The following is a 267,905-nucleotide window of genomic DNA, read 5'->3' as shown; positions in this document are numbered from 1 at the left end:
CTTTCTAATGTTCTCTTTATTAAAGGACAGGTCTAATGGAAGGCAGAGCTGAAGAACATGTGAGGAACATAAGGTGAGCAAATCTCCAGCGTAACTCGGACAGATCAGCTTTCACCTCAGGCTTATCATTGCCTAGGGGCACAGGGTATTTCCCTCATTTTTGTACAGACAGCGAATTACACAAAAAACCTCTGGTTCACAGATCACAAACTGGTAAGAAATCAAAGGGAATCAGAGGAAATGCCTTTCTGCTGAACAGGTAAAATTAATCCCAAATGTAATTTCACTGGCATCAGCACAAATTCAACAATGGACTAGGTTTGCCATTTGCAAGAAGAACAGGTTTATGTTCTCCTTTCACCTGTGCTTAAAAATACATTTTCTTTTCCTTGTTTTAATCTTTTCTATTTGAAAGGACTGTTTCAAGAGTAACTATATGCTTCCACATGCATTTTAGTACTCAGGACAATAATATCACCAGTTATTGGTTTTACAATTGTCTCAAGAGACTATCCAGTGACAAAGCCCAGGTGCACTGGGGATTGCAAACAGTGCTGGACTATGTCATCTAAAACAGCCTGAGGAACTTAAAATGGCATTGAAGTTCAGGCCATTCAAACCTTTGCACTCTGTAGCCACAACACTAGCATTAGGGAACTCCAGTTAACTTGCTTCTAGGGCAAGAGACACTTCCCACTGAAAAAATCTCATACTGAAATTTTATTGCATTCATTGTCTCTGGGCACCTGGCTCGAAGACGCATTGCTGATACCTAACGCAGTAACATTACTTACTGGACCAGCTACAAAGAACACAGAGGAAGGAAGGAGACTGTACAGTGGCTTACAAGAGATTTGCAAATGTCCGAGTTCACCAGGTTAGGCACTGTCTGGACTAACAGCAGTGTTATGTGCAGAGCTGTGTGTGCATGCTAATCGTTAGCTTAGTGTTTGCAAGCAACAGGGAACTGCATAAGATTAGTATGAAAGGTAGCATTTCAATACACAGGTAACTTGCCTCAGAAACAACTCAGCTGAGGTAAAAAGGGACTAGAGCCCTTTTCAATTTTTGCTGTAGCAGCCCTTTGCAGCAGATTGACAAGCCAGCATCACCCTCTCAGTCTTCCCCTGCCGGCCACTCTGGTGCTTGTTCCCTGCCCTGTTTTGCAGTTTATCCTCTCAGTGCTAATTCATGCCCAGCCCTTTCCTAGTCATTCTCAACCTGAGATGCTGCTGCCCATGGAGAATGTTTTCTCTTTATTACTATGCTGCTGATAATTTCTTGCTTCACTTGCCAACCACATCTTGGGACATACATAACCAGCCATACCACCTTTCCTGCAGTGACAGGTAAAATCTTTTATTTTCAGCTCACTGAATTTACCCCGACACAGCTAGCCTCCACATAACCCTCCCTCTGCAAAATGTACCTTCTGACAATAAAGGAAAAGCAGCTGTGTACAATAAAAGGACACCCAGTCCTAAGTGCTGATTTGAGGCAGTCTGGTTTTCACCAAGATTGCTACAAATGGCATTATGAATACCGGGGAGAGTTGAGGGCTTCTTCAGCTCATGTCCATAGCTGCTGCTGCTTCTGTGGAGCAGGAGGCAGAGACGCTGAGCTTGTAAAGCCCAGCTCTCAGGTGAAAGCCCTATGTGAATCCAGGGGAAGCTAAGACATAAAACGAAGCAGCAGTTTTTCTCTCCCACTTATCTTCATGCAATAATACTGCATGCAGTTGAACCAGTGTAGTGGAAAATAATGTTATGATTTCTAAAGGATTTTTGCAAAACAAAGGATATTGGATCACATTTTCTCCTCAGGTTAGTCACTGCTCACACAGTAATGAAAAGCAGAAGTTGGCTTGGTTTTTTTAAAATAATGAGTGACTCTGAACAATTTGATCATAAATTTTTGTCTTGCTTTTTCTCCTGCATGAGCAGGTTGTGATAGTAGGTATAATTTACTATGACAAACCACTAGCATTAATGCATTAATCAAGAAAAACAAATGGCCCCCGTCTGAAATCTCCTGCCCACCTAGAGAGAGTAATAGGGTTATAAATGGAGAAAGAACAAATATTGACTCTATGAAATGTAAAGGTACCTGGAAGTTCACCCATCAGTCTTTAGATTACACTTGCCTTTCAAGATGAATGGGATTTCTTTCATAATCCATTTTGATTATTTCTTTTAAGCATCTCAGGAAACAGCATGGGGACATTCAACTAAGGGCTGTCTTTAGGTTTTCAAGATGTTCCAAATTGTTTATGAAGGACAGTACCTCTGATTTCTGGAATGAGGAAGATGCTTCCAACCCAAGAGTTGCCTTTCAGTTTGACATAAGTACTGAAGGAGCTGCCTGGACTGGTCAGTGAGTTATTTGTTTGATGGTGTTTCTGCTGCATTTTTCTGTAAGATGGCTCCAGAGACTCACCCTCCATTGCTGACACTATGGAAACTGGACACAGACACCCTTTGGCATCTGGACTCATACAGGACTCAAGAGGACCCAAGAATTTTCTGTCTAAGGAAAAGGCCTCTGGCACCATTTCTTGAACTTAATCTTACTTTGTCACACACTCGTCATCCATCCCTGTCCAAACTCATATCTCACTCATTCAACCTCTGAAGAAACGCTATACCTGTCTTCAACACAGACTACTGGTAGATTCATTTCAACATTGGCTTCATTAGGCATGGAGTCTACATTAGATTCAATTCCACTTAAAAATACCTTACTGAATCAGAAAATTAGGAAAATCGAGTGTTTCATGAATGCTGAGATAAGCCAGTGTTGCTATCCCTTCTGTAACCTGTAAGGGTGCCAGGCATCCCACAGGGAACTCAATACTGAGTGGGGACACAACCAAGAGCCAAAACACTAAGAGAAGCTGCAAAAGCCAGTCATATCTTAAATTCTTGATGATGTGCAAACACCACAGATTCCAAGAGGAATTTAAAGACACTTCTGAGTCTAAACATAGAGCCAGTATCTACTGAGGCACTGGCAAAGCTGCCAACTGACCAGTTTATATTTCATGTATCACCTGCACCCTGATAGAAATCATTGGCACCTGGTTTCTTTCTTCTCCCATAAAGGTTATACAATAACAGTTTATCCTTCAGGGCTGGAACGCAAGAAAGGGAAAAGGAAACGGAAGAAAATAGATGTGCATGAACACACTGGTGATGTCCCATGGAAGCCCATTGCCAGAGGCCCTCCAGGAGCCTCGGGCTCAGGGAAGCAGATGTGATCACTTCTCCAGCAACTGCATGTGAAGGGGAGAACATGCAGTTAGTCTGTCAGGGTTAACCGCACGTGGCTCCAACAGGATGTACACTCCAAAACGACCAAGGCCTGGGGGTGTTTTGACAGAACCAGCTGAAGATTTTCCAGTCCATTGCTTCTCTGAGCTCAGTGCTAGGACGCTGTGTCTGAAGAACAGTCCTCCCTCTCCTCTTTGCTTGCTCTACAGTAAGGTGAAAAATGTAACTGTGGATGCGTGATGGCCACCTTAATGAACAGCTGTTCAAGTCAGACGGTTCTGGCACCTTAGGTTATTTTAAGTAATATTTTGGGATATCTCCAATTATTAAGTTTCAGCAAGGTCAACTCAGCTTAAACTAACCAACAACTCATGTCTCATTAAAGGTATGCTTCCAGAAAGACTAGAGCTGCCATCAAATTGTTTAAATATTCAAATAAAATCCATTATACTCAAACCTTTCTCGAGTAGTTTATAGAGCTGGTTTGATACCTAGGATAAACAGAACACAGAGGAATCCAGGCATTGCCTTGTGCCCACAGTGACATGGTTCTTCAGGAGAACCTGAAGGACTCAGATACCCCTGGACTGTGTGATATACATGGCCCCTCAGTCTGAAGGGAGCTATGTCTGCTCCACCAGCCACTGGTAAGGCTGCAGCAACTGTGAATGACTTGACAGTTGCTCTGTAAAGGGCAGGATTTAGCTAGGACAAAAGCAGATTCTGGGCTTTTCTCAGGAAGATGTCACCGTGTAAGGCACGGAGCAGTGGAGCTACTCCACACCATGGAGTCTGTCCTCATCCTTCCAGTATAACAGCCCAGCATCTCCTAGCAATAAGGGCATATTGAATGCTTGAGGGGGTTCACCCTTTTAACCTTTATTCCTCCCACTCTGACATTTGGGTCCTTCTGTGACCAGGGATCACTTCCAGGCTCTGTACCTGGCGTTACGACTGTAGAAACCAATGAAACACAGATGAGAGGATGGGAAACGCATTTGTGCCATGCTGTTGCATAAATATCAGCTGAAGGATCTTCACTCCTGAGGCAATAGAAATCAAAGTAAGGTTTTAAAAATGAATTATCAAAAGCAATGTTTCCACTTTCAAATCCAACTGAAACCAAACCATGCCAAGTCCTGAGGTCTGTATTAAGACAGTGTTCATGCCCATTTGAGAAGGAGATGACCACAGGTGTCTTCTGCACACCCAGAGAGGATAAGGTGGGGAAGGCCCTCCAAGAGCCAGCCCCATTTCTTTTGGAATCTGGGGACATCTGACTACCTATTCTTTAGGATAGAATAGAATATTATTTCAGTTGGAAGGGACCTACAATGACCATCCAGTCCAACTGCCTGACCAATTCAGCACTTACCAAAAGTTAAAACATGTTATTAAGGGCATTGTCCAAATGTCTCTTAAACACTGACAGGCTTGGGACATCGACTGCCTTAGAGAGGTCCTGAGAAAGCCTGTTCCAGTGTTTGACCATCCTTAAGTAAAGAGGAAATGCTTCCTAATGACCAGTCTGAACCTCCTCTGGTGCAGTTTTGAAGGCTTAGGTCTTCTCAACCCTGAATGAACAACAGACCACATCTCCAGAGCAGCTCAGCCCTGGGTAGACATCTCTTTCTGTTTAGAGACATAATAACAATAACAGCAGGTGTTACCACCTTTTGCTGTGTTTCCTCTAAAAAGACATCCAGGTTCCCTCCAGCAACATGAAAACTTAGTCCCTTCTTCATACCCTCTGACACTCCACAGACAGCTGTGTTGGGGATGCTACAACGTGGCCTTGGGTATTTAGAAGAAATCTCTGTGATTTCAGACTGCAACACAACAGAAGGTGACATTGACAGCCCTCATCCCAGTGCTGCAGAGACTGATGCACATATCTATGCTGGGACTGAAGCACCGTGTCCCTGGCCTCATGGGGCCAGGAGCGGGTTAAATCCAGACAGCATGTGTTAGATGCAGGTATGCAGATCAGCTCCAGCCAGGAAGCAATCTGCCCATGTTCACACAACTCAGAGTAAGAGCCCTGCCCTGATGCCTGTAACAAGTTTTTGGGGTTTCTTAATTCACATTCAGTGTCATAGAATCCCAGATGTGTCCTAGACCTGAAGTAGCTGTCTCTGAACTCATTCTGAGCCAACACTGGTACAGCCTCTCAGGCATCTCTACATCAGAAACATATAACCCATCCCTATCTGGCTAAAAGCAGCATGCGGTCTGAGAAGGTCAGTTCTTCAGGATTTCATGCTTACAATAAAGTTGAGCTAAAGCACAGAAAACAGAAATTAAAATGGCTCAGAGTCACAGAGTCACAAAACACAAGGCAGGTCTCCTTCATCCCAGAGTACTCCCTAAGCATCGGCTTTTTTTCCTCTAATGAATAGAACCATCATTCAGTAAAATCTTTAGCAAGGAAGTCTGTTTCTACATAGGTCCAAGAGGGATCAGTTATACTGTTGACCTGAGAGACAATATGTTGTCTTTACCGATAGATCTGCAAGGACACAAACATCAGGGGAGGAAGGCAGGTCACTGAAACGCCCATGCCAAAAGAGATTTGGTTTTAAAATAGGCTGTAGGTGGGAGTATGTCCAGCTGAATAAATGAGTGAACCTGACCTCTCAGTGCAATGCTGTGGCCAAAAGGCCTACCTCAGTACTGGATATAAACACAGCTGAAGATGGGGAGCTACCATATCTCCACACTTGGGATGACTGTGAGCACTGCCATGTTCAGTTTTGAAACAAACAGCTCAAGAAGGATATTGAAATACTGAAAGACTTCAAAGACAGTAACATGAAGGATGACATTTAATGGACAACCTTGGCCACATCCTATTTCTGTAGATGAGAGGGGATCAGGCTAAGCACTATTTTCTACCTGTCTGAGTTGTCTTCCCAAGGAAACTCAGATGCTCAGACAGGGAACTGCAGTGCATTTTGGTGGGAACAAAAAAGAGCTGCAGGGCACAACATCCCTAGATTGAGTCACAGCTGCCTAGGCATTGCGGAAACACAACTAGAGCATGCTCCATGGGACATCCCTGCTCCTCCAGGGTAGATTTGGCCAAAACTTCTTATCAAAAAGAACTTGAAGAGTGACTTAGCCATCACTACCTGAGAGGAAGACACACACTCAGTAATAGGAAGCCATAATTCAAGCTGGGGAAGCAGTCACAAATAAATTTTGTATAGTAGTAGTAAGGAACCACAGGTGAGCTTCCGCAGGACCTGACAGGGGGAACTAGAAATATGCTCAACTCTAATGAAATTAATTCAGAGAAGTCCCAAAGTCTGTTTAATCTTTGCCAGGTCACCTGAGCACAGTGATACCTTTAATTTATGAATTTTACCTTACTCCTAGAAGCATTTTACAGGAGTCATTAATTCATGTGAGATCCGTATTTTCATAGATTTTGTTATACAGGTAAGAAAAGTAGGAAGGCAGCCCTTCCTCTATGCTATCTGACAGAGTGAAGAAACTCAAGGTGAGTGCCTTGTACCTGTATTTCAAACTCAAGAGAGCTGTCCCTGAAAAGAGAGACCCAAGAACAGGGGGTCCACCATAAGGAAACAGCTGTCTGCAAAGTCAATCTTTATAACCTGCACTTGTGCTCCTCAAAAATGTAAAGCCAGGACACACCTGACTCACTTAGCCAAGCAAACCAGCAGTGCCTTGATGTCAAGGTGCCTCAACAGGTCACTCGGGAACTAGACAAAGGGTGCAGGGGCAAGGTGTGGGGCCTGTAGGGCACCTCAAGTGAAGTGAGGTTCACTTATAGTAACTTGGGAAGCCCTGAGCTCAGTGCAGTTCCAGCCTGTCAAGATGGTCTTGTCAGGCTGCAATCAACAGTGGTCAGCCAAGGAGTTAGAAATGGCTCCCTTACACTGAAGCACCCAATTGCCTTCAAAGACAGTTCTTCAAAGACAAATCTGCAGTTTTCCGAGTTGTAACCCACACATCTCCTTACAGCTGTTTTGGATCTCCTCGATCACCATTAAGTTATTTGACTTACTCTGATATGCTCTGTTCCTCACCCCCCTGAGATACATTCTTCTGCCTTTTTAATAGTGCTTAAGTAGTGACAAGAACTTAAAAAAAGAGAGAGAAGGAATCTTTGCTTCGGACGGTGTGCTCAGCGTTGGTGGAGACTTTTTTGTATTTTAAGGATCAGAGTGCCCTCTTCTGTCCCATCCATGTCCTGATTAACTCCTGTGTTAGATCCAGCAGATTATCGAGAAATACCACAAATTGTCTTCTTCACACCCTACCATCTTCTAAAGCACAGTTAGGAAACCAAACTAGAAAATAACTCTCATTAATGTAGGGGCTCAGGCAGGCTAGAAAGTCAGCTGCCACAAATAAAAGGGACTGGGGGAAACTTCACAGGCAACATGATTGATCAAATTAGTTGATGAGGTCAGGCATATTTTGAAGTGAATCTCTGAGGAGTTTAAACAGTGGGGTGATATTTATAGGTCCACACTCTGTATTTAAACTTCACCTTTCTTCTGCCTTTAGCCCAGCGACACACAGGAAGCTCCAGCTCTGCAACCCAACGCCATGGCACCCACCGTTCTCCCCTTCCATGTCTGCTTTAGGCCCGGGGGTGCTCTCTGGTCCTCCTTTTGGGTCCTTCTCCCTGACCTGAAATCTCCTTGAGGAGGTGAAATGAGCTACTTTGTTCCCTCCCACCCTTGAAAGGACACTTGGCTCCAGCACCAACTGACCCCTCTCTCTGCCACCGCCATGCTGTGAGGAGGCAGCTGCAGCAGCCTGCTGCCCTTTGGGTGCTGCTCGAGGCAGGGGCCCCTCCCTGGGGCAGGGACCAGCCATGGGCCCATGGACCCTCCAGCAGGGCAGGCCAAGGCCCTTTCCTCACAGAATCACAGATCACAGAATCATCTAGGTTGGAAAAAACCTTGAAGATCCTCCAGTCCAACCATTAACCTCTCACTGACCATTCTCAACTCCACCAGATCCCTCAGCGCTGGGTCAACCCAATTCTTAAACCCCTTCAGGGATGGGGACTCAACCACTGCCCTGGGCAGCCCATTCCAACACCCAACAACCCCTTCTGGAAAGAAATACTTCCTAATACCTAGTCTAAACCTTCCCTGGTGCAACTTGAGGCCATTACCTCTTGTCCTATCACTTGTTACTTGGTTAAAGAGACTCATCCCCAGCTCCCTGCAACCTCCTTTCAGGTAGCTGTAGAGGGCGATGAGGTCTCCCCTCAGCCTCCTCTTCTCCAGACTAAACAACCCCAGTTCCCTCAGCCGCTCCTCGTACGACATGTGCTCCAGACCCTGCACCAGCTTCGTTGTCCTTCTCTGGACACGCTCGAGTCATTCAATGTCCTTTTTGTAGTGAGGGGCCCAAAACTGAACACAGTCATCGAGGTGCGGCCTCACCAGTGCCGAGTACAGGGGTAAGATCCCTTCCCTGTCCCTGCTGGCCACTCTATTTCTGATACAAGCCAGGATGCCATTCCCGTATGAACCGGGCCGCCCCACGGGCAGGTTTTGATGTGGGAAAGGAGGGCTCAGCGCCTCCCCGCCACCGCTGTAGGGCAGCGCCGCCGGCCCCAGCTCTGCTTCGCGCCTCGAGCTAGTTCGTCCCGCTGCGCTCGCCGTAGCGGCGCTGCGCGCATGCGCGGGCGGGCCGGACGGCGCCGCAGCCGCCATGGCAGTTGCCTGTGGGAGGCTGTTGCCGCGGAGTGCTGCCGCGGGGGTAGTGGGTCTCGCCGCCGCTCGGCCCGCCCTCCCTGGCAGTGAGGACCGCCCGTACCCCTTATTCCCTGCCTGCCCGGGGCCCTCTTCCCGCCCGTGGCGGGGAGCGGCTGCCCGCGGCCTGTCCCCGTCCCTCAGCGCGCCCCAGCGCGTTTGCCGCGGGAGCGGGTGGGGGTGTCTCCGGTGGGGGGTGCCCCGGGACTGCTTTGCGGCGGTGGGATCCCGAACTGCGCACTATTGGGGCAGTTCAACTTGAAAACACGGATTTGTAAAAAACATTTCCTTTTTACAGGGTGTTTTTCTTCCTCAAGCTGCCGCATTAGCAGCGATGGAAAGCCAGCAACATTTCAGCCTCCTCCAAAGCCCATCATTATCGACAAGCAGAAGCAAGGAGAGGAGAGGAGGTAGGGTGTTCTGGTACTTCTCACACTGGGCCTGTGTTCAGGTCTGCTGTCAGGCTGGTAATTGTGTGAGCACCGCCTTAAAGCTCCAAGGCGTTATTGCACAAAAAGTATTTGCAAAATTCTACCAAAAATAATGTATATTGAAATATGCTTTTTAAAAAAACTCTTAAAATACTGTAGAGTTCCTGAAAGCAGTAAAACAGGAAAAAGACTGTATAGTTCTAAAGACTTTTGCAGATTTGTGGGTGATATGTGAGGTTTTTCATCTGTTAAAGGCATGCATCTCTTCAATAGGCCACAAGGTGGCAGGGACATCGGTCCTGTGTCCGCCTTTGGCTTAGACCTTGAGATCAGCCGTAAGTGCCTACATTACTGTTTGTGAAATGGAGCTGCCAAATGCTTTTGTTTTACACTTACAGAAGTTTGGATTTTCTTACAGGTTCTTGAGCCCTGAATTTATACCTCCCAGAGGGAGAACAGATCCCCTTAAATTTTACATAGAAAGAAAGGATATGATACAGAGACGGAAAGTCTTCAACATCCCAGAGTTCTATGTTGGTCAGTAACAGCGCTAGAACTTTCATAATTTCATCAGTATTTTTTATAGGGTTGGATGGTAAAAGGTGTAGAATATCGTAGAACAGCACAGCATCAGATATGTTAGATCAACTAGTATGTGTTTCTGTACATACTACTTAATATTTTAATTCCATATTTACATTCAGTTTCCATTAGAAGTATAATTCTAATGAGTTTCTTATGTGTTTTTTAAATCCTGGCACTTTAGCGTTTGGTTTACCAGTAAATCTCAAGAAAGCAAAATACATGAGATTATTTGTATTCAGTTTGCATAATGAAGAGTAAAAGATAAAGGTGAAGGTGCAAAGGTAGAGAAGCTTCATAGTTAACCTGCAAAATCTCTTTAACACATGAATTCAGGGCACATTAGAAGTTTATTCTGTTTCTGACAGTTTTCATGGAAAATAAAACATTTTCAAAACGTACCTAAATGCATGCACTTTGTCTGACTCTCTTCCCGTGTTTTGGTGTGTGTTTACTTGAACAGACTGTTTATTTTTCGTCTTTTTATTTTGACAGGGAGTATACTTGCCGTTACTACTGCAAATCCATATGCCAGTGAGAAAGCCAGCCGGTTTGTAGGCATCTGCATTCAAAGAGGAGGAAAAGGACTAGGCGCTACCTTTGTCCTTCGGAATGTCATAGAAGACCAAGGTGGGTTTTTAACTGTGGCAATTATGCTGGAAATGTTAAGCAAAAAATGTTGTGTGTGTGAAGGGATATCTGGTGTAGAAATTTAGTCCACAGAGAGGGTGACAGTAGATTGAAGTGAAATTGTGAGTCTGCCTATGAGGGGATACTGCAGGTTTAAAACTCTATACACAGAGATGCTAATGTGCCATATATTTGAAGGTGTACTTAGTGATTTTTGTTGCCTGTATACGTTTTAGATCTGTATTCTGAGGAGACTGAATGTGACCCACAATGGTTGTGGTTATTGAGCCTGGGAAGTCTTCTGCCAGCCATGTAAATACTAGCCCCATTTGAGCACTGTGTATTTGCATGAACTGGGGATGTATGCATGAACTGTTTAATAAGCAACAGATAAGCAGCGTTTTGTAGTAGGTTCATGTTCTGGTTTATGATAAAATGGGGGGAGATGCAAATACTGATGTTCTGAGAGCAAATATGAAAGGGGTGGGTGTCTCTTTATATATATTACGCATACAGTGAGAGAGACAGTAACAGCCCTTAGAACGAAAAGGGGGTGAAGTTTAAAACCCAAGCTCATCTTCCTTAAATTCAAGCCATTCAATGTCGCTTAAGCCATACTGTTACCAAAGACTTGACTTACAAAAGAAATCTGCATTTGCCTGTGCAGACACAATGCACATGTACAACCATGTGTGCACGCAGCACTGTATAGTGTAGTTCTCTGTATAAGTAAAAAGCAGTTCTTGAATAAGGAATGTATAATACTGAAGAAATACTAATTTGGTGTTAGTATTTCTAATGAATTTGTTCATTAAACCAGACTTCCTCTCTCTAAGGTGTTGAAATATGTTATGAACTGTACAGTCCTCGAATCCAGGCGATTGAGGTTCTGAAGCTGGAAAAGAGGCTGGATGACAACCTGATGTACCTGCGAGATGCCCTCCCTGAATATAGTACTTTTGATGTGAATATGAAACCTGTGTCTCATTTAGAACATGAAGAAATTCCTGTAAACAAGGTAGGAGTCGCATGTTTCAGAGGGAGAGTGGAGGATCATTTAGGTACCTTTCGTATCTGGCTGATATCCTGGAAGGGCGTTAAACAGCTCTTTGCTATGTTAGTTACCGGGGTGACAAAAGTATACAAAATAAGGCAAATCTTTATGCCATTTCTGTAGTGAAAGAACCCTGAGAATGTTATTATCTACCATCCTCAGTAGTTAATTTAGAAGACGTGCAAAGAGAGGTAGCCTCCACATGCCTCTATATAACACTGTGCAGAGAGGAAAACTTTTTCTTACAGCAGTGTTATTGTTAATGTTGTTACTGATTTGGGAGTGGTACGTGTCAGGAAAGAAGGTAAGAAAGATTGGAAGAGTCAGCTAAATCCACATCTTGGAGAAGGTCCAGTAACCCACAGACCCTGTCACAGTGTTGTCTGGTAACTCAGTAACTTACAGGGATCCTTCCTCCCTTTCCCTATCATGCTGTTTTTCCTTAATAAGGAACAGAAGTAGAACTACAAAAGATGAGTTAACTTCAATTTATGTGTCAATTTAAGGACTGTGTCATACCTTAGGACAGTGTTAATTAAAATGCTTTACAAGATACTGTAACAGTCATGTGGACACAAAAAATTCATTTTCTTCTAACAGTTTGAAGTAGTAATTCCTTAACATGCTGACAAATTGGTCTGTTTTACTTTCCTTCTGTTAGAGCAGCAGTTGTCTCACCTTTTGCTAAGCTCACAATCAAAATTCTGATTACTTGATATCTTTTGATTTTTTTTTTTTAATATTTCACCCTAGCTCCAGGTACGAATGAAACCTAAGCCGTGGTCAAAACGGTGGGAAAGGCCAAAGTACAATATAAAAGGAATAAAGTTTGAGCTACCTGAAGAAAAAATGAAAGAAGCACAGAAGTGGAGCAAGCCATGGCTAGAGTTTGATATGCTGCGAGAATATGATACCTCAAAAATAGAGGAAAAAATTTGGAAAGAAGTGAATGAAGAGCTTAAAAAATAATAATAGTTTTTGCAGTCTAGGAATTACTGAGAAGATTAATATTTACTTTGAATTTATTGTATGGAATATCAGTTGTCAAATTTTGTATATACACTGGCGCAATAAAGTTAACCTTTCCAGAAGATCTCAAAGTGTACAAACTTTGTGGTTGAACACTAACTTTCTGTTCCTGAAAACAGCCCCTCCTTTCTCTGAGGAGCATAATACTGTGTTCACCCCTTCTTTGGAAATGAGAAGCCTCCTTTTTTAAATACAGTTAACAAGAGGGGTTTGTATCACCCAGTCAAGTTAGTTGTGTTGTCCTTTCCAAGTACTTGTGTTACTTCTCTCTTTACAGACTAGGTAGCAGCCAGTTGTAGAGCTGCTTGACTCAAACTTCAGAAACAGGCTATAGCAGGGAAGTAGACATGTCTGAGCCAACCACCCAGAGTAAGTGCTGTTTAGTTTTCCCATTTAAAGAAAAATGTTTCTGAGAGAGCAGCAATACTGATCTGACAACAGAGCAAATACAAATGCTCTGAGATCAGTTTTAAAGAACTGAGACAGTTTAAGCCAAATCCTATGTTAGTGTAAGGTTCATGATGAAGTGCTCACAAAATGTCAGAGTAGGTTCTCAGTACAGGACAACTGGTTTCATAAAACTATTTCCATAGTAGGAGCACGGAGGGGTTAACTGCCTTCCCATGCTTACAAGTTACTACAAGTAATCTTTCTTCCAGAAAGATCAATCTACAGAGCTAAAGCATGATAGAATACCTATTATATTTTTATAGTAGCCCAAGGCTGGTTGCTTCAGGAGAGAAGCTGCCTCATCCCAGCTGAAGGAGAACAAGAGAAGGCAGTGAGATCATGAGGTTGTGATTGCTGATCAGCTATTGCATTCTTGTTGGCATTAAGAGGAAAAGCAACAGAAATTTAATTAGAAAGCAGGAGTTACATTGTAACTCCTATCTCCTGAAGGAAGTGAGGGCTAACACTGAAGTTTTTTTCAATACTTCTAACAACAATTCTTGTCACATGTTAAAGAATTGAACTGTAGGAGTCTCATTAACACAGCAAAATACTTTATTTTCAAAATAAAATTATTTTAAAAGTCCTCTTTTGTCTGTAACACTGTTCAAAGCTATTTACAGTTAAAATGTTATAAAAATATATTCTTAACTTAAAAAAATAGAAAAGAAATCATAGGGATTAAGTTTGTAAGAGTTAAATTCTAGTTCCAGATTGTGGAGTCAGTCCCAAGTAAGCATACAGCATCTGTGATGCACTACAGTTTCTACAATAAAGCATCCTTGTTCTGTAACTTTGTGTATTTGCAATAAAGTTATAAAACATTAGAAATCTAGTAAGGGTATGATAAAGTAAGGTTCAGTAGATCTTGCTGGGAGGAAAAGGCAGACTTTCCTAGAGTTTCAGTTCCTAGAAAGAAACTGAAGTTGTTCTTGTGCTTCTCATCATCAAGATGTCTGTTATTAAAAGCCTGACGAAGCAGGACAGGGGACAACACCAGCTCTGTGCACATGAGTTCAGTCTGTATCACTCAGGTGCAAAACTCCAACATGCATCAGATATTATCTTCACTGCATGTTTGCTCTTCCCCAGACATTCTCCTGTGCAGCTCTCACCTCACTGAACCCACGTTTACCATCAATAAACATTCATCAGACTCCTAATCTGCACACCAGCTTCCCTTGTTTCTGTACCAGGGTCAAACCCCTGCAACATTATAAACTCTTTTTCACTAGGGATGGCTTAACAATAACTCCACCAAAAAATCACTGTGGACCACAAGTTAAAAGAGCTCAATGACTGCTGAGTCAGAGTGATACGTGGCAATTAATACTGAAAATAGCTTGTAAAGTTGTCTAGTGGCTAGCAGTAATAAACTTTACAGGCCCTTTTTCTCTTTCCAAGAATCCTTACAAAAAGGGTAAGACAATAAAGCACTGTCATACATTTTAGAGTGCCTGAACCAATCGCTTTACTTTGACAACTGTAACTTCCGAAAAGACTCCTTAACCTAGGAGCAGATGGCAGTAGAAGACATTTGGAAAAAAAACCCTCAAGTATTTAACGGTAAGACAATGATTACTACATCTTTGAGTAGGAAGGATCCACTAATTTCATATTAGAACTAGTTTAGGGTGAATAGCAGGCTTGTTTCGATAATATAAATGTCACTTCAAAAATGTCTATTTCCCAATCATTGATTTAAGGTGTTCAAGTTTATACTCTTCAATGAAGTCTTCAACAATATGCAGAGCTTTGACTTTCACCAGCAGGAGAACAACTTCTTTTGTTTCATCACTAAAAAAAAAAATATTTATATAGCAGCACTTTTATGTACCTGACTTAAGTACACTTTATTAATTTTAAGAAGTCATGTATCATTCCTTGGCCACTTGTCATCAGGTGATCTTGGCTACACTGATCCCTAACAGCACCCAACATCTAATGCCTCAAACTATCCCATTAAACTAGAACTGCAGAAGCACTCTTCTACATTATGAACTCCATCTTTTGTTTTATGTATGTGACAAGAACATCCTTGAAAGTGTCAAATATGAGACTTTAGGAATTTAAGAAAGATTTAACAAAGTATTCAAGGAAGTGCTTGAATCCCAAGGAAAGCCTTATCTATTACCTGTGGTTATTCTTGTGTAGCGTACGGGCACATCGCACCAAGTGCTGGCAGAAGTTCCGTAATTCAGGGAGAGTTGATCCACTTTTAAGATCTTGGAACCACCTTTCTGGGAGGCATGCAACCACCTGTTCACCAAAAAATATTTGAAAAAAAATTTAAAAAGTCTTTCAATATAACCAAGTCACATCACTTCTGGCAGGGACTTTTTGCAGGTTTAGTCATTATTAGTAGTGTGTTTTTTCTTTGAAACCAAGATTGATTATCCCTACAAGTAGTTATTCCTAAGAACCTATGGACCAGCGTTTGCTCTAAAATGCTTTTATGCACCAAAGTCATAAAAAAATTAAAAACAAATTTTAAATGCTGTTTAAATTTTAAATTTTAAATTTTTTAAATAGTTCATCTTCAGTTTCAACCACTCTTCATGAAAAAAGCTTTCAGCATACACCCTCTTCCAACGTACATGTTATCTTTTACCTTGTTACACTTCTCTGTGTTATCTGGCCCTGGTGGTGTGTTTAAGAGGATCAGAAGAAGGTAACGATTCAGCAGCTTGCTCAGTCCCAAATCACGGAGCGTATCTTCTTGTACAATCCCATCCCAAAGAAGAACATTGGAGAGCAGCTGCAGTAATGAAGAAACAGGGAATACATATACCTGGTGGCTGGAAGTGTGCCAACACATACTATTACAAGTTTTATGTAAGATAAAGTTAAAAATATTACATCTATCCAATTTAAGTACTCAAAACCCAAGATTCACACTCTCCAAACTTACTGTCAGATAGCCACTAATAAGCTGCATACAGTAAATAACCTTATCAAGTAAGATAATTAATTTCACTTGTGTGGTGGTGCAATTCCACCCCTCCCCTTGCTGGTGTGATTTCCCCACCTCTCCTGGGCCACACACCAACCCAGGGCAGTACGGACTGCAAATGGCAGCAGATCAGAGCATTAAGACATCCCCTCGATGAGCCTGGCTCCTGCTCTCCCTATCGCTTGAGCACGGTAAGAACAGTGCATCACCTCCTGACAGCCTGGTACATCTGCACCTGCAACATGGCCGAGGGAGGGTGATAACAGAACTGCACGTCCAGCAAGTTCTGGGCCTCAGCAACTGGTGGAAAACACCAGAATTATTTTATCACTTGAGCTGGGCTGGAGTGGAAAAGTACCTGACAAAAGTCAGTTATCTTGGATGCTATAAATCACAACCCTAAGTGAGACCCTTTGAGCTCTCCTGGATCACAGTGGGCCTGTGACCAGCATCTCCCCTGAGCTGGGACGCCTCTCAGGTATCAACTCCTCAAGGTACCGTCCGCTGACAGAAGGCCAAGGTGAAGTCAACCCCCTTGAGTCTCAATTATCACCTGTTGAGGAATGCCAAGGCATTGTGAGTATTTAAACTCGAGGAGGGAAATTGTGACTGTAGGCTAGTTTTGCTTTCACCCACCTCTCTACCTATCTGTGTTTGGATATACACAGTTATTTTCATGAGTGTGGGTACATACATATTTCACTGGATCCAAATATTTCTCTCCATGTGTTTGTACATCTTCTGTTTATGAATATACATATATATATAGATTTAGGACACCTTATAGTAAGTTAGTGTGAATCTTGTCACTTTCAAATCTGTAGTTAAGTCACTATTTTAATCATAACATTTTACTGAATTATTTTGTAAATCCTTAAATTGGTTAATGATTGGTTTAATTGGTTAATGATTAAGTCATCAATAAATCTTGATTTGCTGCTAAATCATTACCATGTTAATATTTCCATCTGCGACAATGAACTGTACCCTAATATGCAATTATATGAACTCCCAAGGCTGGGAAAAACATTTTGCCCTTCTAATAGGTTAACAATTTGCTAAGGCCCAAGCACAGAAGACATCTATGCTTTACACAGAAGAGCTAGCAGTCAAATCTGAAAGTGTGAAAAGAGGAAAGAGTATTAAACACTCCCCTACAAGGCATAGGGACCAAAACCAAGTGACATCCAATTCTAAGCAAACCGTTAGAGAATCCAAGACAGAAGCAAAAAAAGTTACTACATCTGCTCAGGATAAGACTACACGCAGTCCCTCATAACACGATGAGGTTGGTAGCCACACAGCAGCACAAAGAGATTTCTTTGTAATTGATATCAGTATTATTAGGTACTGAGAGTTTTCATCTGTTGCCCCTATTGCTATAAATCCTTACAATTGTTGTCCTTTTTAAGTCTGATATAAGAATATGATTATTTTTTCCCTTAACTCAGAACAGTTAATTTTCAGGGAACTATTAACCTCAAGGTATTTTACCCTCACAGACAGCCTGCTCCCTCTGCAGTCACCAGTCAAAAAGCACTCACAAAGCCCACCACCTCTGCACATTTCTCTGGAGTATCTGATGGGACACTTCCATCTAACTACATCAGCAGCTGAAACATAGATCAAAGGAAAAGGAATGCTTCCACTGGCCAGCATTAATCAGGAAAGTACACAGCGTAGTAAACAAGAAGCACGTTTTGAACTACACGCTGTATCTAGACAAGTTAGGCAATAGCAGGGTACAAACACTGAACTGCCATCACCTGTACTTCTGCATTAGAGAGTTCCTGGCTCACTTTATGTGAGAGACGAACTAAACAGCCTGAGAAAGCAAAAGTTGAGGCTGATGGAAGGAATGCCTCAAACACTCGTAAGACAAAACTATGAGTCACAGGGTGGGTAGTGCAGAGGTCAAAGCTGATAAGGCTGCCCGAATAACACAAGATGCAGCTGGAGGAGGGAGCCCTGTGGAGACAGGACGGCTCTGCTCTGGTGCACCTGGACAAATTTCAAGGGCCATCTGTCTGGTGAATGACCTTTCCTTCATTATCCACAAAATGCTTATTAAAGTTAACACCCCTCAATATGCTAACGAAGGCTAACATGATCATGCTAATTACATCATCCCATGAAACACCTTACCCCTCCCTGTACATGGGATACATAGGTATGTGGGTCAGCCTAGGGGATGGACCCAAGGAAAGTGTGTATAAATCAAGGGGGGGAAATAAAGGGGGGGCCCTGGAGAGTGCAGTGAAGCGAAGAGGACGGATGCAAGTGAAGACGACTGATGCCTCCTGGAACCCTCACTGGCAGGATCGATGCAGAAACCCAGACCAGTGATCTGTATTTCCCCATTCCCTCCATCTCCCTCTTTTCCCTTTCGCATTAAGAAATGCAAGGCATATTGTATTGCTCGCCACCACTTGCTATATACTTAGCCAATTATTGTGTGTTCAATTAGTACACTGTGGGTAGTTAATAAATGTTTGGACTTTGAGACTTGTCTCACTGTTGTCTGCTCCGTTGGGGATTTGAGAATCCAAGTCACTTGTCTCCCTCATCTGAGCGGGATGTGACACTTCTCACCCAAGCCAATTAGTATTTTTCCGTACAATTTCTGGGCATGGATTAGAGGCAGTTTCTAATAAGCACTGTGAAGACAGCAACCTGTATTCAAAGACAGGGTTTGACAGCACGAATGGGGGGGCTGAACAACAGCAGCGCGTCTCAGCACCAGAGAGCAGGCTCAAGCACAGATGAGTAGGTCCCAAGAGTTTCACACAGATGAGCTGCGGTACTACCTACCCAGAGGTGACTGAATTCACACCTCCACTCCAAAAAAAAAAATAAAAATGATGTGACAATTATCCAACAGATACCCAGAGCGAGAACACTTTAAACTTCTCTCCATTATCACCCCTTCCAAGATGACTCCTGTGACAGTGATGATAGAAGTCAAAAGCTAAAAGGAGAAAACTTCAGTCTGCAGAGGAAAGCACCCAAGTCTGACTTCCAGGAACACACACCACACAGTCCTAGAAGGTGGGATCAGAACTGCAAGTCTGCCTTGGTTTTTACTAGATGTCCTAAGCCGTAAGTATTAAGGTCCCCCTTGCTTTCTCTTCATCTGTCCACGACAGATTCTTGCACAGCAGCTCACCCCAGGAGCAGAGGTGGCAACTCTTTTGCCAAACAGACCTTGTCCTGGTTTAACCAGGATAGGGTTAAGTTTCCCCAGCAGTGGGGGGGAGCTCTAGCCGGGTTATTCAGATACCATTCGGAGGTCACATCCTGGCAGGTCACATTCTTCCTGGCGCGGGAGCGCGGTGCACTCATGGTTTTGTACATCGTGCTTCCCACTGCTGTATTTGGTAGCTATTTTGCTCTGTTCATTGCTATCACTATTACTGTTATTGTTATTGCTGTTGTTTGTTGTGTTGCTATTGCATTGTTGTATTAAACCTTTCCTTATTTCAGTCTTGGGGCTTTGTATTTCACTCCCTTTGTGGGGGAGGGGCAGCGGCCTCGTGGTCTCAGACCCCGGCAGGGGCTAAACCACCACAGACCTCAACATATCCAACTTTCCAGGTTTTTCAACACAAAGGCAGCTCTGCATCATGACAACAGGAAGCCTGTGCAGGGCTAGGCATCATGAATAGCAGGGCAACTGGAATATTGTCTGAGATTTTAATGGGGTTTTATGCATCTAAATCTCATCTTTGGCAAGAATCCAGATCTACTCAGAGTAAACACATCTTCAGTGGGAACTGAATCACAAATATTCAGAAATTCCCAACTCAGCACCCCAAGAGTAAAACTATACTGATGTGCTTATATGAACACGCAGTGATCATATTCTACAGTAAGGGTTAGCATAACTTAACGCCATGTCATAAGACAAACAGCCATTTTCTGTGACTGAGCTGGTCACATATTAGCCCCCTTTCCCCCCATTATCAGGCCATGAAGGTCCTGTGCACCAAGGAGATGGAACCAAACAGATTTCTTCTTCCCCTCCCTGTCAGCCTCAAAATTCCTGGGCACCAGGCTGCCTACTCCCCTCCTTACCAGCCTTAAAGGTCCCGGGCACCCAGCCAACCCAGTGGTGGTGATGACCTTGTCACAGAACAGAGACCCGTAACAGCACACAGAGCACTGTCTAAAAACAAAATATCAAGCAGTTACAAGTCCTGAGGGGAACCTGCACCAGAACTGCTGCTGGGCAGTGAGACCTATGAGCCCACCTGGTGGCCCCAGATACCTCCACTGTCCTCTGCTTCCTCCGAGGATTGAGTGACTCATATTCTTTTATGTGTTTCTACTCTAGATTATGACTGTCATATTATTGATGCTGCAAACCAAATATTAAGATTTGACCGGATCTGCGGAAAGTCCAGGTGATTGGGAACCGTAAGCTAAGCTGTGCTATAAATTGTGCTACACTACTTTTAAAATTGTGCCACACCTGATTCCAATTATAAAAATACTATGCTACTCTGATCATAAAATGCTGTGCTGATCATAAAATTCTGCTAAAAAAAGCAGCTTTAATTGTACCTACAACTTAGTACTATCATCATTCTGCCCAGGATACCCAATAGATCCTGTCTGCCCCCATGGTGGTGGGTGACAATGACTAACTAATATGATGTAAGGCCAACATGCCTCGCTGACCCTACTCAAGGCAAAAAAAATGAACCAGCAGGAACAGATGGTCAGATCAAAGTCTCTTGCAGAAGATGTACCAGTTGGGTAAACAGAAATAAAGTGCTCATTTATAGTTCATTCTTAAATCATCACATGCAGGCTGCACAGAGAACACATCCTTCACTGAGAAAAATCGTTATCCATCCTAATAAAAACATATTAATCTCCCAGGAATCAGACTTGCCTGAAGATGTATTTCCTGACTGCCTGCAAAACATTTTCACTAAAATGAATTTCAAAGAAAAAAAACGGTTGTATTTTCTCTACCTTAACAGCTGACCAAAACCGTCTTTCTTGAAATTTTGAACATAGTGATGACTTGTCTTCCACAGTGCTGCTCATGGAAAGAAGAAAAAGTTAAAAGAAGGATTTTTTGTTTGTTTTTAAAAGAAGATAAACAGATAATTTATCTCTTAAGACACTGATGAATGTTAATTCTGGCATTTTTTCAGTGTCAGCCACAACCAGAATAAAGATCTAGGGAAACAGCTGTCAATTTGAACCCATTATAATACAACTACTACGAAATAACTACCAATTGGAAACACCTGTGTCTACATTTCATGGATTCAGATCAAAATAGCATTGCTTAGAACCAAACATCCTACATCAGCTTTAGCAAAGCTTCTCTCCTAGCTGTATCGTAACCCCACATCTCCCAGAGTCCTACTTATTCCCACCTTTGAAATAGTGTCCAGTTACAAGCATCCACAGTAAAAGCCCTTAGCATATTTTAGGAATGACAGGAGGAATTGAGGGACACATACACATGACACCAGACCACCTAAACTAACACAGGTCCTCAGATGTAAGTTCCTATGCTACAACCACACTGTGGATCTCATATTGAAAAGCTTTTTTATTAAAGGAGTAGAACAGCATTGTCAGTGGAGTTACCCTTATTAGAAAGAGTTCATAAACAGGAATAAGGCTTCATAACCTTTCAAAATAAAACAGTAGAAGGCATGTTTGTTCCATTAGCTGTCAATGGATGTCTACAATACTTCATCTATATCTGTGGGGGAGGAGGGCAGAAGAATTAAAAAAAATAGAAGCTTAGAAGAGTCCCAGAGCCAGCTCACCTTTTAGGATATAGAGGAATAAAAACATCTTCCTCTATGGATTTCTTCATTCTTAGGACCACCATGTTCATCAAATCCTATGAAAAAAGAATTATTAAAGTATCCTCACAAGAAAGACTTTATCTTCCATTTGTAACAACTTCAATGGTCGTTTTGTTCATCCAGAAGTGTAGTATCTTAGAGGTAAGTACAGTTGCCACTTGTATATAATACACACTGAGACCATGAATATATTAAAAACAGTAGACATATCACAGCTGTAATTCTCTACAGGGTTAACCTAAAGGATTTTTTTAAGATGACATTATTTCCCTAAGTAAGGCCTTTTTTTGCATGTTAATTTGCAAGGCAGCAGGAAAACTGTATAGATTAACAACAAAATGAGTTATGCACATAGGAGCTCCATAAAAAGCTGTGAAATTCTAAGTAAAAAAAAAAAAAATCACCATAGCTAGGATAGTACATGGTTTTAGGAAACACGCTTTTAGGTGTTCCAGATTGCCACCTACCTTTCTTTTAAAGCCTATTTATTTATTTAAAGCTCTGGTTTGGTTTACTCCCTGTACAAACAGTAGCATGGCTAATGTCAACTGTACCACTTCAAGTCATGGTTTCAAATCATCAATCTCTGGAAGGCTCAGTTGGAAGGCATACACATTTTCTTAAGAGTATTTCTTTTCACACTCAGGGCCTAAACATCCATCAATTTCACCATAAACCTCCAGATTTACTTCAGAATAAAACTTGAATCAGGCTGAAGAAGGGCATGCTAGAGTGACTACGCATATAAAAGTAATTATTAAAAGATTGCTAAGATTACAAAGTAGTATTTATCCTAGGCAATTAATTAACCTTTGGGGATTCTTAAGTTTTAAAATTCTAGATCTACTTTATAAATAAGAACTTAAGCTGAACACAAGAGCGTTATTAGCATTCAAAGCTCAAATTTTGAGACAATTAAATGCAAATCTAAATTCTAACCATTGTTATTGTGAAGCAAGATTAGATCTATGATCAGATTCTTGATAGGTACAAACAGAATTTTTCTAGGAACAGGAGCTAATTTCTGCCTCAAGAGTGTCCCATCTCCCTTCATCTTCAATAAGAAGAGCATCAGAGAGCTGGAAGTTTAACTGTTAAATCTTCTTAATATAAAGTGACAAAACAAACAACTAATCAGGAACAAACAACGTCAGGACAATTTCCTAAGTGCCCATATGAGCACACACAGTAGTTTAAAGTTCTCCCTTCCCGAATACCACGGGAGATTTTACCTCTTTTCCTCGACTGCATTCATTTTTGGAAAGGACTTGTTTTTCAAAGATGTGATTGCAAAGCTGTACAAGGTTCTTTGTCTGTGAGGTAGATAAAGGATCCCACACACTCTTTACAAATGCTGAAAAAAAAAAGGGATTTATTTCATTCACAATATGCAAGTATTTATCTGCTCTAGTTGCAAGGCATTACAATGTAACAGAAGTAAACATACAAAAAGCAAAGCCTTTCAAAATAATCTTAAAAAGAGGCTACCTTAGCCTCACTCTGTGGAACTAATTAATCACTACATCTCAAAGCACCATTATATAACTACCATTATTTGATAGCTATCAGTTTTATTTAAGGTTTGTCTGCCCAGCTGCAGTGAACATTTTCAAAACAATCTTACTATACCTGTGATTTTGGGAAGAATAGTTTTTTCTACCACTCTAGGCAGAACTTCTTGATCAGGATCATCACCCCTTTTTGATTCGTGTATGTTTTTGGCATCACTGAATTCTTCTATAGCTCTGAACCAGGGCATCTCTTCCAACTCTGTAAAATTCTCCTGAAAGATCATTCCTGTTAGTCATTCAGCTAGTCAGGATTAAAAGAAAAGCTCCATCCAAAGATACCACAGATTCCACTTAATTTGAGATCCACTCTCATCACTGAATGGGTCAAAACAGTGAATCAGGAAAACTAGATTTAAAGTTAGAATTTAAAGGATGGGATTGTTAAAGTGTCTTCAAAGAACTCGGGAGAAGAATTCTTTTTACACGGGGTGTTGCAAAAGGGGCTGGAGGTAAGGGGAAAGGAGAAAGTGAAGAAGATTGCAACCACATTCTTCAATTTGAGACCACCACTGCATCCTTCTATGATTTTTAATGCCCTGTGCAATGTATAGAAAAAACATCTCCTTTTTCATATTAATACAAATACAAAACCACACATATAATTTTTGAAGAAAACAAAGTCAGCTGATGCACCTACCTCAAGAGGATTCCAACTGATTAACTGAACTCTGATCAATGGATTTAATATCTTAGGCAGGCAGAAACTGATATAAGCATCACAGTAAGAGTCAGGAAACTTCTCTTTCCATTCCTGGAATTTCAACAGGATTTTTCTGATGTCACAAAAATCTGCATGTACATCTTCAAAGACTTTCCTACTATCCTCTAAAACGTTATCTATGGATAATATTCATTGGGAATAAAAAGAAACAATCACAGAATTTATTGAGGCATAAGCTGAAGATTTTATTAATCTATAGGATATAAGAAATAGATGATAATTGCATTTGTCATTTATCTTTGACACACCTGACACTGAAACATGTTTTAAAACCAGCTCCCTGGAAAACCCAGTTTCAGAAAAAAATACTGTCAGAAGACAAAAAAGGCAAGTTTCTTCATGATCTGTTCCACAGATTTATACAACCACTGCGTTTCAAACTTTATACCACAGCAATAAAACTTCAGACATGAAAACCCTTCTGCTGTTATCTGGAGAAAAGGTATTTTGCCTTTCCCTGCTCCTCCTCATGTGTTCATTCAAGACAATTAAAACACCAACCTTTAACTCACTCTACCTTTAGAAAATAAATTGATTATAGAAAACACATTGTAGCATTGCACTACTATCAGATCAGCTTTGACATAATCTAAAAGAGCTTATTTCTAGTTGAAACAGTCATGAGTTACACTACCACTATATAACTCAAACCAAACTATACACCTATTCTTCCCAAGTCATTAGTCAGAACTGTCTGAAAGCATTTCTCTTCTACAGTGTGTAATTAAGAATATGCAACTCAAAGTATTTCTTCCACCTTTCCTAAAAAAAAAAAAAACATCATAAAACATATCAGAAAGAGATTTTGTTCTAGGACATCACAGTAAGACTGTCACCAACCTTTGCTCTTCTGGAACTCCTTCACCTCTGGCAGACTCAGCTCATCGTCACTCGACATGCCTTCATGGTGATCAGCTTCTCCTGAACACTCTCTCACTTGCCGTCTGCAAGTCCTGTATTTTGTAATGAACTCAGATGAGTTATCTTCTCCCATGTATGCAGAAGGAAGCTTAATGAAAAATTATCTGACTTCAAAAACTGTACTTAAAGTTGAAAGAGAAACAGCCTCAGGAAACACAGTGAGGGAGCAACAGTAATTATGTAACCATAGGAACTGTGAAAGAGGGAGGGGACTTGGGAACTGACATAAAAGAGGTTAGAGCACCATCTCTCATCTCCCCTATGAACCATGTAATAACTTTTACTTCACCTCATTCCCACCAATGAGGTTAATTACTCATCCCACCTGCAACACTGAACATCTAGCATAGCACTGGACACTGTCTCTGACAGTTTTAGTGTATAGTGAACTACTGAGCCATCAGTCTTTGTCACTTCAGCACTGGATTACTTGTGCAACAACCCACAAAAACTGTGACAGCACCCAAGTGCCAGTTCGGCTCAAAAAGCTATTGCCATGACACCAAGAATCATAACAGGCTGCAAAATCAAGAGCTTGCATCTCTGCCACAGGAAAATGATATACAATATGAAAGTGATATTGCATAAATACTTTTATATGGTTATTTACATCAATTATCATTAGAGATTAACTGCTTCAAGTGGAAGTTCTTATTACACCATTTTTCATACATTAAAATTCCAAGGTTCTTGACACTTCAAAGTACAGTTATGAGTTGAGGCACCAATGCAACTGTAAAACTTTCAAAACTCCCAATTAAAAAAAAAAAATCAGTACCAATCTCTGAACACTCTAATATCCAAAATGTAGTATGTCTGACCTACACTGATAACAGACGAGGGGTTAGATGTTGCTTTGTGTCACTCACCACCACCTCCCCAGCAGCAACAATACCACCTGTTTTTGCTATCTATGCAATAATACAAAAATATGTCTGTATAAGGCTATTGTATTATTAAAACAGGAGGGAAAAAGCTCCCATCATAGTTTTGCCTCACTTAAGACTTGCTAATTTAAAATAACATGATCTATTAGCATTCGGATTCAAATCAACACAAAGAGAATTACATTAGACAGGAAGTATGTACCTGCTTTCCAAAACTTCAACTACGTGGAAACAAATTATTTTTTAGTCTCATTTAGTAATCCTACAGGTTTAGATTCATCACTGCATAAATGACAATAAGTCAGTACACCATGCATTTATCGGTTAAGTGCACCTATATGTAATAGCTACCTTCGATGTTCACACACTTCCAGAAGCTGTGTCTTCTCATCACCTTCCAATCCACCATTAGTTGGTTTGTCATTCCCACCTGTCAGAAGACAGAAACAGCCAAAAATAAAATGGTATGATTTTAAAGTTTGTTTTTTCAAACAAGAAACACGGCTTCTCCTTCTATTGTTCTTCATTTGGAAAATAACCAAAGAAAAATCAAACCTCCTAAACAAAACTCTTAACGATCTCCAGAGTAACGCACAGTAAATATTACTTGCTAACTGCATATAGTCAGATGTGGTTGTTCACTTATAGCAGTTGATGAAAAGGTGAGTTTGATGATATCCCAGTCAATGTCCACTGCTTCCTAGTCTTGGAAAAGGAACTTAAGAGCCTTCCACAACAAGTTCTTAGTAGTGTGAAAGGCAAGCATACCTTCACCCTGTAGGTCAAAAATGAAACCATGTAATAAATTAGAGTAACTTTTGAGGTTTGGCTCCAACATTATAATGGAAGTTAAATTCCTGATTTACACTATTCAAAATCATTGCATTTAGATTTCAAGACTAGCCAGCTCCTCACTGTCTCCTGTTATCCAAGTAGTCACTGACTGCGTGACCCCAATTACCCCTACGCTGATTCTTCAGTCTAACACAGAAGTAGAAACTAGAAGCATTTTCTAGATGGGCCATTCATTTGTAGCACTATTAGCTGGCTGGTACGTGCACAATATGCCAAAAAGGTGTACTACTACTGAAGTATTATCATGCAAGAAAAAACAGCCTTTCCACTATATTAAATACAACTAGGAACATAAAAAATAATTAAAAGTGCTGCTTAAAACCTGCAAGTACAGTCTCATTTGTAATGAGCTGGAAGTAATTTTAATGGCAACTATTATTATTATATATAATAATAATTATTATTAAAATAGTGTAATTATTATTATACCCTTTTCTTCTTAACACCTGCTGTCAGTCTGCTACACCATTTTACAAATTCATACAGGCTGCTAGCTTTCTCTAATCAGCACTTTATCCTGTGAAGTGCGAAGACTGAACCCATATGATTAGTAGTTACCAGAAACTGGTGCATCTGGCCTCCATCTGTTCCCAGCAGCTCCAAGCATATTGCTCTTAGCTTTGCCTAAACAGTTTTAAAGGGTTTGGTTTTGGAGCCTGGGTTTGTTTCAAACAGCAGCAGCTCAAGATTCACACAGCACACAAACAATACATTGGCGTGGAAAGAAAAAACGAGATGAGACAGTTGTAATACTTTTTCCTACAGTGACAAAAAACCCCAACAAAACACAATTTTGTGTTTGATAAAATCCTTACACAAAGAGGCTTCGTTCTGTCCTCCCCTTCACGTCACCTCCTAGTCATAACGAAGATTTCAGATCACTCATGTCGCCTTAAAGACACTCATGTAAGACTGATGTTGCCATGTAAGCACACTGCTTTTTCATATATTTACAGAATCCTACATCAGCAAGCTTCCTCCAACTTAAGACCTACTAGAAAACCAACTACGTTTTTATTTTTAAATATTGATGGGAAATTGCTGACTTGAATAACTCAAAATTGACAAAGTATTTGGTCATGTTATGTTCACTATTAAACCAGGTAAAACCAACATCATGGACGTTACTGAGGTGAGGATTTCAACTGATATACAGCAGAACATGGCTACTGACAAAAGAGGAAAGGAGATCACAGGTGAGCATAAAATACTTCATAAAAAAAGTAAATGTCTATTTCTGCTCAAAGAGTGAATGTTTCGGTAAAAAAAAAGCTTTTAACTTCATACTAACCTATCAGATGCTGAATATAAGCAGATTCATTTTTCAGCTCATCTTGCCTTCGTTTCAACACAGTCATGGATCGTTGCTGAAGAAGCACATGTACAGCCAATTCTAGCTCATTAATGTATTTCAGCTGAAATATAGTAAACAGCAATCAGGTTTTCAAATAAAATGCAACAAGAATGAACAAAAACCAGTTTCCAGTATTTGGTTAGAACCAAAGTATTACAGATTGAAAAGTACATCTGGAGTCATTAGTTTTTGAGACTGTTGTATAAGACTGAAAAACTGAAACTGAACACCAGTTGCTCATCATGGGATTACCCAAGATTTCACACAAAATGGTTCAACAGGACACTACTGGTGTATATAGCTCTTGGTTTGCTTTTGAGCCATTAGCCATAAAAGTATTCATTAATTCTCTTTGAAGTTACATAAAGACGGGTAATGGGTACAAGTTACTCCTGGGGAGATTCCAACTGGACACAAGAGGAAAATTTTTCACAATGAGAACAATCAGCCACTGGAATAATCTCCCCAGGGAAGTGGTGGATTCCTCAACATTGGACACTTTTAAGATTCATCTGGACAGGGTACTGGGCCATCTTGTCTAGACCGTGCTTTTGCCAAGAAAGGTTGGACCAGATGATCCCTGAAGTCACTTCCAACCTGGTATTCTATGACTGATTCTCTGAATTACGATGAAATCAAGTGACATAAATTAGATTTCATAGCACTATCTGTAGTGGATAGCAGCAGTTTACTTCCACCGAGGCCAAACTTTAGGCAGCTCCTCCCCTTTTTTAAATACACACAGTCTGCAGTTCAGAAACTCATGCGGCTGATAATGTAGACAAATTCTCACACCGCTCTGCTAACTCAATCTCAACTCAAACCTAATGTGAAATCCTTACTACCTCTGTTACGTCACCCTGAGTAAAGACATTTAAAGACATCCCAAAAGTGAAATTCAGCTTCACCGCTCATTCAACTTCACCACACTCTAGTTACGAGACCTGCAGAAAACTCCCTCCAATAACATTTTGTTTTCATCCAACAGAACCTAGTGAGACCATAGTTTAAGTCAGTACATCTATACCAGCTTCATCATCACTTTAGGTCAGGGTGAGGGTTGATTTGTTTTCACTATATTTTGGTTTTCGTTAAAAATAAATTCTATCAGAATTTTAATGTAACTAAGTGGTTTCCCTCATCATTTCCAAACAAAAAAACCCCTCATCTGTCATTGACCGAATGCACCTTTATCATCTAAAAAAAAAAAAAAGAAAGAAATACATACTTTTTCATTCAAACAGTTTATCAGGTTTTCTACATATGTTTTCATGGCTCTGTAGAATTTGTAATTCAGAGCTGCATCCGAAGACTTCTCTAACTCCTGGACAGTCATTTTTGAACTTTCAATGTCCTCCATATATTTTTCATACTCCCTCTGGTGGGCACGGTGTACATCCTGTAATGATGTTATCCTAAAAAAAAAGGGAAACCCAGACAACTAAAACTATTGCCAAATTAGCAGCCGATACATTCCAAAACATCCTTCCCATTACAATCACATACAAAATCCTTGCCTGTGCTAACAGCACTTGCATTTGAGCGAATAAGTGCTAAAGCATTTATCCATGCCAACATTTGCAGAAGTACGGAGTGTGGACAAGCATCATACTCTGGAGACTTACATGTAACTTAAATGGTGCTAGTTTTGAAAGCACCACTGACATTTTACCTAGATCCTTCAATACACCACGCTTCCCAAAAATATAAAAAGCCAAATTGTGTGATATCACATTAAATGGATTCTACCCAACATAATCTGGATAAAACTACAGCTCTTGCTAGTATGTCCATACTAGTTTAATTTAAGTTGCATGGATAGGAGCACCTATAAGCATTCCCCACGTGCTCACTACTACAATACAAACCAGCTGAGCACTCTTGCTGCTGGTAGGTGGTAAAACCCAGGAACCTGGGTCTACAGCTGTCACTATCAGGTAGGTAGCATAGGAATATTCACATCTATTACAGTTCTGACACTTTTTTTTTTTCTTTTTCCCCCTTCCCTCCTTACATATCCCAAGTGATTGCTCAGCTTGAGCAAGCCTGTAACAGAAACAAGAAACAGACTTATTTCACTTTCTTGAAGTAGGAAACATTTCTCAGTAAAAATAATTGAACTAAGCTATTGTTCTCAACTGTGCTAGAAATTAAAAAAGCTATTTCAGCATTTTGCACGTTAACAGGTTCCTCCTCTCCTTGTTATTTGCCAGATAGGTTTCCCACTCTTGATAGCTTTATTCTCATTTTAGTTCTTTGCTGTATGTAAATTCCTACTTCATTTAACTCATTCCTTTCAGGCGCTTATGGCAAGGAAAGCATGCAGTTCCACCAAAAAAAAATATTTAGTCCAATTAGTTGCAATCCTTCAAACAAACAGGTCAATGATGGTCTGTACAAAGCAAAGCATACACAGAGAGAGCTCAGTCCAAGTCCACAGCACATATTTATGTTTCAGCTGTATAATGTTACTTGTCTAAACTTATCTGAACAGCTGCTTCTCGGTACTCTGAGAGATGACAGGAGATGGCTTACCTTAGGATGCCTGACCCCAGCTGTCCTCCTCACACACCCTCTTGGAGGTTCCCACTTCCACCCCAGTACACTTCAGCTGCCCATAAAACAGCTGCTGAACTGCTAAAAGTCACAGCCTGGCACACTACTGAAAAAAAAAATCAGGGCAGGTTCTGGCGTGACTAAATAGGCTACAGAGAATTTATTGCTGCTTTAGGAAATAATGAGCTATTTTTGCAGCTGGTGTAAGAACCACATAAGGTAGCTACGATTTGCCGGCTCCATCTGCCCTGGTTAAAGTTTTGTTTGCTAGGAAAACATAACGTTGAACCAACACTCCTGTTAAAAACTACTAGCAAGGATAAAAAGCTGCTGCCATTTACTTTCTAAACTTCTAGTTGACAAAACACTCTTGAAAAGTCCAAATGCTCCCCTACAACAAAGCACTGCCAGGTAAAGCTAAAAATTTGTCATATTATACTGGACATCCTAACAGGCATATTACACATGAAATAACCCAAAAATCCTCCACTACTCTGGAAAAAGAGTAAGACTTCAAAGCTGTCATCTCTCATTCTGTGACAAAAACTCAGGACAACTCAAAAGTTAAGTTCATAAGAGCAGAATTTACCTTTCAGTCAGTCGCTTCTTCACAATTTCCAAGTTCATGGGTGGTAGAGAAACAGAGGGATCAAACTTTGGTTTAGCTGGTTGAGATTTATGCAGGGAAGCATCACCATAAGTTTCCTACAAAAATTTTAATTAAATTAAAATTAATTTTTAATACACCAGTTACACAAGATTTCCCTCTCCAGCTCTACAGATCAAGAAGATACATCTTTCGAATACACGAGGCATATGATATAAAGATACATATTTCAATCATGAAATTAAGTACAGAAAGTGTTGCACAGAAAAATACAACACAAAAGCAAGGAAAATATAAAAAACTGCATATATATGTTGTGTAAAAACTGCATATATATGTTGTATAAAAACATACAGCGCATACACATATAAACAGCACAAGGTAATCCGTAACTTAGGGTACACTTAAGTTGCTGTCTTGGTCTGAAATTAATAACTTTCAATAATGCATAATGCTTCTATACTGACAGTTGAGACTTCACTAGTATCAAGATTCTAAATATAAAATGTAGAAAAACTACAGCCAAGCAGTGAACAGATCTGATTTTACTCTTATCTTGCTTTTTTAAAACTATTTGGATATATTTATGATACATTATTTACCATCTATTAGTCATTTAATATTCTGTTTTCTCATAGTAAACTTTTGATTTCCATGCCCTAATATGAATGCTACTTTCTGACAAAGCCAGGGGCCAGAAAACAGATTTTTGACTCTGACAACTCTGCTTAACTGTAATTATAACTAAAAGAAGACTCCATTGAATTTTAGCTTATAAATTAAAAGACACTTTGCATTCTAAAACAGTAGAAGTTTGTATATTAAAATCTAGCCAAAACACAATCAGTTAAAGCAACCAAGTCCATGACTAACAAGGTCTACTACTAAAAATTATTGCAGTTTCCTGAACAGCAGAGATTAACAGTTTTCCAGAAACGAGTATGAGGACCTAAGAACATCAATTACACTGGATTTGAAATTCAGCAGCAGAAAGATGTAACTTTCTCCCAGTCCTCTAACTACTCCCATTTTAACAGGCAAAAATTTCTACAATTTGCTATTCTGACATAAATGGTTATTCAGATTTTCCTAGTCTGATCCAGCGTTGGTGATTCAAGACAGCAACAAAACTTCCAGCTCAGCAGAAGATACACGGTTTATTTTTGTCAATTATTTACCAGAAAAAAAAAAAAGACAATTCCGCTGAACTGTGAAACGAGCTCTCAGATTGCTACCCAACAGAAATTTAGCATAATAAAAGAATAATTTTTGTTTTACGACTTTGTCAACGTTTCTATTATTTGCATACTCTTGCTTTCAAGATCCTTTGCACGGCAGCAAAAAAAAAAAAAAAAAAAAAAATCAGGGTTCAGAATTTTGTTCTCTGCTTTTCACAGTCTGCCATCACACATGGATACCTGCCTTTGAGGTACACAACAATACCCTGCGCTTCTGAACAGCTAGACAGATAGTACAGATTTTCATTATCATCTTCCCATATTTCTAATCATCTTTTCACTGAAAGAATCAGTGTATAACTTCCTAAAAACCTCTCTAATGAGAGGGCAGGAAGGAGATATGACAGTACTCCAGAAACTCTCTTGCCTATGAGCAAAAAGCATCTTCCAGTGGTTAGGAAAGAATGTGACACCTGAGAGAGTTTAACGGCTTTCTTTATTTGCTGTTCTTCCCACTTAAGTTGTGCTTCATCTTCACTAGATTCATCACTCACAGACACTGGAAGAGAAAACAATCATAACTAGATGTAATTACATCCTTTTATTTTTTCCTCCCATGTTGTCCCTCTAAAACAAGAATGGTTCTCCCAACCATTACTGGGAAGAGATGCACACAAAAAAACAGCAGATGAAAAACCCACAGATGAAGGACTTCCAAACTGAAAGGCAAGGAAGGCTTGGAAACAGCTAGTGGGATTTGTAGAATTCACACCAACATTAATTTCCCCAGCATGCTGTTTCTCAGACAACTACTACTGCAGTACAATGAGCACAAACATCTCATTTTTATGTCTCAAAGCAAAGCTGTGTATAATACTATAATACATGTAAATAAGAGTATAAGCACAGAGTATAAGTGACTGACATTATACACAGCAAACCCTTGAGTGTTCCAAAAATGTACACTCTACTATAGATACAAATATATCTCATTAGCAGTAACGAGAACTGCAGAATCAGCTCATAGTTATGCATTCCTTACAATCCTCATTAAAATAATAAAGTAAACCAGTGCTTCATAAACAAAACTATAAGCAGCTATAAGAGGATAAAAGCAATAGAAAAGCCAGATATGCTTTGTGTGCAATAGGTTTGTTTACTTCTGAAGGGCTGGGTTGTTGGGGGGTTTTTTTGCCTCTTTCAGGAAGAGTCATCACATCAAGAGTCAGTGCAGGTAGAGCACTCGGAAGACAGGACCAGAAGCAGGAGGCAGGACTTAGAGCAACTTTATTCACATTAAATGCTGTGCCTCCTACCAGGTAATTTTTTTGCAGTCAACAAGACCAAAAAGAACTTTTTTAATGTTTCTCAAAGTATCCTGCACCACAACATCAGTGAGACCTAAACCAGATTAACATCCCAACCTCAAGTACCAGCTGTGCAGTCTTTTGCCAAACCCCTGAGGAGCAAAGCCTTGCACTGCACTCACTCTTTACTGGACAAGTCCCACATTCTTCCAGACATCAGTGCAACAAAGCCACAACCACTGGGAGAAGCAGCACAAACTCACCCATGTGTTCAGCCATCCTCTGCCTAAGAGTTCTCAGTTTGGGGACAAAATTGAGATTCTTCATATCAGACTCATCTTCACTCTCCAAGTCACTGCTTTCTCTTCTCTGAGAGCCCTGATGACTTTTTGAAACATCCAGAGGAAGATAGTCAGCCTGTGTCCTGGCTAAGTGTCGTTTTCTCCGAGCAGCCTCAATACGAGCTGCACTGGGGATATGACCTGCATTGAACAGAAAGAAAATATAAGCAAAAGACTAAAAGCAACACACTGTATCACTTCTGATGTCACCTAATATCAATAATCACCATAGTTCAGGACCACTGTACAATTCTGAATATAGGACACAAGCTATTTTTCTATTAAGCTTAGTATGTTGAATGTAAGGAGATGGAAAAGAATCCTTAAAATTTGCTCTCAGTCCAAAAACAAAGCTCAGACTTTTTTCTTTTAAATAAATTGCTGATAGCCTGTCCTCTTGTTTTCATTTCCCCAAAAGATGAGGGTTACTAAACTTAATGAGTTTACAAAGGAATCCAATGTTTACCAATCAGCACAAATGAGGTTATATTTTAATTTCATGAAGGAAATTGTGCATTGTTAAACAGGAATATTTTTGCTGCCTTTCTTCTGACACCAATGGTCATAATTTCTGATCCATTTCCAAAATTAACACAGAAATACAACAAACATCTGCAACAAAAATATTGGGAAACTGTCACTATTCTTTCAGAAGGGTAGCCCTGATACTCCACAAACAGGATGCCTACACCTCACATGATTTAAACTGAGTGGGATTCACCTCACCTGTCTTGTCACTTACTTGAAACAAACACGAAACAAAACAATGTTGTAAAATAATTTCCTTTAAAAAAAACATACACTCCAGGAAACTAACCTGGTGATAAATCCTTCCTTCTCTGTAGAGAGCTGGATTCATTTTCAGACTCTGAGCTGTTGTAGTCCTCACTTAGTGAAGAATAACTTTCATCCCCCTTCTCCTCTGCGCCTTCATGAGCACCTTTGCTGTTGTCAGTTCTAGGCTCCAGCTGACTGATATCTGGTTTAGGGGAAAAAAAGTAAGATTTGTGATTTCAGTTTCAGCTGCTGGAAGCTGATGTGCCATAACTGGTTACCAGTAACTATTTGCACCTTGCTGCAGCAAAGACTGGTTGCTTATCTATCTCCACTTATCATCAAAACATGTCAAGTTTTCCAACACTCCAAGATAGTAATTTACAAGCCAGTTCTTGTCTTGAATCAAAGCATCTGTGATAGCCCTAAACTACTATGTCCTTCTGAGACAGAGCACATTTACATGCACAGAAGCAATGATACAAGCTCCCAGACGACAACAGATTAATATCCTGACAGTTCACAGCATGTTTGGATGCATCAACCTTGACTTTATAATCTGTATTTAGGAAGAGCTTTTTTTTTTTTTTTTAAGCATTAGCAATGACGGAGTTCTTATTTAAACTATAAAGGTTTAGGTATGTCTGTCTGGTCTCCAATTATCTTCTAATTCTTTAAAAACATTGATTTCTCTTCATCTGCCACTACATCTTCAGTAAATCATCAGAATACTGAACATGGCACTTTTATAAAAGTATGAGGTATACTTTTATAAGAAGTCACTAAAAAAATTTACCATCTCATCTGAATCACAAAGGGAATTATTTCTCAATCTAATTTACTTTTATCTAACAGTAGCAATTAGGGTATATCTGTGAATTGAGAGAGGCGTCAAAAGAGGAATAGAAGGAAAGAGAACTTTTAGACACAGTTGTTTGTAAAACACACAAACCCCAGATATCTCAATAGGAAGATTACTATAGTTGAATGAGACTAGGAATACTACCAGATCGATCAAGGCTATTGACTGTATTCAATTAAAATATTCAAATGCTGTAATAGCACACAGTTTAATAACACAAAGTTTAAAGTTTATATTAAGTTTTATCAAAAAAATTCCACTAATCTCACATTTGCTCTCAATGCAAGTACTCAGATCAAACTACAACCAGACAGCACGTCGTGGTTTGAACCCAGTCGGCAGCCAAACACCACGCAGCCACTCACTCACCCTCCCACACACCCAGGGAATGGGGGGCAGTCGGAGATTTAAGGGTAAGGAGACTCGTAGGTTGAAATAAAAGCAATTTAAGAATCAAAATAAAATAGAATCAAAATAATGATAATAGTAAGAACAGAAAATACAAACAGGTAACGCACAATGTGATTGCTCACCACATGTTGACCGATGCCCAGCCTGCTCCTGGCTAGTGATCCCAGAGAAGAGAGAATCCTGAAACCACCAGCCCTAAAACCCAAGTGGAGCTTCCCGATCAACCTTTATCTACATACTGAGCTTGAAGTTAGATGATATGGAATATTCCCTTGACCAGTTTGGGTCCGTTGTTTCGGCTATGTTCCCCCCCCAGCTTCTTGCGTACCTGCTCACAGGCAGGACATGAGAAGTTTGGAAATCCCTGATTTCTTAGCAACAACTAAAAACATCAATACATTATCAACATTCTTCTCATATCAAATCCCATACTGAATCCAAAACACAGCATTATTCAAGAATGAACTAAAAAAACCCCAAACAATTGGCTCTATCCCAGCCAAAACCAGGACACAGCAATAAGCAGTGGATAGCTGCCCCGCAGTTCAAAAGATATGATGCTGAAGTATAAATTTATCATAAGTTTGTTAACTCTGATTCACTACAGGGGTTCTGTACACCCAGGTCTTCTCAAGAACAGTCTCCAACTTCTGATACTGTTTTACCAAGGTCATATGGAAAATAATTTCAGCAAGAATAGATTAAAATTATAACCCTGTAAAGTAACATTATAAGGATAATCTCAGGTTCAATTAACAAGTAAAAAGCATCGAATAGCAGTTTTTGTACATCACTCTTCACTTACCAATTTCGTAATATATTTTCATATAAGTATTCCATAAAATATTTAACTGAAAAAAGTACTTACTTTTGCTTTCTTCAGTTTCTGTCTGTGCAGGCAGTAGGCCTTTCTTCTTTTGAATTCTAAAGGTCACTTCATTGAAGGATGGTTTTTTAATTTTAAAAAATTCTTCATCACCTATCCAGACAAAACAAAGTTATTCTGAGTAACATTAACAGAGAGAGCAGTATATGTGAATATATAAATGTCTTACATAAAAAGTGCATGTAATCTCTATGTGTGCACAGCATTTTTTTTTTTAAGTTCTGGCTGCATTAAGCCTAACTAGTTCTACGGCTTTATCACTCAAGATCCACCACCTCTCAATTTAAAACTGTGCAGCTCAGCCTCCTCAACACAACAACGCTATGCTGTTGAACCGTAGTTTCTCAGCAGTCTGTGTCCATCACGAAGTGACTCTGTGAGCTGCCCTGACCTGTCTTGTGTCATCAGCCACAAAAGCAACAGCCCAGAAGAGTCAATTAAACATTTAAGTTTCAGTTATTTAAGCTTGTTCATCATTAACTAGCTTAAGCATGGAATCACATACTATCTACCTGTTTTCTCTGCTCTAAGCTTTCAAAAGCTCCCCAGCCAAAAGCAGACAGGCTTTTGTGTCATCTTCAAAGCGCTTTTATATGCATTTCCGTTATAAACCCTCACAACAGCCCTATCCATAATCTAGTACTCCTATTTTCTGTCACAAAGAGGCATAAGGGTGACCTGCGGCTCCCCAGGTCACCAACACAGGGCTCAGGCAGGCAGGAGTCGCCCCCTTACGCGGGTGCGGAGGAGCGGCCCGTTAATCCAAGCTGCCGGCCCAGTTGCTCCTCCCGAGCCTGCGCCGTCCGCTCTCCCGGCCGGCGCGGCGTGAGGGGGCCGGCTGCCACCCGGGGCGGGCGAGGCTGCGACGGGGGACACACCTCCAAGCCCCTCACCTTCCCGCTCCTCCTCACTGCCGAAGCTCAGCAGCACCTTCCCCCCCCGCGCCGGCCCAGTTCCGGCGAGGGGCGGCCCTCGGCCCGCAGCCGCCCTTCCGCTCTCCTCCCGGTCCCCGGGGCCGCCCGCCGGCTCCTCTGGGGACAGCGGCCCCTCTGGGGACAGCGACCCCTCTGCTGCGGCAGCCCTGGCCCCTTCGGGGGACGTGGCGGCGCTGCTGAGGTCTCCCTCGCCCTCCTCAGGCTCCGCTTCCCGCTCGGAGCCGGGGGCTGGCGGCGGGGGGGGGGTGGCGACCAGCTCCGGCTCCTCATCGCTGCTGCTGCCGCTGGAGGCCGCGCGCCGCCGGCCGCGGAAGTTGCGCGGGGGGCGCCGGAACATCGCGAATGGCCGCGCGCGCCACCTCCTGCGCGCGCACAAGCCCCGCCCCCGGCGCAGACCCGCCGCACCTCGTCCCACAGGGGGTGGGCGGGGCAAGGGGAACAGCTGCCCAATGAGCGCTAGGGGGCGTGTCCTGCGTTTAGCATTTGAGGAGGGCGGGCGGGAGTGAGTGAGGGGTGTAGTGCGATGGGTGCTTGTGCTGCGGAGAGTGTCCTGTGGGTAGGCGCTAGAAGGTATTTTGCTGGTAATTAATTGATCACTGATGCGCAAAAATTAAATTTGATTGAAGGACTGCGAGCCTGTTTGTGGCAGGGGCTGCTGTGGTGGGTACTTCCCCTGCTGGTTGCTAGGTCATCAAAAACTTACCCAGTTTTGTTATTATACGTAAAATTTATATTAATTTATAAACAATTTAAATTATAAATCATTTCAATTACTAATAACTATATAATTAATGTCTAGTCATAAACTAATTTTATAATACCTTATGCAAAATAATTGTATAGTTACTAATGCATAATTATTAATAAACAAAATAGCAAATTCAGAATTATTAAGAATGATAAATATACTTAATAATAAAACATTATTATAAATATGAAGCTTATTCTGTAGTTTGTTGTCAAAAACTAACTGCACATTTTTCTTCCTCTCTCTAGGTTTAGCTCACTGAAGGAGCTGGGCAGGTGCCAGCGCTGGTGTGAGGGGAGGGGAACATATGGTTGGGAACAGAAGGAAGGTGGGATTGTGGCAAGCGATGACTTCAATTGCTTTGCATGGTAAAGTGTTGTGCTGTAGCTTCTACCAGCCTTTCATTTCTGTGGTGCTGACTTGAGCTACATGTGATGGGCTGTGTGGAATGATGCAGCTTCAAATGAAACCCTGACAGCTGCAAAGAGCAAGTCCTTCAAGAGAGGCCTTTGTGTCTCAAGAGAAATATCCAAAAATAGCGGGTGTTTGAAATGTTCTCGCTTAAATTGCTCCACCTTTCTGTCCTTCATCTGTAAGATGAAGATACTAATGTTAACTTGCCTCAGGAATCTTGTGAAGAAAAAGCTGCACTTGTGAAGCACCCATTACAGTAAGAACAACATAAAAACCCAAGAGAAAAATAATGTAAAATATATTTCTACTCAGCACTGGTTCTTAATGGTATATACTAAATAAAGGCCAAGGCTATGCAATGAATAATGAGGATTATAAAAACTTTAACAATTCAATAAACACCATTCATCTGCGCTGAAAAAGGTTGGGGGTCTGGTGAAAAAATAAAGTACTTCTGCAAGCACTGGAACAAAACTTTTCTACGGATTTGCACCTTAAATTGACTTACTGCCAGCTCTGATTCAAAGCTGCCTTATCACTGTGGAATTGATATGTCCTTTCCCCTTTAGTTTCTCTGACTGAAGGATAAAGCCAAGGATAGTCTGTGGATGCACAGGTATATCGAGTTTCTCCATTGTAACCTGGACAACGCATGGTTTGCTGACATAGATTGACCAGGAATAGTGACCATGAAGTTACTTGTTTCTTGTTTACCACTCCAGGACTGCTGAAGACTTGATGATGCTATACAGAGATCTTGTGAGTTTTATCAGGAACCTATTGTTATTCTGACATAACGGTGACAAAGCTCCTTTCATTTGCTTTGACTCTGTATTAAAGAGTTTCTTCTCTTTCATCATTTTAAATCCTCTCAATCTAGTGGAGTGCTACTTTGGCAGGACGGAGCTGGATCCTTGTAAGACAAAATGGTCCAGGACTTCAGCATGGCAGAAACACGGGACACAACTATTGTATGCTTGGTATTTCTAGCAAGTTTAAACTTCCATGTTTGCAGCTGTCACTCCAGTTAATATGCTCGCTAAGTGCCAAGACAGTAATCTAGGCAGTGGCATCCAACCAAGATCATCCCAGTGCGGAAGAGGAGAAGCAAATTCAACTGCAGCAATGCAGCATAGTATTTCTTTGGAAGGACTGCCCATGCCAAGTGCCAATGCTTTATTTTATTAGGCAGTAAAAGCCCCTTTTCCTGACACTGCTGACATAGGACAAAAAGATAATTTCGCCTTAAAATATTGAGTTGAAGGTTAAAGGTAACAGACAGACAGGTGAGGATTACTGGTCAGAAATATTAGAACCATTAGACCACTGGTACTGTTTTAGTGACTCTGCAGTCTAACCATTGTGGCAGTCTTCAGGCAAATTAATTTTAAGAAAGGCTCCGAGGAGATCAGTGAAGTAAATCAGCAAATTGTTACAGATTTCCCTTACCAAAGCAAGAAGCAGCAGTCTTCAGGCAAATTAATTTTAAGAAAGGCTCCGAGGAGATCAGTGAAGTAAATCAGCAAATTGTTACAGATTTCCCTTACCAAAGCAAGAAGCAGCATGCAAGCAAGACAAACCTTGCACAAAAATTGAAGTGAAGCATTAATGGCTGATACTATGGTCTCTTTTCATACTCCATTGATTTCAGCTGTGGCTTGAACTCTGTTAAACTTTAATGTCAATGTAAGTTACAAAGTGACTTGCTCAGAAAGACTGAAAACACTCTTCAAAAACAACTTTCAAGTGCAGAAAAACCCTAAATTGAAAAGGCCAACACAGTTTTGATGAAAGACTGCAAAACTAGGTCCAACCCTCTGAATGCAACAACTTTAAGCCACTGATTGGAGGTACTGCATGATGTGTTTATTTGCAGCAGCTGGGAGAAGAATTTGTCTTTGCTTCTGTTGCCTGTCACGGAACAGTCCAGGAGAATGTCAGGCAGAGGGGGGCAGTAGCACCTCAAACTGTCAGCGATGCATCTGGTGAGCAAGAGTCACAGTCAGGGGTAACTTGGGTGTTTCATTAATACAGAGCTTTTGTGTAGACTTCCAGAAGCCACCTTGAAACCAGAGTGATCTGTTTGCCCTGACAATGAATCCCTGATTTTATTAATTATGCTATTAATCATACACTTACTTTACTGTCTTACACTGATTTGCCTGTCTTTATCATAGTACTTATTTCACAGAATCACAGAATCATCGAGGTTGGAAAGAACCTTGAAGATCATCCAGTCCAACCATTAACCTCACACTAACAGTTCCCAACTACACCAGATCCCTCAGTGCTATGTCGACCTGACTCTTAAACCTCTCCAGGGATGGGGACTCCACCACCTCCCTGGGCAGCCCATTCCAACACCTAACAACCCCTTCTGGAAAGAAATACTTCCTAATATCCAGTCTAAACCTTCCCTGGCACAACTTGAGGCCATTCCCTCTTGTCCTATCGCTCATTACTTGGTTAAAGAGACTCATCCCCAGCTCTCTGCAACCTCCTTTCAGGTAGTTGTAGAGGGCGATGAGGTCTCCCCTCAGCCTCCTCTGCTCCAGACTAAACACCCCCAGTTCCCTCAGCCGCTCCTCGTACAACATGTGCTCCAGACCCTTCACCAGCTTCGTTGCCCTTCTCTGGACACGCTCGAGTCATTCAATGTCCTTTTTGTAGTGAGGGGCCCAAAACTGAACACAGTAATCGAGGTGCGGCCTCACCAGGGCCGAGTACAGGGGCAAGATCACTTCCCTGTCCCTGCTGGCCACTCTATTGCTGATACAAGCCAGGATGCCATTGGCCTTCTTGGCCACCTGGGCACACTGCTGGCTCATGTTCAGCCGGCTGTCAATCAACACCCCCAGGTCCCTCTCTGACTGGCAGCTCTCCAGCCACTCCTCCCCAAGCCTGTAGCGCTGCTGGGGGTTGTTGTGGCCCATATCTATGAATCTGGAAAACTTTCCTTTTCACAGCAACTCAGAAGACATTCTGAAAGATTTGAGATTTATTTCAAAGTTGATTCTTATATCATTCAAGGCTTAAAAGCAACATGTAGTTCCAGAGAACCTCACAAAATTCAGGTAAGAGGTACAGCATAAGGTACTGGTAGTACTGGTACCTGGATTCCAGTCTCCCCAGTTGCTGGCACCTGAACATACGATCCCCCAAGGGTCCCACACTTGTTCCTCCCCAAATTACCTAAATCCCTCCCTTTTCCTAGCTTTGATTCCTCCCCTAAACATTCCATAGTAAGTCCTGTGCAATGCTAAAATGCTTTTCCCCTGCATCCCATAATGTGCAGCACACCCCCAAGGCAGTAACCCCCATAGTCCTGGAGGGCTGCTCCCAACACTCACTGTGATGAGTTTCACACATGGACAGTGGGGCTGATGGCTCTGCTGGGTCAGCCCTGGGAAAGGCCCAGACAAGGTGCTCACTCCTCGGGAGTCTGTAACTTGGGTTGTCACCTGCCACTGTGCCCCTGTGCTCCTCTGGGCTTGTGGAGGTGGATCTTTGATGGGCTGATGGCCCCTGTGATGAGTAGCTGGGCTGGGTATTATTTGGTCTTTCCTGCCATTGTCTCTCTGTGGGCATGCACACGAGCTTTCACCACATGACCTAACAATATGTACCCCATGACATGTTTCTAGCACCTAAAACTGAAAAGCTTTGGGAAAAAATCATTTATAGCAAACACAGTAGGAATACCAGCCTAGACTGGCTCCTTGGCTTGCATTAAAACATGAGTGCGGAGAAAAAATCTATCTGAACTGAACTTGCAACTCTGGCTTACCGAGGTATTATTTACTAATTATATCATAAGGATTGCAAATTGCAACAAATAACCTTGCTTAACCCCACTACTGTGTTATTGTCAGCACTTGAAACTTGTGAAATTCATGTGTACTTGAACGTTTCTGACCACCTGCACTGCAGCTAGTTTTTGCAAGTAAAACTCTTGTGTCTGCTCAGCACTTGGCAAAATTTTATTTGCCATAATTCAGTCTGCATGAGTCAGCTCTGCCTTCCTTCACAACACATTCTGGCCTGTCTGGAAATCTACTTTCTCTATGGTTACATAGATGTTCTATAAATCTCAAAATACTTTCAGTGCAGTAGGCAAAGAAGCCTTTGCCAATCTTTGAACAAATACAGTCCAGCTCTCCGTCCCCTACAAAATAATATCTGTGCTTGGCAGGGAACAAAGTTGGGACATGAATATTTTATTTTATACAGCTGTTAAGTAACAGAAAATCCTTCAAATGAATAAAGTAGTGCGTACCATTTACTGTTTTAAAAACTGTGTAGGTTTCTGGTTCAGAAACCAAACCAGCATCTCTAGAAGTACTATTTTTGATGGAGCACATGCTTTGTGCCTTCTACCTTCCTGATAAATTATTATTCAGAATCAACATCAGAAATGCACCACCCCTGTTGTGTTAGGTGTGGAAAGTAAATATTACCTTGTCCTTTTGTTTATCCCATTGGTTTTTGTGCCTTCAGGTTTAAATAAAGACCTAGGCTAAAGACAGTATCTAGCATTTGCTCAAAAGGAAGAAAACAGTTGAGTACTGATGTAAAAATTAAACCTGGCAGCAGCATTAAGTGAGGGCTCATTGCTTCTGTATTAGCTGAAGGGAAAAAGAGGAGGCACAAAAGGAAATTTAGCATGAATAATAGAGCTGAATCTAATAAAGGGGTCAGAGCTGTCACACATCAGGTAGGTGTGGCTGTTTCTAAGTAGTTCTTTATAGCTGTGACAACAAGCTGAACTCTCCCGATGAGGAAATGCCTCTCATTAGCAAACAAAATTAAACAGGACACCGCAAGAGGAACATGTGCAGATCGCTGTGCTGCAATTACTACTTTTTGACCATTCAGAAATAGTTGTTGCTTTACTTTAGTTTCCTTGATCCCTGATCAGTAACCGTACACAAAGCGTGGCTTACACTTGGCAGTAACTGATTTTTGGTGTTCATTTATGTTCTGGCTTAACTTTATATGTGTTAAACATACACTTGCAGAAACATGTCTGTCAACAAACTTAGACACTGCCTGGTCACTTCTGGTGTGTTTTCCTGCAGTACAGCAGAGAAAATAAGCAGTATTATGGAGTAAACTGAGAGCAGGGAAAAAGTCATATTACCTACTGCTGCTCAGTTCAGGCTAAGCAACTTTACTCGTGATGTCTTTTGCTATCAGTGGAGATCTTCCCTTATACTCTAAAGATAGCAAAATTGCTTGTAACAGGAAACTGAGGACAGAGTACAGATAATGATTAAAAAGTAAAGCCTTAATGTAAAAATTGTGTTGCTTTTAGTATTTCTAGTTTCTCCATCTTCATTATATCTTGTTAGCTTTTGCTATTGTATGTTGGTTTTGGCTCAGATACGACAAGGACGTGCAGGATAGTAAATGATAACATAGTAATACCAGAGGATGAGACATTGCTTATAGTAAATTCTGCTTCTCCCACACATTTCATCTTAATTGGTCTCCTCTGGGTAGCTGCTGTGCTGCAACCCTGCCCCTATGTCTGGAACAAGTCTCTGTGTTATCATACCATTGGTTTCTTCTCCTTTCAGCTGTCTTTTCTATTACTCATCAGTTATTATTAAGTAATTTCCCTTAATGGCTTTCTGAGACAAACTAATTAATTCCCTCAGTTTTAAGTTCTTTTGCAACTGTCTACTCGTTGCTACAAGAGTACTACTTACCACCAGAAGGGACTTTTATTTCACCTGGTACTTGACATCAGCCCCCAAAGCTGCATGTTGAAGCTTGCGAAAAGCACCCTCCCCAAACCCGGAGATGGCCAAAGGCAGCATCTGCAACAGTGCCTTTACAAACTCCACCTTCATAAAAGTAGTGTTTTTCTTTTGAACCTACTTTAAACAGGAGTCAAACTATGAATGGAAACAATTTTCGTTCTAGCAAACCAGAGGACAAAATTCTTCATTTTAAAGAAATGGTAATGCAGTTACTGATTAAAACAAAACAAAACAAAAAATTTAGACAAAGTAGATGTAAAATACTAGTTCGTGCCTCAGACATCACTAAAAAACCATCCCTGTAAGAGTCTTCTCAGGCGGGGTAAGAATTCAGCTTCACTTTGAGTATGCATTTTTTATAGCTCGTACTAAACTTTGGATGACCATACGCTGCAGTTCCAAGGAAGAGTGACTGAGGGGCTGCTGCATTCAAATGTGTCTTCGAAGCAGCCTGTGAGCCCTGCTCCTCTTCCTGCTGCTTAATTAATCTCACAGATATTTATTGTTCTAATACCGCTGATTAGCTCTGGTTGGTTGTGGTAATGCAGATGAAACAGCATTCAATTTGTCTAGAATAAAAATACACAAAGCTTTGATGTGCTGATTTTTTACATGAGGTTTTCTCTCTAGGAAGTCAGCTGAATTTTGCATTTTCTCTGACTTCTCCCTTCCCAGGCAACACAGCTCATAGTATTGAAGGTTTTCCTGGCTTCAGTTTTGTATCAAAGAAGGTGCTAGGCAACATCTGTAGTTACTGCAAATGAGGTACATTGCTGTTTTTCTATAGGGATCTCACATAACATTAATAACATAGGGGGGTCCTTCCCCATCTGTCATATTTACAGAATCAACTATCCCAGTGTTCTTTATACACTTCCTGCTTTGTGCACTTTGTCCCCTCAAAGTCAGTGGCTAAGCACTATGTTTGGCTGACATTTTTTTAAAATAAGTTTAATAACTTATCTTCAGATGGCAGTATGTTTTCAGACAGCAGAGAAGCAATTTGGGATTTTTTTTCAATATCATATAAGGAGTCTCATTTCCAGTAGTGAAGAAGGCATATATATCTTCTTCCATATGCTCAGGTTGGAAAAACTGCATATTAAAAATAAGCCACTATTGCTTTTATTTAGCATATGAATTATCTAGTGTGGAGAGAGAAGAATTGTTAACAGCAAGAACACAAAATATCTAAATATGTAATTAATAGTTGTAAACATTGTTAGGGTACAAAATTTCACATGGTGTTCTAAGGTGGTATTCAAAGCTAAGATGTTACAGCTTCCAGGTATCCCTTGTTTCTGCTGGAGTTTGCAACAGAGGCAAGGGATGCAGCAAAGCTAGTAATGAGAGTTCCTGAAGGTCATGTTCTAGCCTAGACATAGGCTTAAGTAGTTGCAGAACTGTATATAAAATTAAAATCAACTAAGTATACATTAAAAATCACCCCCCATATGATTCATCTTCCCTTTGATCATGTGCACAAAACACACGCCCGGCCCCCTGCGCAGCTTCCCAACTCTCCCCCCTGGCTTTCTGCACGGCCTTTTGTCCAGTGGGATGAATGTCACACAGTACAAGTCCGCTCGCTTGGTGGGACCTGGCAGTGACATTAATTATAGAAGAAAAGAGCCGTGAGGTTCCTTGAGAAGACACCTAATTTGGTGTTCAAGTCAGGATCAACTGTATTTACCGGACTCCTCACAGGTATCTGTCTAACCTGTTCTTAGACACTTTTGTTGATAGATTTTTCCACTGCCCTTCCCAATACTTATCCACTTTAATCAGTAACCTGATCTTTTTCTTTCTATGAGAAGAAACATGTTTATCTGGTTTATTGTTATCTTAATTCTCTCTACAGTAGCCTTTATGAACCTGTAGACTGTTATGTCCGACGTAAGCACTTGCCTTGGATCCAAAGCAGGCTGTAGGTGTTGTCTACACAACAAAGTCACATTTAGGACTATTCTGTATCACTATAATGTATACTAAATGGATTAACAGCTGCATTTTAAGAGACATTAGAAAGTAATTCAGATGAAAAATTGTCAGATAAGAGACTTTTTAAATGGGCTCCAAAGGAGTCTGCTCTTGACCCAGGGCTGCTCTGTTATCTCAGTCAACTATTAAATGAAGCACTTGCTCATGAAATCTGCAGGTCACTTCAAAACAATCGACGCCAAAGGCCACCTGTGCTGGAGACCACTGAGTGATTTAAATCACAAAGTCAGCAAGGACCCCTTCAGCAACATGTGTTTTAACCCACTATACGGCAAATATCTATGCATCAAAGATGAGGCTGCTGGCTGTGCATAGGAAGAAAAACACAAAGCATGCTTTTGGGCTGGGAATAAGGAAGGAGAATACTGTATCTTCAAAAGCATTAAATCAGATGGGAGCTGAGGAGATCATGAGGGACAAATACACAGATGTGAGCTGCCAATGCAATGTGGCAGCTGTAACAGCAAATGCAAACATTAGGTGTCTAAGCAAAAATACTGAGGAGTGTATGTGCTATTATGTGACTATGACCATTACAGGGCACAGCAACATGACTACATGGGAATCGCGATGAATGATAAAAGGTGTAACAAACTGGAAAGGCTCATTGAGATCCCAGGAGAATGAGTCAGTGGAAAAATCTGCTCTGTATGAAGGTGGTATGTAATTATCTACACAGCAAAAACATAGCAGAAAGGCAGTGTAATCTTCTGTACATAGCAAGATCCACTCACTGAGGAAGGAAAACGATTAATGTTTGAAAACGATGGCATTTTTCATGCACTTCCTTCCTATAGGATTCTTTAATTTTTGAAAAAATAAATCCCTGAAACCCTGCATATTTCAGTACGCTGAGCAGTGCCTGGTGTGAGCCAAATTTAGCTCCTTGTGCCATCGTCCTCCTCCTCCCCAGTGCAGGTGGCCCAGTGGGACAGGCTTCCCCTGGGGAGCACCACCAGGCACTGCCAAGGGCGCCGTCATCCCTCTCCCAGGGGTGCACAGCGGGGAAAAAATAAATTAATCTGAGAGTCCTGCCTGTGCAGAATGATCAAACCAGAGGTGTTAGCTTTTCAGCTTCCACAAGAAACCAGCAGTTGAGATAGGACTGAGATTATTCTAGTTTATTACCTTCTTCTCCTAAATATATACAGCTTGAAAACTAAAGAGAAAGTAATTTATGGAGCAGATGGGGAGGCAGAAGTTGGAAGCAACAGTGAGAAATAATTCGGCAAGGATGTGGTAAATTTTCAGGTCTTTAAACGGCAGCTTATTACTGTGCAGAAACCCCCCTGCAGAGCACAGGCCTGGCAAAGGCCGGGCGATAGGCACGGCTCTGCCTCCCCCCTCCCCCCCGCGGATCCCAGCATCGCTCCCTTAGCCTGGGCCAGACCCGGGAGGCGGCACCCCAGGGCAAGGCCCAAGACCCTCATTTAGGCTCCGGCTTTGCACCCCAAGTACCGGTGCTCGCCTCGCCCGGGGCTGCCCGCCCGTCCGTCCCCGGGACGCGGTCGAGTCCCGCCAAGGGCGCGCTTCCAGCCCCACGCCCTCACCCCCGACTGCCGGGCGCGGAGCCGGCACCCAGCGGCGCCCTCGGCCCGTGCCCGCGGGGCCCGGCTCCCTCCCCCCCCTTCCTTCCCGGGCGGCCCCCGCCTCCGCCGCCATGTTGTGGGGCTGACGCTGCCGCCGCCGCGGGAGGCGGAGGAGGAGGAGGCGGCAGCAGCCCGCGCGGAGCAAGCGCTCACGGGCAGCGCAACAGGTACCAGCGGCCGGGCGGCCTGCGGCTCCTCCGCGCCCGGAGCAGCGGGACCACGGCCCGGCCCGACCCGCGGGGCGGCCTCGTCCCCAGGGCGTGGGGGGCGGCTGGGGAAGGGAGGTCCGGGGCGGGTGAGGGGGGGGCCGGGGGGGGGGCCGAGCTCCGGCGGTGCGGAGCTGTCAGCCCGGCCCTCGCTGCGGGCCCGGGGCGGCCGCGGCGGCGCCGTGCGGGAGGCGCCTGTTCCTGCCGTCCTGACAGCACCGCCGCCGCCCGGGCGGGGGGCGGCCGTGGGGAGGAACAGGCGAGGTCTCTGTTACCCCGAGCAGTTTTATTTCAGTTTTTTTCGCCGCTTTGAGGGTGGTGGAGTTTGGGGTTAGTTTTTCTCTTAAAAATAACGATTTGCGGATGTTTCTTCGTGCCGGAGAGCAGCTGACTTGCCCGACTCCTCGGCGAGGCCGTCAGTCCCCCCCGTTGGCGGTGGGGCCGGGCGCTGTCAGGCAGCCGGGCTGGGCAGCGGTCCCCGTCCCCGCCGCGGTCCCCGTCCCCGCCGCGGTCCCCGTCCCCGCCGCGGTCCCCGTCCCCGCCGCGGTCCCCGTCCCCGCCGCGGTCCCCGTCCCCGCCGCGGTCCCCGTCCCCGCCGCGGTCCCCGTCCCCGCCGTTTCTATGGGAACTGCTCTTCCCGGCAGCTGGCTCTATCGCCGGGCCCTGAAGTTTGGCCGGAGAGCTCCGCTGCCGGTCTGCGGGGCGGGGGGGAGGCGGCAATCCGGGCAGAGCTGCCGAGAGCGGCGGTGGCTCCGGCTGCCAGCGCTGCCGCTCGGCTTTGCTTTATTACGGCTCTGCAAGGGGACGAAATACCGGTGTCGGTGCCCAGACAGCTCCCCGTCCGCCCGAGGGAGCGCTCTGCCGAGGTGAGGTAGCTCGGACGTGTTACGAGACCCCGGTTTGCTGTGGCAATGGTGATTCTGTTTCTTGTACTGTGAAAACCTAGAATTTGGAGAAATCGAACTGGTTTCTGCAGTTAAAGTTTGTAACTGTTTTGTCTGTAGTAGACTGGCTTTCCTCGGTCTCGGCTTTGCACTGCGGCATGTAGTAATTCAGAAAATAAAATGAGGCCAAGGTACCTGATTCGGTTCCCTAAACATTAAGACACTATTTTGAATATATTAAATGGTTTTCACAGCAGTTGCACTTTGACATCTGTCACAAAGCAGAACTTGAAAGTAGATTGTGCTTTACATAGTACCTATGATCTTTAACCTGTGCTTATAGCAATTCTCTTAAGCATCACTTGGAAATTCCCCATCTAAAACACTGGAATGAGAAGTTACAAGCTGCTTGCCCTTGCGTTCAGGCTGCCCTATTGTACACATCTCTCTTTTGGGAACGTTTTTTAAACTTGTTTTTGTTCATGCTTGCCTGTGGTGGCAGCAGCTCCCACGCTTGTATGTACACAGGAAAACACAGAAAGCACGTGAAGCAGTACGGCTTTGCCGCGGCGTGGGTAACAGCAGTGGTACATAAAATGGAGCTTGCGTTCAAGATTTTTAAATTGTTCATCTCAAATTCGGTTGAAATTCAAACGCTTACACAAGGGCATGCACTGCTGGGACAAGGGGTAAGAGTTTTAAACTGAAAGAGGGTAGATCTAGATTAGATGTAAGGAAGAAATTCTTCACTGTGAGGGTGATGAGGCACTGGCACAGGTTGCGCAGAGAAGTTGTGGCTGCCCCCTCCCTGGAAGTGTTCAAGGCCAGGTTGGACAGGGCTTTGGGCAACCTGGTCTAGTGGAAAGTGTCTCTGCCCGTCGCAGGGGAGTTGTACTGGATGATCTTTAATGTCCCTTCCAACCCAAACCATTCTGTGATTCTATGACTATAGCTGTAACATCTATATCCACTGAAGTGATGGTGATGTTTAGAAATAATGAGCATTAGGAACTAATTGGATAAGTAGCTAGCTGGGCTTCATTCTTCTACTAAACTTTGTTAATTTTTATTTCCTTGTTTCTACTCTACCTTTCCTGTTTGGTTTGTCTGTATTTTTTTAGTCTGACTAAGATGGGAGGGGCATTCACACCACTGTACCCCTGGATATTTAGAGAAACCTTAGTTCAGACTCTAGGCTCTCTATGATGTTAAGAGAATCGGATGCATCCCTGCAAAAATGGCTTCAGGCTGCTTCGTGCTCTCTGTTATGCAGACATTTTGGTCAGATTAGCCTCCTAACTCAGATGCCTAAATTAGATCAAGTGAATATGCTTCTCCTTTTAATTACTAACCTGAGGGAATTGCATGTATTTTTTTTCTCCTCTGTCTAGACAAGATCGAGGGTATGGGATCTGTCCCTGACTGAGTTGTTGGCTGCCACTAATATAAGCAGAAAGTATGTTCCTGTGGCACTAACAATAACAAAAATGTGATACCTATGGCTTGTTCGTGCTAATCACCATATGGGGTTATCTACCATAGGTGGTGCTCTGCTATCAGAGCTTTCTGGCTGCTTACTTTTTTCAACATTCTTCTTGTGGACAGAGTGAGATAGTGACCCATGGATGATTTTGAACTGTGTTGTTGAGAAGGCTTTACTTATTGAGATTCAGGTATTACAATGATTGGGACCGTGGCAGTTTTTACAGTAGGTTTTTTTACAAGTATTTCTGTTGTAGTCTTTAGTATTGAAAAGTGAATTAATTCCATGCCATAGCAGAGTAGCAGCTATTAAAAATGAAGCTAAGTTCTGTAGGTGATAGTAATTCTTCATTGAGCTATTCATGTGAAGCTGGTGGGGGAAATGGGACAGCATTTGAAAAGTGAAAGGTGATGTAGGGCTTGGCTTGGAGCATTATCGCAAAGCTTCACACCCCTTGAAAACAGGTGTCTGTCAGGAAAAGACCTTGTGATTAGTTCCTGAAGAGCAGTGTAGTCCAGATCACTAGTCCTGTTGGAAATTGAGACAGAGGTCTCTGGTCTGAGAGATAAACCACTAATTAACAGTTTACAAGTAAGGTCTCTGCTCTTAACTCAAAAGATTTAGTTTGATCGGCATGTAAAATTTGTGAAATCAGCACTTAATGAGGTTTTCTTTTAAAGTTCAGAGCTGTTCTCTTTACCTTTTTAAAACTGGTTTAAAAGTTGGGCATCTTTACTTTTAATGTTCATTTCTTGAAATACCTCCAGTATCTTAGTTTTAAAAATAGCTTTTAACTGCTTCCATTAGCTTTTATTTACCTAAAATGTAGTCATAGAATAATACTATTTTGAAGGAACTTCTGGAGATCATCTGGTCCAACACTCACTAAAAGCATGGCCAGCTTCGATCAGGTTGCTCAGAGCCATGGCTGGTTGTGTTTGGACTACCTCCGATAGAGCTTCCACAGGCAGGGCAGCCCTCTCCAGTTTGGTATCCACACTGCTCAGAGTGTATCCCATCCCGTTGCCCAGATTGTCCGTGAAGACATTACATGATACAGGCCGTGGTATCAACCCCCTGGGGAACATTATTGGTTCCAACCAGATGGATTTTGGACTGCTGGTCACAGCCCTTTGAGTCTAGTGGTCAAGCTAGTTTTCCACTCAGTTTACAGTCAACCTATTCAAACAATATTTCACCAGTTTGGCTCTAAGGATACTGTGGGAGATCTTGTTGAAAGCCTTTGTAAAGTCAGAACAAGCTGTTCTGCCTTCATTCACAGAGCCAGTTATCAACACAGAAAGCTATCTGTCAGGCATGGTTTGTCCTGGGGAGATGCATGCTGGCAGCTTCCCATCACCTTTTTGATCTTCAGGCATCTGTAGGTGGCTCCCAGGAATATCTGCTCCATAATCCTTCCAGGGACTGAAGTCAGACTTAGCAGCCTTTTGCATTGTTGAACTGTCCCTCTTGCCCTTTTGAAGATGGGTGTGATGTCTGCCTTTTTCCAGTCATCAGGATCCTTGACCGGTCACCAAGACCTTCCAAAAATCATAGGGCTTGGTCTTGCAGTGACATCAGCCAGTGTTCCTGGCAGCACTAGTGCTGTGTTACGTTCCATATATATATATATGCAACTGCTATACTTCCTTGTTTTCAAGTTACTTTATTTTGACTTCTGAAAGCTGCTTTCAGTTCAGTGTAATGCCACATCTCTTGGCAGGGTATATTAGATGATGGATCCTTTACATGTTTTTAAATTCTTGGGGGAAGCTTGATGTAAACATAGTCCTTTTGTGAAGATTGTGAGAGCAGTAGGTTGTTGACTTTGTGAATTTGTGGTGTTGCTTTTAGATTGGAGGGCTCATTTCATGTGACTGAATGATGTGGGAAAGCCAGTGACCTTTCTTTACCTTTTTTGTTTTAGGTGATGATTGGTGATTATAAAGATAACAAAGATAATGTAGAGCTAATTAGAGAATTCTCTTTTTTTATGACTGACTAACCTATTTCAAGCACTATCACTTGTCGGTAAAACACTTAACACAAAGTGTACTTTGACCTTCAGAGGTTGATCCTTGGTATGCAGCGAAATAGGGTAGTTACTGTATTCTTTTTAGCTTTAAAAACACATTATCACCCTTTAACTTCATCTTTTAAAACTGCATTTTCCTTGTGTACCCTGGGTGATGACAGATGATGCAACAGACTATTTTGGTGGGAAGAACCCTTGTTAGAGTGCCTGGCTGGATTTTTTGGAAGTGCTACGCAGTTGGGTTAAGTGATCCTGAAATTTTCCAATGCTTAGTTGCAAATATTGCAGATGCCTGAATTACAATTTTGAATCCTGGTAAGTATAGAACTCAGAGGCTTATGTCTACATAAAAGTTCAAGTTCCTTCCAGAGACAGACCAATGTAAACTGAAATTTTAAGCCAGCTGTGAGCTGGTGAAGCCTTGTTTTCTGCGGTGTTGGCTGTCTGAGTCTAATCAGACGTAAGCTTGTGCTGAAATTTTTCTTGTGGTTAGTATATTTAGAGCAGCTTTTTAGCCATATGGATTTTCTGGTGTCTAATATTGGTACCCAAACGTCCAGCAGTCTTTCTCATTGAAGGAGGGCACTTCGTTTGGTAGTGTCTTCTCTGGTTGCCTATTTTCATGAATCTTGTAGGCAGTTAAGATCTTTGCGAAGTACACCCTTCTGTTAAATTTGGATCATGTTGGATGATGGGATTCATCAAAGTACATGCTAACTACTTGTGTCTCATATCCATAGAAAACTAAGCTAAGAATTTAAGCATGCTCGTTACCTGAATTACGAGCATATTACTCCTTCATTGATTAACTTGTCTATCGGGATTTATTTTTTTTTTTTTAATTCTCAGATTTATTTAAGCGTAAGTCTTTCTCTAGAAAACCAAATAGGTGTTGTTATTTCATGAGGAGTCTTTGATTCTTCTTACAACCACGCATACTTTGTTTTATTGCCCACTGCAAGATTATACAGAGCCTGTAATAACTTGTTTTTCTGGTACTGTTGTGCCATTAGCACCAAATCATAGAATGGTTTGGGTTGGAAGGGACCTTAAAGATCATCTCATTCCAACCGCCCTGCCATGGGCAGGGACACCTTCCACTAGACCAGGTTGCCCAAAGCCCCGTCCAACCTGGCCTTGAACACTGCCAGGGAGGGGACAGCCACAGCTTCTCTGGGCAACCTGTGCCAGTGTCTCAACCACCCTCACAGTGAAGAACTTCCTCCTTACATCAAAATCTAAATGTTCAAAAGGTGAGGGTTAGGTCACATAAAAATCATAAAGTAAAAGTGGAGCTGATGAAATTTAATTTTTCTTCAAATTCAGAATGTTTAAGACTTTGTCAGTATAGGAACACAGCCTGGCCAGGTTGGTTACTTGGATCCTAGAATTAAAGTAATGGATTGAACATTAACATATAGATGAGCACAGTGTTGTGTAACTCTTATTTTCAGAACACCAAATGAAATTCAAATGATGTAACATGATGACAGTAGCAGCACAATGCATTGGAATTGCCTAATAGAGGACAATTACCTGAGAACTATTTTTGAACATTTTTGCAGTTACAGATAATTGAAAAAACATTGTTGATCCAGATAAGTCACAGCTGCTTTGGAACAGCGATTCTGAGAGCAGCCAGTTTGACTTGAGACATTTTGTTACGGGCTGTTATTGCTTCAGTAGCAGATAATAATTCTGAGCTGGCTTTTCTAGTGAAAATTTTCAAGGCTGATGCAAGTGGAGCTTGTGAAATGCTGTGGCATCAGTCATGAGTGATATCTGCAGTTAGCAATTCAACAGCATACACATGAAATAAGGGAAGAACAGGAAATGGGAGTTACTCTTCTTTGTTTCTAAAAATACTACAATTGGAATGCAAAAAAATGACCTATTATGGCTATGCTAATAAATGTATCAAAAATCAGAGCTGATTTAAATAATACTTTTAGTCTTAACTTTCAAAGGTCAAGAATTTTACTAATCAAAATCTAAAACTCTTGCTTTTTTCACTACACTCTTAGTGTGGTCATAATATTAGGAGTTTCTTAAGGTAGGACAAGTGTCTAACTGAGATATACTTTTGCTCATAGGGACTTTACATGACGTTGAGATGTGTGTCCAACCCAGATGATACTTGATTCCCTAAGTAATGTAATTCACGTGTAGTGGTCAAAACCTTTAACACTGAGCTCTACAGCATACAGTAATAGTGTTAAGAGACCGAATTTCAACTGGATGCTTTGGAGGACTGTGTTTGGGGATACAGCATGGATGAGACTTGTGGCTGAGAGCAGGTCAGAAGCAGGAGGCTTCAGCTGGGGCAGGTAAGAGGTGCTGTGGCCATGCTGCCCGGGTCCTGGGTCCAGCTCGGGACCAGTGTGCCTCCTGGGGCTCTCGTACTGGGCTGGATCTCTTGGACCTCCATTACACCCATGCTCTTCTATCTCACTTTGGGGAATGCATTTTTACACATCCGTTGCCCATCCAAAATAATGCTACCTAGTTAATTTTTCTTAGACTGCCTTACGCTGATCTTTGCTTTTTCTTCTATGAGATTTCCCTGGTTTTTGTTTCATCAAAGATAAACTAGATTTCTTTGCTTTAAAGGCCTCTTGCGGCCTGCCTCCTCTCTGATTGTCGTTTCATTCAATTTTGAGAAGTTAAGCTTGTGACAGTTTTGTGCACCTGCCCAGCTTGAAAGCAGATACCTAAATTGTAAATCCAAGTCTCACTAAATGTTTTACCTTCATTAATTTTACAAATAGTGAAAGATTGTTCTGTGCTGAGTATAGAAGACTGCTTGCGTATTCTCTATCTTTTGTTTTATGCTTAGTTGTAGCAATCCATTAGATGTTCTGTATGTTTTGCACTTTTACCTGGGACTGGAAGCTGAGCAAGAGTAGCAGTTCTTGTATAATAAGGAGAAGATAATGTAAGAATTCTGCTAGGTTTTTTTTTTTTTTCCTCTGTTAGGAGGCTTGTGCTTCTGATGGAAGGACAGGAGGGGGCTCAGAAATTTCCTCTAAAATGGCAAGATTTCAAATGGATAAGATCTTAAGTAATATGCTCTGAATGTTTCCAGTAATGGTTAAGGTAAGAAAATAGTAACAAAAAAACCGTCATCAGAGATTTCTGGTTTGTCTAAGTCCACATTGGCATAAATTAGGAGTTGCAGTGTGGAAGTGGAGAACAGCAGGACTCAAGGTGTGTGGACCCCACCAAACAGCATCTATGGGCTCTTGTACAATGCTTGGATGAATTAGATGTGAGAATTGATGTGTCTCAAAACAGGATCTAGAAAAAACAGCATATGGAGTGGGGAGTCATGTAAATTAGAAAGTAGGAAGCAAAAAAGACAAGAGTGTATTTTAAGTTACCACCCGTTCAGGAGAAAGTGTATCTCTCTCAGCTCTCTGGAAAGGTTATGATATGCAGCCTGGAGTTCCTTCTCGAAGGTAGAAGCGCAGAGCCTTTAAAAAAAAAATAAATCTTATACGTAATCTACCCTCTGCTTCTTTCTTTTTTCCTTTTTTCTTTTCTTTTTTAAGCAAAGCAAGCAGAGGTGGTGATGTCTGTCTGTGTCTGGGATCAGGTTAGTGAATGTATTCATCCAGGGTGTGACAGAGCTGGGTTCAATTCCCATTTTTTCCTGAGGAAGTTCATGTCTCCTGGGAGAAGGGGCAGGGATTTAAATAGTGAGCTTCCTGAAGTGGGATTCTCATTCCCTCCTTCAGAATTTCTTCTTCTTTGCGAAGAAGAAGCAAAGCTGGAGGGGCAAGGACAGAGAAGGACCTGTGGCTCTCTGGCTTAATGATAATTTCATGTAGGAGACTGAAGTCCTGAGTTGATGTTACTATTTCAAACGCTGTGCATGGGTTTCCTTAAACAACTGTGCAATAAAATGCGGGAGAGCCTTCTCCTAGGAGGAAGGAAAGATCGGTTTCAGTCTCCAGAGATAGAGGAGAGAGTTGAACTGGTTCTTGATATTTTGAATGGGTGCTTTCACAGCTGAGCAGCTGTGTAAGAAACAGAGTAAACCCATCAATACTGACCACACAATTATGTTTTTTAAACAGAAACAGAGATTCTTGTATATTGTGTGGCATCCATTTTGTATGGTCAGTATATTCAGAAAGCCTGTTATGCAGGCAAGGTGGGCAGAGGGATAGTTATCAGAAAAAAGTATTTTTTGTGTTCGGTCTTAATCACTGTTTGGATGCAAGTTGCTCTATAACAGTGAGCAAGGAAGGAACTTCGTACCATAGGGTTAAGAAGTAAAATATTTAACTTTATTTTTCCTGCAATGTCAAAATATTAGCTAAGGCTTGCAGTATTCTTATTCACAGTAACAGCAGGGAGCAGGAAGAGCTAGTGATCTGCTAGCTACATGGGATCGACTTCGTTATGTTACTGATGTCATTCATTTGTTATCAGAGTGGGTGGACTTTGTGAAGCTGGGCACAGTACATTTTGAAAAGGCCATGTCACTTAGTATAACTTCACTATATAAAGAAATAAATTTTTGGCCTGCCAAAATATTGTGTTTTCTTTTACTTTTTTAATCGGTAAACTTTTCTACTAATATGTCTTGAACAAAGAGAAATTCTAGACTGTGCTGGTTTATAATGCCTTACTAATGCTTATTATTCTCTGATTTTCCAGGGGATAATCCCAAAAAAAGCACAGAACAACCACATGGGCTATTACACTGTCACTGCTTTGCAAATACTAATGAGTAGTTTTTGTGTTGTCCACATCTACAGGTGTTGCAAAGAGTAAATTGGTCACCTAGTACTGCAATCTCTGTCCTTACTAATTGGTTCTTACAGAAAAATCTGCAATATACCTGCTTTCTGTCCTTGAGAAAAGCAAAAGAATAGTAGTGTGTCCACACATGCTGCTTTTACGGTATTTGCTTTCTTCCAGTTAAAACTAGTGGGACAGAGCCTGATGCACCAGACCTTCATTCCTACTAAAACTATGTGGCTGTGGTTTTTCTGAGAAATACTTCGAAAAAAAATGATTCAAGTATAAATATTAACAAAGATTGTGGTAAGGCTGTTCTTCATAAAATGGCAATATGCCTATGATGGAAAAGAAGCTTTTTCTTTTCCCTTTCTCCTGCAGTCTGCCCAGCTCTAATATTTTCTAATGTTTTCAGCATGGTGGTAAGGTCCCCCCTGCTTCTTGCAATTTCTTAATTTCATTTCTCAGCCTGTATCAACTATAACCAACACTGAGTGAGGGAGCAGAAGCTGCAGTTTGGCAGGTCTGTTTGTGAAAACAATTAGTGCTTTAAACATTGGGACTAGTCAGATGGTTTGTTTACAAGAACTTGCCGTTCTGCCATTTAAACGTAACAGCCAAGTTTTCCTGTTTTCACCCTAAATGGCAGCAGGACTTAATGTTGTCTACAGTGTTCATAGGGATGTTTGATCCTGTTTTGTTACAACATGGATTTCATGCTGTGGCTGCCACAGTTTCTTATGGCTGATAATTGAGTTCACCAAGCACCCCTCCTAGAACATTTTGCAGAAACAAATAATTTTCTGTGAGATATTCTGGATGTGCTGGCCATTTTTTCATCTATATCATCTGTTTGAGATACTGGTCTTTTCCTGAGTTTTTTTTCTTCAGTAAACATTTTTATATGGCATTGGGTTTCTCTGTAGTATTGTATAATAAGGTTCTCTGGAAATTTATAGCTTTCACCTCAATTAATGCTTAGAAGTTATCAGAGTTGTTCTAAAAAAAGTAAGTTTGGCCTCAAGTGAGAATATTTTGCTGAGATTTCCTTTAGTAAATAAATGGTGCACACCTGTGTCCTAAAGGTGCAAGGTGCTTTTACAGATGGCAACTAAAGTAACTTTATTTGGAATTTGTGAAAATTAGCTGCTTTTAACTTTGATATATGCATAATATCCAAGCCTTTGGGGCATGCTGTGGAAACATAGAAGACAGAATACTTGTTGAGGCAAGCTCCATTCTTTGGGAAGGATTGTTTCCACAGACCTTTGAAAAACATGTGTAGACTTTGAGTTTACTGGGCTGTTTCCTTCTTCCCTAAAAGTTTGAATGAGGGGAAATTATGTTGCAGCGATACTTTTATTTTTCCATTTTTTTACCTCTCGATACAAAGCTGGTCATTATTTTTGAGAGTGCTGCACTGGAACAGACTATCAAACTGTGGTATTAGGAACATCTAATCTTGGACTCCTTCTTTTGAGAGGACAGATAGTGGTATGGATGATAACTTGGGTGTGCTCTACTCGGTATCTGACTACAGTTTCTAATTCTGCTTGACATGACCTGTGAAACTTCTATTATCACAGAATTGGGTTGGAAGGGACCTTTAAATATCATCTGGTCCAACCCCCTTGCCATGGGCAGGGGCATCTTTCACTAGATCAAATTGCTCAGAGCCCTGTCCAACCTGGCCTTGAACACTTCCAGTGATGGGGCATCCACAGCTTCTCTGGGCAACCGGTTTCAGTGTCTCACCACCCTATTTGTAAAGAATTTTCTCCTTGTGTCCAATCTAAATCTATCCTCTCTTAGTTTAAAACCATTGCCCCTTGTTCTGTCACTACAGGCTCTGGGGAAAAGATTCCATCTTTCTTAAAAGCCTCTTTCAAGTATTGCAAGAAGGTCTCCCCAGAGCCTTCTGTTCTCCAGGCTGAACTACCCCAACTCTCTCAGCTCTTCTTCGTAGGAGAGGTGTTCAAGCCTTCTGATGATTTTCATGGCCCTCCTCTGAACTTGCTGGAGAAGGTCCATGTCCTCCTTATGTTGGGTCCCAACAGAGCAGAGTACAGGGGCAGAATCACCTCCATCGACCTGCGGGCCACACTTCTCTTGATGCAGCCCAGGATAGAGATCACTTGTTTTACACATTAGTGAAGGTGAAAGGTGGTTGCCTGTATATGTATCTGTTGACAACAGCGGGCTGGAGTTACCCCATCTGATGAACCAGGAACACATGTGCTCTGTAGATGCAGAGCTTTCATAAATAGGAAAGACCCTCACCAAGCTAATGTGACGGGTTTGACCACAAAATATTTCAGCTGAAATTGATTTTAAAATGCGGTATAGTTGAGGCTCTAAGGGACATCAAAATGAGGGAGAGGGGGTTTACACGTTTTGTGTGCGTGAAACTGGGTTTGTTACTTCTCCCACTTGTGGTCGGCAGTTGGGAGTTTAGAAAGATCAGTCTACGTGAGTCATTTCAGCAAAACCAAAGGCGGTAAAGTCTGACTTTATAGCTGGAAATTGTAGAAAGTATTTTAAAAATGTATGTTAAGGTTTTGGGCCTTAAGAGTTAATCAGTTTGTTGTCAGACTTGTAGTGTCTGATAATTATCTGACTTGTATTGTGAAGACTCACCTTGAGTACTGTGTGCAGTTTTGGGCTCCACAATGTAAGAAGGATATCAGATTGTGTCCAAAGGAGGGTTACAAAGATGGTGAAGGGACTAGAGGGCAAGACTTATGAGGAGCAGCTGAGGATACTAGGTTTGTTCAGCTTAAAGAAGAGGGGTGACCTCACTGCTGTCTACAGCTTCCTCATGAGGGCAAGCAGCAAGGGCGGTGCTGGTCTCTCCTCTCTGGTCATAAATTGACAGGGAACGGATTAGAGCTGTGCCAGGGGAAATTAGGATTGGATATTAGGAAAAAGTTCTCCACTGAGAGGGTGGACATGCACTGGAACAAGTGGTCATGGCCCTGAGCCAGTTGGTGTTCATGAAGTGTTTGAACAATGCTTTTAGATACATGGTTTAACTTTTAGGTTGTCCTATGTGGAGTCTGAGGCTGGACTCAATGATCCTAGTGGGTCCCTTCCAACTTGGGATATTCGGTGGTTCTGTGATTCTATTGTAATTACTCATTTGAAAACCCTAAAAGCGATTAAAAAATAAGGTAATGAAATATGTTGGAGGAAAGATCAAATGTGTAGCCTTTATCCAGTAAGACTGTAAATCTAGAACAATTCACGTGCAGTGGAAATGTCTGTCAATGCAGAGCTCTCCTAGGCTTTGCTCGGTTGATTCTGGGGATATTCTCCAGCATCCTGCTTCTGTGTCGTGGTTTCAGGTTTTCATTTAGCCCTCCTTGACAGAACAGCTTTTGCAGAAAAACATGCTGTAGAAATGTTTAACAACATTGGAAGCATTTTTCAGGAAGGCTATATATAGATTTCAAGTCTCTCTTGATAGGTTGCTGGTAAGGCCTAGGAAGGGATGCTGGAAGCAACCTAAAAATACTCCAGTTTGTTTTAGAATTCATGTCTTGGAGTAGATCCATGCTTCCTCTTTCCATCTTTCTGCAGCTGATCCCTAATGTCACCCTGAGAAATCATTTGGACTCGCCAATCATTCCATTTACACTTTTTTTTTTTTGTAGTGTATATGTGTGTTATACACAAATGTGTGTATGTATATAAAAAACCCTGGAATATCAAGCATCTTAATGACACTGGTCTGTAATGTGTCAGATTTAAAAAAAAAAAAAAAAAAAAGTGTTTATTCCTCACTCAACAGTTATATAAGAACACAGAGCAAGATAACTTCAGATTATAGTGTTCTTCATTTATTTTGGGGGGGGGGACGGGGCCAGGTGCGCTCGTGGCTGTGAGGTTTATAGATGACCCAGTGACAATGAATTATTTGTGACTTGTTACAGTAGTATGATTTTTAGATGTTATTTATAGGATATATGAATAATAATACAAATAATATATAAACATATAAATATTATTATAATAATGTAAAATACATATAGAGAGGATTATTAACAACTGATCCCAGACATTTTTATTTTTATTGCAGAAATGTGCAGTAGATACAAAAAATGCTTTCCTGTCCACACGTGAAACCAGAGTGCTTTCCAGTTATGTGTTTTTTGTGATGAGATGTGCAGGAGTTTTCTTGAAGGAGGAGAGAGTGTGGGGGATGTGATATTTCTGTACTTAATATCAAAATCTATGGTTGTATTGAGAGGTGAAGGGTTTTTTTGGTGGGGGGAGAAGGTTTGGTATCTGAGATGGGAATTTTTTTTTTTAATTAAAATTAAAATTTCATTTTTGTAGCTTCATCCTGAACCACAGTTTCTCCATGTAGAGAGTAGGATAATGATGTATAAATTTCAGTATTTACCTAAAATTATGTCATCCAAAGCAAAAGCTTGTTGCATTGTCTTAGTTCTACATTTGTAAAGCAGTGCTTATGCTTATTGCTTATAAATATTAGTGAATATTTTGCAATTCTAAATAATTGATAACAATAATACAGGTACTCTTGAAAGGATACATACTAGAAAAACAAAATAAGTCTTAGTACTCTGATACTTATTATGAAAGTAAATTATATTGAGACCCCTTTAAATGCTGCTTTTGAGTCTTTGTGCAGTAGCTCGAGAGAAGGAATAACTTTACGGTGTTGGTTATGGAAAACTGTCTCACCACAAGTTTTTATTAGGACAAGTCATTTTTTTGAAATATATAATGTGAGAGCATTTTCTTTGTAAATAATGTGTGGAGTAGTGGAATGCATGAATTTGAATAATAATTCTTCTACTTTTCTCAGCAGAAGCATTCAGTTACATAGCTGTGCATTGAACTTTTTTTATGATATGCATAAATATTTACCAAGGAGAGCTGGAAAAGATCTGCTAGGACCCCGAGTCTGTCCTCCTGCCAGGAGAGGGCTGTTCTCCACGCCATATGTTCTGACATGTTGTCAACTGTTTGTGTACATTATGCAGCAGTTGCTAAACAGTTGGTACTGTTTTCCTTTAAGAATGTGCCACTAGCTTCAGAACTGCACTGCATACCCTATAAAAAAAATAGAAAAAAAAAAAAATTCCCCCACCCCCTCCCAAATGTAAATTCAGCTTGTTCAGCAGCAGCCTGAAGCCCGGCATTGTTTGCTATCGGAAGTGTGAGCTAAGGGGGACAGGCATTCCCCCTGCTCAGCGGGAGCGCAGAGCTACGTTTTGCCCTTGTTGCATTATTAATGGCACAATGTTTTTATGTTGCAGATGGCTAAGAGCTAGCAAGGCATATTCAAGACCATGATGGCTCAGTTTCCCACAGCTATGAATGGTGAGTGGCTCGAGTCGGTTTGTTTTGGTAGGGGTGGGAGCATTTGTCTGTATTATTTTATTATTTAAAAAAAAAAAAATGCTGATTTTTAGTACCTGCAGCAGTGTTATGGTCAGTTCGCTGCAGATTGTTTCCTGTAGCCTAACTTGTACTGTAAGACTGGGAGAAATTCATGGAAGTGTTACCGCAGTGTGATTTACAGTACAGATATGCCTGGAGCATCTGGTAATCTCAGATCGTTTAAAGGGTTGAGGAATGTGTGACTTGTAGTGTGAATACTGTCTGACTTCAAGTGGGGAATATGCTAAGTAATAGTTGATTAAACTTGCATACCTTTTCTGTTGCGTCATTCAGCACAAAATGTGTTTCATTATAATATGCTATTTATTTTAAACCAAAATATTTTAAGGTGTTAAGCAATTTGCTACACTGACAGAAATAATCGGTCTTTCTCAAAAAGAAGGTTAAGGATTTTCCTTTTGATTCTGTGCCCCATCTACTATAGAAACTTTTGGATTTGTTTCTTGGTGATTTCAAAGACATATGAGAGTCGAAACCTTAAAAGGTTTTGTGTGTGTATGTATGCGTTGGAGCTCTTTATTTCTAGAGCTAGCTTATTTGTGAAGGCAAATATCTGGTGAAAAATTTGATGTTTACACGCTGTTTACAGAGCTGGTCAAAATGAGAAGTATGGGAACAATGCTTTGCACTTAAGATATTGCAGATAGGGAGTATTTCTCCTGATAAAAATAGGGGAATAGATATAAGAGAAAGTATTTCTTTTCTTATTTACCTGTGAATGTTACTGCAGGGCTGGGAGGTCTTTATTTAACTAATTTAGAAAATCATCACTACTGAGATAAATTTCGTAAGGGGAAGTGATTTTTTTTTTTTTTTCAGAAGAACATTCAGATTTCAAATTAAACCTCTGTTTTAAGCATCTGTTTCACATGTGCATAAAACATTTTGTGAAAAAGTAATTGGTGTGATCAACACCTTTTTTTTTTTTGTAAAAAAGTTTATTCCAGACTTTGTTTCACAGACTTAACAATAAAAGAGGAGTAAAAAGAGTCAATATATTGAATATAATAGGGAAAAGCCTAAATACCAGATATTTTTTTTCCACTTTCTCAGACATAATGAAAAAGCTTTTTTTTTTGATTGCCACACCCTTTTTGCTCCTAAATTTAAAATAAACAAACACAAGCGCTCTTCAAGAAGGATATGTTCTTGTCTGTCTCCGTGGTTGGTTTATACATAAACTGTTTGGTGTCTTTTTGGTTTGGCTTTTTACTCCTTGGTTCTGTTGGATTGCAAGTGTGTTGACAGCACTGAGCATGTACATGACTCGATCTCAGAACTCTTAGTTTGGGAGACCAATCCTTTCCTTGATCTGAAATCCCTTGGCCAGTACTGTCCACCGCTCTCAAAAGGAACGGTGCCACAAGATGCAGCCTTTCCCCTCACTGAATTTTACTGTGTTGAAAAACATGTAAGAGAACACGAGTAAGAGGGATACCAGGCAATAGTTAAACTATTGCTCATCGCAGAATATTTGAATGACTGTGTGTAGTTTTGCTGTCATATTTCTTATCAGAATTGATTAAACTTCAAACAAGTCAGGTGTGTGGGGGGGGAAGAGTAGTTTTAATGTGACTTCTGGATAAATACTGAGCAACCTCTGCTGCTGAAATTGTTCTCTAATCTGTGTTCCTCTTCCCTGCTACTTCCTACCATTATTGTTTGCATTTGAAGCAGATCACCTGCATTTACCACTCATTGCTAAGTGGAAACCCCTAATTATGTTGTTAGGGCTTGGTAGTGACTTCAAGCATGAGATGAAGAATGAGGTTATATGTGAGGCAACTAAACCATTAGGCATGGCTGCAGCCTGAGAGCACTGGCTGCCTGCCACACCTTTGTATGAGCAGAGCGTTGACCCTTTCATTTTGTATCCTACTAGAAGACACTGTTTTTCTTCTGGGGAAGAAAACTCTTATTCTTATCAATGTACAATATGCTTAGCTTTTAGTTCATTATAGTGTAAGACATGAAGTAGTTTTCTGTTTCAGGATTATTTTTGGCATTCAGTGTTACAGAAAAGTGAGTGGATAGCATGGAGCAGATGCATGTACAAGTATATGACACAGGGTGACAGAGCACAATACACAGTCTCAAAAAAATACAAGTAGAAGATGCTACAACAATTTATTTACCAAGCTAAGCAGAGAAAGGGAAATCTGTGCAGGACTTCAAGAGTTGTGTGCTTGAGTTTCGATTGAGAGACTCAACTTCATTGAGGGCACCTTGAACTGTTACTCAGAGTGTACCGCTACCAGGGCAGGCTCCAGGGCTGTCCAGCCTCAGCACGTGGCTGATGGCCAGACTGAGCATTATACTGAGAACTGGCATATTTTTCTTTAATTATGTGGCCACATGTAAACTTCAGTTTGTTTTGGCGCTGTGCTCTAGGGGCACGCAATCTTGCTAGGCCACTTACCTTTCTTCTCCAAAGTCATGAAAGGACGCAGTGAACAGAAAGGAGTTCCCTTTGACTCTCCATTTCTGCCCAAGGTGACCTTTGTGGATGCCTTACTAACAGGCTAGAAATTCAAAGAGGAAAAACAGGACTTAGAGTGCCTGTTGATTTTTCTGGAACTCAGGGCAGACCTGCCAGTTTTTATATTTTGCACAGGAGATAAATATGTAAAGGTTGTGATGACATTTTATATGAACAGGCAAGGCTAAGTAACATGTTTTTCTTATGTAGAAAGGCTGCCAATTACAGAACATACGTACAGCATCAGATGGATAACAGACATTTATCTCTGTGAAGTCCATTTCTATGAAAGAGCCCCTCCAGGCATATCCAATCTCCCCAGTCCACAAACAAGATCAAGGATTCCTACTGAGGATTTAGTTTTGTCCTGTAACTGTCTGAATAGTGATCAGTATTTCTGTGAAAATGATAAAACAAACCCAGTTTCTGGTAATTTATTCTCCTTACGTACCGTTCTCCATATTTGGACGAAGCTTTCTTAAGAATTCATCCTGTGTCTTGCAAAAGCCTTTGGAAATGGCACTTAGTTACACTAAAAAAATACCTTCAACAATTGTATTTCTAAAGAAGGAGTTAATACACTAACCACAAACAACAGTTAAAAGGGTAAAGGCTTTAATAGGTTAAAGTGTACTTCTACTTAATTGGTCTCTGTGATTGCTGTCTTTATCACAGAGCAGAAAGAAGTAGTGTTCAGTGATGGGGGATGCCTTCTTTACAGCTGGAGAGCAGTTGCAAGATGTTGCTGTTCTCCTAAGTCCCCTTCTTCTGTAGGCTAGGTTTTTTTTTTAGGGTTTAATATCCATGCTGATGCTGAGTCTTGGTTTGGGGAGATTTAATCTTGACGGTCCAGCCGGAACAAGGAAAGCAGTATTTGCCGATCAAGATCTTTCACATTGTTTCCTTAACTACCATTGGAATTTTTGGGCTGGGCTCTTTTCTGTTTATGTTTTTATTTGTCCTTCCTCTTCCCTCCTACCACCTGTTTCCTTTTGATATCATTTTTTGTGGTCCAGCAGGAAAATAGCTCTGATAAACTGAGGTGCAAAAAGTAATACTCATAACTCATTTCACATTCTTCTTAACCTTTGTAAGTCAAACTGGATTTTATGCTGCTGTGAATAAAATTTAGTTTTGTGTCCCTGCACTTAGGTGTGTTGGAGACTAGGGTGGATGTGAGGTCCTGGTTCTGCTGGTGTCAAGGGTAAAACACTCACTGATGTAAACTTCTGCTGCATCTTTTTTATTTAAAAAAGTTTGCCTCAAGATCTGTGGTCTGAAGTTTTCTGAATTAGAAGGAACCCTCGCCATCACAGTTCAATTAAAAACTACTTGAATGCAACCTGACTCTTAACCTTGTGTGCACTGTAGATACGGAAACTGTAGACTTGGATATCAACAGATGTAGATAAAGACACTAAGCTGAATTAGACCTTGCAAAGAAAATATCAGAACTTGTTCTCCCATCTAAAAGAAGGAAAAGGAAAGAAATTCTAAGGCAAGAACAAATATTTTTTGTGTCCTTACTTATAAATTAATCCTTCCTGTCACTCTTCAGTGAGGACAGTGGTGTCAGTTGATATGGAGCAAAATTCATATGCTCAAGTCAGTGGCATACATCTTCTGCTATCACACCCTGCAAAAAATTAGTTTTCCAATTGTGTGTGTTGCAACAAGTCAGAATTAATGCTATAGGATTGCGGAATACAAAGTGTCTTATTTTTAATTATGAGGATAATATGATTCACACAGAAGTTGTAAGAGGAAATCTTGGAAGGAAGAAGTTAGACATGGAGGTAAATGTTAAATGCAATAAATAGAACTAGGTTTTAACAAAGGAAAGTTTCACCTTATGCCTTCTTCAGAAACTGAATTTTGTAGACAAAGTGTAACAGATCCCATGTTTGGACTTCATTAGATAAATAACTGGCTAAAAGGGAGAGAAAATACAAATTTTAAACTAGGATGTCGTAATAGTGATATTCTTCATGGATTTTTATCTTGATACAAGTCTTAGTTGTTATTATTTATGGCAACATCATCAGTAAAAAGCAGATGCATGCTGGTTAAATTGGTTCATGACACAAATTTAGGAGTAATTTTCCAGCCAGAATTATACAATATGAACTGCCTATAATTGGTTAAATTTCATCACATTTCTGTTGTGCTGTCCTCAAATAGCTTTTTAGTCATACCATTACAGGCTAGAAGAATTTTTGCTGTATGCTGGGAACTTGGCAGTTGGCTGTGACTAAGGAGGAAGACAACCGGATGTATTAGGTGATCACAGAATAATTACATGATTTGAGGGAAAGGAAATGCATCCTAAAATGTAGTGGGTGAAATAAGGAGTACTGTCTGCTATTGCATAAGGCACTGTTGAGACACCTTGTGGGATATAGGGTGGAATTTGGGTTATCTGCTTAGGAGGGAAAAAAACCCAGGAAGTGTAACAGATGCAAAGTTAGGCTTCAGTGTTATCCAGGAGAAATGAATTAAGTGTTGAGAAAGGCTAAAGAGATTGGCTTTGTTAACTTACCGAAATAAAAGGTTACTGGGTTTTTTTATTTCATTGTACAGTAAATAAATTTACTCTTTTTCTTATTAGGAAGATAAACATTAAGGAGGGAAAATAAGTACAATGTTAGCACAAGGTTAGATAGAGATGAATCAGCTGTTGGTGCAGTTGGTCTGGAAATGGGAATGGTTCTGTCAGCAGTGATGTCCTGGACCATGGTCAAGGAAAGAGTCTGATTCCCTTAAGGCAGAGCTTGCATTTTAGGAAGGAATTAATGTATTAGGGTTTCTTGGAGTAGCAGTAGTCTGTACATGGTGACATTGGAAGTCGCTTTCTATCCTATGCTCCTGAAATGTAAAAAATAAATAAAAAATTAGGTCATAACTTAGTGAAGATTAGTGTTTGATCTTAATCCATTAACTTACTTTAAGCCTATAGCTACTTTGCCTTACTAAGATTTTATTTTGTTAGTATCATGTGTTAGCATTAATAAGGTAAGATTACACTGAGTAGGGAACACAGGATGGTTTTTATCTGGAATAATAATGCTATAATGTAAGCTGCTTTATTAATTTTGGATGTCAGTGAGAATTCCTGATGTTTTTTCTTCAAAGCATATAAAAATCTAAACAAAAAAACCCAAGATGATCTACAAATACTTCCCCAAAATGGTGAACTGAAGGCTTAACTGAAGGGACTCAGAAACAGAAATCTCATATGGCTGAGCTTTAAAGGTCTTTGTTAAAATTTTCATTTCCTGAAAGTTTAGCTCTGAAAGTTTGGGAATATACTACTCTGATAAACCACGTTGTATAGTTGTTGCAATTTAGGGTTGATGGGCATTGTGTGAGGTGGTACCATCTTAACATCTACTAAATTCCATGTTGTCTGTGATTGTTTCATGGCTGCTTTGAACAGGCTATAGATGATATTAATTGGTATTGACAGAATGAGTTCAGCTTTAGCCCTGATTATAATGGTAAGAATAAACACGTTTTTTGACACTGTGGTCTGTCAAATGTATTTATATAATGCTGTGTTACTTTAATTAGGAATCTTATATGTTCAGGCTTTTTAATATACTGCATCAGTTCTTTAGGACATCTGTTGTTCTTCCTACAGTGGAACAGTAACAAATCATAATTGAGATAGCTAGAAGGGGTGAAACCCTGGAAAGCTGAAAGAATCAGACTAGCATTCTTAATCAGGTACCTTCAGAGGAGATATTTTAGTAACTTAAAAACATTTGTGGTTTAGTTGGTTGTGAAGTCCTCTGTGTGCAAGTCTCAAGAACAGGTAAGACTAACTAAATATGAAGAGCTGCCAGTGCTGTTTATTGAAGTAATTTCTTTAAAAGTTTGGGTTTTTTTAATAATAGTTGGTATATTTTAAAGCACGTACCAACATTTTGCCCTGCATTTCTTCTCATAACCATAATTTTGTGTTTAACTGTGATCTCTGCAGTATAGTTTTGTTTCTTTAGAAAACATATGTTTCCTGAAAGTCATGGCTTCACTATTATCGAAGAACTCTGCACTTGTTACAGTGTGTGTTGATACTTGTATAACATTATGGAAAAGGATACACTTATATTTTCTTAAGAGCTACAGGTAAAATTTGCTGTACAACAAATGGAAGTGCTTTCATAACACACTATTTCACAAGAAATCTTCAAGCTTGGGGGGAAAAAAGTACAGGTGCGAGTTAATGTATAAACTGTTTCTGATACAGATGATGTGGGTTGCAAGGCCCTCAGAATTACTCCTATTTCTCATGTTCTTTATATTCAGACTGGATTAAGAAATACATGGACAGTACTTTTTTAACCTATCCTGAAGATAACTCAACATCCACTAGGCTCACCTTTCTGGAAATGATCCACTCTGCTATTGTCAGGATCTGTTACACTTGAGGCTCTGGCAGAACCTAGAATTAGACACAGAGTAAGGATACCTGTGAAAAAATTGGCCAAAGAGAGAACGTGGCTCCTGTGTTAAGGGAGACTAAATGGATTAGAGCTGTTTAGTTTAGTTTAGAGAAGAGACAGCTGAGTTGATGATATGGCAGAAATCTGTAAAGCCATAATAATGTAGAAAAGTCTAACAAGGGAAAGAATATTCACTGTTTTTTTCATAACTGAAAAGGAAAGCAATACTTAGTGAAATTATTGAGCTCAAGACAGGCAGAAGAAAATGGGTTGATTGGTTGGTTTGTTTGTTTCCCGTAATGAACTACTCAGTTTTGAGACTCACTGTCTCAAGATGCTTTGGAACCAAAAATTCCAAGTACATGGGATCAAAACTTGAGGAGGAAAGATCTATGCCATGGCTATTAAATGCTTTTTTCTTTGTGTGTGTGTGCCTTTTTGGCTCAAGAAGTCTGACAAATTGCTGATTTCTGACAGTTGAGGAACTGCCCAGGGAAGAACCCAGTTCCTAATTCTATTCCCTAAGTGGCCCTATGAGCCATTGTGGAGGCAGGATTAGGGACTGTGGTATAAACCAATACCAAAGGTCTTATGAACATAAATCAGGCAATTTTTTATTTATTAATATTTAAAATCAAACTCCCTAGTGTGATGGGAAAGTAGTGCTGTATATGTATTGGATATAGTTGGCAGGTTCTGCTAATTACTAATTTAACATTATAAGGAGTACTGTTTAAGCACACTGTCTTACTCTTGCTTTTGTTACCTTTGTGTTTTCTTCCAGCTTGCCCTAAACATTTTCTTCCTGTCAGGACTAGAAATTACAAAGAGGAGGGTAACAAGAATGATCAAAGATACAGAACAGCTTCCTTATGAGGAATAATTACATTGACTAGGACATTTCAGCTTGGAAGAAGAATGGTGGGGACGGTGGATACAGTGGACGCCACCTTCTCAAGGTCATTCATCACTTTGTAGGCAAGAGAATGGTCATTAATGTCTGCTAACACAAGAATAACCAGTATCAAATGAAAATACCATTGACAGATATCAAACAGAGCACTTTGCGCAGTGTCAGATAAACAGTGAAAGCCGTAGGAAGCTGTGGATGCTAAAAGGTTACTTGGATTCCTTAAGCGATTAGAGACAGATGGATTTTCCTTCCATTAATGAGGTACCATCTCTGGGGGCTGAGAAAGATGTCCCGGGGAAGTACTGCCATGTGCTTGCCACAGCCTGTCACTCTGTGCTGGGAGCTTAGCTAGGTGAATATTCGTTCTGTGCTGGCAGGGTTGTTACTGTGTGTTGTTTCCTAAATTAGCTCCTAATTTAATTTTATTCTACAGGTCATTCAGGAAATGCCTCTTCATTTTCCTTCTCTCCCACCCTTCCTGCGTAATTTTTTCTTTTTTTTTTTTAATTTGATGGTTCTTGTCTTTTCCTCTTTCCTTTCAAGTCTGTATTCCAATTCTCCATTGTAAATATAGCCCTTCAGCCTTCCTCCTGGTCCCAGACTTCCTCCTCAAGTCTGAGAACCCAGAAATGCCATTTTTATTCTAATGGACAGCTAATGACAAGAACTACAAAACCTACTATGAAGGATCTAATATTCCTTGAACAGCGATTTGCTCTGATTTTGTGTCAGCATATGTTTTTGTAGGAGAATCATTTCCTTTACTCCACCTAATTTCAAGGTTCATTTTGCATCCTCTTGCTTGGTATTTTTACTGCCAGTATTTCTCCTGGTGTGGAAAGATTTACTAGCTGCTGCAGATGGAAACTCGCCTGAATCTTACTAGTTTTGCTGAATTTCACAGAGATTTGCTAAACAATAATTAAACAAATTGTCCTTTTGTAATTTTTTAATTAAGTTGTAGTGGTTTTTTTTGTGAATGCTGGTGAGCAGCAGCAGCATAAAAAAATCTGTTTTCAGAACTAAAAAAATTTAAGCTCTGGTGGCCTTTTTCCTCAAACATAGTGACTAAAAACCTTTATTTTCCTCATCAAAGACTTTGATGCTATACAGGTTGACAGGAGTTTACTCAAAAAAGCTTCTCACTTGTCCTAAACTCAAGGGTATGCATATCTTCCATCTTCTATGTCATGCTGGGAAGGAAGGCAATGGAGTCCGTCAGCTGGAAGTATGCTTATCTTAACAACAAATAGAGGCAGGTCTTGCAGGTGGTAGGGGAGAATTTGGCAAAGTATGCTTATTTTATGCCTTGATAATATTGCTTACTTTGAACTTTTCATACTTTCCACTGGAAAAATTCTTGTTGGCGTGACTTTTTTTTTCTTCTTTTTTCCATCTCTAACATCCATTCGAAAGTATTAATTGCAGGTTTAGGGAAGTGATCTTACCCCTGTACTCGGCACTGGTGAGGCCGCACCTCGATTACTGGGTTCAGTTTTGGGCCCCTCACTACAAAAAGGACATTGAATGACTCGAGTGTGTCCAGAGGAGGGCAACGAAGCTGGTGCAGGGTCTGGAGCACATGTCCTACGAGGAGCAGCTGAGGGAACTGGGGTTGTTTAGCCTGGAGAAAAGGAGGCTCAAGGGAGGCCTTATCGTGCTCTACAACTATCTGAAAGGAGGTTGTAGCGAGATGGGGGTCAGTCTCTTCTCCCAAGTAACAAGCGATAGGACAAGACAAAACAGCCTCAAGTTGTGCCAGGGGAGGTTTAGATTGGATATTAGGAAAAATTTCTTCACTGAAAGGAATGTCAAGCATTGGAACAGGCTGCCCAGGGAAGTGGTTGAGTCACCCTCCCTGGAGGTATTTAAAAGTGTAGATGTGGCACTTAGGGACATGGTTTAGAGGTGAGCTTGGCAGTGTTAGGTTAATGGTTGGACTCTATGATCTTAAAGGTCTTTTCCAACCTAAATGATTCTGTGATTCTGGGCAAAGACATGACTTATGTCATTGGATAGAAGAATGGACTTGTTTCAGGTGCTGCATCAGTGTTAGTGACTCAACAACTACAGGTGATTTCAGTGGCATTGTTTTTCCAGTATTAGGCAGAATATACTTTCATATTTATTGCTAGTATTGAATCTAGATATGGGGAAGGCTTAGGTTAAGTCAAGTCTGTGTGCCGGCTTTTTCCTGTAAGAAAAGGAAAAGTTAAATTAGCTTTCAAGAATAAAGTATGAATTTACCACCATTGTAGGTTACAGTAATGGCACTTTTTGATGAGAAATAGAAAACTTGTTTCATTAAAACATCAGAAAATACTATTGAACGAGTTGTCACAAATTCTACAGAAAACTAGTGTAAAAGGTAGCATGCTAATGTGCAGTTGAGAGCAATCATGTTTATATACGTTTCCTAATGTATTTTTTACATCAGTGGAGCTCTAACAAAATTAAAAAAAAATTTTTTTTATTTACACATCTCCAAGTAAAATTGCTGCAATTTGCTATGTCTTTTTGCTTTTTTTTTAAAAAAATATTTTGCTTGCTTGGTGTGCTGCTTTGTTTCAGTGGAGCTTGGCAATAATTTAATTAAAAAGGAGCTTCTGAAAATGGATAGCCATAATGAGCTAAATGTTTCTGTGATTTTTATAAAGTATAGAAATACTATCCTGTTGTTATAAACTGATAATTTAAGTGCTTTGGAATTGTCAAGTTCCGCTGTAAAATTCAGAAAACAAGTGGATCTTTACTGTTACCGTGGACTAGACTATTATGTGTCTCTAAATTGTTTAGGGGATTATACTCGTTCTAAAAGCAAGGATTATGTTTCTACATTGAGATCATTGCATGGCACAGAAATTTGAATGTTCTTCCTTTACAGATAGATATATTTGGTATCGAAGTGGCAGGATGCCAATGACCATATCATCAGGCAAAATACTGCGTCATATGGAGTTCTGTTCCTGTTTTGTAGGAGCAGGTGGTTAGTTTCAACGAGCTTAGTATATGATTTTGGCAAACTGCTGAACCCAATATGCCAAAATATCTAGAAATCCTGTATGTAATGTAGAGAATATGAATTGTACTCTAAAATACAATGTGTCTGCTGCTGCTTTGTCCACATTTCTGTAAGTGTGCTCTTCAATTAAGCAAGTACTTCTTCACCAAATCTGTCTAGCTCTGCCCTTGCCTTATGTTATTTAACAGCCTGTCTGCAGGTAACAGTTGTTTTTGGATAGCACATCAGAGACACTTAAAAATCTTCAGAAATTCTCTTAGCTTCAGTGGACGTAATTCTTGTAATTTTAGTGAAAATACAAAATTGAAGGAGAAGCATGTTTCCCTCTGTTTAACATGCTTTAGCTAGAGGTGTTTCCACTTAACTGTGTATACATTAAAGAAGCTGCTGAAGTTGTTGTTAAGCATAGACATTCCCTTTTCTTCTGGCAGTTGCTGCAGTGTTGCTTAATATGCCAAGGGCCTCCGTGAAGCATTTCTGGTAGGACAGGTAGTAGCGGGATTAATGTGTGCATTGTGAAAGGAGGTTGCATGTGACTCCTGCCATGGCCCAAGAATACGGGAGCTGGGAATAGGAGGTGCATTCCTCAAGGAAGAGCAGGTGGTACTCTGGGATGGATCCAAAGCCACTGCAGTAGTGGTTCATAACAGGTTTGCACACCTAAATAAGAATAAATGCCTATTATCGTTCAGCATTTTCTCCTACATTTGATATAAAGAATCAACAATAAAGGAGGGAAGCAAATATTGAAAACAGCAGTAATGCTGATAAGGAGTCTGGAAATTCAGACTAATGGTAAAATATTCTGTATATTTTCAGTCTCCTGGAGTGTTTACTCACCAGTGAGTTAAAATTTGAAGTATGATTGAATATCTTAGTTGGGAACACTAAATCCAATCTGTAATAAGTAATTCTGTGGTAAACTTACCTACAAACACAGACGAAGAAAGACTGGAATTATAAGATATATTGGGATAAATCTAATACCAAACAATTCTCTTGAGGCTTCTAATGGGAGACAATAACGTGATTGCTGGTTGCATTAAGGAAAAACCCTTGTTGTGCAGCTTGGGGCATGCTGCTGCATGCCTGTGTTGAAATTTCCCTGTCTTTAAACATGGGGATAAATATTTATTTAGGGCCATTATGAAGCTTAATGTTAGTTTTTTTGATGGTTAAAAAGGTGGTGGTATAATCACTCATCCTTGTGACTTACAAGGAATGCTCTTTCAATTTAGGTTTATCATCTCTGTGGGGTTAATTAACTTTGTAGGTCATAGGAGCATAGTTTTTATTAGAGAAAAACAAGCAACGCCTATTGGTGAAAAACACACACAGTTCTTTGGAGAATGTGAGAAATGTCTTATGATTTTCCACAAGTGAAAAGTTGCCTTCCTCCTTTTCACTAATAGTACTGCTCTCGGTACTACCTTTTGCCTACGGGTAGTACTAACCAGTGGCAGAAGTCTTACAGAGCATTTTCAAGTCTATTTACTTTTCTTCTACGATTGAACTTTCTCTCATCTTTTTCAATGGCAGCTTACCATTTTAAGGAAAGAACACTGTTTGTTTCCATTTCTGATGTTGGCAGCCCATCAAAGCAAGTCCTCTATTTTCTTCAGAAGATTATCTGTCTGATGCAGTGTTGTAAAGACATTTCTGGAGCTGTCCTACCAAATGCTGTGATCCTGCCATAAACAGGCCCTCATACTCTCTCACAGAGAAATACCTTTTATTTTAAATGATCTTAAAGGAACAGAAAATGTTGTTTAATCCCCAGCATAGTCGCTTGTTTCCAACACTACAAAATTGTGAGTGTTACCACATTGAATTTCATATTAATACCTGCTACATGAAGGTGAGATCAGTATGTATTTTGTCATCTTTAGAGAAGCCTTGAAGGTATGTTAAAATGATGTTTAACACCAGCTTGTTTGTGTGTGTCTTTGTCATTCTGTATGGACTTTCTACGTGGGTAGAATCCACATGTGACTTTCGAGTCTTGAGCATGTTATAGAGCTGTGGAGTGGGCATGTAAAGGAGTTTTCTCTGTTGGTTTTCTGATCTGGTATAAGGAACCCACTGAGACATTTCTGGACCTCAAGTCCAGGTTTCCCATAGTGGATCTCGTGAACACTTGCCAGTCCTGATGTTCATCCAGAGTCTTCTCTGAAAGTACCAGCCTTCTCCAGAAAATAAAGACAGTTTGACATCTGTCTTCCAGAAGTGTTCCTAATATAGAAATGTGTTTTTTCATAAACAGAAGAATCAACTGAAGGCAATAGTTACTCTATTCTAGGGAAAATCTTTGTGGGGAAAATCTCCCAAGTTCAGCATTTCTTGTGTTTTGATTCCTAAAAATGCAGTGTACTCAAATATGGTGTTAGCTTCATCCAGGTGGGTCTTGCTTCATGTATGAAGGTGTGAGATTGCAAAGTAGCCTCTTTTGAAGAATAATGATTTTTATCTTGTCAGAGAGATTGTGCTTATTTTTTCCCCTCCGAAATTGTGCTATCTACTGTTGGGAAAAAATTATTTATCTCTTGAAACTTTCCAGAAAATTTAAGCCAAGTCAGAAAAGTAGTAATGTACTATTCATTGGCTGCAGTAAAGACTGTCATGAGAGCATGTAGTGGCAACTGTATTTTGATTTCTGATGCTGAACTGATTTGTAAAAGTACTGTAGTCCTCTGATGTTTGGTACCAGCTGAAAGTCACTGGAGAGCCAAAGGTTCACCACTGCTCCACCAAGGAGATGCATGCCTCTTGCCCCATCCTGTGCTCGGAGAGGTGTCTGCGAAGAGGGGATGCCTGCAGTTCTTTTTTGTGATTTGTGTATGACTTAACTGTGAGTAAGGGCTGGGGCTGTGAGGAAGGAAGATGTCTCTGGGCAAAATTAATTGTTCCCTTCAGCTGGATCTGGTTTATGGGCAAGATGTTTCTCAGCCCTGGGATTGAAGGCGTGTTAGTGCAAAAAAATGTTGAGGTAAGCCAGATAAGTTTAGATGATACATTTTGGATGGCAGATGTTTCTGTTTGACTCTTCCTGCAGCGCTGTCCTTCCAGGAAAAGGAGTAGTCTTCCCTTTGTCACAGTTCAACGTGCCCAAAACTTGGTTGGTTGTAAACCAGGCAGTGTAATTTTTCTCAACAGTGATGCTGAGTGGCAGGTTTTACCGCTGGTGGTAGCTTTGGGAAACAACCCACGGTATTTGGGAGGATTATAGCATGTTTTGATGGTGATTGCACAGGAGAACTGAGTTTCAAACTAATTTTGTCTGTGGTAAGTCTTTATTGTGATGGTCTCGGTTGTACTGTAAGTAAACACAGCAATTACTTTGAAGAATGGTTTCGTGACGTGCTTTGTGGATTTGCCAAGACCTTGTGATCCCCATTGTTCAAAGTGTTAATTTCAGATAGACCAATGTGGTATTTTTGCTTGGTATTTTGAGGAATCCTAACTTAAATGACACTTACTGTACATAGATTTTTCTTTTCTTATTTGTATCACCAAATGGTAACATCAAAAGAGTCATGAGCACCTGGTTAAGCTAAAAATAAGGGCTCACAATGCTTTAACCTTCCCTCTTGTGCTATGCCCTTTATTTTGTTTCTGTTGGATATTGGGGTAGGAGTTGGAAAAAACAGTGAGTCCTTTTAAATAAGAAGTGTAGGGTGAGGCTTGAATGCCCACACTGTGGACCCCTACCGTAAGTACTGGGTGGTTTTTTTTCATTTTTTCCTTTTAAATAAATGGTTTCATTGTCCAGTGGTTATTAACCTGTATTCATAAAACAATGACCTGTTCTAGTTCAGGCTGAAAATGGCAGACGCTCTCTCTTAAATGATGTTAGGTTAAAACTTAGTTTCTTGGGAATTGGTTCAGTTATAGACAAGCACAAAAAAACTCATTATCAGACTGGGAGAGCTGTGTCGACTTGAAGGTATGCTGTTCTCCAATCCTAATTCCTGTAAAAACCCCCCCCCCAACATTGCTTTCTAGACTTAGGTTGTAAGGAATCACAGCTTTGGAAGGACTTTGTTTGGACACTGCTTTGCTTCCCCTGCCCCTCCCTCCAGTCTCATTTCTGGTTGGAATTTAGTACATGTTTGCATTCAACCTTCTAAATTAAAAGATTCTCTGATACCTCCTTTTAAACATCTAAATTTCAAGGTGTTATTGAATGTTGATAGGTGTTCAGAGAGATGTGGCTAACATTGTCTGAACTGAATATGTTTTCTTGGAATTTTTATTTATGAAGTATGCATATTTTTATATATTTACTTTTAAGTAAGACAGTCAAATTATGTGAGAGGAGGTCTGCTTTGGATTTTGAAGACTTACTACATTATTTTCTTCTATGCCTATAAAAGAAAACAGTGGAGAGCATATCTTTATGGAATTGGTCACCCAAAAAAAAAGTTCAGTCTCTGTCCTCAGGGATAGGGAAAATCTGGAATTTTTCTTACCTTTGAAAATTTATTTTTTAATTAAATTTATACTTGCAAGAAACCTGTCATGGAGATGGTTGCTGAAGAAATGCTTTTGCATAGTTAATCTGGAAACGAATAAACTGTGCTAACAGCATAATTTTAGTAGTAGAGTGTGCATCTAAAGGCCATTTGTTATGGCTGCATCGAAGATTTTTTTTTTTATAGCATCAGCAGTGTGAAGTATGTGGTGGTAAGTCAGCAAAGCTGGAGATGGGGTGCGATGAGCCGTCATGCACCCCACACACTCTGCCTTTTAGAGAGCTCTGTGATGATCCTGGGGTTATAGAGGCAATGACAACACTCCTGCACTCAGCACCTCTCGATGTCAGAGAAAAGCCATCACAGTTTGAGCAAAAGTGCGCAAAATATTCAGTGTGCAAAAAATAGTGAGATTCTTGGGGAGTCTTAATGAAGGAAAAATGAGAATGAAGGGTGAATGCAGATCTTAAAACATTCCCTGGATGAGATGGTAATTGTCGTACAACTGCAGGTTTGAATCTGGTGAATCAGTGAACTGCAGAATTTTAACACATTTGAGACGATACTGTGTAGAACTTCAAATTTCATAGTTGGAGAGGAAACATAATTTACCAGATTGTATTCAGAGATATTTTTCTGAAATATATTAGAAGAGTTTCAGGATTGATTGCCATCTTCTTGCTTACTTTGTGACATATAGATATGAAACGGTGCATTTCAGGACATGTTTAAAGAGAAGTTCCCTTACAATGTAAATTGGATTCTTTAGAGAAGCTATGGTAGTGGTGCTAACTCCAGTCAAGGAATTCTTACTGTATTTTTAGCACTTTGCAGCCACTGTCCACATGAATATATTGTGGTGGTCTTAATCCGTCTGTCATTGATTATAAAAAGTTAAGGAGTGTTGTAGCTACCCGCTTCAAAAGATTATCAAAACATGGTATTTCATATAAAGAATATGTGGTGTTGTTAATACTTTATTTTCCGTATATGAAAAAAATGGTCAGGTTTTCTGAAGTTGTTGCTGACAACTTTATGAGCACTTCTTCATCTTGTCCAGATAATTTCTATAAGCGTTAATTTTAATTTTAAGTACCACTCTAATTTTTGCCATTGGGTGTAAATTGTCCTTGTTTGCGTATTACAACAATACTCACAGTGCCCATCAACTTCTAGGCATCTGATTTAGATTTACTCAATTTATTATTGGTATCTAATCTAGATTTATTTAGGTTTATTTAATCAGAAGAGAGAAGGAGGGTGGTTCTTGAAGTGCAGTTTTGCGTGCAGCCTGCAAGAAGACCCTTTCATTGAGGGCACACTAAAAAAAAATGGTATATCCTTAAGAGAGGGAAGCAAAACTCCAAATTCCGGTGCATAGAGGTTGCATCCTAATGCCCTCCCACCTTTTCTGTCATCATATCGCCAGTGAGTTTCTCATTTGGTTTGGGTTGGGTTTTTTAAATATATTTCCCTACTAAGCCACAGGGGTAAAGAATAAATTTGTACACATGCGAGTAGAATGACAGTCCAAACAGAACCTTCTTAAGAGGAGACATTAAGTCTTCTTGGAAAGTGTGTTTGCATATATAGATAAACAGAGATGAGAGATGATTAACATCCTTAGTGTGTCTATATTGGCATGTATGACAGCTTGCAGTCCCTTCACTTTGTTGTTATTCTCTGAAAAATAGTGAAAAAAGCTGTTGAAATTTTGTGGATTCAAAGCTTTGAAATTAGGTTTATGTAGGAAAAGAAACATTTTATAGTAACTTTATTTCAAAGTGCTGTGGTTTTTAAAGCAACTTGTTAATATCTTGTTAGAGGAATCATTTATTCCCTGGACTGTCTTTCAGTGAGCAATACTTGAACAGATTAACAGTTCTTTGGAAGTGGTAATGCTCAATAGAATGTATTTTTAAAGGTGTTATTTTAAGTAATAACCTTTTAATGCTGTTTTAGGGGTTTCCATTCAGAATTTTGGCTAATTCTTGCATTCATTGATTTGAAAAATTAGATATTTGTCAAGAACTTCCTGACTAAAACTTCCTCCTGCTTAAAAACCAAACCCAGTTATTTCTGGCAAACTGCTTTTCCTGCAAAGGACGCACACCTTGACCTTTATACAGCAGGTTGGAGCGTTTCTGAAAGTCACTCTGGTTCTGCCTGGTATATCAGCACAGCTCTGTAAACATGATTATTCCCTGCAATTTCTCTTTGTTATTTTGAGGCTGTAATATTTTATACTTTTTTTAAAGCATTGAAGAATGGTAAGCTGAAATTGTATGCTGTTTAAAAAAAAAAAAAACAAACAACAACCCAGAATGTTATTCCCTTGTCAGACAAAACCAACATATTTTTGTTAGCGGTCCCAATTTTGTTTTTAGAGTATTGGCAAGACAAAGCATGAGTCTTTTTGGCAGCTGTAGGGTGTTAACCCTCTGTATGAGAACCTTTAAGTGACATTGAACGCCATTTGTTTATCGGTGAACCAGAGGAGTATTTGGTTCACACAGGGTATGGCGAGCAACGTGCATCCTGCCCGGGCTGCAAACAATCAGCAGCAACAGGAAACTGCTTTGCACCAGCTTTGAAGGACGACAGAGCTTGTTTGAAAGCCGAGTGTAAAGCAATCTAGCGGAGGAATTGTCTCAGCTAGCGCTTGCACATCTGGGAAGCAGGTTTGTGTTTCATAACGCCCTTGCCAAACTGGTAGGAGCTGGGTGTGTCTAGATCTAACTTTGTCTCTTGAGAAGCCGAGTTTTTATTTTGCAAGTGACATGCTTTAAGTCTTCAATGTCTTTAGTTGTTTGGTGGTTTGGTTTTTTTTTTTTTTCTTTAGGAGGCCCAAACATATGGGCCATCACCTCTGAAGAGCGGGCCAAGCATGACAAGCAGTTTGATAGCCTTAAACCCACAGGAGGCTACATTACAGGTTGGTCTGAGATTCCGCATTATACATTAACTTCTCTGTACACATAAGTATCTTTGTAAAACAGTTTGAAAACTACATCCTATTTCTAGCCCTTTGTTGTGTGACTAATAACCATACTCTTAGGGCAAACAGCTACAGGTTATTACAAAACTTCTACAAGCTTTGGGCTAAAGTCTGGCACAGGAACACTTTTATTAACCCTGTCACTTGTGCAGCAAGTGGTTATGTGCTGTTACTCTGTCTAGTTTCAAAACCCAAGGAGTATCAGGCAAAATCTGTGCTTAGATGGGAGGCTGCCAAGGAGCACTTACAGTAGCTATTGTAACAAGTGACGCCAGAGACACCAGAAGTGGCTCTCCTCTGTCTGAACAGTGTTAGAAAATACTGTTCTGTTAGATATCTTTGTTTTGAGGGAGGAGGCAGGGAGTGAGATGCTGACAGCTTGTCCTCCTTAATGACTGCTTGAAATTCATTAACCCTTGGGCCTTCAGCAAGTTCTAGACAGGCTAATGGCATTTTGCAATGGCCTGCTGTCAGTTCCAGTTGCATTCAGCTGCTTCTCCTCTGAAACAATTGGGTCATGTTGCTGCACACCTCAGAATCTGCAGTTTTCAAATTTAAGAATCTGCTTGTGACATCAAGAAAAGGCTCAATTTCACTGGCAAAGATGACTTAAATTAAGAATGCCCTGTTCTTTGTGTGTGAGTGGGCAGTAAAGACCAGCCCTGATAACTATCTGCTAATGCCCAATCTGGTGACTCCACTGCCCCTGCTTTTCCTCATTTTGATCCAAAAAAGACTGAGCAAGGAGTGGGAAGTTGTCTGTGTGGAACATGCACATCTTCTGGTTAAGTAATATGTAACTCCTGCTTTGGCCAAACAGCTCTGGGAGGCTGGTGTTTACCACCAGCTGAAAAGTATGCAGTCCCAGGGACTACCTTTAGGCCACATCTGGGCTCTTACCTGCACATACGTCTGCAGGCTTCATTATTTATTTGGCAAGTGCTTGAAATGAAAGGCTATGTATGAATATAAGGAAAGAAAGAGCTGAAAGAATAACTTAGTCTTAGCTTTAAGCATCTGTTACAGCACTCACAGGTAAGCATAAACACCGCTATCTGTATTTTATTATGACTTTGTCTAACAGCGCGATCAGTACTACTTGATGTGGAGCTTGGTATGGAATTGCACAATAGTTCCCATTCCCTTCCTGAAGTACTGAAATAGTGAATGTTCTCCAATGGAACAGAATATTATTTAGGACACAATATTTTTCCAGTTTTTCTAGAGAGGCAGTACTGGCTAAAGTTAGATTGGATGAAGGAGAAGGAAAGAAATGGCATGCGCATCCTTTCTTGTAGAAGTAATTAGGTCAGGACTAAATTTTCGGTTATTTTTGCTTCTTTAAATCTTGTATCTATTAAACTGTTGGCAGCTGTTGATTTGTGACCTTTTAAAACTTTTTATAGCTATTGGAAATCACAGAGCAAAAATTCAGGATTACAGAATACGTGGGTATCTCACAATCGCTGTTACCAGGGAAGGAGTTAGGTGGTACGAAAATTGGAAGCTTGGTATCTGGCGTGTTGGTTCCTTTTGAAATTCTGGTCCCACAAGGGAGTACTGAGGTATTCTAAAAAAATCTATGTCTCTAGTATAAAAGTCTGTCTTTCTTTCTTGTTTGTCATAGGTGATCAAGCACGTACCTTTTTTTTGCAATCAGGTCTACCAGCTTCAATTCTTGCTGAAATATGGTAAGGTATTTACTTTTTTTTTTTTTTTTTTAATTAAAGATAAGAGATGCATAGCATTCAAGTACTATCTCTGGTATGTTGTGTTGTCTCAGAGGCTTTCAGCAGTCAAGATAAGAATGTTGTCTGAATCATTGTTTTAATTTTTCTAAATTTAGAGGAAGGATTGAGCCCATATGCATACTAACAATTAAAAAGCGATATTTCAAATCATTATTATGATGTTAATTCAAATTAGTTCATATCGAACACAGCCTTTTTAAACTGTAGTAAGTGCTTGAAACAAAAAGCGATGATAAATTTCAAGGCTTTTATAGAGGAAAGTGCTTGTTGGACTGCCACAAAGGTAATTGCTAAGCCTTGTCTTTATATTTTAAATACTAATATAGAAAAAGAGGTAGAAAATAACACTTTAAATATTAATATAGAAAAATAGTTAAATAATGGGTTAATGAATTCCTGGAGATACCAAATTGAATGATGTTTGAAATACCAGCAACTACTAAAGAATGGCAGTAAGATTAAGTGTGGGAAAATTATATGCTACTAAACTGGGAGTGGAAAATGCACTGAAAGTAGAAGACAGGAAAAAAATATAAAGGCACAGAAAATGTTAGTAGGAGGTCAGTTATAATACACTGTAAGATACCAACCAATGCTGTAATACAGGAACTGGAAAAAGTGCTGTTCTTTGCTGCATATATGTGGTGGTTACAACACTTCCAACATTTTCTCCTTTGCAACTCAGTCTTCACTAAAATACTGTGTTCATTTTGGGGTACTTGGTTGTTATCAAGATGTACACGTGCTAAAAGACATGGAGCGGAGGCTCACAATAATTAAGAACAACTCACTTGTGAAAGAATATTAAAGAAACTAACTAAATGCAAAATTAGTTTCGTCTTCAGAGACTTAAAGTGCCTAGAAGAGAGTGTTAAGGAAATTTTTATGTAGGGCCTTGGGGTTTTATACTGAATAATAACAGAGTGAAAGGGAAAATGTAGTTTAATATTAAGTCTGATTTGTTTTTCTCCTATTTTATTTACATTCCTGTGCCTGCTCCTCACATATTTAAGTATTAATAAGATTTCATATTTTCTGTCTGACCAGAAATTTTGTCTGTCTTTGTACGCACGGTTGCATGTATTTCTTGTTGTATTTATTTGGAAAAGTGTCAAAGGAAGACAGTGTGGATATCAGGCTTAAAAAAACCACTGCTGTGAATTAATTCAGTTTTTCATAGTGGTATATAGTGCCTTTAGCAGATTTTTGCATCCTCCCATTTCAGATTCTTGCATTAATTCCTTATGTTACCAGGCATTAATTTAAAATAATTAGTCTGGCTAGTAGCATAGAAAGAAGCATAGAAGAGGTGTATCTGTAGCAACAATCCACTGAGCAGGAGACTACTGCTTTTCTGAGTGTCTTCCTACTTTCTCAGGTGTTAAGTATTTAATATACAGCAACTTTAAAACTGAACTCTGCAGAAGGCTGCCAAGTGACTTAATACAGCTAGATGAACATTATGTTTGGAAGTCCAGGTTGACCTTCAATACCTGTAGATTGGCAAACTAGAAAAATTAAGATCTGTAAACTGCTGAAGGTTTGACTGTTGTAAAAAATGGTTGCAATAAGTTTGTTGGTTTATTGTACAAAAGCAGTAAATAAATTTGATAGAAAAGCTTCTCATTAAGTGAAAGAGTTAACTTTACATTTCTTCCTTGTGGGTGTGTTAAATTTAAATTTATTTTATTTTTAAGGACACTATCAGACCTAAACAAGGATGGAAAAATGGATCAACAGGAGTTCTCTATAGCCATGAAACTCATCAAGCTGAAATTGCAAGGACAGCACTTGCCTGCAGTTCTCCCTCCTGTCATGAAACAAACTCCAGTATTTTCACCGCTAATGTCAGCTCGCTTTGGTACTTATGAATATATAATTATTTAGTGTTCAGAGGTAAAAAACCAAAGTTAATTGCAGCCAAATATAAGCATTAATCTGACCACAACAGTTGAGTGAATCAGTAAAAAAACCCCAAGGATATTCTGATTTAGGAAATTCACAAAGTCACTTTCTTGACATTTTTGATAATTTCATTCTTTGAAGACATTTAATAATAAAGAAAAACCTTCTGTTGAGTTTTGACATGAGGTTCAAGAAGGCCATTCACATTTGCCATCTGACTTGTAGGCTGTCATCTTGTACTGAAGGTTTTTTTTGTCTCCCTCCTACTCATTCACCTATTTATACTCGGGGTTTTTAAAGTTAAACTTAGTGAAGGTCAAAGTTTTGGTAGAACACTTCTTTTAATACTTTTTTTCAGTATCAGTCAGATTGTCTATTTTGGTTATATGATCAATTGAGTGTAATTATTTTAACTTTTTTTTTTTCTCCTGATGGTGTTTTGGGATTCAGTGCATGCCTGTTATTCTGTTCTTTTGTAGAACAAAATATGCATGACTTCAGCTGGATTACAAAATTAGTACATATTTATATGCTGAAATTAAGTGTATGCATATATTAATTACATACATGATTTTAAATATCTGCCCATCGGTAAACTTTGTGTGTTTGTATACAAGTGCATGCATGTATAGATAGCTGTGGTTGGCATATGATTACTTCCTACTAATCTTCCATCACAGCATCTGCATACTGTTGTCTTACACAAGATTCAGCCAGTAATTCAAGTGCCCTTATTCACTTCAGTCAACTGCCTTAAAGAAACCATTTGCTAGGCATGGTCCCTAAGTATGGACTTCTCACCCATACAGAGTCTTCCAAGGCTGGTGCTTGGAAGAGACTTAGTTCAGAAACAGTGTGAGCTTTTCCCTGTAGAAGATTGCCACAACTCTTGAGTTGCATTGTAATTTTCTCTCAGGGGCCAGACGTGGAAAGGCTTGTTGAAGAACTAGTTACGGCTGCAATTATAGAAAACTAGATCTTACTCTTTTGTGAAATGCTAGCTAAATCTACCTTGAGAATTAATTGCTTGTAAGGATCTTCTGTTCTTTTAATTCATGTTCTTCAGTATATTTCCTCTGTGAGCTGTCTTGTCTAAACTTTAGAGAAAAAGTAAATATTATACACAAGCATCTGTTTTAGCTCATTGTATCTCTGGACACAGGTTGCTTTGTGTAGTTTCTGCCTAGCATATTGAAGCCAATTTCTTGCTGGACCCTCTGCAGTATTAAATCATGAATTGTTGGATTTTGCTCTAGGAATGGGTAGTATGCCAAATCTGTCCATGCCAACGTCTATGTCTACGATCACACCATTAGCTCCCATGTCTCTGACCTCCATGACTTCCATCCCTCCTTTGGTTATCTCTGCTCCCCTGGTGCCTTCTGTCAGTACCTCCTCGTTGCCAAATGGAACATCCAGCATTCTGCAGCCTTTGTCCATACCTTTCTCTTCAAGTAAGTACAGTACAGTCCAGTACTCACTTTCAGAACTATGAATCTTATTTTTTCTATGACTAATTTCAGACAGGAATGTTAATACTTGCATGCGACTTAAAAAATAAAAAAAATATATTTTTTCCAAAGTTCACATTTGTCAAGTTGTTTCTAACTGGTTAATCGTAACAACAAGGCACTGATTAGCTTTTCTTCTGTCAAAGTCTTGACTGTTTATTACAAAGCATTACCTTCTACCGGGTTACTTTACATTTTTTTTGTTTTGTTTTTTGTTTGTTTGTTGCAGCGCTGCCTCATACTGGTTCTTTAGGTCCCATGGCAGGAGGGTTTGGTGGTACTAGTATACAGAAGGCACAGTCACTAATTGATTTAGGATCTAGCAGGTATGAAAGTTAAGTTGGTTATATCTTAAACTTGAGTATTATGCCTTCCAAAACTTATGCAGCATTTCTATTTTCAAAATACATTCATTAAAAATTAGTCTATTGAATATGACTTATGAAGTCTGAAAATAGATTGGTTTGATATGCACAATAAGTAATATTTTCAGTAAATCTGACAAAACTATCCCAAGTAGGTGAGGAGTTCAAATGAGAGAAAGTGTTGCCAAAAAGAAGGGAATGCACCTCATTAGTAAACAGAAGTAAAACTTACCAAGTGGATATAAAAGCAATGTTTATGGATTGATGTGCTCATTCATTATAGAGGACACCATGTAATTAGCAGGCATGTAAGAACAGTATGTTATAAATATTTATGTGCAAATTTGTTTTATGAATAATAGAAGATTGTGAGTCTTTGTAATCAGCTGCTCTGTTTCACTGATTTTAAAGCTTTGCTGTAGATGAAGTGAGGGACTAGGCTTACCTATGCAATTGGTCATCCAGGGAACAGTCTCCCAAAAGACAATCCAGAGGGCATCTGAGCCCCAGATCAGTTCCAGAAGGTGAATGAGAAGTGCTTGCACCTCTCTACTGTTAATACAAGGCATGTAGGATGAACGCATGTCTAACTTTGGGCTCCTCCTACAGACACCTGATGCTAGCAGATGTTCAATAAGATTATTGTAGGCGTGGTGTGTGCCTGTAACAATTTTTTTTTTTTTTTAAACTGGAAAGCATTCTTTTGCTGATGTTCCAGCATTGCAAAGTAGCTATTCTTCAGTGTTACTGTGACAGCATTTTCACCATCATGTCATCTAACTCCATGCAAAGAAAGTCTATCCAGCATCATGCCCGAAAGGCTTTGTTTATATCAGCGTTCTTTACTTTGTTGCCTCTGATAACACTGCAAATAGTTTTTTACTTGACAGAGTAGGGGATTACCTTAAACAAGGCGGGCTGGATGCACCTGGTTTTGTGTGGTGTTCAAAGATGAGACACTGTGAAAATGCTGGGAGTTGCAGGTAGAAGTTTTATAGGTATAACTAAACACTCTATCAAGTGCTATTCTGCAGAAACAATGAGCTGGAAAAACTCCATTCAGCCTGTCATTGTCACTAATAAAAAGAATAGGTAGAGGTGGAATATAATGGCTTTAGCACCTTTGGAAGCTGGTTTTGGTTGTGAGTTTATCGGATAATTTTTTATGTTCATGGTTATTCATTTGCATACGTCTTAAAGTTACTTAGGCATCCACCCAGTGCTTCACAGCCCTTGTAAACATTCTTGTGAAAGTTGAGATGTTTTCCTGTGGTTTCCTGTAGTATTATTTTGCAGTGGTGGACCGATGAATTATGTGGCATAAGTGCCTGTGATACCAAGGGAACAAGATCTTGAATTCAAGATTTAGTTTTTAGATACGTGTCCCTACTTTCGCAGTAAAATTCCGTATTAGTGATGAAAATATTTATAGCAAATTAGCAGAGGTAAAACTTTGTGGAAGTTGTTTCATGTTGCCAGAAGATGTTACATATCTTGTGTTCCAATGCCTGTTTATTAAACTTAGAGTTCTTTCTTAGTGACTTAGAGTTCTTTCTTTCTTTTTTTTTTTTTTTTTATATTGTATTACAGTTCAAATTCTTCCTCTAGTGCTTCACTAGTTGGGAATTCACCAAAGATTGCGTCCTCAGACTGGGCAGTTCCTCAGGCCTCCAGATTAAAATACAGACAGAAATTTAACAGTCTTGATAAAAGTATGAGTGGATATTTATCAGGTGAGTATGGCATTTGATATGGAGGGGGAGAACCAGCAGTGTTTTCTGCCTCTGGAATGTTGCAGGCTGAGGGATGGAATCCTGGCTTGGGATTTGACTGCCATGTGAAATAAAAGCTGAAATTGTTGACATTCAGGCTTATGCAGGAGAGAGTGGGTTTCAGCTATTGGTTCTAGTCAGCCAAGAAATGGAAATAGCCATTGGCTTGGGGTCTGTGTTTAGACCTGGAGGGGTCTGAGGAGATAGCAGTCTCCCCAGGTAGACTGGGGGGGGAAGATAAAAGTGACAGTGGTGGGATCTAACTAGAAGAACCTGAGAACCATAAGGCCGGGGAAGTTAGCTCCATAAAGTCAGCAGTCATTTCTCTAGCATCAGTCTTTGGTCTGAGACTCTTTCTTAGGACTTTGTAAAATGGGGGACATCTCATCATTTTTCTGCCATGTGCTGCTATGCATGTGTGTTAGTAATTGCTTAGATATTTGGGCTTTATCTTTTCAAAGAATTCAGTTTGGGAAAGACACTGCAGTACTGCAGCCATTGATTGGAATTTTTCAAAAGGAATTTAAGGGAGTAATTCCTTGTTGACTCTTAGTGACATTGGTGCTGTGCCACGGCATTATGGTGGTTTCAAAAGACTTCACGCAAAGTTAATACAAGAGTAGAGTTTTATGAAAGTTCTTATAAAACTGGATTACTCACTATAACACAGTGAGCAGAACGCTGGCCAAACAGATGATGTGAAGTCAACATGTGTGTCTGTAGCTGACTACGTTTCCCATTTTGAATAAGCACTTATCAAGCCTCTGCCTCAGCTTCATAGCCCACAAAAAAGGAGGACAATTCTCTCTTTCGAGAAAGGAGCTCAGTGCTTTTTATCTTCTTCAGCAGATTTTGGGCTGAAGGTTTCATCGACCTGCCTAGAAAGGTATATAGTTCTGTGTTATCAAAAGGAAAGCTGACAGCTTTCCAGCATGCTAGTTCAAGCTTTAGGTAGACAGTCAGCTGGGCTTTTGTAACATCTGTGGGGATTACCATAAATACCCCTTTTTCATGTCAGTCTTTCTGTTAGGTGCTCTGAATGAAAAAAAGGACACAAGAATACTTACATCTTGATTGTGTCCAGGTTGTAATGCCTGTTGTTAAGCCTGGAAGTAAAGCCAACTGTCAGCCACTGATGAAAATGGATTAGATTAATATTAAAAATAAACATGCCCTAGTTCATGACCCATTTTTTTGCTACATGTGAATCTTTGTTCAAATAATTTATTTTTATTTATCTTTTGCACTTTCACTAAGGATTTCAAGCAAGGAATGCCCTTCTGCAATCAAACCTTTCACAGACTCAGCTGGCTACTATTTGGTAAGTTTAGTTACTGATTATGAATTCAGTGCATTTATGGTGTTAATAGAGGAAGCATTGTCTTTAGCAAAAAATTAGGAAGGGACACCATAGATCTACAATCATAAACTGAAACTAAGCTACTTCTTAAACTAGTTTGTTCATTAATACATTTTCAAAAGACACTTTGATGTAATATAATTAATTTTTTTCACTCTTTGTTTAAGTCCATATAATAGTACAGCTATTAATTTCAGTTTCTGATTCAGTGATGCACTAGTTTAGATGAGACGAGGGTTTGTTCATTTTAAAAGTAGAATTCTGAAATCAAGCTTGTTAGTTTTAAAACATGGAGAAATATTAAAAATGAAGTAACCCTTTAGATTTTTAGAGTTTACTGCAGTTCCCATAAAGATAGATGCGTATTACACATTTGTTAAGACTCGCCTTTACTGTGGTGATGGAAATGGTTACAGATGTCTGAAGTCTTGAATAATCTGCCCTTCTAGATATGGTAGTTTGGATTACGCCTTCAGACATAACTTGAATGTTATACATAAAATGTACTGGCCCAGCAGAATTCACAATAGCTTGGTGCTTTACATCCCTTTCTGAGTTCCCTTTCTTCTTCATCTTTATCCCAGAGCAGTCATTTGTTTGTCTTAGCAGCAGCAAGCTGAAACATTCCTTATATTTGTTCAACTTGCTTGGTTGCATGCTGTGAAGGTAAAAAAGAGAGTGTTGGGTTGTAGTCCTCCACTCTGGAGTACGGGGAAAAAGCATTACATAAAATTACTGGCTGTTTTCCTCCTGGGTGCCTAGCCTGAAGATAACAGTAGCCAATGCAAGGAAGTCTGCGTACCCATGTAGAAGATTAACAGCCCAAATTTCAGTTTTGCCCAAAGTAAGGAATTACCAGTATTTCTACCAGGGTACTGTGTTCATGGTAATTACTTAAATAATGGTACTGTTATGTGTGAATAGTGCTGGTCTGTGAACATAATAAAAATCTTGTTTCATCATCTCCTGATTTTGTTTTTCACTGTGGGGTGTGTGTGTGTTTGATCGGTTTTTTCGGTGGTGTTGTTTCCTTTTTGGTTTTAGTAGGTTTTTTTTAACAAGCAGTTATTTTATTAAGCATTTCACTTAAGTGCAGTCTAAGGACACAGTCCTGTAATTGTATCTACATAGATAGTTCTTTGAGAAAGGTTCCTGCTTTCTTGCCTGCATCTCTGGAAACATTTCACTGGTTTCCCACCCACCCCTCCTCACCTGCCCCAGTTGTGTGGGAAGCATTTTGTAGGCTAATGATATGACTGTGTGCTTTGTCTTCTCCTTACAGGGAGTAGGTGATCCTTTTCCTATCCATTGCAAGGTACTCTGGGGCAGCTCATGTCTTCCCTGCACTGTCAGGGAGACATAGGGAAAAAAAATGTCCCTGTTGTAGAATTCGATGTAATTTTATATAATATTTTCTTTTGTTTTAAAAAATAACGTTGAAAAAGTGGTTTCTAGCATTTTGAACTGATTAAGAACAGTCCTGGATTCTCTTCCCAGCTCTTCTCTTGGAGATGCAATAAATCAAAGAGATCTCTCTTAACCTTTCCTATCCTTTTTGCTGTATTTTATGAAAACATCTGAATAGCAATACATTATTAAACAAAACAATATCTCCATCAGCTATTCATGTTATTAATAGTAATTATTTTTACCAGACATTTCACAGGAATTCTCTATTTTAAAAATTATTTTTACAGTGAATTGTTTCATTTGTGAGTGATTGTGATGGTTGGTTCTAATTCTTATTGCTGTTAACACTGTGCAGGTCTTTAGCTGATATTGATGGAGATGGACAGCTGAAAGCTGATGAGTTTGTGTTAGCCATGCACCTAACTGATATGGCCAAAGCCGGACAACCTCTGCCACTAACTCTGCCTCTTGAACTGGTACCACCTTCTTTCAGGTATATCACTGAGAGCAGTGAAACATAACCTATTTTCAAAGAAAATTAATGTGTTATTTCCCTAACAACGGTGTAGTTTTTTTTTTCTCTCCAGGAGTGGAAAATATACTGAAAGTATAAACGGAACTCTGCCATCTTATCAGCCTGTGCAAGAGGAGGAGCCACAGAAAAAACAGCCAGGTAAAATAGGGTTCACATTCTTAATGTTTGAAGGGCACTGAAACCTTTAGAAAGTGGAAGACATCATCAAATCCCTAGGGAGCTTCATTTCAGGAGCTAGATTCCTTTTAACTTGGATGGTAGGAAGGTTGTTAAGTGGATGTGGTCAGCCTATTACATCTAATAGAATTGAGAAGGCAGAAATAGGAGCTATTTTTAGTTGTAGGAAAGGAAAAGTGTGCTGATTAATAATGTATTTTGGAAAAGAAATCCTTCATGGCCAAATACTGCCATGCTGTTGTAAATTTTTTTTCAGTTGAAAGTTCCTGGCATTACTTTGTTCTGGACATTTTGGAAGCGAGGGCTTCCAGGGTAGTTTTATTCTCTGAAAACTAGCTGCAATTTTTTGCATATAACATAGATTCTACTATTGACTCCCTGATGCTACCAGCAAAGGTCTCTTACATGTGCACTGCAAGAAATGACTTGTCTCTTGGAAGGGTGATTGCTGGGAGCCCAAACCATTCTTTTGTATCTCTTTTTATCCTATACTGCAGTAATTGAGTTTTGTTTTCTGCTGTTTTTAACTTCAGGAGCTCTCACAGGGAACACCCTTAAAAATTAAGCTCCTTCTCTGTGTTAATGTTTCTTGCATGGTAGAAAAACTTTTAAACAGAAGATAGTCTCCTAGGTTATACAACCTGTTCTTTTATGTTTCCTATAAAATTAAAGTCATTTTTGTGGGCGGTTTTAAACTACAGCTTTTTTTTTTTTTTGCAGTTGGAATAGACTTAGGAAAAAGTAGGTATTTTTGAAAAGAAAAATAATACTTCAACAAACGCAAGATGCTTATATCATCCATGACCCAACAACCCAAGCTTGCCAAAAAGAAAGTATCTATCTTTAGTGGCATAACTGAGGTACTTGTTTGAGAGCAGTGTTTTGCACATGGCAGAAATAACTACCTTTCCTTATTTTAGTGACATTTGAGGACAAAAGGAAAGCCAACTATGAGAGGGGAAATATGGAGCTGGAAAAACGCCGTCAGGTCCTGTTGGAGCAGCAGCAGAGGGAGGCTGAACGTAAGGCTCAGAAAGAAAGAGAAGAACAAGAGCGAAGAGAGAGGGAACGTCAGGAGCAGGAACGGAAGAAACAACTTGAAATGGAAAGGCAGCTGGAGAGACAGCGAGAGTTGGAAAGACAAAGGGAAGAAGAAAGGAGAAAAGAAATAGAAAGGCGGGAGGTTGTTTTCTTGAAATTATTTTTTAATGTTTTAAGGAATATGTACATGCATACAGTATCCACTTGACAGAGCATTCAGGATTTGAATGCTGGCTTTGGTTCTGTCTCCTCACACAGCCATTGGCAGGTTGTCTTGCAGAGAGGTTATCATTTCTGTCTGAAAACATTGTGTCTGTTATAAGTTAATGAAGTGTTGGTATAGGCTGAAGATTTTCAGATACTTCATAGGTCAGATGAGATTTTCTTGGACAGATTTTTTGGATTTACGCAAAAATCTCTATGCCAAACAAGACTGTACTGAATTCATAATTGATAATATTTTGACAGTTGAACTTGAGACAAATTTGCTTCTATTTGGTGTTTCAGCGCATGCATAAGACTTGCATATTTTATGTAGTTCTAGGAAATACTCAGAAGGCGGTTATGAGTAATATCTGTCAATGTGCTCATTTATGGGCAGTATTCCAAGCTAAACAGACTTTCTCTCTGAATTATGTAGCTTTTCCTCATCCAGAGTTAGGAGCATGGCATGAAGAATCTTATAGGATCACTTCCTCCATTCTTTGATGCTGAAGTATATAAGAGTACTTTTTACAAAAGAAAATATGTTGTGTTGCTGTTACGCTATCTAGAAATAGAGTACATTATATTAAATCATGGTCTCTGAGTTATGCATCTCCATTGTAATTTAAGGTAATGTAACTTTTCTGCAGGCAGCAAAGCAAGAACTTGAGCGCCAGCGACGATTGGAATGGGAGAGAATTCGTCGCCAAGAACTTCTTAATCAACGTAACAGGGAACAAGAAGAAATTGTCAAGTTGACCTCTAAAAAGAAGAGCCTTAATCTTGAATTAGAAGCCCTGGTAAGACAGAAAGTTCGCTACGCATCTTGAAATACAATATTTTAAAGTATACAAATCTTGGAATCTATATTAATGCCCCACTGGGAGTTTCACTCTGTTTTGGATGAGGAATCTAAAGCAAATATTTTGCATTGTTTTAAAGAATTGATCATGAACTAATCTGCTCATAGGTTTAGTGGACAAGCGATTTTTGCCATATGTGGTATCATTTGTCTTTGGTTTCTTTCTAGACGGACAAACATCAGCAAATCTCAAGCAGATTGCAAGATATTCGAAGCAAAAAGCAAATTCGAAAAACTGAACTGGAGGCTCTTGATAAGAAATACGACCAAGGAATCATGGAAGTCAAGCAACTACAACAACAGCTTCAGGTATGTAACTTTTTGTTTAGCTTGTAGTTTTCTTTTTCTTCCTGTTCTGTGTTTCTGTAATGCTGTTGATAATGCATCTCATAGGGAGGAATAGATCATAGTGGAGAGGGGAAATCGGCAAGGCCGTCAGCGTTGCAGAGCATTTTAGTTTTGTTAGTGTTAAAGAAATGATTACACATACTACAACAGGCTGGTAGTTAAATGAGGACAGTTGTCAAAACCTCAGCTGTTCTTTTGTGAACCGGTAATAGTGACTTCTCTTTAATTATGAATTCTTTTATGGCTCCAGACTCAAATTTTTATGAGGAATGTTTTCCTGTATGCAGAGCAAGTTGGTCTTTGGGCTGAATTACCTTGCTGCTCTTTTTTCTTTTTTTCTCTCTCTGAATAGCAAAACATGAATTATTTCAACTCGGTTGACGACCATAAATCATCCTCTACTATATTTTTATGTAATGCTCCTGCATGTCAGGGAAGCTTCTCATGTTGCTGTGTGTCACAGAGTTACTGTTTTACGTTAGGCTTGGGGTAGTCAACTTAAATGTTCTCATGATATTATTTACACTTCTAGCATGTCTGCTATTTTTTTTTCCAGCCGTGTTAATGTTTTCTGGGTCAAAAAGCATTCAATTTTAATAGTATTTGTGTTGAGAGTATAGAAGTCATTCTTTCCTCTACCCCATAATGATAACTTACATCCACATTTCATTAACATGAATTGAAGTTAACGTTTGAAAATTCACCCATTTTTACTTACTGATTTATAAACAATACTAAAAATTTGTTATGTTCTCTTCAATATCTACAGGAGTATCAGAATAAACTAATTTATTTAGTTCCTGAAAAGCAATTGTTAAGTGAAAGAATTAAAAACGCTCAACTTGAAAACACTCAGAGTAAGTACTTGCAAATGTTCTTCTGTTTGCTTTGCTAGCTTTCCGTCACTTGTAAAAAAGGCTAAAGAATGCAGAGGTGTTAATTGTACCCTCACTTTTATATCTTTTCAGTTAGTGCCATTTTAGCATTGTTTAATCTGCATTTCGTTATTTCATTCATGTTCTAAATAAGGGGCAAACAAACACATTTTTGTGAGAAAGCACAGATTTTGCTTGAAACTTTATACAGACTATACAGCCCACAGATATTATTGCACCTTGTCTTTTTTTGGTAGTGTAAACTCAACAGAGTTCATTTATGTAAAATTTACACTGATCTTTACATCAAATCATACTAGAAGTCTCTATCTAGAGAAGTTTGCTATGAATTGTTCTGATATTAAAAAAACAACTTGGAAATTATTCTGTATGTATTACGTGGAAATTATTCTGTATGTATTACCTGTAATGCCTGTGTGTCTCACTTTGTGTTGTATATGAATAGAAAGGTAAATCAAGGAATTTTTGTGAGGAAAGAAGTTGGGACTCTGTACGTATTAGGAAAAAAATAAAACGATTAGTGAAAAGAGAAATCCTTACAAAATTGCTTGTCTTTCCTCATGCAGGTACAGGAATCAGTTCAATTCACAAAAAGTCCCTAGAAAAGGAAGAATTATGCCAAAGACTTAAGGAACAACTAGATGCCCTTGAGAAAGAAACTGCTTCTAAACTTGCCGAAATGGATGCATTTAACAGTCAGCTTAAGGTACATCTGTTCTCTAAATATTTAGTCTTACACTGGTAAGCAGTATCTTTATTTCTTCATGCAGTCATAAAGATTGGTGACACTTCTACCAGGCCTCTAAAAAGCTTTTCCCAACTTTCAGTGTCAAATAAGAACTAGCAAAAGTCTTGGAGTAAACAGTGCAATAAAAATGCATTTAAAACTATTGCTAATGTACTAAAATATGAACCTCTTGCTAATCATTGCTTTGCATGAATCAACTGTTGCTCACTCTCAACTTTTGCCTTCTAGAATTCATTTTGATTTAGAATTGAAGTTTTCCAGGCCCTTGCAAATTCTGTTCTTACAGTACTGAGGTTATATTGGCTACTATTTTTGAATTGTGGACTGAAAATTTAGCTTTTATTGAAAGAAATACAGGATTTCGTAGTACATTGTACAAGATCTGGTAGCACACTTAGGTATTGTGCTGAAAGCAAGCACAGGCCACTTACTTGTGTAGAAGTTAAGAAATATTGACCACTGGCCCTGAAGGTGTTTTTGTTTCAGAGGCAACTCTTCACTTGCCTGAAAACGCATGCAGCTCTCAGGCAGGGTAACATGCATCCACTTAACTTCATTCAGCAGTTTATTCCTCATGGCACTGAGGTGAACTTTATTCTTATGTAATGGATTTATGCTGGGCCAGCGTGAGAGCTCTGCACCCTGAATAAAAAGTTGTAAACATTTAAGGTGTTTCTTTTCTTTTTAAAAAATGGCTACATACAACATGCATTTTTAGTTACTTGTTTCTTGCATGGCTTGCTGTGTTCAGTGGCTGAATCCACCATTTACTCTTCCCTAAAATATGTTTTTCAAAATACAGTGCAAAGATTAATTGGCTTTTTATCTGCCTTATCTTACAGTGTGAGAATATGGATGATTCTGTTCTTCAGTGCCTTTTGTCTCTGCTAAGCTGTCTCAACAACCTCTTCCTCTTACTTAAGGTTATTTTCTAATCTTTAGCTCTTTTGGTTTTTAATTATTTCGCAATTTTTCTCTGCTTACCCTTTCTGTTTGGATGTACAACTTCTATTAAATACATTTTCTTAAAACAAAATCAATAGGCTCTTTTTTTTCTGCTAGCTTTTACATCCTCTAAAGACTTAAAATTTTCTTACCTGCTTAGAAATGCAAACTGTAAAATACTGGTAGCCATTTTATTTTTTATTAAACTGTGTTCAGTAAGTTGTTTTGCCCAGATATTTTTCCTTTTAGTTAAGGTAACATCAACCAAAAAAATACTGGTTTAGATGGAAACAGTGTCTTCCACTTTTCCATCTGTTGTTCTCTGCCTGTATCCATGCACCTTAAGCTGTAAGTCAGGTTATATGAATTCTCTTCCAAGTTTAAAAGTCTAGAAATAGCATCAATATCCAGAATATGACATATGACATGGCAAACGCAATGCTATTAAACCTCCAGATTAACCCAGTACTAAAACCCACTTGCTGTTTTTCCTCAACAGTGCTTTTGTCTGCTGGGGTCAGAAATCTGACTTTGAGAATAATTTGAGGAGGAAAAAACTCAGAATTACTTAACTGACCTTTCCATTTTGCGTAAGGGTTATTCTGTCCTTAAATCAAAGATGTGAGAGTTTTTATAACGCAAGTTTGTTTCTACAGTGATCCTCAATTTCTATGCAAAATGAGAAGGAAAAGTATTCTCAGCTGTGAAATATGTTTAGAGAAAACTAGTAGTCAATTGTTGGTTTAGCCTGTTGCTACAGAGACTTTAATTGATGCAGAAATCTTGTTATCTTGCCCTTTTCATATATATTGCACAGTATCTTTTAGGCAACATGATTATTGGTAGAGGTGCATATTGTAGTGGGAATAGATCATTCTTAATTGCTTTATTTGCATTTATGAGATCAGATATGAAAATTCAGGGTATACCTGTTGCATTACTCAGTCTGTATCAATAGGATTCCTAAGAAATAATAACGTAGCATCTTACAGACGTTTTATAACACGGTGAAGTACAATCTGAAGTAATTCTATTGTTGATTTTTTTTTTCTTCTGTAAATTTAATTATCTCAAAGATTCATGCTGATTTTCTGCTGTAGAAAAATTTGTTATCAGAGGGAGGTGGAATAGGAATTGAAGGATGAAAGAAAAAAAGAGTAAAATTGTGAAGTTTACAAATGTAGGAAAACTACAGTCTGAGTGTCTTTAGACAATGGCTTCCCACAGTGGTAAGCTTACTGATATTTTCATGAAGTTTTTCTGATTTCAACATGGGACAACATTCAGATGGCGTCACAAAGGCGAACACCCTACTAAGGGGATGCATTCTCAGGTTTATGGTATTCTGTTGGCTTTCAGTTGAAGTCTGCTTCCTCAGCAAATGTGTCTTGCAGTTGTTTAAAACATGCCTCATTGCCTCCTGTGTCCTTAGATAATGTTGTGTTTGAACACTCAGTTTTATATCTTCCCTTCTCCTCCGTTGTATTTGCCATTTCCAGCAGGTGTATGACTCTGAAAGCCTAAGTTACGTCAAAGGCTTTGCAAACCTCCCCGCTGCTTTGATACTCCTGTTTGTTTGACTTTCTTTACAGTGACCTCCAAGGACTATTAATAACTTAATATTACTTTGTCCATTTGTATTAAAACTTGGTTTACAAAGCGTTAAAATGCCTGGATACTTTTCTTGAAAGATTGGCTTTCCTTTTGATGTACTTCATTGTCTTTCCTCATTAGGACCTGAGAGAAAGTTACAGCACGCAGCAGTTAGCCTTGGAGCAGCTCCACAGGATCAAACAGGACAAAATAAGAGAGGTAGAAAAAAGAAGAGCTGAACTTGCACAGAAAAAGCGACTGGAAGATGAGGCTGCAAGGTACTGTGTCTGAATGTATTAGCATTGCAGTTTAAAGCAAAAGAATGGTGTGGTGGCTTGTAAGACACTGACTGTAATAAACAGGAGGTCTGATCAATAAAAATGCATTCTAGTGAGTTGTCTTAGAGAAAGCATTTTATATGGAGTACCACTGATATAAGATGGTTTGAATTTCCTCTTTCCAATCTGTTTTTATCTTCTTTTAAGAAAAGACAGCTTATAATTCAGATAAACCAAATAGTCACTTTTGCTAATAAGATTTCTAGCTCCTTTAACAGATAATCCTCACACTTAAAATTCGTTATATTTTCTGCCTTGTTTTGCTGGCCTTCAAAAGATCTGACCTGTTTCCTTAAAGGCACTTCTGACTATGAGTAGGTACTATTTTTTTTTTGTGTGCATCCAGACAGTTGTAAGATTGATACTTAAGACAATAGGAAGGGCATTGACTATTTAATTCCTGTGTTAATCTTGAAAGCGGGATGAGTGAGCAAGTTTTGAGTTTTAAATTTGGCTCCTCTTTTAGGAAGACAATGATAAAATTCAAATGTATGCCAGAGAGGATCATCCCTTCAACTATATGGTCCTGGTTTTGCTCAGCCCAGCCTTGTATCAAGCACTTCTACTGTTCTCAGCTCTTGATTTCTCATGATCTTGTTCCCAACTCATTTTGTTTTCTTTTGTTCCACTGATTAAGAAACCATAGTTTCTAGGGTTTGATTCTGGCTGTCTTAATATGCCACTCTGTTTTCCTCTCTCTAGACCTAATGCTATCAGCTGCCTATTTTGTGCTTAGCAGCCCTGGATTAAACAGTGCCAGAGAGAGGATGGATGGGCACTCTTGGCAGCTAGTCCTCAACTCTGGAGTTGCTTTGGTGTACTACTTTTGACTTCTCATTCAGAGAATTGTTGTGGTTTTGTCGTTTTAATTTGAGAGAGATTTTCTTTTTCAATGATTCGTATTTGCTTTGACTGTTTTTAATGAAGCAGAGCTAGTGACCTTGTCGTATGTGTGATTCATGGTCTTAACTCATGACAGCATTTTTCTGCAGCAGTGTGATGGAGTTTCATAACATTTGTGACAGTTCCTTTAGAAGAACCATATCCCACATATATAATGACATCCCATTAATTTTCCAGTTGAACATGGCTATCTGCTAGAGTAACAGCTGCTACTGTCATGTGCTTGAAAATGCAGTAAAATGACCATCAGATAAGTGGACATCCCACAGTGATTTGATGAAGCGGTCTCCTGTAGTCATGCTTCTTCCTCAGCAATCTCTTCAGAAGGTGGCCTAAAGGGTTAGGTCTGCTCTCTTCAGAAGAAGCTAATACAATGATTTTTAAGGGTGTTGAATTGGATGATAACTTCTTTGGAGAAGTGAGGCACAGGATAAAATCTGAGTAGTTTCAGAGAATACAGTTAGACTTCCAGATTCTGTCTGCTGAAGAGTGTGACAGTGGCAGGGATGAGCATATTGAATAGATTACAACTGCTGAAGGTAAAAAATTAAACCAGCAAAGATGGTATGCAAAGACTATTTTTATATGTGTACCAGAGCAAAATTTTGTTATTAATCTGTTTGGATATTTTAGTTTCCAGTCGTGAGATTTGGATACTACCTTGGTGGACAGCTTAAAACCACCTTTGTTCAATTAACAGATCACTCCTTGCTCATCAGGATGTAGGTGAGCAGAAGTGCTTGTGGAGGCACTGCACACACAACCACGTGACAGTGTTTCTATACCAAGAATTTTAATCCATTTATTATTTATGTGTTAAGACAAAGCGTGGTCTCATGTGGCAGAGCTTATTGCCCAGACAGAAAATTAGTCAGTTGAGTCTATGATGACTCAGTTTTACTTAAAAGTGTAGTCGATTACTCTGTGAACACAATCTCATTCATTTTTAACTGAATGTTCTTCCACTCCTCTTTCAGAAAAGCAAAACGGGAAAAGGAGAACCGATGGCAAGAAAATATCCGAAGGGAAGAAGAAGAGAAAAAGAAGCGATTGGAGGAAGAACGAATGCAGGAAAAAGTTCAGGAAAAGCTGAAAGCTGAAGAAGCAATTGCTCTGATGAGAGAAAGGGAAAATAAACAACAACTTCATGCAGACGAGGAGAAAAATAGGCAAGCCACAATCTTGAAGGAAACAGAACAACAAAGGCAGAGGCAACTGGAAGAAGATAAAAGAAAGCAAGAACAAATTGCAAAAGAAGCTGAAGAGAGGCGTAAGCAGAATGAAGAAATGAAGAAGATAAAAGAAGTGACCAACTCACAAGAGGTGGAGAAACACACTTCTAAATTAAACATAAATGAGAAGATTGCAGATCTGTTGAAACCAACAGAGGGTAAAAGTCTTAAGCCGCCCTGGAAAAAAGAAGGTAATCTCAGTCTGTTAGATTTTTGCTTTATTGGCTCTGATTTTCCTGAGTGTTGTTTCATTCGTTGTACATATTACTGCTAATGTGACACTATGGCAGGCTTATTGTCTAAAATATTATTACAAAAACCCAACCATGTTCCATGTCTTCAGTTAGGTATAAATCATCCTATTAACTTAGGTTATATCAGTTTTCAGCACCTATGACTCTGATGACAAATCTTCCAGTGATCATGGCGAACAAATCACAGATGCTGGAAACAGGAATATTTTAGTTTTTTCCTCAGGTCTGCACTTGCTGTCATTAAAGCAGAATGTTAATATGGAGGAGTTTTGCTCAATGAGTGGATGGGCACATAACGCTCAGCAAAGTGATTTATTAACATTGAAATCTAGTTTATTTCTTCACTACTCAATGCCTCTTATTGAAAAACAGAGAACTGAGGTCAACGTAACTCTAGTTGTAGGACTTTGAAAAACAATGGTTTAACTGTATTTTTGCCAAAGGCAGTTTTGATTAGTTCCATCCTTCAGTAGTTCTCGTCAGTTTTTATTAGCCACTTTTATCACCGAGTTCAACAAGAACTGAATTAGAACAGTGCTGAAAGGTGTTTGCACACCTCAGCTATACCTTGTAAAACATTCATTGTTAGCAACAGCAGTCACAGCTTGGAGAACATAGATGCAAAGAAAATAGAAATCGTGATGTTTTAGGTTTACAGGTAAAATCTTCACACCTACTGCTGAACACTTACTGTTGTAGCAGTAGTATCTTTTCAACTTGGAAAATTGTAATTGTGTTAAACAAGACTATATTAAAACACTGGCTCAGGCAGAGTGGTTGGACAAGGAAAGATGAGAATACAAAGATGTAATTTTTTTTCGTTCAGTAAACAATGCATTTTATTGCCTGTGTTATGTTTACTGTGATTGCCATGTTAAACTCTTGCATTGTATGCATCCTATCAGCCTGTTGTAGCTAGTGATCTCCTTCAATAATTCTCTTATATTCATACCTGTTGCTTAGAATGGTGGGGCTCCAACTAAGTGCATATTTTTCAGCTGTATCAAAATGGTAACTAGTTTTCTTATCCTTTCAGGCAATGCAGTTAGTGTCTCAGAGTCTAGGAATTCCATTGTCTTGGTAAATTATAGAGCTTTATATCCATTTGAAGCAAGGAATCATGATGAGATGAGCTTTAATACTGGGGATATAATCCAGGTAAGATTTGCCATTGACACTTAACTTGCAAAAACCCAACCCTGCTTCCCCAGCCTTGATATACACCAAGGTCTTAAGTGTCTAAAGCATTATTCTGATATATTTTAACACTTACTCAAAATGTAAATTTGATTGTTTCTTTTGGTTTGTTTTGGGGTTTTTTTTGACGGGTGAAATTAGAATTAGTTCACCTAAAATCTTTCTTTGGATCTTACACATTCTAGAGGTGTCGAGAATCTGTTTAGAAAAATGGTAGTGAACTCTAAACATAAACTTTCTGAAATTAGTTGGTCAGGAATGATGTAGCTGCTGCAGTTTGTTGTGCATGTGTGGGTTGGCCTTTTAAGTGTCTACTTGAAATGTGAGTGTGGAAAATAGAGACGTGAATGGCTACGTAAAATGACAAAATGATTAATGCCATTTCAATTCAAATTGAACAAACTAGCTATTTAACGAGTAGATGTGAAAGGTTCTTCTGAATCTTAATACCATTTTTTAATATATTGTTGACATAGACGTCTGCCTCTTGTTGGCCGTCCTTTATGAATGCTCCCTCAGGCAGACATCTGTAGTAGTTTATTTTGTGTCCATTCTTTGTAGCACTTTTCTGGATTCAGCTGAATATACTATCTATAATATTACAGCCGGACCATAAGATTGGAAATGTCTTCTTGCTTCTCAGTTGAAATCTCTGCTATTTCATGTAATTGTATCACTTGTCAGCATACATGTTTTTGAAACCATGTGCATTCAGGTGGACTTGTGAAAATTGATTTACAACTGTGGTGATACAATTAATATATGTGTATCTAATACATAAGTACGTATTGTTCTTCCTTGTTCAGACTATAAGCCATACAGGTAGGTGATAAGGGAGAATTTACAAAGCAATGTGACACAAAATATTAAAACACTTAAGTATTAGCCTTCAATTTAACAGTGTTAAATCATTTATTTGCATTTTCATACCAGTGAAGCATGGAAGAGGGGACAAGAGAAGTAGGTTTTGTTTTGGCTTCCTTCTCAGATATAATTAACTGTGTCATTTCACTAATAACTTATTTTAGAAATAGGCTAACAGCCGCCACCGCTGCTGCCTCCTCCTCTTATACCCCAAACCTCAAACAGGCTAACTAGCTAATAGTATTTGACGAGCTGCTGATTTTTAGCTAATTTTGACAAATTTGCTAATTTGCAGCATAATGGAGGCTCCAGTGTTGCTGTGAATGTTTAAGGATGCTCTTTACTTAATCATGTAGTAAATAATGGAATTTTTGAACGTGTTTTGGGTACAGTCAAATGACACAGTTAATTATATCTGTAAGCAGAACTGCAGAAGGTGTTTTCGTGTGGTTGGACTCGCCAGCTGCTGCCTCTTGGCTGTGCATTTGGCAAAATACAACACAATGCACTGTAATTTTTGGCAAGCCAGAGTGGCTCCAGGTATCAGTGTGCATGTTAGGGGCCCCTTTGAACGAATATAATGTCTTTGAGGCCTGTCTCTACCTGTGTCTAAAAACAGTGCAATTGAATCATCACCCTGTTTCTTGAACAGGCCAAAATCAGCTCGATTTTGAAAGGGAAGAGAATGAAAATGCTGATCCTTGTATGAGTGCTGCTCATGCTGTTCAATTCAGAGTGCCAGCAGGTGCTGACGCACTAGATGCACTGTTTGTTTCACGCTGCTAATTGTGTTTTCTTTGTATTTATCCTCCTGTCCATAGGTTGATGAAAAAACTGTGGGAGAGCCTGGTTGGCTTTATGGGAGTTTTCAAGGACATTTTGGTTGGTTTCCATGCAATTATGTAGAAAAAATAACAGAAGGAGAAAAATCTTTATCTCCTAAGAAGGCCTTACTTCCTCCTACAGTATCTTTATCTACTACCTCAGCTGCTTCAGAGTGAGTTTTTGTTATGTTTGTGCTAAAATTGCTTTTTCTAAATTTAGCTAACATATAACGTGCTGTATAGTTTCATTTGGTGTTTGTTTTTAAAATATAAATGCAGAAAAGTTATTGAAGAACTTACCTTGAAAGTCTTAGCTTGGAAATTTTAAGCATTTGATAGTCTGCTTCACATTGTATAGAGTATCTGTTATATATACGTTAAAAAAAGTTATTCTGCTGGAGGTACTTTTTCAGTAAAAATTGTAATATGTTGAATATGCCTGTATTCAATTTGCAGACCACTTTCACCAAGTAAATCTGCAGAAGAATCTGATTACCAAAACATACCTTTTTCTAGCCTGAATGTTAATACAGCATGGCAACAGAAATCAGCTTTTACTCGCACTGTGTCCCCTGGATCTGTTTCACCCGTTCATGGACAGGTATGTTGTGTGAGAGTGGAGAACTTGCTGTAGTTTAGATTCATGTTAATGATACTGATTTAAAGAAAAATGAAAACAAACCACAACTTTTCGAATACTGGGTGCACTGAACAGGCTAGAGGATAAAGAAGCTAGTCTGAATGTGCCACTGCTGTGTATTGACATAATTCCATATGTTTCCAGGGACCACTGAGCCAGAAGACTCATGCAGTATGTTTCATAATTCTAAAAGCATTTTCACCTGTAATTAGGCACACAAGATATTTCTAACAAATAAGAAACAGAATTGAGAGATTGTTCCTCAATCAACAGCTTCTATACATCAATGAAAAAAACCACTTATTCAGCCATCACTTAGGAATGAAGTTGCTTATACTTCAATAAAAGATACATCAGTGTTTGTTTAACACTTGCACCAGTTTGGGGTAGTGTGGACAATCAACATCTCCACTTCTGTCTTAACAGGGGCAGCCTGTCGAGAACTTAAAAGCACAAGCACTTTGCTCTTGGACTGCAAAAAAAGATAACCACTTGAATTTTTCAAAAAATGATATCATTACAGTCCTGGAGCAGCAGGAAAACTGGTGGTTCGGAGAGGTACATGGAGGAAGGGGTTGGTTTCCAAAATCGTATGTCAAGCTCTTACCAGGGAGTGAAATCAAGAAAGAGGAGTAAGTGCTACTTTTATTTTTGTTTTATTCAACAGTTTACAGAAAGAGATGGTTTAGAGTGCAAAATTCTTGCAGCGCTTTAAAGTGCAGAATATAAATACTGTTTACAATTTACACCGTGCCATTTTAGGCTTTTATTATTTCATTCTGGCAAGCCAAGTAATGTTGGGTTCACTACTGTGTAAACAGACAGTCTTCCAGGGCTGAGTGTTGTGAAGAATCAGTAGTGTTTATTCATCAAGTGCCAGACTTTGTTCTGGTTCGTTACGAAGTCAGCTCTCTTGCAGTGTAGTTGCATTCTGCCTCTGAAGGTGCCAATTTCTAAGTGACCTACAAATAATTGTAAGCTTATAAGGCACATCTTGCAGAAATAATATATTTTTCTTTACTTGAAAAGATCATTATGTCTGTTCTAATGCTGCAAGGTAACTGTTCAGGTAATAATTCAAAGTCTAGTTAGTGCTGGGATGCCTGCACTGTTGCGTGTGAGTTGCGCTTTTCATGCATTATGACCAAAAGTTCTTAGAAATTCTTTAGAATGAGAAAATTTAGACAAAATCTTTAATTTTTACTACTTTTGGATAGTATAATTTGTAAATATATCTTTTCATCTTTCATCACATTACGTTGGTTTTGGGTTTTTTTGCAAGTGGTGTGCTCTTGGATGCCATTCATATCTTAAATATCAGTAATACCTGTCCCTATTTGACAGTCAGGGAAGTCTTTGTAATTAATTCAGAGGCAATGTCAACTTTGAGATAACCAAAGTGAGGTTAGTCTCACCCTAATAAAGAGTTCTTGGTGAGCCTTTTGGTTACTCTAAACTTTTTTTTCTTTCTGCAGACCAGAAGCTATTTATGCAGCTGTAAACAAAAAGCCTAATACACAGTCTTATGCAGCAGGAGAGGGTAAGGCAGCGTGAAATATGCTACTTAATGATACAGTCTGTTTCTGCTTTGGCATGTGAATAAGCTTAAATATGTGAAGAGTTTCTGAGCAGACCTTTTAATGCTTGTCCAAAAGATAGAGTGCAAACGTTGAGCTACTGTTATGAGAATTCTAAAACAGGAACTTTAGTAAAGCTTATGACAAATTCAGGTTGAGCATAGGCCTGGGTTTTGTTTTTGTTTTTAAGACTTTTGCTCAAGCAGTAATTTATTTCTGAAAACTTAAATATCTCATACCTGTAAGCCAAGTTCTCTTCCTGCTGTTCTCTACTGTATTATGTTATACTGTAGAGACATGAGAAGGGATTTTTAGTCTCCTGAGTGTGGATCATCCTCTTTTAATCAGTAGGGAGTAAAGAAGATAAATATTATTGGAAAAAAATTTGTGGGAAGTACTCTCTAAGGCTTTTTAATCCAGTGTATCTCCTTGCTTCCCCAATTATATTCTAACTTTGCTTGTGTTTTTCATTTTTGCTGTGTTAGTCAGATATGAATGGTTTTAATCAGGTTTAAGTGTGGAATGTACACACTTGCTGTGAAACAGGTAAGGTGGAGTACTTAACGCAAGAGATGAGTTTTCAAACTTTGGTCTACAGGCCTCTGCTGATCTGCAGGATGATCATAGGGTAGTAACTCTCACTGTGCCAAATTCATCTGTCTGTTCAAAGTTGTGTACCTATAATTGAGAGTTGTAAGCATGAAGTGAGATGTGATTACAATCAAGCAAGTAGGTAGGTTGATTCACAAACTTGTGAAGACATGATCCATGTTATGAACACACTGATGAACACTGATATCGGATACCTTTTCTTGCATCTGATGTACTTTTATCCTCTTACCTGAAACTGTTGTCTCTTTCTCTATATGTGCTGTTTGCACAGAGTATGTTGCACTCTATTCATATTCAAGCTCTGAGCCTGGTGACTTGACTTTCACGGAAGGTGAGGAAATCCTAGTGACCCAGAAGGAAGGGGAATGGTGGACCGGGAGCATCGATGGCAGAACTGGAATCTTCCCCTCCAATTATGTCAGACCAAAGGATCAAGAAGTGAGTTCCTATCCTGAGAATTAACACACAATGCTTTCTCTCAATTTTATTGTATTACTGGTATTGTTATTTAGTTCTTAGATAGTGATTTTAAGCAGAGGTTAATGTGCTAGACAGAAAAGAAAAGCCTAGATAGCTTGAGTGCTAAATCAGTGCTCCAGCCACTGTGTCACACTGTCTCTCTCTGTACAGGATGGTACTTTGTTAAATACAGGCTCAAAATTTAAATCTCCACGTGCTTTTCTGTCCACATGCTTAAAGTTGGTGTAAACTCTTCTGTTTTTATTGCCCATTAAAAGATGATTGTTGTGTCTTTGTAGGCTTCTAGTAATGCTGGCAAAACTGGAACAATAAATAAGAAACCTGGTAAGTGTGTGATAACTTTTTATTGTTTAGGACTGTTTCTTAAGTGACTGTGAGCATTTAAGTTCATAGCAGTGTTTTAATGGGGGCTAATGAGCTTAGCTGCAAGATACCTATCAGGATATTTCTGTGGATGTAGCTCTTATTGTAATGAGAAAATAACAAATGCAATTAATATATTATCTTTTCAGAAATTGCTCAGGTTACTACTGCCTATGCTGCATCGGGAACTGAACAGCTTAGTCTTGCTCCAGGACAGCTAATACTTATTTTGAAGAAAAATGCTAGTGGATGGTGGCAAGGAGAGTTGCAGGTAGTTATTGAAGGAGAAATAATTTTGACTTCATGAACGGCAAGGAGGTGATCTTGGGATTAATTCAAGAAAACAACTAAGTATAGTGTTCTAAAAGCTGGCTAGAAAGTTATTTTCATCTTGTATAAACCACATTTGGGAAAAAATGTTTTTAATTAAACCTTGGGTTGCTGTGGGGTTTTTTTTTGGTTTGGGTTTTTTTAATCACAGAAAATAGTAAAACTGTCAATGAACATACGCATGGAAAGGGAAAGAGGGATGTTGACAGTTGATAAATTGGGTAGGATTTAATTGGTAAAACATTAAATTGTAAAAATATTCTAATGAAAGAACAGGAATTCTTGGAAGTTGGAGTTGGAAGCTAGTTTATTGTGAAAGTTGCTGTTCCCACTTTTTTCCTTTCCCCACCTAGTGATGAAGGGTCCTCTTACATGACATTCTTCTTAAGTCATAGTTGATATTTTGACTTTTGGAGCCCCATGGATCTTGTCCATAATAACTAATCTTTGCAACCAATGCAAAAAGTTAAATCATCATCTTATAATGTCTCTTTGTTACCCTTTTCTTTAGTTGAATTTTGGCTGAATCTGCACCATTGGCATTCAGTGTTGGAAGTAATATGCTTAAATTCAGGCTATTTCCAATATTGGGATTGAACTGCTCAATAGAAAGTTCTGTCATCTTAGTATCACTTAATTGTTCTTTCCCGAGGTATTCTACAGCTGCACACACTCTGTTTTGTGTGAATACTCTTGTTAACACCTTTCTTCCCTCTCCAACAGTTAGAACAGGGCTGATCTAACTATTCAGCATCTGTTTTTAAAACCAGCCTGCTTTACAGATACAGGAGGAGAGATCACAGTGACCAAGTTCAGAAATTGGTGCAGTGAGTTTCTGTGAATTAAAAGCAGTGGAAAATTTATTCATAGCATGTGCAAAAAAAACCCCAAAAACCAACCCACAACAAAAAACCAACAAAAAAACCCAAAATCAATATATAGTTTGTATTTTAAGAAAAGTAGGCCCAGTGCTGCTTCAGGAAGAAGTTTCAAAGAATCAAAAAAAAAAAAAGGTGGGGGAAGGGAAACTGAGATACATAATTGTCAATTTTTGCTAGTTTGAATTTCTATTTTCCTTGTAATAGAGCTCACTCCACAGTTACTGCTTTCTAAAATCTATGCTCACTTTTACATCCTGACTTTTTTTGTGCACTCTGAAGTATATTTGTTTCTTCAGTGTGTGCAGAGATCATCTTTACCTGTGGGACTAAAAAAGCAAAGACTAATAGATGAGAAAATTCTTTTCAAACTCTCACATGCCGTACTAGGTAGGAAGTGGTATCGAATACTGAGGTCAGGATATTCAAAAGTAGCTTATGGTAATTGTTACCTCTGTTCTGGGTATCTCATTAGAGATTGCTTATATGATGCATAAGTGAAATGTTCATTGAGTGAATTTTCAGCCCTGCAATTAAATTGTGTGCTGAAATAATTAGCCGCACTTGAAAATTTTGTATTAATACATTTGCTAGAACATATTAGGGTGAAGCTTTATTTGAATTGGGTTGTTTTATCCTTTAGACAGATTTTTTCCTTTTGAGATCTGTTTAGTATTTAGTTGGTGTTTTTGTTGGCAAAACCATGAGACATATTCATTGCATTTTTCCTAGTCTATAGACTATTTGGTTTCTTAATTGTGTAATAACTATTTTAAACATTTACAGGCAAGAGGAAAAAAGAGACAGAAAGGATGGTTCCCTGCCAGCCATGTGAAATTACTGGGTCCGAGCAGTGAAAGAACCACATCTGCTGCTCCCTCAGGTGAAAAAAAAAAAAAAAGACTTTATGTTTTGTTCTGAGTATTTTATGTAACTGCTTCAGTTGTTCAGATACTAGTCTGAATTACATAACTAGTGTAATACTGTGTTCGATGGCTGTATCTGATTGTGGTGTCACTGTGGAAGGTGAAGTCCTAGTCAGAATCTGGGTCTTTTGACAGACTTCTCTATTCAGCTCTTATCTCTGTCCAAGAAAGGTAAAATCTTAAAACTTCTTAATCAGACCAGTTCTTCATAGGGTCCCTCCCTAGCGTATACTATCCTCTACATACCTTACAACAGAAAGTCTTAAGTCATACAAAGACGTTTATATCCATACATCTGTGAGGATCAGCAGTCCATATTCTATGGAAAGAGCTTTTTTATTTGCTGGATGCACTGAAGAACCACACTCTTCTGATTGGGAAACTCCTTGTTTCCAAATACTAGCAAAAATCTTATAGAAAACTAGCAATCATTGACAGACACCTTGGAATTAAATGCACTGCTCCTTATAAGGAGGGAAATTAAGCGACAGATTTTCACTAGATTTTTCCAATTGAATAGCTGGGTACAAATGAGATTATTTCATAGAAAAGGAGCTTTTTTGGTTCTGGATGCTTAAATTGTGCTGTTCTCCACAGCTATGATTTGCTTATACAACAGCTCCCTGGGTATTACTGGACAAACCTTCCCTTTGAGTAAACTAGCAGCTCACAATTAGCTAACGCATATTTCCTCTTCCTTTGTCACATTTTTCTCACAAGTGTCAGCTAAAAGGTAATCAAACTCACTTTCTTTTCTGAGCCAGTAAGAGAGGTGGAAGCATACTTGATTATATTTTAAAATGTTTAGAAGGTCTCTCGATGCTATACTAACTGAATCAATTCACTGTGTAAGTGCATAGATATATGAAGTGGAAATAAAGATTACTGCCTGGCTCAGTTAAAAAAAAAAAAAAAAAAAAAAATTAAAAGGGAGGACAGTTCCACATCAAGATAAGATCATGTGCCATTTTTTGTATGTAACAGTGTTTGTGAAATTGCTGTTTCTTTCCTGTGGTTATGTAAAACACTCAAAAACAGTCTTAATACTTGTGTAACAGTGTTCTGCTATATTTGGTTTTGATTCACAGTATGTCAAGTGATAGCGATGTATGATTATATGGCAAACAACGAAGATGAGCTCAGTTTCTCCAAAGGGCAGCTTATTAATGTACTGAGCAAAGATGATGCTGACTGGTGGCAAGGAGAAATCAGTGGTGTGACAGGTCTCTTCCCCTCAAACTACGTGAAGATGACCACAGATTCTGATCCAAGTCAGCAGTGTAAGCAACTTTTATTTTTTTATTAATTCTGTTACTTGTATTTCAGAGGTGCATTGTTCTTCTTCTCCGAGTTCCAGGCATCAGCTGAATTTATTGGTACTTTAAATAACCTTTCTTTAAATATTTTACTATAGTACTAAGTACTTTAAATACTTTTCTGTTTAACCTGCAACCAACCAGCACATTACCAACCAGTCAGTGTGTAACAGTTAGAGTGCTAGGGTGAGCTAAAATATTAGATTTGGTAGGTGTTCCCCTTCCGTTAAAGTTGCTGATGTTTGATAACTGCCACTGACTGGAAGTCAGTGCAGGCATACTGTGCTCGATTATAGAACTTGCTCAGGTTTTATAAAGTACAAAAAAGTGTCTGCTGTAGTCATCTTTAACTTCCATTTAAACTACTGATCAGTTAAGTAAAAATAGCCATAGAAAGTATAGGGAAAAGATTCATTAGCAAGTGTTCTACCCTATGGTAAATATGTGTGTCCTGGCTCCCAGCAATCCAGCTCTCATCCAATTCTGAGAAACAAGATATATTTCAAAACACATGTTAAGCTGAATATTATCAGCAGCAGGCGGAGAACTGAATGCTAGAATATATAACAATCCGACAGTCAAAATTTTTTCTGCCTTTTTTCATGTAAACACAGTAAAGGTTTCTGGTGTCCCCCCAACTTGCACTCCACCATTTTTGCTCCCTCAGCTTTTCATCCTGGGGCACTGTGATAAACCAACTTTTATATCAACCCATGCCATCAGTGGGTTTGGGAACATATCTTGATGTCAGAGTTGCTCCTTTGACATAACAAGCCTTGTCCCTTCACTTGATGTTTTTTCCCTAGGCATCATTTGTAGTTTTCTTAGTATAAAGAAGCGCATCCAGAAGTCTGGTTAAGTTTCACTCTTAATAGCCTATGGCTGGTGTGTACGACCAGTTTGCACCTAAGATTTGATCAACGTAGTTGTGTTCTTACAGAAGAATTCACAAACTCAGTAATGAAGGTACAGCTTGGATTGGAAAATTAAAATATTTTTCCCTCGGTAGCTTGTTATGGTACTTAGGCAGAACAGAGTATGCACCATTCTTGAAGTTTTCTTTTTTAGCTAAATTACATCTCAGCTCACATCTTGTAACACATTGATTTTATTTTTTTTAAATGCCTCTGGCTGGTGTGGCTGTGATGTCAAAAACTTCTGCATTTAGATTGAACTTAACATTCTTTTGATTAGGCATATCCAAGTCATGAAAATGATACTTTGAAAGTGGTTTTGTTGTTTATAAAATCTCAGTTTTGTGGCAGTAGTATAGACTAAATCCAGATGGGCTATAAAATTAAGATTCTGGCTGAGTATTAAAGCTTTCTGAATTTTCAAAAATTATATACTAGCTTATCACACCATGTGTTGCCATTTAGAGTTATGTGGCTGAATGTGGTAAGTGCAAGGTGATTATATATACCACTAATTTTAAACAGAAGCAGTGCTAAGACCACATTGTAATTGGAAACTTTTGATGTGATGATTAAGTTTTTCTTATTTTTTGCTGATACGTCGTTAGGCTTTTTCTCAGATTTCAATGTTGCGTAGTAAAAATATTTCCATCCACATAAAACTGTGGCTGTGAGAACAGAATTTTCCTTTGAAAGTATATTGACAGAGGTCAGCCAGTGACAGTCAGATGAGTAGATGTGCACCAGGTCACCTGTACTTGCTTGTTAAATGTCTGTCTAAGAGTTAGTCTGTTTGCTGTGAAGCACATCTACTGGTGCTTAATTAACAAAACCCACCTACCAGTGCATGAAGAGTATGTTGATTTTTTTTTTTTAACAAATTCTCTGAGTATTTCAAATAAGCTAACTTGGATATCAGTTTTGTGCTGGGGTTTGCCACTCTTTTGTGATATTAAAAAAGAAAGTTTGGAAATTTCAGGAAAAATCCTGCTTAAAGTCCAGAGCCTGCTGAAAACCAGCATGGCTTGTTAGCTCAGGTGCAGCATTGTGCAAATATCATCATTACACAGATTTTAGCTGTGCTGCTTTCATATGGTGTGAGGTCTGCACTAGTAAGTTGTGTTAACAGTGTGCTAGCTTGTACCATTCATCTGTACCAGAGAAGTATTTAAATACGTACTGATTGAACTTCCAAACTTCCTTGGATTTCCTTAAAATATTTTTTTGCTCTTACTTAAATATAGTGCAGAAACTATCACTAGTATTCTTGAGAAATCACTAAGGAATTGTCCCACAGAAATGTTGATGTGGCCCTCTAGGGACCAGTTTAGAGATATGACAGAATATAATTTAAAAAATGTATTGTTATATTTTAAAGAATTGTTAATCTGAGTATTGTAATGTTTCTGTTGAAGAATAGCAGTTTCTCCCACTGTCTTTTCTAGATGGTCAGGTATTTGAAAGAGAGCAGACAGATTTGGTTTACTCAAATAATTTTGTGACTTAGGAAAGTTCTGCTTTTCCCTCAGATTTAAACTCTATACACCTTTGTATCCAGAGTCTTTCCTGGAACTTACAAGTTATAGCTGTAATGGCAAACTTCCCTAGCAAAGAAGGAACTTGGGTCAGTGAGATGTTTCTCCTCTTAGGTTGCTGAAAAAACTCTCTGAACAGAGTAAGCTGTGCTGACAAGATCAATTTTCCTGCTGGTGTAGCTGCACATACTAGTATGGGGTCTCTGTAAGGAAAAACAAATAACATCAATTAAGGGTGTCATAGGTCTGTCAACAGGTCTTTTAAATACAACTGAGTCCAGATGATTGCAGGACACAGAATATTCAAGAGTCATGCTCCCAGTGACCTTGGTGATGGTTAGACTTACTCATGTTTTAATGACATTTTAGTAGCCCTTATTCTAAATAAAATTAATCAAAAGTAATCATAAAGAATAAATAAGATACACAGAAGGTTTCAAAGTATAAATAGCTATAGATTTAAAGTAAAGGAATACGCGTAATCTCATCATCTTCTCTTAGTTGAGTACTTGTGCTTGCTCCACCGTTCAGGGTCAGATCTTTTGTGTACTGCCAATACCTGTTTAGGACACGTCTACCAGGTTTTCTTCACGTTCTTCCTAAGGGCTGTGTAAGGCAGGGTAGGCAGGCATGGTGCACTTAGCGCTTTACAGTTCTTCCCAATGGCCTGATCTGGAGAGAATTTTGTTATTTCAGCCAGTCTGCATCTGCCTTAAACAGTTTCTCTTAGAAACTTGTTCTCTCCTTCTTTGTTGGCTTTTTCAACGAAATAGCTTTTTTCAGTTTGTCATCTTATTCATGGGACCAGTCTGAGCCTTGTCCTTATATTTTCTCTTGTTGATATTTTCATCCCTCACATACCTCAGATGGAGGCAAAACAGATGCTCCAGCTACCTCTGCATGCTTGATTGCTGGATATCTCTTAGTGTTAGAGATCTGTTCATCTCTCAGAGACGTTCTGGCTCAGGGCTGGACAACTCAGCCAGGTGGATATACCTGTGTTCAGTGTGCAGAGGCTTCTAGCTCATCTTACCTGAGGTATCTCATCTCCCTTTGTGAGACTGGGCTTTCATAGAGCTGAATGGTGTACCAGTTCTTACTACTCCAACGTACATACTGTGTTCACTCTTTTTTCTTTCCATAGCCCAGCATTGCTGCAGTTCCTCAGGCATCTAAGTTACTCCTTCAGGTGCTCAGACATGAGCTCCAGGTAGTCCCCATAGCTCAAAAAGCACCTCCTGCCCCCATTTAGACCTGCCTACTCTGCCTTCTGCAATGCAATGACAAAAGTTGGTTAGACTGGGAACAGATCCTCTCACTGTAGACTGTTCTTGACATGAGTATGACAACAGCGTGAATTTCCTTAGGTACAAACCTGATGTTTATAGTAATACCACTAGATCTACCTATTTTCTTTCTTCCCCAAACCTTACATGTACACATGAAACGTTAGAGATACGAGGCAGGTCCTGTCCTTTCAACAAGGATCTGTATTTCCGGAAGTTTATCTCCATGCACAAAAAATCATTAGTAATTCCTGGCCACCACTGTCTGATGAATGAAGCTGACTGACTCTCAAGGGTATTCATAGTGAAAAAACAACTTACGGACATGCTTGTGGCAGGTGCATTTCTGTGTCTATATATGGACAACACAATTTGAAGTTCTCTACTTACTGCCAAGTAACTTCTCTTCATGATTATGTAGTAAGAGTTTGTGGTATCAGTGGCTTTGAGGTATTGCATGTTGCAGGTCCACATTAATTTTTTAACACATGCAGACTAATAATTTATTCTAAGATTTTACTCAACAGCTCAAGAATTTTACCCCTTTTACCAAGGATCAAATACAAAATCAATCCCTTAGTTCATAGTGGCATAGTCATCTTGTATTTCTAAAACTATTTGTTGACTGTCAGTCAGGCTTGATAAAGCTTCCAGGTTGAAATCCTGGGGTCTGGAGTAGTCTCTGGATTGCCCACAAGGTGTGTGCAGCTACAGCCCATGTCATACATTGCCTTTAACCTGACTTGGCAGTGCCTCAGGTAGATGGTGTAGTGGGTGTATTGAGTGATGTGGTACATCCTACTTCATGGACACATATTACTGAGAGAAGGTTTTAATTTATTTCAGGCTTAGAACAGAGTTGAACAGGTTAATTTTTATGTGCCAATATGAATAAATTCCAATGAGTCTTTTCTTTACAAGTTTAGTTTTTATTTGATTTTCTAATGTCTCATTACAAGTTTCTCAGGAGAAATCCTGACTTTGTTGAAATCTCAGGGAATTTTGCCATTGCCTTTAAAAAAAACCCTAGGGCTTGACCTTATGTAGTTGAGTCTACATAACAGAAGTCTTCCTTGGGAAGAAACTCTTCAAGTATATCAGCTACAGGTGTTTTTCAGAGTCGGTGATGACTGGTCACAAGTACTTAAAACTATGTGTGTTTTATAAATATGAAATTGCAAGAGTTAGAAGCTCATGATGTCTGTTTTCAGAAAGTTGAATGTTCGTCATTCCTTTCTGACCTTTTTGGTGTTGTTCTGTCGTTGTCCATAGAACTCATATGTTTCACTCTTCAAATTTATGTTCATTTTATCCTTCATTTTTTTTTGTTTTTTTTAGGACCCAATGTTGTCTTCCAGTGTGAAAGCACCTCAGAGACCCACTATCCAAGTTTGACTGTAGCGTGGAGGCAGGGTGGCCAGCCCTGCTCACATATCTCTGACACAATCCTTTTGCTTCGTTTGAACGTTAGATCCAGTCAAGAAATTAGGTTTTTCTGGGTTTTCTTATAATCTACAGTTACAGTTGATTTGTAAAAGCAGAAAGGATAGTGGGTCTTTGTGTGGCTTTCACTGCTGTTCATTCTTGTTTCCTTCAGTATTTTTCTTTGGTATTGATAATCGTAGATCATTAGCATGCATATCAAGTTATCATTTGCATGGTGGGATTGCAGACACACAAAGACCCACTATTTGCACAGTTTCTGAGCTGTTTTGGATGGGCAGTTGTGTTCTTTTAATGTTGTAATGTACATACTTTGCAGAATTAAAATGTTCACTCATTACTGTTCTAATGGACTTGATTTAATCTCTTACATATTGAGCTTTTAAAATTGGCAGCCTACAAGGCTCATCCAGAAGACAAACCCTACCTGTCACTGTGTCACTGTGATTACAAACATGCTGCAAGATCTAAGATTTAGATCTGGTGCAGTTCATACAGCCTTTTAATACCCTTTTTAACTGGGGAAAGAATTAAGCATAGAGTGGAGGATATTTGAAATTTTTCTTCCTTCACAGTAGTACTATAGCAGGAATTCAGGCTCGATATGTCCTATCCCTAAACAGTCTCCTTACTTTAAATAGTTTATTCCGATAATTCATATTTGTTTTCAGTTTTAGCAAACAGCAAACATGTACTAGTTACTGCAGTAAGTACTTATACAGCCTCTGTGCTACTAGACCCTTTCCCTGCCTCTTTTCATTATATAGCTAACAATACTGAATAGTGTTTTTATCTGGCTATGGTCTGCAGTGACTTAAAGTGCTATCTGAAAGTTGCTGCTCTTCTTTCTGTTAAATAAATTAGCAGCCTAATACATAGGTAACCTCGATAAAGAGGTGTTGCCAGAAAAGAAACACTAACAGCCACTTGGAGCTGAAGGCAGAGCATTTGGGTTTAGGAAATGGAACTATACATCTCAGCTCAAAAGTGGTTCTTAAAGGTACAGTTATGGCATTTCAGCAGTATGGTGCAGTAAAGGTGTCCATGTTTTATTAGTTTGAGGGGAGGGAGGGACCAGGACTTCAGGACTATAACTCTGATACCCCTTTAAATGAAAGGATTAATTTAATAGGAGACTACTTGTCTGATTAAGTAGTTCTATGCTCCTGTAACAACAGGAGAGATCTAGTAGACACGGTATTTAATTTAGTTGGTTTCCTGAACTTGGTTACGAAACAGCAAAGGTCACTTATGCAATCAGAAATGTTTACAAAACACTGCTTGTTTACTATATACACACATATATATATGAATGTTGTGAAGGTACTATCAGGAAAAGGTTAGTCCAGTTGCAGAGATTTAAAAGCCTTTCTCCAAAATTTCTATGTTATGTATTTAATATACTTGATCAAATAATGTATATGTGCCCTTTAGTTCAGAGATATATCTTTTGTGCAATACGGATTACAGCAATGTGCCTACATAAAACTACAAATGGATTTTTATTCTGGATGTATTTTGTCTAAACCATATTTTATTATAGAATGAAATCATGTTATTGTAGGCAAATAATGTGCTAGATAATTCCTAACATATTCTAGCTGACTTGATTTTCTTCTGAAACTACATTTTCAGTATTTCTACTAAAATATGCTAATCACCCTGAATTGCCTTCTCTGAATTTCTGACTTTGAAAGCTTGTTTAATACAGGCTGAAGCGTGTAGTGCCCCACCAGTGGCATCAAGCAATCGCTTACTGTAATCTAATAATTAGGTGATCTCATAAATTACCCCATTTCTAAAAGGCACTGTTAACCTGAGGGATTTGAGCCAAACTGACTTCCCAATGTTCAGTGACAATTTTTCTTGAATGCCAAGTTACTACAAATTGTCTTTGAAAAATTAAAAACAACTTCACATCCTACTTGGGATGTTCTAGGAAATAGTTACATGGCATTTTACAAAAACAACTGGCATTCTACCCACTTTTTAACTGATACAATTGGCAATCAGGGTAGTATTAAGGTGAAGTTTCACACAAGTACCCCTGTTGTTGGGTATGTAGATATGAGCATTGATAATTATTGAAACAGCTTCCCCTCAGTTTGAACTGATGAGTATTGAAATGAAGCATTTGGGGGCTTTCATGTTTCAGTATTACCTGAGTACGCTCTAAATTCTCTAATAACAAAGATAATAATAATAAAACCTTAATAATGCTAATTGAAAGAGACATAGTCCTATCCTTCAGTATTTGTTTGTACTGCAAAAGTCTGCCTAACACAGCTCAAGCACAATCACCTGAGAGCTCTGCTCACCTCCGCACACTGGCACAGAAAGAATTGAATACATACATCAGATCATTCATAGGAAGGACTATGCCAAGGATGTATTTAAGGCAAGATTATTTTAAAATAATGTTCTGTATCAATGAAGAGGTGTAGCTAATAGAAGCTGGGTTTAAATCAGACTTTTTCTTTCAAAAATGTTACTTTTTCTCTGGTTGTGTGCAATCCACTCTTGTTGATAAAAGTCTGTAGAGTTGAGTTCAGCTCTCATCCCAGCCAGCCAAGTAAAACTAGCATTCAAGTGTTCATCCCTTATTTGGGTGAAGAAGGTTGGCTTTGGAACTAAGGACAATTGGAAAATAGAGATTTTTGTGGAACTGATGGTCCCCAGTCAAGAGATGAGAGTCTGAATGTTGCTCAGAGCCGCACGAGGTTAACAGTTAAAACTGAAGCCAACGGGGAAAGCGAAATACGATGTTGCCTGCAGTGTAGTACTTGCTTAATATTGTTTCCTGTGGGCCAGCAGAGAATAGGGGCCATGGTGTGATTGGGGGCAGGAATGTAAACGATGCTGTAAATGCACAAGAACAGGTACTGAAATGCTTCCTAATTTTGTAGCTGTCTAGTTTGCTTAATGGACTAACAACCTACAGAAGTGTAGTTTTACAAAAGCTTAGTTTACAGAGCTGAGTTCCTGATCCTGCAGTTGGATCTATGCAGGAAAGTCTTGTGCCACCACCAAGACCTGATTTCAGGGCTGGGGTGTGCAACCAGTCACTGATTGTGAAGGGCTGTGAAAGCATGCAAAGCACTATCGTAATGTCAGTGTTAATAATGTTACAGTTAGGAGTGCAGAAGGCATAAAGCTCCATCAAAAAAGTTACATGGTAATAACTGAAATGTCTCCTACCAGTCATTGAATATTTACACCATCTCGATGCTTGGTCAGATCGTATCCCTGTGTGATTTTCTTGAGTCGGGTTGAAAACACCTGTAAATAAGTCTGCTCATAGGAATGCCGACAAACCTTGGCCTGTAGTAGTGTTGGGAGCTGCTACAGGGTCATGCTACTTTAATGTAATGAACTAATAAAACTGCTACATAATGGTGTGTGCTGCCTTAAAATCTCTTTTGTTGTTCTTTTTGAGCTAGAGTATTAATGTTTGGGGACGATTGTTAAGACATGCAAATGCAGGCCTTGCTTAGCATGAGGCAATTGTTCATCTTTGTTTTTAAACAAAGTTGTAAGATAACTATGCAAATGTATTTTATTAAAGGGACACGTAAAAGGATCTAGTTTGTCTGTTGTGCTTTTTTTGTCCATCTGGGGAGGACTTTTTCCCATCTGAGTAGCTCGGTATGAGCATTATGTGATGTGGCTTTGTGGTGGAGAGACTTATTTTGCTTTTTACCTCTTGAAAATTGAATCATAAATATTTTATGTTGTAGCAGAGAGAGTATACTGCATTTACTGATTAGGGGAGATTGGATAAAAGTTTTTATTATTTTTCCCAGGGCCTGATGGAAACCAGCTTTTCCACGGCAACAGATTTATTGGATTAGTTCCTTTCATGGGTTTCAGTAGGCACAGAGGCTACTGACAGCTACAGGCAGTGACAGGAGTACATCACAAGTGAGTTAGCCTTATGTGTGCCAGCAGAGATTGTAAAATGGCTATGGGTGATGTCCTGTGATACCATCAGTCTGTTCTCTGGCTGTACTAAGGGGACTATTTTAATGCCAGACCGTGGTACTTAAGGTGAGATGGAGTCTTTCTATGGTAGCCTGGGAAAATAGAGGCAGGCTAATACAGGCAAAAAACCCCAACCCTTATCTGCTTTTTCCAGCCATATCAACTGGCCTGAACTAAAAACAAAAACAAAAAAGTGTAGAAAACAAACAAACCCAAAAAAACCCAAACCACCAAAACTCCCCCAAACCCAAACAACCAACACCTCCCACTCCAAAAAAAAAACCCCAAACCCAAAACAGCAACTCACAACCCTAAACAAACCAAGCTCTTTCCTTACAAATGCAGTTTGTACTACATACTCTTCACTGGTGACCCAAAGCAGCGATGCCTCTGGTATAAGATAGATCCTTCAGGAGAAGTGCCTTAGCTCATGTTTAAGGCTTAAGCTGTCTTGCCAGAGTGGTCATTTTTAAGGTGTTTTTTTCATTCTTCATTGTAGGGAAGTTTGTTGGGGAAGGGGACAAAGCACTCAGTGCCCAAGCAGATCTGGGAATCTTTGAAAGCCTTTTATCCATCTGTTTTTTACTTCAATTCTCTGGAATTGGCTTTTAAGCAAAGAATTTTAATTCACTCCCCTTTTTTTAACAAAAAAAAAAGGTGGAGTTTTTTTTAAATGGTGTTAGGTCTCATTCATCTTTCTTTCATTGGAGGATTTCTTCAGAAAGTGTCATTCTTCCCCTTGAACATACTCATAATTTGGATTTGAGTAATTGGAAAGGTGTTCTCCCCCAGCCCCCCATGTTTTTCAGGCATTTGAATCTCCTGCAGAGGAGAACATCTTTTGACTGTGAAACTCGGTAGTTTTTCATGCAGGGTTAATTATGTTAGTAAGAAGAAAGTATTTCTTGTTCAGGTATATTTGGAGATGAAGTATAATTTTAAACACAACTTTAGAGACTGGGATTTCCTGTTTGTAAACTCTCCAGCTTGTTTTACCCTGCCCCTGCAAGACACCTGCTTCCTCGCCTTGGAGAGCAGGATTTATCACAAAGGTACCACCGTTGTAGTAGACATCTCTCTCTTGCTGTGCCCTAAGTTTCAGAGGTAGCAGACACCCACTGCTTGCTCTGTTAGACCATGTTCTGAGGGGGAGCTAGGCAGGTCGTGCCCCAGATTGTCTGAACAGCCTGGCAGTACCCTGCTCTGGGGGGAAGAGGTGGGCTGGTTTGTCCTCCAAGGGTAATGTAAACCTCTTACCCAGTCAACAGAGGGAGGTGAGCCCCCAGCGAGGGCAGCTGAGAGTCCCCTCTGTGAGTGCTCCCAAAAATCTCACTGCTTTTCATTAGCTGTATGGGGAGCTTGGGATGAAACTTTACAAGACAGAAGCCAAACCAACAGCTTTCTGCTGCCAAAAAAGGCAGTTTTATTGCTTCCACGCACATTCCTGGCTGCTAAACTAGCAGAAAACTACTGTTTTCTTTTTTCCCATCGGGATTTGTTTGCTGCCAGGGTGTGAGCTGGGAGTCAGATAAGTGCCAGAATTGATGCAAGGAAAGGAAGGAACAGGAATGTGGGAGGAGAATGAGTAGAGATGCAGGTCCTTTCTGTACCAGTGAGCCCATGGGTTGCCATGCCCGCTTTGGAAAAACATTGGCAAATGTGCTAGGCAGGTTGTTTTATTCTCTGTCTTGTTTGCCTTTCTTTCCTTCAGATCCAAATGCCTGAATTCACCCTCTAAAATCAGATATGTGAATTGTGTACTATGTTTTTATGCCAGTATCATCAGACCCATGAGAATTTGGGGCATTTTCACTAGTACTTATTTAAATATAAGATAGCACTCATCCGTTTCCCAAAAGCTGACAGTCCAAATACAAGGTTAGTGCAGGAGCCAGTTAATTGGATTTTTGTATCTGATGATGAGCTTATAAACCAAACCTATTTTAGGTGCATAAAAAAAGGCCTGTTTTCCTTCCACTTTAAGTAGGCAGCATGAGACAGACACAAATCTGAGCGTGTGGGTTGTTCTCACAGTTCTGTGATACAAGCAAACAGCAACAGGAGCTTCAGTCTGTCCCTGCTTTTGTTGCAGGAGTGTACCTTGCAGTAGAGAAGAAAACCACGTGGTCAAAGCTGAGACTTCCAAATCTGGACAGATAAAGTCTGGTTACTGTGCAAGCCCTTTATTTTCCTCAAATTTTATGTCTTAGGAACCGGGTGATCTTAAACTCAGTCCTGTACAGACTAAAGAATGAGGCTAGAATCCAGAAGTAGCACACATTGGCCACAGTCCATCTTGATGGATTGAGATACCAAACTTAATAGGAATCACTTTGATCTATAACTTTGCTCCTTTTCTTCATCTAATTTTGGCCTAATTGTAACTTTGGGAATAACTAAGGCCAGAAGCAGAATTCTGCATGATCAAAAGAGCTCTTCATAAAAAGTGGCATTTTTTTGCAAATCTTGTCAGAAAGCTTAAGATCTGTGATTTTCCTTAGGGGTAAAAAACAGAACTGAAAAGTCCTGATTTTAAATCTAGCTATTGTCTTTACTGTTTTACTTCTTTGTGTTGTTCAAAGGGTTTCCCTGTTAAAGTACTTCAAATGGTGTCATAAAACTTCATTTGACAAGTGTTTCCCTTTTGCTGAAGGATGCTGCTCCTTCAGAGCAGCTTGAAGCCTGTCCAGCAGGAAGGGCACAAGCCCACGAGGTTCTCCTTAGGCCACTGTCACATCAAGTTTAGCCAAATGCTTACTGTTTCTTGGGTGGTTTTCCCCCCAGATTTATTACTAACCTTTTACATGTCATTATTTAGAGCAGCCTTCCCATAATCAGATCTATACATTGGCAGTGAATAAAGTCACCTTCTAGTGTGGTAGATGTGTTAGGGTGACAAGGGAGATGCAGCCCTTCGTGCTGTAGGTCATGCTGTCTTTCATGACACCTGTAAAATTTCAAAAAATGCCATTCCTCTAGAAATGATGGTTCTAAATGAGTCTCCCTGTGATGTCCTTCCTGCTATTCTGCAAAATCCACAGTTCACACTGTTTTAAAATCTGATGCCATCACATCAAGTGATAGATGTATGCTCTCAAATGCTCTGTAATTCTTTTTTTATTTTCCCCCACCCTGCTACTTTGCAGTACTCCGCTAGCATGTGATCAGAGGGATCAGAGTTTGACTGTGTGCTCTCCTTTACTCATCTAAACATATGCACCACTTTGTTTTTACTAGTTTCCGATTCAGTTACTAAATTTTAAACATTGCTGTCATGCTTACTAATATGTGCACAGTACAGAAAAAGCCACGTGAAGCTGTAGGGTCTGCATGTTATTACAGAAAACTTGGGGTTTGTGTCATGGAATGTCTGTGTGTCCCTCTGCATGATTTCAATCATTCATACTCGATGCATAAAAAGAATTCAACATATTTCAGGCTCATTTTGTTCCTAAATGAGAAAAAAAAGTTTTGCAGCTATGAAGTTTTGCAACTATAACATGATGCTTTATAATTTTACAAATTTGTACTGGTGGTTTGTATCATAAATTAATAGCCAAGGCAGAGTACTTTAGAAATGGGGTGGAGATTAAAGGTGCAATATCCTAAGTCAGAACCAGACACATTTTAAATTACTTCGTCTCACAAAAGACATTGCATAAGGTAAGAGAAAATCACAGTTTTGAAACAGTATGGCAGAAAAGGAGAAGAGATGAGAAAAATCATGAGACAAATGAAGTGGCAGGAAGTCAGGAATTCTTATTCAGCATCACAGTACAAGAACAAGGGATGTTCAAAGAAATAAAAAGGTAACAGACTAAAAAACATATGTAAAGGGGGGAGGGTTTGATCACTGCATCACTCGATTTTGAAACCTGCTGCTGCTGTGGGCAGGGTGTTTAAAAAGAACTACTGAATACATAGTCTGAACCACAGGCTGGTGTATGTTGGTGCAATTTTGTAAATTCATCAGATCTGATGATCTGAGCGGAATCTAAACTACTGGCTTACTTCTTGTAGGGTGTGCTGATCTCCAGAGCCTTGACACTATGCAGCCAATGGAAAGGAAAAGGCAGGGCTACATTCACGAACTCATTCAGACAGAAGAAAGGTACATGGACGATCTTCAGCTCGTCTTAGAGGTGAGATGTCTTGGATGTGAAAATGCATTTCGAATAAGAACACCTCTGTCCTACTGAATAATAACAATAAAGGGATTTTTATGAATTGTGAAATGCTAGAGGAAGAGAGGTGTGTGAACACCTCCTTTTCTAGCTGATGTTACATGGTTGTCCACCAGGCAAAAACATCCCATTGTGAAAGCCATCATCCTACAACCACCTTCCTGTTTTCCAAATCCTGTTCTTAGGTGCTTGGGCTCAGTGTAAAGATGATGGGCTGGGCCAGGGTGTCTTAGCAGAGCTGCACAGGCTCAAGACAGAAGCTGTATAAGCACCATAAAAGTTTGTCATCTGCCTTTGTCTCCAGTTTTATTTCTGGAAGCAAGACCATCTCATTATAGGCAGGGCTGGAACTGGCCAGCATTAGGTGGTCTTGGGCTTGACTTCTCTGTATAGAACAACTGTGTGGTGAAGTGCTGAAGATGTTAAATAGACTGAGTTACAGAGGTATTCTGCTATCCAGAGGTACTGCACCGGGGGCCTCTGAAAGAAGCTGTAGTTCTGCACGCAGGTTGACTACAACTGCTCTGGATATGGGGATGGGTGTGATGTGTAAGTGTAATTTGTGTAGCAGTTGACTCCAAAGTCATGGGAATGCTCTTCTGCTGAACTGTCAGGCTGAGGGTCCCCGTGCTTGTCCCTGCTTTGCAAATGGTGGTGCCGGTGTCAGAATGAGGTCACACGCTTAGGAAAAATAGTGACAGCTGTCGCAAGTGCTAGTAAGGAATTGCTTTTAACTTGTGAGGAATTGGACACTGAGCATTCAGAAAAAAAGTGAAATCACTGCTAGGCTAAACAAGAGGCTGAGCCACTTTTGTCTCTGAAGAATTGCTCACCTTTCTGATTGTTTGACTGCAGGTTTTCCAGAAACCGATGGCTGATTCGGGTTGTCTCACAGAAGGAGAAATGGGGCTGATCTTTGTAAACTGGAAGGAACTCATCATGTCAAATACAAAGTTACTGAAGTGAGTACTTACCTGCATTTTTATGTTTTCCTCTTCATCTTTATTCTCTTGTTCCTTTCTCTGGGAAGCTTTCTGGTTTTACAGTAAATATTTCTGTCCTTGCTGATTATTGCCTGTGACGCATGCATTCAGAACAGCCAAATGCATTCAGACTACCTCATAAAGAGGGAGTTTTAATGAGAGAGAGGGGTGGAATAAACAGCAAGAACAGATGCACATTTGCTATAATACCTTAGAAACAGAGCCTACACAAAAGCATGTGCACAGGAGGCGTTCTTCCCAGTTTTCTGCAAAGCAACCTTTTATTCTCTAAAAATAAACTCTGGAGAGACAATTCCATTGAAATGGAATGCTGGTTGAATGCAGAGATTGATGCCACTTGTCCCAGAAACCTCAAAGGAGAGTCTCAGTCCCACAGACCCCATCAGGCAGATTGTTCAGCTCAGCATGTTGTGCCGGTGACTTTGGGGGGGTCAGGCTGGACCCTGCGCCGCCTTGAAGCGCTTGTGCTGCGTAAGGGAATTCACCTCGCAGGCCTGTGTCCTTTCAGAGATGGATGTTGTAAGGATCTTGATTTAGGCCTCCCAGACTTGGCAGCAAAGTTGGATGGTGATTTCTTTCCTCTTCAGAGCCTTGCGAGTGCGTAAGAAAACAGGAGGAGAAAAAATGCCAGTGCAGATGATCGGGGACATCTTAGCAGCAGAGCTCTCTCACATGCAGGCCTACATTCGGTTCTGCAGCTGCCAGCTTAACGGAGCTTCGCTGCTGCAGCAGAAAACTGATGAAGATGCTGATTTCAAAGACTACTTAAAGGTATCTTGTTCGGTAGCTTTTGTGCTTTCTCCTTTCCTCAGTGACAGGAGCCCATGGAACCAGCATCGACCAGACCAAAATAACCCTGGCGAAACTGGCTGCTCGAGGCTTAGATGATCGCACGCTTTGCTGGGTAAAAAACTGGCTGGATGGCCGGGCCCAAAGAGTTGTGGTGAATGGAGTTAAATCCAGTTGGCGGCTGGTCATGAGTGGTGTCCCCCAGGGCTTGGTTTTGGGGCCACTCCTGTTTAACATCTTTATTGATGATCTAGACGAGGGGATCAAGTGCACCCTCAGTAAGTTTGCAGACGACACCAAGTTGGGTGGGAGTGTTGATCTGCTCAAGGGTAGGGAGGCTCTGCAGAGAGACCTGGACAGGCTGGAGCGATGGGCTAAGGCCAACTGTATGAGCTTCAATAAGGCCAAATGCCGGGTGCTGCACTTGGGCCACAACAACCCCCAGCAGCGCTACAGGCTTGGGGAGGAGTGGCTGGAGAGCTGCCAGTCAGAGAGGGACCTGGGGGTGTTGATTGACAGCCGGCTGAACATGAGCCAGCAGTGTGCCCAGGTGGCCAAGAAGGCCAATGGCATCCTGGCTTGTATCAGAAACGGCGTGGCCAGCAGGGACAGGGAAGGGATCTTACCCCTGTACTCGGCACTGGTGAGGCCGCACCTCGATGACTGTGTTCAGTTTTGGGCCCCTCACTACAAAAAGGACATTGAATGACTCGAGCGTGTCCAAAGAAGGGCAACGAAGCTGGTGCAGGGTCTGGAGCACATGTCGTATGAGGAGTGGCTGAGGGAACTGGGGGTGTTTAGTTTGGAGAAGAGGAGGCTGAGGGGAGACCTCATCGCCCTCTACAGCTACCTGAAAGGAGGTTGCAGAGAGCTGGGGATGAGTCTCCTGAACCAAGTAATAAGCGATAGGACAAGAGGTAATGGCCTCAAGTTGTGCCAGGGAAGGTTCAGACTAGATGTCAGGAAGTATTTCTTTACAGAACGGGTTGTTGGGCGTTGGAATGGGCTGCCCAGGGAGGTGGTGGAGTCCCCATCCCTGGAGGTGTTTAAGAGTCGAGTCGACATAGCGCTGAGAGATATGGTGTAGATGGGAACTGTCAGTGCTAGGTTAACGGTTGGACTGGATGATCTTCAAGGTCCTTTCCAACCTAGTTGATTCTGTGATTCTGTGATTCTGTGAACCCAGAAGACTAAAATCTTGCAAAAATATGTAAGAACCAAGGTGTATTTATATGATGACCATGGTTAACACTGTGTGTGCTTTTTATTTATATACCTGTCTTTCACTCTAGCTAATTTATTACTCCATTTCCCATTCCATTGCTCGTTACTTCAGTGTAATGCTAACCCCACAAAGCTACGGTGCTGGTGTCTGCACCTTCCCAAAAATTCCTGCTGTGAGAGGGGTAAGAGCCTCTGGAGTTGAAATAAAAAAGCTGTTGTTCTGAACATGCTTGTAATTCAGTGGGGCGTGCAGTGTGTCTCAACGGTGGGGCCGCAGCCAGGGCCAGAGGTGTGCCGTGTCACAGACGGGCATGCTGCAGAAATAAATAAGGAATTGCTGCCATACTGCAGCTGATGCGGTGGCTTTGAGGCCATGAAAGGAGAAATGCCAGAACTGTTGACATCAGGCATTCGTTTGTTTCATCACTTTGGGTTTTTTTTCAACCTGAGTAGAGCCTGTAATGTCAAAATAAAAGCTGGAACAGTTTCGAATGTAGGGTTCTGCATGAACAGTGATCCTGTGGCTTATGCTAGCAAAGCGTTTGGGCACAGTTTGTTCTAGATACAAGTATCGTTTGCTCACTGAAAAATCTTAGGATTTTTTGGAATGCCTGGAAAAATGAATCTGATCAGATAGTTTCAGTTTTCAGTGCAGTGAGGCAACTGTTTCTTGATGAGTAATGCAATGTCTCCGTTAAATCTCTGGATTGCACCGTAGAAACTTGCCTTGGACCCTCGCTGCAAAGGAATGCCCCTCTCCAGCTTCCTCCTGAAACCTATGCAAAGGATAACCCGCTACCCTCTGCTCATAAAGAGTGTGAGTACCCTAAGCGAGGTTCTGTAGGTGAATGCTTTTGCGTTTGATCTTGATAGCAAAAGCAAAAAAAAGCCTTGTCCCTCTGTGGGGATTTCTCTGAGAGTGTGGAGTGGTACCTGTGCTTACCTCTGTTTTTATCTTGTTTTCTCCCCTTTTTGATCCATACCAGATTCTAGAGAACACTCCAGATAATCACCCTGACCACAGTAACCTCAAGCTTGCCTTGGAGCGTGCGGAGGAGCTGTGCTCTCAAGTTAACGAAGGGGTGCGTGAGAAAGAGAACTCGGACAGGCTGGAATGGATACAGTCCCACGTGCAGTGCGAAGGGCTTGCTGAGGTAGCTGCGTTGATACGCTGTACGGCGGAGACTTCTCCGAGTCGCTTCAGAAAGGCTGGGGGAGGGAATAGGGTCCTTGCTCACATCCGTTATTAGAGTGTGATCCACTGCTGAGCTGTTGGCAGAGAAGCTTTTATTAAATTCAGCTCACAGCCATAATGTGATGAGCCCTCGTTTTTGCATGATTTTGGAGGTGGAGAAATCTTGATTTATCAGCTTAAAACTGACACCATTTAAACTGTTAAATGAACAGAAATAACTCCTTATCTCTGAAGTTCTGCTCGTGCTGCCCCTGGGCTAAGTCAGGTGTTACTCTGTGGAATTTCACTTAGTGTGTGTTTCCCAGGGTTTTTGTTCACATAGAAAGGACACAGAAGCCCTCAGTGCCAGATCCTCAAAGATATGTGGGGTTCAGGCTCCTGTACCTTTCAGGACAGCCTTCAGAATGAGGTGTTGTGACAGTTCTCCACTGCCTGCTTAGGGAACCGGGGCTTGACAGGCCCCAAAGGTCTGTCCTAGTTCCATCACCTAATTGTGCACCCATAAGAGGTGACCTGACTGCAGACTCTGCAGGCTCTTAAACACAGCTTCTGGACAACAGAGAAGTGGCCAGGAGGTAGATGCCTTCAGCCAGACTGACCCCTCTGTGTGTTGTTGGTAAAGCTTAAATCTCCTTTAAGTTGGGAGTAGTGCTGATACCATGGCAGATTATGAAACTGTTTCCCTTCACTTAATTTGTAACTAAATTCATTAAACAAAACAGAAGAAGCATTTTGAGCAGCTTGAGCAATCTTCACTGTGAAGAGGAGCGGGAACTGATATCTGCATTAACTTGCTGCTGCTAATGGGTTTTGTCTCTCCTAGCAACCAGTGTTCAACTCCCTCACAAACTGCTTGGGACCACGGAAACTCCTGCACAGTGGCAAGCTGTACAAGGCCAAGAGCAGTAAGGAGCTGTATGGCTTCCTTTTCAATGACTTCCTCCTGCTCACCTACATGGTTAAACAGTTTGTGTCTTCCGGCTCCGATAAACTCTTCAGCCCCAAATCCAACTCCCAGTTCAAAATGTACAAAATGGTGAGTGAATCAAAGTGCCCTGTGGTCATGTTGATGCAGTGGGGCCTGGCTTCTGATGAGGAACGCTCTTCTCCCTGCTGAGATTAGCTGTCTGGCCCTGCCTGATCCTTTGCTGTCACACAGACGTGTGCTGGCAGCCAACATGCATGAACGGCGTTGGCTTAGTCAGTGGAAAAGGATGGGCTTCTGTGTCTTGGTTTAATAAACACTTCTGTCCGCTTTGTGCTGAAAGGGCAGAAATAGCATCGTGCCCGAGCAGCTGAATGGGATGTTGGGAAGCAGGAGCCTTGACTTGAGTTTGCACAAGCTCAGGAAAGACAGGAAAATACCTGTCGTTCTTTAGAAAACAGTAAAAGGTGCAAAACTTCGGTCTGTGTATCCACACAGTGCGTGTTCTCAAGATTCTGGAGTTGGGGAGATAAGCTTTAAGTTTCAGGTCTGCTTTCTGACAGGGAACCTGAGAGATTCCCAGATTTCCAAGCTCCACACTGCAGCTCTGCTTACACAGTCCTGCCCTTTTCACAAAGCTCTTCATCTAGGAAGACAGAACGGGGTGTATCGCCAGAGTTTTTCTCTCAGTCCTTTCTCACATCCTTTACATGGTGATCTGATTGTTTGTCCTGTGTCCTGCGACTTTCATTTTCCCTACAGTAAATCGGTGTATTTAAACATTCTTGTAGAGTTTCCACTGACTGTCAGGGTGATGCTGCCACAGTGATGCCTGCTTTTCTTTCAGCCTGTTTTCCTTAATGAAGTCCTAGTGAAATTGCCCACAGACCCTTCAAGTGATGAGCCAGTTTTCCACATATCACACATTGACAGAGTTTACACGCTTAAAACTGACAACATTAATGAGCGGTGAGTAGTGAAAATGCAGATCTGACCTTAAACTTGTTGATCGTGGCTGTAGGCTGTGTTTCCAGTGAGCAGACTTCGGGAGCTCTGAGTGCAGGGACAGGGTTTAGTCTCTTGGTCAGGAAATAAACTCGTTTGACTCTCATTTGAATTACAATTTTTCTCTGATTTTGTTCTGCTTGTGTGGCAGCTTTTGCAGTGGAATCCAGTCACATCTACTGCTCCTCGATGTTACAGTTGTACAGAAGAATAGTTTAGGCTGCAAAGTCAGTCTTTAATGTGACCCAGCAGTCTTTAATAAAACAGCAGGTCTATTTTCATTTATTTAAGCTGATGTCTAAATGTGGCATAAGATTAAATCCAAAAACTCCATTGCTTTAGTCCTTGAACTAACTTGATTTGTGATGCCCCTGAAACCTCGTGGGGGGAGAAAATGGCAGAAGAGATTGGGGCAGAGTTGCTGATACTGAAGAATTTCCTGCCTGTGGTATGACCCTGACTATAGGGATTCCTCTTTGCAGTACTGCCTGGGTCCAGAAGATCAAAGCAGCATCAGAGCAGTACATCGAGACTGAGAAGAAGAAACGTGAAAAGGCTTATCAAGGTACCTACCGCGTTCTGTATTTCCCTCTCATCCACACGGACACGTGGGCAGGGCCTTTTCTGGAGGATGTCACAGTGTCTGTGTAGGATCTCCCTCTTCAGATCTATTGCCAGTTTTTACAGTTACAACCCATCCATTTATTTGTGGTTTCTTTGTTCCCAGCTCGCTCACAGAAGACCTCAGGAATAGGACGGTTGATGGTGCACGTGATTGAAGCAACAGAACTAAAGGCCTGTAAGCCCAATGGTAAGTGAAGGAAATAGTGTCAAATCACTTTTATTCCTGCAACGTTTGGAATGCCTTGCTGAGAGGAGTTCGGTGATTGGGGAAACATTGTGGTTTCAGCTACAGCTTCTGAACAAATTAGCCATTATTTAGCTCAGAGGGCCGAGTGAAGAACCAGCTCTGTGCTGCTCTAGGCTATAGGGATTGCCTGACCCACATCTTCTGGGCAGCAGCTTCGGTGTGTGTCCAAGCAGCCTCCAGACAGGGAGGGAGGTTTCTGTGCTGCAGAGGTGTTCCACTGCTCGTTCTGTCTTTAGGGAAGAGCAACCCGTATTGTGAAATCAGCATGGGCTCCCAGAGCTACACGACAAGGACCCTGCAGGACACCCTGAACCCCAAGTGGAACTTCAACTGCCAGTTCTTCATTAAAGACCTGTACCAGGATGTCCTGTGTATCACCATGTTTGACAGGGATCAGTTCTCACCCGATGGTAAGTGTGAATATTTGTTTGAGGACATGAATGCTCTTTTGTGACTTGGGGTCCACAGTTCCTCACCAGCAGTTCCAAGAGCCTGTAGGTATGATTGCTTCCTGAGAAATGTTGTGTAAAAACGATGCCTCCTTTCTCAGGAGGTTCAGTAGCCTTCCAGAGCCAACAGCTCTGGGCAGGCACGTTGGGTCCCGCTCTGGCTTTTGTATCAGACACAGGATTATTTTTCAGTCAGGCTGAGGAGACAGAGAAGTTGAAAGCAGAAGCTTTTCTCTCACACTATAGGTGCCCGAAAATAAGGTGCTAAGTTGTATTTGCACAGCAACATCTTGATAAGCTTTCTTCTTTTGGAAACATGTTTTTGGCAGTCAGTTGCTTCTCTTTAAAAGGTTAAGTGCTTTTTCAGGGCTCGGACACACGAATTATTGCAGATTTGCAAGGTACTGCCTTGACTTGAGTTGTGCTGTGTGTAACTGTAGCTCAGTCTTTTCTCCTGTGACTTTGCTAGGCTGCTTCTCCCAGTTGGACAGCTAAGTCTGGGTTTGTTTCGGTTCACGGTAAACCTTTTAATGCACACACACACACACAAGGATGTGATATATGAAATGGCTACAAAGAGGGTCTATAATTTCTGAATAGGACTGTAAACCTACTAGTGGCAGTAATTGTTCAAGGTCATTGTTCATGTGAAAAGAATGATATATGAGCCTAATTAAAAGTTGGCTGAGCCAAAATAGATTTTTTTTTTTATTGTCTTCGTAGCACCACAGCTGACTTGTAAACAGGTTCCATCACTTAACTCTGACCTTCCAGCCCTAAGACAGGATAACATTTGAAGAACCATATGTCCTTCAGTTATTGTATCATTTAAAATCGTGTTCCTGTATTTTTGAACTGTATTTTTAAAGCCCTTAGATCAAACTGTGACATAAAGGCATGTTTTCCATCCTAATTCCATAGCATTTTTGTCTTCTGAAGAAAACCTTTTTTGTCAGTGCTGGCTGATACACGCAGGGCTGACAGCGAGTCAGACAGGAAGCCTGGGACCAGTGCTCTGGAACTGAATACACACTGTGCAGCATTGCTGCTTAACCTGACACTTTCAGATTTTCTAAGCTTAATGTCTTTGCATAATGAAATTTCTTATTCACTTGCCCAACAGATTTTTTGGGTCGCACTGAAGTTCCAGTAGCAAAAATCAGAACAGAACAAGAAAGCAAAGGCCCCACGACCAAACATTTACTGCTGCATGAAGTTCCAACAGGCGAAGTCTGGGTCCGTTTTGACCTGCAGCTCTTTGATCAGAAAACACTCCTCTAAGAACACTTTTTTTTAATTTATGAAGGACAACTGAAGCTGACAGACTGAACATTTTTTGTAAAAGATTCCCTGCCCCACGCTGGTTATTAAGAGTTCCTGCTGCTTCCATATTTCCTCTGAGTTACTGGTTGCGTTTAGTTCCTTGCAGCGTTCAAATTTGTTGTTGATCTATGCAAACACAAATGTTACTGTATATACAGTACTATAGCTCAGTGCCTTTTTATTATGTTGGAATATCTTGGTTTTGGATGCCAACGTTTCCATTTTCAGGGCCATAAAAAGTATTAAGTAGATGTGGCATCAAGATGTATGTATATTTTACCACTTAGTCTAACGTACAGACTGAGGAATGGTTTAAGCTCAGCACTAGAATCATTCCATTTGAAATCTGAAAAGTGATATCCACTGGAACCTTCCCATCTCAGGATGATAGTTGTAAAGATTAAATGCTGAAGAAGCCTTAGCACTGGAGAAGTCTCTGCTACATTGCATATTCTTTAAGAACCAAGTGTAGTTCTTTACTTGACTTAGTTCTGCACTGAAATCAGTAACTGCTACTTGATTTTTCTTTCTGCTTCAGTTTGATTCATCATTCTCTGCTGAGACAATGTGGTTGTGAAGAATAACTAGAAAAAAATATTTTAAATACTGTGACCCACAATAATGTGGAAAAATACTCTTCAGCTTTTGTTTTTTTTTTTCCTAAATGTAAGTTATTTGTGTACATTTCCTTGGTCTTGCAGACCTCCATGTGAATCTTGAAGCTTTGACATTGCCAACATGTATATAGAGAGTAAAATATAAGTTTATTAATGTAATTTGTCTACAGATGTTTATTGATGCATAGTGATTTTTAAAAAGTATATTTTATTGTACAGGGGAATGTGAAATAATGAGAAAAACTTACAGGATTAAATTCAAGAAGAGTTTATTACAAGTTTAAAGGGTTTGCTCAGGGGGAACTGTCACCCCAACACAAATCTGGAAAATGAGACTGAAAGAACATTATTCTCTTGGCACCAAAATCAGGGATGGTAAAAAACCCAGAAGAGTTTGTTTATAAAGGATTTGATACGTTGTAACCATTTTACTGCCTCCTTAAACTGCTTTGTTGGAAAAAGCACAGCATGCAGTTCCGAGCAGCGCGTGCCCCGTTTCCCGTGGGTGCAGCGGTACCTCCTGATGTCTGACGGTGTCACACCCCACTGCCAGCTGTGTACCCTCCTGTCGCAGGGCTGAGCAAACCTCTGTTACTTTAAACAGTTTTCTGTGGTTCAGTATTTCTAATGCTAAATAAAACTAAATCTTGGCAACTCGCGAGAGATTGTGTCTGTACAGTGGGAGTTTCAAGCACAGAGAAAATTCTGTTTTGCGGCTTTGACACCGGCGCGGCTGCGCAGTCACACGAGCAGGGGGACGGGGATGGTGCTGGAACCAGAGAGAAGCTGAGCTGCAGGGCACTGACTCTCTGAGAAGCGCTAGACATTTTGTACAAGAACACTTTCCACCTCCTCTCTCCTAATTATTTCCTGCCTTCTCAGAACAATCAGTATGTATGTTAAAGTCTGATTTACTGCTTGTACATTGCCTCCAGGAGAAGGTCCTTTGAAACCTTGGTAGTGCCCTTAACATTATTTTGCAAATATTTTGCAAGACATTCGCTATGGGAGTTCTGATAAACGTTTGAACAAAGAAAACCAAATCATTATTTCCCCATCAGTGCTTCCTAAGCTGCTCTGCTGTACACATCTGCCAACCACCCACATCGCCAGTGGCGGCTCCTCCTCCTCCTCATTCAAAGAGGGTTTGTTCTTAAATCTCAAGGTGACCTTTCAGCTTCATGCAAAATTGCAACAGCTGCAGCTAAAAATTTTGCAAGCTTTGCCATTCCCTCTGCCCACTGCTTCTTGTAACATGAAATGCAGCAGACTCACAGCTGTAGCTGCTGCCCCAGCGAGGGGTAACAGCCAGATCCTGCTCTGGGTAGAAGAGGGGCCTAGCAGCTGCCTTCAACTTTTCTCACCAGTTCATCTCCTTTAATACAAAGACTCCATCACCCTATAAACCAGAGAACATCAGCACTGTCTTTGTAGGGCTGAGCCCAAGTTAAACCTCCTAAAATAGTAGGTTTTGGCCTGTAGAGCATTGGGGACTGGAGCTGGAAATAACAGGAGCAGCATCTCAAACATTTCTTTGGCTGCTGGGTTAACTACTTCAGAACCGGGTATTTAAGACAATGAGTTTACTGCAGTTTGCCAGCAGCCCGGGCCTGTCGTCACTTGCTTTGGCAGAAGATGTAACATATTTTGCAGGTGGGACTTTGTTGGCTGTGCTTGCTGCTGCAGTCAGCTGGAGGATGGGTGACAGCAACAGCTCTCACCATCCTTGTGGTGGCTGATGACTTTCTGCCTTTAAACAGAGGTAAAAACTCTTGCCAGTCCGTGCAGCACGAAGGCAGCTGTAGCCCAGCACAGCTTCCTGCACTAGCTCTTTTCCCTGCTGAGTCACTCCAGGAAATGTTTGTCTTTGTGACCAGTTTTCCTTCTAGAACGTGCCGTTATCCCATAACTGCTCTAAACATGCGCCGGTACAAGGCATAAAACTCTAGGGCAGAGGCTGGGGGGAGAGAGTGGGTCAGGTTCAGGACATCAGGCTCCCAGTTCAGCTTTGATGTTTTTCTCACTGGGGAGCAGGAGTTCCCTTAAGTGTAGAACACAGAGCTTTCAAAAGGGGTGAATCGGAGCACTGGGACTTTAAAAAAACAACATAATTTAAAAAAAAAAAAATCAAAAAAAAAAAAATCACCTTGCTGATGGCAAATGCTCCTCTATCAGGGCAGGCCAGCTGGGGCTCTCTAGTGTTCTCAGCTTAGGCAGCTGCGTCACTGCTCCAGATCAGTTCACCGTTAGCGAGCTCTACTGCATTTTGAGTCCAACCAGCCTCTACGCCAGAAAAAACCTGTGAAGAAGCTTGGCTATAGGATGCAACTTTCTGGAGTGGTGGAGGTCCCTCAGTGCGAGTACCAGCCTCGTGGCTGCAGGTAGGACGCAGACCCTACCTCAACGGTCCGGGGACACTGGTTGAGCAAACATGAGACAAGGCCAAGTGAGCTGGGACAGTTCAGCCTGGAAAAGAGAAGGCTCAGGGGGAACCTCCTCAGTGTCTACAAATACCTGAAGGGAGAGTGCAAAGAGGATGGAGCCAGGCTCTTCCCCGTAGTGCCCAGTGACAGGACCACGGGCATACACTGAAACACAGGAGGGTCCTTCTGAACATCAGGAAATACTCTTCTACTGTGAAGGTGACCCAGCACTGGCACAGATTACCCAGAGGGGTTGTGGAGTCTCCATCCTTGGAGATATTCAAAACCCATCTGGTCGTGGTCCTGGGCAACTGGCTCTAGGTGGCCCTGCTTGAGCAGGAGGGTTGGACAAGATGAGCCCCAGAGATCCCTTCCAACCTCAACCATACAAGTGTGACCTCACTCTGCTCCCAAAAATCTAGAAACTAATAGCAAAAAAAACCCAAACCCAAAGCAAGTATGAACATTAAATACTTTCAGATCTTTCGCTAAAGCACCCAGGAGATACTCCATGGCTTGACCTGTAGGGCTGGCTGCCAGGCTGCATGCAGAAAATGCAGGAAACTCCCCACCAAATCCACTTTATTTCAAGGCTCAGCTTGGCCAGCAATGCTCTACTACATCCTGCTATCCACTCCATATCTGAAGGTTTTTCCTTCACCAACACTCCTTTCTCAGTAGATATATACAATTAAACAATATTCACCATGAAACTGAAGTTTTAGCAAATACTCTGCTGCGCCTTATCCAGTGTAGCTGTTGTGCTGCCTCTCAATAAACAACCTCTTGGTTTTGTGGGCCTCACTAGCAATGTAGGCATGTGGTATCTTCAGCCACTCAGCCGCGTCCATACGCTGCCGGCCCAAAGGAAGCAGCGGCAGTTCTGCTTTGCTGAGCTCGTTCAGCTCTCTGGTAGAGCACAGTCTTCCTGGCAGAAAAGTAACAAGTGTTTTGTGTGAGCATCTACTGTCACAAGCAAGGATGGTCCCCCCAATATGAAACACTTCCAAGGGATAACAGTTGTTTAAAATACCTGTCTCACACTGCTTGATAATGCCTGTCTCAATAAACTTTCTTTGAATGTCTTTTAACAGAGGATCCTGTAAAGTTGGTATTGAAACCTGTGACAGAGACAGTGATTTCACGCTTACGCACCAACACAAGCACTTTGTCAGAGAGTCTCAAAAGTCAGAAGCGAACGTCAAGGTACCATTGGTTAGCAGGGAAGGAGCATCAACCTCATTTTTTATGAGTAAAATCATGAGGCACAGACCTGAGAAACGCTGAGCATCTCGGCTCCTCAGGCAGGCCGTAATGCATTCAACAACTCTGCCACTAAGCCAGAGCACATATATGAGATCTGATCTCTGGGAGCCAGCTGATCTTGGTGAACCCTGCGTGGCACTTTGCAGTGAGGTGTCAGCTCAGTCCCCACAGCTGCTGAGGGCTCAGACCATCCAGAAGGGATTTAAAGAATTGCAATTCATGGATTTGTGTCCGAGTCCTCCCTAACTCTTGTACTGGGTACCCAAGTCTTTGGTGCATTTGAGTGAGTTTCTGTAAAGATCATCTGAACTGTCAGATTATTTCCTTTTATAGAGCACACACCCAGCTTGCCTGGGAACTCACCAACCCCCGTTAGACAGGACACTTCCCACACTGCCACAGTGAATTTGAGATGAGGAAAACAAACCTCCCCCACTGCCACTGCCTACTGTGCCTCCAAATCTGCCTTAGTCTGGATCCAAACCATGTTCCCGGTGAAAACCATTTTCAAATGCTCTTGGGCTTAAATGCTGGGACCCATCTTTGTTCAGTTAATAAAACTACAATGTGTTGCTCTACACCAGTCCCACAGCAGCACGTCAGTAACACACGCTGCCTCCTCTCTAACCATTAATTTCCTGCTGGTCAAAGGGTGCCTGTAAACCTCACAGCATAAATAACCATCACACCTTCCAGCAGTCTGTACTTGTCTTCAGGAAGAACGGATCGTACTCTGACGGGTCGTAAGCTTCCAAAGCCACACAGCCCTGTGGGAGAAGCAGACAGCAGGTCAGAAGCTCCTGGTGGTAAACCAGTGAGAGAGCAGCCAGCCCAGGTATTCCATGGCCAGGCATGGTATGAACACAGCACCAGAGGCAGTGGAGAGAAGGACTCCCAAATTTTCACACACCGCACCTCTGAATGAAGGTGACTGAAGTGTAACAGGAAAATTCCTCCATCCATTTTAATTTATTGTAGGCATAAATACATAATAAATTTATTTCAGGAAGCATCCAGAAATAATTACAGGCTAAAATGCTAATCACAGCTAGGGCAGTCAAGAAAATGGAAATTCCATTCAAGGGAAAATGTTTTGACTGAGAAGGAAACAGAAAGAAAAGAAAAATAAAGAGGTGACTGAACCCCCACCACTGTAGCCCCAGGCAAGTTACTGGTCTGCAAGATGTGAGCTCCACATCCAGGTCATGAGCATGCTTTTCTATCTATAGATAGGAGTAAAGACCTGAACCATACCCAATGGTCCAGGCCACAGCTCCACTTCAAGAACTCTGCCTGCAGCAAACTTCATAGTCTGCAGTTCCAGCTCCCTGTGACGAGAGTTAGCTGGGGAACAGCAAGTACCACCACTTGGCATTCACTATTGATGCCAAGACCAACGAACACCAGGTGGAACAGGCTACCAAGAAGCTGAACAGAGACTGAGGTCGACACACTGATCAAACTTGATGCTGAGAAAGGTGAATTACAACCATTTGTCTCCAAATTATAATGCATTGTTTACAGCCAGTAAGCCAGGACTTACCTAAATTGCATCAAAGAAGAGCTGTACAAAGGAGAAAGCAAAACATAGAAGTAAAAAAAAAAACAAAAACAGAGGCCACAAGTGATGCCCTAAGAATAGTAAGAACAGGGCAAGCATATAAAATACTCCTCCCTACTACTCTCAGTTATTCTTTCAAAACCTTGCAAATGAAGTTTTTCAGCTTTCTTGTGCAGATGATTCTCCAGGGGTCCCAGGAAGGAAGGGAGCATCCCATGGCCCTCTGGGTCACAGGCATACACAGCCCCCTTCTTTTTGGCCATCTGTGGATGTGGTTTCAAGTTGAGAGTTGGAAAAACCATGTTTTAACGTGAACAGTTCAGGAGTGCTGCAAGACGAGTCTAACCCAAAAACCTGGCAACTCTGCAGAGAGCAAGCAGCAGCCGCACTGACTGTCTCCTCTTTCCTGGAAAGCTTTAAGCCCTAACATGCCTCAATTTGCAGAGTTTTAGTGCCACCCCTTGGTTTATTATTACATATCACCCCATTACAACGTGCTGAGACCTCAGTCGATTGTGGTAGGTGCTGCACAGCACACCCATGTTTGATCCCTTCATGGCAGTCGACATATTCTCACTCACACACCCCTTGGCAAACAGCAGAGCAACAGCCTGATCTTAAAAGCAAGTCGGAAAGGTCTGTTACTCTGCAGCACCTCAGCAGATAGCCTACGCTATCCTGGACTACCAGAAGCTGAGTTGTGGCTAACAGCAGCAACCCAGGCTGGGGAAGCTTACTCCTCCTTGTGGGCTGCAGAGTGGCACTTCTGCCGAGGCTAGAAGAAAAGTAGAACTGTTGCCATCTTCATGCTCTGACCAACCATCTCACTATACATCTGCAGTCTGTGCCCCTGGGACTGGAAGTAAGGGGGAGGTGAGAATGGAGGTGAAAAGGAGGCAGATTTAAGGTGAAAAAATCCACGTACGAGCAGGTCACTGGAACAATGGAGAGTCAAGGAAGGGAGGTAAAGAATGAAGGCTCAGATGGCGTGAAAGAGGAGGCAGAAAAGTGAGCTGACAGAAGGACAGTGAGGAGAAAGTGTTAGAGGGAAGGAGGAGAATGGAGGAAGAGGGGAGAAGACAGCTTTGGAAAGCAAAGGACAGTGGAGAACTTGGAGGAATCATCAGAAGTAACAAGGAGAGGGAGAGACAGCACTGGGGAGTCTGACAGAAGAAAGAGGGGTGAAACAGCGGGAGACTTGGGAATGGAGTAAAAGGGTTGACTGGAGACAAAGAGAACAAGAGGAGAGACTGGAGGAAGAACAGATATGGAAAGGGGGAATGGACTGGTGATAGAGACACAGGAAGGTGAGGAGGTCTGGGGAACAGGACAAGGAGAAGCCTAATAGCAGGGGAGAGAGCAAGAGAAAATGGACAAAAAGAATATCTCTGGATATTAGGAAGCATTTCTTTCCAGAAGGGGTTGTTGGGTGTTGGAATGGGCTGCCCAGGGCAGTGGTGGAGTCCCCATCCCTGGAGGGGTTTAAGAGTCGGGTTGACCCAGCGCTGAGGGATCTGGTGGAGTTGAGAACGGTCAGTGTGAGATTAATGGTTGGACTGGATGATCTTCAAGGTCTTTTCCAACCTAGGTGATTCTGTGAAGGGAGGGGGGGGAAATGCACAGCCAGAATTCAGTAGATCAACCAATCCACAGAATTGTCTTAAATTCTGCAAGATTTATCATCTGCTGCCACAAGTAAGGCAAATTTATGCAAATTAAGTGTCCTGTTACTCTGAAAGGTTGCAACCTGCTTTTCAGAAATGCTGATGATAGAGCCACCACAGAGCAGGGAGAAAAGGTGGAGGCTGATCACTGGTGCTGTGCCTGTTCAGGAAGAAGGACACACCCCAGTACACCAGCCACTGCGCTTTTGGAGGAGACCCAGCAAAGTCCTGACCTGACACAGAAACTTGCAAGATGGACTGATGCAGACCCAGACACGGACAGCACACCCAACACGTCCTAAATCTCAGGACTTGAGTTCTTTGTCGTTATGTGCAGTTTAAATGCATGGGTCTTTCACATCAGATCTTTATAAAAGAGATCATCTGCTCTCATTAAAACAGCACAGCTCCCATGACATTTTCATTTCTGGATGGGAAGCTTGTTTACAGTCTCATAACTCCACTGTGCAGTGGTTCCACTGACAACAAAAGTCTGCTCTATATAAAATACTGTTCTCTTTGTGGCAGATGATGGAACTGCTCTTACTGCTCTATATATCCATTCCTGAAATGCAGAAAATTGAGTCATGGAATCTCAACAGTGGTGTGAAATTCAGAGCAAAATGATCAAAACCAAGCAAAGATTTCCTTCAGTGACTGCAATTTTTATGAGTACTGAAGCACACTGAACTACAGAATCCACGAGCTGAGTCTATTCACCTGCACGCTGACTTAAGAAAATTGTTTCTGTCTCCCTGTTCCCACCTTTTTTTCTTTTATAAAGCTGGATCAGTAGCATCCAAGGCCGTGAAATGGTTTCCCTTGTGCTCTGCCAACATATTGCAGTACTGTTCTAGCTGAACTCCTGAGGCATGAGACTGCTGTCCGCTCCCTGGTCACACACTCAGCCTTTGGTTTCCGCTGACAGAGCTCAAGGTTCTCCCTCTAAAGGGTCTGGGTCACAGAGGGAAACCCACCACAATATGGTCTCTCACCATATTCAGACCCCAGCACACGCTCACTGCACTGAACAATGCTACTGTTCGTATCTGATGGTGAGCTTAAACAGCTGTAATGACATATGTCACCACTACAGAAGTCCTTGGGAAGAAAAGTTACAGGTAGGGCATATCTGAACTCCAGGCTACTCAACAGAACAGCAAGTAACAGCTAAAACCCTGATCTTGTCCACAACCCTCTGTATGCAACCCTCTACATGACAGAAATTTACTTCTTATTGATACCTTCTTTTTACAGTAGCTTAAATAGAGAGAGAGTTGTTCTTCTTTCCTTTTCCGTATTTCTTCGCTTGACTGCCTGTCCATTTTGTCCTCAATTTTCTGCAGCAGTGCCTCTGAAACATCCTCAAGCCATTTCTTGTACAGGATCTCCTTCTTTCTCAGCTTTAAGAAATCATTGTGTCTCAAATATCTGTCCACCTCCTAGGTAAGAAATGGAAAAATAAACCATACAACCTATTGGCCAACCACGTTAAAGATTCCACAGGTGAAGCTACGCAGCCTGGCTGACCTGATCTGGCTGGTCTCTGCCGCAAGGGCCCTGTTTTCCAGCCCTTCTTTCTGCTCCTCCCTCTCTCCACTTCCCACCACTTGTTTCCAAGGTCTCCCTTGCACGAGCTGTGGCATTCAGACTCTAATTTTTTAATCTGTAGTGCAAGACTGGCAGAAAATCATCCACTTTCTCTCACCAGGTTAGTGAGCCGAAATCACTTCAGAGTGGGGGTCTGATAAGCACCAGGCTGTGCAAGACAGGCAGCAGGAGAAGGACCTTCCCCCTGCATCCCCCTGCAGCGCTGGCGATCTGCTAGATCAGACCAGCCCTCCTGCCCTTTATCCACAGGCCCACGGTCACCACCTAATCACACCCACAGAACAAAGTGAGCTGCAAACAGGCAGGTAAATCACTGAAGACGGATGATTCCTAAGCTCATATTTAGGGTTACCACTTCAGTCCTATCCCAAGGAGACTGGGGAGGCCAGAAACTTGTACTCCTAAATTTAGTTTTTCAAGAATACAGACAACTGACATTTTCTCATGAGTCACTGACGGAGAAAAAAAAAACATTGACATGCAGGAAAGCACAGAGCAAATGAGAGAAGAGATACCACTTCTTACCCTCACAAAATAATTTTCTCTGTCCAAGATGCACTGAGCAGAAGCAATGATGTCTTGACTTACATCAGGTGCTGCCTAACAAAACATCAAAAAGCCACATGAAGTAAAAGCAGGACTTAGAGTAGGAGTTGGAATTACCTTTGAATTCAAAATAATTACTTGTGTTGTAATTAAAGGCACGTTATACCATAACCCAGCTGGCAGAATAGCACAGGCAGACAGACCCTTGTGACACCTCCTCTGAGTACTTAGGTTAAATGTAGCAACGGGAGAGTGTTGGAAGAACTGGAACATACATGTTCAGTGGGACCAGACCATACACCTCCTTGGCTGCTCCTCACTGCACCTGCACCACGGCTTGCTGCTTGCCACTGCTGCTCACATGTGCCCGATGAAGGTAGCAAGAGGCATCATTTTGCATCTTCATTTTCAAACAGAGACAGCCATACAACACAAATAGCAATCAAATAAATCTGATGAGGTATTATGTCAAGGAACTCATAAAAATATAGAAGGAAAAAAATAGAGGAAAACAGTGAAGTGTAAGAGGAAAGATAGTGAGAAAAACCTTTCCAAAGCAGGAAACTGCCTCGCTGGTGCCTCTGCTCATGAATTTGTCTGCATTTTAAATCTCAGTTACTTTTGTGACATCAGCCAAGTTCTCCACCAGCATCATCCTCATCTTACTCTTCCTGAAGATCAGAATAGGGAGAAACTGTTCCCTGCATCATGAATATGAGGACACTAAAACATGATTTAAAAACAACAGCACCTGCAATTCACTGCTGTTGTCAATTTGATTTTTAAACAGGTAATTCCTTGTAACATGGTTTATTGGCTGCAACTCCTGCACTCTGGCCAAAGAGCACAAGCAATACAGGCTGAATACATCTATCATTGGGGGATGGAGTCTCTCCAGCCAAGACTAGAGCACACACACAATGGGGCTATCTCCCCTATGATCAGGCAGCACCAATTCTGTGGGTTAACGAGAAAGATCTTGTCTTCATGAGTCAATCAGCAGCTTTTATAAGCAACAAGTTCATGAAGAATTTTAGTTTCACAGCAAAATTTATCATGAAGAATCCACTATAAAAAAAAATTACCAGCTTTTGAGCATTACGCCAAAAATTCAGGAAGTTGCAATGCAGGAAACTAAAATACAACCTGTTTTAGACAGACTATCTCAGTGAAGCTAAAACAAATTTACAATCTGTTCTGCTTTCTGGGATTAACCCTCAGTTCAGACACTGATAGGAACTTGCTTCACTTGCTCCAGCTTAGCCGAAGAGAACAGGCAGGCAACTGCTTAACAAATGACCGCGTTGGCTGCTTTGCTGCATGTGACATGCTCACAGCCTGTCCCAGCTGAGAAATAAGACTCAGTTTACTGTGTCGTATGACTGCCATCACTTTCAAGTTTGCACTTCACATGAGTAGCACAGATGCTATTACCAGCTTAGGTATCACTAAAAGTTTTAAATCAGTTTCAGCACATCCATAGTAAATATTTCTAGCAACGCAAGTTAATCCTGGTGTGACCCGGTTTTACTTAGACCTAAGCCAGAGGCAGGGCTGAAATATTCACGTTTCATCTGTTTGACCTGCTGCCTGCCTCCCGTGGTTTCCATAGGTGAATTCAGAGTCATCCCTGCTGTGACTTCCTTGTGCCATTTAAAAACTGAGCTACAGCCATCGCATTTTTGCACAAGCCTACCGTGCTGGTGGCAGCGCAAGAGTCAAGGAATGCATCCGATGCACAGAATGGAAAATTAGCCTGCTACTCCCTGTGCTTAATATTAATTTTTGATCCCAATAAACAGCATAGTTTCCAGTCATGTCTGCCTTGACCTTGTTGACCAGCCCCACACTCCAACAGGCTTCTTATCCTGAGATGAGCAGGACATCAAACATCAGAGCAAGCAGGGAGGAGATAAGCAGCATTAAAAAAAAAAAAAAACAACAAAACAAAACAAATGAGAAAGGAGAAATCTAAATTTCTGGCATGTTTTAAGACCCTTTCATCCTACTGGTTGAAATAACCAGCATGTTGCATTACACTTGACAGATCTATTTCACATAATCACAGAACTTTCTAAATCTAGTACCTTAAGAGCGCCAGGGAGACATGGCCCCCTCTCCAGCTGAGAGGAACCACTAGCAGAACGTACTCAGAACACACACTGGAGAACAGGTGAAAAGTTCTCCTTCACGATGATACATGTCTGAAGAATCCTTATAGAACCAAAGGAATTAGGTCTCTGTCAACTGAAGGAGTTAGGTCTCTTCTCCCTGGAGAAGAGAAGGCTCAGGGGGAACCTTATCACAGTATGCCACTACTGAAAGGATGGCTACAAAGAGGTTCTTTCTTCACAGGGAGCCATATGGAGAAGACAAGGGGCAACAGGTATAAGTTCCATTGGGAGAGGTTTCATCTCAGTGTAACAAAGAATTTTTTTTACAGTGAGATCAATCATTCACTGAAACAACCTCCACAGGGCTGTCGTGGAGTCCCCAACACCAGAGGTTTTCAAGATGCGATTGGACAGGGTGCTAGATAAGCTCATCCAGTGTCCCTTTCCCACGAAAGGTTGGACCAGATGATCTTTCGAGGTCCCTTCCAGCCTGGGCTGTTCTGTGAGTCCACGATTCTAACTAGTCACAAGATTTTTTAAAGGTTTTATGGGAAACTTTTCCACACACCAAAATGCATGGAACTCAATCAAGCTGCCTCAAAAGGATGCAAGGGTTCAATAAAACCCCTTGGATTGCTATTTCCAGAGTTCTTTGTTCCCCTTCCCAATGACAAATATATCTCAGATTTTACAGGACTTTGCAAATAAGCATTTTTCATTCCTCCCTTCATATCTTCCATTCCATTTCACTTCTCCACTCATACCTTCACATAACAGAAGCCCTTCTGTGTTAGCCAATCTTTGGTATTATTTTTCTCCCCAAAGTGTCTACTGCAGTCAAAAGTATTTGCTGCACCACTCTTGGCTGGTGCTCAAGAGAACATCTGGATAAATGTAAAAAAAGGAAGATATAAAAAATCTGTATAAAAAGCCAACCTGCTTTACATAGATCAGGTTCTCATCTAGGTTCCACAATCAAGCTACAAACTGGGATAGAATGGTAAGAAGTTCACCTAACATCTTCACACCGTGCTGCCTTGCAAACCTCATTATTTCTGTGCAGGAAGTACAACAAAACATCATTGTAGCAGCTCCCAGGAATACTCCAGGATAGGAGCTGGAGAACATTTCACACAGATGAAACAGAAACAACAGAGATTGGGATATCCCAATTTAAAGCCATGATTTTAATGATTTGGGCACTCTGCTTTGAAGATATATATATATAGGTCCAATTCTACCCACTCACAGTTTAAGCACCTATTGTAATATCAGACTGCCTCTTACTGAGTCAGCAGCCTACTCATGCAGATGTAGACAGGCTGTGATACAATTTCTGAATGTACTAACGCTGCTGACCAGCATTAACTTCTGGGATTCCTCTAGAAGAGTCATGCAAGACTTGAACACTAGACAGACTCTGACAAGTTAACAAGAACAGAGCGCACACATCTTCCTGTAATACGCATTTCTGAGCATGCCTAGGAGGGACAGACTAAATCACAAATTTCCTGCTCAGGAGAACTCAGAAATTAATTCAGGCACGTGCCCGGGACTGCAGTCCTGGAGCGCAGACAGACCAACCAGATCGCTGTCCAGAACTTTGGTGGTATTAGGTGGCCAGTTCAAAGACAGAAGCTCAATTACACCCAAATATTCTGGGATCCCAGTTACAGATACTGATTTCATGTGTCCTGAAATCTGGTTCTTCACAGTAGAATCTACAACTGAATGAATGTTGAGAGTCACTCACCTGCCAAGGCCTTTGGTGACTGTGTTCTCTCACAGGTCTTGGACATGTAAATCTTAGTAGCCAGGGAGTCTCTGAGCTATTTGCACTATGCATTGTTGGACTAGCCTGGGAGAAACATTAAAATATTCAAAAACATATTAGGCTATTGTATAAACAGCAAAAACCTAGTTTTCTTACCATTCCCACCAAACAATGAAACAAATCTCTAAAGGAATTCTAACTGCTGATACCAGCAGCACTTTCCTATCACAGTTAAGTTAAACAGAGAGATGAAGTATCAGGTTTATAGTCAGATACTCCCTCTGATAGTAACTGTCTGTCCTCATCTCCATGAGCAATGGATAGTACACTGTGTTTCAAAGAACAAAGTTATTCACAAATTATTCCAGAACGCTTGTCAGCTTTGAAAACATTCCACCTCCTAAGTACTTCTTCTTTCCTTTGTGTCTTTTTCAATTACATAAAAGTCACTCTCAAATAACTGCTACATTCCACCATAGGGATGGTTGCATTTTAGTGGGTTTGAAAGTTAATTCTACCAGACGAGGCTTATGCTGAAGCACTAACTCTGAGCTCCAGCCAGAAAATTCCATCTCCTCTATTGTACGTGCACCAGTATATTTGTATCGATTTATAACAGACAGTAGAACCACAGAGGCAAAATGCCCTTTACAGGAACCTCCATTTAAACCTCTATTTATTTCAGATTCTGAAGGCACACTGCTTCCAGGAAACGATGTATTCACAAAATTCCTTAGGTAAAGAGTAGACCAAACGAAAAGCTTACTTCTGCAGAGATACTGACCTCCACACTCTTCAGCCACATCTTTCAGCTATGAAAAAAAAAAATCTGTTCTTCAATTTTTTGTGGCAACATCTAGCTAAATGAATCTACAAAGACTCTCTGAACCAGGTATTCATACAAGAAAACAACATTCTTTTGTACAAGACAACATTTAAGAGTTTACTCTGTCCAACCCAGCACTTCAGTTATACTGTCTGATTCCCAGCTGACGTCTCTGGACTGCAGATTCAAATCTCTTACCATTTGTTCAAGGTGAAGTCTTTAATCTGCATCTTTCTTTGTTTCATTTCATATTCCCTGCTCTGATGCACTGACAGATGCATCTGCCTAGATATTCCTGCCTCCTCACAGAAATGTTTTCCTGTCTTTTCTGACTGAAAGAGTCAGAAACCACAGGAAAGCACATGTTGGAAGGGGCCTCTTAAGGTCATCTGGTCCCACTGCCTGCCTGAAGAACAGCCAACCTCATAGACAAGACTGCTCAGCACCTCATCCAGTCAAGTTCTGAAAATTTCCTTCCTTGAATTTGCAAGCTCACGTCCTTCACTCCACCTGCTTCTATAAAAGAAAAATCCTCACTCCTGCCATGTAATCCAGGACAAACCAAAGCAAGGAAAAAAGCCAATGTAATACACATGGTATGAAAGACTTTCCTTCCCTCCTGCGTAACACTGTGAGACTTCTATTCTTTCATGAGACACAAGGAAAACTAAAAGATTCACAGTGGAATAGGTCACAACATTGCAATCTTCTACTGTATTTTTTTCAGCCCCTATAAGACAGCTTCCAAAACCAGAAATACATACCAGCCTTAGCAGTGTGGCAGGCTAGCAGGCACTTCCTGTAACATGATTTCCTGCCTGCTCTGTACAGAGGAGACAAAAGATGCAGCGTAAAATAGCGGCTTACAATTAGGACACTACTACCTGATTTGGAAAGCAGGTACCCTGCCTTTCTCCATCTGGAAATGAAGATTTTTTTTGTGTACGTGTGCCCCGTGGTTTCTGCAGCGTTGTGCTTGCCATGGAGGCTGGTATTCCCTGTGAGAAGCTCTCTGCTCTGAAAACGATTTCCCCTTTTTCCAGACAGCCCAAGACAGTCTACTAAGCTCCAGGGAATGCTGTGAAGCATATCCGACCTCATGCTCTCTGAGGAGCAGGGGAAGGATTCTCACTGGTTATTCTTCATCCTGCAATGACTGATTAGAGGAGGCTGTGCACTATATTACTGACATGGATAAAGAACAGCAAGTGCACCCTGATTAGCAGTGAACTAATTTCTGATATAAAATAAACAGGCAAACATTGAGGACTGAAAAACATCCAGATACTGGAGGTGCTACAAACTTGGCATTTCAACACACTTTCCTATGAGCAATATATCCTACCTAGCTGCAGCAGTGCCACGAGGTCGCGCTTCAGGCCATCTTTTGCAGATTTCCTTCCACTCAAAGCAGTTTTGTTCTTCTGAGATACAGATGCTGTAAATCCCTGGACAAGATTAAGATTAGGAAAATACGTATTTTTATAGATTCTAAGTTTACAAAAAACAAACACCCCCACTAGCCTCCTTTCCATGTGTTTTCAGTAACTAGTACTAAGACTCCATCTGTCTTAAAAAGAAAGACTGAGCTTTTCTGTGAGCACAAAGCAAAGGAGATGTTTGCTCTTATCACAGAGGATTGGGACCCCAGGAGAGACAAAACAGAGCAAACATAGAAAATCTGCCTGCTGCAGCAATCTGCCTTAAAGAAATCACATGTGGTAAAGTCTCTAGCTGCAGATTTTTTCCCCCAATATTAATAACTAAAGCTGCCACTGAATCTTAATCCTTTCTCCTTCTGTTTTGTTTGGCTCTTGCTATGCGATGCCAACTCTCTGTGGCTGGGAAAGGCAGGCCCACTTACATGAGACACCATTTGTTTTGCAGGTCTTAAAACTAAAAGTTTAATCATGTGTTGGGACAGAAACACAGTGAAGGATTTCCAAAGTCTGAGCAGATATAACAAGATTTGAAGTTAATCTAACAGCTGTGTGCGCAAATGCTAAACCCCATGAGCCGGCTGGCTGTTCTGTATTAGGACGTTATGAGCAAACCTGAGACTAACCTGCCTAAAATTGCTTGCTAGATATACCTGCATCCTACTTTGCTGTCAGCAGTATAGATTTATATCAGCAATTTTTTTTAAAGACAGGTTTCTCTTGCTTCGCGATTCTTGTTCAGTAAAGCAGAATGTTCTCCCCCAAACACCCATCTGCTAAAATTCACAGTCTCTGCCCAAACACGAGTCTTTACAGCAGCTTTGAGAAGACAGATTTTTCATGTTTTCTGTGACAAAAAGTATCCTCACACATGCCTCAGTCCTCTCAAAAGCCCCTTTCCAACAAAAGCCTTCACATATCACCGTCTCCTCAGCATACAGGGATGCCACGCTTTGCAAGCACAGCTGGCTGCTTTTACTGGTGGCTTGGTCCCCTCCAATTCCCTCAGGTGCGAAGACAGAGCACGACGAGAGAACCAGCCTCTCGGACAAACAGGGCAGCTCTATGAACAGAACCTAACGGGTTGTGCATGCTAAGCTAACAGATAACGGGGACGCGTCCAGAGGGCTCACAGGCCTGGCCCCTCCCTCCACCTCAGAGGCAGCGATAGGGGCAACACCGGTGAGAGGGAAAGGCTAGGCGCCCTCAGAGCCGCAGGGGCTCAGCCTGCCCCGCAGCCTGCCCAGCCCTGAGGCGAGCCCCACAGACCCGAGGGCAGGCGGGGGGCAGGCAGCAGAACCCCGCGCTCCCCCCCGCCGCCACACCCCCGTACCGAGGTCCCCTCACCGGCTCCAGCGAGGCTCCGGGAGGCCCCAGGGGAGGCGGGAAGTATCTGCGGTGAGAGCCACCGCCGCGCCAAATGACAAAGCCCAACTGTGGGCAACACGGCGGCGGCCCCCCGACAGCTTCTCACACCGCCCCTTCGTGCCCTTCCGCCGGAGGAAATAGTCACTCCTCCCTCACCCCCAGCCTCTCGGGAAGAGGAAGGGCCACCCGTGGGGACAGCGATCCGGCTCCCCAGCTGCAGGGCCAGCACCCACTGGCGGCCGCCCCGGGCAGAGGCGAGGCGAGGCGCGACGGGGCAGAGGCACGGCGGATCCCTCCGCGCCAGGCCGCCCAGCGTCCGTCGCTGCCATGGCAACCCGAACCTGGGCACCCTCCCCCGGACCCGGCCGTCGTGGGTAGATCTTCCCACCAATCAGAAAGGCTGCGCCTGGGTGAGCCATCCAATCAGAAGCGAGGACAGCGGCCTCCAGGGCAGGTGAGGGGCAGCGCCGAGCCGAGCGCCTCCCGCCCTCCTTTGCCGTATATGCCGGAGGACTACAACTCCCAGCATGCCCGCACACGGCTCCCGGGGCAGAGCATGCCGGGAGCGGTAGTTCGAAAGCGCAACGGGGGGGGCAAGGGGCGGCGCGCAGGCGCAGTCGCGCTTCCCGGTGCGGGTTGCCGTGGAGGCGCCTCAGCCGGGTGGCGGGGCTGGGGAGCGGGCCCGGGGTTCCTCGTACGGGGGCAACGGGGCTGCCTCGGCTCATGGCCGCGGCCGCGATGTGCGGCCCGGCAACTGCCTGGCTGCGGGCAGAGAGTGGAGGGCAGCCCGGGTGCGCTGCGCCGGGTCCGGGTCGGCTGCCTCTCGTCGGTAACTCCCCGCTGTGCTGTGCCGTGCCGTGCCGTGCCGTGCCAAGCCCTGCGGCCTTCTGCCGGGCTTCTTGTGGTGCTTGGCACCAGGCCGTGAACCCCTCACCTGAATGGCTCCCACTCCTTCCAGCTTTATAACTCAAATACAGCCTCGTTGCTCAGGACTTAACAATAAATGCTCTAAGCCGATGTCTCCATGACAGGCTGTTCACTGCCTGATAAGCCTGATAGCTTTAATTGCAATATGAAGGTCATTCCCAATACCCTCATGTAAAGTAAACCCTTCTAGGTTACATAGCAATAAAGCTACAAGGTTTATCCAGAGTTAGTTTACTAAGTTCTATTTACAAGATTTCATAAATTATCATGTAATACTGAAACTAAAATCTGATGTATGTATGTTAGGCTAATGGTTGGACTAGATGATCTTCAAGGTCTTTTCCAACCTAGATGATTCTGTGATACGGCTGCACTCTAGTGATAAGAAAATACTACTTTTCTACTAATTATGATTTGAGCACAATGACACAAACAGAATTATCAGTCTGCAATTTTTGCCAGCACCTGGCAGCTGGCCACAACTGAAGTAAACAAGATGCCTACTGGCAATTCTCTGAAGATTTAATCAGCATCTAACTTTTCTTGTTGCTACTTATGCAGACAACCAGAGACGAGAGGTTAAGATTTATTCCCAAGCAGCACCCCAGTAGTGTTGCACTGACCAGAGGTCTAACAATAACCGTGTTAGTGCTGACCATTTAAAAGGAAAATAATTTTTGTTTTTGGTCAAGCTGGACTCAGAAACCACCCCCAAGATCTGCTGGTTATAGCAAGATTTATCTCATTTCTTAATGTTTTCACTGGGGACTGTTTCCTCAGTGAAAGGAAAATTAAATGCCAGGAAAAAAAGAAGCCAGAAATACTTACACTATAAAAATATAGCTGGACTTTTATGGCCTTTCTGAGAAAGGTGACCATTTTCCTCCTGGTCTATTTTGCTGCTCTCTTGTTTTTAGGATTTTTATTTTGTTATTTTGTTTATCTGAGGCCTAGCATTACTTCTGCTGAAACTCTGAATTCCATAAGGAGGAAGACCTGGTTTCAAATATAAAAGGGAAGGGGAATGAACATTTATACATCTATTTCTTTTTACAGAAGAGAAGGAAAATGAATCAGCTGCAGGCTTTGCTAAATGACAGTCTTACCAGAACAAAGCATGTGGAAAACGCAGCTATCATCGACATAATGGAAAGACAAGTCTGTGCATCAACCTTTGGCTTTAATGTAAGAGATCAAATAGTGTCCTAGGAAGTGACAGCAGAGGTAGAAACTCCAGGAATCTAGAGCACAAAGTAGCGATAGTGGCAGGGAGCACAGCGCTCTACTAAATACACTTGCTTCTTTCAACCTCAGAGACCGAGTTACAGGGGTACAGCCTAGCTGCTGCGCTGAGAGGCTGACTTGTGGGGATGATTGCTAATTTCACATCTGTGATCTTTGGAAGGAAGATGCCATTTAACTGGCATTTTCAAGGGGTCCTTTTTAACCACTTTGTGCTCAATGATTCTACCGGTAAAGCAAGATGTATGTAGGTGCATTCTCTGGCAGTGAGATCTGCTGGTGTGAAGTGACCCGTGCCCACACTATAACCCCAAGCAGAGTGGCTGTACCAGGGTGCCTATGGGGAGCAGTCCTGGGCCATTCTAATTTTGCAAATTGTGCCTCGGAATTGTTTGGGAAAGTGCTTGCTGGCCCAGGCCAAAACTCTACCTGTGCTGTTCTGACAGTACTGAGAACTCCTCCCTGGCACCTTAAATTTGCTGGTATAGATGTAGCTTATCTGTTTTCATTGTCCATCAGATGACAAACTGCAGAATAACAGCACTTCTGGTCATATTATATGGCAAAACTAATACGCACTCCCTGACACAATCCGTGGACTCTCTGGGAGTTCAAAAATGCTCCCCGCACCACAGTCATCCTAATGTCACTGGAAGGTACCATATCCTTTCCTAATCCCCATGATACCAGCTCACAAGTGCTTCCAGGCAGTTTTTCCAGGGGTACTTATTGCTACCCTTGGCATGCTCAGAAGAATGTGTTCAGAAGATGAAGCTCTTGTTAAGATAGCCCCATCCCTGGGGACAGATTCTCAGCAGACGGAGTCATCAGGTAATAGTGACATTGTCTTTTATATGTAAATGATCTTTAATATAAAGTACAGCTTTTAGAGATGCCAGCCTGCTGGCTCTTCGGCAAGGCAGATTACATGCTGAGGTCCAGAGTAAAGTCCTCAGCCGGTGTAAATTATCACCAGCTCCACTGACTTGAAAGAATTCCAGACCAGAAGGGATCATTGGATCATCTCAGCCAACCAGCTGAATACAAATCTGCCAAACCAGTGACCCAATTACACATGCACTGAGCCCAAGAGCTCACTGACATGAATAGATTTGTGACCTGTGTAGACTGCTCCACTGAGGTGTGATGATCTGGTCTGGACTTGCTAAAAGTTGTACTTCCCCGTTGAAGACTAAGAATATTTGAAATTGGCATCCTTTGGTGGGCTCTGCTGAAGCTCAGGGAAGGCTGCATCCTACCTATATTGCCTTTCACAGAAGCATCTGGTCGCCACAGGGCGCACTGGCTACCTAGGGAAGTGTCACTGAGTAATGGGACTACACAGATAGTAATCACAGACTAAGCAGATTGTTTCAAATGAGGCGTTGAAAATATAGTGGACTGTACAGAAACTTGGTCTAGTTTCAAATCCAGGCAGATTGTTTTTTCTTTATTTTACATAATAATTTTAAGTGAACTATCAAAGACAGTGGGAGGGTGGAAAGCTGTTCATTATTGCAAAGAGGTGCATTTTTGGTCCATAACACTGTGTTTTGTTAACATAGGTGCCACCAGAGAATGCTTTAAACCTTATTTATGCTTTCTACAAGAACTTATTACAAGTTAGAAGGGGAAGACTACCTCAAGGAGAAGTACTATAAATGTGTCCATGGGATGAGCATTCCATCTATGTTCAAAATGTACGTTGACAGGAGCTGTGGCCATCCTGAGAAATCTGGAGACTTCCTACTTCCTTCCCTCCCTGCCTGGTTGCGTGAATACCGTAACACAAGCAGAAAACCTTCACATGCTTCTTTCTTTCTTTCTTTCTTTCTTTCTTTCTTTCTTTCTTTCTTTCTTTCTTTCTTTCTTTCTTTCTTTCTTTCTTTCTTTCTTTCTTTCTTTCTTTCTTTCTTTCTTTCTTTCTTTCTTTCTTTCTTTCTTTCTTTCTTTCTTTCTCTTTCCTTTCTTTCTTTCTTTCTTTCTTCCTTCCTTCCTTCCTTCCTTCCTTCCTTCCTTCCTTTCTTCCTTTCTTCCTTTCTTCCTTCCTTTCTTCCTTTCTTCCTTTCTTCCTTTCTTTTTCTTTCTTCCTTTCTCTTTCTTCCTTTCTCTTTCTTCCTTTCTCCTTCCTTCCTTCCTTCCTTCCTTCCTTCCTTCCTTCCTTCCTTCCTTCCTTCCTTCCTTCCTTCCTTCCTTCTTTCCTTCCTTCTTTCTTTCCTTCTTTCATTCTTTCCTTCTCTCCATATCACCTTCCCAGCAGGTGTGGAATGAAATTGGTGCAGAATACAAAAAAGTGTTGGGTGTACAATAGAAGTTTAACGGGTAACACCATTCATTTCCCTAACACCAGCTGCAGGGCTTGTCATGTTCTCCGTTCAATCAGTTCATTCCTCTGAGCTGAGAAAAAACTATCACTTCATTTTTTTGCTGGGTTGGTTTCTTGCCTTATTAATTAATTAATCAGGTAGTAGGAGAAGGTAGCAGGAGCAGGTAGCTGGGTGGGGGGAGAGGACAGACATGGGTGAGCAGGACCTTGTTTGACAGCTTACTTGCCTTGTGGGACTCTGGCCTCAGTAATTCACCTATGAAATTCAGAAACAGAGACAGAGGACACAGCTGCATGCAGCCATGCTCAGGATGGCAGAATTTTGTTACTACTGCCAAGCCACACAATCTGAAGTAAAGCAACCAACTGATTGTTACTGGGGTCTTCTTAATTCTTCCCCTCCCCAGTAAATCCATCCTGAGCTAAGCAACTCACAGAACAGGCTGATCAGCTTTTAAATTTGGATCCTGTTTCAGAAAAATGCAGTACTTGCAATGTCTTTTTCCATTCCTTATTACAAATGAGTGAGGCAGAGTTTGGGAGGCAGGGTTCATAAAACACTGGGCAAGCTATCATGTTTTATTTGCATTTATCAATGCTTTTGCATGTGACGCTGAGCACTAGGATAACACCTCTTCAAAATGCTGTGCAATAATATATTAATCAATGGAAGTGAGAATAGGCAATATAATAAAGCATTTGACTGACTTGCTTTAATAGTCAGCAGTCTTCAGAACATGCACTGTCACTGTCTGCATCCTGGCTTAGACTTTGAGACAGTATTTGCCTTTTCTTCCCAAAGAAAACAGGTAGATTGGCGAAGAAAATGCCTGTAATTGGCCCAAATTGTAAGGCAATATGTATACCTCTATTTTTTCAGAACCTTGTAACTTTATACCAATTTTCCATCTTATCTAGGCAGATGGAGGCTTAATAGTTGTGAAGACAAAGGCTTTCATCTTGGTTGCTACTTAGAGAGTGGGCATGTATCCCAGTGTGTGTATGGAAGCTGTGGAGACACTAGGTAAGAGAAATGCCTGTATCTGTGTGCCTGCCTGCTGGCATCTCATTGATTAGTTCCACCTTGCAAACACCTTCAAAAATTAATCTGATGAACTACCAAATCCTGAAAACCTGTGAAACTGAATACAGACATGGTTATTGCTCCACGGCTAAACCCTCTCCTGACATCTTATCCCACTGTGCTAGGTACACATGCGCCAAAGCTCTATGGGTGTGAACAGGTTGCAGAACTCTCTCTTTCCTTGGCTGTTCTGGCACGCATTTTCTATTAGTTACCCTTTCACAAAATGAGACCTGACAGTCACATTTTCTTGACCTCGTATGCCTAATACTGAGGTCTTAAGCAAACTTTTGTAGAGCATCAGCTTTGATACTCTCTTTCACAGTCCACTTCTTCAATGACACATGAACTCTCTAAGAGTTTCAGACTTTCTCTAGAAAGCCTAATCTCTAGAAAAAAGCTGGAGTCTCTTTTCCTACATGTGGATCTTGAGACATGTGAAGCCAGTTTCCTTGTCTCACAGTAACAAAGGTGTGTCTTCTCTATCAAAAGTGCCCATTTCCTTCCCTCTCCTGCTCAGGTTTTGGTTGTGTGAGTTCCTCTCTCTTGGGCTCAGTGTTTTAAAGACTTAGTGATAACATCTCTTTGTTCCCCATTAGGGAATATTGCAAAACCCAGCCCTTTGCAGACCAGCTGCAGAATCCTGATTTCCCTTTGTGTGAGGTCCTGGCGAGGATTAGCCACTCTTCATTGTCCTTGGTCCAGGAGATAAATAACAGTTACACATCTTATTGACATAATATATGGCTGACTCCATATCAAGGATACAATCATTTTATTGCATCATCCAAATGGATAAAACACACAAGAGGAGATTCCCAGAATAGCCTTGATTTTCATGGGGTAATTCTAAGGAATTTCAAGGGTATTTCTAAGGAATATTTTGTAGAGCAGTAAGAATCAGTCTATGGATATGCCCATCTCCTTTGACTGAAAATGAATGAAATTGTAGACCCACTGTGCTCTTAGCTTTTGTTCCTTATTTAGATGCCTAAAAGTAAGTGGAATGCAATTTGTGTTTTAGGGCATAAACTGTTTCAGCTGGAATGAGCTATAAGACTCTCAGTAACAAATTTTTCATCAGACCTTTTTCAAAAGGCTTCTACAATTCAAAGAACTAGCTTAAGGACAGGATTTTTAGAGGCTATAAAGCAGGTTTTAAAACAAACTTGCCTGCTGGACCCTCAGAAGCCTGGTTCTTGGCTGGTGGGTCTGTGCTTGGTGCCAGGCTGGCAGCGACTGGCCTCCACTGCAGCCTCTCCAGTTCACACTTCACTTTGTTTAACCAAAATGCATCTGACTCCAGACAGACCAGGAGAAGAGGGAAGTGGATTGCCTGTGTTTTTTGGATCTTTCCTGTGTTCATTCAGCCTCAGCTACCAGAGCAACCTCAGGCTGCTTTATGTTATGTTCTGCTTTCTATTGTTCTTGGCCATTGTTTTTGTCAGCGTCTCCTAGCAGGTTGAGCACAAAACCACTATACCAGCACTGCACTGCCTAGAGAGCCTTGACCTTCTTGTGCTCCAGACATGATTCTGCCTCATCCCTGTCATATTTAGCAGCTGTGATGGATCCGTTAGAGATTAGGTATAGGTCTTTGTCACCGACATGTATGGCCAGCACATTAACTTCAAATTATATGAATTTTGGGGGACATTTATATGTTGGGTTATGAACTGAGGAACAGAGAGATTTCCCATCCTGGTAACATTTGGCATAAGGTAAGGACAAACAGCTTCAAGCAGTAACCTCAAGGACGTCCACTGGATTAAGTCTACTGAGAGCATCAATAGGAGTTTTTAATCACTGGGTCAGAATGGGTATGAATTACTACCAAACCAGAATGGTCCTTCCAGGTATGGAGTGTTTTCAAAGGACTGTTTCCATCTAGAGTGGCATTAATGAGACTCACTTAATCTAAGAACTGGGCCTTATATTTTAAGCTAACTTCAGACTAGCTCTGTCCTAGTCATTTTCTCCAGTACTACAAATAGCACTCATGCAGATCCAAAAGGTGTCATTGTGTTATTTATATTTAGCCCCACATCTGTTCAGCTGGCTCAGTAATACATTCAGGAGCCATACCACAGTTGATTCTAGCTTCTTTGCTGCCATGGGAGGAAGGCAGAAAGAGTAAAGTTGGGAGACTGCAAAAAATGCTAATACTTGCAAAATCCTCTAACAGTTTGCACACAAGTTATTTGGTCTTGCAGATAGTCACATTGTCCATAACTGGCCACTGTTCCTGAGTAAAGTCTAAGGTCTAAGTGTTACCAGGGCCAGATCTGCAGTGGTTTTGACAATGTGTATTTTCTGGGGTTTATGCTTGCTGTTCTGGATAATTTCTTTGTAAAAAAGAAAACAAAGTAGCTTTGCTTCAAATGTTATGGGAGACTTCTGAAAATGATTTAAAGTGTTCACTGTTTATTCTTTAAAAAGGGTAATACCTCATGAATGTAGCTATTAGTATTTTTAATTTTCAGCTAGAAATACAGTTGTCTTCTTTCAAGTACAGTAAAGTCTGAGGCGGATTTGAACTTGAAAAAAAGCATCTTAAAGTAATTCTGTATATGATTTTTATAATTGTTGACTTTTTTCTCCCTTGTGTTATTATAGCGGACTACTTTAGAGAGAAAGGTAGCTGAATCAGCAGAAAACTTGAACTTCATCAACCTCAGAAGGACTGCTCACAAGGAAATAAAGTCTAGAATTTTGAAGAATTATCCAGTTTAAACCAGAAACTACTGCTTTACAACATTCCAGCTGCTGAGTTTCCTTCTGTTTTTTCAAGAACACTTGAGGGCTCACTGCTCGTAAGAGGACTACCCTATGCTTCTATCATCTAAGTTTCTGAGATGAATTGAAAGTAATGTCTTCAAGATTTGGTTTAAGATGTTCTGCTTAATGCTTGTAACGTTGTCTTTTAGCCTGTTTCCAGGTAAGAAAATTATTAATCTCCCTAAACAAAGAAACTTCTCTCATAACATTAAAGTGTAGCATCACAGACCCAAGGGATGAAGGAAATTGTTACATTGACAGATTTCAGATTCTCCTGTACATCTTTCAATATTACAAATAAAACACATTTTTAACATGTCAATTTGCATTGTAAGTGATCGCTGTAGAAAGTTATTTTAGACTGTGGTGGATTGCAAAGTTCTGGGAGGAGGGACAACATCACCACCAGGCTTGAATCAGACTGTGTGTACTATAAGACATCAAAGAATCCACATTTGAGTGGAGCCGTTACTGTAGAGGGGACAGCAGAGGCTCTGCCTTGTCACCAGTTGAAGAGCCGTCTCCAGAAGACCAGGCTCCAGGATCTTTTCATCTGAAGAAACAAATAAATTACTAGCTCTTGGAGTCACATGAGAACAAAAGAATTTTTAGCTAGATTTGATTCTAAATTAGTTTAGTTTCCAAGAAGAGTTTAAAAGCCTGAATCAAAAAATCTCAAAATCCACAGGATGAAAATCCACAGAAGAATTGCACACATGGACAGACGTATGATCTATCATTTTTAAATATACTGGAGTGTCAGTTTTATTCCCTTAGGACACAGAGAAAGGCATGATCTGATCCTTCTTCTGGGGGAAACAGCAAAGCTCAGGGAAGAGCTGTGATCAGGCAGCTAAAACATCAGGTGGAAATGCACGGAGCTGAAAGACATGACCCAGTAAACTTTGAACACTGCAGTCTTACAGGAACAAGAGCACTATAAAACCTCCTCAGGTGGATATATAGCACAAGGATTGTCACAGCTCACGTGCCCTTAATGCAATTTAAGTAAATCCGGTCTGCATTACTCAGAGTTCAGAAATCAAACCATCAGTTCAGTGTTCTGCCTGGGAACACACAAATAACGCACACATCCAGCGACCGGCACAGCCAAAGCATTGCACCAAACCTCCCTGCGTTACGGGGGGAGCGGCACATCTCCACCTCAGTGCCAAAGGCGAAAGTAGATTTCTGCCTCAACCCGTGGAATAAACCAGGTGCGTGGGTAGAAACACTGTTGAGATGTTCTAATATTTCTGACTCTGCTCGCGTCTGTCTCTCTGAAGTAAAACACAATCTCGTCCTGTTCCACCCCTTGACTTGCTGGGGAATGGCTGACAGCAAGGGCAGAGCTGGGAAAGGAGGAACTGGGGTCAGACTCTGCTCCCGAGGACAGCCCGGGTGCATTCCTGGTGTGGAGAACGCCCTCCCTTCTTTACAGGAAAAAGGTGAGTCACAAACTGTGCTCGGGAACCGCGTAACTTCTTTAAATCGTTGTTTTGGGCCACTGCTGGCAGATCTGACAGTTTGAAGTTGTTGCATTTGGTTGGAAACTTGGTTTTCAGTTCCTGCCATTTTCTGTGCATTTGTAAGCAACATAGGCAGTCAGATCCTCACTATATATATATATATATTATTTTTAATCTTTGTGGGTCTGTTCTAGCAACAAATACAAGCATTTATAAAAATGCAGGTTAGTGGACTGTGTTAGAAGAAGGACAAAAGCTTCTTTCACATCTTATTTTTAATTGACTCAGTTCGGACACAGTTAAGAGAGCAGAAGCATCTGTTGTGGGGTGGTATCTGGTGGGCTTCTCATTAAATTTTTGTGCTAATACATACAGATTTTGTGGGACTGGATTAAATAGTTCTGCTGAAAACAACAAATAGCCAGCCTCTGAAAGAAAAGCCCTTAAGTTACACTTTATATGAATAATTGAAAGTGTTTGTTCACGGTAAAATAGCCATAGAGCACCACCCCGTGGGGATTTACATTCCTGGGGTTTCAAGGTGTTTAACATTCCACATTTGCAGTCTTACAACAAATATTAAAGTATGTACTTACCTTTTTGTGTGCAGATACCATAATGCAAGAGATTTTTACCGAGGGTGTGGTGGTCTGTCACACAAAGCTGTTTACCTGAAGAGGCTCTGGCTTGCAGCCCACCCTGCGCACGTCCTTGGGCGGCAGCCATATACTGTATTCAGTATAGTACCAGCTCTCGGGAAGTAATACAGTTGTTCCCGTTGTGATTCTCTCTTCTTCTCATCTCCTTCCACCCAGCACCCAGGGGGCAGAGGGAAGACTGCTCCAGATTTGATTTTGCCAGGCGGGAGGAGGCTTGGCATCTCAGCCCATCTCAACAACCGCTGGTGCCAAAACTGAGGAACCCAGGAACTGTGTCTGAGGAGTTACTTGAAAGACTCCTGCAACAGCAGGACCCTCCACCAGAGCACATCGGGCACACAGGAATCACCTGCTGAGGCAAGGGAAATAAATAGGAATTTTAAAAATCATTTGTTACCTTTTGTACGTACTAACCCACTGCTGTGCCTTTGTGTATCTTCAAGTTGTCGTCTGTGGGCTGAATCGTAAGACAGCACTTAGGTGATGTTAGATGTGTCAAATTAAGGCTCTTTCTGCTGAGAGTTTTAAAATCCCATGTATGTCTACTATTTTAAGGGTCTGTGTCCTTTAGTCAGTTGAGCACTGGGGCCCTAATCATGCAGGAAGTCCACAGCAAAGGATTTTATTTTCATTGCATGCTACTTTTTACCGTGGGAGGCTTTATGCAGGGTTAAGTCCTGTGACTTGATGCAAGGTGATCTTCATGGTTTGTGAAATGGCTTTTGCAACAGTATGTTGTATCCCATTATTAATATATTTCATTGCATTATAACTCAGCTTTCTCTGGCAGCTCTCCCCTCTTCTGCCTTCGAACTGTGTCACAATTTGCATTGTCCATCTGCAGAGTGGAGTGTGGAGCTGTGGTTGCTGATTACTGAGATTTTCCAGCTGTGCATAAGTGTGCCTGCATTCATGCCGGGTTTTTTGGTTTTCCAGAGAAAATGTTGGCAGCCTATTTTGATTGCCCAGGAGGCCCAGAAAATCTCTATGTGAAAGAAGTGGAGAAACCACATCCAGGAGAAGGAGAAGTTCTTGTGAAGGTCTCTGCCAGTGCTCTTAATAGGGCTGATTTACTCCAGGTATATATATATATGTGAAGCAGATTTATGCATGAGACAACTATATCAAATTTTCAAGCCCCTACCTGAAGTCTTGACAAATCTGAAGAGTTAAAAGAGCTTGGACCTGGTGAGCATTGGGATGGGAGAGTTCACAGGGCTGAAAGAGATATCTGTTGATTCAGCAGATAAATGTTTTTACCTGGGTCACTGCAATGTTGGGGTGGCAAAAAAAGGCAGCTGCCTTTCAAGAAAAGATGTAAAACTGGAGCTCCAGTCTTTCTAGATGCTTAGACCATTCTCTGGGCATTTGATATGAACATGAAATGCTCTACTGGCTCAGTTCCAGCGTGGGGAAATCACATTCAGATTGTTAAATCTGAGCTGCTTTAATTTGAGCTGAAAGCCACGCTCTGCAACTGGGGACCATAATACCTCCCCAGCATGGATTGGCATAGACAAAGGGGACTCGCAAGAACCTATTTGCACACAGAGTTTTAAGAATAAAACATACTTTGGAAACAAGACGTGTTGCTAGAGGATAGAAGATCCTCAAATTACTGGAACATTTGCACAGTGCAAAATCACGGTTAAATAAATAGGAATTCAGGTTGGAGGCATGTGAGTAAAATATCACAGGTCATTACACTCATTGATGTCTGGCTTTTCCTTCCTTGCCCTCTCTTTTCTTTTGTTTTAGAGGAGAGGGAAGTACCCTCCCCCCAAAGGAGCAAGTGATATTTTAGGCTTAGAAGCAGCTGGAAGTGTGGCTGGGCTCGGACCTGGCTGCAAGGGCCGGTGGAAGACTGGTGATGCAGTGATGGCTCTGCTCTCCGGAGGTGGCCAGGCAGAATACGTTACAGTACCTGAAGGCTACCTGATGCCAATTCCCCATGATATGACTTTTATTCAGGCTGCAGCCATTCCCGAAGCCTGGTTAACAGCCTTTCAGCTGCTGCATTTTGTAGGTGAGAAGTGTATTTGCAAATCTGTCCCACCAAAACAGCTCGTCTTCCTTTCTGTTATGAAATCCTCTTTGTTGCCTCCATCTGAATGCTGTTTGCCTTTGAAGAACTCTGTCGCTCCATTCACACGGGTCAGAGTCCAGTATGCCAGACCCACATCCTGAAACCTTGACCACATCTCCCCAGTCACAACTTACTCTGCTGATTGCATATTTACAAGGAAGGATATGGAAAGATGGTCAGTTTTTCTTTTTGTCTGTATTTCTCAGATTGAATGGCAATTTCCATTAAGCCTAAACCCTGAAATAACTTACATGTTCTCCAAACAACTGAAAATGCATCCTACTTCTAAAGATTTGACTTCACTGCAAGCATGACCATATCATGTACTTTCTCACTAATTGCCTGTGGATCTACAGTAGACAACATCTTGTACCTTGTTTCACAGAGACATTAGTTGTAGGTAAAATCTGCTCTGAGCTGATTTAAAACAGATGTAAGCACACACTCTTCATTTTGAAAACGTGCTACAGAGGCACTAACAGGAACACTTGCCAGGGTTTTGCTCAGTTGACAAATATCCTTCTTCTATTCTTCAAATATCCTGTTTTCAGCAGTAGCACCTAGAAGCTCCACTAAAGAACAGGAGTTACAAACAAGTAACTTTCCTGACTACCCAAAATGCAGACTCGCTTCGAGCAGTTTTGCGTCCTGGAGGCCTGTGGTCAAATAGGACCACGTACTCGGTGCCTCACTTCCAGCAGCAATCAGTGGAACACAAACAAATGCGTTAGGGCAACCGGTAGGTAGTAAAATGAAAGTTAGAACTGGTCTGCCTTTCTACCCAGCACTTCGGGGTAACTCAACTTTGTTGTTGAGTGATGTGATTTCTCAGTATTAACATCCTCTGAGTCTGTTTTCTGTCGGTGGCAGTGGACAGTTCTGGTATAAAAAGGCTGACTGCACTCACCTAGACAGCTTGTTCACAGATGCCCAGAACTGGACAAGGCCAAGCTAAAGCCATTCCACTGAAGTCAGTAAAATGGAGTCCTGTCGGTACACTGCGAGTTGTGTTAGTGCTGGCTTTGTTTCTTTTATGAAGGATACGAAGATGTAAACAAATCCCACTCAAGGGCATCTCTTTCAGCTTCCTCTTCAGTGTTTTCCACCTGATCATGTTTTAATCCAAAGGTGAAGCCAAAAAGGTGAACTTTCCCCTTACGTCCTCCTTCAGGTAAAGTACAGAAGGGCGAGAGAGTGTTGATCCACGCTGGAGCTAGCGGAGTTGGCATGGCAGCCATTCAGTTGGTAAGACTGGCAAAAGCTATTCCCATCGTGACAGCAGGAACTCAAGAGAAACTGAAAGCAACAGCAAACACTGGAGCAGCTGCGGGGTTCAACTACAAGAATGAAGATTTTAGTGAAAAGGTCTTGACATTCACCCAAGGTAAGAACCTCTATGTGAAAGACATGGTTACAGCTGAGGAGGAGTGCGTACCTCCTAACGTAAGTGCGCATACACTCCATTCCAACTGTCACCTCAGTCGGTGAAGGAGCAGACAGTAATGACCCCATTAGTACAACCTAACATACTATTCAGCCCAAGAATGTATCTTTCTTTAGTGTAATTGTGCTCATTTCTGCATGGACTCTCTTTGGCTTTGTGTTCATTTGGGGCATAAATATTGTGCCTGTGCTATTGTTGCCTCCACAAGGAACTGTGGGACCTAATCCTCATACTTGTCTTTGTGTTTGGATATGGAAACAAAATTTAGTTGTCTGTTAGAAAAATTTAGCTTTTTTAAGCATTTGGGATGATTTATGACAAAGTCTGCATCTGGATATCTATGGTTCTTTTTTTTTGTGCCTGATTCTAGAATTTCTTACAAGTTGTGCCAGTTCCTAATTCCAGTAGGAAGATTTAAATAGGAATTGCAGGATTGATTCTGTACCTATAAAGAAGATTTTAGTTTTCCCTGAAATTCTCCTACCTTTAATGCAGCTCATTGCTGAAATCTTTTCTGTTTCTACTTGAGGTTCTGGAGTAGATATTATTTTAGATTGTGTTGGTGGCTCATACTGGGAGAAGAATCTCAACTGTCTGAGTACGGATGGCCGGTGGATTATTTATGGACTACTGAGTGGAGGTGAAGTACATGGAGATTTGTTTGCAAGGCTGCTTTCCAAGAGAGCGAGCATCCATACAAGTCTATTACGATCACGAGACAAGGAGGCAAGTAATGGCTATCAACAGTGTATACAGCTTGACCTTAAAATCGATGACAGTTTTGAGAGCTTTCTTTTGATATCAGTGTTAAAGCTGAATCTAACTCATTATTACCAAAAAAACACCACCATGAACTGTTACTACGTACTTTGGAAAACATTGCAAAATTAAGTTATAATATACCTTTTCTATTTTTATCAAATCCCTCCCTTTTACAACTACTGAATCAGAGGAATGATACCCAAGACTTCTTAACATACTTCATGAATACCATAATCTAAAGATTTGGCCTAAGGAAAAACAAAGCTCAAGTGATCAGGCAACTTGATCAAGTTGGGGCTGGAGGAGGGGGAAGGGAAAAACCTATATTAAATCATTTTTCAAAGTAGAGACTGAGGCTATTTGGATGCCCAGAAATTACCCTGTAAAAATCATGTGGAAAATTCTCAGATATTACAGTAAAAGACAGCAGTGCAGAGCCCTAAGATAGATTCTGTCCATGGTCTAATTGTTCTCAAGAATTTTATCAGTTTGAGTTTAAATGGCTCTGCACTGAGCTTACACCACTTGCTTGGAGAATTTAATTGAATTAAAATATAATTAATCTAAAAGTTTTCTTGTTTGTAATTTACCTGTGAGATGTTTACATGTCTGTCTCACTACGCAAATGTCAAGTCTCCCCGAGAACTGTGTACATTTTGTAGCTGTGCTTAAAGAGATACCTCTATGAACAAAAATGATTGGAAATATCTTCAAAGTGCTTTCATTTTTTTCTGTAGTATAAGGAACGGCTGGTGAAAGCTTTCACAGAAGATGTGCTGCCATATTTTTCTGGAGGAACCTCCCCTCATCTCCAACCAGTTGTTGACAGCATTTACCCTCTCCACGAGATTGCAGAGGCACACAGGCTCATGGAAGAAAACAAGAATATTGGCAAAATTGTCATCAAAATGCCTGCTTCATCTTAAAGAAAGGCCTACTGCTGTAGTTGTTTCGGGGACAAAATTGTTACGGGTGTTTGACAAGCAGAGATCTGCTTCAAATCTGTGATGATTTATTGTGGGAGGATGGCAAAAAGGAGGGGTAAAGCAACACCTTACAGGACGCACTTAATAAAAAGGTCCACATTGCAGCTGTGGCAACTGCGTCTTGAGTAAGTAAACAAAATGCCAGTGAGCACTTCTCAGCGGAGAGCAGCCTGCCAGGCACGGATGGCCAGTCTCGGCTCCGAGTTCCCTTGCCTCCTGCTCTCCAGAGCCTGCTCACCTGCCATCATCACCGGCTGCGGCCCGGGCCATCTCCCCTGACAGGAACCTGGCTGGATGGCCGGGCCCAAAGAGTGGTGGTGAACGGAGGTAAATCCAGTTGGCAGCTGGTCACGAGTGGTGTCCCCCAGGGCTCAGTTTTGGGGCCACTCCTGTTTAACATCTTTATTGATGATCTAGACGAGGGGATCGAGTGCACCCTCAGTAAATTTGCAGACGACACCAAGTTGGGTGGGAGTGTTGATCTGCTCGAGGGTAGGGAGGCTCTGCAGAGAGACCTGGACAGGCTGGAGCGATGGGCTAAGGCCAACTGTAGGAGTTTCAATAAGGCCAAATGCCGGGTGCTGCACTTGGGCCACAACAACCCCCAGCAGGTCTACAGGCTTGGGGAGCAGTGGCTGGAGAGCTGCCAGTCAGAGAGGGACCTGGGGGTGTTGATTGACAGCCGGCTGAACATGAGCCAGCAGTGTGCCCAGGTGGCCAAGAAGGCCAATGGCATCCTGGCTTGTATCAGAAATAGCGTGGCCAGCAGGGACAGGGAAGGGATCTTACCCCTGTACTCGGCACTGGTGAGGCTGCACCTCGATGACTGTGTTCAGTTTTGGGCCCCTCACTACAAAAAGGACATTGAATGACTCGAGCGTGTCCAGAAAAGGGCAACGAAGCTGGTGCAGGGTCTGGAGCACATGTCGTAGGAGGAGTGGCTGAGGGAACTGGGGTTGTTTAGGTTGGAGAAGAGGAGGCTGAGGGGAGACCTCATCGCCCTCTACAGCTGTCTGAAAGGAGGTTGCAGAGAGCTGGGGATGAGCCTCTTTAACCAAGTAATAAGCGATAGGACGAGAGGGAATGCCCTCAAGTTGTGCCAGGGCAGGGTTAGACTGGATATTAGGAAGTATTTCTTTCCAGAAGGGGTGGTTGGGCATTGGAATGGGCTGCCCAGGGAGCTGGTGGCGTCCCCATCCCTGGAGGGGTTTAAGAGTAGGGTCGACATAGCACTGAGGGATCTGGTGTAGTTGGGAACGGTCAGTGTGAGGTTAATGGTCGGACTGGATGATCTTCAAGGTTTTTTCCAACCTCGATAATTCTGTGATTCTGTGAACCTCCACGCTGCGCGCGCCTGCCGGGGATGGCGCCCGCGCCCCTGGGCTGAGGCGGCGGGGCGGGGCGGGAGGCGGGGCCGGGGCCGGGGCGATGGGGACCGGGGGCGTGGCCACGCAGGTCACGTTGCCCACCTTCCGGGAGGGGGCGTGGAGGCAGGTGGGAGGGCGCTTCCGGCGCGGTGCATGCCGGGATAGCATCCGAGGCCTCCGCTGCGGCGAGCGGCGCGCTGCGTTCCTTGCAGGTGTTTCTCTCCCAGGCGGCAGCCCCCTTCCTCGGACCGCCGCCATGGCGATGCAAGCGGCGAAGCGAGCCAACGTGAGTGCTCTCCCCTGCCCCCTTCCTGGCCCGCCTCAGCCCTCCGGGGCGCTGAGGAGGGGTCCCCGGGCCCGGAGCTGAGAACAGGCCTTCCCGCCCGGTCTGGGTGCCTTCCGCGTCCCCGGCCGAGGGAGCCCGTCCTCCTCCAGGCAGGCCTCTTGACTGGCAGAAACTCTTCAAGTCTGTAGGTGTGGAGGGTTAGAAAAGGACCAGCGAAGCAGGCGGATTCTTTCAGTGATGTTAGCCCCAAGATTTAGCACGTAGGCTGCTGCTTTTAAGGTTTGAAGTGAGTGCTCTAGGTCTAACGCCGTATGTTGTTTCTGCATCAGATTCGGCTGCCTCCAGAAGTCAATCGGATCCTGTATATTAGGAACCTGCCATATAAAATCACAGCGGAGGAAATGTATGATATTTTTGGGAAATACGGGCCTATTCGACAAATCAGAGTGTAAGTATTTTCGTTTTCTTTGAAAAGTTAAGGTTTTTATGTGCTTTAATATATCTGTTGTATGTCAGTAATCTATTGCAGAAGGTAGAAACTGGATTTCACAGCTGAAAGAGTTAAATGCACTTTAGCAGTATCCCTCTGTGCCAAAGGGGGATGTGGTGATATTTCTCTAACTGTGAATTCCTTAGAAAATAACATTGCTGGTAGGTAGGGTGAAAAAACTTGATGTGAACTTAAGTAAGTTGGCAAAAATATGAGAGACTTACTTTCTTAAGTAAAGCTTAAATACAGCTTGAATACAAGCAGTTTTCATATTTAATGAGTATTAGATACTTAACTAATGGGAAAATAGAGATGTTACTATTGCAGCTGGACCCGTTGAGTAGAAACAAATACTAGAAACAATTCCCTGTCCGTTGGATACAGCTTGTTCCCGAGCCACACAGTCTGGATAATGGTGATCTGACTGTAATTTTGTTTTAAAATGCATTGAGGTTATACGTGGCTACAGCAAGTCAGAGGTTCTTCTCTTTAGTTATTTCAAATATTGAAGAACCGAGCTCTGATACTCCTTGTTATTCTCAGTGCTGTCTGATTGTTGTGGATTAAATCATAACTTTATCTGGTTAGTGTTATGTTTTGCTAAGTTTCTAGGGGAAAGAGTTGGCTGAAGCTGGAATTTGGGAAGAGCATTTGAGAACCATAGTAAGGCTGGCTGGAGTATGACACTCGTACAAAAGGATTTTTTTTCCTCTTCTGAGGAAAACTATTTAGGAAGGGGAGGGGGAGGAAACAAAACTTGATGTTTAATACGTAAAAGAAAACATTGTAAGTCACGTTTCAATAGACGTACAAATAGAAATGAAATGTAGGTTATATTTGATACGGGGTTTTTTGTACTGCTTTTATCCGGATGGTGGCAAAATAACCTGCAGCATCTCTGAGTTCTTGACTAGGTTGCTGATCAGAGCAGAGCAGAATGTATCCTTGTCATTTATATCACTCTCCATTTCCCCAAGCTCTGAGACTGGGGTGGGTAATTAATCCACAATATGTTTGATTGTTTTAACTATGCAGAACGTAAATATGTAAACAGTTAAACAGACTGAACTTTACTACCCCAAATAGAAGTGCTCATTCCAGAACCATAGTGATTAAAAATGATTGTTCAGTGTATAGAATAAAGTGAGTTTTACGTATAGAATTGCCTTCAGTAAACAAACAAGGACGGGGGTGACATACTGCTGATGCTGTGTTGGAATGTGTAGCTAGTGAGATCCCTTTTGACCAGGGAGGGGCAACAAAAGTGACTGGGGAAGTGGCTAAAGGAACAAGGGGCAGCATAAACTTACTGCTTGGCTAAATAGGTGGAATTCTTCACTAATAAGCATAAAGGAGACTTAATATTTAAGGTTTCTGGAAACATGTAGGTTGGAACAGCGTGACAGTGGGACACAAAGAATTAAGGGTTGTCAGGGGAGCTTTCCATCAGAGCAGTGTGCTGGTGTATGTGTCCAACAGAGAGCCGTGGGCAGCCTCCCCACTACTAAGCCGCGTTGTTTTCCACAGAAAACCTGACATCATGAGACAAGGCATAACGTGGAACTCCCTTTGTAATTACTTTTGTGCTTTGTGCAGTTCTTATCCCACTCCTCTTCATTTTTGTACGCATCCCGGTGTGGATACATGTAATATCATTTGTCCTCAGGCGTTCTTTTCTAAGAAGCAAGCACTTTAGAGACAGTTCTGGTTATTAAGTTTGCTATAACTATCTGATCTTTTGTATTTATGAACTCTGCAGTCTCTCTGGGCTAGTTAGCGTTATGTGCCCAGACATGTCTCCTGTCCCTCAGGCAAAGGAAATTGAATTGACGGTCCAGTAGGTGATGGTTGGGTGTCTGAAGTGGTCTTGTACCAGTGGGACTGGTTTGACTCTCTAAATTGACTTTGTGATGTGCCAAGAGCTGTAGTCTGTCCTAGGGAGACATCTGATCCAGACAGCCATTAACTGACAGCCTGATCTTGTACTATTAAATAAAGCAAGCTAATCACCATAATAAAAACCTAAAGTATTTCCAGAAATAGGACAACCCCTGACAGCAACAGCTTCTGATAGTTGTTGTGGAGAGGTGAATTTCCCTTAATACAGCACACGCCTCTGTCACATTTTCCTGTCATCTCTGACTCTGAACTGTAACTGGAGATTGGTGTGGAAAGCAGGAATGTATCTTAATATCTAGAAAAAAAATGAGTTGTTTTTTAGTGAGGTTGCATTAGTTAATCTAACCTGTCACTGCTAAAGACTAATAGAACTATTTCCCGTTCATTTTGTTTAACATTAAAACTGATCTTGCTCTGCAGTGGAAACACTCCTGAAACTAGAGGAACAGCCTATGTGGTCTATGAAGACATCTTTGATGCCAAAAATGCTTGTGATCACCTGTCGGGATTCAACGTGTGCAACAGATACCTCGTTGTTTTGTACTATAATGCAAACAGGGTACGTACACTTGGGGTTTTTTTTAAGTTACCTGTGAACATAACTAGCCTTTCCCCAAATTGTTTGAAAAGACAGTTGCTTGGATATTTTTAAGAAATAAATGCAAACTGGTAGAGGGAGTGGATTGGATAAATTGTTAGCATCTTTACTTGGTGACTTGGGTGCAAAAAAAAAAGTGCCTTTGGATGAAGGGTGTAAAAAAGATGTTTCTGGTGAGTGTACATTGGAGAAGAGGAAGCAGGGGCCCTAAAACTGCACAGTTGCAACAGGATGTGAGATCTTGTTTACAGGTAAAAAGCCTCTGGGTTGTGATGTTCCACCTGTTACTGACAGTCCCCAGGGTCCTGTGGCATTCTCTGAGGTCAAGGACTAAGCGACGCTGTTTGTGTGTGATGTTGATGTAGTTCATAGTGACATTGGTTGCAGTAACTGGGAAATAACATGTCATCAGATGAGGTTATATTTTTCTTCTCACATCTTTTATTCTCCTAATTACAGGCATTCCAAAAGATGGACACAAAGAAGAAAGAGGAACAGCTTAAGCTTCTCAAGGAAAAATACGGAATTAATACAGACCCACCAAAATAAACTGATCTTTTTGGAAGACTGTTTTCAAGCCCTGCCATTGAGTTCTTGAACTAAACATAGAAATTCTCAATGAAATATAACTTTTTTAAAAAATTTGATAAGCTGTAATTTGAATCTTTAGATCTTCACATTAGAATTAAATGTAAAACATTGCAAGATTTGCTTTAAGATTAAATCCCCTAAATGGACGTGGCTTCTCTGTGTTGTAAGGGTGACCTGGTAAATGCTGCACGACTGCAGCCCTGTTTCTAGCAGGACCTTCCAGGATCAGACCGAGCAGGTTGAGTGTTTCGCACCTCCTGAAGTTCTGCCCAGTCTCCAGGGTGGATTTTAAGTGTGGCAGCCAGTTAACCCAGAGAGCTCAGGGGGCTCTGTATCAGCTGCCTATACAGAGGTAAACTTCACTTGCTACTCTCCGAAAATGGAGTGTTACAACTAGTCTCCCTGCCACAGGGATTTTTGTGCTATTTAAAAAAAAAAAAGGAAGTATGGTTTGATACTTCATCACACCTGAATATTGTGCACAAATTACTGTGCCTTTCTCCCTCTGGGAATGTTTGAAGGAGCCTGACTCCATCACATGATCATCAGGCTGCTTCTTGCTAGAAACCAAGCCCAAATCTATCTTTATAACAAAGTTTCTTTTACAAACTAGAAAATGAATAGCCTAACTGCTTAGGTGACTTCAGTCAGAATATCTTGTTTCCAGTGATTCAGACAAAACTGGTAAGCTGCAGTAAAATAATCTTGCTCTAATAGTGTGTTGCTGCAGGGCTGACAGTGGCGTGCAAGATCTTTATTGCGTGTACCCGGTTTGTACTGAGGTTAGTAGGAGTGACAGGAATACACTTCACACGTTTTAATGTTAAGTGGAGAACACCCAACCAAAATGAGATGGTAGATGATGGCAATAATTTTAAATACATGTAGTGCGATTGTTTTTTACTCGGTGTGTTTGAACTGTAATATATTTCATGTGCATAAATTGTTAGATGTAGCATCTAGTGGAGGAAAAATTTGATTCTTTTTCAGCACTCAGTCCTATGAATAAAAATTAGTGTGATACAGAGTATGCATAACCAGTATACTTTGGAACTGGAAAAGAATTAACTTCTGCCTCTGCTCTGAACCACCTGGAAGTTGTGTGAACATTGGTAGTTCTCCTCCTGCCTCGGGAGGATTTATTTTCTTGGATGTGATGTTTAACTCCCTGACCAGACAACTTCCAGCCAGTGCAGAACGTGAGCAGATGCAAACATACTTTGCTTGAGGATTTGTAATTTAAGTTTTTCAGTGCATTATACTGTTATAAAGCAATGTATCCATCTCCTTATCCTTAGATTTTTATTGAAATCTGTCACTTAACCATGCTGTTCTTCTGTCTATTTAGTAAAAAAATAAGTGTGTCTACGTTGTTTTGCTTTTTTTTCATCCAGGCTTGTTTTATGCTATGTTTCTGCATGTAGCCTTTCCTGTTAGAAAGGAAGTAATTCGTCACCTGCGTGTTTGTGATACAGGTAAGAATTTGTAGAGCATCCGTCCCCGTATGTATGTGAATGTTGACGTGTGGTCAGCCCGTGAGTGGTGGGGAAAGATGCCTGGCTGTGGGTACCAGCGTCGAGCGGAGGAGTTGCCATGTGCTGTGCGTGTTGTTTCTCAGCTGGGAGGAGCACGAAGGGTGGTGGTGACGCTCCTAACTGGCTGTTTCACCCCAGAGCAGCAGGGAGGAGGCAGCTGACACGGCTTGGGTGCCATTTTCAGCTTTGGGTGGGTGCCTGAAATCCCACCTTGTGCCTGACCGGGGAGCGCCCCGGGGATGGGGCTGCCTGTTCTGCTGCAGACGGGCAGCTGGGACGTGCAGTGAAAAGTCTTGCCCTTATGCTGTGGCTTTTCCACACCTCTGTCCTTCCTGTAAAACTGATGCTGCTTTTTCAGCAAGAAGCCTTGCAGGCCACAGCGCAAGGGAGACTTGGAGCTTGAGAACAGCTGGGGTTGTCTCTGGACTACAGACACGTAAAGCTCTGCCGTGATGTCACTGCTTTCCCACTTGCCCAGCCCTGTGCCACTTCTGTCGGGTGCAGCTGTGATGCACGTACATTAAATGCAAAGCAGCTGTGATCTGTTGTCGTCCTCCTTAGGTGAGCAGTTATTCCTCCAGTGCCAGCTTGGTTTTCAAGTCTTGCCCATCAGATTAATACAAACCTAAGGCAAAAACCAGCTTGCCTTAAAAATGTTTAAGTGAATGAAATGCTATTGGAGGCCTTGCTTCTGTGTGAACTTTTTGTGTGAACTATGTAGCTTTTTAGGTGTGTGTGTGTGTGTGTGTATATATATATACACACATGCACCATGTACACACATACACACACGTGCCAAACAGTAGGATAACTGGGCCTGTTTACACCATGTGCTGGGCATTTAGAAGGCCCCTTGCTGTAACAGGAACTGGAGGTGCTTGTTACTGAGCTGGATTTACGCTTCTAATAAATAATAATAAATACTGATAATAAAATATCAAAATGCTAATAGTGGTGCCACATGCTGCCAGCCTTGTTTAAAATCATATGCAAATACCACATTGCTTCTGTCAATACCAGAGAGCATGGTGCTTGCACTGCAGTGTCTGTTTTGATGAGGATTTGATGCTGTTTGAAAAACATATATAAAAAGCAATTCTTTAGGGTAATAAGATTAATAAAAATTCCTTCAATGAATCCTCAAGATCAGCAGCTTTTGATTTCTCTGAGAGCTCAGCTGCTGCCTTTCATTAAATATTCCATTTCATACTTTTTCTTCTAGTGCCTGTTCGGGGCTTTGAATGTCCCTGCACATGTAAAATGAAATAATAATTTGTACCTGCAAGACAGAGGGAATGGAAATCGAATGCCCAGAGGATTGTTTTGATGAGGTCTGCTCAAGATTTTGTTTGAAATGTAATATCAAAGGACAGGGAAATGAGTTTAGTTATATGAATGGCAGAGGGGGCAGCAAATAAGGCAGATGTTACCAGCCTTGTACTCTGCATCCGTGCTGGTTTTTGTGTGTGCTCACTTCCCATTTAATTTTTCAGGAAGTAGGGCATGAAATTAAGCCTGGAAGATCATTTTTTTCCATAGATGCTGTTCAGAAATTAGTAACAAGAGCATATCTGATTACACAGGCAATGACAGTAAATTTTTTCCAATCCATTATATAGTGTTAATAATTATATGTACTGTGTTGATCGATGATACAATTAAATAAATTAACGCATTTGCAGTCAAATAAAGAGCTGAAGATTACATTTCCTTGAAGACTTAATTTCCCTAAGTATCACAAAGCACAATTAGTTTTCCTTTCAGATTTTTTTTTTTAATGAAATTGGCATGAAAAATGTAATAATCTCTGCTTCCAACAAAGGTCTCTGCAGAGAAAGGGTGATGAGGGAAAAGAGCTCCATCACCCAGCTGTAATAAGGATTTTACAGACTCGGTAATGCCTGGGTTGTACTGCTGAGGGCAAAAGGAAAGTGCACAGCAGCTCTGCAGATACAGACGATAAGACTGAATATAATCAGCTCTTAAAGCCCAGCAGGAACACGTTTTCCCCTGGTAAGAAACGCGGCAGAAGTGGAAGGGCAGAGCGATGCCCTACCCATTGCTTTAGACGCAGCAGAACCTTGCCAACGGCAGGACCGAGAGACGATGGGGAGCACGTGGCCGTCCCAGGTATGCTGAGCCACTCCTTTGCACCACTGTTTGCTTTTGAGGCATTCAAGAAAGGCCCCAAACCAGGTCCTTTATGTTGTTTTTTCTTTTTTTTTTTTTAATGAGCAGCTAACTTAAACAGGGCCATCGGCAGGAGCAGCTTTAGACCAATGTGCTGAATCAGCCGGTGTTTGAGAGGCGCGATGGGGCTGTTACGTTTAGCCAAGTCATCTATAGGAGCTCACACATCTGCCACTGCTGCAACCCAGCCTGCCATCTGTAACCCACTGCTGAAATCAAGACCAGCGGCAGAGGCCGGGGCAGTGCCAAAGGAGACCAAGACCTTTTAAAAGAATTTGGGAGAGCTAGTGGGCACCAAACCCCAGCAGGTCTAATTCCCTATTTATTAACAGGAATTTAGCTTGTCCTAAACCAAAGAACTATTAGGGAAACGTGGATGTGTAACTTTGCTGCTGCAGTGATCCCAGATTTCCACCAAAAAAAGGGTCCTGAAAGGCTTTTCATTTCTTTACAGAGAGGGGAGCAAGAAAAACATTTATTCCACCAACCCTTGGTGAATAACAGTAAGTGATGGGTTTTACGGGCTTATTAATTAACAAACAAAAATTTATTTTCTAGAGAAAGAAGAGCGTGAGCTGTAGTCACTGCCAGATTGCCAGTCTTGCTTTTCTGTGTTCCTTCTCTCTCTCAGCTCCAGGAGTTATCACCTGGAGATACCTGTGTAGCTTTGCGGTCTGTCTGCTCACTCTAGGTGTGTTCTTACACACACTCACACAAGGAAATAGCTCACCACCTGCCTGGAATCCTTCCGTCAAAAAATCCATTAGTTGAAAGCTACGCAAAGAGTTTATAGTCAAGTTAAACAAAAATAACATCCTGACCCAGTGATGCTCTTTTTTTCTACGGCAGAGGGGAAAAATCAAGTTTAGGCAAAGCAAAGTAACAGCGAAGAAGCAGCTTCGCTGATCAGATCCTGCTCCTAAAACCAGGTGAATGACTCTACACATCCTTCTGTTCCCTGGGGAGGAACCAGCCTTTCGTGAACTCGTATAACCATCAAATGAAATACATCCTGCTCAGTCTCGAGTGCCAGGAGCCCAGCGCACAAAGTTTGCAGGCTGTGTAAACAGCATCAAGAGCTGCAGCCTAAAAAACCCCAGTGTTCAGTGGCCACATCATCCCACAGCGCAGATTTGGTTTGTAAAGTGGATGCACATAATTCTGCTCTTTTCTAGCCTTTCTCAGCTCCGGTAGAAAATTTTACACTAGTTTTACTGTTGTAAAGGCACAAAATTGGACCAGCACTGCATGTCTTCGAGAAGCATCGCTTTCCACCTCTTCAGCAGCCAAATTTTGGCCAGCTGAGGGGCTGCCAGCAGGGCAGGGGAGCTGGAGAGTCAGGAAACCTCTCTGTCCCTGCAGCCCTTACCTGGTACCTGGTCCCACAGAGATCTCCCACTGTGCCATCTATAACAGAAGCAGTGCACAGAATTATATGTATTTCATATAAGAAGAGAAATAATTAACAAAAATGAGTTGATGTTTGTTTGAAGAACTTCTTATACACCAAAAAATTCCAGTGGCCAGAGGAGAAAAACAGAAAATTGAAACTGTAAAGTATTGAGATTTTATTGGTTTTTTATATATACTTTTAATTCTTAAATGAGACAGTATTTTTTAAAACAGCAGCAAGCAGAACGTACAAGTTGAGAAAAGTGGCAGCGCAGGTAACTCTGTTTGGCTAATGCCCGTTCATGTACAAGGCGTACATTGGATTTTTTTGAGCACCTTTTGTGTTTTTTTTTTTTCTTGGTTTAAGTGTACAGTAAGGCAGTGGTTTTTCAATAAGGAATATATATATATTTATATTTTATATATATTTTCAGTCATCACTGTGAATTCTTCTTACATGCAAATTAAATAAAATGTACAACTTGAAAATGTTACAACGGTAGACATTTTTCCCAAAGCAAAGCTTCTAATAAAAGGCAAATACGGACACCACAAAGTTAAAGAGAAGGAAGGCATAAGAAACTGAACGGCAGGCGCTATTGACAGGACAGCTTGAGCAGGGAAGATCGGGATTCCAGTGGAGATTTCTCCCGCTGCTGGCAAGGCGAGAAAGAACGGATGGTTATTAACAGATGTCTGCAGCCAACTCCCTCGAGAAGATTCACTCTAACCTGAGAAGCTCCACATCAAAGAGGAGAGTAGCGTTGGGAGGGATGACCCCAGGGTGGCCTGTGGCTCCATAGGCCATCTCGGGTGTGCAGGTCAACTTTGCTCTTTGTCCTAAGCTCATCTGGGTTTTGGATGTTGGAGAAAGAAAAAGAGAAGACAAGAAACAGTTATTAGGAGGAAAACAAAGAACAAATCACTGCGTGGCAGATTTACAGAACTGAGGAGCGTTGGGACCATCAGACTCATCTTTCAGCTTCAGGCTGAAGCTGCCCCAAACAGCTCAGACATGGGTCTCCTGACTCCTCTGGCTTCTCACAGCACTTACTGAAGTTGCCAGAGCCAGTCTGGGAGTCACACAAAGGCTTTTTAACGTATACTTTGGTCCATCCTGCCTACGCTGGGGCCGCCTGTAGGTGTGAGTTTTCCTTCTGCGGAGCGCAGGGTACAAGTAACACCATCAGTGGGCATTAGGAAAAGACTCTCAGTAAGAGACAGGACCAGAGCTTGTATTTCAGGAGAGATCAGTGCCGAAACGCAGCTGGGTTCAGCTTCTAGAAAGTGTTCAGCAACATTTTTCCTTCTTCAGCCACCACCAGGGACAACTTCAAAACCACTGCTCAAACGCTAATGCTGCAGGCACACAACCTTCTGCTGTTGGGCAGATGCAAAGCAAACAAATCCTACTTAAAAGAGGTACTTATTTCCCTAAACTCAGCCCAAGCCTGAGGACAGGCATCTCACCTCAGGGACTGCTTATTCCGGCAGAGAGCTCTTGCCCCTGGGATGGACAGAAATGCTGATTTCTCTCACTCCAGACTAGCTCTGAAGGTAACAGTGATCTGGGGTATCAAGAACCAAATCCCTGCTCTTCCAACAGAGCATTTTGAGGTGGAACATTCTTAAACTGCTATTCATGCACCATGTACTGGTGATTGAATATTCACTGGCCGGGAAATAATCCCTGATTTGAAGCAGTGATTCAACTCGGGCCTCTCTCCCGAGATCGGGCACATCACTGGACTACAGATTACACGATATCTCCTGCTGAATTTTTTTCAAGTCCTACAAAATACGCCAAAGCTTTGATCACTTTACATAGAAGAAAAATGTGAACGTGAACTTTCCCACATTCAGGGAGTATTCATACCATGGGGCTGAGGGTGTAGGAGCCGATGACCTCCCCTGGTGCCTGCCGGGGTTTGTGTGGGGCAGGCTGTCTGCTGCTCTGACAGCTGGTAAGTCATGCCCGGGTTTTAGGCACAGGGCAACCTTGAACTGTCAGAAGTTGAGCAGAGAAATGCAGACGCTGCTGACGTGTCAGTCATTAAACCAAGGTTTGAAAAATCGACGTGCTAGACACAGTGAACTGCCTTTTTCCAAGTGCCTTATGTCAGTCACGCTCCCCAAACCCCTCAAAAGCCTGGGGTGGAAGGAGACAGCCACAAGCTCGACTTCAGACAGTGTTCCACTAGGAGGAGCAGGAGGGCAGCGTGTTGCCTCACTGATTACTGGAATGGCTTTCAGTCAGGGAGCCAGAACAGTCAAGGAAGGGATAAACTGATTCACCCAACACTTGTTGCCACGGCTTTATCTGCACTGGCTTCTGGTATCTACAGCATACTGGGGTCCTGAGCTCCTCTTAGGCCTTACTGCGAAGCAAATAATAAATGTCCAACTCAAATCCTTGAGAGGAAGGTGGGTATTTTTCAGAAAGTCTAGAATTCCTCAAATGGATTTCTTCTCTGGCTGGAGAGAAGGGAATGCTTGCACTGCTTTCTCCATAGGGCTGGAAACCATTTTCTCTTCCACCCCTCTCTGGAAAAACATGGTTGCAGAAATTCTCAGTGGATTGTTTCTCATTTAGCATGCTTCCCTTCTCTCTATTTAAGCATAAGAAGTTGTTCCTATTATAGTTGTCCCTATAATAATATTTGAGCAGTTTCCTCCTACACTGAGCTCTAGGACCCCGAAACAGGGAGTCGTGAGGAATTTGCACCATGATCTCCTTCACTCTTGCAGCCTGATCGCACTCCTCCCACAGCGTGCCCTCACAACACTGCAGACAACAAGCGAGAGTTGGCAATGAATTGCGTTGTGTGGCGCTTTTAGGGTTCTACTGTGTTGGCACTCAAACTGTAATTAATGGAGGGCAGTTTCCTTTTTTCTTAGCATAGGGCTGGCCAGTGAATGTTAAGTTTTGTAGCTGGGAGCCTGAAGACATAAAAAAATTAACAGTGCAGTTTGGTACCTTATTCAGTAAGGGTCAAAATCTGTAGCTCGGTCATGGATGTCATCAAAAACAGCAGCTTGGACTTTTATGGAGTAACTGGATAGAGGCCACGCTGTAAAACGCTGCTACCAGGAACATTTTAGAGGCCACTGTTGTCTATTAGTGGAGCTGCCTATGGGAAAGGGATGGGGGCTTATGTGGCACACTGGCACCTCGGGAGGGGACTTCACGTCTCCCCTCCCAAACGCACACCACATGGAAAGCCTCATGAGTAGGGGATGTCCCTGGATGGTCAGAGGAGAACTACAGGAATTACTGTGCTCAAACGGACCATGCGTTCAGAAAACCACTCTATCTTACACTGTGATTTCCACTTGGTCTTGTCACCATTGCACTGGACATTGCTGTGCTCACACACCCTTCAGCTGGCTTGAAGTTCAGCCAGAATAATTCTTTGTACCTGTGTAACACCTTCTTCAAATCCTTTAATGACTTCTTGCCTGCCAATCTTGAACCTGAAAGGCTTGTTTCTGTCTCTGGAGGAATCAAACTTCTTTCCGTTCTGTAGCATTCCTGCCAAAACAAGACACAGAGTTTCAATCTATCTGAGCTACATCTAAATGTAAGTGCTGGCAGGGAGGGAAGGAGTGAAAAATTAATGTCTTGGTCACATCAGCTGCTCATTTCCATTTTCCCTTTGAAGCCTTACCCAAAACAGATAAGGCAGGAGAGTCAAACGCAGTGGTACCATAGTGTTACCTTTGCCTTCTAGTAATTTAGGCTCTAAAATGGAAATATATTCTTCTTATTATTCTTAATGCATTAGGTTATAAATCATATACCAAACATTGTACAGACATACAGAAGAGCTGTTGCTTGCACAGTGGCATTTCCCTGCTAAAGAAGATAAAAGCAGGCAAGGAACAGGTGGGACGCAGTAGAAGAGAGAATCCCAACGCAGATGCCTGATCCAGGCCTGCTCCTAAACACAAAACACCTCCCTAAAACCTACAGATAAAGAACCCAAATTTAATATAAATTCAACTGGGTTTACTTCTCATTAAACACTTGTATTTTAAGACATTGTATTAAATACATGTATTTTAAGACATTCTTTTAACAGCGTAACTAACTAAAGGGAATAGGCCTTCCGGGTACACGTCAGGTAACCAGGGGGCTGTTGCTATGTGTGGTCCAAAGGTCACCCCAGTCAGCAGGACCTTTCCACCTTTGGGTGGGAATGTAGATTAAAGTTTGGGAACTGTTGAGCCAAATTTGCTGCCAGTTAAACATCTGCAAGTACAGAGGAGCTCCTTTGACTTGTTCCTACAAATTTACCCGAGAATACCTAGAAGGAATATTTGATACTTTGGACTGTTTAACCTTCCCTCCTTGATATACTCAGGAGTAGTAGAATAATGTGCATTACACAAACGTGGCCATTCCACAGCATGCATGTGAAACTTCTACACAACATTACAACTTCATGTGCCTCCTCCTCATACAGAAAGAACAGGAAAGATTCTGCATTCAAAACTCTGAAAATAGCAAAGACATTTATATGAATACTCTACTACCCTCATTCTTTACGTTTTCATTCAGCCACAAGAGACAGTCACAGGAACACCCTACTCATTCCTTCTGATGGGCACAACACTGTTTTAACCTATATATTATGAACACATGCCCAGATTCTACAGCAGCACTACCTGATTAGGTATTCTCATTCTCTTTTCAAACAGTGGATAATTATGGTTGTTTTCAACTTAAAAGTACCGGGTAATTCCTCTTTCAAAATGCTATACTCTGGATATTGGAAGGTTGGTCTGATATTTATATATTAGCATCCTTTCTTTGTAATGCTGTAGTGCCAGTATTCTGGGCATATACCATGACTGTCCTGTGCAAGGTGCTGCACAAAGAAAAGTTCATGAATAAGCAAGTATCTGAAAAGGTTTCTAGTTGAAAACAGCATTATCAGGCACAGCTTTGACAAAAAATGCTGAGAAATACTGCCTTTATGATCCAATATGAAAAATACAGTCTTACTAGTTTCTTTTCATTAAAGCAGTTTATTAATAGATCAGTTTGATGCACAAGTTTTATTTTTCAGTGAAAACCATCAGTTATTGTCTGGACAACAAAGAAAAAGGCTTATTTTGCTTGATTAAGAAGTCTGTGTTATGAATCAAAGGTAAAATATATGAGATGTGCCAGAATGAAAAAGCAAGCATAAAAGGGTAGGGTTCCTCTTACTAACCTTTATGCTTCTAAGATGTAGCCAGCTACTTCTGAGCTAATTACTCTGCTTCCCTCTATAATCAAGTCAGAGAAAAATGCACTTTTCAGGGGGTAATTCATCTAACGAAATCTAGGGGTCTACATTAGGACATAATGAATTGCATCCTAGCAGTGCCTATTTCTCTGCAATGAATATAAGGAGAGTCCAAACAACTAGTTCAGACATCGATGTCTCCAAATTCATTAGTAGCTAAATCAGTGGTGATGGCATTCTGGACTTGCAGTAATGAGTACACAGTACCTGATCGTTCCAGTGGGGTTCTGTGTCTATAGATATTTTACATCAATATTAAAACCAAACGCCATATTAAGCCAAATCAGCTGTTGACCAAGTCCAACATTTGTCAAAGTTGGTACTTCAGAGAAGTGTGTGTGTGTGTATAAGGCCTCAGGAGGAAAATTATGGAATAACCTGCCAATAAGGTATGTTTCATAGCCTTCACCATTAGACTTGTCATATTCCTTAAGTTCTTCACAGTGAAGTGTTTTATGTATGTCCCGATGAAAGTACATACACATACTATGAAATATATCATCTCAGTGATACCCCTAACCACCCCACACACGCTCCCCCCCCCCGCAGGCTGGGAAGTTGCACCAGCTGCCTGCACAAGGCTTTCCAGTTACAGACAAACATGGGTTCATTTGTAATGTAGAAAACCAGCCTGCGTGTGGAGGAGGGCAGGCAGGGAGAAGCAGCTCAGGGGGGGACTCTCAGGCACATCATATAATCCTTTTTGAAGTATTTGATCTTAAATTTAAATGGCAGTCCTTCCTCACAGCAATTTTATTTTTAAATATATCATAAAACCTTATGATTCTATGAAATGGAAGGAGACTATTACAGAATCCCAATATTTAGTAGTTTTAATATAAAAACTTAGTACTGTCATTACAGTCTGCCTGTTCAAAGCATATGCAAACATTAATTATTCTTCACAGCAGCCCAAGGAGGTAGAAGAAGATATTTATTATAAAATAGCCTCAGTCTGGAACTTCAGATTCAGATGCAAGTTCCACAACACTTTAGTATGCTTTCACTTCATTCTGTAACTAAATCCTATTAAAATACTTAGCTTAAAGGTCTGATGGTTTACTAAATACTACTCATCAAACTGGCGACGGAACCAGAATTAACTCTTCAGAGGTCCTGACAAGAGCTACTGGACAATGTTTCCCATTTAAAATAATGTTTCCATCAGCCCAGGAGCTCACTAGTCTAACATACATCATATAAACACTGACTCTCATTTCACCATCAAAAACCTATAGAAGATGTGTTAGGCCTTATAGAAGAAAACAGGCTGCTTCTGTGTTTACAGCAACATCCTATTTTCAGCAACGGCTGAAAATTCATCAGGTGATGAATTCAGAAATGTAACCTCCTCTGTCATCACCCCACCTTATTGCTTTTGGAGGACAAACTGGGATTCAAAGACTCAGATGTGTCCATATGCGCTGAAGCTCTGTCAGGAGGGTCAATTTTTATACGACTGCCCTTTAAATGCCCATCTAGTTTAGAAATGAGTCAGAGTCCCCATGTGCCCTGGAGAAGTTCCGATCCGGATTTAGATCTGAACTTTAGATCTTTTTTATCTCCCTACTTCTGAAAGTTAGAGTTGACTATTCAGGCTCCTGGGAGCTAAAGCAGCATAATGTTTTATTTTCTCTTGCTAATGCATCAATTGATTTTCTTTTTGTGAAAAAAATTGATTTGGTTAATATTCTTCAACAAGGATGGATGCCCATCTTCAGCCTGCTAGCACCTGTATTTATCTAGCAAGGAGAAAAAACCCCACAATTTCAAACTGAACAACGACACTGTTTTGCAAAGTCAGAACAATCAATAAGAGTTTTGACTGAGCAAGGGCATCTAGATGCATATATGCTTACTTGTTGTAATAACCTTAAATCTGATTCTGAAAGTTAACAGTCGTTGTGTTAAATAATTAATTGTACAAACTCAGTTATCAGAATATCGTGCGAATTTGAAAGCATTCTGATCTACAAGGTGTCCTAATTAATAACTAGGCTTTAAAATTTAGGTGGCTGTAGAAAAGGAGAAGTTTCAGATCATGTGTCCTGCCGAATCACTGCCGTTCAACTCATTGAAGCTGAAGATCAAAGAGTAGGGAAATCATTTTGTTAAGGAACATGACTAGGGACCCATCTAAACTGCCAAAAATACAATGCCATTTGGGCTAAAACAGCATGAAAACAAAACTTCAGTCTAGGTTTAACATAAGCTATTATTTCTTATTAAAACATAGGTGTGTCTGTACTACTCTTTTAACATGAATTCACTAACTGAGGTCAGTCAACCTCAGCTAAGATTGCATCATTTAAGTCTGTTTCCTAAGGGAGAGGGCTAATGACACTGTACTTGCCTAATAACTTTTGACTCTTTTAGCCAATTGCAACCAAGTTTGACAGAGGAGTAGGGTTCATACTGACATAAAGATCCTATGCATGTAATGAAAAGAAATCTGCATAGGAAGAAGATTCTCTAAGTGCTTCTACCAAGAGAAAGGCTCAATCTTTACTTGTTATCAGAGAACCTGTATTATTGAGAAGAGGTCAGGAACAGAAAGACATGAATGTTGCCACTGGACCACAGGCCAAGTTTCTTTTTACCAGAGGGCTCCTTCATCTGAGAATTCAACCAACCACATAACACAAATTGACAGAGCCAGCCCAGCTATTTAGACACCTAACTTACACCTATGGACCCAACAAAACCGTGCCCCAAACCACGCCCAAACCATTATCTACACAAGAGATGGATGGAGAGAGAGAACACAGCCTGTCAAGCTTACGTGCCTGAAAGGTAGAAACTGAGTCCCAACGTCTCATCTAGGCTATTTCTAGTTAATGGAGAAAGAGGTATCTCCAAGAATGATTCATCCCACCTAGATTTAGGACTGCAATAACCTCCTATAATTGCTTACCAGTCTCAGTCAACTAACTCAAAAAAGATAAAAAAGTTAACAACATTAATTTTAAATGCTAGACTGCCAGCTTTTTATAGGGCCCTAGTGAGGAGGTATTAACTCATCCATCCATACCTAAATGAAGTAGACCAAATTGCATCCCAGGCTTCACCAGCTCCAGTGTTTACTGAATTATTTGTCTTTTCAGTGTTGACACATTCTGGGAATCAGAAGATGGAGATTCTAATCCAGGACAAATCGTTTGATTTCGCTAGTTGCTCTCCTTTTATCCTGTACAATGGGATTCACCTGCCTCACAAGTATTAAGGGGACAAATTGAATTGGTGACTTTCAAAAAACAGCAACATTCATCTGCGAAGTATTCCATTACCTTGTTTTTTCAAACTGTAGTTACCTACAGAATATAAAGGCAACACACACGCTTGAAGACAGCTACTTTCTGAACATATGTTGGCAGCAGAAAGAGGGGCAGATATTCAGAAGGTGTTTCTAGGACACTATCCTGTTTTGTTTTATGTAGACTGGAGGTTCTTCAGGACAGGGACTGTATTTTGATGCCCTTTAATGCAATCACCTTTCCAATTATGCCTTGTAATAAATCTGTGCTGTTATAAACTTGCCATTCGGTTTGGTTCCTAGGACTCCTGGAGGTAGCATTTGCTGCAGTTAGTGTTGCTGTGGGTTGAGAATTTTTGATCTCAAGTGTTTCTTTTCTTTCTTAAAATATATTGTTTCTGTGTCAAAGTATGTCAATATTCTGTCACGAGAATATCACAAAGGCTGGAAATTCTGATTTTCCCCCCATTTACAATCTGTAACTATTACTAATATACACTTTCAGTCTGGAAAATATATTATTGGGAAGTTTCTACACTGACACCTTCAGAGTGTATAGAGGAAGACAGTTCAGCAAAGCGGAGTTCAGCATAATTGCATGGGAGTGGTGGGAGAACCACAGCTATAAAGTCACAAATCACATCCCAGGTTGCTTTACATCAACAGAACTCCACTGATTTCAGTGGTGTTATTCACATTTTACATTAAAATAGATCAGTTCTCTTCAGGACTCAGTTCCGACATACTGTGGTAAAGCAGGACACTCCTCTGTGCTTAGCAGCATTCCCTCCTAGCTCGTGGCTGAGTCTCATTCTAACACACCTGAAAAACTTGTGGTTTCCCATCAGGAACGAGAACGGTTCCCCTATGTCTTAGCGTTAAATGGAGAGATCTGGGCAACGCTTTTCTAGGCAAATACAGTTGGTGCCTTGTGTTTCTGCTTCCCAGGGTAATGCCTAGAGGACCTAATGTGCCTCAGCTCTCCAGTTCATTCCATCAGAATCCAGATCTGTGTAAGGCGGGTATCTCACACCTCTTACATCTTCATGTGCCATTTCAGTAGTACCTCAAAACACAGTTCACTGTTTTACACCTTTTCATCATAGCAACAGCTCCCAGTAATCTCTAGTTATACTTGGCCATGAACCTCCTTCCGGACAACCACGCAGTAAGTAGCCTATACCTCTGATCTCATTGATTTGATTGTCAAAGCAAACTATTTTCTGGACAAATTTGGCATCTCAGCAATTTTACTGATGAAAATTGTTTCCATCAGAAATAATGATTGTTGTAATGGAAATAAAAAGTGTTGAATGTGACCCGGAGGATGCTTTCATTGCCTACGCTAGGTTTGAACAGTGGGCCATCTTACTGTGTCCTGCATGGGGACTTGGGCAACTGAACTGAGAAGGGAAGCATGGCTTTTCAAGGGAAAGGTTCAGCAACAGAGGTTTAGTACCACTGTAAACACAAACTCAGTTTTTCCCTGCTAATGTTTCCTCTGCTTAACATAAACAAAGCCTTATGAGGAAAAAAGGATTTGCTGGCTTAGACTGTATTTTTCTGACAGTTTACAGACACTTAAGAAAAAATGATTAATCTTATTAGGGGAATTTTCAGTCTAGAGGGCTAATAGTTGAAGAGACTGGGGGGTGCATTTCTGCAGCATATCAGCTCTTTACCACAATTTTGTTGTTGTTATTTAAAAAGGCAAGAGCGATGATTTGAAAGTGCCATTTGTTGCCATGACAAACAATCACTGACCCGAAGTATAGAAATGGGAAATGGATAGTGGTGGTGGTCACTTCTTAGTTCCTGTTACCGCAGTCCACTTCAGTAATGGTTGATCTTCTCAACACAGGCAGCCTTGCTGCTTCATTTTCTTCATGTATTATATACTCATATATCTTTAATGTGGAGTAAGAGCAACACAATCAATTATTTATTATGCAGCTGACAGCATGCAATGAAGACACAACAGACAACTATTCAATAATGCATTACCATGCACTATATATCAGTGTTGCGTACAACTACAAGACAGTATGAAAGAGCCTTGCACTTAGCTTGACTTCACAGCCAAGAAAATTACATGCAATTGTCTAGTTCACTCTACTGAAAGGCATTATTCTGTCCTAACGGCTTTATAGATTTGCATATTTTTAAAAGAGAAGAAAAAGTAGATTTACCCTCAAGGCATATATGAGGCTCAATAAGCATATTCTGCATGAATTGTAAGGAGACCAAAACAATTCCTCTGGTATCCCATTGCCTTAAAACAGTCATTTTATTTTAGGGTTTGATTCTGTTACCATTACAAAGTTCAGCTGTAAAAAATACATGCTCTGCAGCATAAGGCAAATTTCATTCTGCATGGCAGAATCAGGTCAATCTGGGTATGCTAATGAGTAGGACAATAGATGTCTAAAGCAACATTTTAGAGACGATATGTTACTACAGAAATACTTTGCATCTCTACCCCTAAATACCATGTCCTCTAACACAGGTTCTGGAGGGAGAGGGAACGTTCCTGATCGGGCTGGGTCTTTCTGTCCCTGCCCTCTGGTACCAGCCAAGAAGCACAAAGAGCAGTTCAAGAGCATAGCTGTAACACAAAGAAGACATTTTGCAAGATTTCCCACCCAAACACATGCAGCAGAGCTTGGCCGAAGAATCCTGGCCATCTAGTGCACAAAGATAATAGAACAATACAATTGATCTTTTTTCTTTTTTTTTCTCGGTTTCATTCTCAGTCTCATCCTATGCCACAATACACATGTGTATTTCTTTCCCCCCCACCCCTTTTGTTTTATGATTGCCTATGCAATGGTGGTATGGATTTGATATTTTAGCCTGTAGCACATACATGAATGTGCAGATGACCTTCCACTGGGGAGTTATGCACTCAGTAGGGGGTTAAACCTCACTTGAAATAGGTGAACATGATCACCAGCTGTGCTTCAGTGTAGAGAAGGTCCCCAGCAAGCAGAAAAAGATCTTCAGACATTTAGAACTGTAGAATGGTTTGGGTTGGAAGGGACCTTAAAGATCATCTAGTTCCAACCGCCCTGCTATGGGCAGTGACACCTTCCACTAGCCCAGGTTGCCCAAAGCCCCGTCCAACCTGGCCTTGAACACTGCCAGGGAGGGGGCAGCCACAGCTTCTCTGGGCAACCTGTGCCAGTGCCTCAACCACCCTCACAGTGAAGAATTTCTTCCTTATATCTAACCTAAATCTACGCTCCTTCAGTTTAAAGCCGTTACCCCTTGTCCTATCACTACATGCCCTTGTAAAATGTCCCTCTCCAGCTTTCCTGTAGGCCCCTTTCAGGCGCTAGAAGGCTGCTATAAGATGTCCGTGGAGTCTTCTCTTCTCCAGGCTGAATAACCCCAACTCTCTCAGTTTGTTATCATAAGGGAGGTGCTCCAGCCCCCCGATCATTTCTTGGGGAAGTTTTGAGCATGACTCTGAGATCACATGAGAGAGGAGCTCTAGGAGAAAAGAACCAGCTTCCCTACTAGTTAATTCCTCCTCTGCTCAGGGAAAGGGGATATTAAAGGATCTGCCAGAAGAAACACCTTCCCAACCCAGTATAACAATACTGCATCAGCAGGTAGGTGTGCTTTAACGACGAGCTGTTCCCAGATTGGACATCCTTTGATTTTTAACTGTCTAGACTTCCAGTATGTGTGTCCATTTCTTTCTGAATAAAATATGTGCTGAAATCTTAATTTATCAGTGCAACACTTCATATTCCCTTGGATAGAGCTAGTAACAGCCTAGTGAAAAATCTACCCATCTCTAGTAGGGCACTGGATTAAGAGGCTGTGCATAGCCAAAGACAGTAAATTTGACCGTGGAAAAAGTATATTCATAATGTGTTACCACCTAACACCAAGATGTTAAATGGCATGTTGGCTTTTGGAGCATTCAGAACTGAAAAATAACATTTCTCCCCACATCCCTTGTGAATGAATGCTTCTTCTCTCCTGCAGAGAGAAATGCTTTTTTTCTCTCCTCCCCTGTTTACCCAGTTCTTTGTCACATCCAACCTTCTTAACGCATAGCATGGCCATACCTCATTCACAGAGGAGTGTTTTACTGAAACTCATCTTGACAAACACTGCAATCATATAATGTCGTGCAAAGGACTTAGCTACTGTTCTGTTCTCAAGTAAGAAGGAGAAAAACATTACTGGAAGAAGACATGCACAGAAGAAAACCAGAGAAGAAAACTCAGTTTATAAAAAATGGGTGTTGTCTGAGCCATGGACGAAGGCACAGTCAATATGCCAAGATTACATAGACTGTAAGTAAGTCAGAAGCAGACACTACCTTTCCGTCATGATCTCATATGTACATAAAACATACATAATGCAGAATTCAAATACTTTTTATCCAGGGTATCCAACTTTCTGATCCAGACTGGTCAGATATTCCTGTAATGTGTCTTATTTTAGAGATGTGGTATAACTTTCCTGGCTGGCATTATGCAATACCCCCTCCCTTCACAAGCGTTCAGAGAATTCCTGGGGAATCGTCTCCTGCCTGCAATTCCACGTGGGAAAATGAGACATGACTTCACTGGCACCAATTTGGGGCCGCCATATAGGGCCTCACTTCAACATAATACACACAGTTTCCAGGGTAATCAGGTAAAACACACTGCTGTTTCACTCAAGGAACGAGTCCCTTGCTCAAGAGTGGAGAAGAAGAGGTATCTAGATGCTGCGCTCTCTCCATTGATATGGACAGACCATAGACTTCTAGGTAGCTAAAGACAGTTGAGATTAATTCCACCCAAAACGACTTGATCACAGTCAAGATTAGTGGAAAAAACCAGTTTAAACCCAAGTTGGTTTTGGTTTGCATACCAAATGCCTTCCTGTGGATTATTTTGCCTAAGGTCCTTTAGTCGTGGTGACCACAGATATACCTAGATCTACCTAGTCACTTACTGTACAGTAATGCATACAGTAAACATTAGAAATAACAGAAGATAAAAGCCACTTTCAGTCTTTGAATGAACTCTGAGAAAGTTTTATTAACAAGTTATGTATTGGGTAACCCTCATTATGTTGTCAGAATTTCAGACTACCATTAAGATCAGATAAAAACCCAGCATTTTGCTAAGCAGTCTTTATCATCTGCTGCAACTTTCCAGTGGAAGTACGTCTTATTTGGATACCATTATTTTTCTAGGCTGTCTTTAAGATATATGAGATACACTCATCAAAGGAACAAATCTTTCTATAGATGTATAGTTTGTTCTTCCCACCTACTAGGAACACATCTACTTTCACAAAAAAGAGTATTTCTGCAGTATTGTTTTCAATGTAAACAGTGTTTTACATGCTCCAAGGCAGACCCGAGCAGTGTCATAAATACCACTCTGCCTGTAAATGCTGAGAGTATTTTCTGAAATAGTACTAGCTACAAAACTCTTCTTTTGCCACATTTATTTCCTATTTTTGTTCATTGTTTCTGGTGTTGCAGATTCTCATTGGTGTAAACTGGCACAGTTCCCCTGATATTAATGAAAGTACAAAAATATATGTAGCAGTTTAAGACCTGGATGGTGGTAATTTAAAGCTAAGTTGAATGATGCACTTGGGACTGTTCTCCAGAGCAGAATCCTGCAAGAATATGGAATAGTGTAGATTTGTGATCAGAGCAAAAAGCTGGATGTCAAAAAGAATAGGTTCTGTCACCAGACAGCTGTGTGAGTATAACTCACCTTCATTTTATTCCCTGTGAAACAACAACTGTAGTTTCAACAAGGTCAGAAAGAGAGTCACTAGCATATCCAGCAATAATATTATTAATTAATATACTTTGCCTTAGGTATCTTGAAAGGCTTCATTCAGTAATCCTGTAAAGTATCTTCAGAGCCACAGTGGAAAGGAGCTATTAACAGCACAGTTTGTTATTATAAATAGGTCTTTTCCATCTCTAAGTTTTGATCTCGGTGATCTTATAAACGAACTATGGAAAAAGTGGCAGCTGTTATCTTGACAGATGGGTCTCAGCCATTGCTCTGCTGGACATTAGACAGTCGTCTCTCTGGAGAACAATAGGAATTTCCAAGTGCCTGTATCTATTTTCATCTACTTAACAAGCCACTCATGTCTTGGACTAGTGAAGGGAAGAAGCAAGGAGAATGCAAAATAAATGTTTTAGGGGAAACATCTCTGAGAAATGGGTGAAAGACAGATGAGTATCACCTATTAGTGACTTCCCCCTTGAGTTTTACTGAAGCGACAGACAGAAAAAGAATCAGACGTTTCTTATAGACACAGTGGAGACAGGCACTTCCAGAAGGTGGGATACAGAAAGCCTTGTTCTGAGTGAAGTGCAGCCTATAGACAGCTAGCAGGACATGGTAAGTACAAGGATGCACCCACATTTTCAGCTCTTCCTAGAATTTAGCATCATCATCCATTCTGGACGTAGAGCTTTCAATCCAATCTTAAGGACAGACACAAGCCTGAGGAAGGTTCATCTTTTTTTTAAAGGGTGGTGGGTGGAGAGGGTGGTGCTGCCCACCTTTTCAAGCATAAAGACTTGCCAAGAGCACCACGAGTTCAACCCTACCTCAAGCCTGAATTTAAACCCATGTCCTTCACCTTTTCCGATGGTATTCTTGCCATCGGACAAACAAACACTCAATGGGATCACCCTCTATGCTCCCCCCTTGAATCTGTGTGGTAGCTGGAAATGGAAAATGATGGAAGTTGGGCAAAAACTAAGAAAGTAGTAATTAGAAAGGTCAGTGGGATGGGCATAGACCTGGATCCCAATCCTTGCTCCCAGGACTCATTAGATCAGCTGTGCCTGATGTTGTGTAGGGTTTGTCCCTGCATTGTTTTCATTGACTTTAGTAAGAGTTTGAGCATGGAATGCACAGACCATAATGTTTTTCCAAAAGCAAAACTATTTTCACACTCAGGACTGCTGCAAACAAAACACACCGTAAATTAAGCCAGTTTAGATACTACAAATAGAAATAGTAGTCCATAGACGCAAACAACAAAGATAAACATTGCCCAAAATACCTCAATAGCACAACAGAGTGGAAAACAACACAAGTTAAAAGTGGACCAAGCAGTGAAACATTACATAAACAAATGTATTATTACACCAGCAATGAAAAGCAGAAGATTTCAGACTCTGAAGCGAAATGTGCATTATCATCTGTAAAAGCAAAGACAGAGATGGTGAATACATTGCATAACTCACAGGAATTGCTGTAGACCAGACAGCTCTCTATCACGGGTCACACTATCTTTTATCATCCCAGTAAGTGTAACTGCAAAAGTAGCATCCTGTATGAGTAACTTACTATATGAAGTCTGTAAAAATCTGTTCCTAACAAATGGCAAAACCATACAAATCACAGTAACAAAGGATGTTTTTCTGCAGAAAAATAATGGATGTCCTGTTCAATTTTATCCAAAACTCCAAAGAAAATACAATTCAGGGTTGAATGGAATGAAACATTTTGCTTTAGGGAAAAAAAAAAGCCTTCTGTTCATCTGAAATGTTTCATTCTAGTGAGAATACATTGCTTTGTTTTCAGATTACTAATATGAACTATTTACATTCAGCTTTGTTGGGGTCTAGGGAGTTCTTGAACACCACCACCTTTCCAGTTATTTAACACCAAGTATTGTTTACCTACATCCAAGCTAAAAGACACCAGAGCTATTGAGGAGAAAACATAAAAGGAAAAGAGAAAAGCTAAAAATCATAATGACCATGCTGAAGGGGAGGCATATCAGATAAAATTCAAGTATCCAGACAGCCAAACCAGAGAAAAGAAAGGCAGAATTGACCTAAAATTTTGACCAAAGAATCTGAGATTTATGTGAGAGGGACACAGTTATCTCTTCTAAAATAATAGTTCACCCAGACACTCAGACGTATTCTACAACACTTTTAAAAATAATTGAACAGATCTTCCCTGATCAGGTAACATGGTTTACTCTGTAATCCATAACATGCAGTGTTATGGAACATGTAAAAGCTCAGTTCATTTAGGCTGCTGCTTCCATTTTTTTGTTTTGCACACCAAAGAAAAAGGTTTGTGGGAGTTAATTTATCTCAGTTTTGCGTACCAATTTAATGCTTAAACACGTATCTGCAGATTTACTGGCTGCCTGCATAGGGAGTTTCAGTGATCCTGCTCACAAGGGCAGCAATCACCCAGGCTACTGAGTCTTTGGAAATCATTCATCAGAATTTTAAGTATTCTGGCTGTTCATGTTATCAAACAGTTGCCAGGAGAAAAAGGAAGTAAAATGGAAAATTACATAAAACCAATGAACTTAAGTAATCTAAGTTTCAAATAAATTAAAAAACCCCTACTGATTCAACTCAAAATTGACATGGTTACAAATCCCTCTCCTGGGAAAACAATTTTATTTGTGGCTTTTTCAAGAAAAAGGATGCAGACAATTTAAATTTCTTGGTATATCTAATCTATGTTCCCTAACACAACTGAATACCTGCGAGCTTCTGCCTGCTCACGTGACCAAAGATCGCTAAGGACACAGCCAGGCACGCTTAAGCCATAACTCTATTTTAACAGGAACAAACCACATGAAAGCATGTTCTGCATCTCATTTTGCATCTCACGTGTTCTGCACAGTCTGTGGGCTCAGGCAGTATCCTAGAGACACAGAGCACCATATATTACATTCCTATTTTGTCTATTATAGGCATCCTCCTAGCACAATAAGTATCACTGTGTAGTAAAAACACTATTTTCACCAAATCCACCTACCATTTTTGGCACCATTTTGTGGCTTTCAACTTAGTAATCTGCCCTGAAGACAGGACATTTGATTTATTAGAGACCCCTCGTCATCAGTACTTGGTCTTTACCCACATGTAATTTGGATGAAGACTTCTCCTGTATGTCCATGACCTTGGCTAATGCTCCAAATAAACCTGTGTTTTACAGCTTATGATGTGCTCCCAAATGATGGCTTTCAAATTTTTTGAGTCTTTCTTTGATACCAGAGTCTCTGCTGAGATCCTTCACTGGCTCTATTTTCTTGTTGATAAGCTGAAAGGCTTAGCTGAGTTTTGGTCTTGTCTTGTTTCACATCAGTGGTTCCTGTCTCTTGCAGACATCATGGCACGATGAGGGTGCTCAGGTAGTCCTGTGGCTTTTCCTGACCACCAGCTTTGCGATGGTACCATGCAAGCTGTCTCTGCTGCCTTGTGCAGCTACTTCACTCTTCCATCACAACTCATATGTAGGGGAAAGCTCCATTTCTGTCACGAGCAAGGTTTTCAGTTCTGATGCTCAGTGGAGAACTTCATGTCAGGCAGGTTGTGGCAGGCAATCATAACTTCTGTTTCTGAGCTCCTTCTGCCCTACCGCACAGGTTTCACGGGATGGAGCTCAGGACCACCAGTCCCTGCAGGCTTGCAATATTAGCCTCTTCTCTGCCTTCCATAAAGTGTGGTAAGTCACTGATGGACGGACACCTGATCTTACATATACAGGGCACTGCTGCTTGCACCACATCCTGCATGTCAGCCTCAACACTTGGTGAAGGAGAGATATCTAAAGCTATCATATTATTTGCTGGATCAAAAGCCTAAGCTAGCCATAACAATTCTGGTAATTCAATTCTTGATCTATGCATATTTCTGTAATTTTTGTCTGCTTTGCCTTTTCAAGTCAAAACATCATCTGCCTTGCTTGTGCACTGTGTGCCCTAGTGTGTACCTTCTAGCAAGAGGATTATATACTGCTTGCTGTTCACGGGCTTCTTAGAGAGGCGGTCACATGTTTCAAAACCCAGTATGGTTGGTATTTAGCAGGCAATTGTCCAGGCAAAAAAACTGCATATAAGTTTTTGCACAGCTTGTGAATGAACCAGCGACCCTTTCTGTGATCTGTCCTTGTACTAAGGTGGCTTCCATCACATAAACAGCCTTTTCTGCAAAGATCTAAACACCTGACTCTGGAGATTATGACACTGGACTCCTAGACAGCAAATCTCAAATTAACATTTTGCTAAACAGTTTCAGAAATACATCTTTCATCAGTGCTTTCCCAAGGTTTAAAAGAAAGTAGTGTGATTTTTAAAAAAAAAAAAAAAATCTATAAACCAGCTGCATTTGAACTGCAACATTGCATTAAGCAGAGAAGTCATTTTTGGAACAAATGTAACAGCCTGCTTCTGTTTAGGTGTAATATTTTTCCTACTTCTGTTACACCAAATTATGTTGATAACACAGGCGCAGTGCACCTTGCAAGGAGCCAGAACTCAAACAGTGTTCAGTTGCATCTCTTTGAATGGACCTGCTTTATAACACCATGAAACCTAAATATTGGTGCATTGCAGATTGTCATTTTTAGCTGCTGCAATACCACGTCTTGTTTTGGTGCCTACTGCCAGATGACATCATCTTGTAGCACCTTTTTTGGTGGAGCAGCCAAAGCTGCTTCTCCCAGGGTATTGTTGACTAGAAATCCAACAATACCGTATTTTCTTTTTTTTCTGTCTTCCTGCTGCAAGTAAGACTGGAAGGATGGGAAGAAAGAGAAAAATCATACAATCATATCAGCAAAGAAGATCACAGATGGCCCTGGGAAAGGCAGTGATGCAGATACTGTTGTAGTACAGCCTAAAGGTGGATCATATCTACACCCAATAAACACATAAGCAATATCAATTCTTCAGAACCAGTGCATGCATGGATACATAAAATTCTATTTTCTCACATTAGCTTGAGCTCTGTGTCAGGTTCTCTATCTAGTAATCTAATAATGGCCAGAGGTAAAGCCCTAGCAGCAAAAAAAAACCCCCAACATAAAGGCCTTGTTTGCCATGCTACAAGGATGATTTCTGCTACAAATGCTTCACAGGCTGAGAGCATGACACCAGACTGTCATGTAACACGGGCTGCAGGTCCCGGCTGCATGTCTGAATATATTTGTCTTGGCCTCCATGTCAAGTTTGAATTTTAGAGATGCACTGTGCATGTTCAAATCAAATACCAAACTTCCTCTGGGTGAGCTCCACGACCTGTGTTGACTCTTGGTATTGCTTAATAAAGAGGGGAGGCCAATTTAAACTACAGATTGTTGTCATTTTTTTCAGATGATCTAATGCTTTCCACAGCCAGAAAAATGATACGGATTTTCACACATGACATGAAGTTGACAGTGAGCATGTCTAGCTATGGCACTACATATGTTTTTACTCTAAGGCAGACAGATTTTGTCCCAGTGACTGGGAGAACATGTTATCTGATCCCTGATTTGTTTAACAGTCCATAGAACCTTTTTAGGTGGTGCCCAGATAGGATCTTTATTTCTGTCTTTGTGGTGACAGTGCTACCAGACTAAGTGCATTGGGCCACATCTCAGTTTGGTTGCTTACATCTCAATCATTTAAGGTCCCAGAAGAGAACACAAATCAGCATCACCTGTATTTTTAAGATTACAAGAACTTCTAAACCTTGTTTTGATCTCATTCAGCACAACTTCAACATCCTGCTTGCTCTGCTGAAGTGTTAAAGAATGCAGTGCAGAAGCACTACCCTTTTATCTGCTTCAGAAGCCTTCATGGAGATTAGGAAGTGTTGCTCCAGTCTCTCCCAGTTCTATGCCACCTTGCTATCTGGACAGAAAAGGTCAGATTTTAAGCTGGGGTAAATCAGTTGAACCTCAAAAAGGTCAACAGAGCAATGCTAGCTTTCCCAGCTGAGAAGAAATTCTCACTGAGCCATTCCAGAGATACGAGACTTGGGATACATGTTTTTTTCCACCACACACTTTCCTATAACCATTTTCTACTCTCCTAGGCACAGTTTCCCTAGCTCCATAGATACTCTGCTCAACTTCTTGCTATATTTTTTTTTCTCATTCACTGTGTTTAAAGATAATTTGCCTTCCTGGAAGCCAGAAAATTAGTATGTTTTAATCCTTGCACCAGTCACTTTTTCTAACATGGATTTATTCTGTTGGACACAGGACTAATAAACCTTGGTGGGATCACAAAGATACAGTGAGAATTTTTACTCACAACTTCTTCTTTTTAACAGTAATGAACAGCACACCTGGATCCAAACTCCTTCTTCATTTGTCCTTGCATCAAGAGCCTTCTGAGAGGGTAGGAAGGAGAAATGATATAGCCTCTCTCAGTGTCCTTGCATACAGACTTTGAAAAGACCTGAATTCAAGAGGTTTTTGTGGTTTAATTTGTGTGAAGAAAAAAAAAAACCACCTGCGTACGAGACATGAAAATAGTTACATCTCAACACTTTTCACTGCAAAAGCAGAACATCTGATGCTAGATGGTCATATCAGTTGGGGACTGCAAGAATAAAGGACCTTGTACAAAACTTCCCACGGCAGACATACAGACTAGTGTGTTAGCTGAGCACAGAATTAGATGAGTAAGTTTCACTACCTTAAGATAATGATTGTTTTGGGCTTTGTTTTTCCACACAAATTCAAAGCAAACTGAGCCAGGTTTAGTTTGGCTGGTTTTGCTGCATTGGTGTGACTTTGCTAAAAATAGGTAAATCAAACCAGAGCTCCCTGCTCAAGTTTGACCCTATATTAATAGAAAAATGCATGACCCTGAGACACTCCTACGTTAAACAGTCTGACTCAGGGCAGACTCCCTGACTCATCCAAATTGCTTTTCTCATTTTGGGTAACTTGGAAATAACAGTGGCATACATGTTGCAGGAGGGGCAGTAAGCGATACTTGTATTAACACCTTCATTTTTGGAAATTTGGTGTGCCTGCTACAGACAGCTAGAGGAAGGAAGGCAAAAAATAAATGAATCAAACTCTGGCTTGTATACAGAGACAGCCATCCTTCCCTATGAGTGGGGAAAGTGCCAAGGAACAAATTGGATAGTGTGTACAAAAGGAAGAAAAAACCCTCTATCCTGCTGTTTACTTGCACCAGCACATGCTATTAAATGCGTATGCCTTGGGGGAGTGCCAACCTACCCCTAGGAAATTCCGGCTCATCTTGAAGAGAGTCACCATTTACTACGGGGAAAAAAAAAGAATTAACAGGGGCAGTAAGAGGCTAAGATGATCGGGTTTAACTTTTGCTGGCCCAAAGCCAAATATGCAAGCAAAGGCTTAAGAGAACTTTCTTCTGATGCCTCTGTGCCAACAATAGATGTGGACAGGACAAATATTTACAGACCTAAAGTGGAGGGAGACTAAATGGGGGGAGCCAGACTCTGCCCGAGGTGCTTATTATAACGATTAGCCCGTGGCGGCTCTATGGCCCTGGAGTGACTGCTCCCCACAGCCGCAGACGGGATGGAATGACTCAGTGACGATGCCGCCAGCACAAGATGTCTTTTCACATGTACTGTACCATGCACATCCTCCCTTTCCCTGGGGGTGTATTAATAGCAGTGTAGTCATACTGTACATACTACAGTATAACCACCTCTCTCTGAAGTGAGCACCAGCAAGGCTGCCAGAGGGCTAAACCACGTTCAAAACAAACAAAATGATTTGGAGACCTAGAGGAGGTGTTGACTCTTGTGCTCCATGCCCTGACTGTTCTCTTTGTCTCTGAGCATCTCTCCGAGACCACCTCCCTCTATAAGCATCTCTCCTCAACACCCAAAAACGTGTCCTAACATTACAGAAAAACGAGTTATTAAATGGATGATTTGGCTGAGAGATGTCTCTTACTTTATTTACCTTTGAAAATAGAAAGTCAATATAATAGTAATGTATATGTGCATATCTGACTGGGTCCTGTCCTCCTGTGTTCTTTGTTGTTCACCTTCCTTAGCTGTCTGGGCATGAGAGTTTCTCTTAATCTGCTTTTTGCACAGTTAAGCACAACAGAGCTCTTGAATGATGCTATGATACAAACATAATCAAATTATCTTTTCTCTGTTCCCAGAAACAATGATGATGCTATAAAAAAAATAAATGGTGGGAACATGTATAGTAGGGGGGGAATGGTTGAGAGCAGAACTTTGTCCAAAAGCACCTGCATTGAAAGCAACCAAAGGATCATGAAAATGGTTGTTTAGTTGTGATAACTAGATAGCTCATTCCTTACTTTTCCAGAGCTGAACTTGTCGCTCCACCCTTAAAATTGCTGTGGATAAATTTGATCTGAAGATCTCCACAGCTTTGCCTTCCTGAATATTTATGTCTGAAGCCCAAGAACTGTCACTGGTTGATCACTGCAGGATAGATCTTTAGCAAAAAGGACCTTGAAATGAATAGCTACATCCTGTAGCATCTGATTACAGGGGTTTAATTGCATTATTTTCAACCATTTAAAAAGCAATTATTCCCCTTCTTTCTACACACCCATGTTTACTAGAATAACTGGAAACAGTCAGAGATGCGTGGAAAAACACAGAAATTTTCTGAAAAAGCAGTTATGTAATAAAGAATTAAACACATCTCTTCAGTGGGAAGTTAAATAACGAAATATCTTCTGTTTCTCAGTAACCTTGAGCTTTCATACAGGAGTCCTGATGTCCAATGCATGCCAGGGTGCGCAAGTGAATAATTTTCTATTTACCTTTTCTCCTAAGAAAATAAAATCAATAATGTAACCCCACAAACCTCACAAACTGCAGCAACATGCAGTCTTCAAGAGGTAGAGAAATATTCTTCCTACGTAGCCCTAAGGAGACCCATGTGTCCTGATAGATAAAACACTGTTTACCTTGTGTGACTCTCACATTACATTGCAGAGTACCGGGAGGGTGTTCCTTGTGACTACTCTAAATACCTTGCTTTCTCTCCCTCTGGCCCCTACATGCAAGAAATTAGATGGGCATGTCCTGACCATCTGCAGCAGCAAAATCATTCATTCTTGTCATACATTCTTGTCATCAGGCTCTTGGTCTGCCTGAAGTAAGAGTAAATAAAAGAAGCAATAAGCTGCCCAGTGAGGCCAGTAGCCAGCCCTGTGGTTGTCTCCAGAGCCACGCTTAGATTTGCAAGTCAAGTGAATGCTCTGATATGCAGCCTGGATGCTGCTCTGTGAGCATCTTACACGGTGCCGTGAGGAAGCAGCTCCCAAATGCTGCATGCATGTGTGGCTTTGCTACCACCAAGACAAATGTAATTGTTCTCAGACTAATCCTAAAACTTTTTATTATTCTTCCGTTTTGAGCTCTGTTTCTGTTCCCCAGTCAGAAATGTCTAAGCAGGAGCTGACCTGTCTGATCCCAGCTGGGGTCTGAGCCAACATGGATTATCACCGGTGGAGAGCTACAAAATCATGGCTGGGGCATGTTGAGGTCATGGATGTTTCCTCAGCTGAAATTGCTCTCTCTTGCTCTCTCTCTCTCTCTCTCCTTCGTAGCCATGTATCTTCGACCTAACTTTCCAGCTTAGAGAGCTGGCTATGCTCTGAGACTATGGGTATTTCCACATTGCATGCTGGGGTCATCCAAAGGCTGCCCTCTGGATCAGACTTACTCTATATTCAGACAGCGAAACTACAAGTGCAACCCCAGGCACAGCCCAAGGGACTCTATGTCTAAGCCTGTCTGGCAGTTTAATATTCTGCCAGGCACCTTAGCACACCCGACCGGGCAGTCTGTAGAGTGCCTGCAGGGCAAGCCTGTGATCAGAAGTGGTGGCTCACACAACCATCCTGCTCCCAGCCCTTGTCAGCTGTAATGTAGACACGGCCTGGGGTGGTGTTCAAGAACCAGAACGTGCTTGTCTCCAACACAGCAGATCCTCTCAAAGTAGGGGCTGAATGCGCCGTGTCTCCTAAGCCTGTGAATCACATATATATACATAATAAAAGGCAGACAAAATCTTTATTAAATAAACTAATAAGTACTTAAAATTGCAAGCCAAATGGGACCAATCTTCATTTAATGTGGCCAGAAATGTTTTATACTCCCCTGTCTCTATGACTCATAACATCAAAAGCCCAGTAAAAGCTGAGAAACACTCAGTGCCTGTTATAGAGCAGCAGACAATCTTCTTTTAACTGCAAATGTATACAAAATGCAGTATAAATTAATCAGATTAAAAATGTCATGCCTACCAGGATAGAGGAATGTTGGTTGAAGATACAACTTTCTCTCAATACCTCTGCAACGCTCACATCAAATATATCTACATATTCATACCAGAAAACACACTAGCTACAAATGGCACAGGTTTTGCACGTAAACACAGCATAAAGGGCAGATAGTTGAAGATAATTAGGTGTCTAAAGGTGCAGTAGTCATACCGTGGGCATTTCAAATGTGTCTGGGCATCTGACTCCTTTGATTTCAACTAAATTATTTTAAAACCTTTTCAACTCTAAATATCTTCTTAATTTCTCCCCAGACATAAAGTGTAACTATCACAAAGTTACACTAATTACCATCACTCCAAACCTAAAAATCTCTTTTAAAAAGTTCAACTTCCTAAGCTGCAATGCTGTGTGAAAACATGCATGACATTTATCACTTAAAAAATCCCAATTCTTAAAAGCAAGGAAGTGGACATGCAAGAACATTACAAAGTTTATCATGTCCCCATAGTACAAAACATATATTTTTATTATCTGGTATGAAGAACATACACTGCATCACAGCAGGCAGCCATGATTCTGATCTGATGATATTTAAAGTATTGTTCTTCTCAACTTCGGTGTGTAGATACTTTAAGAAATACTGGGTAGTGGAAAATACCAGTTAATATGTGTATTAATAAATCATTTATCATTATTCATGCTTACATTTTGATAGAGTATTAATAAATACTAATTCTGAGTCAGCTTTGACCTGGCAATTCCCATGGAACAGACTGAGGTCCTACTTGGCTGAACTTGCTCACAAGGCACATCCATCGTTTTAAACCTAAATTTATTTCTGCCCTTGTCAACCTGCTATCTCATTATCTCACTATTCACTGACAAAAGAAATGATGAATCATGAACACTGGGGTACAGGGAACCAAATACACTCAATAAAATTAACATCATTATGTCAGTTGTGTGTAGCATGATGAAACCCTCCAGTGGGACCTCCAGGGGTTACTGTAACACACGTAAGGAATAGTTGCATTGTATTGAAAATAATGATGAATATATACTTCAAGAATAAAATACATATCATGACTGGTGCATGGCAAAATCAGGGCTACAGGTGGATTTGCATTTGAGAGTTATTGCTGTGTGATATTCACAGAGAAGAGAATTTTAATATCTTTCACAAAGGTTTTGTTATATATTTGGTTTGATCACTAGGCAATTCCCTCTAGAAAATACACGAAGTAGGTATCATTTTCTACTTAACAGAACAAAACTATTACAAAATCAAGTGAAAAGTCTTATACTCAAACCATCTATGGGATAAAGCTGTATTTTACCAAAACATCAGCTGCCAGGCTATCCCTGCATCTATTATTTTATGTAATATCTACGATATCAAGGTGCTCGGTATTGTCATGCACCAAATGCACCACTTGCCACTTGCACTACCCGAGGACGTGTGGGCTATCCCAGGCTCCCAGTGTGTCCACACAGCCCCCAATCACGTTGTGGCTCCATCTGTCTCTGCCTGCACCATAGTGTAGTCATGTCACAGGTCCTCCGGTGGCCCCAGGATTTGTCCCCAAACCACTTCCAGTGTTAGCGGGACTTTAAAATCAAGGTGAATTTCTGTGCTAGGTACACACATCATATTTTTAGATGGGATCATTTTATTTTACAGTCACTCTCTAGAGAATTTTTCCATGTGCTTTCCAGTGTGGCTATTTTTATTTTTACCATACACAGATGTCCTTGAGGTATGCTTAAAGCACAAACTGTGAACGCTGTTTGCCAACGTAGGGTTTTCTTGTAACGCGATACAGTTCTGATGTGCGTGCAACGTACAGAACCACACAACCGCACGCCCTGTGAGTGGGAGCATGCAGCAGAGAGTCAAGCAGTCCCGCTGCAAAACAGGGCAGAGCTGAAGGTGGGACAAGGCTTCAAACGGCCAGTCTTAGCTCCTGAAAAGAGCCGCTGCAGAAACTTGCTTTGCCCGTACTAAATTGATAATGCAGAGTTTTCCAGAATACTCAGTCAAATAAAGTTTTTTGAGAAAAGCAGACTAGTGGTATGTCAGTTAAATGAGACATGATGACTACAAAGGGATTTATGCAAACAGCTTTTGTTACCCTGAACAGCACACTGGCTTGTCAATCTTTCTGAGCTGCAAATATTTCTGTGCATTGCAGATCATGATGGAAAGCCTCCCTTCTTGTAGATACTGCTGTCTTCTGCTAGGGATTTCTAATACTCACCTGTTTTTATAGAAAGAGCTATTACAGCTATCTGGTCAGATTCACAGCACTGATCAAAGGTTTCTGCCCAGTAATCCCCACATCAAAGATGTATCTTGAAGTCAAATACTCATCTGTTTTGATGCGACTATTTTGTTTTTCATATACAACAAGCACTATCTAATAAAAATCGTATCAACCAAAGCAGTGTAAAAAAATAATTAAGGCCTCTGGCTAAGTATGGAAAATTACTTTGAGTGAAATGTGATATTATGTTCCATAACTGATTAATCATTTTGTTAATCACCTTTTATTATGCTCCGATTACTTTTTGGAGAAGTGACCAATTCTAAGGATGCCCAATGCAAGCTGGTAATCAGAATGCAAGTGGATATAAATGGTTTCAGAGCTCTGTACCAGCTCATTTTTCACAATATGGAGCATCTCCTACAAAATGCTGACTGTCCTCTGATGTCAGTGTACTCCACCTGTGGCAGAGCATTAATCTGACCATCATAAACCCAAAAAAGTTGAAAAAGCAGATGACATTTTGATCTACTCCATTTTTAGTTTTCATCCGTATCTATACACGAACACATATCAAAGATATGGACACGCAAAAAACGAAATGCAAAAGAAAAATAATTGACGTGATTAAACCTAGGGAAGCAAATGAGTTCAAGCTCAAACACTGGTATGTGGGGAGTCAGACTAATTGCCATCCCAGCCCTAAAAACTATGAATCTAAGAAAGATCTGAAGCCTCCAGGACTAGTCTACATGACGAAAAGACCATTGAACAAGAACGGAACCAGAGCTTCCAAACTACATGACAAAACTATTAATTAACGCACTTATATGCCAGAAGTGATCCTTGCAATCTCTTCATCTGACTTCCTACTTTAATGCAGGCTGTAGGATTTGCACTAAATAATTCCTGTTTGAATTAAGAGCTGATTTAAAGATTTCTCGGGGCGATGAACTGACTGAAATTATTGATTGGTGTTCAATTATAAATCAGTATTTCCAGTTCAAATGTATTCCTTATTTTAAGGTGAATTTGTAAAATTTCACTTTCCAGCTATGCTATCTTAATGTATCTTGGTGAGCTAATAGACCAATTCAATTGTCCTATCAATTTTTTGTTCCACATGTAAGTACCAAAGCATCCCTTAACCTCTGCTGAATAAATCAAGCATTTCATGTTCAGGAAGGTTCCCCAGCACTTCTACCACCTCCAGCATTGTGAACTACAAAATTCAGCACACTGGTTTTGAAACAGCCATAGTAGTGTGAGGCCTCTCGACCTCCTCCCTTTTTCTCAGTGTTCCTGTTTATACATTCAGGGATTGCAGTCAGCTTTTTGGCTAAAGAACAGCTCTGGAGCTTGTGTTCAGTTGATAATCAACCACCACTCCTCAGGTCTTTTTCAAAGTCACTGCTTCGCATGACAAAGTCCTCTTATCTGTAAGCACAGGCTTCATTCTTTGTTATTCCACCTACGACTTTGTAAAGGGTTTTATAGAAACTGAAATGTATTATTGACTCGTGACCATTTTACACAGTGATCCCTATCACTCTGTATCAATGACCTATGGGATGAGACCCTTTATTTACGATATATTTGCTAATTTTTATCACCTTGATATCTTTCTCTACTGATAAAAATGTCACAGTGGGGCTAACACCAGTCCATTTTAAGACCTGCTGGAAAGCCCTCTCCTCAAAAAGCCAATTTTATATCCACTGGCATGTTTATTTTGTGTCTTTTTTAGTTTATTATTCAAAGTATCATGAATTCCTTGCAGATCATGATGGAAAACCTTATGATCCTATGGAAATATTGTCCAGTCATCTGTATACCTACTGCTGGAGAGCCACCTTGACAACATTGCTATCCACAACCCCGAAATTGCCTGTCAGTGTTTAAGACTGGACAATGGCCTTAACAACATGCTTTAAGTTTTGGTCAGCCTTGAAGTGGTCAGGTGGTTGGACTGGATGATCGTTGTAGGTCCCTTCCAACTGAAACAGTCTATTTTATTTCTTGTCTATTCTATCCTATTCTACTCTATCCTATCCAAAAATCAGAATTTTGCCACTGTAACTGACCAAAAACACAAATGAGAAAGACTTGCTGAACAAGGTATAATACAACATAATAAATTTCCGAACTGCGATATTGAGTAAAAACAAGAATCAGAATTTATCTTAAAATGTTCTGAATACTAAAAAAAACCCCACTCACTTTGACCTGAGGTTTTTAACATTATGATCTAAGATCTTTATACTTCAAGAGTACACCCACATACACCTGTATTAGAGATTACTTACTCAAGTAAAACTAAGAGCAGGAAAACAAATCGTAAGAATCCACACTAACCCCCTTAAATATATAAATGCTGATCCCATATTTAAGCTAATACAATATTCTGTTGTATAGGATACACACCACAGTTTAAAAGTATTTGGCATCCTGATTTAATTTTTTTCTAAGTTGTCTCCCCAGCTCTTTGGCAAACAGCAGATAGAAGACCATGCATGAGTTGTCACTTCCCACTAAAAGTCCTAAATATCTTCCTCATATGCAGGGGCAGTCATTGAGTCCATCCTCACTCAGCTCAGCCAAAAGAAGCATTTCAAAATTAGCAAACACTGCTTCACGAGGAGCAGTAAAAGAAAGGTTCAGCAAAACAGAATTTCTTGACTTTTAAATCTAAGAGCCCTGAATATTTTGTGGGGGGAAAAAAGTAGGTGGATCATCTTGTGCAGCACTGCCAATATTTCACAGTAAGGTGGGGGGTCTTTAAATACTTCACACTGGTAGGACTTATCACATGTAAGTTGTTACCGTTCCTTGATCAGGAACAAATGCAATTCCGATGAATCCTGCTCAGTGACAGGTTTATGCAAGTCATGTTCAGAAGTTACCTTGGCTAGTGACATTGATTTATTTTCTGATAAGAAGCTAATTATAAAGGCATGAAATTTGCAATCACTCAGTAGAAGGGCAACAATGCTTCCTTTAAACAAAGTCATGTCCACTCTACTAATAAACATATGAATAACAATAATTCTTTCCCTGTGTATAGACACCTTGTCTGCCTATTCAAGGTAAAATGCTCTCATTGTGAACCATAATCTCAGCCCGAAATCATTGTCCATCCACCCACTAGACAACTGTACACCAAAAATATGCTTTAGTCCAGAGACTCAAGTAGGAAATTTTTTGTCTTCTTTTTTGGGGAAAAAAAAGTCAAAACCAAATTTATTCTGAGATCACTTATATAAACAAATAACAGCACCACTAGATAGTCCTCACCACAGCAGCATTTCATATATGAAGCATGCTAAAAAGAGAAATTTGTTCCAGTACATTATTGCAATAGAGAGATTGCGAGTGTGCTATGGGAGGGTCCCCAAACTGGACACTACTGGGAAGTCTGACAGGTCAGAAGTGTGAGAAGGAAACAGAAATAAATATTGCCCCTCACTCCCACAGGCAAGTCACCTTCTCTCTTCTCTACAACCACCTTAGCACCTTGGTTTCCCACATCACTGCAAAACTCTGGACCTGCAGCAATGCTGAATTACAAGTGTTGCTGTTGCTCTTTCCATCACCCTGTTGTCCTGCTGTCCTTCACAACCACTTCCTCCCTCCTTCCCCAACTTGTTTTTCATTCATGTCAGATTTTCAGCCCAGTTCACAGTGCAGCCACTACAACATTTCTATGCCCAGGATGGAGTGGTGCAAAGGCAGGAGGAAATAGCTGGGCACGTTCCCGCATCCCCTGTTTCAGCCCTACCTATTCACCTTTGGTGCCTATGACGAGCAAGTTATGCTGCAGAACAAGAAACATTTTCAAATGTGGGCTGCACTCACGTGTTCTTTTGGATGTGTTAAAACTATTGCTTCATCCTCTGAGGATGTAATCAGAAAACAAGTCCTGTCATTTAATGTAATGCTAGAACGTGCTTAGGAGCTGCATGACTAGTAACACTGAAAACTGTAATAAAACTTGCAGATGACTAAACAAATGGACTAGAAATTTCTTCTAAGAGTCTGTTACAACTTATTGAAGTATTGAAGAAAAACTAGAAGGGTGGTCTTACACATAGTAAGAGAGTAACAGGAGGGTGCAGTGGAAGGGCACAGCAGGGATATTCTTTCATTCATTCATTCATGGTGGTGCCGGACAATGTCCGGTTTCTCTTGGATGGCAGGCTCCTTGACATCAAACCCAGGGAACACTTCACATTTGTCTGGCTTTTGTCAGCTGACACCCCCTTGGCCTGTATTGTACATCAGTTTCTCAAGGGAAAAGTAAGAGTTAAGATAACTACTGCCCTAGCACACCCCACTTTTTCAACGCAGCTACTTGTCCACAAAACGTACAGAGGTGTCCGAAATCTAAAGTAAACATGGCAAGTACTGAAGACTAGGAGCTATTCTTATCTCACTGCTTTCCATAAACACAATGGCTAACCACGTCCCGTACTGCCTAATACAGCTGTCATCATTTAAATGCTTTGTAATCTACAAATGGGCCAGGTCCTACGGTGACAGACTGAATAATAGAAAGATTACAGGTTGTATAACTCCATTACAGTATGGAGGAATTTTGCAGTCAATGTTTCTTCCCATGTCATGCAGGGAAAAATCCCAGCCCAAGATTTCATCGCTCTTTTTTTCTGCAAGGCAAATAATTTCTCAACTCTCTATCACCTGACACCTGTCTTTATGGCTACAAGCTCTCTGAGGTCCAGCCTACTTTGATATTGTTCTCCCAAATGCTTTAGAAACTTTTGCATCTAAAGAGGATCTTTGAATGAGCTATAATAACAAGCCTTAGGAAGGCACTACAGAAATGGCTCTGCAGTTTTAGTCAATCAATGTATTGCAAGCTTTAGTTGCTTTATTGAAATAGTGAATCATTACAATCAAATCCCCTATTATTCTTTACAGCAGGGAAGGATTGAGCCCTTAATCTGTTTACAATGCTTATATAACCAATCAAATCAGGACTGGTTAGAGAAAGACAGAAAACCTAATAAAAACTAAAGTACTACGTGATTTTCCACCATTCATCTTAATTTGAATAGCTTGTTCTCAGAAGTTAAACACTTCTGAGGTCTGGAAAAAAGAAACAGCTCTTCCACAGAGTTGATACAGCCTATATATATATAAAAAATACATAGGCTGGTGATGTAATAGATAAATAGGTAGGTAAATATAATAGGTAAGGACTTGAAAAGCACATGAATTTCTACCCCCAGCTTTATCAGAGGCTTACTGTGTTCCCTGGACAAACTTCCCTTCTGAATTTCCCTGTCTTTTCAAGGTGAGTAAACAATGCTCTTCCCTTTCCAAAGGGATTTATGAATGAAGGGTGTAGCACTTTGATCAGACTCAACTTTTTAAGTTGTCCACAGGGGAATAATGACAGCAGTTCTTCATGATTCTATCAACCCCGAACTTGCATTTGACTCATAAGCATTTAAAACTCCTACACTCCCACCCAGGAATTGGAATAAATGTTGAAAAGGTGATGAGCTATATAAACGGTTTCACATAGAACAAGTCTTAATGGCACAGGTAAGGATCATTTTTTAATGAGGCATTTCCATCCTCTTCCAATGCCTTTTTAACACCTCTTCTTATAGTTACAGGCTCTGGAAGTCCCCAGCATTCAGATATAAAAGGTCCTTTGAGTTCCAGACAGGAAAAGGTAGGACATGACAAAAAGTGCTCAACCCAGGTTAGGTGATAGCCCTCAGCTGTGCTGTGCAGAAGCTCTGCTGACTGACCTAAGGAAGAGCTGTGAACCTGTCCCTGCTATTTATTTGACTGAAAACAAGGTGCAAATGACAGTAGAAGAAAATTCAAAGGAGAGCATAAAACAAAAGCTATTGATGGGGCTGTCTGTGCGCTCCAGAAACTGCCCTGGCAGGGTGGGACAGACACAGCCATAGCTTTTCCAGAGTTGTTGCCAGCTGGCCACTGTGGGACATGGGGGATGCGGGGAGCTAGTCACACAGGCAGCGTCACAGAGGAGCACCTCCTGCTCTCATCAGTGGAGAGAGACACTTCCAGAGAGCGATCCTGAGCCCAAGCCAAGGTCAGGTGCTTCAGCATGACACTGCAGAAAAGATCATTCCTCTCCATGAACGAGATGTCATTGAAGAAGATTTCTCCTCCATGGTTAGTCTTTGTGATTACCGTTCCAACTTCTTTCAGACAAAAGGATAATAGTTTCAGAATGAAAGAAGATTTACATGTAATTCTGCTTTTACTCTGTAGTTTAAGTGTGTGTAGACAGTGGTCAGGTACAGAGGTACTGCAAACTACAGCTGGATGCCCCTAATGTGGCTGCATGCGTGTAGTAAGGTGGCCACTATGTAGTATAAGTTTCAAGCAAGAAAGGCAAGAAAGGGGTACAGCAGGGTCAGACAGAGTAACTTCCTAGTAAGAAAAAATAATTTTGCCTTATAATGAAAATGGGCAGAAACCATGTAAGACTTAATTCAGATTACAACTGAAGATAAGCCTGAGCTGTAAAACTCAGATTTACAACTTTAAATACTGACATAAATTTTGCTTAATGTATAATACTTCAGCTCAGACCAACATGACTAACCTGATGGCCTTCTACAATAGAATGACTGCAGTGGTGGATAAAGGAAGAGCAACTCATGTAATCTATCTTGACTTCTGTAAGGCCTTTGACACGGTCCCACACGAAATCCTTGCCACTAAATTGGAGACGTATGGATTTGATGGATAAGGAATTGGCTGAATCCAGATGGCCACATCAAAAGACATGCATTCAACAGCTCGATGTCCAAATGGAGATCAGTAACAAGTGGTGTCCCTCAAGGGTCCATATTGGGACCGGTTCAATATCTTTATTAATGACATTGACAGTGGGATTGAGTGCACCCTCAGCAAGTTCACGGTTGACATCAAGCCAAGTGGTGCAGTTGATTTGTTTGAGGGAAGGGATGCCATCTGGAGGGACCTTGACAGGCTTGAGGAGTGAGCCCATGTGAACCCCATGAAGTTGAGCAAGGCCAAGTGCAAGGTCCTGCACATGGGTCAGGACAATCCCCAATATCAATAGACAGGAATGAATGGATTGAGAGCAGCCCTATGGAGAAGGATCTGGGGATACTGGTGGATGAAGAATTGGACATGAGCCGACACTGTGCACTCACAACCCAGAAAACCAATGGAACTCTGGTCTGCATCAAAAGAAGTGTGGCCAGCAGGTCAAGGAAGGTGATTTTCCCTCTCTATTCTGCTCTCATGAGATCCCCACCTGGATGGAGTACTGCAGGAAAGACCTGGACCTGTTAGAGCGGGTCCAGAGGAGGGCCATGAAAATGGTCAGAGGACTGGAACACCTCTCCTGTGAGGAAAGGCTGAGAGAGTTGGGGCTGTTCAGCCTGGAGAAGGCTCAGGGAGATGTTATTGCAGAGTTTCAATATTTAAAGAGGGCTTATAAGAAAGATGGAGAGAGACTTTTTACCAAGGCCTGTAGTGACGGCACAAGGGGCAACAGTTTTTTAACTGAAAGAGGGTAGGTTTAGATTAGATATGATGAGGGTGCTGAGACACTAAAACAGGTTGCCCAGAGAAGCTGTGGCTGCCCCCTCCCTGGAAGTATTCAAGGCCAGGTTGGATGGGGCTTTGAGCAACCTGGTCTAGTGGAAGGTGTCCCTGCCCATGGCAGGGGGGTTGGAACTAGATGATCTTTAAGGTCCCTTCCAACCCAAACTAGTCTGTGATTCTACAATACAGAGTTGGCAGCTAGTCTATGAATTTCAGTCTCAGTTCCTCAACCTTCAAAATAAAATTTGTAGGAAAGGCTTTTCCACCAAAATTACAGCTTTCACAACAAAAATTTACTTCAGTTCTTCAGGCTGAAAATTGTACATTCCAGTCTGGAAATGGCAACACTTCATGGTGTCCACTGTGTGATTCATCTTCTGTTTTCTTTTATGTGCCCTACATATGGCTAGATTTCACCTCCCAAAGTACAAGGCCTTCCTCTCTTCCTGGAAATCCCTGCTTAAAAAATATATAGAAAAAATAAATAGAAATATAGAAAATAGAAAAAAATAAATAGAAAATATAAATAGAAAATATAGAAAAAATAAATAGAAATTTATCCACAAAGAATGAAAATATAAATTCCCATAACCACAATCCCTATATAGTAGTATAGTGTAATTTTCAAACAACCACTTGTTTGTTTTGTGGTTTGTTTGTTTGGGTTTTTTTTTTCCTAATGTAGGGTAAAGAATTTAAACAGAAAACTGCTACTTTTACTGTTGCAACAGCAGGAACTTCAATGGGTTTGGAAGTAGCAAAACAGCATTATCACTTTGGTCATTTAAAACTAGACAGAACCAATGCATCAGGGGGTTTGTAGCGTCATAGATTGGAAAATGAACTGATTAAGTGTTAGGTCTTTTCCTCTGTCCAGGAGAAAACCACCCTTAGCAAACCGCAGAGAACAGAATAAAAGAAGATGATCTTGCTAAATCAAGGTAGTTGCATCATTAAATGTGCAAAGGGAAGTGAATTGGAGCAGCAAGAGACAACTAAGAACCAATAACTATGCAGGATTAAATGGAAGAGATCTGGAAGGGGAAACCAGACTTGGGATAGCATAAACAGAGACAGAGGGAGAGCTACAAATCAAATACGCCTCAAAACCACTGCTGTAACAGAGTTTTAGAAGACCCAGGATGTTGGACGGGAGATAAGGGACTACACTGCCTGACTGCACGGATCTGCTGCTGCCTCAGCTACAAAGATCCACTGGCTCTGCCTGATGACACCATGTCTACATTTGAGATCCCTTGCACTGAGTGATGTGCAAGGGAGTACAAACTTCTGCAGCCAGCAGTCTTGCGAAAAAAAATTAAGTAAGATTTACAATGCCCTTGAGTAACTAAAGCTACATAATATATCTCAATTGAGAGATGTTGCTTTCAATATAAAGCCCCCTAGCAGCCCCCTGGCGCTGGTTCAGCAAGACTCAGCAGAACTCATGCCAACGCCGACTCGCTGCTTCCCACAGCACTGTGTGTCTCCTCCAAGGCTGCCCATTCAATTGCTTACCAGCGCCAAAAGACAGGCACTGTGTGAGCTCCCTGGCAATGGTCCTCTGCAGGGATCTCCCACGCACATCACTGCAGCACTAGGACCAACCCAGTGAGCTCTGAAGACCACAAGCCTGCAGCGATCTCCGGCCGCACAGCAACTGCTCGGGGGATGCACCTGAAATGTGGCTGCCATGTATCCACTGCAGAGAGATGACACCACATGTTGTCTAGTTAAGAAAATATCACCCCTTCCACAAACCCTGCTTAGCTGAGTTACCTTAGGAACCGTATTAAGTTCTTCATCTAATGAAGAGAGAGAGGCGTATCCAAAAAGCTAACTATTTAGGGAGCCTAAGGTAACTAAGCTCTCAATTTAGACTTCTTAATTAGGTAAATACGGTGATGTCAGTTCTATTTTGTCAATAAAGGGAGACAAGCCTATCACTGGTGCCAGCTGAGAGAGTTTCTCATTTAGCTGATGTAGTAACCATTTGTACATTTTAAATTAGCAAATATTCACTGCAGAGTTGTTTCAGCAATTCTTTGATTTTTTGGGGGGCAAAAACCGTGTCATTCTTGTGAGGACCTGGAATTCTAACGATCAAAAATTGATGCAAACCTTTCAGGTCCTATTCCTTAAATATACGTATGAGCTGTAAGTAGGCAGAGTGGCACACTGGGATCATTGAAAACAAGTGCAAGTGTTTGAAAACAGCAGTCTAATTTTCTAAAAGATGGAACTGTTTTGGATCAGTTCTCAGCTTTTAAAAACTTGATGAACAGAGGCTATTAGTTCTCTGGTACTTTAGATAATCTGCTTTGTGAACTTTTTTTTTTTTTTTTTAATACCTTGAAATCCACTTCTTTAAGGCTTTTGTGAGGTCTAATTATTTGTAAGCAGTTTCATTTCTATGCACAACAGGAAGGGAGCATGATGCTACAATCCCTCTGTGAAAGGAAATCCTGTAGAGGTTAGCAGGTGCTCCAAAATCGAAGCTGACAGTCACCAAATCATTCAACATGTTTCATGCTGACAGAGAAGTCTCTGTCAGGGGAAAAAGTGCCTGTGTATGTTATCTTGAAGAAATCTCTTTATAACCATCTTTACTCTGCAAGAAACAAACTCATCCTGTCTTTGTCCTAAATGAACATAAGACAGTGTTTACAGATAGTCCTGAAGTCTTCCCTTTCTTTGCACAAAGCATATTAGCAGCTGTCCAAATAACACCTCAATGCCATGGAGACCACCCTTAAGGGGAGAGACTTCCAATTCTTAGTCAAACCATCGCTTCTCAGCTGAGATTGCCAATAAGAATGCTGTCGGATAATTTCAAGCTCCTTTTCTATTTCACTTACCCACATTAAATAGCATCTAATGCCACAAGTAATTTCAGTGAAAACGATGGGCACAGTACACAGCAATGCAGCGTTCAGTGCAAAGGAGGAGCAACTGGGAAACTTGAGGCTACTTTTATTACACTGATCCTTTTCCATCAGGGAACAATCTGGTATGTTCAATTTAAACTCACTAATTCAGTGTCTGAAGCTGATACATTTTTTTCATACTAATCTCTGAACCTTTTTTATTCATCAAATCATCTTTTTCACATCAATAGCCTCTTCTTACAGCAAGTCTCACAGTACTTGCAAACATTAATTTCATGACAATTTTGAAAGGCACAGCCCCCTTTTCTGTCAAATTTTAAAAATGAAAGAGCAAGTAATATACTTGAAATCAGTCACTAAGCTGGCAGCAAAATGCGTAGGAGAAATCTCTTCTCGAACTTTTGCTTCTGGACTCTGATCACTATCAGCCTGAAGTCACTGCTAAAATATTTCCAGAGGTAACCAATATACATTAAATAAGCAAAGATTAGAATTTTACTCCTTTTATCCAGAGAGTTTTAAGACTTGGAAATCGTTTCTGAGGGGCAGCAAAAGATCATGTTCTTCAGCAAGGACTAGAGCTACTTTTTGCAGTTATGATTCAGCAAAGAAAAAGGATACTTCTAAGTGCTTAGCTGCCACCAAGATCTCTGTAGAAGTAAAAGGCTTTCATCCTTTCAAACCAGGGCAATTTGAAGAGATTACTTTAAGTAAAAAAATGCAGAAAATTGGCAGGCCCCAAAAGATGGGCAGACATCACACTCTCCTGGTATAACATATCTTGGGAACATGCTCGATAAAACAATTTAAGTTCTTTCTAGGTAAGCAAGATTTATCTGGCTGTAATTCAAGGCTCAATTATAATGTCTGTTACAACACAATTCTTATTAATGATAACTCTAATTGGAGTGTTCACTACCCTCTTCCAAACCCAGCTAGACAGCTTCCTGGGGACAAAGAATTTTGATTTAATTCCTTACTTAGTTAATTTTCCTCTCAGATACACATGCACAGCTCCCACCGAAGTGGTACAGATGTTTCTGAAAGCGCGACCAGAGAAATAAAATACTCCTGTACCCACCTGGCACAAAGTGCTCTCACATGAAGCTAATGTACATCCAGTCATGCAGATACTGAGTCTCGCAGACAAATATATGACACTCTGCAAAGTTATTCTGAATTTATGTTAGTCTTTTTGAAAGTATGTCAGTATAGACAAATCTCTGGCTATTACTACATACACTTAAGACTGGGTTGATTTTGATCCAAGAAAAATAGGCAGATCTGTTCTCTTTTTGGCAAGAGTTATTTCAAGGGAATTGCATTATATTTGTATTGTGTTAAATGGAAAATGCTTTTTAAAATAATGATAAATCAAGCATATTCTATAAATTACTGTTCATCTGCATCTATGCAGTATGCTTTTGTTATAAAAAAGGTAAAAAAAAAATACTTTCAACTTCACAGACACAGCCATAACTCTCAACACTACACCACTGCCAAAGCTAAAGAAACAATATACAGTAATGTTGGTAATACTCAGGGAAAGAAGGTGAGACGAGTTTGTCCTCAGATCACCAGGAAAAGAACAATTAATCATTTGTTCTGCTTTAAATAAAGGTCTGCTTCCTAAAACTGAATGAATTTGTACAGCTCAGCTGAAATAAATGGAGTAGTATTCATTTATTTCAATAGGGAATTGCACTTTAAGCATTTAAAAAAACAATCAACTTCTTGGTATTGAAATATTGAAGTGGAGAGGGAGGTGCTGATCTCTTCTCCCTGTTATCCAGTGACAGGACACGTGGGAACAGTTCAAAGCTGCACCGGGGAGGTTCAGACTGGACATTAGGAAGCATTTCTTTACTGAGAGGATGGTCAAGCACTGGAACAGGCTTCCTGGAGAGGTGCTCGATGCCCCAAGCCTGTCAGTGTTTAAGAGGCATTTGGACAATGCCCTTAATAACATGCTTTAATTTTTGGTGAGCCCTGAATTGGTCAGGCAGTTGGACTGGATGATTGTTGTAGGTCCCTTCCAACTGAAATTATTCTATTCTATTCTAGTCTATTCTATTCTAGTCTATTCCTATATATATTTGGTGCAATTTTGTGGCCATTGCCCTAGCCTAAAAAGTCTATGGAAAAATCTTTCATGGAAATCCAGTTTAATAAGTAATTAATGATTTAACGTGCCTTTATAGTCTCACTCAAACAGATATATTCCAGCACACTACAAATACTGAACATCATGAGTTGCTTAAAAAGGGTAATTGTATTATTATCACAGATTTACAAGTGGCCAGAGAGAAAGATGAAGAGGTTAAGGATTCAGCACTGCCACAAGCTACATGGGACAAGACAAGAATTCAGCACCAAATAACCTGGAAAAAAAGCAGACCTCTCACTATGAAGAGCAGATTTGGGACCAGTATACACAAAGCTTGTTTGAGAGCACACCATCATCCAGCAGGAGGGCCAGGAATAGGATTCAGCTTCCCAGAGTGCAGGTTTTACCCCACAGTCTCTAGACAGAACATTCACAACCTCAGCAAAGGTTTTGTTCAGGGGCATTTCTAATTGAAAGTCACGTTTTGCATCACCTTCTTAAATCTTTGAAAATTTTGCACTGCTAATTCCCCATTGCCAGAGTCAACAAATTTAAATCACAGGAAACAAAACTGCAGAAAACGCCTCAATTCTGTTGATACACTCCAGGACTAATGACACTTTAATTTGCTTACTTGTATTACTATCAGTACTATAATGTAACCTGAAGACCCGATCAAGATTAGGACGCCATTATGTTAGGCCTGAAGAAGGAGGCAGTTCATATCTCAAATTGCTTGCAATCTATCTACACAAGGCAGATGAAGTACAACTATCATTTTGCAGATGGAAAACAGAAGGAGTAAGCAGATTGCCAAAGGCTTTCAGAAGCTTGCTCAATGAAATCCCTGACAAAAACATGACATAAACCATTGCTGCTGGAAATGCATTTCAGTGCCAAAGCACTACCTTATCTATTAATCCCATTACTTTAATATTGTGTCAGGTAACTTTTGAGACACAACATAGATGCTGGATGATAAGAAATTATTATATTTGTTATATTTCTTAACAAAAATAAAACATATGGGGATCTGACCACATTCTTCTATCATATACTAAGGTCAGGACTCAGTTTCATGTTCTGTCACAGTCCTCCTATCTAATCTTCTGCAATGATCTGCTGCATCTATTTGTGTACTTAACTCAGGCTGTGCAAAGCTGAAAAATTAGCAGGTGATTTACAGTACCAAAGTTAGGCACTAAGGCGTCTTATGTAGACAGAAAGGGCAATTAGGTACTTCTGAAGGGTAATCCAAAAATCCTGCTCCAACAGTAAAGCAGCCAAGAACTACTCCTTAAGGGAAGAAAAAAAAAAAAGATTTGCTTAAACTAAGACGTTCCTTCTATACTGTTCCCTAGTGAGGTGGCACCTTAACTCCTGCTGCCACTGGAACTTAGGTCTGTCCATATTTGGGATTCAAGCCACAAAGTCTGCTCCTGAGATTATACATCTATTTGAACAAGGAGAGAAAGAGGCAAAGCTGCCACATATAACAGCCTAATAGCTGGAGCGCTGACAGCAGAAGTGTAAAACTTGATCACAGTTCTCCTTCATCTTGAGGAGATTCCAGTTCTCACTTCCCACTTCTCTGGAACATGTAGGGTCGTCAGACTAGAAACTACCCTGCTGAATTCCTACCTTGGCAATGCATGAATCATAAGATCCTGGAGGATGAGCAGACAGGACTCTAAAGTTCTGCCAAATGCCTAGGGTACCAGCCTTTGGTCCTCTCTGAACTTCTGCATGGACTGCCAGGACAACTCATGCAGACCGCTTGCTCCTAAAAACCTTTTTCCCAAAGATGCTTCAGAATCAAGCTACAGGCCTTTTATTCCTGTAGTGCCAGCAGTCCCCTCCTGTCCATGCTCTCAGCCATCACCCCATCACATGGTAAATGCACATCTATGGGACTCCTGGAGAGGGAAGGCAAGACGGGGAAGTAAGACACAGCCCACACCTCGTTTGAGTCTCCATAAAAATTCATAACTTGGTCTGGGCAGAAGCAAGCCCCTTCTAGTCTCTTCCTCCTCCTTGCTGGAAACTCTTGAGACATGAATAATTAGTGAACAAGCAATATTTTTTCTATGCATGGGCAAAAAAACTAGCCCTTCAGGGAATCATGGAACCAACCATGTTTGTGCTAAGGAGCTGTATTGCCACACAGTGTGTGCATTGGTGTGACAGCAGAAGGACCACCATAAGAAGTTACGTGGCCTACCAAGATGTCAAGACTAGGCACCACCGTATGGTAAAATCATTGGATTAAAAAAAATACATAAAATTAATCCCTGAAGGCAGGGACTGGAATACAACTCCTTCAATACTCCCACATGAGTGCCTGAACCAATTACTCACCCTTTTGCCTGCTCCTTTTCTTGCCCATGGCTCTTGCATTCTTCACTGCTGAATGTTCCAAGCTAAACTGGAGGGAGCAGGAAATTTCAGCTTCTTCCCTCCCCAAGAAAAAAAATGGTTGCAGTTAAGGATGTGGCAAATAGAGCTATGACCCTCTTCTGTCGGAAAAGGCAACTGAGCATAGGTTTGCCACATCTGAAAAAACTGTTTAGTTATTATACATAAAGTGAGCTCCCACAGGCTGTGTTTTTGACTGGAAGGGACTGTCTCTGCTGTGCTTGATGCTGGATTCAGAGATGTGCTCAAAGCACTCCAGTGACATTAGGCTTTTCTGGGGATCCAAGTGATCTCTAGATCTTGGTGGAGTCCAGTCAGAGCATGGTTCCCTCACTTCCCAGATTACAACACCTCCCTACAGGTATCCGTGCCTAGCTCCTGAGTGACATGTAGGCTGAACATGGAGACAACTTGTAAGCTTTACATGCTCTCGATATTAAGCAACTTTTTTTGGATTTCTGGATCACTTCCTTGCACCTATGTGTCTTAATTTTTCCTAACTCCCATTTTAGGTGACAAGACAGATGTTTTGGATATCTATGTGGACATCTCTAACTTAGCTACTCACTTCCTAAAGCAGGACTCACAGGAGCGTGGTGAGGATAGGCATTAAGTATAGTGAGGCCTAGTAAGATCACAAAAATAAGACAGATCATTTCAAGATGAATCCCAGACATACCCGGAATTGCATCAGTATAAAAACAAGTTATACTGTATTCAGATAAAATGGTTTTAATTTAAAACTTGACATTCATATGTCATCTTTCCCACATGCTTTACAGACCACTGGAAGAAAACACTTAATCCACTAACTATGGGCTCCCTTTAAAAATATTACCAGCAAAGTCTGCTTAGACATTGCAACAGCACTGGAACTGAGGCAATGAGCTTTTTCTGATATCTGTTCTAATCTGGGAGTTAGAGAGGTTGCGTAGCACCAATACCAAGATACGTGGAGGAAGCACAGTTTACGCTGGAGATCGGTTTAATGAGTTTTCATAAAGTCTTTTATGTCAAAGAGAGCTTATGATAGCCTCATCTAAGATGGCATCTAATATCAATAAGAGTATGCAGTATCTTGTTATCTTTCCACATTTACCGTTCACACCCTCTCTGAAGTTATCCAGCAAAATTGTGCTTTGTGGGAGCCACTGGTCTCAAATTTTTTTGCCTATTTCGGTTCAGACATGTAAATTTATCTTGAACTAACTGGGGGTGGGAGGTGACAATTTTATTTCATAAAAACTTTTGAAGTTTGGACCGGATCACAAACGTATCTTTCGGCATCTTCACAAAAATAGTTTCAAAACATCTATTTTCAGATCTAAGTTACAGAGGAACGTCTGTAAGAGCTGAGACTGACATGGGAGACCCATGTGTTTAACTACTTCTGATTCAAACTAGAAATCCTCATCAGATCAAAATACTTTGAATATACAAACGTGTAGGAGCTTAAACCCAGACATCCTATATCCCAAGCCAGTGTACTAACTTCCATATAACCTTTTGAAGAGTGATATTACTGAAACTATATCAAAAAGCTTCTTGGAAATACAAATATGTTTACTTCATTAGTTATATTTACTGGAAAATGTTCCCACCTTGCTCCAGTTGTGAGCTACAGAACCAAGTAAAAAACTGAAAGAAAGCAACAGTTAACCAGTGAGAACTTTCCTATAATATTGAACGCTAGAGGAAAACATTACTTCACAGATCTAGGCCCAGATCCGTCGCCGTCAATTCTCACATCACCTATATTTTGCCTTCTTAAGAAAAAGATCACATAAAATGGCAGGTCTTGATGTGAAGTTCCCAGCTGGGGACTTGGACTGCAGAGGTCTTTGCATCTTTTGACAATTTACATAACTACATACAAAACATAACATTACAAACTGATTTAAAGGACGTTTTTCCTCTGCACAAAGGTGCAGCACAAACAGCTCCATTAACCAACTCTCCACTTAAGATTCATATAAGTCTATAAAGCACATGTTAAATAGATCTTGCATTGATCTCTTCAATCTGGAATGAATTTTACTGCCAATACATAGACACATGCTTTTAAGACATATACAATCATTAATTATCTGTATCAAGATCAGAGGCTGGAAAAATATGAACACAGCATTTTCACTGTTTCATGCTCGATTTCATTAGCTAGTATAATGGCTTAAAGAATCAGGTCCACAGCTTCATCTGTCAACCTCTCACCACTGAACGCTGCACTTGGCTGATCTACTAGCATGCACAACTAGATACTGTAGCCTGAACTGCTCAGCTAGAAGTGAAATATTCAGGAAATCTATCAGAATATAATCAAATGGATTATGAGTGACAGAACAAAGCAACAAATACAACAAACACATCTGAAATGGCAAATGACTCTTGAACACAAGGCAGTTGGCATTGAGAGAATATTTAAAACACGCCTTACCTGTGTAGTGCACCACACACGTCTGACCCTTCTTTGGAAATGTCCGTCCTGTTAAAATTATAAAAGGTTATTCTTTTATTTTCTCTGATTAATCTGTGTGGCTAGGCAGGTTTATCTTTTAAGAGGAAAATGTCAGACTGAGATTTGTATTGACCATGCTTTATCAAATCACTAATATGCAAGACGGGAATGGGTACGGTTTAGGGTAGAAGGTCCCAGCTTGTCTTCTATTTAGTTGTTCAACCAAATAGTATCTTCCTTATGTAATTCTCCCTATATATGTGGGCATTATATATGCATTTACATTCTCCAAGTGCAAAATGACAGTCAAAACTTCACAGATTATAGCCTTGAAATTCTCAGAACATTTTTGTTATCATTTTTCAAATAAAGTCTTCATTTGACATTGGGAAAAAATTCCATTTGTATTCACATTTCTAATGCCTTTTACTCAAGACAAGGGCATCTTTAATTAGCCGGGAAGGGTTTTAAAATATTTTCACATACAATGGCAGCTTAATATTGTAGCATTGGGCAACACTAAAGCAGTGATACACTGATTTCTTGTAAGAGCCTCCTAAAATTTTCATACTGAAAGAAAAAGAAGGCTTAAACTATTTTCTTGCAACTGGAAGACAAAATTACCATTTTCATTTTGCCTGTTCTAGGTACTGCCAAAGGCACTAAAAACTAGGGGAAGATTTTCCAGGCTCAATTAGGTGCCAATGGCATATTAAAACAGCTAACCTTGATTTCTCAAGTAATGTTGGCCAGGGGAGGGCCCAGGCTCAGAAGAACTTAAAAGTATGAATGAGACGAATTATTTAGGAACATCCTTGCCAGAAAGCTAGAAACTGGGGATTCAGATAGAAACAGAGGCTCATATCTTAGTTGGCTTTCTGGCCTCTTTAGTCTGAATTAACATGATAATTTAGGCAATACAGGGTGCATCACAGGGTATAAAACAGTAAGTAACATATAAACTATAGGGCTTATATGCCAAAACCACCATGAGAAGTAAATGGCATGAGGGCAGGCTAATATGATGAACTGAGATTTACAAGATGAAATTGAGAAGATGGTTCTTCCAAGCATCATCTGAACAGCCTTGTTCACCAGCTTGTATTTGGCTGCAGTACCTCTAGCCGTGGGCTGCACAAAGCACAGCACAACTGGTACCCAGCCAGGGAACCAGTGTAACCCTAAAGTGAGATTCATCTCGTTTAACTTCAGCCATCTAAAACACTGGCAACTATCACATGCCAGTCTCCTGGGCTTCCCCTATTGACAGCGGGGAATCAGCAGTGCTTTGAGAAAAACCCAGCCTATCCAGAGAGGGGCAAGATGAATTATTCTCTGGAGAGGACTACAGAAAAAAACCTAGAAGACTGCTTTAGACTAGCCACCTAACCTGAGAAAAGTTATGCGAGATGAATCCTACCTTTGGTAAAACAGGTATTATTCAAATGATGCATCATTATACAGAGATCTGAGAAAAGGAGTGTCAGACCTTGCTGACACATATTCTGTTGTACGAGTAGAACACCAGCAAAGTCAATGAAGCTACATAAATTCACATCAAAGCTGGATTAAAGGCAGAGATTCTCAAGACCACTGACTAGCTGCGGTTTTAAGACAGTGTTTAAAGTCAGCTGATTTTGATTAAGACTTGCAACCAAGAGAACTAATCCATATAACCTTATTTGGAATAGCATATTGCTTACAAAGACAGCCTTGATATATTTAATAGGTAGAAAGTACCATTATGAGGTTAAGTTCCACCCTTCTTTCTACCCTCAACCCAGCAATGTTACTTATACCCACAGAAGTGTTCTGCTTTTACGTCTGGGCAACCAAGAGAAGAATTTGATCCCCAGAGCTAAACAGCACAGAGGAAGAAGCCAATTTCAAAGCATACACAAAGAAAGAAAAGATACTGGGCCAAGAAAGTTAAGCTGAGATCGACTTGAACAAATTATTTACGGTTGTGTATCAGCCAAGGATGAATCTGGCCTATTAGAGAGATACATATGGCTGTGTGTTAGAAATGACGTCCTCTCAGAAAAACCCCCAAAACCTTATGAAATGAGATCGTAACGCCACGGAAGAGCGGAACAAGACGAATGGGCTCTGGAGAGGAGAGTCTGCGCCAAGCAGCGGGTACCGCCACCCGGGCTGCCCCTCAGCCCTGGCCAGCACCACTCGTTTAACCGGGAGGAGGCGGGCGGCCACGCCGGGAGCGATGCGGCCACAAACGGCCGGTGGCCCCCGGCGAGGAACCGGGGAAAGTTTGCGGCGGGGCGCGCTCCCGGCGGAGCCGCTGCCCCCCGCGCCCGGGTCTGTGCAGCTGTCAGCGGATGCCAGAGAAAAATCCCCAGCCCCCTCGCCGCCCATGCCGCCGCCGCCGGGAGCCGCGGCGCTGCCGCCCGGGGAGCCGCCGGCTTCCCCCGCCGCCGCCGGGACCCCCGGGCGGCCGCCTCGTCCCGCTGTCCCTCGCCCACAGCAGCGGTACCTGCCCGCGGGGGTGGGGGGTGCGGAGGCGGCCGTGCCCCCCCCTCCTGCGCCCCGCCGCCTCCCCGCGCTCCCTCCTCTGCCCGGCGGCGGGGACGGACGGCGGCTCCCCCCCGGTCTCGGGAGAGCCCCGTGCGGCACCCACCGGGTCGGGTCGCCGGTCAGACCCGGCCGCCCCCACCCCCCATACCGCAGGGCTGCTCCGCCCGCCCGCCCCGGTCCCGTACCGTCTCCCGGAGAGATGATCTCGATCTCTACCCCCATGGCGGCACCGGCGCGGCTGGGCTCGGCTCAGTACCCCTGGGCTCGGCTCAGCACCCCTCGGCTCGGCGCGACCCCGCTCCCCGGCGCCGCCGGACCCCAGTGCGGGCATGTCCCTCCGCGCCCGGCTGACAGGGGCCTCCCCAGCTGCCCGTCAGCCGCCCGCAGCCAATGCGGGGCAGGGGCGGGCAGCGCGGGGCGGGGAGGGGAAGGGGCCGCCCGCCCCCGCCCGGCGCGCCCGGGGGCCGCCGCGGCTGAGGGGCACCCGGTGGCGGGAGGACCCGCCGCCATCATCCCCGGCCCCCGCCCCGGCCGTGCTGCTCCCTCCCCCGGGCAAGTCTCGCTTTGGCGGGGGTCCCCCGCCGGTTCCCCGGGGGGGGTCTTGCCACCGTTCCCCTGCCCCCTCCCCGCCGTCTGACTGTGCCCGCCGCGGAGTCTGAGGGGGGGGCGGGGGGCGGTGTGGCGCTGCCGAGCGCGGGCAGGCGGGCAGGCAGGGGAGCGGGCAGCGCGCTCCAAAAACCCACCCAGCCACGGGTGCGGGGGTCAGCGTTTTCCCCGTTACAAAGGGCCCCGGAGGCTGCACCCGGGCTGCGGGTTACGTCTGCCCGTTTCTGTTGGGGGGCAGCGGTACCCACCGGTGGTGCCCCCCCGGCAGCCGCGGGTCTCCTGCAGGCCGCTCTGAGGTACCTTTGAGTTTCACTGCGCAACACAGTTTATAACTCCCTGCCCGAATCCGTGTTTTAATAAAATCACTGTATGTATGTATTGCTCAGGTGAGATTACAAATTCAAAAGCCCGTGCAAGAGCTACTACTTCTGGCGAGTGTACCCGAAATAGATGAAAAATACTGTTCCCTCATAAACTTACTGTGTACGTGAATCTCACGGTTTCCACTGACTCTAAAGGAATAGTTCTGTTTACAGATCTGTGTGTTCTGGGTTAAAAAATACAAATGGAACCTCAACATCATCAGTTTTCCAACTGAAAGAGCTGTCTGTATCCATCTAATCCCAAACTGGGTTTCCCTGACATTGCTCTTTCAGGATTTTTATCTGTTACAAATTGGATTCCATTCATGGAATAAGATCTTCATCTACACGGGGCAGTTGTCAGGATGATGGAACTGGGGAATTACTGTTGTTTTGTAGCTGTGATAATGTGGCCCTTGCATCTACGCCCCGAACCGTACCGACCATCTGCCCGCTGCTTTTCACACTGTCCTGATCAGACTGTTCACCCGCGAGCTTTATCGCATGGGGGTTTTACTGTGCGTCGGACACTCCAAAATTACTGGGGCTGGCTGGGTGAAGCTCCCCCAAAAGTGGGCAAGTGAGGAAAAAGCCTGAGTTTGCATGAGTTCAGAAGCAGTAATGAGGACTGGACAGGGATTCCTTCAGCCTGCCTCCCATCCCACTTAATTCTGCATGTTTATGTAGGATATGTAGAATAAGCAGGCACTTACTTCAGTTGATCAGAACAGGTCTGTAACGGTGCAAATTCTGAAAAGGGATTGTTTTCAGTGCCAACCTCAGAATGTAATTTGTTCTCTGGTCAGTAAAAAGGTTCTAAAAATGCATTTGAGAAACAGGAAAATGCCAGGTAGGGGATAAGTGGCATGGAAGTATTAAGACATGAACATTGCTAATTCCAGATGTGCCTCAGAGTCATTACAGAGCAACAAGGATGGCACGGCCAAAGCTGAGCATCTAAGGGGAGTTATAAAGTGAAATTCTAGGTACACAGTGTCCTAGTAGGGCCCTTCACTTTACAAGAAAGGGCTGCTTTCATCCAGGCTCCAGGTAGATGTCTATGTCCTCTCGGACAATCAGAACATCAGAAGGCATAACTCTGATGGATAAAAACAATTTATACTTTGCTGGATTGCCTTTAGCCTTTACAAATACATGCTTCCTTTGATCAGGGCTACACATCTCTCCATGAATCTGTGATTCTATGATGATGGGAGAATAGCTGTTCCCAAGTTGTGTCTTGTGACAGGAGGAGATTGGACTCAATCATATAATAGATATAGTTCAGAAGGGACCACAGAATATCTACTCCAAGTGTCATCACAAATAATAGGCCTTAAACACAGATCCCAGCATCCTCAGGCAGACTTACAACCATAATAAAAAAAGCAAACCCACCAACAGCAAAATGCACAAGCCACAAAATGGGATTAGGAGGGACCAAGCAACAATCTAGGTCTAGATCTGTGGTATTTATAAGCATCTTATCCTATGGCCTCTTGCCCCATGCTGGGTTCCTAAATGCAGACATAGAGCTTTTTTTGGGCATGAGCCCAAAATGAGCTCATGTAGATCCCCTACACTTGTATTCCCAAGCACATGGAAAGAAAGGTGAGACCAAATTCCAAGATAGAAGAAAGAATCTGTAGAGGGCATCTCAGAATTGTTGGGTGAATATTTTTAAAAATATTTGTCACAACAGATATTGAATAACAAATAATATTGTTATTTTTCACCTTATAGTACTAACAGGAGGCATTGAGGTTCTCAGACCCTGTTGTTAACTACACAGCATGTGAAGATCTTGGAAGAGAAGACTGAAACAAGGAATGTCCCATATCTTCAGGAAAGCCTCTGAAATACAAAGGAAAGTGGTTTAGGATTGGCAGAGAATTGGAAGAGAGGCAAAGAGGACAAAGGGGCTAAGAGGGAAAGTCCATGACCAAGGAAATTGCTAAAACCAAGTTATCAAAGCAGACCAGGAGATTAGTGTTTTTAAAAAAGCTCTTTGAAAGCTTTTGCACGATATCCACCTCCCCTCTCTTTTGGATCCAGTGTATCTGTATCAAGGGTAAAGTCCATTAGTCTCAGCTTTCAAGGCTCTATAGAGTTCACCTTCCTTGAACAGCGGTTTACCACAAGATCTTCCCACAGCATGTCTTTCTACCCTGGCAACAAAAACAGCGGCCTGGAGAAGCAGGGGGTTCTCTGAACCTTCCTTCATGAATGTTATGATGGAACCACATGACTCCAATGTCTAAGATTCCTCAGTGGTCACAAAGAGGACAAGTTGATCACAGTCGTTATGAGGTTTTGCAGAAACACAAAACCTCAAAGTTTAGCAGCAGAGTATCTAGTTTTCTTTAGTTAAAGCCCCTACAGCCTGCACTGTTTACAAACTATTTATGCATTTCCACTTTTAGGAAGACAAACAGTTTTCAAATTTTTAGGGTGTTTTTGTTTAGTTCATAGTTCCTATATTGTGAAATACCATTCTTCACTGTTTTTAAAATCTACAAAGGATCTACAAATCATGTGTAATGAATTCCATATGCATACAAAGAACACCCCTGGAAAGCCAAAGCACTAAACTGCCCATAAATGGAAAGCACAACTTCTGCAAATGTATAAATTCATGGAGGCCACAAAAAACCCCAGACAATACACATTCCCCTCACTAGCATCCATGTAGAAGGACTCAGCTTTACTTTGAAACCCAACTGCTGTTGGGTTGAATAATGAAAGCAAACTAAAAATGTTTTACGGATACTGACCTTTCACCTCACTGAACCAACATGCACCATCAAGTAATTTTAATCCAGAAGTGTACAGGACATGCAAAACCAGCACCACGCCAGAAAAAAACGACCAAAATAAACACCAGCCTGCACAGCTCAGCAGGTCATGTCACTGCGAATGTTCCTGTGCATTGCTAGCCTTGATTAAAAAAACAGAGTCATGACAGGTGCCCTGGACAATTCTGATAGCATACCCACAGTGATGACCATTTGATGAACTGATCAAAACACACTAAAAATCTCAACATGTCTGTCATAGGAGGGCCATCTCATTTCTCACCACTGCTGGTTCACAGGTCACAGAATCATCTAGGTTGGAAAAGACCTTGAAGATCCTCCAGTCCAACCATTAACCTCACACTGACAGTTCCCAACTACACCAGATCCCTCAGCGCTATGTTCACCCTACTCTTAAACACCTCCAGGGATGGGGACTCCACCACCTCCCTGGGCAATCCATTCCAATGCCCAACAACCCCTTCTGGAAAGAAATGCTTCCTAATATCCAGTCTAAACCTTCCCTGGCGCAACTTGAGGCCATTACCTCTTGTCCTATCGCTTGTTCCTTGGTTCAAGAGACTCATCCCCAGCTCTCTGCAACCTCCCTTCAGGTAGCTGTAGAGGGCAATGAGGTCTCCCCTCAGCCTCCTCTTCTCCAGACTAAACCCCCCCAGTTCCCTCAGCCACTCCTCGTACAACATGTGCTCCAGACCCTGCACCAGCTTCGTTGCCCTTCTCTGGACACGCTCGAGTCATTCAATGTCCTTTTTGTAGTGAGGGGCCCAAAACTGAACACAGTCATCGAGGTGTGGCCTCACCAGTGCCGAGTACAGGGGTAAGATCACTTCCCTGTCCCTGCTGGCCCACTGGTTACCACAGGTCTGAAACACAGTCACCTCCTCCCAGCTGATACTTGTTCCAAATGTCCCAAAACAGAATAAACCTTCCTGAAGCAATTATTCTGAATCCTCGTTTTCCTCTTCAAACTCCTCATCCACATCTGTATCCGTAGTTTGTAGCTATGAGTGCAAAACTGCAGCCGGAATTTTTCAGCAGCACGAAAATTGACTTGAAAGCTGCCACCAATCTCTGGCATTCTCTTCTGCCTCATCAAGCTCTTCCCAACTCAGATACTCACTTATTCTCTATCACAGCGCTGTGAGTCATTATGAAGGTCTTCATCCTGATCTTCAAAGCTTTTTACAGGACTATGTGAGGTCACCTCAGATATGCACAGGGAAGAGCTCCAGCTCCTCAGGATATACACCACCAGCTGCTAGAGCCATGATATTGGTAGCTCATGCTCCAGAATGGAGGCAAAAATCCCACAAGACCAGGACCTAACTAATAGAGCTCACTTCCAGAAGAGATTTACCAATGCAATTTACCACTTCCAAAAAAATGTGGGTTTAAATTAATGTCTTCAGACGGAGTCACACCCTCACAAGCTTCTGTCTCCCCAGTACAAGAAAAGACACTGACATAGTGGAGCAAGTCCAACCAGTCCAATGTAGTTAGTGGCTGGAGAATGCAGAGAGGGCAGGAGTAGGTTTGTTCAGCCTGCAGAAGACAAAGCTAAGGAAAGATCTCAGGTGCTGTCTACAACTACCTAATGGGTGGTGGAGAGGATGGTGCCACGCTCCTCTCAGAGATGCCCAACAAAAAGACAAGAAGCAATGGACACAAGTCACAGCAAGGGAAATTCAGAGTAAATATAGGGAAAAAAGTCTTCACAAGATGAGATATCAAACAAAGCCTTGAGCAACCTGACCGAACTTTGAAATCAAAAGCAAGCAGTTGGACCATATGGCTGCTAAAGGCCCCTTCCCCTAAATTGCATTGAGTCTGTGATATTTTTCTTACAGAATGAAGAAGAGAAGGAAATAAAGAAGTGGTAGTGAGGTTAACCACAGTTCTGAAATTGACTGCATGATTCTAAATCACTTTGGTTCTGTTTGCAATGCATAATGCTCCAAAGCAGCTAATTTCCTGGGCACCGCACAAAAGTGTGCGTAAAAATTAGCTAGCATCTCAGATGCAATATAGATATGAAATTGCAGCACCCATCCGGGCTGATTAGCACGCATGCAGATTGCTGCACTGGTATTGCTTCACTGCCTACTGTTTCGAAGCCAGCTTGCTGATCTGAAGATATGCTCTGAATTGCTCTGTGCCTCAGTATTTCATTTATGAAATGAGAATGATCATCCTGCCCATTTAGATTGCAAAAAATTCAGGGGCAGAGGTCCTCTTTTGGACCTCTGTAACACCTTGGGGCCCAGAGCCTAAATTTAGGGTCATGCAGTGTGGTCTCACAAATAAAATTTCCAATAATAACAATATCATAAGCAGACAGCCCAAGAGGATTAAATTTTCTCTTCCATCCAATCTTACATAGCAAAAAATGGATTAAAAAATGTAAGTCTATCTTTCAAACTGAACAAACCAGAACTGGAATCACATCTATAAACAGTAAACTAATTATTCCAGCTCTGTCGTTTCCTTGCCATGGAAGTTAGAGAAGGAAGTCAGTGACTTTGAGAAACTTTGTATTTACAGTGCAACACATTTGCTGCTTTCTCCAGTAAAACTCTTTTCTCTATAGTTTTGGTATTTATTCTGCTTGTTGAAGAAATGTCACTGGCAAGACGTATTGGAAGCAGTTCAAACAACAGGAGAAAACCAAACAAACCACAAATATTAGCTACAAGCTTCTGATTAGTCTTTCGATGATTTTGGAAAATGTAACTGTGGAAAAGAAATTAACTGGCGTTCTCAATCCTCCAGATAAATGAATCAAGGGAGCTGGGTAATGGATTCAGAAAATTAAGGCTATATTTGTTTTCCTTCGTTCTGCATGTGCAATTATAACACTATTTAATGAGTTTCTAGAACCTTCCAACCAAGATGATCTGAAGTTACAACTAAAAGATCAGCAGGCAGTGAGGCAGGTTGTACACGTACCAGGACAGCTACAAGTAGGACAGCACAGAAAGATTGTAAAAAGTTGGGGGTTTTCTTGCATGATACTCCAAGGACAGCTTTAACTCTAGGTAAGTGTCAACAGACCAACAACAGCCACTAAAAAATCTCAGGCTTTTTACATTCATCTCTGGGACAAACACAAACACTAATCTTTCTGGAATTCAGTTCCTCATCAGGGTTGACCCAGCATTTGGCCTTTATATCTCTTACAGAAAGGCAAGGCTGAGTCAGCCATTCTGGGTTTGGCAACTATGGAGTCAAGGTGGCTGGATCCTGGACAACAGGTATTTAGGCTTAAACTGACCCTCAAGCGGAAAAATTTCTAATCCTTCATACTAGTGAAGTAGGACAGTATTTTTTTTTCCCTTCTAAATTAAGGCCTTATCTGAGATGAAACAGAAGGATAAAACAGAACCATTGCAGCCTTTCAGTAAAAATTTAGACACAACAGGACCTTCAGTACAATTCTACCTAACACTTAAACTAGTTTAAGGGTTATGGATTAAAGTCATCATTCACTATAGCTCTGTTTCAGCTTACACAGAAAGTTATAGGTGAACTATTAAAAAAAGTATGTGGATAGCATAATGTTGCCACTGTTTCATTTTAATTATCTGGTTTGTGTTAGAACACATTCACCAATATATTTGTCTATATCGTGGGGACGGGTAGGGAGATCCTGCTAAGTCTAACTAGCGAGCACATTTCTAGGGAAAACCAAGTCAAAAAAAGCAAGGCGATTTGTTTTAAGGGTTTCCAAATACAGCTGGGAGGCAGCTCTCTTCAGATATTTCTGAAATTGCCCCATAAACATCCCTAAAGTAGAACAGCTCTACCAGTGACAGCAACAGCAAAACTGTTCATGTAACCTGGCCATCAGAAGTGTTTTCATCATACACCAAGCAAAATTAGATTCAGAGAGAGACCCCACGATCCTTCTCAGTCAATATGCTCAACTATGGTTTAACTGCTTGAATAGGTACTGGAATTCATGTGATTCAGAAGCAACCGATTTTGATATATGTTATGAAATTTGCCTTCTAGTGCACTTTCCAAAATAGATGTTGCTAAGAGTTTGACTCTGTCTACACTGTCAACCAACCAGTTTCAATGCAGGATTATGTCAGGCTCATACTGTCCTGACTTATGTTACAATAATAAATTGTTTTCCCAGTGTAGACAGAGTTTAAGTGACACCTACAAATTATCAAGCTGTATCTGCTAAAAATATTTTAATCTTTTGTTCTTTTTCAAGTCACTTTCAAATGAGAGTGATCTGTTTATCATTTAGCCATGCAAGAACTTCCTAAGTCATCTGATGTGTTTGGTGCAAATGATAAGAACATCACTTCAAAAGTATAAATTTACCTTATCAAGTGAAAAAGAAGGTACTAATAAGAGACGTCTTCAAAAACAAATACATTTAATGCTTATGAAAGAAAAAGACTGGCATAATTTGGAAGCTGAATGTTGACTTACAGATGGAAAGACCTATTAGATCATTCATTCCCTCTCTTTGCCAAGGCAGGAATGTTTCCTAAAGAACATTTCATACTCTTCTGCCTAGTCTAATTTTAATAACGTAAGTACTGGAGTTTCTGTCACTTTCCTTAAGATTCTGTTCCACACAAACACAGCTCAAGCTCAGGAAATACTCCTTTTTAAGAACATCATCAAAAACTTGATTGCTTTATAAAACGAGCACAAGAGACTGGCATATACGGATGGGAGTATTAAGTCACAAAATAGTGGTCTGAGACAGAGGGGGCATTCGGCAGTGGGAGGGATAGTGGGATGTAGGAATCATGCAGCTCTAGAAAGGGCTATCAGTGGGCTGATCATTGATAAATGTGCTAGTTATAACAGACATGTGTGTAATGACTGCGCAACCATTCCTTGGCATTCATCTGTCCATAACCATGTCCTATCTGAGTACTTCAGCTAGACTCATAAAGTAAGAGTCATTTATCTATTTTAGTTACTTGAGGATGGAATGAATCATGCCCTAAAAGTGTCTGTTTCTCACCACTGACTTTTAAGCAAGTCAATAAGCAGGGTTAGACTTAGACAACTATGGTGTCTGTGTCTAGAGATATGTTAGAGAGGTGAGGCTCAACTCAGTTGCCCAGTGGGAGCTTAGGGACTACTTTCATGTAGGCAGCCATTTGTATATACCTCAACATAGAAATGTTAATTTGTGAGATGAATCCCACCTCTACATTTAAACCAGAAATGAGTCTCATTTTCTGCAACAATATTTGCATAAACACCCTTTATGTGCTTTCCTTCCCAATTCCTCACCTATTTTGCTTCAGAGTTGTGAAAGCCAGAAAAACTTTGAGCTCAACAGTCTTGCTGGGAGCAAGAATGAAGTGGCATTCTGAAAAGATTTCGTTCTTTTCTCCCCATCCCAATGAACCACAAGAGTCTCACTCTAAACCACAAAAGGGAAGGCTTGGGAGGTTAACAAATGCTCTGCCAACTTCACTCCCCCAAACTTGCTGGACTGCTGTGTTAGCATTGCATGGTATTTGCCTTTCTATTACAGAAGAGAGAGAGTTCCAAGAACCACAAACATCAAGAGGACTGTTGACAACACTCCTGCAAGACTGATGGATAGCTCAAGTTGGAACAATATGATGGAGCATCTCTGGTGGCTTCCCTGAGATCCAGGGGGATTTCAGAGAATTGGAGGACAGATGTCAGAGATCTCCCTGCAGTCAGTTATATACTTACTACATTTGGAAAGTTGCCATCTAGCAGCATATCACTGAGTGTGGAAGTGAGTTCACAGAATTGGTGAACTTCTACAAGAAGCTGCAAAACTTTTGTCTGTACTCTAGCAGCATCTCCTCCATCATATGTGTGCCCATACCAGATGCCTCTATTTAGCAGATGACAGACCAAGTTAGCCTGTTACATTTGGCCCAGGCAGTCACTCCAGAAGGCTAAGACCATGGCGCTACAACTATAAAAGAAGTAGTCTTAGAAAGAAGCTGTGACTTTCCTGCCTGAAGTCTCTTAAGTTTGAATATAACTTGCATAGAAAAGATCAGGGCCTTACCTTTCCATAATAATTTGCATAAGTGTTTTTTTAATTAACCAAACTTCTAAACAGTTTCCTTAAATATATTTATGCAAAAAAGATAATCTTCCATTAGATCTTTCCCACTTTACGTGCCATACATACGAAAACGTGCTAGCTAGTGGGTTAAATCCCATTTTGAGAGCAGTAACAGCACACAGACATATCACTGTCAAAAGAATGCTGATTTACATAGTGTGATCAGTAGATCTGCTCTGACAGATTACGTATTTTGTATCTTTATTAACTGTGCATCATTTTTACATTCTGTTCCAGTTAGCTTGTGACAGTTAACTATTTTTTAAAATCAGATCTCAAGGCAAAGAAATGTCAATGTAGAAAAATAAATACATTACTCAAGCTTCTTCAAAGTATTGAACTAAATGACACATCAACTTAAATTGGTGAAATCATGGTGAGTAGCTTTAAATAGAAATATTTTTGAAGTAAAAATACCACAGAGCATTAGACATTTTATAAAGTTGAGTTAAATTAGTATTAGAAAAACTATTACTCTTATGTTTTTATTACATATTGAGCTGGATCTGTCTTCCTCTGAAGTCACCAGGAATATTAACATCAATTTAATTAACTTGAAGCAAGATTTAGCCCGGAAAGAGTTATTTTACCATGAATAAAGGAGCAAATGAAGTCTGAATCTCAGCTTTTCCAGCAAGGCAATGAACTCAGTTCCACAGAGATATTTAGATACCGAACTCCCACTGGACAAGAAATAGACAGGTAAATATATTTAAGAACCCGGAACTTATTAGCTCGGATCCATATTGAACGCAAAATGTATTCACCATTTCCCAAGACAGATGAATAATAAGTATAGCAATGTGGGAAACAGCAATATAAAATCAGTATTAGAAGAAAGGGTAGCTCAACCTCTGCAATGATGAGGGCTGGATTAATTTTCCAACATTCATTATGAACCATGGGAACTCATGGCTACTAACTAACAGCTATATGCAGCTCAGTGGGTGGTGGTCAGTTTTGGACCTTGTATGCTATTTCTAACATCCATCTTCTCCGAAGCAACAGAGACGGGCTGGCTGGAATCACTCTGCAGGACAGAGCCAGCCAAGGTGCACCAGCTGAAACACCTTGTCTAAACCACACATGACATTCTGATCTGAGTTATACCAAAGTTAATCAGAGGCACAGAGATGCTAATAGGATCAGAATCTAGCTCAGTATCAGTGTAAAGACTGTGGTCACTCACCAAAGTGTCTCAGATTACTAACAGATTACTCTGCATTGCTTTCTTGGGTCTCAAAGGAAGACTGCAGTATTGCCAGGACAGTTTTCAATTACCAGCCTTTATTTTGAGTGTGCACTATATAGATCTGTGCATGCCAAGGTGACACAGAAATTTTTTTTTTTTTTTTTCCAGAAAAATACACTAACTGAACAAGGGCAACTTGTTTTTTTCCCTCTATTTTTATCCTGTTTTCAAAAAATGAGGCTGTGCCAGATGAAAGTTTGTATCTTTCATTCACCTTGTGCGAATTGGAATTTGCTTTGATTCCAACTATAATTTGTTTAAATTCTGTAATCATGGCATAACTTATATTTTTTTCCCCTTTGTATATTTTGCAAGTCTTCCATTATTTACATAGTTTTTGAAAGATACACTCTGAAATGTAATCTTATCTGAAATTAGTTTCATCATATATGGTGTTTATGGAAGTACTAGATGATTCTGTTCTCACAGAAGTTTCTTGCCCACATTATTCTCTCCCAACAAAAAGACCCACAGAATGAACCATGGGAGGAAATTTTCCTTGCGATCCTCAAACGTTATCCCAAATGGAGCCTGAAGTTCAAACTCAATTGCTACAGTATAGGCCTTGTGGTGTGTCCAAACCCTGCAGATTTCAAGGAACACTGAGCCTTAGAGATTTTTTTAAAAGGCCACAGCAAACTCATCAAAGGTTTTGTGTCTCTCCATGAGTCTGGTTTCTCAGTGGGCCTCATCTCACTGAAGTTGTATTACAAACATTCCATGTAGTCAGAGATCTCTGAACCTCCTTTGCTTTAAATGAACTGTGTAGCTCTTTATCTGCTAAGCACACTTACTGATTGCCTTCAGACTTTCTAGAAAAAATCTACCACAGGATGTAAAGATGTTATGTGATAGGAAACAGAAGATGAATTATCCTGGTGAACTAAAGGTGCTAGAGTTTGGGGAAAGAAAGGTCTTAACACTGACAAAGCAGTAATCAGCTGTGAATGTATCATGCCTTCCTATGTTACCACCTCACTACCATGCCAGTGGAACTTTGTGGATGTTGTCATTTTTATATCTGAGTATCTTAGAGAATTATCTAGAAATAAATTTAAGTACATCAGATGAAGTTCTATTTCCTAATGCTTTCAGAGACAGATGAAAACCTTACCGTGGCTCTGCTACAAGTATTTTTCAAGACCTCGGTGTTTGTGAGACATCCTTAATTCCAAAATTGAGGATGATTCTGTTACTGGAAAATCTCATCGATTCAGCCTTGTATCACCCTCTGATAATGTCACAGACACTGCTGAAGAGAAGATGCATACTATAAGAGATGATGAAATGAAAAAAAACTAGCAAAGAAAGTGCAGTCTTCCACGCAAGTAGTCCATGCTCTCAAGATGTCTGCAAAGCTGGCAGAACACACATCATCCTTAGTGAAACATCTGAGCATTTCAGTCATACTGAGGCAGAAGTTTCTGCATCCAAAACACATTTTAGGTTGCTAGAATCCAGCTGCAACATAGTTTTGTTACGATATTTAAAGCACCATTCAGAATGTAGATGAGATGGCTGTGCTAAAGAATAGCTTTATCAGTTTCAGTAAAATACATCCAGAAGACAGCAAAGTAGCAAAAGCAGCATTTTTTTAAAGCAAAACAAAAATATCTTATACAGACTCTGCAAATTTGTGGAGCTGCTGGGATTGTATTTTAATGCAATCTATTCATTATAACTACTATGGGTAAAAAGCTACCACTAATATATTACACAATAATCCTGCTACCACTTTGAGGAAGTATGGAATAGTCAGAGCTCCTAGTGAAACAGGTATGGCAGTGCAGCATCTTAAGCGTGGTCTGGGCATCTGTCTCAGCAATGGGTAAGGTAAAATCATTTTAAAAAATGGTTTCACTGCAAGCACAGACAGGGACCAAAAATTCACGAGTCTTGCATAAAAAGGGATCTTCTAACCTGTGTATTTAACTTTTTAATTTTTACCTATTCCAGTCATCACTGCTGACTTGTCCTTGATGAATATAAAAAAAGTCTTGATTTTGAATGTAATCTTCATGAAATAATCTACAAAAATGAAGTATCTGTGAATGAGAATATGATACGATTACTTTACATAATTTTGGGAGTTCTTTATTGGTACTCACCATCCGCACTAAATACACCCGGAAAAAGGATACTAAAAAATTCTTTCAGCAGAGGTCCAACTACCTTCAACAAGAGGTCTGTTTTTCCCAAGTATATAAAAATATAGAAAGTATAAATCAGTCAAAGATGCAGAATGTGTATAATTAAGTCTTACATCTTTAACCATAGTGATTATATTGATAATTTGTAAACCTCTGCCCAGGTCTAATTTATCCATATAATTTTTTTTTATGTAAACAGCAAGAGACACAAATTACATCAAAGCAGAAAGGAGATGCTGGCAAAACAAAAACTACGGAAAGATGCTGAGGATGGGATTCAGTTACCTGCATATAAGCTTCTAATGGCATCTTGGACAGTCTAGGGACTATCTAGGGATCATCTCTTTCTCATCTGCTGCCACTCCAGAATGGTGCTACTCCTCTGTAAGTCCTATGCCATATCTGCCAGCCCAGTGTGGCTGTCTCAGATATCCTAGGGCATTGAAAATAGTAATGGTTGCTTATATTTAAGTAATGAATCCCACCCTGACAATTTATGTTCAATGATATGCAAGCTCTGTCCAAGCTAACCCCAGAAAAAGATGCAGAGGAGGGGAGAATGGAGACACCCAGGGTAGTCCATCTGAACCAGCTCTGGTCCTGAAACAATACAGCCAAACCAAACTGGCGTATCCTCACACGGCCCTGCTGTGCTACGTAAGTTTATTGGTTGGGTTTTGTCAACTCAAGGATCTTTGCGTGATCATACGTTACATATTGTAGAAACTGCATAGTTTAGGGAAACAGGAAAATTTTGGCTTCCTCTTTGCATTTTGGCTGTATGATGAGGGAACAGTCCTCAGATACAGGTGGCTGAGAAGACCAAGGAAGAAATCAATATATATTTGTAGCTAGGAAATCTGTCCCAGTAAAATGAACACTAATCAGCTGTCTTTGTTTGTAGACTATTTTGCTTTTTTTAAAAATCTCACCTTCCTTCATTCTCTTGTCACTACTAACAGAACAGAGCATGATTTTGCTTTTCTACTTTCCTTTCATAGCCACTTAGGATCTTGTATCTTTGAAATATGCTGTCCATCAGAGATTGCAATCTGCCTTGTACAGTTCTCAGGTATGTTTAAATCTTCTTTTACCCTTCAAAGGCTGGCTGAAAGAAGTGCCATTATTTCAGGCTGTAGCTTAACAGTGTATAATCTCTCTCCCGCCTTCACCAAAGACCTTCATTCGCTGAAGGTCAAGGTATTAGAGTGTTATTTTTAAATATACTCCTAGCAGTGAAGAGTTAAAAATAGACTTCTACAAAAATGTACAGTAATTGATTAAACCTTGTTAGCCATCACATGAAGATGATAAGTCCTCCCAGAAAAAGACATAGTAAAGCAGCTTTGACATGGCTTTATACTTAGAAGACCAGCTGCAGGCTTACTGGGAAGGAGTTCACAACATAGGCTCTTGGATTATTAGCAGAAAAAGCAGCTTGATTCTGGAAAGGAAGGGAAGAAGACACAAGAAAAAATTTTCCTCATTGTGATCTCCAAGGGAATTCCATGGATTCTCTACTTTGGAACAACCACCAGTAGACAGAAAGCTTGAGAAGATGGAGCTAGGAAAGGCAAAGCTGCTGAGAACCGGCCTCAATGCTTTATATCAGGCCGTCCACCCCATGCATGGAATTGCCTGGACGGATGGGAAGCAAGTGATACTGACTGGTTTACACTATCATAATGGAGAGCTAAAGTTTGGAGACTCAAGTGTTGTTCGTCAATTTGAACATGTTCATGGGCTTTACTGGGGCCCATGTTGCTCTACAGACACCCCAGCTTTGCTCGCTGTTCAGCATAAAAAGCATGTTAGCATTTGGCAGCTGGGCTACAGCACTGCAGAGAAGAACAAACCCTTGATTTCTCAGACTTGTGAAGTTGGTGAGCCGTTTCCACTGCTTTCTCAGGGCTGTGTTTGGCATCCAAAGAAGGAGGTCTTGGCTGTGCTTACAAAAAGAGATGCTTCAGTCTTGCATGCTGTTCGTACCGACAATACCAGAGTTAAGGCAGATATCAAAAGCAGTGGGCTTATCCACTGTGCTTGCTGGACTAAGGATGGTAATCGTTTAGTAATTGCTATAGGGAGTGCCCTGCATTCCTACATATGGGATGATGCTCAGAAAACTCTAAAGACCTGCTCCTTTTGCCCAGTTTTTGATGTGGGAGGTTATATCTGTGCTGTAGAAGCCACACTGGATTTCCAAATTGCTGTAGCTACTGAGCTTCCTTTAGATAATATCTATGGTTTGAAAGCAGGCATTGCATTTGATATTCTATCTGGTACAGAAACTGGTTCTTTAATCTCACAGTCTTCTCTGGTGTTTGGTGATGAGGAATACTCCATGGATCTGCGAAGAAAGTCCACAGATTCAGGTAGATCAGGTGCTGATTCAGTTGCTTCTTCTTCATCAGGTCCTGTGGATTTAACCCGTATCCTTGCAAACCACCGTCGATCTGATCCCGGTCCTCTTATTACTCTGAAACGCAAAAACTCTGCAGCAACAAATGGTCAAGATTCTTCTCATTTGATCTTGGTGACTTTTGAGAGGAAGGTAACCACCACCAGAAAAGTCACCATCCCTGGTATTCTGGTTCCTGATATAATGGCTTTTGACCTTAGAGCTCAGATTGTGGCAGTAGCCTCTAATACTTCTAATATTGTTTTGGTGTATTCAGTTACCTCTTCCTGCATGCCTCGTATTCAACAAATCCAGCTGGAAAAAAATGAAAGACCAAAGGGCCTCTGCTTTTTGACTGATAAACTTCTATTGATTCTGATTGGCAAGCAAAAGTTCCCTGAGCCTAGTCTTATTCCGTCTTCAAGTTCAGACAGGTATGTAATGCGTTTGATGATCAAAGAATTGATGCTGGAAGAAGGTTCTTCAGCATTGCCTGAGACTAAGCAGAATATGTTTTATAACTTTGAATCCTCTGTTCATATACCTGGAAAAAGAAATCTCTTTGAAACCCTTGCTACAGAAGACCAACCTCAAAACAGGGGTCTGTTAATACCAAGAAGCACAGTTATTCAATCTCCTAGTGGCAGGAGAAGACTCACTGAAGAAGTAAAGATCCCTAGTTATGATCAGAGCTCTTCATCAAGTGTGAGTGACCTGGATGAAAAAAGGCTCCCAGGTGACCCCTCGGTGGCCTTGGAAACATTGGATGCTGAACCTACCAGTTGTTCAGTGTCTCTTCCTCATTTTGGAACACCTACCAGGCTTTCCAGCAGACCATCTTCCCCTAAAGTGCAGTTCAACGTGATGCAAGAAACATCAAGTTCTCCTAAAAACAATTTGCCAAGTGAAGGAGGAATGAGTCACATATCTAGAAATTTAGAGAGACTTTGTGGCAGCTTCAATGAGATACAACTAAGTCTTTCTGAAATAACAGACTTTGCTAAGAATGGGAGGAGGATATCCTTAGCCTATCCATGTTCACAGGAACCACCTGTCATTCATATCACTTACCAGGTAACTTTTTTGTCATCTTAAAGATACTGTGATAGGACACTGAATTTTTAAACAATCTAGTATTTATTTAGCTTTAAATCAAGAGGATGCACTTTAATTCTTATCAACCCATGAGAAATGTAACCTGAGTTTGGCATCAAGCTTAATCTAAAATGGTATTATAATTTGTCATTGAAACAATAACTCAGGATGATGTGGATAACTTGGAGGATACTTCACATGGGAGATTTGTGTCTGTTCATTCTTCTCTGATTATGCACAACTGTCTTGGATACTATCTGATTTTGTGTGCATCTATCAAAATGAGAGAACGGAGCCAAACAGTTGTCAATGTACAAAAGGTTTATATGTTAGTTTAGTGTAGAGATGAGCCTATGAGTAGGGTGGTAGAGAGAAACATAATAAATTCAAACCTGAGCTCAAATCCAAAGTTTAAAGATAACTAGACTCTCATGAAGACTGAAACAAAGTGTTGAATCCCAATTTATGGAAAATTCAGATGGGCATGACAAAAAGCTGACTTATTTCTACGTCAATTTCTCACCACTAATCTTCACAGAGCTGGACATACTCAATTTGTAAAACATATTATCACTTCAAATTTTATGGAAAAAAATAATTTGCTAATATGTAATTATCATTTTGTTAAATAAATAGATGAATGTCAAATCATCACGCTCCTATCCCACCCTTGTTTTGGCAAAATTCCTACTGGCTTCAATAAGAATTTCAACTAAGGAATGTAGGTTGGGTAATTATTTCTGGCTATTATTCTTAGTATTATTCACAGTAATACTAACATTATACTGATAGTATTTTTGGTCATGCTGATGCTAGTGGTATTGCTGCTAAAACTGGGGTCTCTTTCAGGATGTAGATGCCAGTTAGAAACGCATTCTTATCTACAGCAACATAAGCAGCATTATGTCAAAGTAATACATGACATTGTGATGATGCTGAAGTATGTACTTCTCAAACAAATTTGACTTCCTTTTACTTTAAAGGAATCCATACAGACATCTAAGTATCCATCCTTAAACACACATTAAGGGAATGGTGACTCAATTCAATCATATTCATTACTTTTTAGCAATTGTTTACCTGGCATTTAAGCAGATTCTAGAATGTTAGGTACTCTGGATAAAAGAAAAGCTTTCAACCTGAATTAGTCAATAATTTAACTTGAATACATTATACAAATTCTGGTGAAAAAAGCAACATGTCTATTTTAAATAATTTAGGATTTTATTTGCCAAGAAGCAAGCCCTTCTGTTCTCCAGCATGTTCAAATTATTTCTGATCTCTTAACATAAATCAGCTTATTTATTTAGCAAGCAGCCCTATCTCTTGGATTCGATTGGATTAACCTTTGCAAAGAGAAGTTTTGTTTGTGACACGTAGCATTAATCTAAGATCTGAAGTCATTGTGCATGTTTGGTTGCACAAGCAGTAAGAATTAATTATCCTGATTTTTCTTTGGAAGGAAAAAAAAATATTAGTGCTTCTAAAATATTGCTAGACTAACCACATTTAGAAAGGAAGACTCTTATTTATCTGAATAGGTTAGTTTCACATTGAGCCAGCAGAAAGCACTGTTAGTACCACATTTTAACGACTCAGAAAAAGTACCACTTAACGTCTTTCTGGCACACATAGCTTTTCTGTGTAAGTCTCAACTAATGCCTTGCATAGTTCAGCCTCTCTTCTGAAATCTAACAGGATCACAGCATGATGCCAAAGAAGAATGAAAAATAGATTGATGGCAAAAAGGCCTCCAGACAGACAGGGAAATATTTGCTTCATAGGCAGCTAATAATTTTCTCAGAAAATAGTTGTTTTGATTAGTTGGGATTCAGACATCTGAACCTTGTTCCTCCTTCAGGAGTTGATTAGCGCTCTGTGAGCTCAGAGACCAGCTGGGCTGTGGGTTCCAGCCAGGCTCTGTGTTCACAGTGCAAAAAGTCAGGAAATAGCTTTATTGCCTTATGATATAAATATCAGCCTGTGGAAAACATTCTAAGCTTTAGGAACACTGCAGTCCAGTCAATAATATGGCCATTATCTTTCAGCTTTTTGTGCCAAGTGCATGTCTTCTTAAGTCTTTGTATAATCCTCAACACAGCAGAGGCTCAATCTTGATTGAGAAATCTATTGTACTATAAAATATAATAATCAGTACCGCATAACCATATTTATGCATTAAAAACATAAAAGGAAAGTTTAAAACATGATAGATAAAAATGTAGCAATAATTAACAGGCAATTACGAACACTGTTGTGCAGAAGCGTTATTGACATATTTATGTATGTTTCCAGTTCTGCTTAGAAAACCATAATGTAAAGCAGAATGTGTATTACTTAATAATTCATGATGTCTGCTCACAAAATAGCCTTCAAAACCTTTGTTTATTCTGTTAGTGCTAGCCTACCTATAACTCCTCTGAAGTCACATCCATGCAGTACTACCAGAATTTATATTCTTTGTAGCCCGTAGCCACAAAAGAAAAACATGATCACTCACACTTTGGAAATGTCACTGCACTATCACTTGTGTAATAGCATTCAGCCACCAGAGGTGACTTGATCATTCAACCCTGAAAAGCAAATATTATTGCTCTTTCATCACATACAGACTTGTGATTCAGGATAGTGTGGGAGGACAGACAGACGAACGCAATAAGATGATATTATTTAAAAAGAAAAAAAAAAAAAGAAGAGATGAGGGTCTGTCACAGATTTGTTTCTGTTTCATTTTGCAAAAAGATACTTTTATCATCCTTTTCCCCCAGAAAAGAAACAGCTGCAGAATATTTAAACTAGCCTCATTCAAAAGCTAATTACAGTGGAAATAAAGCCAATCTGGATTTGAAATTAATGGCATTTAGGCAAATCTCTCCAGGAGGAATAAAATTCATCTTAATCTGAAGAATATCTTAAAACTCCTACATTTTGCTCACAAGCAGTATTATATCAGAAGTGTGTATCACTGAGAGCATATATTGCATAATTAAACAGGAAATAAATATCTTTTCAGCAATTAGTCATGATGATTTCCTTTTCTTAGCACTCACCAATAATTGTATACAAGTCAATTTGTACTTTTATAGCATCTTCATACAATTTACTATGGGAAACTTTATTGCCAAGGTCAGCTATAAAATAAACAATTTTTTTACATAGAGCTGAAAGATGAATAGAAAAGGTCCAAACATACGGCAATAAAGTTCTTCTGATAGAAATACATGAAGTAGAGATAAAGAAGGGGGGTATAAGGGTGGCACAGTAAAATGAGCAAAGACCAGGCTGCAATGATCAGCTGTAATAAGACCATGAACCTTTCTGAAATCCAAAGGGCAATTTTGACTCAGGTTGAGCAATAGAAAGAAAGTCATGAAAATGATGGAAGAGGAAGGTGATATGACTGCTCCCTGGAGTAAGAAACTAGTCAGCCATCCTGAAGTTTAGAAGGAAGAGATTTAGGATGACCATAAAAGAAAGACCTGAAGTAGTCTAGAGAAGGTGTGATTAATGCATGGATAACATTTTGAGCAGAGGTTGAGGAATTTGTTAGGAACAAATTCTGACAACAATGTTCTGAAACTGATCAATAGCAGACAAGCAGGGCTTGTAGAGGAGAAACAATACCTTTTATTAGAGCAGATGATTTTTTTGTTGGATACATAGATCCAAAAGAAAAGGAATATGTAATGTCAGAAATGAATCCACGTTTTCACACTGTGCAAAGGAAGTAAAGATCTGGGTTAAAAAAACCCCCACACTCAAATCATAAAGATCATGGAAGCACAAGCATGAGGACAAAGGCTCTATCTTAGATGCCAATATACCTGAAACAGTAGTTGCATGACTATTAACAGGGAGCCAAGAGTAGAGAAATCCTAGCATCCTGTCATCTGAAATATTGATATGCACTATAAATGCAAACTGCACTGGGATTTAAGCACCCCTGAGCACCTCAGATCTTTTCCAGTGTAAACATTTTACAGGCTTATGCTTCTCTGATGGGTTAATTAAGGTTGCAACTGGAATGCCCCACAAAAGGGCAAGCAAAGATATTAAGATCTCCACCAAAATAAAATCAAGATCCACCAAAAATCAAACAGGAATCACAGCAACAGCAGAAATAATGACAGGAAAGGGGAGCAGTGCAGGCTGCCAAACCTGATTAATACTATCTGTGGCAATGCAGGACAAGGCTTAATGAGACACAGTACTTTGAATGTCAAAAATCATAGTTCTTATTCCTCTTCAGTGCTCTTCCTTCACCATCTAACTCTCTTTTCATTGTCTTCTGGGCCAGAACCCCCACATCTATTTAATTTACTAGTTTTTTTCTCATCCCACACAATTAATGTGGGGGCAAGGCAAAAGCAAGCTGACAAATGGGTACTAAGGTATCAAAACTGAAATCACCACTGAAGCACAACGCAAAGAGCTGAAATCAAGGGTTTAAGAAAATGAAAACAGAGTTCTAGGCAACTACAACACTATTCATCTTACAATGCAGAGATGTGACTGACTAATGTCATACCTTTCCTTTGTAAAGGAACAGATTATTAACACCAAGGATATGAAGAATATTTAAAATACATGTAATTCAGTACAGTACTTGAAATCATGCCACAGGGGAAATTATTTGTTCAACAGCAGAGAATAGGGATTAATAGAAGAAATATAAGATGGTTAAGGAATTAGCTGGAAGGAAGATAGTAAACGGTTATAGTAATATAAAAGAAAATGGAAGAAATTTACTAGTGGATTTTCTCATAATTGATCTTCAGGCTAATCTAACAGTTTCATTAATGATCTGATGAGATATGCTAATAAAATCTGTGTATGGCATAAAGTCAGTAGTATTTTCAATAGAGGATCAGGATATCAGGCCTGTAATTTGATGACCTAAGCATCTAAAATAAAAAAAATGTATTGAACTAATATGAAGTGCATAGTGATACATTCCAGGATTAATAGAAGGAATTTCTGCTATAAACTGGATATTCATTAGCTGGAAACAACCAAGGATGACAAAAGCTTGCACATGTTATGTGACTACAAGATGACTAAGAATCAAAAATGCGATATGTTCATGAAAAGAACAAAGGCAGTCTGTGAGTACATCAGTGAGGTTCATCCTGTAAGTAATGCAATACTGGGCAATACTGGAAGCAATACTGGAAGAATGAAGAACCACCCACTGTACAAGAAGGCCAGGTTCAAGACTATCTAAGTAACCTGAAGGTGCACAAGTCCTTGGGACCTGATGAGATGCATCTGGGGGCCCTGAGGGAACTGGCGGGTGAAGTGGCTAAGCCACCATTCATCATATTTGAGAAGCTGTGGCAGTCCAGTGAAGTTCCCACTGACTGGAAAAGGGGAAACATAACCCCCATTTTTAAAAAGGGAGAAAAAGAAGACCCAGGGAACTACAGGCCAGCCAGTCTCACCTCTGTGCCCAGCAAGATCATGGAGTGGATCCTCCTGGAAATGCCAGGGCACATGGAAAATAAGGAGGTGATTGGTGACAGCCAACATGACTTCACTAAGGGCAAATCGTGCCTGACCAATTTGGTGGCCTTCTACAACGGGGTTACAGCATTGGTGGATAGGGTAGAGCAACTGACACCATCTACCTGGACTTGTGAAAAGCATTTGGCACTGTCCCGCACAACATCCTTGTCTCTAAGTTAGAGAGACACGGATTTCATGGATGGACCACTCGGTGGATAAGAAATTGGTTGGATCGTTGCACTGAAAGAGTTGTGGTCAACAGCTCGATGTCCAAGTGGAGAGCAGTGATGAGTGATGTTCCTCAGGGATTGGTATTGGGATCAGCGCTGTTTAACATCTTTGTTGGCTACATGGACAGTGGGATTGAGTGCACCCTCAGCAAGTTTGCTGATGACACCAAGCTGTGTGGTGCGGTCGACACGCTGCAGGTAAGGGATGTCATCCAGAGGGACCTGGACAGGCTTCAGAGGTGGGTCTGATGAACTTCATGAAGTTCAGCAAAGCCACATGAAAGGTCCTGCACATGGGTTGAGGCAATCCCAAGCACAAATCCAGGCTGGGTGATGAGTGGATTGAGAGCAGCCCTGCGGAGAAGGACTTGGGAGTAGTAGTGGATGGAAAACTGACTATGAGCCAGCAATGTGCGCTCACAGCTCAGAAAGCCAACTGTGTCCTGGGCTGCATCAAGAGAAGAGTGGCCAGCAGGTCAAGGGAGGTGATTCTCCCCCTCTACTCTGCTCTTGTGACACCCCACCTTGAATATTGCGTTCAGCTCTGGGGTCCCCAGCATACGAAAGACATGGACCTGCTTGGGCAAGTCTAGAGGAGACCACGAAGAGGATGGGGGGGCTGGAGCACCTCCCCTGTGAGGATAGGCTGAGAGAGTTGGGGTTGTTCAGCCTGGCGAAGAGAAGGCTCCAGGGAGACCTTATAGCAGCCTTCCAATACTTAAAGGGGGCCTACAGGAAAGCTGGAGAGGAACTTTTTACAAGGGCATGGAGTGATAGGGCAAGGGGCAATGGCTTTAAACTGAAAGAGGGTAAATTTAGACTAGGTGTAAGGAAGAAGTTCTTTACTGTGAGGGTGGTTGAGGCACTGGGACAGGTTGCCCAGAGAAGCTGTGGCTGCCCCCTCCCTGGAAGTGTTCAAGCCCAGGTTGGACGGATCTTTGAGCAACCTGGTCTAGTGGAAGGTGTCCCTGCCTGTGGCAGGGCGGTTGGAACTAGATGATCTTTAAGGTCCCTTCCAACCCAAACCATTCTATGATTCTATGAACAGGTCCATGAGTCCTCATTTGGAAAACATTTTACATTTCTAGACATCCATGTGCAAGAAAGACACATTCAAACTGCAATCGATCATTAATCCAGTGTTAGTAAAACCAATTCTGATTGGTAGAATATTTTTACCTCACTGTTTTCTCAGTCGTTAAATTTAAGTTCATGAAGACGATCTTAGCATCCAGGCAAGTGTAGGCAGTGCTTAGGAAATACAAGATAAATAGTGAAAAAAGTCAAGAGGCAGAACTAGCTGACCACTCAGTAGGGTTCAAAAAAGTGATAGAAGAAATGTTTGTTTATTGTGCAAACACACGGTGTATAACTAATGCAGGAACCCTTTTGCCTTAGTAAATTATTCTTGTATATATTTGCATTCCAAAACATGAGTTTTGAAAGACAGTTTGGCAACGCTGTGATGGGCTGGTTACTGCCCAGAAGACCCTCTATAGGCTATAAAATCTGATCAAGGGGCAGGCTGACACAGATGAAGGAAAACAATTCTTGAATTGATGATTTCTTTCTGTTGGATTTTTGTTGAGGGAGAGTTGGATTTGACAGAAAAACTGCATTTAAACATTTAAACTGCATTTGACATTTAAACTGCAACAGGGGAGGTTCAGACTGGACATTAGGAAAAAATTTTTCACAGAAGGAGTGGTCAGACAGTGGAATAGGCTGCCCAGGGAGGTGGAGGACTCACCATCCCTGGATGTGTTTAAGGATCGTTTAGATGAGATGCGGGGGGATATGGTGTAGGGGAGAACTTTGTAGAGTCGGGCTGATAGTTGGACTCAATGATCCCAAGGGTCTTTTCCAACCTGAATGATTCTGTGGAAAAAAAAAAAAAGGAAAAAAAAAAGACAAGAAAACATACTACAGGAAGTTGGTTAAAAAATCTGAAACAATCTGAAAATATCCTCTCACATATGTGGAAATATATTTGTTTCTTCTGTGATTAATATGTTCTTAGTCTACCAATAAACTTTAGTTTAGGATAAAGCAACTAACATTAAGGAATTTTAATCTGAGAATTGCAAGTCCTCTGGCTTCTATTGGAGATAAATAGCAACATAGCAAAACCAGATATATATTTTGGGAAAAGGTGGATTAAATATAGATTTGGCTAGAAAATTGTCTTTAGGTTAAGGCATGAAAATGGGAAGTGCTAAGGTGAGATTTTAGCTGTATTTCTAACTCTGTCATAGATTACTTCCATGACCTTGAGTAAATCTCTTAATCTTCCTGTGTAACAGTTTGATCATCTATAAAAAGGGAATACTAAGAGTTACCTATCTCTCAAGAAGGCATGGATTTAAATCAGTTAATCTATGATATGATGTGTGTGAACATATTCCTCAAACAGTGTTATCATCACTTAAACACTTAAAGGCTAAATAATTAGAAGATTAAAACAGAGGAAGATTCTTGACCTGACAGAATTTGCCAGCAGACAAAAATAAATGTAAAGATAATTAAGTCTATCATTATAAACAGAAGTATATGACAAAGACAGAGAGAATAGCCAATATAAATGCTCACAAGTAATGAAAGACAAACAACTCTGAAACTTAAGCTTTGAGATCTGTACTTGAAAAACTGGTTAGGATAAAAAATAGATGGCGTGTAGTTTTGTATATACAAAAATGTCTTCCACTTCCAATGGCTGTTCTAGTAATAACTTGCAAGGCTAAGTAGGAAACATACTAGAACGAAGTCATCCTTAGTATACATTTCCATTCAAGTGATTTCAAGTCAACAGAGACAGAGCTAGATTATTTTCTGATTATTCTTGAGTTGAAGCATATCTAGGTGAAAAAATGAATCACTCGGATTAAGGCAATGTGCCTGTCTCATTTACAGTCCACCTTCTTCTATAATTCATCAACTGAAGCACAAGTTTGAATAAACTCTGCTACTTCAGCCTGAATTCAGGAAAATTAAATAGTCATGAGATGTGCTAATCCACAATATGCAGCAATGAAAAGCTTTGCACAGATACCTGTACAGGCAAATAGCATCTTTGCAATGTAAATGCAAAGCACAGGCTCACTGCTGAACATTCAGCCCATTGAGTTTTAAGTGTATTTAGGTTCAATAGAATATAGTACTATATAATCTGAAGAGACCTAAAAATGACAAGGAAGTTCTGTTATATAGTTATAGCAGTAATAAAAAGTTACTATAAGTTTATGACGAAGAAAATGATACTTCTTTGATGCATTCCTTAGGTTTTTTCCCCATTAATCACACAGCAACAAATTTCTGGCTGTTTTGAATAGAGAAAGATACAAGAAGACCTTTGAAAGTTGGAAAGTTTACATTTTTAATGGAAAGATATTTTTACAGTTCTTACACCTTCAATCGATCATAATATATAAATAAAAAACAATCAGCCATAGACTATCTGCATGGCCAATTTATGATAGAGTGGGGAAAAAATATTTTGCAACAGTTGGTAGACATTCTGATTTACAGAATCCAATGTGGTTGCATGACAGCACACATACTATGTAGAGAAAAATGAAAGGGATTGATTTAGAAAGGTTGTTACACAGCAAAAAAAGCACATGTTCACTGAGAGAGCAACTGAGTCAAAAGACAGCACAATTAGAAATGAAGACAAGCATTACGAGAGACATTTATTTAGTCAAAGATTAGATTACATTACTATGCACAGAAATAGAAGATGCAGTTGTGAATTCATTCAACTGTAAGTTTCATATTGGCAGGAAAGATTCAGGGGTATGAAGCAAACAGGGTAGGACTAGAATAGAAGTTAGGATAGATGACATCTTTTCAACCCATTCTAAAACGTTAACTTGGATCCCTTCTGAATGCAAAACAGAAAGGTCTAGGAAATGGGATAAATAGCCATAAAGGATGCCAAAGGAAAAAAAAAACCCCAAACATAACACATGGGAACTACACAGGAGGAAGGTATGGAGAGGAAAGAACAAAATGAAATTCACAGGACAAAGTATAACAAGATGATTTAGAAGAAAATGTCCAATTCACATATATTTGATAATGGCATTGAGTCCCTGGAAAATTCTTAAAGCTAAAATTACTTTCAAATTATAGCAGATAGGAAAGTGTAAATGCAAATATATACCCACTCCATAACCATATTGGTTCGACTATTTTGTGATCCTTGCACTTTGTAGTAATCAGAATGATGGAACACAAAGGTGTTGATTCTCAAGGCACGCTAAACTTCATGAAGCACAAATATGCCACCTCTATACTCAAGTGTGTTCTTTTAGTGAATGTCAGAGCAAGTTCCAGGGCTGTAAATCCATACATTCCCTCTCAAATAAAGTCACAGGATTCCCAAGCTACCTTGTTATGACAGCTTTTCAGAGAGCCTGTCACTATGTCCAGTCTCCCTGCAATTCTCTCTGTGCCAGAACTGAGGTTATTTTATTGGGGTGGAATAGCTGACCAATGACTATCAAAACCACCCATGCATACAACTTAAACTGAGCAGAGTACTCATTTGCTCTGGTAGCATCTTGGACAACTTTATTCCAGGCATGATATATTCCCTCCCACTGAACTGACTCTTCAGGCAGAAAGGCCCAATGGACGTGTACGTGCATGACCTAATATATGATGTATACAGGGCTGATGCAGTTTTGAGCTGCATAAGCACACAAAACAAAAAGCAAAGGGGCACATTCCTCTTCACATGGGACTATGAGATTGTGCTTAGAATTGCAGTGCATGATGGTGTCATCTATAAATTGTAGCAAAGACGGGCAAACAAAAAGCAAAATGACTGAAGAACTGAAAGGAATAAGAGCAGACAAGTGGTTAAAAGAACCCAGGCACAATGTCTAAGCTTTTAACAAGATCTTTTCTTTTACATGCATGCCTTTGAAGAAAAGTTTTTCAAATGGAGCAGTTACTGAAGAAACAAAAGATGTTCTCCTCTGTAATGGCAAGATCCATTTGAACTTAGTACAGCAGCTGTTCCATCTGGCTGTTATTGAAATGAAACATGGTATGTTTATTTTACTTCTGGTATCTGGTTTCACCTGAGATTTTTAGCGTAAAAGAGGCATTTGTGGTAGAATAATTAATTACCCCATACTGTAGTAAACTGAGATAGCTAACTTTTTTTGGTAATTTTGTTTTTCCTTTGTCTGAAATATGGCAGTGTCTCTTGAAATCACTTAAATGCTAAGTAACTGCAGAACTACCTATTAAGGGAGTAATATGTTAGATGCCTCTACAGAGGAAGACTGAGAAAATAATCAGTACAGTGTGTTGCCTGGAAATAGAAATGCTTCCTTGAGACCTTTTGGCATTTTGCTTTGCCCACCTTTACAAGCATGTCCCAGACCTGACAATAGAGAGTAGGTTGGAGAAAAATTCATTCTCAGAATATTATACATACATGCATCTTGTAGCATTTGGAATTATTTTAAAGATAAACAATGAAGCTCAATGTTCTAATTTGCCAATCTCACATTTCTACCACCCACCACTGATTAACTGGTAAGGACAGAAGCAGCTAGGGAAATCCTAGCCCCAAACTGGTCTCTGAATTACCTCATCCCTGTCTGTTCATGTATGCTACCTTCTCAGCAACGTACATACTGTTATTTTTTAGCCATTTCTCTATAATGCTTCTGATGTCTTTTCTCATCACAGTCAAAGTATATTATGATCTTACAGTACAGAGTAGTTGGCTATAATTATGATCTCCTTGCACGGTTTCCACACTGAGAGATCCATAAATTACTCTCTGTCTTACCCCTTGTTTTAGCCCCTGACGAGCTGAGACATATTGGCTTAATCAGTATACTCTGTCTTATGAGAAATGGATTCAACTATTGGTGAAATCAAAAAGAAAAGGAAAGTAATACTATAAGCTATAGTTGTCTAAATAATGACAGTTACATGCCAGATTGCTATATAACAGGCTTGTTGATGAAAAAGAAACCAGGCCTGGATGTTACTTGTGCTGCCACCAAGGACTGTGGGAAAAAGAGATGTAAAATATGCACCATTCTGCCATTCATATTCTGTTTATCTCCTTGTTGTTGATGAGACCACAAGAATGAAGAAAAGGGGCAACAAATACAACACAGATCAAGGGAGCTGCCTTTATCATGGCCTTTATAATGGCCTTTATTGGCCCATTTCTGTTTTGCCCTGGCTTACAGCAGTTCCTGAGAGTTGTTCCAGAAGGTAAGGATATACAGGTTTCATATTTTTGTCAGCAATCTCTCTTGACTGTACAGTGCAGGCATATATGAAAAAACTCTACTTGTTGAGGCCTGAGCTATTTCCCAGCAGGCTTCTGCAATAACACAAGGCTTTGCAGGGGCAACGAGGGTAACATTTTTGACCTGTAAGTCCCAGCTCTTGATTTTGGAAACAAATGCCCATGAGGAGAAAAAAGGTTTAGAATTCAGTATAAAAATAATAAATAATAGGCCTGAGAAAACCTAATTTCAGCTCTACAGAACAGTTGAATATTTAATATTTAATTAGCAGAACACCACTTCTCAATTTCATGCATTAGACTTCAGAGATATCAAAAAGACAATGTCTCAGAATCATCCTAATGTATCCCTCTTTCTGTTCAATGTGGTGCACAGCTTTTCTGAAATTGAGTCTGTTTGTTGACAGCAAAAAGAACAACTGAAACAAGAATCTTTCTAAAACTCACCAAAATCCTGCAGAATTATCAGGTTTGGGGCAGAAGTAGTTATATAGCTCTTTATTCAGTTCTGACCAGTACAGGTTTATATTCGTAAATCTTTCCTTTACCACAAGGCATGAATATTAAATGGGATGTTTAAAAATATCACTCCCATCCTTTAATACTGTATAATTAAAGGGGATGTAATGAAGAGCATGCTTATATTACAATGACAGCCAGGCATATTTTCCTTTGAATAAACACTTAAACTTGAATATATTGGGGGAAGAAAGTTCACAACTGTAGGCCAAATTCATACCCACAGCAAGGCTATTAAGATCATCAGAGTTATATGAGCAATGAACTTGGCCTCATCATTTGCACTTTAATCCCAGGACTGTAATACCATTACCTGTACTAAATATAGCCTGTCATATAGTGCCCTGGTATTAGCACACAGAAGTCTCTCTTTTCAGCAAGCCATCATCATAATAATAGTGCATTGCAAAAGGGTACTACCATTCTGCATGTTTTTCCACCATTGAAATATTTTGTGGGACATGCTTCAAAGCAAGTGTCAGCAACGACACAGAGAATTTCAAACATTTCAATGGATAACAATAAAAAGTCCCAAGAGTTTGACAGAAGAGTGTGCTTTATCAATTTGACCAACAATGTAACTATCGATTTGGACAGCAGAATTTCCACTTTCAAGTCCATTGCTTACAGAATCTGAAGACTGTCCAGAATTGGAAAGCAAGTGTTAAGAGTAGAAGATTAAAGATTCATGGTTTGTAATTACAATCTTCTTATGATGTAACAGGTGACACGACAACATGCGATAGTGTACAGCCTGGAAAAGTTCTTTGTTAATAGTATAAGGAGGGGAGATTTGCTTTGTCCAGGAACATGCTTTGTTATGACTGACAAAAATTAAGCATGGTTCTGCTAGATTTTCTACACTTCCTTTTTTCACACTCCTTTTCAAGACACAGTTTTATCTCCCACAATGAAAAATTTCAACAACAGAACATATCAGGGCTTTCTTTACCTCATATCCCAGGTAATGCCCCTGCTCAGTAATGACAGGATCATATGCTCTAAGAAAAACATGTGATACAAGGACTCCCACAATGCCTTTCAGTTGCTATGGATTTTTTTCTTTTCCATACAACGTCAAACTGAAAAGAAGGCAAATAGAGAATTCACTATTTTCTATAAGAAGTGCAATATCCAGTCCAAAAGGAAACAGATGAATCACTAGAAAAAAAATATATATGGTACAGATAGCTTCATTTTCAAGCTGACTTGCAAAGGGAAGTAAAAAACAGAGAGAGGTAGGTTTATTTTCTGCTTCTATGCAATACAGAAAGTGAACCTGAATGATTTTGATGTCTTTGTTTTTTAATCTTGCCTTTCTTTTTCAGAAAAAAAAAAAAGGATTAAAAATGTCATTCAGATTTTGTTCATTCTCTTTTTGAAAAGATTTGATAAATAATTAAAGGACAAGAGATTTTATTATATCAGCTTTTGTAAATCATCTTCAAGGTGTAACTTCTATTTGCTATATGAATTTGAAAACATACTGAACAATCTTGGCTTGACAGTAAAGGAGATGGAAACCCCTACTTCCTTCTAGAACAAATACAGCACAATCACTTTCTTTGCCAACTTTTTCAGTTATGATCTCTCCATCATTTGGGTAGAGCAGATGAGCAAAAAGGATAAGCAGAAGTACTAGAACAAAAGTCAGCATGGAAGGCTGGCTGAGTTTTCAGAAAATGGAGATACCTATAGTTTATCAGAACCAGCAAAGATGCACCTTGACTTTCAACTTAATTTAAATAAGGGCCAAAATACCTCAAACCTTTCAAGAGCTTTCATTTAGCCCCCTTCGCATTTACACAAAGGTGTGCTTAGCACGGATTGTCAGATCTTAATGTCATCAGCGTAATAAGGCTTTAGTGCACAAAAAGAAACCTGCGTGCTGGCTGACTTTTTATTTACATAACCAGAGCAGTCAGTACACTCATTTTCTTTTTTTTTTTTGCTTAATTTTTGTAGGCTCTTCTTGGATTGTGCTCACTGCAGACAAGGACGGCTTTGTGCCATTAATATTCAAAGCAACACAAGAGATAATCATAAGGGATGGAACTGACAGTTCAGAAGTCCATGGAGGTCACTCCTACAAGAAAAGCATTCAGTGCGACCACCAAGCAGAGTGATGTCATTTCTGAACAAAGAACACTAATGACCTTCTTTTCTAATAAAATACAGAGACATTCTTCAGTGTCAGAAACTGAGTGACTAGAAAGCTGTCTTCATTACTTTCAATGTATTTTAACTGTTAAGTCTGTGGCATTGTTACACTATAGCTAAATCCTAGGGTTGGCTGGTCCCTCATGATTTCTTCTGAAGGATCAGACCTAGAGTGAAGTTTACCACAGCTGTTGCTATTAATGGCTGCCCGTGGAGTGGAGCAGAGAGACTAGCCTCTACTTTAACTGTGGTCAGGATGTTCTTGGAGAAACAATATTATGCTAAAAATCATGCAGTAACAACAAGTCTAGCTAATACAGGTGTAGAGTCCACCCGAAAGCTCAAGAAAATACAACTGAAAAGCATTTATATTCATTAATGAAAACTGGGAAGGGAAAGAAACCCCCTGCTTCAGGCTCTCTTTGTTGTTCCAGTTGGATCCCATGGAAACCTACAACGTTTTCAGAAATGCTTAATTTTTATATAAAAGTGTTCAATTACTAAAAAGGCTGCATCACGGGCTCTTGTCAGTGTCTTACACAGCACATAGATTTATATTATACATGCACACAGAAGAGAAAGAAAAAACCTTGCAAGGTAAATTAAGGATCAAAGACATTGAACGTAAATTTCATTTGGCTAAATGCTGGTGTCTACACTGAACTTGTCATCTAGATTCCTGTATGATCAGTCAAGAAAAGCAAAGCACTTCTACAGCAGATTACTCATGCCCTAACATAGATTTCTAAAACCGAACGTAGTGAACCATCCCTATTAAGTAAGTAAATAAATGCCTATTCCTTTCCACTGACTGCAAAAGCAAGCTTGGGTGACCAGTTTAAATATAAACATTTACATTTAGTCAGATGCACCTCACCCTCAGAGTCAAGAGGCAATACAGATACATCTGAGAAACAGGCAGGCAGATTCATGAAAATTAAACTACCATGATTATGTGACAGAAAGAGGCATAAGGGAAGAACTGAATGAAGTCCCTAACTTTTCCTCCTCTAAATGCAAAGAGATGTGTAGAGCGTAATGAGCAGCCACGTGTGTGAGGCTGAGCATTTTGTACTGCTGGACAGGCCCCAGCAGAACCCGTGGAAAGGCATGCCTGCTTCACCCTGTACATTCAGGAAAACATAAAAGGGGTGAGACTTATTTAAGCTGCTATTAAGACTTATTTTTCATACTGTGCATTTTGGGTCTTGTTAATATTCCTAGAGAGTCATTTTTGCCTGCCTGGGAACCATGGCAAGCCTGTTTATGGGGCACAGATACGCTAAAACCCAGCTACAATACTTCACCCCATACCAAGGCTGGATCAAGAAGGTAGATCTATGGTCTGAAGGCACCTAATGGGTTTGGAGGTTTGGCATTAGCACCATTCCAGTGATGCAGCCAGAAACCTCATGAGGAATAGTTTCAGTTCCTGAAATTAGGAAACAGTTTCAATTCACTGAATTAAATAATGTCCTTCTCATGCAAGTATTCTCGTGGAGACAAAGGAATCATCATTCTAAATCGCCTACAACCACAGGTATGCAATGTAGCCGGGTATATTTGTACTACCTTGTTTGCAATGATCTTTTTAAGCAGCCTTGAGGAGCATTCCTGTTTGTAAAACAAAACAAAATAAACCTGACCTTTTAACTATTAAACACATCTATTACTTTACAGTTATTTGGTTAATTGGATTGCCTGCTACTTTACATTAAAATTGTGTTCAGAAAGGTATTTGTATTATTATTGCTTTAAAAATTTGGTTTAAGTCATGCTTTCCTTCACTGAAATCAGCACAAATCATTGAAATCAAATAAGTAACACAGAGGTTCACAGACTTAGTATGGTGAGGGAAGACATTATCAAATTTCTAAAAGACATAGCACATTTTGAAGCAGCACATTTTGAAGCAGCAGATGTTTCTAATCCTGCAAATACACATGAACAACATCCTTGTGTCTCACAACAGTATCTAGTATTTACAATACTTATGTTATGGCCAAGTAAAATAAAACTTAATTATATCTAACTAGAATGATGGGAGGATATATTTTAGAGGACTACTTAGGCTCAACTAAAGGAAGAACTAAAAGAAAATTTTTCTCACAAATATCTTCTACGGGTGGTAGTCCCGTAGTTTGATCCACTTGAAATAAAGCTAATGAACCACAAAAAATGTTACATGGAACAGTCCTGCACTCTGAACATATAAACTTGAAGAAAAATGGGTTGATAATACATCAAGACACTTTTGTTTGTCCTGTATAGTTTCTTTGAGTTCATTATATACATTATTCATAAGGACTTCCTTGCTGCTAGAGAAATAGTCACGTTTCACCTTCCACCTTATGCCTTAGTGCTGTCCACCAGCCAAAAGGGGAATTCTGAGAAGGTGAAAATATTAACTAGCAGAGATCAGCGAGTATCCAGGCATCAAAGATGATTCAGAACTTATCACTAGACATTTAATTGTCAGTTTGTCACACTACCATTTTAATTTTTCATGTACTGCTCTTCTACAAAACAATCTGAATGTTGAGAAGATCAGGAGTGAAAGGAGCTTCTCTGAATGGCTATCAAAGTTTGGTCTGGTTTGGTTCAGTTTGGTTCCGTTCGGTTTGTTTGGGTTTGGTAGAGGTAAAAAGAGGCAAATAAACTTTTAGATGGCAAAACAACTAGTTTCAGGGAATAGCTGGCTGTAAAATTCAAAAACTTAGTTCTGTGATGCTTAATGAACTTCTGGATTTGTTATACTTTGGTGACATTGTTTCCCACTGCTTTATGATTCAAGGGTTATTCAACCTAATCTGCCTGAAGGTGCTATCATCACTGAGCAGAATTGGTTTGGTAACAAATGAGGATCCCAGTTAATCTTGTTGGACACTTTCAATTTTATAGGAAGGCTTAAGAAAAATATACTATATACCAATTAAAATTTTATAGTGTTAAAGAATAGCACTGCCCCCCCATTTATGAACACACTATGATGTACAGGTAGTTGAAAATAAGTGTTTAAATCATATATATGCACTTAAAAATGGACATGAATTGAATGAAGAAATATTTGTTTTCATGTAATGATTTAGAAGTGCAGTGCACTGCAGAACTATCTTACATAGTGTCTATCACAGGGCTGTAAAGTTAAAATGGAAAGTAATAAAAGCACTGGAATAAGTGCTGAAGAGATTTATGCAAAGCAGAGGATAAATTTTCAGCTTTGGTTTGGATGGAGAACAGATGGAGAATCAGTGAAGTAAGAGATATAAGACGACTGTTCTATTAAGCACAAGCTGTACAGAAGATTTTTGCACAAACAGTGATAAAGGCATGTGGAAAGATAGAAGGAGTTTGTACTAAATGAGTTGAGCAGACAGTAGGCTGTGAAAAGGAGAAAAGCATGGATTGAAAGCATTCACCATCCTCCAGAATTGCTATTTTATAGGGCCAAAATTGATCAGTTTAGAAAAACGGGGGTTGTTCAGATCACCTAAATTTCATGAAGGCACTAACACCCTCTTTTAGGCTCCTTATTTCACCAGCAGAAAGGACAGACTCCTTTGGAGGAATAATGAGACTACTGGTGCTAGGTTCGTGTCCAGTCACGCAGTAGGGAAGTCTGTCTTCTGTAATTAAAACAGAGGAAAGCTAGGAAGCCTAGGAGCTTAAATTAGAAGTCAAAGCAGACTGACTACATTCAGTATGCTGTACCAGTGGCGCTCAGAAAACTAAATGGTGTACCAGCTCCTCCCCACATTTCCCCTGTGGGGAATAAACAGCATACCAGAAAGTCTAAATTTCCATTTTAATTACTCTGCATCTTTATCCAGCACATTTATATGCATCCCAGTATATTTTTAGGAGTTGGTATATCTTTACTTAAAAGTACAATCTGCTTCAAAGTAAAGTTAAAACTTACCTTACATTTTCCATAACTTTGCTGCTAAGCATGCAGCAGTCTGCTTTACTCTTCATGGTTTCTTGTATTGACCCACTTCTTGAGAAAATGCTAACAACGGGAGTTCTATATGCCAGATAGGCTTTTTCTTTTTTGATTTTGAAAACAATTTTGTGAGAACAATAATAAAACAATATAAAAATTAAATGCAACAGAATCAAAGTCAGCTGAATTTCTGCTGGCCAATCTATGATGCTGACTTTGCACAATGAAATATTACTTTGATATTCTCCATAATAGCTAAAAAGTGAGAGATCAGTGCAGGAAGCGTATAAAGTAGGCCCTGCATGACCCTCAACTAGTTCTTTCCTTTTCTCCTCTGCTACTCCAGAATAGTATTAGCTATACGCATGTGAAAAATCTTAAGTATCAATTTCCTTTAAAATATTTTCAAAATAGTATCATCAAGCCTAATCTATTTTCCCCCAATTCTTATTTTTATCTGTGTTTTCTCAGGTTGGACAATGAACATATTTTTAGCCATTTTTACTTTCGGGTTTTCCTAGCTTATGAGAAAACCACAAGCACTGGACCATTTTCTCTGTCCAATATGTAGCTGAAGAGTCCTCTCTAACCCAAGACAGTGCCAGTTATTCTTAAGTAACTCCTGACAGACGTTTCTCTAAGTTGTTTTTAAAAAGCAACATATAGTACCAGATTGCAATTATGAAACCAGTCTCCTCTAGACCTGGACTCATCTGACTTAACTTTTAAGCATGTGAAGTCAGGTGAGGTAAATCCCAGGGGTTATGCAATTTCACACATGAATTTATTTTCCATTGTCCCACACAACAGAAATGAATTTATGTATTAGTGTTTTATATGTTAATAGTAATTTTATATGTTTATATATATGTTAATTAGTCAATATTATGGCTCCATTTTTCTGAGGCAATTTCACAGTCTTTATGTTAAATGCAAACTGACTTTGCTGAGATTCAGTACTCCCCTGCTGGTGCTATTATCTAACCGACAAGTAGAGGACTGCCATTATCTCCCAGCTAACGACATTTGGGTACCTCTCATATGAGTTTCCAAAGCACTCAGTGCAATTCAGCCTCTGCTTGCAGAGAGCCAATACTGCCCTTGAACTTTATGCTTCCCTTTCCTCCACTATTATTTGACACATATGTGTGAACAGCCAGGTGTGATCAAATGTTTAGAGGCATGTGGTGCCAAAGTTCCGTGCTGGCACAGAAAGACTTCCTGCACAGGAGGTGACATTTGCAGTGTTATACAGACTTGCCAGTTAAAACCATTAGTACTCAACAACCTCTGTCCTTTGGCAAGGATCCATCCCACTTGTCAGCAGGCACTGTGATATCTTAACAGACAAGTGATACACAGCCAGGAGAGCAGTACATCTAAACACCACAGTGTAATACTACAGGCAAAAATGAACCAGAACTCCAGACAAATGCAAACCATTAGTTTGCTTTAGAGGCAACAGCCACTTCCTTTGAATCAAACACACTTAATACATTTCAAAAATATAAAAGGCAGTACAGAAAGATGCAGTCCACTAACATTATTTAAAAAATTAGTACAAAATTCACAATAATGTACTAATTTCAGGAATCAGAAATTAAACTTTTGCCATGTAAGAAAAGCTCTAGCATCCTAATTGAAGTTTAGCTGTGGGATGCTGAGGTGAAGTTTTCCAAAGCGATGCTGGTGAAAGGCCTTCTCATTCTCTATTGGACCCCTGTTCATTCATCCTGCAGTCCCTGGATGGAAATGTATGGACCCCCAAATTTATATGGCTAAAAAGACCTGCCAAAACAGTTTTAAAGTGAATCAGTTTCTCAATTCAACCTGCAGCTCAGCTGCACGGTTGTGCCAGCACAGTGGAGAAGGCGTCATGATTCTCAAGTCACACCAATGAATTACTAACATGCCCATTGATATTATATCTCATACCTTTTATCTATCAGTGAATTCTGTGTCTCTGTAATTATCAATAAATTTCTTTTCCAGTTCAACACTTCAGTGCATTTTACAATAAGGCTAATTTTACCTACCATAGATAGCATAACCAACAATTAAAGTAGTCACAATTTGATTTGTAAGTATGATGCTAATTGTTTCCCTTGCTGTCCTTCCCTCAGAAACTTAGTTCACCAAAAAAAATGTCAAATAAGTCAAAAAAAGGTATCAGTTAAAATACTGGCTCCATTGCAAATTACTGTCAAAATTTCCCCTGAACTTTAAACAAGTCACGATTTCACACTCAGTTTGTAAATATTCTTATACTCATGTAACTTGTATACAGCTGTCATCTCTGTTTCCATGTCTACCTTTCTTATTAACATCTTATTTAGATACCACTGACATTGTTATCAACACAAAATGTAGCTACACTGATCTTCATTGATACACTGTTATCTCAAAACACTTGTACCTGTTAATAGCATAAAAGAAAACTGCATGGTAACAGCGTGCCTGAAATGCAGGATTAATCTAAGAAGTAGCAAAGATGAAAGTAGTGCTTTTGCACATTAGTTACATAAAAGGAAAATAGAAAATGCAACAGTAGGAGATAGAAGTATCTAGGACAGAATTGTTTACTGACACAAGGAAGGGTTCTCACAGCAGCATTTATGGAGAGGGAGAATAGGTGTCTCTATATGGTGGCACAAGTAAAATGGAACTCCAGGTGCCTACTAGAAGGATTAAGATTTGAACAATGTCTCTTGCATGATATTGCTAAATATCTGTAAGGATATGATTTGTGTATTAGCTTGGTTCTGGACTAACCACAGTTACAAGGATGTGTAATTTAAAAGAAGGTATTATTTGTTCTGAAGAAGTATGCCTGAAAATGTCGTTGGAAAGACTATTCCAAAGGAACACTGTCATATAAAAAATCCTTATTTACCACATAATTGTTTTACTCAAATCATTTTTAAAATGGAAAGACTCTCAAAAGGTATCTCATTTTTAATATACACGATGTTATTTTGGTTTTGCATGTTATTTATGGCACACAACAAACTGTGTGACTAGTCAGGAGAGTAATTTTTACTTCCCAGCACTTTCACACCAGTGCAAGTACATTAGTTGGACATAGAGCTTTATGCTAGTGGACTGGCAGGTCCATTTTCCTGCCCCAAAGCAGAGATTTTGACTAGTCATGGGTTTTGTCCTTTGCCTTTTGCAGCTGTCTGTTAAATACTTGAAAACTGGTATGTCCATCACACCCCCCCTTTAGTCTTTTCTCTAAACGATACAACTCCTTCAGTTTCTCTCACAGACATCCACCCTGGGCCTCTTGTTGCTTTGGCCCTATGCTAGCATTCAGTATTTCTATTAAACTGCAGCAGAGTTAGTAGAATTTAGTTGAAGGCCTATTTCAGACATAGAAAAAGCACTGGTGTGGGTTTTTATATACAGAGGAAGTGGGCTGTCACAGTGTGGACAACTGCAGGGCGTGACAAAACATTCTTGTATGAGTTTTCTACATTGACCATGCCTTCTTCCCAGTGTAGATAATAATCAGCTGTTTGAAAACTAATTTAGACAACAGCCTGCATCTCCTTTGTCTAGACAACAACCAGCAAAGTGTTGGACTTGCTGAAGTCCAACCTGCTAAGGCAGGTGTCAGGAGAGGTGGAGTGGCAGCTGCTTTAGGAGATGAGGCATGGTACCTACTGCTGCAGAGAAAAGCAGTAATTCCCACTCACTTTGTCACTGTCCGAATCTCCAGAATTTTCACTGATCCTGTCCATTCCTCAAAGCTTGGAGCCACAAGGAACCTCCTGCAAGACCCTGTGCTACAGAGCACAAAATACAGTTTTGCCTACACTGTGGAAATACTGTGACCCCTTCTGGCTTTATGACGCCAAGGAGAACAGACCAGATACTCGTGTCTGGCACACAGTGATCCTCTTCACACGTCGCACAACAGTGTCTGCCTTCTTGTAACAGCATGATATCTACTCAGGTCTAGGTAATTTCTGCAAAATTGCTCATTTCATATGATCTTTATTACTAATCACCTCCCAAAATTAAGAAGAAACATTTTTAACCTAATAACAAAAAGCACATAAAACATCTGTATCTTTTAGCTACTGATCTTAGGCTTTACCACATCATATTTTAGGGGTCTAAATTACATGACAGTGCCTCATTAAGTTTTCCCATTAAGAAATATGATGAGATCAACTTGCTCATTCAGTAGTGTCCATAACGTGGATTAAATATATTTTTTAAAAAATTACGCTTATGAAGTTAAGAGGAAATATTTTCAAATCATTCTTTTCCCTTATAACACTATGTCCTTTGTACACATTCAATAAGAACAAAGAAAAAAAAATCTACAGAGTTCATAAATACTAACTCTACAGCACATCTCCCCATCACAACCGTTTCACCTTCTTTCCCTGCCGTTCTTTCCCTCTAACAGGTATTCAAAACTCTTCTTTCTCACTGTTCTATATTCTTATTAATGTGTGTTTCAAGCTAATTTGAAAAGCAGACACCTGAATGATACAAGAAATTAAGTTATGAGAATGCAAATCTGTTCTCAGTGCAGGGACTGAGACCAGATTTGTGACACTGTTCAGTGTTTAAGGATAAGCCTGACTCAGTGCAAGCACATATTCTTAAAAGACAAATTGTGTGCTTTAAATGAGCATGACCATAGGAAACGATTTCTATAATTTCAGCTTTTTAAACACTTTTCCTTGCATAATTTCATTGCCCCACTTTCTACCTTATATACATTTCCTAAGGGCTTCTGCATCATTTAAATCACTGAAGTAACAGAGACATCATAAATATCAGCAGTAAACAGCTTGAAAAGTCTGGAAAAAAAAGAAAGAAAACAAGAGATGTTTATTTGCATTACAGCTACTGAAAAATAACCCCTGTGGCTATGCACATCATGGCTGTGTGACTAGCCATGGCTAGTGGCTGCTGGCCAAGCAGCCTACAGCAATTTTCATGCTGTTCTACATCGCAAAATAACCAGCCTGTGGTTACACAAATAAGATACACACTGTTGGGCATGGAAATAAACACCTAGGTGTAATAATAACTACCTACCCACCATCCTGGCACTCTGGTAGGCTGAGACAATTCCATTTCAATCAAAATATTATATAACTGACCATATTTTACAGATTTGCAAATAACTACAAGTTTTGGTGATAGTTTTGGTTCATTTGTAGAACTCAATTAGCATTTATACATATACGGGAATTTACATTATGAAAATAAAAGTCTTTAAAAATCCCTGTATAATTTAGCCATAGGAAACAAAAATAAACATGTCATGTCAAAATATCTTCTGAGGCATTCTTAAATTGTGGTCTCTCCACCTGATAAGACAATTCTAAAATGTTTGTTCCTGTGTATTAATATGGATGGTCAATTTAAGTTTATAAGAAAAGAGAAAAATGTGAAATCATTATGTTTAAACAAGTTCCTTTGTGAGATTACAGGAATAAAATTATACTCGGTGAACTGTTACTGTCTAGTAAAGCCCTCTGGTGGCTCAGGCTCACAGGCACCGAGTAAAACTGCTATGCAGCCAGCCTCACTGCTGAAACACGTCCCCAAAAGTTTTCTTATTTATAGATGGCTTGACATCACTTTCAAAGCACATCACCATCAATCTAAAAAATTCATAGGGCATATCGTTAGTGCCTTAGGAGGTGTAGTTTTCAGTCACTCTTATTTGTTATCCATAGGGAGAATGAGATTGAAAGCACAGGCTCTGTCTTACCCTCTGTAATGCACAGGACCAAGCACCTCAGGCACCTCCTATGCCAATAACTGATGTAATACAGTGTTGAGTGTTCCAGCATATGCAATCCTGTGGAGACATGGGAGTTGAACCAGAAAACTGGAAAACAACCCTTAACAACCTACCAGGTGAGACACAGGCACAGACGAGAGAGAGCAGAAATTCCTAGTGCTGTTCCATTCTTATAACTCTGCTAAGTCTGTACTTCCTGGAGCTAAAAGAACAAGAGCAAATAAAATGATCGTCATTGCCATCTCTCAAGCAGGGCTCATCTCTGCTCACCTCTCTGAGAGGCATAATATACTAAGGCCCTAACCCTGAGAGTGTATTAACAAGTATTGTGAACATAAGAGTAGATTTCTATAGGAAATTTTTCAGATTTCCTTTTCAATTCTGGGCTAGTTTGGGACTTTTCTCTCTACAGTTGCACTCTATCTGTTGTTAATGACAGAGAAAAAGAAAAATAGAGAGGTAAAACCAACACCGTGTTAGTTCATTTTCTGATATATTCTCATAGACCTGAGAGTTTGCATTTGCGGAGCAACACAGAAAAGCTGGCATTTGCATTCACTGCTTATCTTTCTAAAGTAAAAATATAACCTTGGAAATCTATTAATTATCTCTAATCTGTTTTTATTTATTTATTTACTGCAATTTGCAGCATTGGGTGCCCAAAACTGGCAGAAAGACTCTCTCATTTCAAAAACACAACAGTTCAAACAAATCCTATTGTCCACCTGTAGCCATGCCTGTCTCTATCCCATGGCCCCTTCTCCTTTGCTGAACAAGCTTCCAAAGCAACCTGGAAACTAACTTCTTTCAATCTGAATGGTAGGAATTTCTTTTCCACAAATTTTTTCTGGTATAATCATGTGAAAGAAGAGTTTGTAGTCCTTGCAGTCTTCTCAAACACACTAACCTATCTTTCAGCACCTTGCAGGTGCCCTGTCAGGTATAAAACAGTCAAATTATGTTGAGCTTTTTTGGGTAGAGACAGTGCATGGAATTTTATCTTGTATCGCACAGACACATAGATATCCTCCTTTATAGTGCATCACAGGCCATTGAATTTAAACTAAAATCCATTTACTGAGCTCAGAAATTTGTCTGTGACTGAGACGAAATCTGCATTTAAATAGTAAGTCCCTGAAAGTCGCCAAGTTTTAACTTGAAGATGCCTGTAGAGGATCTGCTCTCTTGGTAGTTTGTTCCACTGACTGCAAACTCACAGCTGCATCTTAAATATTTGAATTCATCCATGGCTCTTGTTAAACCTTCCTTCACTAACTTAAAGAGCTCTTTAGTTCTGATTTTGTTTTCTCTGTAAAGGCACTCATGCAACATAGCCAAGTCACCACCTAGTGTTCTTCTTTAGGTAAGTTTGAGCCACTTAGATATTTGACCTTGCAACCATTTCAAGCATTTTTTTCGCACCTTTCACAGCTCTTTAAGGCACCTTTTCCAGTGTTTCCACATCTTATCAAATTATGGGTCTCAAGAACTGTACAATGATCAGACTGCTCTGCAGTACCAAGTAGTGATAAAGTGGCACAGTCTTGCAGTATAATTAACTTTAAAAAGTCCTCAGAGATTTCTAAGAAGTCATGCCTGATGCAATAAATCAGGACCAAAGAAGTTGTATTGGAGTAGTTCTGTATCGTATTTATATACTTTCTTCACTTAAATCACAGAATCATCTAGGTTGGAAAAGACCTTGAAGATCCTCCAGTCCAACCATTAACCTCACACTGACAGTTCCCAACTACACCAGATCCCTCAGCGCTGGGTCAACCCGACTCTTAAACCCCTCCAGGGATGGGGACTCCACCCCTGCCCTGGGCAGCCCATTCCAACGCCCAACAACTCCTTCTGGAAAGAAATGCTTTCTAGTATCTAGTCTAAACCTTCCCTGGCGCAACTTGAGGCCATTCCCTCTTGTCCTATCGCTTGTTACCTGGTTAAAGAGACTCATCCCCAGCTCTCTGCAACCTCCTTTCAGGTAGCTGTAGAGGGCAATGAGGTCTCCCCTCAGCCTCCTCTTCTCCAGACTAAACCCCCCCAGTTCCCTCAGCCGCTCCTCGTACGACATGTGTTCCAGACCCTGCACCAGCTTCGTTACCCTTCTCTGGACACACTAAATGTGACCTCTCAAGGAAAAGAAAAACAACCACTAAACCCCACAGAACAAAGCAGGCACATATCTCATTTTGCATCTTTATCTTGTGCAGAAGGATCCAAATAACTCTTGGAACTTGCAGGGTTTGCGTTCAGACCAGGGTCGTATCTGCCGGGCGGGAGGAGCGATAGCTTCCTCCGGTCCCAGGGGTGACCTGACAGCTGGCAGCCACACCGCTGGTGCCCGGCTCACCCGGCGGGGAACGCCACACTGCGGGCTCGCTCCCTTCTCAGGCCTCACCAAGAGCCGCGCGGACGAGGCCACGCCAGGGGGTCGTGGGTCGAACATGTCCCACGGTACGTGACCCCCGGGAGGGAGGGATGGCGGGGACAGGACCCGGCCACCCGCCCGCGG

General features: G+C 40.8%; 9 protein-coding genes across 21 annotated transcripts; 6 read left to right on the top strand and 3 right to left on the bottom strand.

Annotated features, from left to right (window-relative positions):
* The first annotated feature begins 8,934 nt into the window (after window positions 1–8,934).
* MRPL19 (mitochondrial ribosomal protein L19) lies at window positions 8,935–12,800 on the top strand. The gene is made up of 6 exons (XM_074820178.1): window positions 8,935–9,057; window positions 9,309–9,420; window positions 9,860–9,978; window positions 10,519–10,653; window positions 11,490–11,671; window positions 12,461–12,800. The coding sequence occupies exons 1-6, from the start codon at window positions 8,970–8,972 to the stop codon at window positions 12,674–12,676; spliced, it is 852 nt and encodes a 283-aa protein (XP_074676279.1). The 5' UTR covers window positions 8,935–8,969; the 3' UTR covers window positions 12,677–12,800.
* Window positions 12,801–13,723: 923 nt separating this feature from the next.
* GCFC2 (GC-rich sequence DNA-binding factor 2) lies at window positions 13,724–38,501 on the bottom strand. Its single transcript, XM_074820177.1, has 18 exons — window positions 38,101–38,501; window positions 37,190–37,300; window positions 35,092–35,253; window positions 34,197–34,415; window positions 33,100–33,185; window positions 31,431–31,546; window positions 29,514–29,700; window positions 28,223–28,346; window positions 26,428–26,506; window positions 25,109–25,221; window positions 24,185–24,384; window positions 23,606–23,759; window positions 23,209–23,330; window positions 21,935–22,011; window positions 21,120–21,186; window positions 15,798–15,944; window positions 15,321–15,445; window positions 13,724–14,983 (listed from the first exon to the last, which is right to left on the bottom strand). The coding sequence occupies exons 1-18, from the start codon at window positions 38,477–38,479 to the stop codon at window positions 14,869–14,871; spliced, it is 2,583 nt and encodes an 860-aa protein (XP_074676278.1). The 5' UTR covers window positions 38,480–38,501; the 3' UTR covers window positions 13,724–14,868.
* A 10,233-nt stretch (window positions 38,502–48,734) lies between these two features.
* Window positions 48,735–135,136, top strand: ITSN2 (intersectin 2). 7 transcript variants are annotated; one of them, XM_074820161.1, is made up of 41 exons: window positions 55,221–55,594; window positions 56,244–56,363; window positions 63,305–63,368; window positions 81,623–81,715; window positions 83,406–83,469; window positions 85,227–85,390; window positions 86,691–86,888; window positions 87,175–87,271; window positions 88,901–89,043; window positions 90,340–90,403; window positions 92,208–92,345; window positions 92,440–92,525; window positions 93,485–93,747; window positions 94,460–94,609; window positions 94,840–94,980; window positions 95,789–95,876; window positions 96,482–96,621; window positions 97,506–97,586; window positions 99,343–99,479; window positions 101,420–101,865; window positions 102,965–103,086; window positions 104,811–104,986; window positions 105,270–105,414; window positions 105,880–106,085; window positions 106,929–106,993; window positions 107,914–108,080; window positions 108,401–108,446; window positions 108,635–108,756; window positions 110,480–110,576; window positions 111,708–111,899; window positions 125,115–125,236; window positions 126,134–126,240; window positions 126,870–127,053; window positions 129,014–129,112; window positions 129,282–129,449; window positions 130,314–130,526; window positions 131,263–131,384; window positions 131,903–131,985; window positions 132,148–132,231; window positions 132,528–132,701; window positions 133,864–135,136. In XM_074820161.1, the coding sequence occupies exons 3-41, from the start codon at window positions 63,338–63,340 to the stop codon at window positions 134,019–134,021; spliced, it is 5,376 nt and encodes a 1,791-aa protein (XP_074676262.1). In that variant the 5' UTR covers window positions 55,221–55,594; window positions 56,244–56,363; window positions 63,305–63,337; the 3' UTR covers window positions 134,022–135,136. The 7 variants fall into 7 exon arrangements, with proteins under 7 accessions (XP_074676261.1, XP_074676265.1, XP_074676264.1 ...); XM_074820160.1 differs by lacking the exons at window positions 55,221–55,594; window positions 56,244–56,363 and adding an exon at window positions 48,735–48,826; XM_074820162.1 differs by lacking the exons at window positions 55,221–55,594; window positions 56,244–56,363 and adding an exon at window positions 49,096–49,195.
* FAM228B (family with sequence similarity 228 member B) lies at window positions 134,933–161,818 on the bottom strand. 7 transcript variants are annotated; one of them, XM_074820171.1, is made up of 8 exons: window positions 151,252–151,371; window positions 149,811–149,913; window positions 149,230–149,288; window positions 147,619–147,723; window positions 143,731–143,805; window positions 142,839–143,036; window positions 139,059–139,136; window positions 134,933–138,224 (listed from the first exon to the last, which is right to left on the bottom strand). In XM_074820171.1, exons 4-8 carry the CDS (start codon window positions 147,709–147,711, stop codon window positions 137,847–137,849), a joined length of 822 nt encoding a protein of 273 aa, XP_074676272.1. In that variant the 5' UTR covers window positions 147,712–147,723; window positions 149,230–149,288; window positions 149,811–149,913; window positions 151,252–151,371; the 3' UTR covers window positions 134,933–137,846. The 7 variants fall into 7 exon arrangements, with proteins under 7 accessions (XP_074676272.1, XP_074676275.1, XP_074676276.1 ...); XM_074820174.1 differs by lacking the exon at window positions 149,230–149,288 and having other exon boundaries at window positions 134,933–138,031; window positions 138,137–138,224; XM_074820175.1 differs by lacking the exons at window positions 147,619–147,723; window positions 149,230–149,288; window positions 151,252–151,371 and adding an exon at window positions 161,695–161,818 and having other exon boundaries at window positions 134,933–138,031; window positions 138,137–138,224; window positions 143,731–143,801.
* PFN4 (profilin family member 4) lies at window positions 153,268–159,496 on the top strand. The gene is given in 4 exon segments (XM_074819451.1): window positions 153,268–153,384; window positions 155,007–155,141; window positions 156,686–156,791; window positions 159,468–159,496. Coding segments are annotated over 4 exon segments (387 nt in total).
* On the top strand, window positions 160,970–167,143 carry TP53I3 (tumor protein p53 inducible protein 3). Its single transcript, XM_074820168.1, has 7 exons — window positions 160,970–161,077; window positions 161,914–162,114; window positions 162,694–162,836; window positions 163,516–163,783; window positions 165,015–165,227; window positions 165,817–166,013; window positions 166,787–167,143. Exons 3-7 carry the CDS (start codon window positions 162,699–162,701, stop codon window positions 166,973–166,975), a joined length of 1,005 nt encoding a protein of 334 aa, XP_074676269.1. The 5' UTR covers window positions 160,970–161,077; window positions 161,914–162,114; window positions 162,694–162,698; the 3' UTR covers window positions 166,976–167,143.
* A 1,395-nt stretch (window positions 167,144–168,538) lies between these two features.
* On the top strand, window positions 168,539–173,634 carry SF3B6 (splicing factor 3b subunit 6). The gene is made up of 4 exons (XM_074820158.1): window positions 168,539–168,688; window positions 169,018–169,136; window positions 171,498–171,636; window positions 172,135–173,634. Exons 1-4 carry the CDS (start codon window positions 168,659–168,661, stop codon window positions 172,222–172,224), a joined length of 378 nt encoding a protein of 125 aa, XP_074676259.1. The 5' UTR covers window positions 168,539–168,658; the 3' UTR covers window positions 172,225–173,634.
* A 3,901-nt stretch (window positions 173,635–177,535) lies between these two features.
* On the bottom strand, window positions 177,536–224,542 carry FKBP1B (FKBP prolyl isomerase 1B). The gene is made up of 4 exons (XM_074820159.1): window positions 224,384–224,542; window positions 221,646–221,693; window positions 180,803–180,915; window positions 177,536–178,233 (listed from the first exon to the last, which is right to left on the bottom strand). The coding sequence occupies exons 1-4, from the start codon at window positions 224,418–224,420 to the stop codon at window positions 178,105–178,107; spliced, it is 327 nt and encodes a 108-aa protein (XP_074676260.1). The 5' UTR covers window positions 224,421–224,542; the 3' UTR covers window positions 177,536–178,104.
* Window positions 224,543–239,033: 14,491 nt separating this feature from the next.
* Window positions 239,034–257,322, top strand: LOC141921888 (WD repeat and coiled-coil-containing protein-like). The gene is made up of 3 exons (XM_074820814.1): window positions 239,034–240,950; window positions 251,639–251,759; window positions 255,474–257,322. Exons 1-3 carry the CDS (start codon window positions 239,034–239,036, stop codon window positions 255,632–255,634), a joined length of 2,199 nt encoding a protein of 732 aa, XP_074676915.1. The 3' UTR covers window positions 255,635–257,322.
* Window positions 257,323–267,905: the final 10,583 nt, after the last annotated feature.

Source organism: Strix aluco, chromosome 3 (genome assembly GCF_031877795.1).
Source record: "Strix aluco isolate bStrAlu1 chromosome 3, bStrAlu1.hap1, whole genome shotgun sequence".
NCBI lineage: Eukaryota > Metazoa > Chordata > Aves > Strigiformes > Strigidae > Strix > Strix aluco.
Note: the sequence above shows the minus strand (reverse complement) of the source record. Positions and strands in the feature narration are given on the sequence as shown.

What these genes read in the sequence shown, in the direction of transcription:
- MRPL19 (XM_074820178.1), top strand. Translation starts at nt 8,970, where the DNA reads ATGGCAGTTGCCTGTGGGAGGCTGTTGCCGCGGAGTGCTGCCGCGGGG. An exon ending in CATCCCAGAGTTCTATGTTG is followed by an intron (nt 9,979 to 10,518) that starts GTCAGTAACAGC and finishes TTATTTTGACAG; the next exon opens with GGAGTATACTTGCCGTTACT. An exon ending in AAGAAATTCCTGTAAACAAG is followed by an intron (nt 11,672 to 12,460) that starts GTAGGAGTCGCA and finishes ATTTCACCCTAG; the next exon opens with CTCCAGGTACGAATGAAACC.
- GCFC2 (XM_074820177.1), bottom strand. Translation starts at nt 38,479, where the DNA reads ATGTTCCGGCGCCCCCCGCGCAACTTCCGCGGCCGGCGGCGCGCGGCC. An exon ending in TCAGTTGGAATCCTCTTGAG is followed by an intron (nt 23,760 to 24,184) that starts GTAGGTGCATCA and finishes ATGATCTTTCAG; the next exon opens with GAGAATTTTACAGAGTTGGA. An exon ending in AATGCAGTCGAGGAAAAGAG is followed by an intron (nt 22,012 to 23,208) that starts GTAAAATCTCCC and finishes CTTTTTTCATAG; the next exon opens with GATTTGATGAACATGGTGGT.
- ITSN2 (XM_074820160.1), top strand. Translation starts at nt 63,338, where the DNA reads ATGATGGCTCAGTTTCCCACAGCTATGAATG. An exon ending in CACAGGAGGCTACATTACAG is followed by an intron (nt 81,716 to 83,405) that starts GTTGGTCTGAGA and finishes TGTTTGTCATAG; the next exon opens with GTGATCAAGCACGTACCTTT. An exon ending in TCAAATACAAAGTTACTGAA is followed by an intron (nt 126,241 to 126,869) that starts GTGAGTACTTAC and finishes TTTCCTCTTCAG; the next exon opens with AGCCTTGCGAGTGCGTAAGA.
- FAM228B (XM_074820172.1), bottom strand. Translation starts at nt 147,711, where the DNA reads ATGCATAGTGCAAATAGCTCAGAGACTCCCTGGCTACTAAGATTTACA. An exon ending in TAAGCTACTGTAAAAAGAAG is followed by an intron (nt 139,137 to 142,838) that starts GTATCAATAAGA and finishes CTTCTCCCACAG; the next exon opens with GGCTGTGTGGCTTTGGAAGC. An exon ending in CAAGTACAGACTGCTGGAAG is followed by an intron (nt 138,225 to 139,058) that starts GTGTGATGGTTA and finishes TCTCTGTCACAG; the next exon opens with GTTTCAATACCAACTTTACA.
- TP53I3 (XM_074820168.1), top strand. Translation starts at nt 162,699, where the DNA reads ATGTTGGCAGCCTATTTTGATTGCCCAGGAGGCCCAGAAAATCTCTAT. An exon ending in TCAGCTGCTGCATTTTGTAG is followed by an intron (nt 163,784 to 165,014) that starts GTGAGAAGTGTA and finishes GTCCTCCTTCAG; the next exon opens with GTAAAGTACAGAAGGGCGAG. An exon ending in GGTCTTGACATTCACCCAAG is followed by an intron (nt 165,228 to 165,816) that starts GTAAGAACCTCT and finishes TTTCTACTTGAG; the next exon opens with GTTCTGGAGTAGATATTATT.
- SF3B6 (XM_074820158.1), top strand. Translation starts at nt 168,659, where the DNA reads ATGGCGATGCAAGCGGCGAAGCGAGCCAAC. An exon ending in AAGCGGCGAAGCGAGCCAAC is followed by an intron (nt 168,689 to 169,017) that starts GTGAGTGCTCTC and finishes TTTCTGCATCAG; the next exon opens with ATTCGGCTGCCTCCAGAAGT. An exon ending in CCTATTCGACAAATCAGAGT is followed by an intron (nt 169,137 to 171,497) that starts GTAAGTATTTTC and finishes CTTGCTCTGCAG; the next exon opens with TGGAAACACTCCTGAAACTA.
- FKBP1B (XM_074820159.1), bottom strand. Translation starts at nt 224,420, where the DNA reads ATGGGGGTAGAGATCGAGATCATCTCTCCGGGAGACG. An exon ending in GATCATCTCTCCGGGAGACG is followed by an intron (nt 221,694 to 224,383) that starts GTACGGGACCGG and finishes TAATTTTAACAG; the next exon opens with GACGGACATTTCCAAAGAAG. An exon ending in TTGAAGAAGGTGTTACACAG is followed by an intron (nt 178,234 to 180,802) that starts GTACAAAGAATT and finishes TCCAAAACCCAG; the next exon opens with ATGAGCTTAGGACAAAGAGC.
- LOC141921888 (XM_074820814.1), top strand. Translation starts at nt 239,034, where the DNA reads ATGGAGCTAGGAAAGGCAAAGCTGCTGAGAACCGGCCTCAATGCTTTA. An exon ending in TCATTCATATCACTTACCAG is followed by an intron (nt 240,951 to 251,638) that starts GTAACTTTTTTG and finishes ATGCCTTTGAAG; the next exon opens with AAAAGTTTTTCAAATGGAGC. An exon ending in TGTTATTGAAATGAAACATG is followed by an intron (nt 251,760 to 255,473) that starts GTATGTTTATTT and finishes TAATTTTTGTAG; the next exon opens with GCTCTTCTTGGATTGTGCTC.